The 258,091-nt window shown below is 38.1% G+C and overlaps 1 protein-coding gene across 4 annotated transcripts; it reads left to right on the forward strand.

The window, feature by feature from the left end:
* The first annotated feature begins 8,884 nt into the window (after positions 1 to 8,884).
* NEO1 (neogenin 1) lies at positions 8,885 to 242,271 on the forward strand. 4 transcript variants are annotated; one of them, XM_087428670.1, is made up of 28 exons: positions 8,886 to 9,350; positions 82,866 to 83,183; positions 88,897 to 89,172; positions 91,946 to 92,099; positions 102,634 to 102,770; positions 138,936 to 139,090; positions 140,473 to 140,593; positions 182,606 to 182,825; positions 190,225 to 190,379; positions 194,602 to 194,750; positions 195,125 to 195,263; positions 198,215 to 198,264; positions 198,834 to 198,981; positions 202,264 to 202,374; positions 203,477 to 203,671; positions 209,792 to 209,887; positions 212,419 to 212,594; positions 212,677 to 212,815; positions 215,058 to 215,165; positions 216,652 to 216,846; positions 220,797 to 220,865; positions 224,972 to 225,119; positions 229,672 to 229,910; positions 230,498 to 230,590; positions 234,098 to 234,256; positions 238,137 to 238,400; positions 240,433 to 240,569; positions 241,434 to 242,271. In XM_087428670.1, the coding sequence occupies exons 1-28, from the start codon at positions 9,221 to 9,223 to the stop codon at positions 241,515 to 241,517; spliced, it is 4,365 nt and encodes a 1,454-aa protein (XP_087284796.1). In that variant the 5' UTR covers positions 8,886 to 9,220; the 3' UTR covers positions 241,518 to 242,271. The 4 variants fall into 4 exon arrangements, with proteins under 4 accessions (XP_087284798.1, XP_087284799.1, XP_087284796.1 ...); XM_087428671.1 differs by having other exon boundaries at positions 182,666 to 182,825; XM_087428672.1 differs by lacking the exon at positions 234,098 to 234,256 and having other exon boundaries at positions 8,885 to 9,350.
* The last annotated feature ends 15,820 nt before the right edge of the window (positions 242,272 to 258,091 follow it).

Here is a 258,091-nt window from a genome sequence, read left to right on the forward strand (position 1 = left end):
TATATAGAAATTCTGAAGCCATTGAGTGACTTCTGAAAAATACAGATTCCTGGGGCCCACTCCTGGGACTTTCTAATTCAAGAGGATTGGGGTGAGGCCTAGGAATCTGTGTGTGTTTTAAACATAGTCCCTGGGTGAGTCTATGTTTGAGAGTCCCGGGGCTAAGTGGCAGGGAGGCTTTCCCTCCTGGGAACAGCACACTTGAACTTCTGGGGTGGCGGAACCTCTCTCATATCTGCCCTTGGGTCATTACTGCTCCTGCAGTGTTGCCCCAGCTGCTGCAGGTCTTGGCTGTCCACCTGAGAGTGTAGTTGCAGAATCTAGAACCCTCTAGAGGATCCAACAGACAGGCCCTCGTCTGGCCCTTGGGTTTCCACCTACTGACCCAAACGCCAGAGGCTGTGTCAGGCTGGGCGGCACCTCACAGTCTACAGTCCTCAACATGATACATTGGTTTAGCGTCACCACTGATCAGAACCGCTTATCTTAGTGGTCATTGTCCCGTAGGCTCGTTTTAAAATGTTCTCTTCTTCCTCCCCACTGATGCAAGCTCTCAGTGCTGAACCTCCTTCTCGACCATTTCCTCTGTTCCCCTGGAAGTCCCCCTGGATTGTAAACAAACACCTCCATTTCCCCAGTCTCTGCACAGGCAGTCCCTCTCTCTCCTCCTTTATTTGAAATCCGACTCTCCTGAGGCCACTTTTCTTTCTGACCTTATTTGTTTAGATCTCAAGTGACCAGTAGGTGGTGTTAATATTCACCTGGGCCCCTACTGCCATTTCTCACCATTTCACTTATATTTTTTGGGCAAAAACAAAAAATCCAAAGCAAAACAAGAATTCTGTTTGATTTTGAGGATCATAGCATCCAGCTCATTTGTCTTTTTTTGGTCATTTAATGACCAACTTCTGAGTCACTTCTCAGATATCTTAAGTGTAAAGTGACTTACACTCTTTCTCTCTACACCATGCTTGCCATCTTGCATGACATCACTGGCCTTGTGGATGACCCATCTCTTAGCCTCACTGCCCCTGCTCTCCTCCATCTCCCTCCCTACCACCTTGAACACCTGGGAGGAGATTGCATGGCAACACACAGGCAGGGAAAGGCCAACACAGAACAGCATTCCCACTGATTCCTCTGACAGCAGAACCTAGAGAGAGGCAACTCTCTTTTCCGTTTCCCAATTAGTGGTAAGGCTGGGAATACCTTCTGTTTGGAGTTTCTCAGCTTAGGACGGCCCAGCAGGGCTAAGAGAAAGAGACCAAAACTCAGGGGGGCCCTTATATAACACATAAGCTAAAGGAATAAACGAGCTTCTTGAGGTTTTTTTTTTTTTTTTTTTTTTTTTGTGAGGAGGACCAGCCCTGAGCTAACATCATCTGCCAATCCTCCTCTTTTTTGCTGAGTAAGACTGACCCTGGGCTAACATCCATGCCCATCTTCCTCTACTTTATATGGGTCGCCGCCATAGCGTGGCTTAACAAGCAGTGCGTCAGTGCGTGCCCGGGATCCGAACCTGCGAACCCCAGGCCGCTGCAGCGGAGTGCGCCTACTTAACCGCTTGTGCCACCAGGCCGGCCCCTTCTTAAGGTTTTTATGTTGTCTAATTCAGCTCCCTAGTGTGGGATAGCAGACTGGGTGTGGGGAGAGGAGTTGTAACTTGGAATAAGGAGCCTGGTTGTCCTCTGGTAATTTCCTTTTTTTGGCCACTTCAAATCCTTTGTGGAAAGCAGCTTGGTGTGTGTGTGTGTGCGTATCATATGCAAACTCGATGGTAGCCAACAGGATAGAGCACGGTCTAGAGCAGTGAGAGGAAACTCCCAACATTTCCAAAACATACAAGTAATGCACCAAATGCTGTTACCCAAAAGTTTCTTGGCTTCTTTGACGCTTCTGAAACAGTAAACTTCTAGTCTCAAATACACAACTTTGTATCTTTATGCTCCTACTGCCCTACTCATACATAGTACATTTACTCTTTGATCTTCTTGAGTGCTCCAGTTCCTTGACATTCTCATTTTATCCTAGTCATTCTGCTGTTCCTTCCCTATCTAGACTAAGCCATGTGATTTACCACTTCAATAATTCACTTTTCAGCATCCTTGAATGCCTCAATCCCTTGTCTTTTTACTTTTTCACCCACTCCTGGAAACTCTGGGTCAATGCAACCACCCACCATCTCTCCTCTTACCATGCATTGCCTTGTAAATACTAGATGGAGAAAAATCACAAATGTATCATTACTAATTTCAGCTGGGCCCATATATAGTTCCCTCTCTTAACCCTTTCTGTGACTCTTCTAAACATTACCACTCTCCTTAAACACCCTACCACACCTCTTCTCTTCTTGCAGCAGATGGCCTTGCTGCCTACTTCATGGAGAATATCAAGACTGTCAAGGATGAATTTTGTATTGTCTTACCTACAACCCTATCTGCATATACCCATATTTGCCTCCTTCTTTTCTGGCTCTTTCCATCCAAGCAAATCCCTTGACCTTCTATCTAAATCCCCTCCTATAATTAAAAAAATCTTTATATCAACACCATTTCTCTAAGTTATATCAACTTAGAGGAATATTATTAAGCACCAGGAACCAAGCTGGGCAATTGGGATATAGCGACAAATGGAACCCAGCTGCAACAGACGCCTGTTGAATTGTTTCTTTTTCATGAATTGCACATTCCTCCTGTATTTACTTGGCTATAGTGGGAGCCGCCATATTACTCCCTGAATGGTTTGGAGTTGGCATCAAAACCAAGACCCACAATCAATCATTTCACCTGGAAATTTGTAATTGGGACTGACAGTCAGAATCAGACTGTAACAGGGTAACTTGGAAGCTGTTGGTAGTGGCTATGTTCTGCGATGTGGACTAGGACACAGAGCCATTCTGCAGCAAGAATGAAGCTGAGGCAGATTCAGAGAGATGTGCAGAGACAAGAGACTCTCCAAAAGAGAACCTTCTGGGTTTGTTAACATGCTCCAGTCTCTAATTCCATTCCTGAGGTTCAGCTACATCCTTGCCATGAGATTCCAGGGTTTTTCCAATAAAATTTCTCTGTGCTTAAGATAGAATTTTGTGTTGGGTTTCTGTTACTTGCAACCAAAAGCAAGATCCTGTGATTCTTGCTGGAAAGCTGGACTGCCTTGTTTTGTGATTGTTGTCTGTTGGGACTCAACCATGTGTCCTTTGAGGATAGAATTTTAGAGGACTGGATAGCAAATGTCAGGATGCTGCCTCTTATTTTCAGTCTTCATTAAGGTGTCACAAGAATGGAACATGCTCAAATACAGCTGAAAGCCTCCTGGAAACCACAGGGCCAGGGTGTAACTCTGTTCTGTGAAGTCTTTTTTTGCCTACTGCCAGTTGCCTGAGACTACCGAGGTCAGATAATCATGGGCCTTGCTGAATTACAGCTGCCAAATTATCTACTACACTGCTTCTAAAGCTATCAATTATCCCCTTTCTCTCTTGAATCTTCAACACTTCCTTCTATATTGGCTCCTTATATCAGCATTTAAGTCCACTCCCCTCTTGACAAAATCTGTTCTAGATTTCCCAACTCTTTCTTGTTATTTCTTCTTCCTTAAAGAAGTTGTTCACACTCAGTGACAAGCCATAGCAATTGGGTGGCCTTACTCTCTGCTGCAACTGCGCTTACTAAGGTTGTCCATGACCACCTTTTCACTAAATCCAACAGATGTTTTTCAGGTCTTATCTTACTTGAGCTCTCAGGAGCACATGACACTACTGACCACTCCCGCATTCCTGAAACACTTTCTTTCCTTGCCTTCTGTGATACTATATGCTTCTGGTTTTCTTTTTACATGTCTGCTTGTGTCTTTGCAAGTTCCTCTTTTTGTCCTATATGTTAAACATGTTGATGTTCTTTGGGTTTGGGTCTAGTCTCAATTCTTTTTGTCCCAAACTTTCCTGGGGCAATCTCCATCACAGTCTTGGCATTACTGTATATACCTGAATATAAGATCAGTACCCCCCCCCCCCCCGCCCGGGCCGCAATAATCCCTTGGAAAAGAGGGAGTTGCCTTATATTCTGACCTTTAAAAAGGCTTTCATATTACTGGATGAACATCAATTTTCTTTTTTATTTTTTAGTTTTTTTGTGAGGAAGATCAGCCCTGTGGTAACATCTGCCAATCCTCCTCTTTTTTGGCTGAGGAAGACTGGCTCTGGGCTAACATCCGTGCCCATCTTCCTCCACTTTATATGGGACGCTGCCACAGCACGGTTTGCCAATTGGTGCGTCGGTGCGTACCCGGGATCTGAACCAGCAAACCCCGGGTGGCTGCAGCGGAGCGCGCGCACTTAACCGCTGCGCCACTGGGCTGGCCCCAACATCAGTTATTTTGAAGAACAAAATGCTCTTTGGGAGACTATACATTAGCATGAAATGATCTCATTCAATGTTCACATAGAAGTCACATGACAGAATTGGTAAGAAAGGAAATGAAGAAATTTAACATGGATTTAGAAATTACTTCTAGGGAAATACCTTCACATTTGCAAGTGTTGAATGTCCTTACAAATAAGCCTTTAAAAGTCACTATAAAAAGCGATACAATATGTGAATATGATTACAGGATAAATGATGTAGTGCGATTAGATACTGAGTCCTGGAATAAAATTCCCATTGACAACGTCATATATAGAGTCAAAAAGTTAGGGGGAAGCGAAGATGATGTGTCCTGGGAAACTGTCAGAGACTAAAAATGTGACTTTGGTGATGATAAAAACACTGTAAAGAGTTTCAATAAAATTATTTTTTAAATTATATTTTATGTAATATGTAATTTAAAGTGTAATTAAATTAATACATTAAACATTATAAGTAGATCCTTGATTATTTCATCTATATCTCTAAAAGTTTATATATTCAAGTTGGCCACAAAGTTTTATTGAGGGATGGATTTTAATTGGGAAAATGGGGGCTCATCCTATATTCAGAGGTATCTTACATTCGGGCATATATGGTATAAGCTGATGACTCATCTCTCTAGCCCAGTTCTCCCTGCTAAACTCCAGACCCAAATAACGAAGAGTTTACTGATATTTCTACTCAAATATCCAATAGGCACTTTAAATTAAACTTGTCCAAAGTTAAACTCACATTGCCCTCCCATCTGCTCCTCTTCCTTGTTCTCCTGTGGGTGACTGTCACCACCTTGGTTCAGTAGCCCAAGCTGAAATCAGAGTCACCCATGTCTCCTCTCTCCCACACACCCCTGTTGTTTCTATCTATCTCCTCAATCTCTCTCTTATCTGTTCACTTCTTTTAATCGCCTCTGCTTTACTCCAGGCCACCAGCATCTCCTCACCAGACTATTGTTAACAAAACCCGAACTGGTTTTCTTGGTCTTGTCTCCTTTCAACCTACACTCCATGAAGCAGCCAGAGTTAGTTAACCTTCTAAAATGCAGATCCGCTGTCAATTCCTACTGCAGGTTAGCTACTCATCTTCTCCCTCCACTCCTCTCAGTTGAGAGACCAGTGCTGCTTCTCTAATTCCCCACCCCTCCTTCCTCTTCCTCCCTCCCCATTCCCTCCCGCCCACCACTAATTTCCTCAGCTTAGGTGCTCTTACTCTGTTTTCCCACACTCCTTATCTTTCCTTACCTTAACCCTCTTCACAGTTCTTGGTTACAATTGTTTCTCTTTCCTGCTAGACTGGGAACCTTGTCTATCTGGCTCACCATAGCCTTCCCCTAACACAGGGCGGGACCTGAGACATACAAAGTGCTTTATAAATATTAAATGAATGAACCAATACTTTTGTTATCCCAGCACCCAGCACAATATCTGGCAAATAACAGGTCCTCAATAATATTTGTTGGATTAATAGACTGTTGTTGAACTAAAGATATGTGATTAAGCAAGCAACATGTAAAGAGCAAAATTAATATCGTGTAGGTTTTGCCCTTAAGAAGCACATATCCTTCTTAATTAGGCTTAATCAGAGATGGCTCCCTAAAACTAAGTGCCTCTTGGAAGAGAAGGGGAGAAATAAAAATTCTTACCTAGTGGAATGTAAAGGGCAAATGTAAAAATGTCAACATCTGTGCAGAAGAAAATCATGTTCTCATGACATAGGTAACTCCTAGTTAAAATTTCCCGTAACTAGGAAGTGCTCTATACTGGGATCTACTAGTCAAGTGGCTAGCTTTGTTCTTCTCTACCTTGGATACTGGGATTCAGCCAGGGAATCAGCTGCAGAATCAAATTACTGCCAGCAATTAAACACTGAACTATATTGCCTCTCTAAAGTGGAAAAATAATCCTTTTACTATAGAGAATAAGATTCTTACCAAGTTTTATATTCATAGGCTTTATTAATTTTTCATTTAATTTTTATATCAAAGTACACTGAGAATAAATTTCACAAGAATATTTGGTCTAGTTATTTTTGGCCTGCACTTTGATAACTTATCCTAACATACAATGGCCAGTCTGTTTTCTTTGCTCTTAAAGTTTCTTTGTGCACTATTGCTTGAACATGTGCCTCATGTTCTAACTTACTTAGACAAAAAAAAGTGCTAATTTCATGAATGTTTAATACCTCTTCATAGATTAATAGTTTAGACTACATAAAAATACATCTATTAGCAGTATAAACGTAAACTGAGGTATTAGTTGAAAATTTTGTTGGAAGAATGAAAATGATAAATAAGATCATCTTTTCTCAGAGATAAATAAGAAAATCTTTTCTCAGAGATGCCTTACTAGAGAAAGGAGAGATTAATGACTCCAAATATTTTTTAAAGGGAATGTCTACAAGGTCAGTTACATTGAAACAAGGGGAAGGATCTGAATTCAAGTATGTGCCTGGGTTACTTTACTATCTTCCTCTTGAAGTGATGTAAGATCTGTAACTTTTAATCTGGGGCTCCATCTATTAGTGGTTTATTGGAGTGGGCTTGATTAAAATTGTGATTTAATCACATGTCAGAAATATATGATTTAGTCACCCTATTTTTTACAGACAGTGCTTTAAAGTTTTGATTTAACCCTGATATACACAGTGGGCTGATATATTAATGAGAGTTCGCAGAAGTCATACATGAAAATCAATCTGATTACTTTTATTTGCCACAACTCATATTTTTCAAACTTGGAGATAAATGTAAGCTTCATTTTAGAAGTCACATTATGCATTTTATAGTTTTAATATAGTGAAAATTTTCCAGACTTAGAAAAGATATCTGAATATTAACACTTGGGAGGCAAATTTATAGGTTCCAAAGAGCTTTTCTCATTAATTATCTCAGAAAACTGAATAATGATGTGATTATTAAAGATTAATTAAGCAAATACTTGTGAAGTAATTGGGAGGTAATCTATTTCTAATTTAACAGGTCAATCAGGGGTATTGAGGAAATATTTTTGCTGGTTAACAACTCTAACCAAAACAAAAAGATATTTAAATTGTTTCCCTAGTGGAAAACAATAAGCGTCTGTTTGCTCTTTTAAGAGTCAATTGTTTCAAGGAACTGTGATGAGGGTTTCTAACGCTACCGTTCTGATGATTTAAGAGGTTTTATGAGGATTCTGAGCTCTTCCCTCCCAATATTAACGCAAGCCTTCTATTGCTTATTTTGACACTTTAGAATAAAAGAAAACATCTCAAGAAAGTAATTACGAGACGGCACAGAGCGCTGTGGAAGTCAGAGAAATAGCCATCTTCTCGTGGGAAGCAACACATTTTGGTTATTGACTATATAGGTAACAGTGAATAAAAATCCAACTCACTAACAATGAAACATGACTCTCCAAGTGCACAACCATACAAAGATATTTTCTTAAACTATTTTCCATGGGTGCTTATAAAATTATCAGTATTCTCATTAGCAGTGTAACTACAAACTGCTTTCCTCCAACTTTGGGGAGGCTAGGCGCTGCCACACGATTACCAAGTGGTTTAAAATCACATCCCTCTTGCTCCCGGTTTACCGGCGAAAGACGTGATTTCCAGGTACGAATATGCGAAGCGGCCTGCAAAGGGAGAGGTAAAAGGTTTCAGTCACAGCCAGAGGATTAACCCCCGGGAGTGCTGGGGCTCGGCCCGGGCCCCTGCACTAGCTGGAGGAGTGGACACCGGGCACCTTTGTCTGTGCCCTGCTTCCCTGGACCGGGGCCGAGAGGCGCGGGTGGGGGAGCGGGCCCCGCGGTCTTGGCAGGCCCCGGCACTGTCCGGGGGAAGCGCCCGGCGAGGGCGGCCCGGCCGGGAAGCGGGAGGTCAGCGGCGGCGCGGCGGGCCCCCTCCCACGGGAGCCGCGCCAGGTCCCAGCAAGAGCCGGGCGGGATCGCTATTGTTTTTGGCGAGCACATAAATCCCGGTGCCGACCCTCTGCGCACCCAGGTTTCCTCCCGGAGGCCATTCGGTTTCCTCTGAGGCCCTATATAGAGGCCCTGGGCCCAGGCAGAAGAGAGGTGCGCGCTCGCTCCGGCCTCCCGGACCAGCGCGGGCTCGGAGCGCCTCTCGCCCTCAGGTCTCTGCAGCCGGAGGCGTCTGGGGAGGTGAGGGGGTGGAATTTCTCCCCGGGGCGAGGAGCAGGAGGAACCGGCACAGGGGTCGAGGGGCTGCGGCCAGCCGGCAGACGCGAGGAGGAGGAGGATCCGTTTCTCCGGGGTTTCCCTGACGCCAACAGCAGCGCCAGGCGCGCGCGCCCCGCGCCCGTCCGCGGCTCCGGGGGAAGGGGGAGGGGAGCGGGCCCGCCGCCGCGGCCCGCGAGGCGGCAGCCGGGATTGGAGCGGGGGCGGGCCGCGCGCGGAGCCGAGGGCGTGCGGGGGAGGAAGGCGCGCGCTTGCGCGTGCGCGGGTGTGCGCGCTCCGGGCCCCCGCCCCCCACCCCCGCCGCCTGCGGTCTCCGCCCCCCTCGCGCTGGTGTGTGGAGTCGGAGTCGGCGGCGGGTGGCGGCGCCTGGAACCTGGAGACTGACCCCCTCCACGCCCCGGAATGTACTGACTCCCCCCTCTCCGCTCTCCTCCCCTCTCCGCCCCCCTGCAGGAGGGAGGCGCCCCCGAGTCTCCCCTCCCGCGAGAGGGGCCGCGCGGGCCGGGCCAGGCCGGGCTGGAGCAGCGGCGGCGGCGGCCGCGGGAGCCGAGCCTGCAGCGAGGGACCGGCTGAGGCGCGCGGGAGGCAAGGCGGCGAGGGCTCCGCGGCGCTGCCGCCGCCGCCGCCGCCGCTCGCGGGGAAGAGATGGCGGCGGAGCGGGGAGCCCGGCGACTCCTCAGCACCTCCTCCTTTTGGCTCTGCTGCCTGCTGCTGCTCGGGCGCCGGGAGCCGGGCGCCGCGGCCGCCAGGAGCGGCTCCCCGCCGCAGTCCCCAGGTAAGCTGCGGCCGCGGGGCGCGGGCCGGGAGGCGCGGGGTGGGGGCGGGGGCGCGGCACTGGCACCGGCGGCCGCGGCTGCGGTGTTTTTGTTTAGGATCCAGGAGGAAGCGTGCAGGAACTTCTCTGCCTCGTCTCGGGTTGCCGAAGAGATAGGGGGTCGCGTCGCACGGAGAGTCAAGTAGGCGGGCGGGGGCGCCGTTAGGGGAGGGGCGGCCGCGGGGACGCGTCGGGGGCTCCCGGGTCTAGTTGTGCGCTTTGTACCCGGAGGCAGGTTCACCCCTCGCCTCCCTCCCCTCCCCCAGGCTCATCCCACTTGTAAGAGTGGGACATTCTTGTGCTCACACAAGCACCAGTAGAGGCCACTACACACCTCATTAAATAAACAATCGTACGGCCAATTCATTAATTTTCAGGAAAGGAAGGGGGAGGGGGGCTTGAACTCCGCATTCCCTGGCCAGGGATTTCCCAGCTGAAGTCCCAGGGAAGCGCTGGCTGATCTCGAGGGACTCCTTGTGCGAGGATTGTAGCCCAGAGGCTGCGGAAGAGAGAGGGTGTTTGAGGGGCACAGTTGCCCCCTCACTACCAGTGGTGTTGACTTAGCGATGAGGGCGCTTTGGGGAACGGCTCCAAATGATTGTATCTTAGTGTTTCCGTTATGAAATGCCTCTTCTTTCCTGGGGATTACAACTATATTTACAGCCTGTTAACCGCTCTTAACCTAGGGAATTGTCCAAGCATCGGATTTTAAGTACTTGTACGTTGTTTTCACGTGGCAATATGTAAATATGTTTAGCCTCAAAAGCCATTTTCAGGTTTTTTAATATCATAGGTTATTGAAATCACCTGCATTCCTGTTTATTTAAGGGGGCCGATTAACAAAACGCCAAATCTGCTCGGAAAGACCTTACGGTGTATTTGAGGAGCCGGACACACTCAGCAGTTGAAGGGCAACTTAGCATGTACTCTGTTTAAATTGTTTGACCAAGGTGTGGTGTATCATAAAACTTGACAAAACTTTCACCTACTTGCATGAGATCTGAAATTTTTGCGTTTGAAAGTCATCTGATCAGGCACAGTGGCAACTTCTAATCACTAAACCATTGCTTGTTTTTCCCTGATTTATGTGAAATAATATTTAAAATCACACTGTAATGTAACTTGGCCGATAAACTTTCTTTGGGTTTTCTTGGCCAGTGTAGATATCTCACGGCTTTTGCCACTAAGAGCTTTAAACCTGCAGTACCAATGGGTGTTATCTAAACAGCTATATAAACACGAGTGTTTTAGTATCAAACTGGCACTTGCGCATTCAGCCTCAACATGGTTTAGAATACACATTTTGGTCCTGGAATCCAGCCCTTCCTATTCTTGTGGATGAGCAAGAAAAATGTAACTATCTTGGCGGACAAGTTCTCTCTCACTCTTACTTAATTTTCTATGTAAAATTTTATGTGTAGTTCATCATATTATGTTTGTTTTAGGTAATTGGTGGAGTTTCTGCTTAAAATTTCGTCAGTAATTTTGTAAGTGCTAGTATTTTATTACGTAGGTTAATAAAAATAATAGAGCCTTAGGAAGTGGTCGTAACATCTATTTCAACGTTGATTTCATTTGGCAGGCTTTTATTTTGCCCTGATGAGGTGCAAGCCTTGCTGAAATGTATGCTCTCCCTTTGTGGAGCTTACAGTCTGGTGTGTCGGTAGGAAAGATAGCCATTCAACTACCAATTATGTAATTAAGTAGTTGTGATAAGGACTACAAAGGAGAATAGGTTTTGAGACAGTATAGCAGGGACCTAACCTAGTCTGGGTGTCTCAGAAGTAAGATCTGAGGGGGTGAGTGGGAGTGGAGGTGAGAAGGTGCACAGCTAATTAGTGGTAGAGTTGGATCTAGAACACGGGTCTTCTTATTCTTGGTCCAGAGTGCTTTCCAGAAAGCCCCTTGCCTCATTACAAAAGCGAAAGGAGTAACTGCCATAAGGAGGGGTTGGTCAGTTCTGTCCTAAACTGTAGAGAGATCAAGGGAATTGAGAAGTGAGTAAGCCGCAGCTGGATAAGCTGTCAGTAAATCGGACGTCATTTGTCAGGGTTGTTAACTTTTTATTTTTGTAGAGGGGTAGACTCAGAAACCTTTCTGTAGGGGATTTCGGTGAGTAGGTGGTAGGGGAATGGAGATATTTGGTAGTAAAAGGAGAAAAATAGGGTGTGGGGCAACAGGAGAAATGGAGTGTTTTTCCAACTTAGGGTAGACGTATAGACAAGAGGAGGTGGAGGAAAAAGGAGAGGGAAGGACTGGTGATGGCAAATGGTCAACAGTGGTGGAAGGCTGGAAATGATTAGGCACACAGTCTGGTTTTAGGAAGGAAGGAAGAGCAGATTACTGAAAAGATATGAGGGGACGTAGGGAAAGATGACATGACAGAGCAGCCTATGCAATGCAAGTCTTCTCTCATCAGAGCGGAAGAGGTTAAGGAATGGTGATGGGGTGGAATTGGGGTGCAGGAATGGAGAAAGTCAGGAAGACAACGTTGAGAGCTCATTTGGAACCAGTTTGAATTGGAAGTAGACCAGATCAGCTATTTCCACACCTTCTTCAGCAACTTTTTGTACTCCAAGAGCAGAATTAGTGAAAAGTTTTAATCCAGTATTGGTTGCTTTTGAGTTACATGAAATATAGAGAGATTTTTTTTTTAACTTTTAATAGAATAATCAAATATGCTATTCATTGGTCAGATTACAAATGAGTATTTGATGAAATGTCATAATAGTGTTGAGGCTAGCCTTGACCTAGACTTCAGAGGTGTGCTGTAGAGGTCATGTAGCTCGTCTTCTCATTTAAGGTAAGAATCCTCTGGTCAACATCCTGCATAGATGACTCGCTCTGCTTGAGTCATTCACTTGATGTGATGTGTTACCTCAGAAGGTAGTCTATTCCTGTTTTGAGTAACTTCTGTTAGTAAACTTTGCTTTATGCAGTATATTTAGCTTTAATTTTCACCCTCCCTACCCTTCTTGAATTTTTTTCTCTTCTGTTCCCTTTTTTGGCATCACTTTATCTCCTGATTCATCTCTTACATCTCTGATCAAGTCTTCATTTGTTTTTCAAGTTTTTCTTTCACCCCCTTATAATATTGGTATCTCAGGTTGATCTCCTTCTATATACTCTGCTTGTGTTCAGTTGCTACCTGTAAGCTAATGACTCTCCTATTCCACTCTTCTTCATGTGCCACTCAGTAGCTTCACTGAATAGGCAGCTTACATTAACTAACACAAGACCGAAGGTAAACTCATCTTTGCTCCTCTTCCTTCTGGCTTCCCTCAGCCTCTTTCTCTAGACAATAACAAACAATTCCTGGCCCAGGGCTCTCACATTGTTTGAAAGATTGCGTAGGCTTGTCTTCCTGTGTTTACCTGCCTTGGGTGTGCTGTTCACCCAAGTTGAGATCTAAAAGTCATCCTGGACCCTCTCCTTCCCCTATTCCTATAGCCTATAGTTCTGTTTGTTTTTTACCTCCTAGATATTTCTGAATCTCAGTCTGTATTTTTTCATCATCATCCCCACCTAGACTAACAATAGTGACTCTGTAATTAGTCTCTTAATCTTCACTGTTACCCTCTAGAAGTCTGTCCTCCTGCTGGAATGAGCTTTCTTATGTATTTTCTGAGCGTGCCCCTCTCCTACTTAAAATTTCTTATTAGAATCCCATAGCTTGAGTGTTAGAGTCTAAACTCCTTGGCATGGAGATTTTGAGGGCCCTTTGTGTTCTTTACCACTGGCATCTCCCACCCCCAATTTAAAGCCTTGTCTCTTGGCACCTCTAATACATACCTGGTGTTCCACTGCTCTGTGTTTACTGCAGAGCTTCATGTTTTTTCATGCCTTTGCAGGTGCTGTTCTTTCTTCCTGTTAACGCCACTTCCCACCTTGTCCACTTCTGAAACTCCTACTGATCTTTTCCGTGAATTTTTCTCTTCTGGCCCCTCCCTCAAAGAGAGTTAGAGTCCTTATTCTCTGTGTCTTCATAGCTTTCTGAGTACTTTTCCTCTTGTGTTACTTATTTTCTTGTTGCCTCGACTACTCCGAACCTCTTGAAGATTGGGACTTCTGGCATTCATCTTTTTATATCTAGTGTAGCACAAGCATCTGGCAGAGTAGATACCCAGTAAATGTTTGTTGTGTGAATGTTGGCTTGCATTTGTTTTTACCCCCAGGGCCATACACCGCAAGTCTGATTCCTTTATATGATGGCCCTCCAGGTGTCTGATGACAAAATGGGTGTGTGTGAGTGTGTCACTTTCTCCTCCTCCTTCTTTCTAAGTTAATCAGCCACTCCTCACATTATTTAGTTTTCTAACCCTTTGTGAGTTTGGTCATCCTTCTCTGGATATGCTGCAATTTTAGCATTTATTAGTTTTGTTGTCTTTGGAAAAATCACAAGTATTCTATAAACAGGGACTGATGCCTGCTCTGCCTTCCTAACAGGATGAGGAGTAAAAGAGTTCATAGATTTCCAGGATAAATGCTCAAAGGAGATAAGAAATGTGACTGTTCTTAGTAACCGTATGAAAATTAATACGTGATGTGGGATAGTGCAAAAAGACTTTGATATGGAGGCAGAAGATTTGGAATGTGACTCATGGTTCACCTTCCCATATAATCTGTTGGGGACTATAGGCAGGCAAGAGTAATACCTTGCTTATCTAACTGGATTGTCAGAAGAATGAAATGTAAAATTGCTTATAACTGTAAAGTACTGTGTGTAGAATGGTTTTAATGTTTCTTTATAAACTTTAAAAATATACTGTAATTCTATTAAATTTTTTGAATGTGTAGATTTTTTTTCTGTGGGCTTAATTGGTCATTGTTGATTTCTTTTTTATGAGTTTTCTCTATGCTAATAAAAAAATTGGGTAACATTAATCTTATTATATGGAGGCTCTGTTTATCTATTAAATAGTCTTTTTTCCCCAAACGCTTTATTTTATTAGTGACTTCTATGTGTTTGGGAGGTATTTACCATGTCGTTGGTAGGTGTTTTGGCTTCTGGGTAAAATTGTATCAACCATAGGAGAACAGTCATAGGAAATGACTATAAGTAAGATCTTATTGACCAGAGAGCTAAATGAGGTGAGGAAAAGTCTTGTGTTTATGGTTTAAAAAAAAATTGGCTTTGTCATGGAACACAAGCCAGTGAAAGATGATATTAAAATAGAACCCAAATTTTGGATTTGTTTAGAATGAAAGGAATTTTTTGATTAAAAAATTTTGGAAATAGAGACAAAAAAAGTCATTTCGATTCACTCATGTATCTGTGGTATATTTCTTTCTATTTGCTGTCTCTATGGCACTTCATTATTATGTTGTAATCATGGTGTATATACAACTTTATATGTAGATGTTTTCCCTTAACATGCCGTTTCTCTTTGTTGCCACATTATCTTTAAATCATCATTTTATTTTTAAAAATACTTAAATACATGTTTTGAAGTAAAACAATATAGAAGTACATAAAGTAAAAAGTTTTATCACTTCTACCAAACTCCTTTTTTTACCCTTAATCACTTTGAATACTTTCCCCTTGCATTTACATATGTGTATATAGTTTTATTTTTTACACATAAGCAGGATCATGCTACCTATTGTTTCTCAACTTGCTTTTTTCACTTGACAGTGCGTTAGAGATCTTGCCACACCAGTACACATAGATTTTCTTATAACCGTTATTTAAAATGTCTGTATAATATTCCAGTGAATGAATATAATAATAATAGTGGCCAAAAAAAGTAGTATTTATTGAACACTCACTGAGCTCCAGGTACTGTGCCAAGCTCTTTTTTATGCATTTAATCCTTTATACAATCCTGTGAGGAAGATGGTAATATTCCCCCATTCTACAGATGAGGTAACTGAGTCCCAGAAATTAAGTGACTTGCCAAAGGTCTCATAGCTCTCATGTGGAAAAGTTGGCATTCGAATCCAGGTCCTTTCAGCTCCAAAGCCTGTACTTTTTATCATACTGCACACTGCTGCTAATTATTTATTCTGCTGTTATGGATGTTGAAGTTGTTTTCAGTATTTTGCTATAATAAAGAATGCTGTCATGAACATCTTCCTGCATATGGTCTTTTCCTTCAATATTTTGGATTCCCACATATGGGATTATTGGTGAAAAGATAATTTTTTGCATGTATATGGGAGTCAGGGTTCCATTTATTGTAGAAGAGTAATGCTATCATTAAGAGTAATACCATTGACTAGTACTTTTACAACTTTTTCAAGATATTTTAACCTTTAATTGTGAACTTTGAGTACTTAAGGCCATTGTTTTAAAATGCAGGTCCCATACCTTCTCTGTTTCATCTCTTAATTGCAGGGGTTAATTAAGTACCTAATTAATAGGTAATCTCAAAGGTCCCTTCTACCTCCAAGTTTCTATAATTCTGAAATCTATAAAATTGAGTGGTGAGTTTATCACAACTAAATGACCTTTATTCAGTTCTTGTATTTGAACACTGATCATTTCCGTTGTTAGATGTAAGAATTACCTTTTGTCATTCTTTAAAGCTCAAGTTATTGTACATCTTTTTTTCAGGTGTAGACTAGGATGTGATGGGGGAAAGCTTTCGAGTTGCTTGTAAATAGTGGTGTATGATTTTATATGTGTAAAAATAGCTTTAGGGCTGATTTCAAGAAGTAAAGGTTCAGTGTTAAGCAATTGTCAGATATTTTAAGTCGCAATATTACTTGAAATAGTAGATACTTACTCTTAGGCTTGTAAGGGATGTCAAGTAAGTTGACCAAGTTACAGATCTGGCTGAAATCAGCAAGTTTTGTTTTTTTTTTTTTTTTAAGATTTTATTTATTTTATTTTTTCCCCCCAAAGCCCCAGTAGATAGTTGTATGTCATAGCTGCACATCCTTCTAGTTGCTGTATGTGGGACTCGGCCTCAGGATGGACGGAGAAGTGGTGCCTCGATGCGCACCCGGGATCCGAACCCGGGCCACCAGCATTGCAGCGCGCGCACTTAACCACCAAGCCACAGGGCCGGCCCTGAAATCAGCAAGTTTTGATTCCCTTTTTGACTCCCTTATGTAAAGAAAGGAGAGAGAGAGAGAGAGAGCGCGCGCGAGAGTGAGCGAGCTAGCAGTTATGTAAGTCCAACAGTTCTTTTATAGCCATAACTGAAAATTTAGGTAATTTTGGATAGTTGCGAACGTGTTATCTTTGAGGACTAATTATGTACAAAGCTTTGCATTGAGATACTGAGATGAATTGGACGTGTTTTCTATCTTAGGAAGCCTTGGTCTAATAGCAGAGATAAGACATATCTGTAGATAATAGATAACTTGATTTGGAGGGAGAAAATGTCATTACTGCTGTAGGTGGGGAAAAGAAATTCTGGAATCATTGTGTTACTGTTGATCAAGTAATAGTGCTGTTTTCTCTCATAATTTTGGTTTTATATCTTTAGAGTAGTCCTAACTTAGTTTTACCAAGTCAGTAGACTAGAATTCTCAGAGGAAGTGATATTTCCTTTCCTCTAAGTGAACTGATTCCTGGAATGTTTGAGTATGTGTGGATGCTAATAATGGAGCCATTTGGGGGTGCAGCTACTTCCATGTCTTCGGGAAATCTGGAGATTGATTGTACTGGTTTTCAGGATTTATTGTTGGTCAGTAATAGCTGGTAAAACTTACCTGGGGAGTCTTGAGCAGAGTGACTTTTTTTTTTTTTTTTTGTAAGGAAGACTGGCTCTGAGCTAACATCCACTGCCAGTCCTCTTGTTGCTGAGGAAGATTAGCCCTGAGCTAACATCTCTGCTCATCTTCCTCTATTTTGTATGTGGGATGCTGCCACAGCATAGCTTGATGAGTGGTGCGTAGGTTTGCACCGGGATCCGAACCTGTAAACCCCCTGGGTCGCTGAAGCAGAGTGTGCAAACTTAACTACTACACTGGGCCAGACCCCGGAGTGAATTTTTAAAGCGCTACTACATAGAAACTGAATACAGAATATTTGTTTTTCAGCTTCAGAGTGAGTAAAAAAAAAAAAAAAAAAAAACCACCAAGGTATATCTTTATCTATAAGGTCTAGTTAAGATGATAGCATTATAATTTATAAATTCGGGGATAGAATAACAAATTATAAGTTTTATTTATAAGTTTTTTTTCATAGCATAACTTTTAATGTAACAACTAAAATAGGATCTTTTTGGTTAATTCTTGAAAGCTTTTGAAGTTTGAGGTAGGGTTATTAGTTGTTTTAAATTTACATGGTGTCACATATCCAAAGCATTCTGTGTACACTTCTTATGGTGATAACCCCTTTATTAATGGCACCTCACCTGTGTAGAACTCAACCGTTATGCACCCTCACCTCTAAAATATAACTGAAGGCGGGCCGGCTCCGTGGCTTAGCGGTTAAGTGCGCGCGCTCTGATGCTGGCGGCCCGGGTTCGGATCCCGGGAGCGCCCCGAGGCACCACTTCTCCGTCCAACGTGAGGCCGAGTCCCACGTACAGCAACTAGAAGGATGTGAACCTATGACATACAACTATCTACTGGGGCTTTGGGGGGAAAAAACTGAATAAATAAAATCTTTAAAATATAACTGAAGGCTAGGGAATAAGAGAAATAATTTTCAAAGTGTATGCATCAAAGTAAATAAGTTTTACGGATTCCCAAAGGTCCTTGTTTAGAGCCTATTTATCTTTAATTCATATGCAGTTCTGACAAGCTGTGTTAGCTGATTTCTGTGCCCATAACTGATCAACAGTGGATAGAAAGACTATTTTTGGGAATGCCTCCTAACAAGAGCAAGTGATGACCTTTGTAAGGAAGAAGACTTAAACATAAGAACACAAAGATCTTCCCTTAAACAGAAATAATTGTCTCAGCCAGGTTGAGGAAAGTTTCTTTCCCTCTCTCACTGCTAATGGATTTGGCCTGGCCCTGGCCGTTTCTTTTACCCCCTCAGACTATAGATACAGTTGCTGTCTTGGAGATACGTCTTCCCACAGAAATCTCGAAAGTCTCATCTCACCTCAAGTTAGTATGAGTCCAGGTTGACACCTGAGTTGGGAGGAAAGGAACTGTAACTAGGAAGAGAGGTGAGGTGGTGGGGCAGAGTTCCTTCTTTGCTGGTCTCTACCCCTCTAGCCATGGAATTTATCTTTATTAGCAGCATCTCTAACTCTGATTGCTAAAATTTGTACAGTATGTGAATTTTTAATTTTATGATAAAGTTAATTGTTGGTTTGATTTAAAAAAAATTAAAAACATTATAAAATTTCAAACAATATGTAAGATAAGAAGTGAAGTCATACATTCCAACCCTCTCCCCAGAGATAATCCCTTTTAATAGCTCTAGACTTTCTGCTTTATATTTACAATTAATTATTCAAACTATATAATACATATATAACAAAACTGATAAGTTGGGTTGCGCTGTGCATACTGTTTTCCAGCTTGTTTTAGGACATCGTTCCATGAGAATACATATAAGTTTATCTTAGCTGTTTTGAAAGCCATATGGTATTTTATGGATGTATCATAATTTATTTAACCAGTTCCCTTTTGATGCTCCTAAATTTTTGATTGCAAACATGTGCAGTGAACCCACTTTTACAGATGTCTGTGCACATGTGCAAATATATTATAGAATAAGTTTGTAGAAGTATAGGGTAAAAGAGCATGTGTATTAAAATTTTTGATAGTTATATTTCCAAATTGTTCTCCAAAAAGCTGATTTACTCTCCTGTCAACAGCAAATGAGAGAGTGCCTTTTTCCCCACATCCTTGCCCCAAACTAGTTATTTTATGTTTTAAAATTATTAATGAAGTTGAGCGTCTTTTCAGATTTTTACTGTTGGTTTATATTGTTTCTGAGAATTGTCTGTTTGTGTCTTTTGTTCATATTCCTATATCTTTTCTTGAATCAGTGGTTCATTTATAAATATAAATTAAACAATACGTAATTAAGAATAGGAACAATTTTGGGGCAGGCCCTGTAGCTTAGCGGTTAAGTGCGCGCGCTCCGCTGCTGGCGGCCCGGGTTTGGATCCCGGGCGCGCACCGACGCACCGCTTCTCCGGCCATGCTGATGCCGCATCCCACATACAGCAACTAGGACGTGCAACTATGAGACACAACTATCTACTGGGGCTTTGGGGAAAAAAAGGAGGAGGATTGGCCAATAGATGTTAGCTCAGAGCCGGTCTTCCTCAGCAAAAAAAAGGGAGGATTAGCACGGATGTTAGCTCAGGACTGATCTTCCTCACAAAAAAAAATAAATAAAGAAAGAAAGAAAGAATAGGAACAATTTTAAAACTTTATAATGATCAAAACTCCTATGGCTGCTTGAAGTTTTTAACTTAATGAGAAGTGAACGAGTAATCAAGTCAGTCTGCTTATCTGACTTGTGCCAACCGCTGCTCTTGTTCACTGGAAGGAAAAAGAGTTAAATATTTTATTCATTGATTTGAGTGAAAACAGGAATTGAAACAGATGCCATTACCTCTTTTAAGACAGGAGGAGCCAAAAAAAAAAAGAATTTTGGTTTAGACTGAATAAGTTCGGTTAAATAGTTGAATGCCAGTTTAACTCAGGGTACCAAGGTGCTTTAAAGTGGAACATGGATTAAGAAATGCAGCAGGAGAGACAAGTTTGATATGATTTCCATTTTGGACACCTTGAGCCTGAGATGCCAGCAGAACATCTCTATAAAGGTGTTACAGAATTAGGGCTCAGATGAGAGGTCTGTCTAGACCTCTGACTAGAAATGTAGGTTCAAGAATTACCTGATAGAGGTGGATAGTTCAAGCCGTGAGACTAGATCATATCCCTGAGGAAGGAAAAAGAAAACCTAGGGCAAAGACTTGAATATACACCCGTAGTTGGGTGTCCAAAGGTAGTAAATATTACTCTGTCTACAGAAGAAGATAGATAAGTACCTAGAATCGGAGCTATGTAAAATGGTAAAGTTCATTTTGCCTGTGGATATCTTATTCAGAAACATCTGTATGAATACATGGGATACTGCTAAAGTAATGTTGGTTCTTTTTCCTTACCCTTACATGCATGGCACAGCCCTGTGTTAGAGTGCTAGGCAGGGAGAGGGGAGGCTTGCAAAGACAATTCTGAACCATTCTTTACTTTAAATAACGTATATAATAACTTACCACCTTACCGGACTGAGATGAACAATGAATGAGTTAATATGTCCATGCTTAGAACAGAGCCTGGTTTATCTTAGTCACTCATTAAATGTAAACTGTTATTATTGTTGTTTTTATTATTATTATAAACTGGATGGAGAGACTAGCTAAATATATGAAAATTAGATAATGCTTATATAAGTCGGTTTATATTTTTGTCTGAGAGCTGTGTATAATTAGATTGTTAAATGAGTGAACTTATGTTCAGAAGGATAAGGATTCGTTTAGTTTGGCATATTTGGTTACTTTTCTTAGAGGAGGTAGGACTTGAGCTGGTTTTGAAGATGTGAGTAGGCTTTTTAGATGGGAAGGTTTTTTTGGCAAGGAGGGCGAAGTGAAAAGCATATGAGTTCAGGCAGGGTAAAGGCAAAAGCAACAGAAGTGTCCTTGATCAGTAAACCATTTCTTGAAAGGTTCATTTTTTTAATTCTGAACTTTATCGTTTGTTACAAATGGAGTGGTGATTATCAGATGATGAAATCATAGGCCAGATAATCTTTTAAAGATTGGGATGCTAGAAAAGAAGCTGGAGATAGTGCTTGTTCCAATTTTTAATGCCTGAAAATTAACCTTATCATTTCATATTTGCTTTTTAAGACTTCATTTATTTCCTGTTAGATGTTGTGGGCATCTTTTATGAAACATTGATTCCTCTGGAGTTTATTCAAAGCCACGGAAATAAGCTTCAGGATAATGTGTATTGGGAAGTTCTGAGGAGTTAATTTTTGCTACTTTATGAAGAAATCCTTGGGGTTTTTTTTAAAAAAAACCTTGTGGAAGCTTTGTGGAAGAGTGAGCGTCCTTCAGAGTAGCTGTAGTTAAGTAGAGATTTTGCAGTTCCAAAATCAGCCTTACGTGTCAGTCATTAAAATTTGTGGGTAAGAATATCAGATAACATTGTGGTATTAACTTGGTAGTTAGTTTCACTTTGTTCACAATTAAGTTTTACAATTTGCCTCTGCATATGCCTAATAGTTTGACCTTGATATAAACTTCCTGTGTCAGTCTTTTTCTTTCAGAACTCACTGGACAGTTCTCCCCCCTGCATTTAATGTTGTACGTAACGTCGACTAGGTACCCTCATCCTTTTTTTTTTTAATCTATATGTTTTTAGAATTTTTTTCTGTCAGTGCACTTTGAGATTTAGACATTTCACCAGGATATGACTAGGTGGGAGTTTGTTCATTGATTTTTTTTTTTTTTAATCTGACGTAGTGGAGTTGCATTTTAGTTAGGCATTAGATTTAAATTCAGCAAGTGACGTGAAAACTGCATATTATCATACTCCTCTCTAACATACCTTAGGAAAGCCCCACATTGGAGGCTGATATTTCATCTCTTGATAAGTTGGACATAGATAGTTTTTCCTCTTAGTGTTGGAACAAATTATTTCTTTTGTTGACAACCGCCTGAAGAGGAAGATTGCGTTTATATTGTTCAGAAACATTTTTTTAAAACTCTAGAATTATAAGGTGATGAGATGCTCTTACTGAGAGAGGCACGCTGGAACTGAGCTCAACTGGGAGAACAACAAATTCATATCACATATCGCATGCTCATACCGAATGCCAGATAGAATGGTTTGTTCTATTTAAATTATTTCATATTCTCTCTCCTATATAGCTGAATTCTTTTAACTTAAAATGTGTGTATGATGTGACTTCTCTATTTAGTGAGTCTTTTTGTTCTGAATGCACAAATCTATTTTAGGGTAGGAAAATTTTCTTCTTTTATTACTTTATTATGTATACTCTGTTTGTTATCCTTTTCTGGAATTCTAGAGATAAGTATATTTGCTCTCTTGTCTCTTTCCTCCATGATACTTTATTTCTCCTATTTTTGTGCCAGATTTTGCTTTATATATTTTGAGACTATATTATTAGTTGTGTATGGATTTAGAATTGTTATCTTTCTGGTGAATTGACTCTTTTATCATTATCTCCAATAGTGCTATTCCCCTTAAAGTCTGCTTTTTCTGATATTAATATAGCTGTATCAGCTGTCTTTTGGTTAGTGCTTAAGTGTTTCCATCCTTTTATTTTCAGCCTTTTTGTAGTCTTATATTTATGTTGTGTATGTAGCATATTGTTAGGTTTTCTTTTTTATTTAGTCTGACAATTTTTGTCTTTTTACTAGAGCGTTTAGTCTATTTACATTTAACGTAATGGCTGATATATTTGTCTTTAAATCTTCCATTTTATTGGGGCCGGCCCCGTGACTTAGGGGTTAAGTGCGCGCGCTCCGCTACTGGCGGCCGGGGTTTGGATCCCAGGTGCACACTGACGCACTGCGTCTCTAGCCATGCTGAAGCGGTGTCCTACATACAGTAACTAGGAGGATGTGCAGTTATGACATACAACTATCTAGTGGGGCTTTGGGGAAAAAAAGGAGGAGGATTGGCAATAGATGTTAGCTCAGAGCCGGTCTTCCTCCGCAAAAAGAGGAGGATTAGCATGGATGTTAGCTCAGGGCTGATCTTCCTCACAAAACAAAACAAAACAAAATCTTCCATTTTATTATTTACTTCTGTTTGCTCTGCTGGTTCTATGTTCTCCTTTCTCTTTTTGCCTTTTGATTATTTTCAGTTATACAGTTTTCCCCTCTCTTTTAACTTACCAGTTATATATTCTTTTACTGTTCACTTAATGGTTCCTAAATGCATCTTTGCCTTACTACTTTTACCATTTATTGGACAATGCAAGGCCTTTAGAACAGCTTAATTCATTTATCCTTCCCTTCTAATTTTTGTTATTATTATTATGTATTTTAGTTCTCTTTATATTTGAGATCCATAAGACATTATTATTTTGTCAATCATTATTCATTTAGATTTGTCTATATATTTACTCTCTCAGTTGCTCTTCATTTCTGTATCTCTGAGCTTCTATCGGGGATTATTTCCTTCTGCCTGGAGAATATCCTTTAGTATTTAGTTAGATCTATTGGAGATCAGCTTTAGTCCGTCTGAAAATATCTTGATTTCACCTTCAATTTTGATTTTGGGGTGGGGGTTGGGTGTAGAATTTTAGGTAGACAGTTTTTTTCTTTCAGCCCTTTTAAGTATGTCATTCCCTTGTCCAATGAACTCCATCATTTCTGATGAGAAGTCAGCCATAAGTCTTATTTTTCCTCTTTTGTGAGGAATGTGCTTCCCTCCCTCCTTACCCCTTTGGCCACTTTTAAGATTTGCTCTTTGTCCTATAGTTTTCAGAAGTCTGACTGTGATGTGCTTAGTTGTGATTTTCTTTGTGTTGATCTTGCTTATTGAGCTTCTTGTATCTGTGGGATGATCACTTTCATCAATTTGGAAAGTTCTTGGCCATTATCTTTTCAAATATTTCTTCTTCCCCATTGGAGTTTAGTTCACTCAGGCTTCTTTGAATCCTCATCACTCCAATGGGTTCAGAAAAACTATGGTTTTTGTACCTTATATGCCCTGTTTTGGTTGTTAGGGTAAGAACGACAGTCTCTTGTGACTTTCTACATTTTAACCAGAGGCAGCACTCCATTTATTGATTTCTTAATTTTATTTATTGTATTTTTCAGTTCTAGAATTTCCATTCTGTTTTCTTTTATAGTTTCTGGGTCTCTGCTGAAATTCTCCATCTTGTATCTTTATTCCTTTAATCCATTCCATCATATGTGTTCCCATGAGGGTTTGCTTTTGTGTCTGTTATTTCTCCTGATTTTTGGGTCGTCTTGTCTTTTTATGTGCATGTTTATTTGTGATTGAGTGCCAGTCATTGTATATGAAAAATTATAGAGATAATCTGGATGATACTGTCTTCTCCTGGAAGAGATTTACCTTTGCTTCCCCTGTGGTTATGCTAGAGGCACTAACAATCTCAGATCACTTGAATCCATTCAGAGGTTGAGATCATTTAAAATTGAGCTTCAGATGCCATGAATTGAACCATTTTAGATTTACCTTTACTTCTTGGATGTAGGTTTTGAGGTCCTAATCCACAGCTTAAGGGGTTTACCTTCCTCCATGGCAGGCCCTCACTCCAGTTTTTGTCCCCTCAGGGCTTGAGTCGGTCAAAAGTTATGCTCTTTGTCTCAGCCTCTTCAGCATTAGTGGGTTTTAGACTCTGCAGGTAGTTCTAGGCAAAAAGCAGCTCCAAATTACCAGATTTGTCTCATTTTCTGGGTGTTGGTCCCTTAATTCCTCAACACCTTGATTGCCTTCACACAGATATTTTGTATTTTGTCTAGTTTGTTTAGTTGTTCTCAGTGGAAGAGTTGGTCCAAACCACTTACAGTACTCTGTCTTTCCTGGAAGCTGAACTCTCCCAGTGCTTCCCTTTCATCTTTTCTCTTATTTGTGTTCTATGAGAAATTTTCAAGCTTGTCTGGCTTTTCGTCATGTGCAATCTGCAGTTTATTGCCCCTGTTGTATTTCTTTGAAAAATTATTCAGTTGTTTTGTGGCTGAAAGCAATCTTTCCTGATTTTAGATTGTTCTTTTTTCATATACATGGTATTCTCTTAAGTTTTTCCAGGATTTCTACAGTTGAGATTTCTGCAGTTGGGAATTCTAGTGATATTTGAAAGTTTGTTTTCTCGCAGTAAATTTTCCAGGGGAAAAATTTTGCTCCAGTTGATAGAACAATCATTTCTTTAGCTTCTGGGTCTTTTTAAGGATCTGTTGGTTGGCAGTTGCTATGATGGGGTGCTGTGTATTTGTGTTCAGTATTGCTGGTTGAGACGGACTCTTTTGAATTTGTGTGGGTTCCTGTTCTAATGTTTCAGGTCTAGATGAAAGAAGTGAAAATGTCAGATTTGCAATAATTTTACATTGCTAGATCGTTGGTTTGGTGGTTTGCAGGGAGTAGGGGTGAGATATAGTCAGACAGCTATGAACTAGGGAGGTTTACTGCTAAAGAATTTGTTTTTCAATGCTGAAATTTAAAAATTCACAATTGAGTGCTGGCAGTGGTTGTGGAGCTAGCTGTGGCAGCCTCTTTCTGCCCCTTGTCTCTAAACTTGAGCACGTCATCTGCAGCACAAATGCTGCCGCCAGATGCCTTGCCAGCCTTTTTTGGAGGCTCTCTAGGTCCACATATGGTTGGCACTCTTCTGTGATTTTCAGTGGGCTACAGATTTTTTTCTCCAGGTGTTTTTGTTTTTTTAAAAAAATTTATTCCTTTGGTTATTGCAGTGGATATTGGGGTGGAGTGTTGGGTGGGCGTTGGTTAAATTTATGAGCTCAGTTTTGCCATCTTGAGCTGATAATCTACACTGTGTGTTTTCTCTTTTTCAATTGGTTTAGCTTGGTTTCTGACCCATTTTTTACTTTTATGTACAGATAGGTTATAATTATGCAATTACTGAAGGACTCTAATAGGCTAATTAACTCTTGCCTGATAGGAACCTTTTGATAGAATGGGGCATTTTTTATTCCACAAACATTTTTGTGAATGCTAACAGTGTTTTCAGGGCTTTGCCGGGTGTTGGGATTACAAACATAGGCAAGTCTCTTAATCTTATGTACCTGTTCTTGAGGCAGAGATACCTTTCTCTGAGGCTGAGAAACTTTTCTTTGGGAGAATGAAAGCACCAGTGTTCCTTTAAAATTTTGTTTTTTTAACTCATTAGTTACAGTGTTGAATATAAATAAATATAAATATAATATTAAATATAAATATAATATTTATAAAGGTGTTGATAATAGTTTTTATGTATGTAGAAAATATCCCAGTTAAAATCTTACTTATAATTTTGGTTGTGTTACTCATTTTATATAGTAAATTTCAGTTTATTCTCTGATCATGTGATCATATCAAATAATAAGGGTTTATGTTATATATGTGATTGAATTTACTCATATGTTACACATACGTGGAAAGTGGGATGGCATGGCCTTTCTTTTTTTTTTTAATAATGAAGTGAAAATTTAGTAAGGTAGGTAGGGCATGAAACAGAGAAAATTAGAAGTGTTATGTTTTCATTATGAAACTTTTTACTTAAGGGAAGAAGAATTAGGAATTTGCTTTGGTCTTAAATCTAGAGTTTGCCAGTCTGGGAATCATGCTTTAGAAGTGGTTTGACGGATTGGGTATAGTAGGAGGAATTAGGAAAAGCAGGCAACTGGGGCCAAAGGGAGGACTAGGACTAGAAAAGAAAATGACTAGTTTCATTATGTGGTTTCGGGAAGAACAGGATTATTTCTGTTACAGACATAAAATACACTGTAAGGGGAATAGGCTGTCTTCATTTTACATCCAACAAGAATAGTACAGGGAAGGCTACTGCATTGAGTCTGCCTGACTAATGCTTTATCATGATATAAGTTAATTTTCTTCATATGTTGTTCATCTTAGGTTAAATACATTATTTTATTCACATAATGTTGTAAACTTGATATGACAAAATACACTTGCTGCCCGGTTTTCAGTTTTTAATACAGTGGTGTTCACACTTCTTCAGGTGTTAGAACATCTGGAAGGAGTGGTGTGCTTTGAGAGATATTGTGAACTATTAATACCTTTAATTACATTAAACAAGTGAAGTATAATTTTACAAGCTGTAAATATGACTTATATGAATGCAATTCAACCTAATAGTTCAAGAAATATTTAATGAGCATTTGTTGTGCTTCGTAACACAGGATAATTTCATGATGAAAGTGACGAGGTAGAAGAAAATAGAAGTGTGGTTTTTTTCCCTCCAAACATCAATGGTTTACAGTATCTTTTAAGATTAGTTTGAGATCATTGTAGGGGCTAGTTGCTTTAGCCAATGGCAGCATGCCTAAGAGATTCTTAAAGTGTAGTCACTGCTTTTCAGGGCGTCATTTATACATCTACTGAGATGAAAATCTATGTTTAGGGCCCTGGGAGTCTGCATTTTAAGAAGCATCTGAGAGGTTTCTTATACACAAAGCTTGAGAAATATTTTCTAGAAGTTAACTAAAAATATTTTCTAGAAGTTAACTAAAAGCCCCCTTCTGAATTTAAAAGGAATAGTGTTTTAGAATGAACTTCCTCTCTAAGGAAAAATATAATACATATTATGGGGTAGTTGCTATTTATTCACTTGTATTTAAGAAATGTCTTTTTATAGCTATGAACATTTAGAATATTGAAAAGAATTGCCATTTCTCTGAAAGTCTTTTATTTTTGTTGTTTTTCCATGGAAATAATTATATTTAATAGTTTTTCAACTGTGAAATGTCATTAGAATTTGGACTGTATTCCATTAATGTAATATCTGGAAGATTCAAAATTGTAATACATTTTAAAAACTTTTAGTTTTGCTTTATTAACTGCTTCAACTTTTGGAAGCAGGAACATAAATGAAAAGCTAAATTGAAAGTCTTAGTGGATATAAACTTTTTTTGATACTTTCTCTAAAACAGTGAATTTCATACTAACTGATTCAATAAATCTTTATTGAGTACATGCTGCATGCCAAGCTCTATGTTAGGGCCATGAGGATGATTAAAACTTAAACCCTGTCCTTGTAAAATTCATACTCTAGTGAGAATGAGATAAGGGAAGGAATATATATAAACAAGTGATTTGTGCTTTGCCTAACTTTAAAAAATTTGAAACTCCAGTAAAAGGTAATTAAATAACCTGATCACTATAATACATGCAAGAAAAAAAGAATATGTATACGTGTGTGGAGGTGGTGACCATGTTGTCTGTTGCAGTGGTCTAGGCAGTCTACAATGATACTTGGATTAAGATGATGGAGGTGGCAAAAAGTTTATGGAGTGGGAAGATATTTAGGTGATAAAAGGGAATTTGGTGATGGATGAGATAGTGCAATGAGGGACATGTCCAAGATGATTCCTAAGGTTCTTTAGTATTTGTATAGCAGGATGGATGGTGGTATCTTTTTTGGGGAAAGAAATAAGTTTTTGGGTGCAAGAAGAGTGCGAGTTTAATTTTGGACATAATGAATTTGATTTGCCTTTGAATCATGCAGGAGGCAGTTGGTCATAAGCCGGAGTGTAGTGGACGATGTGGGCTGTAGATTTGTGAGTCATCTGTTTAGAGTGTGGTTGAGTTGAAAAGGATGGACTGTTAACAGCACAGAGAAGTGATTGGAGAAGTAGGAGGAAAACCAGGAGAGGGTTGTATCGTAGAAGTCAAGAAGGGAGTATCACATTTTGCTGGCAGTTTAAATATAGTGAGAAGTGAAGAATGTCTTTTGCATTTAGCCACCTGTGAGTTATTGGTGACCTTACTAAGAGCTTTAAGTGGAATTTGGAAGCAGGTTGAGGGATAAGTGGGACGGGAGGAAATGAAGGCTGAAAAGTTACAGAAATTGAGCTTTGAATGGGGATGACTGAATATAGTGGTTGAAGTCTAATAAGAATGGTGTGTGTGTGTGTTCAATGGGTGAGACTCATGAGCATATTTAAAAGGCAATGGAAGAGAGGGGTAGTTTGAATATACAAGGAAAACAAAATAATCAGTAGTGTAAGTTTCCTGGGAAGGTTGGGAGAATATGGGGTTGGTTCAGAGCACAAGTAGAAAGATTTGTATTAGATCAGAGAGGAGAGATAAGGCCACTCTTTAACTGGAGGGAAGGGGAATAAGAATAGGTGAATGTTCTTAATAAGGAAGTGAGGCTTCCTGCCGTGCTTGGTAAGCAAGTAGGAGATTTGGGGAGTTGGTTGACCAGAGAGGTAGGATTATCAATACTTTTTAAAGTACTGATATGGTATCATACTAGAAGATTTAACAAGATTTTAAATTCTATGGGGATACCATTGCTTTCTGTGCCTTTTTTCCCCTCATCTGCCAAGGGCCGTGAGCACACTGGAGATAGCAGGTTCTCAGTAAATATTTACCCTAAACTAGAATCTTAAATTAAAAATGCATAAACAATAACTACTTGTGACTGACTTAAATTTTGTAGCCTAATAATAGAATTAATAAGTGAATAAAGGCTCTTCCTATAACAGTGTTTAATTCACCATTTCAGCAAATCTCTCCCTGCAGCCTGCTAAGCTTTTCTCTTTAATTAAGTACCTGATTTACACAGCAGATTTTGCTCATTTGAGGACTCAATCCATGTCTAAACAGATAAAGGTAACAGCTCAGGCATAGTTAAGATACATTGTAAATGCAATCAGAATTTCACCTTAGGGCAATTCACTTCAGACATCCATCTCTAAAAACCTGTTGTGTCTAAAAGTGGGGACTTTTATAACCAATTTCCCAGTTATTCAGAGGCTAATTATGTAGTTTATTTGTCTCAAGATTAGGCAGTCCTCCTGTTTCTTACTCCCTTCTAACTTGTCCCTCTGTTCCGCCATTTTGTTACTCTCAGCTTATGAGTAAGATAAGAAGAAAAGCAGAGAATGTAGATAAATTAATGACTAAAATGAAGTGCTCTTTTGCTTGTTAGTTTGTTTTTCTTGTGCCTTATTTCTCTGGTTCTTTGGCAGCTGTCAGGAGTGACTATAGTATTCAGTGTAGTAAAATGGATTTTCAATGTGTGAGGAAACCCTCATGTTATTTAGATTATGGAGACAACAGTTCCAGGCAAGTAGAATTATTTTCTTCTGTTTGAAGTAGTATAGGCATATGGCCCTTTATGGGTGGGGAATAGCCCTGCTCTCTGTGTCCATCTTCACACCCCTCCCCAGTGTGATCTTTCTGTCAGTCTTACCCATAGCCCCAGGCATCCCCAGCCTCCTCCTTCTCCTTGTCACTGCTTACATTGTTTGCTTTGCAAGCATATGAAATGCTGGCACCTGGTGATCTGGGCAGACTATGACCAAGGTCAGGCAGGGCGCAGAGGCCAGATGGAAGAATTCAAATTATGATCACTGGTCCATGCCCCACTAGGTAGTGGCCATAACTTATCTCTGTATCCTCAGGGCCTAATATAGTACCTGGCATATAATATAGGCTTACCTCCGAGATATTGCGGGTTTGGTTCCAGACCACTGCAATAAAGTGAGTCACGAATTTTTATTTTCCCAATGTATATAAAACTTATGTTATACTACCCTATAATCTCTGTCTCTTGAGTGTGCAATAGCATTATGTCTAAAAAAACAATGTGCATACCTTAATTAAAAATACTTTATTGCTAAAAAGTGCTAGCTATCATCTGAGCCTTCAGCAAGTCATAATCTTTTTGCTGGTGGAGGGTCTTGCCTTGATGTCCGTGGCTGTTGACTGATCAGAGTGTTGTTGTGGAAGGTTGGGGTGGCTGTGGCAATTTCTGAAGGTATGACAACAATGAAGTTTGCTGCATTGACTGACTCTTCCTTTCACGAAGGATTTCTCTGTAGCATGTGATGCTGTTTGATGACATTTTACCCACAGTAGAACTTCTTTCATCATTGGAGTCAATCCTCTCAAATCCTGCCAGTGCTTTATCAACTAAGTTTATGTAATATTCTAAATCCTTTGTTGTCATTTCAGCAATCTTCACAGCATTTTCACCAGGAGTAGATTCCGTTTCAAGAAACCACTTTCTTTGCTAATCATAAGAGGCAACTCCTCATCTGTTTAAGTTTTATCATGAGATTGCAGCAATTCAGTCATCTTCAGACTCCACTTCTAATTCTAGTTCTCTTGCTGTTTCCACCACATCTGCCGTTTCTTCCTCCATTGAAATCTTGAACTCCTCAAAGTCATCCATGAGGATTGGAATCAACTTCTTCCAAACTCCTGTTAATGTTGATATTTTGACCTCTTCCCATGAATCACAAATGTTTTTAATGGCCTCTAGAAAGGTGAATCCTTTCCAGAAGGTTTTCAGTTGGCTTTGCCCAGTTCTTTCAGAGGAATCGCTATTTATGGCAACTGTTGCCTTACAAAATGTGTTTCCCAAATAATAAGATTTAAAAGTCAAAATGACTCCTTGATCCGTGTGCTGAGAGTGGATGTTGTGTTTAGTAGGCATGAAAACATTGTACATCTCCATCAGAGCACTTGGGTGACCGGGTGCATGAGCAGTAATGTTTTGGGTGACTAGGTGTCAATGAGCAGTGATATTTTGAAAGAAATCTTTTTTTCTGAGCAGTAGGTCTCAATAGTGGGCTTAAAATATTCAGTAAAGCATGTTGTAAACAGATATGCTGTCATCCAGGCTTTGTTGTTCCGTTTATAGAGCACAGGTAGAGTAGAGTTAGCGTAATTCCTAAGGGCCCTAGGATTTTTGGAATGGTAAGTGAGCATTGGCTTCAACTTAAAGTCACCAGCTGCATTAGCCCTAACAGGAGAGTCAGCCTGTCCTTTGAAGCCAGGCATTGACTTCTCCTCTCTAGCTAGGAAGGTCTTAGATGGCATCTTCTTCTAATATAAGGCTGTTCCGTCTGTCTTGAAAATTTGTTATTTAGTGTAGCCCCCATCATTAATTATCTTAACAAGATTTTCTGGATAACTTGCTGCAGCTTCTACATTAGCACTTGCTGCTTTTATGTTATGGAGATGACTGCTTTCCTTAAACCTCATGAACCAACCTCTGCTAGCTTCAACTTTTCTTCTGCAGCTTCCTCACCTCCCTCAGCCTTCATAGAAAGGGAGAGAGTTAGGGCCTTGCTCTGGATTAGGCTTTGGCTTAAGGGAATGTTGTGACTGGTTTGATCTTCTGTCCAGACCACTAAAACTTTCTCCATATCAGCAATAAGGCTGTCTTGCTTTCTTATCATTCATGTGTTCACTGGAGTAACACTTTTAATTTCCTTCAAGAACTTTTCCTTTGCATTCACAGCTTGGCTAATTGTCTGGCTCAAGAGGCCTAGCTTTCAGCCTGTCTCGTCTCTCAGCATGCCTTCCTCACTAAGCTTTAATCATTTTTAGCTTTTGATTTAAAGTGAGAGACATGCGACTCTTCCTTTCACTTGAACACTTAGAGGCCATTGTAGGGTTATTAATTGCCCTAATTTCAATACTCTTGTGTCTCAGGGAATAGGGAGGCCTGAAGAAAAGGAGAGAGACAGGGAACAGCCGGTCAGTGGAGCAGTCACAACACAGACAACATTTATCGATTAAGTTTGCCGTCTTATGTGGGCGCAGTTCGTGGAGCCCCAAAACAATTAAAATAGTAACATCAAAGATCACTGATCACAGATCACCATAACAAATATAATAACAATGAAAAAGTTTGAAATATGTGGAGTATTACCAAAATGTGACACAGAGACACAAAGTGAGCAAATGCCCTTGGAAAAATGGTGCCGATAGACTTGCTTGACACAAGGTTGTCACAGACCTTCAATTTGTAAAAAAACTCAGTATCTGCAAAGTGCAGTAAAGTGAAACACAGTAAAATGAGGTCTGCCGTTATGTCTCCAGAAATATTTTATTTTTGAATGAAAGACTATTTCAAAAAGTACAGTTATAGGAGGAATCATTTAATTTATCTTTCTGTTTTATAGATGATAAAAGTGAGTCTTAGATTCAGTAGCTGCTATTCACATTCCTGTGACATAGCTAATTATACTTTAGACCATACAAAGAGGTAAGTGAATATAAGATACAATCCCAGCCTTCTAGGAATCCCAAGTCAAATAGAAAATCAAGCAGCTGTTTATTTAGCAGACTTTTTTTTGGTGGGGGAGGGTGTGGTGGTGGTGGTGGTGTATTTTTGTTTTTGGTGCCTGTATTTGCTGGATACTGTGTTATGGCAGGTACAGAGTTGCATAAGACATAGTTTTTGCCCTTAAGGAGCTTTTCTAACGTAACATGAGACAACATAAGAATCAGTATGTTTCAAAGTAGTGTATGATTAAATGCCAAATGGTGGTACACCTTTATATATGCCAACTTCATGAAATGAATAAAATGCTAATGATCCATCATCAGGAAGACATGCATTTTCAAGTGCTTTTCTAGACGTGGGAACAGATTTGAGTTGGGAGAACTCTTATGTCTGGAAGTACGTATTGCTGATTATTGTCCACTTGATAGCGACAATGGAGGGGTGTTTTTCAGTATAAACTGTCCATGTGGCGATCGAGTCAGTTGATGGCTTCTTTTGTGTCGTATATGATGCCTTGTCACCAGCTAAGGAATTCAGCCCATTCATTTAATTTGAATAGTGCCAGCCTATTATAAAATTATTTTATCTGCATATGTGTGCATGCATGTGTGAGAATTCATGAATCCTAGAATGTTTTTTAACTGGAAGGGGACCTTCCAGATCATCTGCTTCACCTCTTCCGTTCTCTCTGGTCCAGAGAGGTTGCATTACTCGAGTAGGTCACATGTTACTTGAGCTGTAACTGGCACTGTGGCACTTTCTCTTGTAAGTTGTAGCTTATTTTTCTCTCTGTTGAATTTCCTTTCTTGCTAAATTTACCAAACAGTTCTCCAGGTGTAAAATGAATGTCTCATATTTGCACTAATTTGGGGAATAGTTAAGTGTGGAAGGAGAAGGTAGAATCTGGGGAGGGAAATGGTGAAATGTTGGTTCCAGTGAATTTAGCAGCTGTATAGAGAACCAAGAACTTAGATGTAGTTCTGGTCTCCCTTTTGGCTGATTTTGGTCTGTGATGGTACAACTTTTCCTGCATACAGCCATGATGAATGTTTTCCTTTTTATCAATAGCAACAAGGGGATATGAATAGATGGTGTGACATATCTAGATACAAGAAGCTGTAAAGATAATGACATTTAGTATCTAATATTTACCCTACTCTCAAGGTGTTTGTAATCTAATTGAGAGAGAGACTGCCTTCAAAAGGTTTACAGTCTGATTGGGGGTTAAAGAACCTAAAGAAGTTAAATATATACCTTGTCCTTTGTGCCAAATGAGCGCTCATTACCGTTTTCCCAGTGTCTAGAACAGTGCCAGACGTAGTTGGTTTCCAGTAAGTATTGGTTGGATGGATAAATAGGAGGTACTGACAGTAAATATAGGGGGCCCTCTGAGGGCTATGGCAGTTGGAGAAGGCCTGGGATCTTGTGCAGTGCAAAAGGGTTAGTAGCCTCATTCTGTCTGATTTGGGGTTTCCAATTCTTTCTGACCCTGCACTCCCCCGTACCTCCTCAAATCCTGAAGCAGTCCATCCCTTTGAAAACTGCTTTTTGCTTTAGAAGCAAGCCTGACTTTCTTACTTTTATTTTGCCACTGCTTTGCCCACCTCCTTAACTCTTCCTTTCTTCTCTTCCCAAGTCTTTGTTGCGTATCTCCTAGGACTGAGAAGAAGGATCATGTCTTGGTTTATAGGGTGACTCTGTTTTCTTAGGTCCTAGTTCACTCTTCCCCTGAAGAAGAGGTGAGGCACTGTCTGGGAAAGGCCTGAGTTATCAGAAGAAGTGCAGGCACATCTTCTGTGATTATTAAGAGGAAAATTCTGTAGGATAGGTGATATCTTATAATAACATAGCAATTTTTGAGCCACATTTTCTGGCTTTCATAACTACATTTTAATTGACTGCATTTTTAAAAACACAAATTAAACTAGTTATGTTCTCCACCCTCCTCAATTTTGGCAGTATAAAGGCCTGTTTCATGGAGAAGAACACGTAAACAAGTAAGTACAAGGAAGCTTGTGTGAATGAAGTTCTGCCGTATAGCTCAGGGACTTGCTCTGATTTAAGATGTAGCTCTTGGCAACTTGAAATAGTTGGTGTTCTCTGAGGGAGAAGTCCAGTCTATTTAACTGTGTTTAGTGAAAACTAATTATGATTCTCCAATGGGAAATAGACTCTCAGACTCATTTATTCATTCAGCAAGCATTTATTGAGTTGCTACCATGTGCAAGGCACTGTGCTAGGTATTGGGAGATGGGAGAAATGAGTTATCAATCTAATAAAGGGCATATCTTGTATAAAAATAATCACAATGCTGTGTAAAAAGTGTTGTATGCTGTAAAAGAGGTGCAGAGTGCTTTGGGAGTTCTTAAAGTGGAGAAGTTACTTCCAGGTACAGAAACTTAGGGTACACTTGATGGGGATGGGAGAACTTGAGCTAGATGGTGAGGCTGAGTACATGGTCCCTGCATTGGCAGCACAGGCAGTTGTGCAGGATGCTGGCCCTGGCTGAGTAGAGGACGTGGACTTGTGGAGATGGGAAGTGGGGAGAAAATATAATGAACAAACGTCTATGAGTAGGAAAACTTTGGTGATAGGGGCAACAGAAAGTAATTTACTTTGAGGTTTAGAGTGTTAATGTGAAGTGGCACAAGATAAAAGGACGGAAAAGTTGGCTGCTTGATCTGACAATGGGAGGTATACTATGAATTAGAGGAGTGGGTAGAGTCTAGGCTATTTACCAAAATCTGATGTTTTATGGGCCATTGTTCCTCTAGTCTAGGAGTTAATAGTTTTATCATGAGAAAAAAAAAAAGTGTACTCTGCTCAAATAAGTTAGAGAATCCCTGCAGGAGAGGGAGAATGATATTGATATTTTGTAATGCTCTCTCTGATTACTGTATTCGGTTGTGTTGCCGTATTAAAAATAGTGAATGTTCCAGTGTCCTATGGATTTTATCAGTTGAGATTTATTGCACTTTTTCATGCTGATGTCTTCAAGGATGATTGAGGACCAGCAGTGTAGGTGACTGGGCTGGTCTCACCCTTCTCTTCTCACTCCATAGAAGGCTCTGTTTAATTTAGATAATGGCATTGCTTCCTACCTTACTGCTAAATAAGAAGTCCAGTATACAGTAAAAGGTTCTTTTTTTTTTTTTTTAAAGATTTTATTTATTTATTTTTTTATTTTTCCCCCCCAAAGCCCCAGTAGATAGTTGTATGTCATAGCTGCACATCCTTCTAGTTGCAGTATGTGGGACTCGGCCTCAGGATGGACAGAGAAGTGGTGCCTCGATGCGCACCCGGGATCCGAACCCGGGCCACCAGCATTGCAGCGCGCGCACTTAACCACCAAGCCACAGGGCCGGCCCAGTAAAAGGTTCTTAAAAGGTTTTAGGGACACTGTGGTATAGGGCGTGGCCTGGGCAGCTGTTGGTTACACAGGTACATCAGATGCCCTGTGTTGCTGCTGCATTAAGATACAGTTGTCTGTATTTCCCCGGTGTCTTTCTGCAAATCTCTTCCTCATGTGTACTCACTAGCAGTGCTGGGTGTGTTCCAGGTTTTGGGACGTTAGGCAAGTTGGTTAACCTCTCTGTGCCTCAGTTTTCTCATGTATAAAGCACTGTGTGCCGGAGACTTTTTAAAAGTGTGTTACATGTAATAAGTCATTTAATCTGTAGTTGCATACCTAGTAAGCGACAAGCAGGATTTTGAACCCAAGCCAGGCTCTTAACGAGCTGGCTGTACTACAATATACTAAACAGTGTGGTTTCCCTCCTGGAATGCTGGCTCTTCCCTCTTTAATATGCACTCATTCCCATCCCCTTTGTTTAGTCAAACCTACTTCCGCTGTTCCAATGAGAACAGAAAGAAGGTCTTTTTAAGTTGTTCAGAAGTGTATATGGTGAAGAGAATGACCAAATAGATTTTTCTTTGGAGTCTTATTGTTACTAGTTATTTATTGCCCCAAATCCTTTGCTCCAAAGAGCAGAGGTTTTACAACGAGAAGTTTGGCGTGTATTGTATGCTGTTCTGCCGTACAGTAGTCCCAAAATTGTGACCCTGGGAATACAAATGATGTGTTAAAAATATCCTAGAGTTAAATCATACAAGATAATTTCTATAACCTTTTTCTCTGAAACCAGAGTTAGAAAAGAGTACCAATAATTTTTCTAGTTAATGGGTAAAATCACCCAATGTTATTCTTGAACTTTTATTTCATTTTAATTTTTTACTGAGATATAATTGAAATGTATATATAGTTGAAATGCAGATGTTGACCTTAAGTGTACTATTCAATCAGTTTTGACAAATGCACCGGTTTTTTTGCATTTTTTTCAATTGGTATGTGAAAATATATTTTGATTTTAAATAATTGTCTGTCTTTGTATTTGTTATGAAATTCATATGTATTTTCAACTCCTATCTGTTTTACTCAAATATGTTGTCAAACAGTAGCCTAGTAGTGGAGGTAATCTTTGAGCTTCTGGTATATTTGAATAGTTTCCCTTCAAAAATGGACTGTTAGTGTTGGAGCTACATAGAGTGAATAAATTTCCTGGGAGGAAACGATAATAGAATATTCAGGAAGTTATTAGGAAATGAGAACTTGTGTTCTTGTTCACTCAGATAAGCTGCTGAGACCTTTGTGTGTATTAAAACAGTTTGTATTAGAGGAAGGAATGACACATTTGGCAACTTTCTTCTAATAGTGTTAGAGACTTTGGACTGTAGAATGATGGAAGTATGATGCATAATTGAAAGAGGAATTTCCCAAAGCAGAGTTGTTTGAGAATTGTTTTTTCTCTCTGGATATTTCTGTCAGGGAAGAAGAGTGCACGCTTCTGAAGGTGGGTTATGTGAGGAAGAACTCAGCGGGGAAAACTGTTCCTGGTGGAGCTCTGTGGTAGTGTGCTTTAGGACATACAGCAGGGGATGAGTCTGCATTACTGCCTAGGTTCTACTAACGGGTGTTCCTCCCTGTGCTTTGCTTTCATGTCACCATTAGACGGTTTGGCTCTGTCCTTAATTTTAGCCACTTTGTTCTAAAGTAACTGTGAACCCTGTAACTCTTTAGGCTGTATTTTTCCTTTTGCTGACTGGAGTTGGTGTACCAGTTGTTTTATTTAACCAACCGGATTTAGAGGCTCGTTTTTTTCCTCAGCATGCATTCATGGCAGAGACTATGAGTTCTGGATCCCCTCACTTGCAGGACCCTTTATAGGGCCTGGGGGAGGTTCTAGCAATGTGTTCGGTATTTAGATATTTCTGTAAAATCTGCAAAATTGAGATTTTTTTCCCCTATTCTTTTTCTTAAAAAGGGCCCTCAAATTATATATACTTCATATATATAAATTATGTATGCTTCAAACACCACAAAACTCAGATCAGCCCTGGTTCATGAGGCAGGTTGGGTGTTGGTTTCTGATTGTGGCTGAGGTGGATTTGGTGAGTGCATTGGGGGATATCAGGAAGGAAATACTGGTGAGGAAGCTGAGCTCTTGACTGTTGTTTGTAGTGGTCAGGGGTCTTTTTCCAAGTGTCAGGAGCCATGGCTGCCTCTCCTGCCAGAATGGGCCAGAAGGAGGCAGAAGTTGGAGGAGTGGTGGAGGGAAGGGTGTGTGGCAACCAGGGTGGTGAGCAGATGAGGCAGGATGTTCTCCTTAGATTGAAAGGATGCATTTGCAAATGGTTAAAAATAACTGAAGAGTCATCCCAAGATAATATATTTCATCTTGAAATTTAATAATACATTTTTAGAATTTTAGTCATTTTATTGAAAAATTTGAAAAGTAAATTTCTTAGTTAACTGATTGATTGAGATTAAAGTCTTTATTGGTTAGAATATTTTGCTAAAAACACAGAAATGTCTCTTCTTCTTTTGGGTTGCTCTAAGTTGGGTTTTGATAGCTTCTTGGTTTGGTGGGTGTTTCTTCTCTTTGTCCTTCTTTTCTCATCATGTCTTCTTCCACTCTTCATCTCTTGCTTTTTTCGTTTGGATTCATAACTCTTTCTTACGCTTCTGAGGATTTTAAATGACTGTACTGTGGATAACCACATTTTAAAATTGTATTTTATTATTCTGCTTTCTTTAAAGATAATTGTGTGCTCTGCGTGGCCTGGAGACAAATATACAGTTAAAGAGAAGTGTAATGTGCTGAGAAGCAATTGTACCTAGCCTGTGGTTAATTGGCTTAGATTCAAATATGCTTAAAATTATTTAACTTTTCCTAAAATTCCTTCTAATTGGACTAATTTCTCAGGACTGATAAGAGCATTTCTAGAAAGTTGTATGGATCTGCCACCTGGTGGTGAATTACTGCAGCAAGTACTAAATATTTGATGAGCATTTAATAGTGGATTCTTGCCTTCATAGGCATCATATTTAGATTTAGAGTCTGCTTAGGCTCTTTAGATATATGACATTTTCCTCCCCTAAGTTTTTTTGATTCAGGAAATGTTACTTAAATGTGATAGAATAGGGAAATTTTGACTGATGTATTTCTGTTTAGTGCATTGTATAGGACTCTTCCTGGCTTATGAAATTTGTCTGTTACTGAGATGAAATAAACTCTGAGTACTTTGAGAACATACTCTTCTTAAATTTGAAGGAGATGTGAGCTTTTGAGAAGATTGTTAATTATTCAAAAACTTTTAGTGTGGATAATCATTGACTGAGAAAAAAACAAAGATCACAGGGCAAAGACAACTTTTTTTTGTGTGTGTGAGAAAGATTAGCCCTGAGCTAACATTTGTTACCAGACCTCCTCTTTTTGCTGAGGGAGATTGGCCCAGGGCTAACATCCGTGCCCTCTGCGTCTACTTTATGTGGGACCCCGCCACAGCGCGGCTGGACAAGCGGTGCATGAGTGCGCGCCTGGGATCTGAACCTGCGAACCCAGGGCTGCTGAAGCGGAGCGCGTCCTTAACTGCTACACTACTGGGCTGGCCCCCAAAGGCAATTTTTTGGAGAGAGAAATAAAGTGTTTATTCACTTTAAAAAACAGCAACAGGCATTTTAAAGCTTTTTTTTAGCAAATAGATTAACAGTATTTAATGGCTCTCAACTGCATTGTTAATACAAATAAGTATTATCTGTTGGGCAGTGTGTTATGGAGGGTAAAGTAGTGAATAACACTGGAATGGCTTTTTTCCTTATGGAGTTTATAACCTAGGTGGGAGGCAGATATTAAGCAGGTACTTACAGAAGTAATTGATTACAGTGTTGATGAGCGCTGTAAGGGACAAGTACGTAACAGAGAGACCTAACCCAGGCTAGTGTATCGGGGAAAGCTTCCCTAAGGAAGTGACATCTGAGCTGAGATACGACAGATACAGACCCAGTCAAATGTGGGGGTCTGTATCTCTCTGAAGTGGGAAGGAGGTTGGCAAGTATGAGGAACTGAAAGAAGGTCAGGGTGGCTGGAGTGTAATGAGAGAAGGTGATTGTGGTGTGAAAGAAAACAGGAAAGGTAGGATAGGCATAATCCAGGGCCTTTTTGGGTGTGCCAAGGACTTTGGACTTCCTCATAAGAGTAATGAGAAGCCGTTGAAATGTGTAGGCCGGGAGTGTCAGAATCAGATTAAAGATGAATGAATTGGAGCAGAGCAAGACTGAGGAAGGGCACTTGGTTAGAGAGCCATCATGGTAGTTTCTGGTTTTGACCAGAGACTGTTAGTGGACAGACATGGTGATAGGCTGACATGTTTGGAATATATTTGGAGTAGAACAGACAAGACTTGGTGATTGATTGGATATGGTAGAATGGGGAGAGGTAGAGGGAGATATCAAGGAGTCCAAGTTTCTGGCATTCATTCATTCAATAAATATATAAAAATGTATATCATATAGTTTGGTCCTTAAGGATAGAAAGTTGAATAACCACAGTGTTCAGTTCATGGTACATTATCATTATTGGACAGTGCAAGATCTCTCTCTTATTTTGTGTTTTTTCCCTTCCCCCTTCATCTGCCCTCCCACTCCCATTTCCCTTCTTTCCTGAGGTTCCTACTCTAATATGCTTAATGTATCTTCTTGAGTATGCATCAAAAGCTATAAAATATGAAATGTTGTTCCGTGTTTTTAATTTGTGATACTGTGCTGTACATCTTATTCTGCTTTATTTGCCGATTACTAGCTGTGTGATCATAGGCAAGTTATATGATGATTTTTGTGTCTCAGTTTCCTTATCTGTAAAATGAGGATAATAATATTACTTAGATTATAGAGTTGTAGGGAGGATTAAAAGAGTTAAGTTTTGTAATATGTTCTATGTTTTTTACTTTTTTCCCTTCTCTTCAACATGGTGCTTTAAGGATGTATCATGTTGTTCTATGTGCATCTAGTTACCTCTGAGTGCTGCATAGTATTTCATGGTATGTATCCATTACATTTTACTTATCCATTTTCTAAGTTGTGGATGCCTAGGTTTGCTCCAGCTCCCACTACCACAAATAAAACCACAATGAAAGTCCTTTTACAAGAATCCTTACTGACCTTTGCATAAATTTCTCTGAGATATAAACCCAGGAGTGGGATTGTTAGATCATAGGGCATACATGTAATTTACTTTCACTAAATATGGCCTGATTGTTTTCTAGAATGTTTGCACTAATTTATACTCCCACCAACAATACATTTGAGTTACCATCTCCTCATATCCTTGTCAATATCTAACAGGACTTATCTTTCCAAACTTGGCCATTTTGACACGGGTATAAAGTTATTTCAGTATTGGTTGAATTTGCATTTTTCTAATTACTAATAGGTCTTGAAATGATTGCAGCCATTCCGTTGTCTGCTTCTGTAACTTTCCTGTTTACATCCTGTATTCATTTTGATGGCAGGTTTATAGTCTTGTTGATTTGCAGTTCTTCGTGTATTCCTGCTATCATTCTTGTTGGTTCTAGACATTGCAAATCACTTTTCTCTGTCATCTGTTTGTTTACTTTACCCATGGTGTCCTTTGAACAAAAATCCTTAATTTTAATGTGGTTGAATCTGTTGAATTTTTAAAAAAATTTTCACCTTACTCTTTGTGGGTTTTTGTGTTAGTGACACCAGGTCTCCTACATTTTCTTTTGCCTTAATAGTTTTAGATTTCATGTTTAGATAACAAATATTAATTGAGTACCTGCTATATTCGAGGCATTGGGGATAGAACTAGGAACCAGCTATACAGAGTCCTTAGCTGACCCATGGAACTTATGAAGGAGCAACAGAGCAACTGGATGGATGGTGGTGTTTATCGATTTAGAAAACATGGGTGATGGGGAAGTTTGAGGCAGGAGTGGGAGTTGGGTGGAGTAAAGATCATTATTTCAGTTAAAATTTTAAATTAATATATTATAAAATTAACTGTCTGTGCAGTTCTATGAGTTTTATCCTGTGTATGGTGGATTCCTTTAGCCCCCACCATAATCAGGATACAGAACAATTCTCAAAAGTAGCCCTTTTTAGTCAAACTCTCCCTGAACCCCTGGCAACCACTGATCTCTTCTCCATCCCTATAGTTTTGCCTTTTCCAGAATGTCATATAAGTGGAATCATGCAATATATAGCCTTTTGAGCCTGGCTTCTTTCACTAAAGCATAATGCCTTTGAGATTCATCTGTGCTGTGTGTATCAGTAGTTCCTTTTTATTGCTGAGTAGTATTCCATTGTATGGATATACCACAGTTTATCCATTCACCTGGTGAAGGATACCTGGGTTGCCTACAGTTTGTGGGGATTATGAATAAAACTGTTATAAACATTTTTTTTTTTTTTTTTTGTGAGGAAGATCAGCCTTGAGCTAACATCTGCCAATCCTCTTCTTTTTGCTGAGGAAGACTGGCCCTGGGCTAACATCCGTGCCCATCTTCCTCCACTTTATATGGGATGCCGCCACAGCATGGCTCTACAAGTGGTGCGTCGGTGCACGCCCAGGATCCAAACCGGCAAACCCCAGGCCGCCGCAGCAGAGCATGCACACTTAACCACTTGCACACCGGGCTGGCCCCATAAACATTTATGTACAGGTTTTTGTGTCACCATGTTTCCATTTCTCTAGGGTAAATATTCCTAAGCTGGGCCATGTGGTGGTACGTGGTTAACTTTATAAGAAAGTGCCAAACTGTTCTCCAGAGTGGCTGTACCTTTTTGTATTCCCACCAGCAATGTATGAGAGTTCTAGTTGTTTGGCATCCTCACCAGTACTTGATATTGTCAGTTTTTTTGTTGTTGTTGTTTTAGCCATTCTAATTAGGTATGTAGTGATGTCTTACAGTTTTAATTTCTGTTTCTCTAATGACTAATGTTGTTGAACATCTTTTTCTGTGCTTATGTGTCATTTTTGGTGAAGTATCTATTTAAATCTTTTGCTTGTAAAAAAAAAATGAATTGTTTCTTTTTGGATGGTTAACGTTTTGTTCTTTATATATTCTGTGTACAGTTTCCTTTGTTAGTGGTTTGCAAATATTTTCTCCCAGCCTATTATTTGCCTTTTCATACTCTCAATGTCATTCACAGAGCAAAAGCTTTACATTTTCTTGAGATTCGATTTATCGTTTTTTTTTCCCTTTACGACTTATGCTTTTAGTGTCATGTCTAAAAACTCTTTGTCTAATCCAAGCTTACAAAATTTTTTCTCTTCATATTTCTTTTAGTAATTTTATGGTTTACATTTGATATTTAGATTTATGATCCATTTTGAGTTAATTTTTATATAAAGTCAAGGTTCTTGCTCTTTTTTTTTTTTTGGCATATCATTGTCCAGTTGTTCCAACCCTGTTTGTTGAAAAGACTGTCCTTTCTCCATTGAATTGTATTTGCACCTATCTCAGAAATTAGTTGACTGTAATTGTGTGGGTCTATCTCCGGATTGTCTATTTGGTTCCATCGATCTATATGTCTGTCTTTTTGCCAGTTCCACATTGTCTTAATTACTGTAGCTGTGTAGTAAGTCTTAAAATAGGGTAGTTTGAATCCTCCAACTTTGTTCCTCTGTTTTGAAATTCTTTAGCTATTCTACTTCATTTGCCTTCCCATATAAATTTTAGTTGTCTTTATCCATGAAAATTCTGGTTGGGATTATGATTGGAATTATATTAAATCCATAGAACAATTTGGGAAGAACTGACATTTTAACTATTTGAGTCTTTCAATCCATGAACACAATGTCTTTTCATTTATTTAGGTTGCCTCTGATTTCTTTCATCAGCATTTTGTAGTTTTCAGATACCTAAGTATTTCATGTATTTGGAGCTGTTGTAAATAGTTTTGCTTTTTAATTGTGATTTCCAGTTGTTGATTGTCAGTATATAAAAATATGATTGATTTTTTTTTTTATGTTGACTTTGTGCCCTACAACCTCACTTAACTCATTTAATAGTTGAGAAGCTTTTTTTTTGTAGATGCCTTGTGATTTTCAAAGTAGACAATCATGTTGCCTCAAATAGGGACAGTTTTGTTTCTTTGTTTCTCATCTGTATGCCTTTTGTTAATTCTTGCTTTATTACGCTGGCTAGGATTTCCAGTACAGTGCTCAATTGTAGTGGTGAGTGTAGGTATCCTTGTCTTGTTCCTGGTCTTAGGGGGAAAGCGTTCAGTCTTTCACCATTAAGTATGATGTTGGCTTTAGTTTTTGTAGATGCCCTTTAAGTTAAGTTTCTTTCTATTCCTTGCGTGCTGAGAGCATCTATCATGAATGAGAGTTGAATTTTGTCAGTTGCTTTTCTGCATCTGTTGATAAGATCCTGCAGTTTTCCTTTTTGTCTGTCATTCTGGTGAATTACATTGATTGATTTCAGAATATTGAGCCAATCTTCCATTCCTAGGATTAAACCTCCACTTTGTCGTGACTTAGTATTCTTTTTATGTATTGCTAAATTTGATTTGCCAATGTTTTGTTGAAGATTATTCCATGTATGTTCATGGGGAATTTTGGTCTGTTGTTTTCTTGTACTGTCTTTTTCTGGTTTTAGTATCAGGATAATGCTGGCCTCATAAAATGAGTTGTGACTTGTTCCTTCTGTTTTTATTTTCTGGAAGAGATTATGCAGAATGTTATTTCTTCTCTAAGTGTTTGGTAGACTTCAGTACTGAAATCAAAATATAAAAATTTACTTTCATAATCAGAACAGTAATGCCTTTATTGTAGAAAACTTAGAAAATATTGTTTAAAACTTAGAAACTAGAAATGAATAAAGAAAATAAAAATCACTTATCTCACAATTCAGATGATTATGATTAACATTTTGGATTTTTTTTTCTAGTTTTCTTCCTCGGCATATAAACTTGTATATTTTTAAACTGCATAGAAATGTGTGTGTATTTAAAACAAAATTTAGGATCATTTTATAAATATCATTTTATACCTGGACCCAGTATGGCTACCTAATTTCATTGTATGCCATAATTTTACATAAATGTTACTCTAATGTTGAACATTTAAGTGTGATAAATATCTTTTATATAAATTTTTTTATGACAATTTAAGATTTATTTCTGGAACTAGAAAGAGTTCAGCATATTTAAAGCTCTTCATACACTTTGCCAAATTGCCAAAATATAAATTTTTACTCACTAATGAATACTTTAAGAAAGTGTATGTCTATATTTATATCTTGTATATTTATATATAAATAAATATAAAATATACATTAATATATATCTGTATGTATATACATATTTTATTTCAAGAAATTTTAAGGAGTATACCATTCTTAAAAGTTTAGTTTCCCGAGTGAATGTGAATATATTTTGTAAGTGTACTCACCAAAGGAGATAGTTTTGATATAGAAGCTAAAGCTTTTAAGTTATGAATATGCAAAAATGCTAGTAAGTTATTCTGATCCTGGTAATGATGTGACCTGTGAATCACAATCTCCATAATTTTATTCTCTGTTGATTTTGTTTATCATCAAGTACAGTTTACACAATATAACTTTCATGAAATTGTCCTTGAAAATATGTGCTTTAAATTTTTCATAGGAAGTATTTATTTCATTTGCATCAAATAGACTTTTTTTTGGTGAGGAAGATAGCCCAGAGCCAGCATCTGTTGCCAGTCCTCCTCTTTTTCCTGAGGAAGATTGGCCCTGGGCTAACATCTGTGCCCATCTTCTTCTACTTTATATATAGAACACCTGCCACAGCATGGCTTGATAAGCGGTGTGTAGGTCTGTGCCTGGGATCCAAACCTGCGAACCCCAGGCCACTGAAGCAGAGTGCGTGAACCTAACCACTACGCCACTGGGCCGGCCCCTCAAATAGACATTTTGATTTACAAAGTTAGTGAAACAGATCCTTTGTTATAACAACAAAGCCAGACTCCCAGAAGTGAAGTAGTCAGGAATCTGGTTTTAGGTGTATTTTAGCAAGGTCACATATATGAAGAGTTACCGTAGGCCCTGGTTTGCTTGGGACAGTTTATGCCTATTGTTCCTGGGATAATTATTTTTAGCGCTCCCTCTAATTCTCAGAAATGTCCTAGTTTGGATAATAAATGACATAGTTACCCTGTATTTATAATAAATTGGACCTTTCCAGAATATGAACTTGTTAAAAGCCTTGAACCAAGTTTAACCAGCCAAAGAACTTTCAGATAATGTTTAGGAATTATGTATGGTCAAGAAAAATAGCATTTTTTCACATCTGGTAATCCTTTGTCAACCATGGTCTTCCAGTGGCAGTTTTGAGAAATTCTGGTTTTGTAATTGTGTGCTAACATTTTAAAATTCACCATCTCAATGTATGTTCAATTCCTTTCAGTTCCCTTTAACAAAGTAACAGGGCAACAATGATTGCTTCCTCTTGCTGTAGACCATGTTTTCTGGTCTTGGAGGTCATGCAAAGAGCAGAGATCTTATTTCCATACCAGTCTTGGTGTGTAGAGAAAGAATTCTAGGCTCAGAAAAATGAATGTAAGCCACGCTTAATTTGCGACAAGCATATTGCCAAAACTTGCAAAATCAAGGAAGAATCCAAATACAAAGAACACTCTATTTCAGGACAGTAGGAAAAGAAAGAAAATCTGCATAACATAAAACTAGGGAATGTGTAACAAATTTATTTTATGTAGACTTTGTTCTAAGTACTATGCTAGGCTCTGGGGATGAGCCTTGAATGAGACACAGTCCTTGTCCTTATGGAGCATACACCCTAGTGGGGAAGACAGAACATTTAAACATAGAGTGAAAGGTGGTAGGTGTTGATGGTATGATGGAAAAGGGGCACTTAAGTTGGAACCATAAAATGTCTTAAGCACTACTCATGTACTTCATGAAAATTAGGCATTAAGTACCAAACTTAAAATAAGTACTAAAACTCTAAGTTCCTGCTGTGATGTGTTAGGCATTCACTCTTTCCTGTATAATTTGCTTGAACCTACAAAGGATACATGTACCCAAGTCTTGCTTGGAATTTAAGCAAGCTAGGTGCCTTTTTGTAGTTGTTCTTGCTCAGAGGTTTATGTGAGTTCTTATGTAGGCTTAGATTTAATCAAAATCCCAGCATTATAGTAACAACCTTTCTTATCAATGACAAATTGATAAAATGTTCAGCTATAAGTCCAGTTATACAGAAGCTTTATCCAGGGTCTGGACAGAAGAGAGTTAATCTAGATGCACAAAGCAGTGCGTTTGTTGTTTCCAGTGTGGTAAGTTTTTTTTTACTGTGACACATTTGAATGTGTGTATAGTTTATTGCAGTAAATATTCAATATTTAAAGAATATTAAATATTTTAAGAATTCCTCATGCTGTGCTGTTTACGACAATAGTCACTATCTACTTGTAGCTATTGAACACTTGAAATGTATCTAGTTCCATTTGTGATTTAATGTGAGTGTAAAATATACACTGGATTTCAAAGACCTTAGTGTAAAAAATGTAAAGTATCTCGTTAATACTCTTGTCATTGTTCACATGTTTAAATGGTATTTTAGGTATATTGGGTTAAATATATTAAAAACTAATTTCATCTGTTTATTCTTTTCTGTTACTGCTAGAACATTTAAAGGTACACATAGCTTTCATTATATTTCTGTTGGACAGCGCTGACCTGAAGTATCTCCTCAGGATCTCAGATTCTTCAGAATGTAATGCTTGCGGCCACAGCCTCCCAATTTACATTCCCTCTCATGAACTCTCAGGGTAGGAAGTGCAATTGGGTTTTGCGTCAAACTGGAACCAGAAATGTGACACTCTGAGCTAACCTCTGTATCTTCATTTAAAAAATACTTTTTCTTAAGTCTATTTGCATGTAATTCTGCTGTTTGTAATCAAAAGCCCCTTTCCTAAGTCACATAAGTATAAATCTTATTTTCCAATCAGGGTGGTAAACTTGAGGACCAAGATGGTCTTGCATTTCTTGTAAATGGCCTGCTACATTGTAAATGCGATGAGCACTTGCTGAGCTGAGGAAGTGCCAGAACATCATGACCGTCTACAGCAGTGCTTTCCAGAGTTCCTCAGAGGAGAGAGAGAACACTTATGGCTGTGGTGATCTGCTTAAGGGTCATGGAAAAGGTAGAATTTGAGCTGTGACCCATAACAGGAATAATGTTACCTAGCATTGTGACACGTGACACTTTCAGAAGGCTTGAATGGGGCCATCATAGTGAAGACGGATGAAACTGTTCACAAGTCTGTTTCACATAAAAACAGTGCAGAGAGGACTGAATGGACCCTAAACTAAAGACAAAAAGTCACCAGGCTTGTGATTTACAAATATTTATGGAGAGAATTTCATCTTAGTACAGTTTTATGTGAAGTCAGAGTTGTCTCAATATTATAGAAAGGCTTTAATCATGAAGTTAAAGAACATAATGAGTCAGGAGAAGGGGGAAGGGGATGAGCAATAAGAAGGCAGTAAGAGTGTTACAGTTGAAGGGCATGAGCCCTGTATCAGTCAGGGTCCCATCAGGACACAGAAACCATACCAGTAATTTGAGCAGGGAAATTTTAATGAAAAGAATTGTTATTCAGGCTAAAGGCAGTTAACTAGTAACAGGAGTAAAAGAGAACTCGAAGATGTATAGAGGTAGGTACATCCCTTTGGCACCCTTGTCTTGGCTGAGCCTGACATCAAGTAAACTGACAAAGGAAGCTCATAGTCTGAAGAATCCAGTTTTAGTAGAAAAAAGCAGGGCAATGAGAGTGGGTTCAAAGCTGAGAGGCAATAAATTAATAACTGGCACAAGCCTCAAAGGAGAAGGGGTTTTTACACAGATTTGGAGTAATGCTTTGAAAGTATCAGTAGAAAGTTAGGACAGTGCTGAAGTCACTTTCTGTTCTTTGGTTATCAGGATATAAGTAATGACCAGGATTGTCCGTGGGAGCCAGGTTTCAGTTAGGACAGGAGAACTATGAAAATTTCAGAGTGGATTGGAGATTTGCTTACAATAAGATGGATTCTGTAGGATACTATATTGTATCCTCTCAGAAATGATAATGATAGTTGAGGCCGGAAAATTTGCACAAAATTACCAGGGGAAAAAGTATGGGAAAAGGAAAGAGGAAACCAAGGACTGATCCTTGTGAAACACTTTCATTTAGAGAATGATAGGAGAAGAAGGTGGCAGGGAAGTAGAAATAAAAGAAGAGAGTTTTGAAGGTGCAGTGTGACAGGGGAGTGCGTCCAGGGGAGGTGGTCAACATGAAACACCTGAAGACTTCAGTAGATCAAGGCCTTTGATTTTAGGCAAAATAGAGATTGTTGGTAGCTCTGGAGAAAGTCTCATCAGAGCTGATAAGTGGATAAACCAGCTTGTAAAATGTTAAGGAATAAGAAGTGAGGAAGGTGAAGGCAGGGAGTGCAGACTGCTGTTTCAGGAAGTTTTACAAGGGAGGGAAGGTGTGAGAGAAGAGAGTATCTCAAGGGGTTAGTGAGATATTAAGGGAAAGATTAAAGGAAAAATTTTTTTCATTTGATAAATGAGGCATTTTTGTGGATCAGGGCAAAGATCCAGTAGAACGGAAGAGATTGAATTGGAGCAAGTGGGCAAGAGAGTTGTTTCAAATGAAGTAAGGTCTGGATGAAAATGTAGGGGAAAAAAGGATACTGAGGAGAGAAATGGGGGGAGGAAAGGAATTGTGCCATTTTTAGGGTTGAACCATATGAAATTGCTGATATTTGACCAGTTTTTACCTAAAAAAATTTACGGTTTCAGTAGTTTAACCTGATATTTGTAACAGAAAGGAAAGAGGAAAAACGCAAATAAATTTTTGAAGTACAAAGAAGAGAAGAATTCAAATTTATATAAAAGGAATTGCATTTTCACAGTCAAATAAGAGGCAGAGTCATCTTAATGGACTCAGCAAGAAGAGAGTGAAAAAGTTTGGGATCTACACTGTGGGGAATGTGAGGCTGGAGAGTCAAAGATGAGGTAAGAGGCAGTGGTCTCAACATGGGTGAAGACTGGAATTAAGGGAGAGGTGCTAGGAATGGCGAGGATGGGCACATTCAAAGGAGATCATTCCAGATAATTTTGATCAACTAATTGGGTCTGAGATAGAGTGGATGAGGTAGAAGATAAAATTTTGAGACTAGAAGAGTAGAAAAACAATGATGCTTCCTAAGAAGATTTGGAAAGAATGTGGAGGGAGATGTGTTAGGGTTTAATTTGTTGAACTTGAGTTGCCATGAAGAAAGAGATTCAGATTTGTACACCATCAGTATTGTTGCTTGTTGGAGTCCTGAGAATGAGTAAGCTGAGAAAATAAACACGGAGAAAAGGTAATTTTATTGTTATTGGTTAGTAATTCACAGTGCAATTTTATTTTTATTGATTAGTAATTCAACAGTGTCTATTTTCAAACCGCTATCCGGCTGTGTGTGTTTTTTTTTTTAATTGAGATATAATTGATACGTAACTTTGTGTTAGTTTTAGGTGTACAACATAATGATTTGATATATGTATTGTGAAATGATTACCACAATAAGTCTAGATAATATTCATTACCACACATAGTTACAATTTCTTTTTCTTGTGATGAGAACTTTTAAGACCTACTCTCTTAGCAACTTTCTAATATATAATACAGTATTTATAGTTACATTACGTTACATCCCCAGGACTTATTTATCTTATTTTTATCTTATAAGTGGAAGTCTGTACCTTTTGATTACCTTCACCCATTTCACCTAACCCTCCCAAACCTCCACCTCTGGCACACATCAATCTGTTCTCTGTATCTATAAGTTCATTTCTTTTATAGATTCCACATATAAATAAGATCATACAGTATTTGTCTTTCTCTGTCTGATTTATTTCACTTAGCTTAATGCCCTCAAGGTCCATCCATGTTGTCACAAACGTCAGGATTTCTTCCTTTTTTTTTACAGTAGCAAAAATATTTTTCTCTTTTTTCTTGTGAGATTTTTGTTGTACATTGTTGAGGATTTCTTCCTTTTTTATGGCTGAATAATATTCCTGTGTGTGTGTGTGTGTGTGTGTGTGTGTGTGTGTGTGTGTGTGTGTGTACACACTTTTTTTTTTTTTATCCATTCAACTGTCAGTGGACACTTATATTGTTTCCATGTCTTGGCTATTGTAAATAATGCTGCAATGAACATGGGAGTGCAGATATCTTTTTGAATTAGTGTTTTCATTTCCTTTGGATAAATACCCTGAAGTGGAATTGCCGGATCATATGGTAGTTCTATTTTTAATTTTTTGAGGAACCTCCATACCGTTTTCCATAGTGGCTGTACCAATGTGTGTTCTCACCAGCCATGCACAAGGATTCCCTTTTCTCCGCATCGTTGCCAACATGTTATTTCTTGTCTTTTTGGTAACAGCCATTCTAACAGGTGTGAGGTGATTTCTTACTGTGGTTTTGATTTGCATTTCCCTGATGATTAGTGATATTGAACACCTTGTCCTGTACCTGTTGGCCCTCTGTATGTCTTCTTTGGAAAAATGTCTATTCAGATCCTTTTCTCATTTTTTAATTGGACTGTGGTTTTTTTTTTTATTGAGTTCTTTATATGTTTTGGATATTAACCCCTTATTAGATATATGATTTGCAAGTATTTCCTCCCATTCCTTAGGTTACCTTTTCACTTTGTTGATGATTTCCTTTGCTGTGCAGAAGCTTTTTAGTTTCATGTAGTCCCACTTATTTCTGTTTTTGTTGCCTTTGTTTTCCGTGTCATTGTTTCGTGATTATAATTATGAGTGGACACTAGATTTTATGTTTGATTAAAAATAATTTCTTTTCTCTCCTCACTTTTTCAGAAGTAGGGAATTTCGCCTTTTTAAGACTGGGCATAATTATATGTAGTAAAAGAATAGGAGGGGGAGTAGGGATTAGAATTAATTAGCTCAATGATTTGTAAATAACCTGATAAAGTACAGTCAGTCTTCCGTATCCGTGGGTTCTGCATCCGCAAATACAATCAACCACCGAGGAAAAGATGCACAGACTTTTTTTCTTGTCATTATTCACTAAACAATACAGTATAACAGTTATTTACATAGCATTTACATTGTTTTAGGTATTATAAGTAATCTAGAGATGATTTAAGGTATACAGGAGGATGTGTGTAGGTTATATGCAAATACTATACCATTTTGTACAAGGGACTTGAGCATCCTCTGATTTTGGTATCCTGGGGAGGGGGGAACTGGAACCAATCCCCCACAGATGCTGTGGGACGGTATTATTATTATTGTATTTGACATCTTAGAGAAAAAATATGTGATAGACAAGACACTTTTTTCTGGATATAAATGCAGATGTTTTGAAATATGGTATAGGATGAACTAGTGAACCAGACACTTCACTTTGTAGACATCTACCTCACCATGCATAGAATGAGGGTGTAGTTAAGGTTCTTTCCTGTCCTAAATTAAAACAATTGTTTTTTGTGAGGAAGATTGCCTCTGAGCTAAGATCTGTTGCCAGTCCTCCTCTGTTAGCTGAGGAGGATTAGCCCTGAGCTAACATCTGTGCACATCTTCCTCTATTTTGTATATGAGACGCCACTGCACATGGCTTGATGAGTGGTGCGTAGGTCTGCACCCGGAATTTGAACCTGCGAATCCCAGGCTGCCGAAGCGGAGCGTGCGAACTTAACCACTATGCCACTGGGCCAGCCCCAAAACAATTTTTAATTCCATAATTTTTGACTTTGGAAATACTTTTAGAAAACAGAATAAAGACTTTGGTGAGCAGTCAAATAAAAATATGCAATGCGTGGAGAATAACAAATGTGTTAAAAAGATTCTTGCCTTTACCCATATTGAGGGAAGTGCAAATTAAAACAATTTGATAGCAGTTTTTTTTTTTTTGCCCATTAACTTGATAAACATTTAAAAGCTACCCAGTTTTGATAAAGGGAAGGGAAAAAGAAATCTACCTTATATGCTATTGAAGGGAATGTAAATTGATACAGCCTTTTAGTAGGTGGTGATATTTATCAAAATTTGATATACGTTATTTTTGACTTAGTAATTCTGCTTCTGAAAATCTATCCTACAGATATCTCTTACGTGTGCAAAGAGTTATAGGTACAAGGATGCTCATTGAAGCATTGTTTACAGTAGCAAAAATTGGAAATGACTTAAATGCTAACCAGTAGGTATAGCTCTCCTGTGTAGGGTGACCATATGTCCCAGTTAGCTTGGGATGGGTCCGATTTATACCTGTGCTACCAGCATAATTATTAAGAGCACTCTCTTTCACGCTCAGTAGTGTCCTGGTTTGGGTGATAATTCATGTTTATTACGTGTGCACACTAATAGCATGGAGTAGCATGCTTCTGTTAAAAAGAATGAACTGTATGCGCTGAGATGGAACTATGTTCAAGATACATTGTTAAGTGAGAGAAATGAGTTGTACAACATACGTTATCCCTTTCTTTTTAAAAAGTAAAACTCCTAGGGGCCAGCCCCGTGGCATAGTGGTTAAGTTTGCGCATTCCGCTTTGGCGGCCTGGGGTTCACCAGTTCGGATCCTGGGCATGGACCTACTCACTGCTCATCAAGCCATGCTGAGGCAGCGTCCCACGTAGAAGAGCTACAACTCTACAACTTTGATATACAACTATGTACTGGGGCTTTGGGGAGAAAAAAGAAAAAGGAAGATTGGCAACAAATGTAAGCACAGGGTCAATCTCCCTCAAAAAAAAAAAAAAAGTAAAACCCCTAAACTCTGTGTGTGTGGACAAAAGATAACTAGAGACACTGAGAATCTGTTGAAAAGGTTTGGCAAGGGGCCGGCCCTGTGGCCTAGTGGTTAAGTTTGGTGAGCTCTGCTTTGGTGGCTCGCTCGCCGTGCTGTGGCAGCGACCCTCATACAAAATAGAGGAAGATTGGCACAGATGTTAGCTTGGGGTGAATCTTCCTTAGAAAAAAAAAAAAGTATGGAAAGATTCACGCTAATTTGTTAATATGCTGACCTCTGGAGAGAGGTGGCAATCCCATGAGTGGGCATATGTTGATTTATTATTTTTTTAAATAAAAGCAACAACAAAATAGAGGGAGCTGTTGATTGCCAGCAGATGCTATAATTTTTAACTAGAAAGTATTAATAAAATAACTATGAATATAAAAATGATAACTTTATTGTACTCTGTCCTGTATAAATAACTTCATTGTATTTTTAAAAAATGTACTAATGGAAATTTAAAAAGTTGTCACTATCATTCCACCACTACAAATCTTGTTTCTTGTATCTGTATATACGTAATTCTTAGATAGTTATAATCAGAGCACAGATATAATTTCATATATATATATATATTTTTAATCATACTCTGTAGCATATTTTTTTCTACAATCTAGTTGTTAGCATTTTTAAATGCTTACTCTGTGCCAGGTACTGTGCTAAATGGTTTACATGTGTTAGGATTTAATCCTCCCTACTGCAATATGAGGCAATGACTGTTATCCCCATTTTATAGATAAGTAAACTGAGACTAGGTAATTTGGCCAAGGCTACATAATTAGCAAGGCGCAGAAATGGGATTTGAACTCAGGCTGCCTCACTCTTGAACTCATGTTCTTATCTGCTACTTTTATTGCCTCCCTTCACAAATTTTTAGTGACTGTATGATATCAATGTACTATAATTAAATTTTCCTAGTTATATATCTAGTTTGTAGGCTTTAAAATTTGAACCTCAAAAGTTCTTAATTAAACAAATTGGTGCCTACTCTGTGCAGGAACCTATTTTAGGTACTGTGGGCATTGGTATACATATATGTGGTTATAGTCTAGTAGTATTTGACCTTGTCTTATGCATTACATTCCAGAAAAACTGTGTATGTGAGGTGAAAATTTGTGTATATAATCATGTTTTTTCCAGTTGTTTCACTATTTTAAAGATGTAGTCCTCTATAAAACATTTTTCTCTTAAATAATTTGTAAGTATTTAATAAAAATCAACAGTGAACTCAGCACTGTTTGGTGCCTTTAGAGATTCTGCTTTGTGCATACTGAGCTATATTCTTTCATATGACACCTGCAAGAAAAGTTATTTAAATGAACACTTAACTTGACTTGTGATTTGACTTGTGATTTAGAATATGCATTTATGCTTATGTTGAAATAGGGTAGAATTACAGGGTTCATTGTAGAGAAGTCACATTTGTAATTCCGGAGGGGTTAGATAGCTTTTTGACTTTTTCTGTTCCATGGATCAACGTTAGTTACTGCTCTTTTCTCTTTGGGAGATAGAGAATGTCAATTTAATAGAGGAACCTAGGTGCTAGACAAGTGTCAGCTGCTCTAGTTGGTTTGAGCTTTATTTTCAAGTTCACCTGCTGGATTTCTAGATACTGGTTAAAGTAAGAGAAAAACGTATAACTTAGAACCCTCTTTGCTTAATTATGTTATTTTTATTTTTATATGTTTTAACCTCACATAATGACCATTTTTTTATTGTTGTTATGGTGAGAACATTTAAGATTTACTCTCACAGCATAGTTTCTTTTTTTTTTAAATTTTTTATTGCAGTAACATTGGTTTATAACGTATAAGTTTGAGGTGTACATCATTATACTTCTATTTCTGCGTGGATTACATCATGTTCACCACCCAAATACTAATTACAACCCATCACCACACACATGTGCCAAATTATCCCTTTTGCGCTCCTCCCTCCCCCCTTCCCCTCTGGTAACCACCAATCCAATCTCTGTCTCTATGTGTTTGTTTGTTGTTGTTGTTATCTACTACTTAATGAGGGAGATCATACTGTATTTGACCTTCTCCCTCTGACTTATTTCACTTTGCATAATACCCTCAACGTCCATCCATGTTGTCACAAATGGCTGGATTTCATCGTTTCTTATGGCTGAGTAGTATTCCATTGTGTATATATACCACATCTTCTTTATCCATTCGTCCCTTGATGGGCACTTAGGTTGCTTCCAAGTCTTGGCTATTGTGAATAATGCTGCAATGAACACAGGGGTGCATGTATCTTTACACATTGGTGTTTTCAAGTTCTTTGGATAAATACCCAGGAGTGGAATAGCTGGATCATATGGTAGTTCTATCCTTGATTTTTTGAGGAATCTCCATACTGTTTTCCACAGTGGCTGCACCAGTTTGCACTCCCACCAGCAGTGTATGAGAGTTCCCTTCTCTCCACATCCTCTCCAACACATGTTGTTTCCTGTCTTGTTAATTATAGCCATTCTGACGGGCGTGGGGTGATATCTCATTGTAGTTTTGATTTGCATTTCCCTGATAGTTAATGATGTTGAACATCTTTTCATGTGCCTGTTGGCCATCTGTATATCTTCTTTGGAGAAATGTCTGTTCAGGTCTTTTGCCCATTTTTTAATTGGGTTGGTAGTTTTTTTGTTGTTGAGATGCATGAGTTCTTTATATATTTTGGAGATTAATCCCTTATCAGATGTTTGGTTTGCAAATATCTTCTCCCAGTTGTTAGGTTGTCTTTTCGTTTTGTTGATGGTTTCCTTTGCTGTGCAGAAGCTTTTTAGTTTGATGTAGTCCCATTTGTTTATTTTTTCTATTGTTTCTCTTGCCCGGTCAGACATGGTGCTTGAAAATATGTTGCTAAGACCGATGTTGAGGAGTGTACTGCCTATGTTTTCTTCTAGAAGTTTCATAGTTTCAGGTCTTACATTCAAGTCTTTAATCCATTTGGAGTTAATTTTTGTGTATGGTGTAAGGTAAGGGTCTACTTTCATTTTTTTGCATGTGGCTGTCCAGTTTTCCCAACACCATTTGTTGAAGAGACTTTCTTTTCTCCGTTGTATGTTCTTGGCTCCTTTGTTGAAGATTAGCTGTCCATAGATGTGTAGGTTTATTTCTGGGCTTTTGATTCTATTCCATTGATCTGTGTGTCTGTTTTTGTGCCAGTATCATGCTGTTTTGGTTACTATAGCTTTGTAGTATATTTTGAAATCAGGGAGTGTGATACCTCCAGCTTTGTTATTTTTTTCTCAGGATTCCTTTAGCTATTTGGGGTCTTCTGTTGTTCCATATAAATTTTAGGATTCTTTGTTCTATTTCTGTGAAAAATGTTGTTGGAACTTTGATAGAGATTGCATTGAATCTATAGATTGCTTTAGGAAGTATGTACATCTTAACTGTGTTAATTCTTCCAATCCAAGAGCACAGAATATCTTTCCATTTCTTTGTGTCGTCTTCAGTTTCTTTCAGCAATGTTTTATAGTTTTCGGTGTACAGATCTTTCACCTCTTTGGTTAAGTTTATTCCTAGGTATTTTATTCTTTTTGTTGCAATTGTAAATGGGATGGTATTCTTAATTTCTCTTTCTGCTACTTCGTTGTTAGTGTATAGAAATGCAACTGATTTTTGTATGTTGATTTTGTATCCTGCAACTTTACCGTATTCGTTTATTACTTCTAAAAGTTTTCTGGTGGATTCTTTAGGATTTTCTATATATAAAATCATGTCATCTGCAAATAGTGACAGTTTCACTTCTTCCTTTCCAATTTGGATCCCTTTTATTTCTTTCTCTTGCCTGATTGCTCTGGCTAGGACTTCCAGTACTATGTTAAATAGGAGTGGTGAGAGTGGGCATCCTTGTCTGGTTCCTGTTCTTAGAGGGATAGCTTTCAGTTTTTCACCATTGAGGATGATATTAGCTGTGGGTTTCTCATATATGGTCTTTATTATGTTGAGGTACTTTCCTTCTATACCCATTTTATTCAGAGTTTTTATCATAAATGGATGCTGTATCTTGTCAAATGCTTTTTCTGCATCTATTGAGATGATCATGTGATTTTTAGTCTTCATTTTATTAATGTGGTGTATTACGTTGATTGATTTGCGAATGTTGAACCATCCCTGCATACCTGGAATAAATCCCACTTGATCATGGTGTATAATCTTTTTAATGTATTGTTGTATGCGATTTGCTAGTATTTTGTTGAGGATTTTTGCATCGATGTTCATCAGTGATATTGGCCTGTAATTTTCTTTTTTTGTTTTGTCCTTGTCTGGTTTTGGTATAAGGGTAATGTTGGCTTCATAGAATGAGTTAGGGAGCTCCCCCCCCCCTCAGTTTTTTGGAATAGTTTGAGAAGGATGGGTATTAAGTCTCCTTTGAATGTTTGGTAGAATTCACCAGGGAAGCCATCTGGTCCTGGACTTTTATTTTTGGGGAAGTTTTTGATTACTGTTTCGATCTCCTTACTGGGATTGGTCTATTCAAATTCTCTATTTCTTCTTGATCCAGTTTTGGAAGGTTGTATGATTCTAAGAATTTATCCATTTCTTCCAGATTGTTGAATTTGTTGGCATATAGCTTTTCATAGTATTCTCTTATAATCTTTTGTATTTCTGAGGTGTCTGTTGTAATTTCTCCTCTTTCATTTCTTTTTTTTTTTAAAGATTTTATTTATTTATTTTTCCCCCAAAGCCCCAGTACATAGTTGTCTGTCATAGCTGCACATCCTTCTAGTTGCTGCATGTGGGACGCGGCCTCAGCATGGCTGGAGGAGTGGTGCCTCGGTGCGCCCCCGGGATCCGAACCCGGGCCGCCGGCAGCGGAGCGCACGCACTTAACCGCTAAGCCACGGGGCCGGCCCTCCTCTTTCATTTCTGATTTTACTTATTTGAGCCTTCTCTCTTTTTTTCTTGGTGAGTCTAGCTAAACGTTTGTCAATTTTGTTGATCTTTTCAAAGAACTACCTCTTGGTTTTATTAATTTTTTCTGTTGTTTTTTTAGTCTCTATTTCATTTATTTCTGCTCTGATTTTTATTATTTCCCTTCTTCTACTGATTTTGGGCTTTGTTTGTTGTTCTTTTTCCAGTTCCTTTAGGTGCATTGTTAGATTGTTTATTTGAGATTTTTCTTGTTTGTTGAGATAGGCCTGTATTGCTATAAACTTCCCTCCTAGAACCATTTTTGCTGTATCCCATAAATTCTGGCATGTTGTATTTTCATTTTCACTTGTCTCCAGGTATTTTTTGATTTCTCCTTTGATTTCTTCATTGACCCAATTGTTGTTCAGTAGCATTTTGTTTAATCTCCACATATTTGTAGCTTTTCTGATTTTCTTCCTATAGTTTTCTAGTTTCATACTGTTGTGGTCAGAAAAGATGCTTCGTATTATTTCAATCTTCTTAAATTTATGTAGACTTGTTATGTGGCCTAATATGTGATCAATCCTGGAGAATGTTCCATGTGCATTCGAAAAGAACTTGTATTCTTTGGCTTTTGGATGGAATGCTCTGTATATATCTACTAGGTCCATCTGTTCTAGTGTGTCATTGAAGGCCAATGTTTCCTTATTGATCTTCTGTTTGGATGATCTATCCATTGGTGTAAGTGGAGTATTAAAGTCCCCTACTATTATTGTGTTACTTTCTATTTCTCTTTTTATGTCTGCTAATAATTGCTTTATATATTTAGGTGATCCTACATTGGGTGTGTAGATATTTACAAGTGTTTTATCCTCTTGCTGGATTGTTCCCTTGATCATTATGTAATGCCCTTCTTTGTCTCTTTTTACAGTTTTTGTTTTAAAGTCTATTTTGTCTGATATGAGTCTTGCTACCCCAGCTTTCTTTTCATTGCCATTTGCGTGGAGTACCTTTTTCCATCCCTTCACTTTCAGTTTGTGAGTGTCTTTAAGTGTGAAGTGTGTCTCTTGTATGCAGCATATATATGGGTCTTGTTGTTTTATCCAGTCAGCCACCCTATGCCTTTTAATTGGAGCATTTAGTCCATTGACGTTTAAAGTAGCTATTGATAAGTATGTACTTACTGCCATTTTTTAACTTTTTTTTCCTCAGTGTTTTAGTAGTCCTTTTCTGTTCCTTTCTCCTTCTATATAGAATTGATGGTCTCTTTAGTTTGACCTCTGTCTGAAAGCTCTATTCTTTAACTCCCCTCCTCCCTCATTTTATGTTTTTGATATCATATCTAACCTCTTTTTTGTGCATTTGTATCCATTACCCTCTTATCATGGAAATAGATAATTTTTCCTCTTTGTGGTCTTCTCTTTTCCCCTTCAATCAGTCCCTTTAACATTTCTTGTAGCACTGGTTTCTTGGTGACAAACTCCTTTAATTTTTGCTTGTCTGGGAAACTTTTTATCTCTGCTTCCATTTTGAATGATAACCTTGCTGGGTAGAGTATTCTTGGCTGTAAGTTTTTTCCTTTTAGCACTTTAAATATATCATGCCACTCTTTTCTAGCCTGTAAGGTTTCTGGTGAGAAGTCAGCTGATAGCCTTATGGGGTTTCTTTTGTATGTAACTTGTCTTTCTCTTGCTGCTTTTAGGATTCTCTCTTTATCTTTAATTCTGGACATTTTGATTATGATGTGTCTTGGTGTGGGCCTCTTTGGGTTTATCTTGTTTGGTGCTCTCTGTGCTTCCTGTACCTGGATGTCTGTTTCCTTCCCTAGGTTAGGGAAGTTTTCATCTATTATTTCTTGAAATAGATTCTCTGTCCCTTTGTCTCGCTCTTCTTCCAGGACACCTATAACACGGATGTTAGCGCACTTGATGTTGTCCCAGAGGTTCCTTAGACTGTCCTCACTCTTTTTAATTCTTTTTTCTTTTAGCTGTTCACCTTGGGTAATTTCTTCTAGTCTTTCGTCCATCTCGCAGATCCGTTCTTCTGTATCCTCTACTCTGCTTTTGAGTCCCTCTGGTGAATTTTTCATTTCCAGTATTGTATTCTTCATTTCTGATTGGTTCTTTTTTATATCTTCCATTTCTTTGTTAACATTCTCACTGAGTTCATCTGTTTTTCTCCCCAGATCAGTGAGCATCCTTAACACTCTTTGTTTGAACTCTCTGTTGGGTAGCTTGCTCATTTCTGTTTCACTTAGTTCCTTTTCTGGGGTTTTGTCCTGTTCCCTTACTTGGAATGTATTCCTTTGCCTCCTCGTTGTTATTTGTTTTTGATGGCAATTTTGCTGATCTTGCTATAAATTTTATATTAAATAGAGCATTTATTTGACAGTTTCATTGGAAATGTTCATTATTTCACTGACCTTGAATGTAGTTGGTATTTGGTTACTCGGTGTAACTTCTATACCTGGTCTTTTTTCAGTGCTCTTGTATTTATGTTTTATGTCAGTCATAAGGATTTTCACATATAAAAAGTAAAAAGTAGGGGCCGGCCCAGTGGCGTAGTGGTTAAGTGTGTGCACTCTGCTTCGGTGGCCCGGGGTTTACAGGTTCAGATCCTGGGCGCGCACTGATTGTCAAGCCATGCTGTGGCAATGTCCCAGATAAACTAGAGGAAGATGGGCACGGATGTTAGCTCAGGGCCAATCTTCCTCAGCAAAAAGAGGAGGATTGGCGACGGATATTAGCTCAGGGCTGATCTTCCTCACACATACACACACAAAAAGTAAAAAGTAAAAATAATTACTATATCATAAAATACCTAGTTAGTGTTTGTCTTTCCAATTATTTTATAAATGCTGTAATTATTACTTTTTAGTAAACTTTATTTTTTAGATCAGTTTTAGATTTACAGAAAAATTGTGAAAATAGTACAGAGAGTTCTCATGTACCCCACACCCAGTTTCCTCTAATATTAACATCTTATATTGGAATGGCACATTAGTTACAGTTAATGGACCTATATTGATACAATGAACCTATATTGATACATTATTATTAACTGAAGTCCATACTTTATTCGGATTTCCTTAGTTTTTACATAATGTCCTTTTATTCTGTTCCACAATCCCATCCAGTGTACCCTATTAGATTTTGTTGTCGTGTCTCCTTAGGCCCTCTTAGCTGTGACAGTTTGTTAGACTTTCCTTGTTTTTGATGACCTTGACAGTTTTGAGGAGTACTTGGTTGGACACTTTTACAGAGTGTCCCTCTGTTGGGATTTGTCTGATGTTTTTCTCGTGATTAGACTGGGCTTATGGTTTTGGGAGGAAGACCACAGAGGTAAAGTGCCAACTACAGTCATGCATCCCTTAACAGTGGAGATACATTCTGAAAAATGTGTTGTTAGGCCAGAAATGTCGTCCGAGGTTTATAGAGTGCTCTTGGGTTCTTAATTAAGCTGCTGCAGGGAGGTGGCAGAAATTTCAGCAATTTCGTCATTTTGCGAACATCATAGAGTATACTTACACAAACCTAGGTGGTATAGCCTGATGCACATCTAGGCTATATGGTACTAATCTTTTAGGACCACCGTCATATATGCAGTCCATTGTTGACTGAAATGTCACTATGCGGTGCATGACTGTATTATCATCACGTCGTTTCCAGGGTCCATAATATCAACATGACTTATCATTATTGCTGTTTACCTTGATCACCTGGTGAGGTAGTTACTGTTTGTCAAGTTTCTCCACTGTAAAGTTAGCCCACACCCCACTTCCGTACCATACTCTTTGGAAGGAAGTCACTGTTTGCAGCGTACACTGAAAGAGTGGGGAGTTATGCTCCTCCTCCTCATCAGCGGAGTGTCTATATAAATTATTTGGAATTCTTCTGCACGGGAGATTTGTCTTCTCTATTTTTAAATTCAACCATTTATTTATATCAGTATGAACTCAGATATTTACTTTATACTTTGGGTTATAATCTACTACTACTTTATTTTCTTGCTCAAATTGTTCCAGCTTTGGCCGTTGGAAGCTCTTTTATTTGGTTCATTTGCCTCTTTGACTTGACATAGCTTCATCTTGGTTTTTTTTTTTTAAGGACTTCCTTCCTTTCTGGCCCTGTGGGATGCTCCAGACTCATCTTTTATATTTCCTACCCTAATCCAAGAATTAGCCATTTCTCCATGGTGCCCTTGTTCTTTTCATAACTATTATTTTTTTAATAGCTTTATTGAGATATAATTTACATACCATGTAATCACCTATTTAAAGTGTACAATTCAGTGGTTTTTAACATATTCATGAAATTGTACAGCTTTACTACAATCAAGTTCAGAACGTTTTCATCACTCCAAAAAGTAGCCCTGTACCCCATTAGCAGTGACTTCCGATTCCCTGCATTCCTCTTCTCCCATTCCCCTTGCCCTAGATAACCCTTTCTGTCCCTGGATTTACCTATTCTGGACATTTCATATAAATGAAATCATACCATATGTGGTCTTTTGTGCCTGGCTTCTTTTACTTAGCAGAGTGTTTTCAGAGTTCATCCATGTTGTAACTTGTATCAGTACTTCGTTCCTTTTTATGGCTGAATGATATTTCGTTATCACATTTTATTTATCCATTCATCATTTGATGGATATTGGTTTGTTTCCATTTTTCCACTCTTATGAATAATGCTGCTATGTCATTTGTATACAATAATTATTTTTTTAAAGTTTTTGTTTGTTTGAATCTGAATTAAGATCTACACAATTGGTTGGTATGTGTTCGTAGGTTTCTTTTGAGCTACGATTATCACCGCCCCCCCACCTCCCTTTACTCCTTGTAATTTATTTGTTGAAGAAACAGGGTCATGTGTCCTGAAGAATTTCCTCTCGGTTGAGTTTTTTTTTTTTTTTTTTAATTTGGTCTGTATAGTTTATTTTTTTGTTTTAAATTTCAGGTGTACATCATTATATTTCAATTTCTGTGTAGATTACATCATGTTCACTGTGCAAAGACTAATTATTAGTTGAGATGTTGATTGCATCCCCATCGTGTCTCTTACCATATTCCTCTGTCCTTTTTATTTTTTTCTTAATTGGTAGTTGATCCATATCAGTATTTTGTTTGGTTTTGTTTTGTGGGACTCTCACATAGGTGGTGATGGTGTATACTTTCCTCAAGAGGCATGTAATGTGTGGTTGGGTCTGTTTCCCTATTGCTGGTAGCCACCAGGGTTCAGCAGACTGTTGCCTGTGGGTCATTTCTGGTCTGTGGCATGTTTTTGTACATCCTATGAGCTAATGTTGGTTTTTACATTTTTAAAGTGTTAAAAAAAAGAAAGTTAAAAACAAAGGAGACTATGTGACAGAAACTGTATATAGCCTGCAAAGCCTAACGTATTTACTATCTGGCCCTTTTAAGAAAAAGTTTGCTGACTCCTGGGCCGTTGGTTTTTATTGCCCAGAATTGTTAATTCATTAGGGGTTGCAAAATGGTGATACTGTATCATTCCTTTATTATTAGGGGCAATACTTCTATAAATAGAACTTTAATCAACAATTTTATTGCTGTGAGGAACAGTTTGATTAGGAAAAATGCTTAATTCTTTCACTCTTACATGCCACTTTTCAAAATAATGATTTGGTTCTGTAACATTCTCCAAAGGCGACCAATTAATTTTTTTTTGAGGCCATTATAAAGTAATGGAATTCAGCATATTTGAGTGTTCTAATTTATTGTATTATCATTATTGATGCTTAAATGTTTCATATTTGGCCAGTAAGAGCCTCTGAAATCTTTTGGGGTGACCCTCGTAGTCATTGATAGCTTTTTGTTTTCTAGTATGACAAGATGTTCCAGATTCATCTCATGTTCCAGTTGCAAACCTGCAATTAGCCAGTTTTTTGAAGGTTCTTTTGTGTGGAAAATGGAATTGAGAGCCAAAATCTGGGTATGGAAAGTACTCACTGCTTACTGGCCATTATTACTAGGCCTTTTCAGTGACGTGAGCTAGGAAATACATATTTTTTAAATAAATAAAATACAGATTCATATTGGTACTTACAATAAAAATTGAAGGATGCATGGTTTTTACTTAATCTCGTTGATTTTGTATCTGTATTACTTTTCTTCCACACTGAGAATCCTGTTCTCCATGATGTCAATGGAATTACTTATTTGCTTTATCCCACAACACACACACACACACACACCCCCATCTCAGAATAACGGTACCAATAATAACTGCAACAGAATGGTTATTAAAACGGTTTAAAATGTTTTGCAGTTCTTTTGGTTCTTAGGGCATATTCCACTATTATGGTTTGGTTATTGTGGTCTCAAGTTCTCTTAGACTAGTTCCTCTCTGTGTGGTTATACTGACAACTGGGGATTCAGATTTGTTTTCATTTCTGCTTTCAATTTTTAGGGATTTTTAAAATTTAATTTTGTTTTTTAATTATGTAAAATATTATATGGTCCCAAAATCAAATCTATGAACAAGTTCTGTTCAGAGACATCTAGCTTCAATTTCTGTCTCATCTAACCATATTTCCTCTCCCTATGTGGATTAAAAATTGTGTGTGTGTTGATTAATATCCCACCTTTCTTAGATAAATATACCCACTTTTCTCCAACCTTGATTTTTCTCACTTAATTTATTCTAGAGATCACACCATGATAGAATATAAAGTTATTCTGTGGTTCTGTTTACAACTGCATAGTGCCTCATTGTGTCACTGTACCATAGTTTGTTCAGTGTGTCCCTCATTGATGGACATCAGAGTTGTTTCCAGGCTGTTACTGTAAGTAGTGCTGCAGTGAAGGGTCTTTCTTGTACCGATTTTCATATTTTGGCCAGCGTATCTTTGGGATAGATTAATAGACGTGGGATTGCTAACTCAAAGGGTAAATGCCTATGTAATTGTGCTAGGTGTTGCAGACTTTCCTCGGTAGTGGGTGTGCCATTTTGCATTTCCATCAGCCTGTTTGTCTGTACTTTGCCTACAGAGTATGTTGTTAAACATTTGGATTTTTGCCAGTAGGATAGGTGAGAAATTGTATCTCAAGGTACTTTGTATTTACATTTCTCTTATTATAAGTGAGGTTGAGCATCTTTTAAAATGATTAAGGATCATTTGCATTTCATTTTGGCAACTAATTCTACAGCTATGTGAAAATGATATGCAGTTATAGTAGTGTGGAAAAGTCTTATTTTACTCCCACAAATGCATTTACAACTGTTTGGTTATTTTATATAGAGATATATATATTTGGCTTCATTGTGAGAATTTTGGGGCTGGTGTGTTATCCTTCTGATACTATTAACGTCTTTCTTGGATTTTAGAGGCTTCCTCTTTTCTCCTCCCTCCCCAAGATTATTTCACATCAGAAGTGTGTTATCAAGAGATTAAGAGCTCAATTTCATGAATTAAATATGAATATGAATTTGTGACTTAATATGACAGGTTACTAATGCAGGATTGAGTTAACAAGCTTTTGAACTCAGTTTATTTCCATCAGTTAATACAGTTGAATAGAAGAATTCTAGAACTTGGTCTACAGACCTTGTGAGACTATGACATGATTTTTCTGAAACATCTGTTTATTTTGCAATGAGAGTTTGTGCAGTCACAGTATCCTTTGCAGAAAATAGCTTTGATATCATAAGATTCATTATTAAGGATTATTAGTCTTGTGTTCTTTTTTGCATATATTTAGGTTGTTAGATTGTCATGGGATTTCATAAATATTACTTCTGTTAGTGAAGCTGGTGGCAACAAAAGCTTTCAATAAATTATTCATATGTTATTTGTTTTCTGTGTTAAAGAATTAACGCATCTTTACTCAGAATTTTTTTTTTTTTTTTTTTGTGAGGGAGATCAGCCCTGAGCTAACATCCGTGCTAATCCTCCTCTTTTTGCTGAGGAAGACCAGCTCTGAGCTAACATCTATTGCCAATCCTCCTCCTTTTTTTCTTCCCCAAAGCCCCAGTAGATAGTTGTATGTCATAGTTGCACATCCTTCTAGTTGTTGCCTGTGGGACGCGGCCTCAGCATGGCCGGACAAGCAGTGCGTCGGTGTGCGCCCGGGATTCGAACCCGGGCCGCCAGTAGCGGAGCATGCGCGCTTAACCGCTAAGCCACTGGGCCAGCCCAGAATTTTGTTTTTTTAGCTGAACTTGGTAGCAATATGTAGACATTTGGTGGTATATTCGAATAAAATCTGTAATGCTTGTTTTCCATATGAGAAAAGTACTCTATTAGCGATATTTAGAGCAACATCAGCTCTCTGGAACATAGCTGATTACTGAAGAAAAATGGAAAAGTAGCTTTTAAAAATGTTAAATAATTACTCTTATAAAATTGCTGCTCTTTCAAGATGTGGTCCACTGAATTTTATCTCTATTTCTCTTGTTCACTGTCTTCTGTGTACTTACTCTTCACTTTCATTCATTGAAAACTTCAGGTATTTTACAATCTTCCTCTCCATTCCAAGTTACCATTGTTCTGGATAATTTGAGTGTCTGTTTAACTTACCTTTAGAATATCATCTTCAGTTCTTTGACTTCCTCATCTCCAGTGACTTCACTTTCATGCCACGTCCAGCACCATCTTCCATGACTGTACCCTACTCCTTGTCATTACTCGGCAGTGCTGAAATACTGAAGTAACATCTCAGTCTTGCCACAGTCTCCTGTGGTTCCAAGTTTCTCACATTACGTTGGCACCGTTTTTACCTATCTCAGTTCACTCCTGTTTATTTCCTTCCCTGTTAGATTCCATTGACAACCACTTGCTGATATCTTCATCCTTCTTACTTCGTTGTCAGTTTCTGCTCATCTGCCTAGAAAAATTCATAAGTGTCTTTGCTTCGGACTCTACAAAATCACGTTCTCATGTTTGAACTTCTTTAAATACAGTTGCCACCTTAACTCAGCTCTCAGTGCAGCCCAGTAATCCTGTTTCCCTTTTTAATGCTCTCTTCCATTCTGACTGCAGTTACTTCAGATGTTTACCACTACCTGTCACTACCTCTGACTCTTCCCAACACCCCCAGCCTACCTGCACCATCAGCAGTTGTACTTACCTCATACTTTAGAGACTATACAAGCAATTAACAACGACTCCCGTAACTCTTACCAAGCCCACCCCTATTCTCATCCTTCCTTCTTGTTACGTGTCCTTCCTCTGATCCAAAATTAATCCTCCTACGTGTCTTTTTTTTTTTTTCCTGAGTAAGATTTGCCCTGAGCTAACATCTGTTGCCAATCTTCCTGTTTTTTTGCTTGAGGGAGGTTAGCCCTGAGCTAACATCTGTGCCGGTCTTCCTCTATTTTGTATGTGGGTCACTGCCACAGCATGGCTTGACGAGTGGTATAGGTCCGTGCCTGGGATCCGAACCCGCAAACCTGGATTGCTGAAGTGGAGCACACAAACTTTAAGCACTGTGCCACAGGGCTGGCCCCCTACATGTCTTTTTTAATATAGGCATTTAACACTTGAAATTTCCCTCTAAGCATTACTTTAGTTATAGTGCACAAATTTGACATGCTGTATTTTCCTTTTCAGTAAGTCCAAAATATTTTGTAATTTCTCATGTGATTTCTTCTTTGATCTATGGGTTATTTAGTAAAGTATGTTGCTTAATTTCCAAATATTTTAGGATTTTCCAGATATCTGTTATTGATTTCTAGTTTAATTCCATTGTGGTTAGAAAACATACTCTGTACAATTTCAGTCCCCTTATATGCACATTAGTAGTCATCCACAGATTCAAGGAGACTCTTCTGCCAAGCTCCAGAGTTTGTTTTTTTCCTCTTTCTCTCTGCGGCTCCCTCCTCTTTGGTACTCTGCCCTGCAGATTTTATTCACCTTGGCCTCCCCAACTCTGATCTGTGTCTCTTCAAGTCTGTGAGACTGTGGAGCTCTCTTTGCTTTCCCCTTCCTCATGCTGAGGCCTGGAAAGGTAGGATATCTACAGGCTGTAAGATGGGGTAATTTTAGAGCTCACCTTGTTTGTTACCTTTCTCTCAGAGGTCACAGTCCTGCGCTACCTGTTTTCTAGTATTTGAAAAGCGTTGATCATTGATTTTGTCCAGTTTTCTAGTTGTCTAAGACAGGAGGGTAAGTCTAGTTCTTGTTACGTCATTATTGCCAGAAGCCTGGATCCTAATCTTGTCTTCTTCTTGCCTGAATCTTCTATTTCCCCCTCTCTACTGGTTCTTTCCACCTTTGAACATGCTCAAGTTTCTCCTCTATTACAAAGAATATAAAAGATCAGATCTCTTTATTTACCAACCTATCTTTCCTCTACCTTTTACAGCCAAACGTTTTGAAAGTGGTCTCTATATTGTTGCTTCTCAGATGTTTGTGGACTGGCAGAATCTACATCACCTGGATACTTGTTAGAAATGTAGAATCTCAGGCCCCACCCTAGAACTTGGAATCAGAATCTGAATTTAACAGTATTTTTTTTTTTTTAAAGATTTTATTTATTCATTTTTTTCCCCCCAAAGCCCCAGTAGATAGTTGTATGTCATAGGTTCACATCCTTCTAGTTGCTGTACGTGGGACTCGGCCTCGCGTTGGACGGAGAAGTGGTGCCTCGGGGCGCGCCCGGGATCCGAACCCGGGCCACCAGCATTAGAGCGCACGCACTTAACCGCTAAGCCACGGAGCCGGCCCGAATTTAACAGTATTTAACAAGGTGATTGGTCTGCAACTAAAACTTGAGAAGTGCTGTTCTACATTTTACAGGCTCTGTTTCTTCATTTTCCATCTTGTTCTTGAGTACACTGTACTCTGACATCTGTCTTCACTACTCCACTAAATCTGTTCTTGCCCAGGTCATCAGTGACCTTCTCAATATATATCCAATGAATGAGTCTCCATCTGTATTTTACTCTTAGCAGTTCATCTTCCTCCTTGAAATATTCTGGGATGCCATGTCTCTTGTCCTCTGACCTCTGTGACTTTTGCAGGCTTTTTCTCTGCCTTTCTCTTAAATGTTGGTGTTCTGCAGAATTTGGCCCTCAGCTTTCTTTAGATTTTACATTTCTTAGTCTATCTCATTTTCTCTTAACTTCAGTTTCAACATGTATCTCCATCCTGAATCTCAACTGAGTTCCAAGTCCGTATATCCTCTACATCCATGTCACATAAGCACCTAAAACTCTCCACGTCTATAGCAGACACCATGATCTCCCCTACTGTGTGCTCTTCCTCAGTGACTGACACCTCCATTCAGCCATTGTCCAAGCCAGAAACTTGTCAGTCATCTTTGACTTCTCAATTGCCCTTACTCCACATTTACTCACCCCTCACTTCAACATTTAATCTTTGTCCAAGGCTTATTGATTTGACCCTAAAAATTCATCAAATCTGCCTAGTTCTCCTAGTCACTATTGCTGCTTTCTTAATAGAACTTCATCGTGTTTCAACTGAGATTACTGCAGTGGCTTCCTGACTGGTTTCCCTATCTCTAGCCTTGTTCTCTTCAAACTCGTCTCCATTTTGCAGCAAGAATGATCCTTTTAATAAGAAGTAAATTTGATCTTCTCATCTTAAAGCCCTTGCCAAATTTCTTAACTTAGCATATAAAAATCCTCACGATCTGGTCCTTGCCCATCCAATTCTGAATTTCTTTGTGGACTTCACCCCTTCCACTGCCACTTTGTTTCTAGCCCTTTGCGCCTGCTGTTCCTTTGGGTGCATTCTGTTCTTCACTGGCTGGCTCTTACTCATCCCTCAGGTTCTGTGTTAATAATCACATTTTGCATGACCGTCATCCCTGACTCTCTTGGCTAGTTTGCCTCTCTCTGTGCACCTTGTGCATACCCTGTCACGGCTCTCACCAGATTCTTCTGTGGTTGCGTTGGTGTGAGCTGTGAGTGTATCATTGTGTGTCTCCACTGTAAGCACTTTGAGGGTAGGTACTAGTGTCTTATTGTTGTAACTTAGATGCTTAGCATCCTTCATTCATTCAACAAATATTTATTAAGCAACCACTGTAGATGCCAGGCAAAGTTCTTGCTCTCATCAAACTTATATTGTGGAGATGGGAGTGGGTTGGGGTGGAGTGAGAAACAATAAACAACAAAAGAAAAATTTTTTGTTCTTATACACAATAGATCCTTAGTAATATTTTTGAAAGAATTAATGTATAACTTATTATTTTAAAGAGCCCTTGAAGCCCAGAAATCTTTGATGTTATTGTTACTTACTTAAGCTCTTGAAACTCTGCTCTCTAAATATGTGTAATATACCTTTTTGGACCTAGTGATCTGTGGTAATTAGGTTATTATTCAGAGCCTTTTACTCTACCTAATCTTAGTTTTGTTTTATCTAGTTTCCCTGAGCGAAGCTGAGGTGATCAAAGGCTATAAGAGGCATACTTTAGAAATAGCAGTGAGAAGTAATGTTTAACTTTAAAAATAGAAAAATAAAATAATAAATTATATTCTTATTAGGAAAGGATATGTTACGCTCATTGTTTTTTATGAAGGTCAAGACCTAGATCCTAAAATTAGAAAAGTTTCTCCTCAAATAGCTAAAATGTAGATTTGATAGTCAATAGGTTAAGTTTTCTGAAGTTGGCAGAATAGTTGGAACACTTTTCTTAAAATACTGTCACTTTATTAATTTATAACTTTTTTTTTTTTGTGTGTGTGTGTGTGAGGAGGACCAGCCCTGAGCTAACATCCAATGCAAATCCTCCTCTTTTTTGCTGAGGAAGACTGGCCCTAGGCTAACATCCACACCCATCTTCCGCTACTTTATGTGGGACGCCGCCACAGCATGGCTTAACAAGCGGTCCGTCGGTGCACACCCGGGATCCGAACCGGCGAACCCCGGGCCACCACAGCGGAACGTGTGCACTTAACTGCTTGCGCCACCGGGCCGGCCCCAATTTATAACTTTTTAATTATGTGAAAATGTGATATTAAATCTATTTAAAAATCTTACCCAGAGTATCAATTAAGTTTTTTTATTGCAAGCATCACAAATTTTAACTAAAGCAACAAAGGAATTTATTAGAATGATGTGGGGCAGCTTAAAGGATCAACGGAAAAGCTAAAAACTAAACTAATGTCTTCGGTTTCATTTAGGCCAAAGAGATTATTTTTCTGTAAATTATAACTCTTCTGGGTTATATAATTAATACCACGTGTCTGAATTTTCTTGCATCCTTACGCCTAAGAGTATATGCTGCATGTTACATAGTTTCTGGTATATTGTAATTACTTAGACAATCAATAGCCCAATGCGATGTTTTTCTCTCAGTATTTTGATATTGCAAAAGTATATAGGAATAAGGACATTTTCCTACATAACAGTACCGTTAATCACATCTAAGAAAATTAAAATTAATTCAATATACTCAAAATTTCAGTTCACCCAGTTATTCCTTAAATGTTTTTTGTAGCCCACGACCCAATGAAAATTCACTTATTGCATTTGTTTTTGTCTCTTTAGTCTCTTTTCATCTAGAACAATCCTTTTGCCTTTCTGTTCCGTGGCGTTGACGCCTTTTGGAAGCGTTCAGGGCAGTTGTCTTATAGAATGTCTCACATTCTGGATTTGTGTAATTATTTCTTGATGCTTAGATTTAGGTTAAATGCTGTTAGCAAGAACATTACAATGCTTCTTACTGCATCCCGTCAGGACTTATATCCCATCAAGTTGTCTTACTACTGGTATTACTGAATTTGATCACTTAGTTAGGGTGGTGACTGCCAGATCTGTCCATTATGAAGGTATGTTCCTCCTTTGTAGTTAATAAGTAATTTGTGGATGACATTCTGAAATTGTGTGACTATCCTCTTTTCAGAAACCTTCATCCAGTATTTTGAGCATTCATCCATAATGCATTGATTATTACTGCAATTTTTGATTAAAAGTTTCTAAAAAGTTTAGTTTCTAAATAGACATTTCTGAGTAGTTGTTAAAGAGAGGGTAATAATTGAGGCTGATAATTGCTTAAAATCCTTTAATATTTGCTGTTTAGGTAGTAGACCATTTATCTATATTTGACAATCAGAAGAGCTTTGCTTTGATCCCTCATATCTACTGTCGTGATTCATAATCTTTTACCCTTTGCAGAAACAATGCAACTTTTTTTTCTTTAGAAAGAATTTGCTTGTTTATTTTAGAGCATATTAATGAAGGGAGCATGGTCCAGTGCAGCACTATTCAGTAGAAATATATTACAAGCCACATACATAATTTAAAATTTTCTGGCTACCACATTAGAAATGTAAAAATAAACAGGTGGAACTAATTTTAATAATGTATTTTATTTAAATGAATATATCCAAAATATTTTAACATGTAATCAGTATAAAAATTATTAATGAGATATTTTATATTCTGTGTGAGTATGTGTGAGTGCTAAGTCTTCTGAATCTGGCGCGCTTTTTATACTTAAAGCAAATCTTAATTTAGTTTAGTCACCTTTCAAATCCTCAATAGCCACATGTCACTAAGCGGCTTCTGTATTGGATAGTGTAGGTTTAGTGGTTATAATCTTAGGCACAGGGCAGCCAGACTAACTTGGTTCAAATCTTGCCTCCTCCATAGCCAGCTTCATGATTTTGGGCAAATTATTTATTTTCTTTGTGGCTCAGTTTTCTCATTGTAAATGGTGAAAATAATAATTCCTATTACTAGGGTTGGAGGATTGAAAGAATTAATACAGACAAAGCTCTAGAACAGCGCCTGGCACATAGTAACTGTTTAGTGAATGTTAACCTTTAGACTTGGTCCCATAATTCGCATTCTGTCTTAGAAGTATCCTTGTATTTTGTTAGGGAAGGTAGGACTAGATCTTGGATCCCTTGACTTCTCTTTTATAGCTTGCTGTTTCTTAACCTCAGTCTCTTTCTTTACCTCTTCTGTAGTGACTTTATAAACCCGTAAGATGAGCTAGATTTTCCAGGACGGTTTTGATTTCAAGTGCTCTCTCCTCTTGTTAACTATAATTCATTGAAATGAAGGGGAGAACCCAACAACTCTGCAAATGGCAATGAATTAAGGAAAGATTTATCATTATTATTAAAAAAAAAAACCCACAAAAGATTGCAAAACATTGAGAGCTACAATAGACTGAGTTGTTGCCTTTCTCTTTGTAAAACCCACAAACACCTCTCTACTACAAAGCCTTTTTAATTGTAGCAGTAAGATAAAACATTAGCATACAAAGTAGAGCGATCTTGAATATTCATGAGTGTGGTTGTATCCAGTTCAGAGTTATTTAGAATGTGTTTCAAATTAGATGACTATCCATTTTTATATTAGGTCAAAGTGATTGTAGATGATTGGAAAACAAGTATTTAATGAAGCTTTACAAAAGAGACATACTGTTTAAAAAGAACTTGACAATTACTGTAATAAAACATTTTGGACTCAGAATAGTACAGGATTACTCATGGTAGAAAAATATGATACCACTTAACAATCAAAGACATATTGAACTGCAGTGTAAAACAATGTCGTGATTCAGATCTTTGGATTGCATCTCCAAGTTAATTTTCACATTATATTATAATTTAGCTCATATTTTCATCAGTATAATACACAAAAGTGGAACCGAAAGATACTGTTGTTTCAGAAATTCAAAAAACTTTGCATCAAGTATTGGGTGAAATGTCTTACTTTTAAGAGAGTCTTGTGGCCACAAATAACAAAGTTGCATATAAGATGTTTTTGTGAGGCCCGGCCCTGTGGTTTAGCGGTTAAGTGCTCACCGACGCACTGCTTCTCAGGCCATGCTGAGGCCGCGTGCCACATACGGCAACTAGAAGGATGTGCAACTATGACATACAACTGTCTACTGGGGCTTTAGGGAAAAAAAAGGAGGAGGATTGGCAATAGATGTTAGCTCAGAGCCGGTCTTCCTCAGCAAAAAGAGGAGGATTAGCATGGATGTTAGCTCAGGGCTGATCTTCCTCACACACACACACAAAAAAGATGTTTTCGTGAAAGTTCTGTATAGTTAATGTGAAAATTTTTACATTTTTCTCATCTACCAGAATGAAAAATGACCAATTCAGATTTTCTCCCTGTTTTGAGCTGAAGTATCACTAATATCGCTGACATGTTAAGACTGTAATAACATACTTTTTCTAAGAATTGTTTTAGAGAATTTCCAGGTAACTGTTTAGAACATTGGTGGTATTGCAGGTTATCAGATTGTACCTAGTCTTCTTGCCAGTCATGTATAAGTTATTATAAAATATTAATATTAATTATTTATGATACTTAAAAAGTGATATTAAAACACTTTTACAAAGGACAGATTTGAAATCATGTAAATATAAACTTTTTGAGACTGAGGCCGATCTTAGGAAAAACAGTGAAGATCTGATGTTACGCAAATTCACTAAGAATCACTAAAACTTTATTCCGTCTTGTCCCAGCCACCTTACTGACCTGTGGGATCCTGAAAAGGATACAAACAAACAAAACACAAAAACAAACCAAGGTACAAATAGCAAGTAGCAATGGGTCATTTTAATAGTCTCTTGTAGTCTAGCCTCCTAGTGGGGAAGATAGGCCTTAAAAACAGACACAGAAAGTTAATTGCTGAGAAGAGCACATATAGGGCAGGGTAGGAGACCAGGACCTTTTCAGAAGTAGTTGTTAGAGAAGGCCTCTGTAGAAGTGACAGTGGGTTGAAACATGAAGCTAGCTATGTGAGGGAAGAGTGGGTGTGGAGCGCGTGTTCAGGCAGTGGGGACACTTTAATATGGGAAAGAACATGGTTTGTCCGAGAAATTGAATAATGCGGCCACATTGAGTTAGAGGGAAGTGTGATGTGAGATTAGGTTATAGAGAGGCAGGAGCCAGATCCTGTAGCCCTTTTGGAAGGCCAAGGAAATGAATTTGGAATTTATATTAACTATAAGGGGGAGCTGTTGAAAGATTAGGCAGAGAAGAAAGATGGTCAAACTTGAGTTTTAAAATCACTTAATATTATTTTACACATAATTGTCAAAATGTGATTAAAAGTAAAAAAAATAAGGTCCGTATTATTTTATGCATAACAATTTCTAAAATGTGATTGGTGAAAACTAAGGTGCTAGATGTTAGCGATTTGAGGGGGAATATTGTAGGCTTTTGAACTATGAATAGTTGCTATTTTTTGAGGACCCGTTATCTGCCAAGCAATGAGGCAGGTGCTTTACACACGTCTTCACAGACATTCCCTTGAAAGATAGGCATTATTTTTTCCTGTTTTATAGGGGAGAAAATTGTAGACACAGAGATAAATTAACTAGCATAGCAGAGCTAGGACTCAAAACCATGTCTGCTTGACTTCATTTGACCAAAGTTTTTCTCACTCTGGCTGTTTTTTGGGGGGAGAGGGGAAAGGAGGAAGGCTGAAAATTGAAGAAAAGGAAGGTACCCTTATTATAATAAATACTTAGTGAATAAATGAATTCAGATGTTTTTCATTTTGGGGTGTGGTTGGGAAGGTAGATGCTGTAAATTAGAACAATCAAAATGAATTTCTCTGTTAGGACATTGTGATCCTGAAAAACAATTTCAGGTCCAGCTTTGATTAGAAGTTGACATTCACTGTTTTTATGGCATACCTGTACCATAAAAGTTTTTCAAAGCATATATGTTTATCAGATAATTAAAATAATCCATATAATATTAACAAGTAACCACTTACTTTACTTGAAATCCCCAGGAAAGGAGTTCTGCATGCTCGATAGGTTTAGTCTTTGGAGGAGTTAGCTGTGCAAGGCAGAGAGGGGCTGAGTTCTGGAGCTGGGAGCATTAATTGTTATGTAGCAAAACAGGGTCGGAAACATTTGTTAACTCTCAAGTGTTACTTGTTCTTAATAACATGAATGTACTTGGTTGAGCCCTTTGTTAAATTATTTTAACTTTCTAATTTTTAAACTTTTTGATTATAAATTGAGAACTTGAAGCAAGAGAACCTCAACTGTATGGTGAAAGTGGACACCATAGGATCAGGAAGGATGAAATGTAGGATTTAGAGACTGACTGGATGGGATAGGTTGGTCGAAAGTAATGTTATGAAAGTAAAAGAAACATGAAGTCCTTTCACATTAGTCTCTTAGCTTATCATGAAGAGAGAATTTTCCTAGGATGTGTAACATTATACAGAATGCTTACATTTTTGGGTGTATTAAAATGCTTGCTTATCCTTCTGTCCTGCATTTCTGCTACTATCAAAACTTTGAACCTCTTTGGGCAATAAGACAGATTTCATTTTATTTCTGCCAGTATTCAAATACTGTATGTTATTTTTTTACTCTGGGTACAATAAAATTTAATATTATTATAAGCCACACAATTAAGATGTGTAGTGAGATGATTTGTTGATATCTGGAGGTGGAGAGATTACAACTGAAATAAGTTCCCTGTGGATATTTTCCTTTCATAAGACGGAATTCTATCAAGGAGTGTGAAATATTTTATCAAAAAGTGAGGAATAGTCTATCAAGAAGTGAGAGCTATTCCATTAAGAAGTGAGAAATTTGTAGAGACCTGAGAATGTAGAATAGATCAGACAGGATCATTAAGCCTATTTCAGAATAATTTGTACAGTGACTTTGCTCATAGTAAACTAAAATTAAGCAAACTTAAGTGGATAGGGAATCAGGACCCTGGTGAGAAATATAGGACAGTTTTTATACACAGTCAGCTTTAGGGAGTGACTGTCTGTTAACTATGCTACTGTGTTAAAGGAAAAGTAGTTAAAGAACGTGATGATAGATCTTTTAAAAAATAATCCTCTGTTCCCAGTAAAGGATTATTCACCACCACCAACAAAGTTTTTTTGTTGTTAAAAAAGAAAAAGATGACAAGAAGAATGCATAAGCAATTGTTCGTATTAAAAAAAGTAAGCAATATAGAAATCTGTGGAGTAAAAAGCCTTCTCCTGTATGCTCTCCATCAGCAGCTCAATCGCACTACCGCTCTCCCAGGAGAAACACTGTTAACTGTTCAGTGTGTATTCCTCTAGACTTTTCCCTACTTATTTACATTTAAATATATGCATACACGTATATATGTATATGTACATGTGTCTATATATTATAAGCAGGGTCATACTATACATATTTCAAAACGTGACTACTTTTTATTTAATGATATATATATATTTTGACCATCTTTCAATCTCAGTATACAAATATATCCCAGGCTTCTCATACTGACCCCTCCTGTGCAAACTATATATAAAAATAAAAATAGCTTTATTACTGCTTAAATAAAAAATATTTTTTATGTAAAATATTCAGACAATACCAAAGATGAAAGAAAAAATTAAAAATCAACTGAAATCTCACTACCTGAAATAATCCCCATTTTGGCGACTAGTTTTTTAAGCATATCTCTTTAGGTATTCACACAAGTGTAAACATACACCCACATCTACCACATACATATGTGTGATATTTGTATGTGGATTACATACTCAAGCTGATTTTTATCACAAAATTATTTTATACGTGCTTGGGAATTTGTATCTGCCCCTCTCTGCTTCTCCTCCCATCCTTCCCCTCCCAGTAACCAGCAGTAACAACCTGGTGCACATTTTCCTTCCTTTATTAATGCTCATACAGTCATATGCTTATGAAATGAAATAATTTACACTTATCTGCATTATTCCTTTTGCACAGAACTCATTCCAGATGAGTTGACTAAAAGTTCTAAGGCAGGAATCAGTAACTACAGTCAATGGATCAAATCCATCCTGCTGCCTGTTTTTGTAAATAAAGTTTTATTGGAACATGGTCTCATCCGTTTTTCTATTGAGTGAGGTGACCTTTTAAATTCTTTGTCTGTTATATGTGGTATATTTTCCCCTAATCTTATCTGTCTTTTGCTTGATTATGGTATTGTCCCATAAAAAAGTTGTTTTTTTTTAATTTAAATGCAATGATGTGAAGCATAGCTATCTTTTCTAACTTTGATGTTCCCTGTTTTGATTTAAAAGGTTGCCAAACTCCAGGGTTATCCCTGTATTTTCCTAAAATTTTTATTACTTAAGTTTTTTCATAGGTCTGGAATCTATTTTTCTGTATGTAGATGAGTGGCATTAGCTGTAGTGTGGTTAAGATCGGCAGACTCTGCTTCTGTTATTTACTACCTGGTGACCTTGGACAAGTTAGTTAACATTTCTGTGCTCCAGTTTTCTCCTCTAAAATGGGAATGATAATAGTACCTATCTCGTAAAATAGTGAAGGTTCAATGAGTGGTATGTAGAGAATGTTTAGAACAGTGTCAGATACATAGAAACAAGTAAGCATTTACTATTATTACGTGTTGTGGGTAGGCGTCTCATTTTTTCCCGTATGGATAACTGTTATCCTAGTAACATTTATTGAATAGTTCATCCTCTTCCCCGGTTGATGTAAAATGTCATCTCTATTGTGTATGAAGTTTCCAAATATACATAGCTCTATTTGGGGACTCTCTAGCCTGTTATGTGGCTCTGTTTATCCCTGCTCCAGAGCCATAGTGGCTTAATTACTGTAGCTTTGTAAATAGTGATAACTGATGAGTGCAATCCTTTTACTTTGTTCTTCTAAATTATTTTGGCTTTCTTTGCTCTTCTATGTAATTTTTTAAAAACTCATCAAAATTTCTGAAAACTCTGTTAGTAAGTTTTATCATGGAAGACAGTGATACTAATTGGCTAGTGTTGGAATGGAACCTGTGGGCTCATGAATACCTTAAGCAGTTGAAAGCTTTAGAAGTTTTCAGTTATGTAATCTAAAGATTGAAACCATCCACTGTGCTCGGTGGGCACTGGGAATATGGTGAATAAAAAAGCTGTAGAAAGATAGTTTTAAGTCTCCAGTTCCCAGACTGTACCCTGAGATACCCCAGGGCACCTCAGAGAACTCCCAGGAGTATTTCAAACTTTCTAGGGAAACACTGCGACATCTGTTGGACACCATGCAAACTTAGGTCAAAGTAGTTCACAGATTCAACATTTAATTGTGCTACCTTCATTTCAATGCTGTGATATCTTTGTGAAGTTGAATTTTTGGTGGTCACATTGATAAAAAGCAAGTACCTCGCAAAAATCAGTGTGGAACAGAAAATGAGGGTGACAGTATCCAATCTGATTTCAAGGTTTGAGAAGTTGTGCAGTGCCTAGGAGGTGCACTCATCCCATAATAACTAATTGTGGTTATTGAATGAAATTAAAATATTTTTTCAATTTATGTGTATTGCTTTCTCAAAAGGGTACTAACTTGTTAGGACATAAATATTGATTCATTTGTTTGAACCTAACTATTCAATAAACAGAACTGTTAGATATTTCTTTTAACCTAGGGAATTCATGAAAAAAATTACTGAGAAAATAAGGGCACCAGGAGCCAAGAAAGTTTGGAAACCTCTCTGCCTTGACAAACAAGTTATTACGAATATTTAAAGATTAAGAACATTTCAAGTGCTGTGTAGGCAGAGTACTGGGTGAACTAATCTTGTCTGGGTGCCAGGGACTAACAGCATTTCTGAGAAAGTGATATTTAAGCTGAGCTTGAAGGGTCGGGATGGTGGTGGGAATAGCTTGTGTGGTGTGAAGAAGGCAGGAGCTGTGGGAGACTGACAGGAGCGCAGCCTGGGAGGGTGAGCGGAGAGGGATGCAAGGGGGGCCGGAGAGTAGGCAGAGGCCCGGTCACATGATGAGGGGGAAGTACAGTTAAGGAGTTTATTTAGATTTTTTTTTGTAAAAGGCAGTGGCAAGCCTTTGTGGGATTTTAAATGAAGGGAGAATATCTTAGGTCACTGCTTGCTTACTGAGGGAATAAAATACAAAGATGATATACGTAAATATTTAAGTAACGCTGTATTCTAAGTAATATAAAGTGGGTGTTTTTGGTAAAATTTTAAAGTGCCTTGATTTTGAAAGGCATTTGTAAACTTTACTATGAGTATAATTGAGTATAAAATATTTCCTATGAGTATAATGAGTATAAAATATTTACATTGGTGTAATTTTTTGGTTTTTTCAAATGGCAAATATTTTCTGAATTTTAAAATTAAATTTATTTGTTTTGCTTGTTAATATATGCAATAAAATATTTTAAATTGTTGATTTGCACATTTTGACTGCCAATCTGTTACATACATTTGTCTCTTTTAAGTTCCTGCGTTGTTTAAATTGGGTGGTATAATAAAGATTTAATAGTTATACAGGACAGGAATAAAAGTAATTTCTCTTAGTTTAGCTATAATTTTGTACTCCCCTGAAGTTTATATTTTGATTTTACTATCGTACCAGTAAATTAATGCAATATAAAATTTGTTATGGTATTAAGAGGCAAATTATTGCAGGTTACTTTGAAAAATTCCTAAGCTTATTTTCAAGAGTTTTAAGACTTGAAGAATTGATTTTATATTCATCAAATGGGGATGGAGACCCCCTTGTGGTGTTTGGGAAAGAGAGATTCGTCTATCTAGAATTTGCTTGTCATTTTTAAGTATAGGAAAACTTTAAAACAAGTGAATATTATTTCCTTCCCTCTGCCAGTGTTTTGTATTTATTTAGGACCATTCTTTGATTATGTAATAAGAAGTTAGTGTCATCCTTAAATTCATAATGTAAATAAATTATAAATGAAGGGGTGTGTAGATATATTTGAGAATCAGTGTTGATTTAATTTATTGGACTAAGCCTCCCTGATTGTGCACATAAAGAAATCTGATTACGAATTAAGTTGTTCAAAAGGGAGTTGGTCAGTAGTTGTCTTGAAGAAAAGAGGTAAAGCTTTAAGTTGGAAACCTTTCTCTGGCTGAGAATATAAGGTTTATAGCAATGTTTTCTTTAAAATTATGTTCTTCCCATGTTCAAAGAACTGCTCAAGGACTTAGAAAAATTAAACTGATCCCTCCTGTGTTCTTTGCATCAAAATGAATTCTAGATGAAGATTAAATATAGAAAACGACACCACTAAAGTACTAGCATAAAACAAATCTGACATTTTTTGTAATCTTGGGATAGAGAAGATCTTTTTAAGTATAACGTTTAATTTTATGTAGTTAAAATTTATTTCTTATGACAGAAATTATAAAGTCAAAATAAAATATTTGTAAAACGTGATTGCTATGCCCAAAGATTGCTTTTAAGTCAATAGGATGAATAATCCACTAGAAAAATGGACAAAGTGTATGTATAGTGAATTTATGAAAGAAATACAGCCAGTAAACATAGAAAAGATACCTTATTATAACAAAGAATCATTTCCATTTTATGCCTCCTTTGTGTTCCATAGAAAATTTCACTTTGAATACAATAATTTAAAATATTTGTGCTGACCCAGTGGTATAGTGGTTGAGTTCACGAGCTCCGCTTTGGTGGCCCGGGGTTCGCAGGTTCGAATCCCGGGCACGGACCGATGCACTGCTCGTCAAGCCATGCTGTGGTGACATCCCATATACAAAATAGAGAAAGGTGAGCCCAGATGTTAGCTCAGGGCCAGTCTTCCTCACACACACAAAAATAAATAAATGAAAAATAAAATATTTGTAAATCCCATTGTAGGGTTTGAAATAAAACTTTTATCAGATATTCATATCACCTATGAAGGTTTGATTATGTTAGCTAGCAGGGTCTTTTTTCCTAGTGTTTTTCTTCTAAATCGGTCAAATTTTGATTTCCTAGTAAAAAGTAAATTTTATTTATTAGACATTCATAGTGAAATGACCGTATTTATGTACCATACTCAAAGAGCATAACCATTTAAGAATAATTTGGGGACATGCTATATTTTCTTACAGAAATAGTAGAGGAAAGATTTGCTTAACTTTTTTATTTTCTTTATTTTTGTAGGATCCAGTGTTCGAACGTTCACTCCATTTTATTTTCTGGTGGAGCCAGTGGATACACTCTCAAGTAGAGGCTCTTCTGTTACATTAAACTGTTCAGCATATTCTGAGCCTTCTCCAAAAATCGAATGGAAAAAAGATGGAACCTTTTTAAATTTAGTATCAGATGATCGACGCCAGCTTCTCCCGGATGGGTCTTTGTTTATCACCAACGTGGTGCATTCTAAACACAATAAACCTGATGAAGGCTATTACCAGTGTGTGGCCACTGTTGAGAGTCTTGGAACTATTGTCAGCAGAACAGCCAAGCTCACAGTAGCAGGTAAGTTTTGTTAAGTAATTTATTTGTGTTTTCAAATTTTTATAAAGGGTAAATCTTGATAAAAGCAGTGTTATCTTAGAATTTTCATTTAACTGATAACAGCAAATACACTCATTTAACAAGTATCAATTGGGCATATACGACGTGTATGGGATTTTGCTAGGACTTGCTCAGTGCAGTATGGAATAAACTGTAGCACTTTTCCACTTTCTGATGATTTAGATGGCTTAAAGTTGCTATCAGAAGTACTGAGCCAATTCTGTTTTTCTTTTTAACTTGGAAATGACAGAGGAACTTGTGTAGGAAAATCGAGTCACTTTGATTGCTAACTTTTATCCTACCCAGCATAACCATTTAGTATAGTTTTGTAAAATTGCAGTATAGCCAGAATCTTGGTTCCTTTATGCCTTAACCAAGGAAATGACACTTAACTGGATTAATTATTTAAAAATCTGTAGGATATATATATATATATATTAAGGTGAAGAGCAGAAAGTTGTAAAGAGAAAAAACATTCAGTCCCTTTTGGAGCATCCTTATTTGAAGAATGATGAAAAGTGTGAGAAAAATTAAGGATCTAGAAGAGTAAGATGTGGTTCCTATATGAGTCATACCTGTTCTGTAGTAGATACTGGCATTCTTCAGATCAGTGTTTCTCCATTTGAGTACCAGATGAAGTAGTTAACTTTTTATTAAGGGTCACACTATACAAAAATTGTGTTATCTTTAAGTCTTATATTTATACTCATCTTGGTGAAATGCTGACGTGTGAAAAAAAGATGACTAAGACAGTAGTTTCCCATCTCATTCCCACTCCAGGGTCATGGTTCCCCATCTACAGGGTGTATTTGCTCATTCATTCAGAGTGTGATGGCTCTTTTTCTCTTTGGAACCAAATACTCAAAGTTGAATTTGAGTATGATGTAAAGCCACTGTAATTATTCCATAATCACAGATTGAGGATGGAAAAATAAAGGGAGAAAAAAAATCAGTGCTTTGACAATTTGCCATTTCTCTTTTTTTCTTTCTTCTTCTTCTTTTTTGATCTATTTGCCAGGCTTTCTCCAACATGTTGATAAATAAGTTAGCATTATATTTCCCCTATGATGTCAGTTAGGTTGGCTCCTGTTTATCATTTATGTCCTTAAACTGGGCTTTAATCTTGACTCCTTCCTCTCAGCTGTCGCCCACATCCAATCGCCAAATCCGGTGAATTCTGCCTCCTAATTTCTCTGTACTTGATCCACATTCTCCTTCCCAAGGCTCCTCCTCGTCATTCCTTGCCACAGCCTTGTAACCATGCCGCCTCATTCTTTCCCTCCTCCAGTCAAGTCTCCACACTGTGGTCAGAGCACTCTTTCTCACCCTTCAATAGCTCTTTAGTAACAATATCAAGTTAATGTCTAAACTCTTTAACAGGCCTCTTGAGTCCTTTCATGAGCTGGCCTCCACTTCTCCAGCTTCGTTTCTTAACACTCCACTCTGCCTCTGTCCCTGCCCGCTGCCACCTTCACTGCCCTCTCCACGGCATCATCACTTGTACCACATGACATCACCACCCTTACCACGTGTCCTCACCACCATCACCACCCTCACCACGTGGCCTCACCACTATCAACACCCTCACCACATGGCATCACCACCCTCACCATGTTGTAAGCTCCGGCATTACTGAATGTTTTCAGTTCTCTTTCATCCTCTGCCTCTGGCCTTTGCTCATGGCTTCCCCACTGCCTATTAATCCTATCTTTCACCTTTTCCTCTCATTCTTCTCCTCTGCTAGGTTTGTCCATCCTTCCTCTTAGCTTTCATGTCCTTTAGGAAGTGTTTTTGACCTAATATCAATATCAATTGCCTTTTACACAATCTTAATGCACAAGATGATAAATTCTTTAGCTGCAGACAGGATTCTATAGGAGAATTGTTTAACCTGCTCTTGGCCTGGATAGCAGGAGGAAACAATATCTAAATTAAGAGATGAATAGAAGTTCTTTTTATAGTATCCATTCTGTAGATAGACTGTGATTTAGCTCAAGATTCGCTTTTTGATGAACAGTTGCGTGGATAAAAATTGTTTGATGTTATAGGCAGTACTGTAGTGAACAGTCTTTCAAATCTTTATAGGATAGATTACTAGAATTAGTAATTCTACTAATTGCTGCACCATAGGCTATACTTTTGTTTGTGTGTGTGATTTAAAAAGATAGCACTGAACTGTTGGGCAGTTCCTCAGAATGTCAAACATAGAGGTACCATGTGACCCACTACTTCCACTTCTAGGTATCTACCCAAGAGATAGGAAAAGATATGTCTGCACAACAATTTGTACATGAATGTTCATAGCAGCATTATTCCTAATAGCCAAAAATTGGAAACAACCTACATGTCAATCAAGTGATGAATGGATAACGAAAAAGTGTTATATTCACACAATGGAATATTATTCAGCAATAAAGAGGAATGGAGTCCTGATACATGCTCCAACATGGACGAGCCTTAAAAACATTCTGCTATGTGAAAGAAGCCAGTCACAAAAGACACCCATATTGTATGATCTCCTATGTATGAAATATCCAGAATGGGCAAACATATAGAACCAAAAAGGAGATTGGTGGTTTTCTAGAGCTGGGGATGGGGAAATGAGGATATTATTAGGAGGTAGGAAGGGAATAAGTACAGGGAATGGGGAATGACCACAAGTAAGTACACGGTTTCTTTTGGGGATGAAAGAAATTCTTTGGGCTACACAACTGTGTGCATATACTAAAAACCATTGAGTTATGCACTTTAAATTGTAAACTTTATGGTATATAAATTGTATCTGAGTAAAACTTTTTTTTAAAAAAAAATACTGCCAAATTGTCATTCTAAAAGACTCTTGGTTAGAGTTCTTTGGTTGCAAGCGATAGAAACTGTTACTGGCCAAGTCAAGCAGGAAGGGGAGTTTATGACAGAACGCTAAGTAGATAGTTCATGGAATTAAATACTATGAGAGGTCTTTTTCTCTGGGCTGTCTCATTTCTCCACAGCAGAAATGTTTGCTTTACTGCCTGGGTAGCACCCTGGCTGTGCCCAAAGGTGGGGGTGGTCTAAATACAGACGTTGTTAATCCCTTCTTGTCAACCCCATGTCTCACTCCCACACTCTCTTTTCTCCTGCAATTCTCCAGAGGCAGCAGGATGAACTGGCCTCCTCCTTGTGAGCACAGGAAGGCATTTTCTGCCTCGATATGTCAGTTACCATCTGCTTTCTCTATTCAGAAACTTTTTGAAATCTCTTGTCTGCTGATTCCCCATATGTTGTTGTGGGTTTATGTTTTTAAAAATTACTCATTTTCATGAGATCTCAGGTGGGAGAATATTTTGACTTTTTAAAAATAGAATTAGCTCTTGGTTTCATTTTAGATCCCCCTTTTCCTACTTTATTAGTTTCTGTGTTTATCTTTAATTCCTTTCTTCTAATTTTTGTGTTTCTTAAAAGTAGATATTTGGTTAATAGATGTGTTTTCTTCACAAATCCCCTGAAATAAAAAATAAGAAAAGGTTTGTAGCAGGACTAGACAACCTGTGTGTCATTTACATGTGGGCTAATTCATCATCATCATTTTAATTTAATGTTTGTTAGTCTTTAAAGAAACATTTTGTTGTGTTCTGAGCATGTCAGAGCCACTTTTTAAATATTATTGTTAATAATAATAGTAGCTAGTATTTGCTGAGTATATATATGCCAAGAAATATGCTTTATATGTATTATTTGTGTTAAATATTTAGTCTTTTTAACAACCCCATGAGGCCTGTTACTGTACTCATTTTACTGATGGAGAAACTGAGACTTAGAGGTTAAGTAACTTGCCAACATCACACAGTCATGAAGTGGTGGAGTTGGGATTCAAATTCAGGTTATGTGACTCCAGAACTCACGCCCTTAGCTACTGCTTTCTGTGGCATCTATAGAGTATTCATGGCTATAGTTTTTTGTTAATATTTTATTTTGAAATAATTTCAAACTTACAGAATTGTTGCAAGAATGGAACCAAGGAATCCCATATATTCTTCATTCAGATTACCCGATAACATTTTACCACGTCTGCCTTATCATCCCCCCCCAGTATGCACACATCCAAATAAATTTTTTTTCTGAACCATTAAGAATAAGTTGCTGACATATTGCCCCATTACCCTTCCCTAAATACTTCAGGGTGTATTTCCTAAATACAAGGACATTCTCCTAAATAACCATCTATCAATTTCAGGAAGTTAACCTTAATACAGTACTACCATTTAATTCATAGATACCATTCAGATTTCACTGGTTGTCTCAATAATGTTCTTAATAGCAAAAAACAAAAGCAGAACCCCCACCCCCTTCTTTTCCGGTCCAGGATTACAAGTTTCACTTAGTAGTCGTCTCTCTTTAGATTCTTTTGATTTCAAACTATTCTTCAGTTTGTCCTTGTCTCATGTTGGGTTTTCTGATTTTTCCCCTATGAATAGATTCAGGTTTTGCATTTTATGGAGGAACATCACAGAAGTGATGCTCTGTTCTTAGTGCGTCGTGTCTGGAAGCATGTGATGTTTTGTTCCATTACCGATGATGTTAACTTTTATTACCTGATTAAGATGGTCCATGCTATGTTTCTCCACTGTAAATTAATAAGTATTTTGTACTTTTATTGATTAGTAATAAGTATTTTGGGAAGAGATAATTTGATGCTCCATACATATCCTATTTTCTCATCCAGCTTTCACTTGCTAGTTTTAGCATCTGCTCATGATTCTTTCCTACATTATCATTATCCCAGATTTAGCCAGAGGAAACTCGCTTCAGTCTGACTCTGTGTCTTTTTAATATATCCACATTCTTCTTTGGATACTTCCTTACTTTCTGTCACAAAACGTTCCAGGCTCATCTTGTCCTTTCTGTACTCCAGTCCTAGAACCAGCCATTTCTCCAGGGAGCACTGGTTCCTTGTAGTGGAGAATGGTATTTAGAAATCAAGATCAGGTCACTGTATATACTCATTGCTACTGGAGTGACATTGATTCTGGACTCTCTGGACAGAGCTGGGAGATCTCTATCTATCTGTGTCTGTGTATCCAATCATGCACTGCATAACAACGTTTCGGTCAACGATGGACCGCATATACAACGGTGGTCCCATAAGATTAATACCATATAGCCTAGATGTGTAGTAGGCTATACCATCTAGCTTTGTGTAAGTATGCTTTATGATGTTCACACAACGATGAAATCACCTAACGACACATTTCTCAGAATGTATCCCCGTCATTAAGTGACACACAACTGTATAAAGTAATGATTGTATATGAAATGTTTATATATTTCACACACATATATTTACATCTCTGTATACATCTATAAATATTTGTCTATCTATAATTATATAAAACTGTAAGTTTATACTGATACCTCTATTCTAGTCCCATGCTGTGGGATTTATTCTACCATTCTGCTTTTCCCTATTTGTACCTTGCTTATCCAACTGTGAGGAATCTGACTCCAGTTATCCCTAGTATATTTACTTATTTGATCTGTATCCCTGAATGTAGCCAATTTCCTGACCCATGGACCTTGTTGACCCTGGTTCTACCATACATCTGGCCACACAGGCTGACTTGCTCTTGGTCCTCATGACTACATTTTAAAATAATATTTAACTACATTTTATTTCTTCTTTTCCTTTATTGTCCAGGTCTTCCACGGTTTGCCAGCCAACCGGAATCTTCTTCAGTTTACGCTGGGAACAGTGTGGTTCTGAATTGTGAAGTCAATGCAGATTTGGTCCCATTTGTGAGGTGGGAGCAGAACAGACAGCCTCTTCTTCTGGATGATAGAGTTATCAAACTCCCCAGTGGAACACTGGTTATCAGCAACGCAACTGAAGGAGATGGAGGCCTTTATCGCTGCATGGTTGAAAGTGGTGGGCCACCAAAGTATAGTGATGAAGCTGAATTAAAAGTTCTTCCAGGTATTAATTTATTATCAGGACTGATGGTTTTATGTTTATTAATGGGTAAAATTGTTCTGTTAGAATTTTTTTTTATAAACACTGTAAATATGTGGTGAGACATACTAATGTCAGCATAAGGAGTCTCAGTTTCTTATGGGGAAAAAAAGAAAACATGCCAGAAAGATCCACTCTTTAGTGAATGCATTAGTCAGTAAAAGTTTATCAAGCAGTAAAGTGTATTCAGTATTTAATGCTTCTGCTTAGTCATAACTCGCTCTCACTTGTAGCTCATCCTAGTCCCTCGAGCCTCGTGATGTTTCACAACCTTTCAGCTTCTATTCCCCCGATTCTTTCCATATTTCTTATTTCAGATCTGAGTTTATGAATATAACTAGACTATCCCTATGTTGTTTGGGGAGAGTTTTTATGTGTGACTACTTCACAGGCTCACAGCCTATGGATTGGCTTGCAAAGTGAGACCAGTGTTATGAGCAGCAACTCTTGAGGGTGTTCCTGATGGGCCTTGAGCTAATTTTTTTAAATGCAGTTTCCTTCTTTGTCATTATCATCCTTGCCCTTGTCATTACTAACCAGTGTATTCTCAGCTCAGCAGCCACAGTAATCTTTTTTTGTGTGTGTGTGTGTGAGGAAGATCAGCCCTGAGCTAACATCCGATGCCAGTCCTCCTCTTTTTGCTTAGGAAGACTGGCCCTGGGCTAACATCTGTGCCCGTCTTCCTCTACTTTATATGGGACACTGCCACAGCATGGCTTGACAAGCAGTGCATCAGTGCGTGCCAGGGATCCGAACCTGCGAGCCCTGGGCCCCCGAAGCGGAGCACGTGCACTCAATTGCTGCGCCACTGAGCAGGCCCCACAGTTATTTATTAAATGTGTATTAGATCATGTCACATCTTTTCTCAGAACCTGCTAACAGTTTCCCATCTCAGAGTAGATGTTAAAGTCCTTGACCTGTAAGGCTTTATAAAATCTTCATGCCACCTCCCTCCTCCATCTCTCTTCTTCCATCTCGTACTCTTCTCTCCCTCACTCTGTGATTGTGGCCACCGCATGTTTCTGGAACACTCCAAACATGCTCTTGCTTTAGGGCCTGTCTACTTGCCGTTTTCTCTGCCTGGAATCTTCTTCCCTCAGATATCTGCCTGATGACTAGCTGCCTAACGTCTCTGCTCAAATATCACTTTGTCAGTGAAGCCGTCCTTGACCACTGTTTAAAACAACAATCAACAATCAACAATCTTCCATTTCCACCATTGCTTTTGCCTTCCCCCTTCATTTTGCTTCAGAACGTGTCACCATCTGATATACTATACCTTTTATTTGTTGTCTCTCTCCTCCTATTAGTATGTAAGCTCAGCGAAGACAGGGAATTTGTCTGCTGCCAAGAATGGTAACTGGCACACAGAAGCCAATAAATATTTGTTCAAATTTGTTTCTATCAAAATTGATTAAATCTAGCTAAATAATTCAAGGTGAAAAAAAAGAGAACTGTTGCCACATAGCAGTCTTCTAGCCTGCTTCCTGACTTGCTTTTACATGGCAAGGTCATATTTCTTCTCTATACCTGGGGTAGCATTCAAGCAACTCCTCAAAACTGGGTCCAAATAAACAGGATTCTCCATGTCAAAGGATGAGCTACCACTCAATATCTGAAACAAAAGCAAAGTACTGAATGTTTTTACTTAAGTAAGCGAGGGAGAGCCATGCTTCTCAAGCATTTTTGAATAATGCAAACTGCTGATCTCCTGTAGAATTTTGGGGAAGACATTGTATTTGGTGCGTTAAGAGGCAGAGGTGCGTTGATGTCAGTCACAGAAGCATGTTTTATGGTTGATTACAGAGGTGAGAGCAGGTTAATGTCAGCCTTGGAAGCAAGTGATTCCATCACCAAATGGCTGACTTTTAAAGCCTGAGCCTGGCACTGATTGGTTGGTTTTCAAAGGCATGTTCACTGAAGCGAGTTGTCACTGATCTGTTAGACAATGTTTGCTTGTTACCATGGCTACAAAACTGTCATCGATTGGTTGCACAAGTTTAAAGCTAGCTCTGGCGATTGTTACCATGGCTATAGAACATCTTTTCCTAAGATTATGGGGACAGGAGTCACATCTCTTTCCCTGAGATGTGAAGTTTCTCAAAACTTAACACTAGAAATATCACCCCATCAAGTGGAGAACCCTATCTTCCACCCATGAGAGTGTGGCCTTTTCATATGTCACTGTATAAAGTGAACACACACATAATGGTAGCCTGATAGTTGCACCATTATGAAATCAAAGGATTGACAGACTAAGTGAGCAAGTTAAAGAAATGAAACTCAGAAAGATTTTCAGAAGTAACACACAGATGGAGGGAAGGAAAGGAAACCTCTTTATGATATGCCTGTGACTGGGGAGGATGCTGCTAAGGGTCCTGAGCTTGTTCAGTCTTTTCTCTGTTTGTACCATTCATGAGATATTGACTTTATCCTGTCTTTTAAAGTGAAGGGGATTCATGTCAGATCTCCCTCAGTTGACCAGTAAGCACTATGAAGGCAGGAGCTTTAACTTATACGTCTTTAAGGCCCTCAGAGAGTCTAGCACAATGTTTCGCACGTAGAAGTTATTTAAGAAATGTTTGCTAATTTAAATGGAATTTTCTTGTGTCACTTTGTTAAAATATTTTATATAAAGCCACACAGACTGAAAAGGAATTTGCCATTCCTCATCATTAAAGTGGTAAAGTGCTTTCTTAATTATTGCCTTTATTTTAATTTTTTTTTTTTTTTAAAGATCCTGAGGTTACATCAAACTTGGTATTTTTGAAACAACCTTCTTCCTTAGTCAGAGTCATTGATCAGAGTGCAGTGTTGCCATGTGTTGCTTCGGGACTTCCTACTCCAACCATCAGATGGATGAAAAATGAGGAGGCACTTGACACAGAGAGGTAATGTTGTCTGCCTAAAAGCCTTTTCAGCCTTAGCTTGAGACTTGGTTTAATCTTATTTGGGAGTATTGATTAATAAAAAAAATGATTATCTACTTTTTTGTATTTAAACACATCATAATGCTCATTTATCATCCTTGAAATAGATTTATATGCTGTATATGATTAGGATGTTTAAAGAAAAAATACTTTCAAAATATTAAGGGATAATTATTTCATTTGTTCTCTCTGAGCCGCGGTATACTTAGCTTAAGGCCTCAGGACCTCCTTCCCTAAATTGTTGCAAGAGTTTCCGGTCCTGACTAGCCTGAGACTTCTCCCTCACTCTCATATGCATTTTGTTGATAGTAGTTTTTTCCTTTATTCAAACAGTAAAAGAAAACATATTCTTCATCCTTTTGTTTTTGCCTTTTAAAATCATACCAGCCTTCTTCTGTGATCACAATTCTTCCTCTTCCATGAAAGCCTGTTCTGTTAACATCAACCACCCTGTCATCCCTCCCACCCACCTCCTTACTTTCTTTTGTAATGGATACTTCTCTCCCTGGTATTCTGGTAAGAGAACTGAGGTGGAGTTGGGGGTGGTAGGTTTGTTTTGTTTCCGAAACAAAGCTACCATCTGCATTGTAGAATGTTTAGTAACATCCCTGGCTTCAACCCACTAGATGCCAATAGCACTCCCAAGTTGTGACAACCAAAAAGGTTTCTAGGTATTGCCAGATGTCCCTTGGGGAACAAAATTGTCCCCAGTGGAGGACCACTGTTCTAGAGCCGTGCTGTCTAATAGAAATATGATGTAAGCCACATATATAATTTAAAAGTTTCTGTAGCTGCATTAAAAAAAGTAAGTACCGTGCACTAACTGTAATAATAATTTATGCAATGTACCCGTTATAGTGGAATGCAGTTCTACCAAAATAATAAAGTTTGTGTTTAGTGCTGCTTCAGCTTTTACATTTAAATAAAAATTAAATAAAATTGAAAATTCAGTTCCTCAGACATTCTAGCCACATTTCAAGTGTCAGTAGCCACAGGTGGCTCATGGCTATTGATTTGGACAGAGCAGGTCTAGAGTTTCCCAGTTGAGTAGCAGTAAGCAGACAATCCTAATTTATGTAGTTCAGTAACCAAGACATGGAAATGGATATCTGTGTAGTCAGCTTTATGATCAACCTTCACTAATCAGTGGGGATGATAGAATATAATCAGATTGTTCCTCACATGTTCCATTAGCAAAATTGATGGTATCATATCCAGTATCACCTGATTTCTTTCTCACCACCCATCCAGTCACCAACTTCTTCTGCCTCTATTTTACTTTCTTTCTTTGCACTTCTTTCCCTACTAAATATTATGCAAAGAATTTATAAGACTTCAAGAGAATTTTTTTTACCTTATGCTAACTGAAACATAGGGAACCTTAAAATAGGGGATAAAAATTTTAGGCTCTTAGAGTAGAAATTTTAATTGGCTATGTGTTAGAACAAAATTTTTATCAGGAGTAGGAAAGCTGAAATAGGTTATTTTAAAAACTTTTATATTTCATCATCATAGAAGGACATTCTGAAGATATATAATGATATAGGAGTTTGATTTCTTATAGAAGAAATAAAAGTGAGGATTTCTTTGATTCTCATTTGTTGGTTCAGTAATCATTCAACAAATATTTATTGAATGCTGATTATGTTAGGCACTGTTCTAGGTACTGGGAATAGAGTAGTGAACCAAATAGAGTTGTTGCTCTTATGGAGCTCATATTCTGGTGGGGAAGAATCAGACAGTAATCATATAAAATTTCAATTTATGATAAGTGCTATGAAGAAAATTAAGACAAGTATACCAGGGCTGCCAAGAGAGGTAGAGGTGAGATTGCTGTTTTATATAGTGTGTTAGAGAATTGTTCTCTGAGTAGAGCGATTCTCAGACTGGGGTCTAGGTGGGTTTGGGTATACAAATAATGGTAGAAATGTTCCATATCTTCCTTTTATGTTGCATAAAATTTTTACATTTGATTTTATTCATAGATATTTCTGAGGGGAGATGTTTTTAATTAAATCAGAGGTGGATATGTCATGACTAGTAATATTCCTCTGAATTGTAAGGATAAATCAGGAGACTTTTAAGGTTGAGTAGACTGTTTCCACCTTGAGTTCTCTAGGCTTCTGAATACTTGGGTTACCAGGTAGAAAAGTCTGAGAAGCATTGTCTTGTTATATCACTGTCTCAAGAAGCTTCAGAAGAATGTAAGAGCAGGACAGTGTTGGTGTTGTTCATGTTGGTATTTTCAGACCCTAGCACAGTGCTTGGCATATAATGGGGTAGAGAGAGTGTTGACCAATATATTTTGGTCAAATGCCTGAATTTAATATAGGAAAATATAAGGAGATGAATGGAACACAAGAGTACTTCAGGTTACATGTAGGTAATTACTCAAAATATCTTTGTTTCTGCCAGAGCCTTATGAGATATATAGATGGACCTTGGCTACTCAATTATTTAGACTCCACATTAGAAAGAAATTTAGAAATTGAAAGAAAAAACTAGCTAGAAATACAAATAGTACTGAGCTGGCTCTAGTAAAAAATCTTAAATTATTAGATATCCTTCTCTACTACTAATCTTAAGACCTGTTTGAAAATGAATATTTTAAAATGTTACCACAGTTTTTATAAATATCTTAAGAATTGATATATTTACTTAATCTTTTGATAAAATTTATTCAGATCCAAACCAAACATAGCTATTGAAGGGGGCGTGGGGATGGAAGTGTATTCCACTCATTGAATAGTTTTAGTTTAAAGGAAGAGAATCCAGAAAATACAAATGCTAAAGTGCAAGGTGACTAACAGCAAAATGTCATTTAGTAATCAAATAATGTTATGTTTTAGTGGAATGATAGATCAGAACCCAGCTACAAAGGAACAGGTTATAGTTATAAAAATGCTTAATGTTATTACAATTGACAATAGTAGGAAAATTAGATTATTTAAAAAACAAGTGGAGAACTTCCATTTCTGGGAAGATGGAATAGATGTATTTTTCCCTGTTCTTTCTAAGTATGACTAAAAACCCTAGACATTATATATAAAACAAACGTAAGAAGACTCTGAAAGATGGAGAGAGGAAGATGGACTGGATAGGGACCTTGGGACCTGAGGAACAACATGATGGTGAGCTCCCTGGGTTTTGTTTTTGCCTCATACATCCCACCTTGAGCTGAAGAAGCTGGCAACCTGGAAGCACCAACAGGCGCATACAAAAAAGCTCTAACAAAAGTATGCTCTCTCTAACCAAAAGACCAGGAAAGGGACAGCCTAGCAAGACAAAAACTGCTAGACTATAATCACTCCTACTCCAGCCAAACACCACAGAAGAAACTGTGGCCCCACCCTCACCCATGCCAGCAAAGGCCAAGTGGGAAACCTAGACTTGCACCCTCACCAGGTTGTAATGAGGTCCCCCAGCCTCCCTGCTGTATGGTGTCAGAGGCTAAGTGGGGAGCCAAGACATTCATCCCAACCAGGCAGTATGGAGGCCCCCTCCCCTGCTGTGTCAGTGGAGACCACATGGGGAGCTTGGACTTTTATTCTACCTGGCACTAAGAGACACTCCTTACTTTCTTCCCTTCCCCGTTGAGGAGGCCTAGTGGAAAGTCAGAACTTTCACCACTGTTATCTCAAGGCACCCACCTCATGGTGTCAGTGGATGCCATGTGGGGAACAGTAGTGAGGCACTCCTACTGCACCCAGCCAGGGGCAGTATCACTGGAGGCCTGGTGGGGAGCCAGAACTCCCAGCCCTGCTAAGGAGTAATGAGGAGTCCCCCCATCCCTCTTAGGTATTAATGGAGACTGAGTGGGGAACCTGGACTTCTGTCTCCACCTGACAGTGATGAGGTGGCACCTCCCTCTTTCTCTGCTAGAGCAGTGTCAGAAGAAGCCAGCTAAAACAGAAGGTTTAGTGACATCCAGAGCCTCATAACATAATACCCAAATATCCAGATTTCAATTGAAAATCACTCATCATACCAAGAACCAGGAAAATCTCAAATGAGAAAAGACAATCAATAGATGCCAACGCTGAGATGACAGGTTTTAATTATCTGACAAAGATTTTAAAGTAGTTGTCATAAAAATACTTTAACAAGCAATTATGAACACACTTGAAACAAATGAAAAAAATAGAATATGTCAACAAAGAAATAGAAAGTCTCCTCAAAGAAATAGACGATTTAAAGAAGAACTAAATGGAAAATTTTGAACCTAGAGAATAACCAAAATAAAAATTCAGTGGAGGGGCCCAGCAGCAGACTGGATGGGACAGAGGAAAGAATCACTGGACTGGAAAAAAAGAGAGAAGACACAAACAATTAGCGTTAGGACTGAAACGGGCTGCCACTACAGACCCTGAAGACATCAAAAGGATAATAAGGAAATACTATAAACAGCTGTGCACATGTAAATTTGACAACTTAGTCAAAATAAACCACTCACTCAGAAAAACAAACTACCACATCTAACCCAATGTGAAATAGATAATTTGAATAGCTTTCTAACCGTTAAGGAGATTAAATTTGTAGTTTTAGAACTCCCAAAAAAGAAGTCTCCAGGCCCAGATAGTTTCACTGGACAATTCTACCATTGTTTAAAGAAGAATTAACACCAATTCTACAGTCTCTCTAGAAAATAGAAAGAATTGAAGCTAGTATTACCCTGATATGAAAACTAGATATAGTACAAAAAACAGAAAACTATAGACCAATATCTCTCATGAATATAAACATAAAAATTCTTAACAAAATATTATCAAATAAAATTCAGTAATGTATAAAAAGTCATATGTACCATGACCAAGTGGGGTTTATTCCAGGGATGCAAGGCTGACTCAATATTCCAGAAGTAATCAATGTAATTCACCATATTAACAAACTAAAGAAAAAAACCTGCATGATCAAATCAATCAATGGAGAGAAAGCATTTGACAAAATTCAACACTCATTCATTATTTTAAAAAAAACCCTCAGAAAAATAATTAAGAACATCTACAAAAAACCTACAGCTAACATACTCAATGGTGAAAGACAGTACTTTCCCCTTAAGATCAGGAACCAGTTAAGGAAATTCACTGGCAGAGTGCCGGAAGTTCTAGCAAGTTCAATTAGGCAAGAAAAAGAAAAGGCACACATCAGAAAGGAAGAAATAAACAGTCCCTATTTGCAGTTGATATGTTTGTCTACATAGAAAAACCCAAAGAATCCACAAAAAACTCTTAGAACTGAGTTCAGCAAGGTCACAAGATACAAGAGAGACATAAAAATCAATTGTATTTCTATATACCAGCAATAAATATGTGAACACTGAAATTACAAATACAGTAGCATTTAGTCACTCAGAAAAAACTGAAATACTTAGGTGTAAATCTAACAAAACTTATTAGCCTTGTATGCTAAAAGCTACAAAATGCTGATGAAGGAAATCAAAGAAGATCTAAGTAAATGAAGAGATATGCCATGTCGTAGATTGGAAGACTCAACATGGTAAAGATGTCAGTTCTCTTCAAATTGATATACAGGTTAACTCAATTCCTGTCAAAATCCTGGCAAGATTTTTTGTAGATATAGACAAGATTATTCTAAAATTTATATGGAAAAACAAAGGAACTAGAATATTTAAACAAAATTTTTTAAAAATGAGAAGAATCAGTCTACCTGATTTTAATACTTATTATATAGCTACAGTAATCAAGACTCGATGGTGTTGGAGAGACAGACACATATATCAGTGGAACATAGTAGAGAATCCAGATATACACCCACACAAAAATGCCCAACTAATTTTTGACAAAGATGCAAAAGCAATTCAACAGGGGAAAGATAAGCTTATCAACAAATGCTACTGGAGCACTTGGACACCCATCCATAGCCAAAAAATGAACCTCCACCTAAGTCTCGTATAAAAAGTTAACCTCGGGGCTGGCCCTGTGGCCTAGTGGTTAAGTTTGACGTGCTCCGCTTCAGTGGTCCGGGTTTGCGGGTTTGGATCCTGGGTGTGGACCTACACCACTCATCAGCCATGTTGTGGTGGTGACCCACATATAAAATAGAGGAAGATTGGCATACATGTCAGCTCAGGGCTAATCTTCCTCAGCAAAAAAAAAAAAAAAAAAAAGTTTACCTCATACAAAAAACTAACTCAAAGTGTATCATGGACCTAAATGTACAGTGCAAAATGAAATTTTGGAAAAGAAACATAGGAGAAAATCAGGATCTGGGCTAGGCAAAGAGTTCTTAGATTTGACACAAAAGCATAATCTGTAAAAGGAAAAATTGAAAATTGGATTTCATCAAAATTAAAAACTTTTGCTCTATGAAAGACCCTGTTAAGAGAATGAAAAGATAAGCTACAGAGTGGGAGAAAATATTTGTACACCACATATCCAACAAAGGACTGGTATGTACAATGTGTAAAGATCTCTCAAAACTCAACAGTAAAAAAAAGCATATAATCCAATTAGGACATGGGCAAAGGCATGAATAGATGTTTCACTGAAAAAGATATACAGATGGCAAATAAGCATAAGAAAAATTAACATCATTAGCCATTAGGGAAATGCAAATTAAAACCACCGTGAGTTATCTCTACATAACTATCAGAATAGCTAACTAAAAAAAATGACAACACCAAATGCTGTCAAGGATGTGGAGAAATGGGATCACTCTAACATTGCTGGTAGGAATATGAAATGGTACAGGCACTCTGAAAACCTGTTTGGCAGTTTCTTAAAGTTTGCAACTGCCTTATGACCTAACATTTACTTTTGGGCATTTATCCCATAGGAATGGACTTATGTTCACACAAAAACCTGTACATCTATATTTATAGCAGCTTTATTCATAATAGCCCCAAACTAGAAACAACCCAGATGTCCCTCATTGAGTGAATGGTTAAACTGTGGTATATCCATACTGTGGAATCACTGCTAAGCAGTAAAAAAAATGAACTATTGATGCATGCAACAACTTGGATGAATCTCCAGAGAATTATGCTAAGTGAAAAAAGCCAATCCCCAAAGGTTAGACACTGCATGATTGTATTTATATAACATTCTTCTTGAAACGACAGAATTACGGAAATGGAGGACCAGATCATTGGGTGCCAAGGGTTAATGAAGAGGTGGGAATGGAGGGAAGAGGTGTGGCTATAAAAGGGCAGTATGGGGATCCTTGTGGTGATGGAAATGTCAGTATCCTGGTTGTGATATTGTGCTATAGTTTTATAAGGTGTTACCATAGGGGAAACTGGGTAAAGGGTACATGGGATCTCTCTGTATTATTTCTTAGAACTGCATGTGAATCTACAGTTACTTCAAAATAAAAAGTTTAACTAAAGAAAAAAACAAATGAGAGAATAAATTTTGTGCCAGAGAGTATATAAGACTTGGCTTTCTCCTCTCCTCCCTTTCCTGCTGTTTTAGAGGAGGAGGTGTTTAAGAAGTCCTTTTATGCTCTAGATCTTATTTACTTTCCATCCTCTCCAACACTTTTATGAATCTTTTCAGACTTTTCCTTCTCTCTTGGCTCTTCTTTCTCCATAAAAAGGCTCACCTCTCTCTCACTCAAGTAACAATACACACAAACCTAAATCAAACAAGAGTTTTCTTTTTGCTTCCCCCTTCACACTTATTTGCCCTAACCTTAAGACTCTTCTTGGACATGTGTTTCTTTCTCAGCTTCTCTATCTAATCCATCTACAAGATTTGCCATTTTACCTCCTAAATGTCTTTGAAATCCATTTATGTTGCCACCACCTTATTCCAAGCTACTATCAACTGTCACCTCAGTTACTGCAATAGCCTCCTAACTGTTCTTCCCACGTGTGCTCTGGCCTCCCTCCAAATACATTTTCACATTCCTGCCAGAGCAGTCTTTTCAAAGCTCAGATCTCACCACATCATTTCAACACCCCACCCACTTTTAAAAATGTTTAATGGATTTCCTTTGTTTTTTGGTTAAAGACTCAAATTCTTAAAATGGCTTTCAAAGCCTTGTGTGGTCTGACTCTATCCTCCTCTTTCTTTCTTTTTCCCTCTCTTATACCTTGCCACACTGGTGATCCTTTCTGCCACTGTTCCTTTGCATGTGCTAGTCTCTCTTTCTGAGATCTTTTTCTCCCCCTCATTATCACTTAGCTCCTACTCATTCTTCAGATCTCAGCTCGAGGGTTACTTTGGTCAGGAAGATCTGTTTCTAATTTCCTGGCAGGTTCTCTTGGTATACCATTTTTTAGAATGATTGTCTTTTGTGTCTGTCTTTCCCAGTAAGTTACTTGACAGCACTGATTGTGTTTTTGCTCACTGCTGCATCCCCAGCTGCTCCCTGACACATATAGTGACACCAATAAATATTTATTAATTGAATTAATCCGTCTCCATACCTTCATCATCCAGCTTTTTTTAAGAGTGGTTAATACTCTTTGCCTTCTCTTTACTCCTGTTGTTATTATCATAGTTCATCTTTTTCTCTTTAATTCTGGACCATTACAATAACTTTACAACCAAACTTCCTGCTCCTAGTCTTTTCCTCACTTGTCTTGTTTCTTCACTAAATCTGATCGTGTTATTCACCTGCTTAAAAGCCTTTCCCTTTGGCCAAAAAAATAGGTCTCCTTAGCACACCGAGTTCTCCTGGACTGACCCTTGGCTACTCAAGGACACATACGCACACATACAATCACTGTGTCCAGCAACACTCGACTTAACTTGCATCCGTTGACCATGCATACTTTTTTACATACTGTTCCTTATGCCTGCATCTTTGAATTTTGGAGTTCTAAAGACTTGATTGTCATTTTACTATAAGCCATCATATAGTTATCTGAACAAGTTAAATGAATTCTGCCAAGCTAATGGACATTCTTCCTCCCAGGCTTCTTTTAAGGGGAGTAAAATCGACTCCATTAAGGAAGATTGACTTCTGTACTGGCACTTGGTTATGGCCAATATGAGGCATAGCAAGTATTGGGAATATTTTTTTGTATAACTATTAGATATAAATTACTCTATCTCAATTTCAAAAGTACTATACCAAGTAGTGTTTCAAATTATGTTCCTCTTAACTAGTTATCATGTATATATTGCTGATTTCCCATTTGTGAACATTGTTTTCCATTTCTGAAGCTTAGTAGTGATTTTCTCCAAGGATAAAATACAAGATTTTAATTTTTGTAAATTTTTCTTGTTTTGTGAGGCACCCAAACCCTTTCTTATCTCTCTATTTTATCCCAGTCATTCTTGCTCTATTCTATTCTATGTTGTCCTGCTTCTCTATCCCATCACATCAAGTTGGGATTTGAGGGCATAATGATGTTTCAAATTGGAATGCCACTTGATAAAAGTTTAGTCATCACCTTGCGGGGTATTTCTTAGAGAAATCACCAAACCTGATTCTTGGTTTCTTCTTTCTTTCTCCAGAAACTTAATCTTGTTTATCAGATTCCGAAAGACTAATTACCTAAACTTACAGTGTACTGAAATTTAAGCCAGAATAGCACTTTACTTAAGGATGAGAATTATAAATGCGGCACAGATTGAATAGTCACTTCCTCTGATTTTTTTTCCCATCAGAAATTCTATATGAAAAGCCAAATTATAATCATAACTTTTTTATTGAGTATAGATACAGACAGGAAATGTAACATTATTAAGATTTGAGAGAAAAATCTGCCTATGAAAACGAGTTTAGACATAGAACCTCAAAATAAAAATAAAATTGTAACTCTCCAAACTAACTAAACTTGTTCACTTTATAAAAAGTTGATCAGAATAAGATTTGTGATTTCTTCCTTCATGTTATAGGAGCATTTTATTTTCTCTAAGTATTTTTCTTTAAGTAGACTTAAATCACTCTGTAGAGTTGGGTTAGTAATCATCAGCATCTTTGCATCTTTGTTGATAATGGCACGGTGGTGGCTGATTCATGCCCAGCTTCCACAGCCCAGGAGCTGCTCTCCGGCAGCTGTCCTGTCTCCCTTTCCTTCCCTTTTCCCTCCCATTCCTAGCCAGGCTACCTTAGGAAACTTTCAGTAGGCACTGTGACCCCGTAACTGACTGTTTCTGGTCTGACATTTTGCCTTCTCTATTAGTCATCTCAGTGTGGCATAGCTGTGGTGGAGTGACTCTTAGATTGATTCCAGACTTCAAAATTACACAATTTGCAAAAAAAAATTGGGCAGCGTAGGGAGGCAGGGATGGGCTTTGGGGAGTGGAATTAGTCACAAAAGTGGTATCCTTTGGGAATAATTATAAATGTTAGAGATAATTCATTTTAACATTTTGATTTGTATTTTTGATATTTATGCATGTAAAATATGAGCACAGTAAATTGGACTAAACTAAATTCTGATAATTTTATGTTAGTCTCAGTCCATCTACAGCCGTATAAATAATAATATTGTTTAAGTGTTTTCTCTGTTTTATGTGGAGAGTTTCTCAGATATTATTTTCCTAGTTCTGAGATGTATCAATATTTTTTTATGCAGCTCTGAAAGATTGGTATTGCTGGCAGGTGGTAGTCTGGAGATTAGTGATGTCACTGAGGATGATGCTGGGACTTATTTTTGCATAGCTGATAATGGAAATGAGACAATTAAAGCTCAAGCAGAGCTTACAGTACAAGGTATGTAAATGTGTCCTGTATAAATGAAAAATCGTGTGTACTTTGTGCATTTGCTAATTGTTTAACATTAATACAGGAGAGACAATATAGCATAATCATTAAAAGCCTGAGCTGTAAACTAGACAGTTTGGGTTCAAGTTCTGGGTCTTTTATTTCCTAGCTATGTAACTATAGGAAATTTATTTAACTTCTCTGAGCCTCATTTTCTTCATCTGTAAAATGGAGATAATAAGAGTACTTACCTCATTGGGGTTGTTTTGGGGATTAAAAGAATTAATACTTGTAAAACTCCCAGAATAGTGACTAGAATATGGTAAGAGCTCGAAGTCAGTTATTATTATCTGTAGTAGTAGTGTGGGGAAGGGTGTGATCTGTGACACCTGGAAGGTTTAGTTCACGTTTCTTGTGTCAGAAGGCTTTTTCACAAAGACCTCTGTTCTTTGACCCAGAACTGTGTATCTCCTAAGTGTTATGTTCCCTCCTTTTGGGTAAATAGATCACCCAGGAAGGAGTGCACTATGGCTCTCAATGTAATGTGGTCATCTGTGTGATGAGTTGATTTTTTCTTTCTTTCTGTTCAGCTAATGCTGATCATCACAGAATCTCCCTTTATAGGTTCTCTGATTTAGAGTCAGAGAAAATAAACATGGCCTGTACACAGAGTCTCTTCTTTATCCCCATCTCCCTTGCCCTTCTTCCACATGGAAATCTACCCTGAGAGAAATATTTGCTCTCTCTCCTATGATTTGTCTGCACCCTCATTTATCTTTGTTTCAAATAAAAATCTTTAAGACCTCCATCATTTTCAGGGAAATCCAACACTTCTTGGATATGTAGAGGTATATCCAAGGTATATAGAGGTATATATTGGGTTGCGATATTCAGTATTAACTTACCCCATATTGTATTGTATTTGATAGAATACTTCCTGATCTGTGGTTTGGGATTGTTTCATATTATATATGAATGTTTATTTCTCTTGGTACATTTTGTAGGTTTCAGAGTAAGAAGTAGAGAAGCCACATTCCTACTCCAGTAGTCACCAGATGACTCAAATGTATTTTTGGTAGGAATTGGGGAGCAGACTGTTTGGGGTTTTATGCTGATGAAGGCACAGAATGTTTATATTCTCTATTGCTATTTGTGGGTGGATTCGTAATCTCTGAAAATCAAAAGAACAGGCCGTAGAGTTCACATAACTGTTCTCTCAGTTGAGCTTAGTCATTGTTCTTGACTGTATGAAAGGTTGGCTATGACCAGTTTGTAGAATGACCAATTTATTTTTTCTACCTCTATGTGGATGGTATTGGACAAATAAAATATTAGTGAACTTCATCTTATTAGGTCTCTGTGCCTGCCTTAGTGGAAGTTTTCTCTTTTTGTTTTTTCCATTAGTCAGATTCTTGGCCTAACACTCTTCTATTTCCCTTCCTGTACCTCAGCTTCCTCCACTTGTTTTTAGTCTCAAATGAGAGAAATAGTGTTTACCATACATGTCAGTTGTATGTGTCCATGTGATTTTTCTACTTTTATTTTTATTCTTTGTATGGAATCTAATTGAGATTCCACCTAATAACTGTGTTTTTTAGTTATAATACATACATCTTAAAATTTGTACCCAGTTCCATCTTATTTTCTGTGCCTAGAAGAAGTACCCTTTAAGTGAATACATTTTAGAAAATTGAGAAAAGGATAAGAGTGAGGAACCAGATATTTAAAATTACCACAAACCTTCTCTAATCAAAACAGCATGGGGGCCGGCCCTGTGGCGTAGCGGTTAAGTGCGCACGCTCCGCTGTTGGCGACGCGGGTGCGGATCCCGTGTGGGCACCAACGCACTGCTTGTCAGGCCATGCTGTGGTGGCGTCCCATATAAAGTAGAGGAAGATGGACACAGATGTTAGCTCAGGGCCGGTCTTCCTCGGCAAAAAGAGGAGGATTGGCATGGGTGTTAGCTCAGGGCTGATCTATCCTCACAAAAAAAACCAAAAAACAGCATGATATTGGCCCAAGAATAGGCAATAGAAAAAGAATAAAATCCAACTGTTACAAGTAATTATGAACCTTAAAATATTATTAAAGTGGCAATTCAATTTAGAGAGGAAAAGTGTTTTATTTACTAAAGGCTATTGGTATAATAGATTTTCAAGTGGAAGAAAATAAAGTTGAATCTCTACTTCAAACCAAAGGTCTAAATGTGAAAAAGTGAAGAATATATGGGATAGTGTTTGTATTACCTCTGATGGAAGAGACTATCTTAGGAAAAACAGAAAATAGCATGTCAAGCAAAATCCAACAAATTTTGACAACTTTTTAAAAGAAAAGTTATATAGAAAAAACCCTGTAAATAAAGGCTAAATGCAGATGATAGATTGGGAGAAAATATTTGTAACACATAACTGAGAAAGGGTTAGAATCCTTAAAATACTGAGAGCTTTCAGAAACAGATTTTTAATAAAGAAATAACCAGAGGAAAATTAGTAAAGAATATGAACAGGCGATTCACAGGAGTTTATTAGCTATTCACATTTCTTCATCAATAGATAGTCAACTTTACTAGTAGTCAGAAAAATACAAATTTAAAAGATACCATTTTCCCCAACCATCATATTGGCAAAAATTTTTAAAATTTTAACCTCCATGTGGTGTGGTACTCAGAACTGAAAATAATTACTAATATCATCTTAATAGTAAAGAATAGAGCAAAAGCATTATCTCTATGGTACTAGATACTGTATTCCTCAATGAAATTTAAAGTTGGATTAGCTTTTTTGATACCCTTATTATAGGGAACAAACAAATTCATTTACTAGCCAAGTCTTATCAACTGTCCACCAACTCGTTCACTTCCTCCCCAACCTTAGTCGGGCAGGATGTCTAAGGTTCTAGATTAGGTCCTTTCATTTCTTGCCTGCTATTGAAATAGCATCCTATCTGCTAACTTCTCTATTTCTAACATAGTTTCAGATCGGCTCGAGGGTAATAGTTGTGCAAGTGTGTTTGAGAGTGTCTTTGATCCTCAGTAGAGGACTGGGGAATTGTGGAACTTTAAAGACACTTAGAGGTCAAAAATCTTGATGACCAGGCATACTATAGAGGATTTGTTTTTTTTCTTTTCTTTAATTTCACCCAAAAGTTTACACAGTTTGCTTTTATAAGTCCATGATTGATGAAATGTTAGAAAAAGTAAATAAAATGTGTTTTCAAAGCTGTGAAGTTAGAGATGTTATGAATATCTATGAAAGAATTAGGAAGTACTTATCATTACTCTCTAAACTAGATGCCCCAGGGTAACTTTTTTGGTGGTAAGATATTCTACTATTAACTATTAACTTTTCATTCATCCACTTGCCTCAGATTTCTAAACTGGATTAGAAGTGGTTGAATTTGAGCAAAAGTTCTACATCTTTGATGAAGAAAAAGAATTTTTTCTTTTTCCAGTTTCTAGGCTGGTTTCCATTTTCTGTCAGACTTTCCCAGTTTTTCGTCCTTCACCCAGAATCAACTCTGAAGAAACTAGAGGAGTGAGAGGGAAGTGCAGGGGGACTGAGGCTCTCTTGAACCTGTATGTGTTTATGGGTGAGTGGGGTTTGATGGCTGCAGTCTGAGACCAAGGACTGCCAGAAGTAGCAGTGAGAAAATAGATTAGAAGAAGGCTGTTAAGCTCTGTTGTTATTTCTCACTGGAGTTGCCTTGAGACTGTCTTTGCCTGTCTTTCACCTTGGAAATAAGCAGCAATGACTCAGGCCTCCATATCCATTTAAAGGTCTGCTTGGGGCTCCGATGGCATTAATGTAAATTGGTATGGCCTAACTCCCCTTAGGGGATCACTTTTCTACCTCTTCTCCCCACCCTCTCCAAACTCCCAGATTGGTGGGTTTCAACGTAGGAAGACTCTGTGCCCAGTACTGTTTCTCCCTAAGAGTTTAAATGTGAAATCCTGACCAGAGGAGTTGCCTGAGGAATGCCCAGCAAATTGAAGTAAACAGCAGTAGTTCTGAGGTCCCTGGCATCCTTCTCTCCTCCTCTTAAATTCACCAGGTTGGATACAGTTAGGGCCTCGTGACCATAGAATTGCCAGAGTAGCTGGTATCCCAGAAGAGCATTAGTTTACAGCCAAACTAGTCACCTGAATACTACTCTCAAAGAAAGTCAACTAAGTAAATAACATGTACCATCTGGTGGAGAATTATTGGAAAAGATTGACCAAGAATTAAAAATAAGCATGGAAAATATATTTATGGAGATAAGATATTAGCAATATAATACAAGAACAAGAAAACATAAAAATGTAGAACCAAGTAGAAATATTAGGTATGAAAAATGTAGTGAAAAATAAAGAATACATTAGACTGGATGATAATTGAGGTATACAGCTGATGAGCAAACTTGTGAGTTGGAAGATGACATTGAGAAACTTTCTGATAATGCAGCATTAAATGATAAAGAGAGAGAACACATAGAATAAAAGCCAAGAGGTTTAGAAAGTTCGATACAGAAGGGCTTCTATCCAGATAAATAGGAATCCTAGAGGAGAGAATAAAAAGAGAGGAGGAAATATTTGAAGAACTAATTAAGATAAACTTCTCAGAATTAAAGTCTAATGGAAGACCTTAGACTGAAAAGGCTTAAAGACTGCTAAATATGGGAGAGAAGGAAAATCCCCCCATTAAGACCCATTTACAGTGACAGATAATATCAAAGACAAAAAATTCTAAAAGCTTCCAGCGACAAAGAGCAGATCACCTACAAAAGAAGGAATTAGATTGCACCTAGCATTGATTTTGAGAAATCTGATTTCAAGAGGACAAGGGAGTAACGTTTTTAAATTGTTAAAGGAAAAGAACACTGAGTTCACATAGAATTTATACACACCCAAAATGTGAGGCATGATAAAAATTCTCATCGTGTAAGACCTCAGGAGGTTTGCTACACAAAGATACACACTGAAAACACTTTTGGAATAAGTACTCAAAGAAGAAGAGACACATTCAAGAAATGCAGCAAGAGATACGGGAATTTTAAAACATAGCCCCCAAATTCTCTGACTTGCCTCCTAATGAGTGGTGGGATTTATATCCCTTGACGTTGAATCTGAGTGGGCTTGGAGCTATTTGAATAGAGTATGGCAGAAGTAATGTCACGTCACATCTGAGGCTTATAAAAAGCCATGCAGGTTCCTCTTGGTTCTTTTGGAATAACTGCTCTCCCGACACTTCTTGGGATCTCCGTCTCAGAACCCAGCTGCCATGCTGTGTGAAGCCCAAGCCACAAGGAAAAGCTGCATTATAGGTGCTCTTATATACAGCTCTAGCTGACCCCAACTTTCAGGTCATCTAATCAAGGGACCAAACATGTGAATGAAGTCTCCAGTTGATTTTAGCGCCCAGCTGTCTGAGTCACCTCCAGACATTCAAGTCTTCTTAGGCATTATGGAGCAGAAATAAGCCATCCCTGCTGTGCCCTCTCCTAATTCCTGACCCACAGGATCTGTGAGCAGAAGAAAATGGTGGTTGTTTTATGCCACTAAGTTTTGGGGTAGTTTACTGTACAACAGTAGTAACTTGGGAAAGTTCATTATTGTTGTTTAAAAAAGAGAAAAAGCTAGGACCGAAGAAAAGAAAAAGTATATCAGTGATAACCCAGAACTAATATTTTTGACAATACCAGGTAGTGGGGGTAGACGGGAGTATGTGTGTTGTTAGGAGAAAGATAGATGGGCCGGCCCCGTGGCTTAGCGGTTAAGTGTGCGCGCTCCGCTGCTGGCAGCCCGGGTTTGGATCCCGGGTGCACACCGACGCACCGCTTCTCCGGCCATGCTGAGGCTGCGTCCCACATACAGCAACTAGAAGGATGTGCAGCTATGACATACAACTATCTACTGGGGCTTTGGGGGGAAAATAAATAAATAAATAAAATCTAAAAAAAAAGAAAGAGATACTAATATTTATATACCTATAGATATAAATATTAAGATATCAAATATGAGTATGGAACTTAAGGGCAATCACCACAGAACAAAAAAGACTATACATAAACTTTTAACAGCAGGAGAAAGCTTCATCCAACTAAAAGCACAAAAGGGGAAAAAAAATAAACATTGTAAAGTGTAAGGACAAACTATGAATAAGATGCAGAAATAACTCCTGATATAATGGTAATTAAAATAATGTAAATGGCTTAAACTCATCAATTAAAAGAAAGCAGATTGCATTACCAAAACCACCCAATATGTTGTTTGCAAAGATATGCATAAAACTGAATGAAACATTTAAAATAAAAGGATAAGAAAGATACACTAGGCAAAACAAAAGTAAGTTGAAGTAGCCATCTAAAATGCAAAAATAGCGGAACATATTTACTCATAAGAAGAATCATAGATCAAGAAGATATTAACACAAAACGTATAGTCCACATAAGTATATATGCTCCTAACAGTGCAGCCTCAGAATATATCAAGCAAAAACTATATAACAGCTGAGAGAAATACAGGCATACGTCGTTTTATTGTGCTTTGCTTTATTGTGCTCCGATGATAGTTGCATTTTTTTACAGATTGAAAGTTTATGGCACCCTGCATGGAACAAGTCTATTGGTGTCCTTTTTCCAACAGCATTTGCTCACTTTGTGTCTCTTTGTCACATTTTGGTAATACTCAACATATTTCAAACTTCTTCATTGTTATTATATTTGTTATGGTGATTTGTGATGAGTAATCTTTGGTATTACTATTGTAATTGTTTTGGGGCACCATGAACTGGTGAACTTAAATTGATAAATATTGTGTGTTCTGACTGCTCCACCTACCAGCCGTTCTCCCATCTCTCTCCTTCTTCTCAGGTCTCACTATTCCCTGAGACACAACAATATTGAAATTAGGCCAAATAATAACTGTACAATGGCTTCTAAGTGTTCAAGTGGAAGGAAGAGTTGCACGTCTCTCACTTTAAATCAAAAGCTAGAAATGATTAAGCTTAGTGAGGAAGGCATGTCAAAAGCCGGGATAGGCCAAAAGCTAGACCTCTTGTGCCAGTTAGCCAAGTTGGGAATGCAAAGGAAAAGTTCTTGAAGGAAATTAAAAATGCTACTTCAGTGAACACAAGAATGATAAGAAAGCAAAACAGCGTTATTGCTGATATGGAGAAAGTTTTAGTGGTCTGAATAGAAGATCAAACCAGCCACATTCTCTTAAGCCAAAGCCTAATCCAGAGCAAGGCCCTAACTCTCTTCATTTCTGTGAGGCTGAGAGAGGTGAGAAAGCTGCAGAAGAAAAGGTTGAAGCTCTCAGAGGTGGTTTCATGAGGTTTAAGGAAAGAAGCCATCTCTATAACATAAAAGTGCAAGGTGAAGCAGCAAGTTAACCAGAAGATCTTGCTAAGATAGATTTTCAGTGTTGACAGAATAGCTTTAAATTGGAAGAAGATGCCATCTGGGACTTTCCTAGCTGGAGTGGAGAAGTCAATGCATGGCTTCAAAGCTTCAAAGGACAGGCTGACTCTGGTTAGGGGCTAATGCAGCTGGTCACTTTAAGTTGGAGCCAATGCTCCTTTACTGTTCCAAAATTGCTAGAGCCCTCAAGCATTATACTAACTCTACTCTGCCTGTGCTCTATAAATGGAACAACAAAGCCTGGATGACAGCACATCTGTTTACAACATGGTTTACAGAATATTTTACGCCCACTGTTGAGACCTACTGCTCAGAAAAAAAGATTCCTTTCAAAATATTACTGCTCATTGACAATGCACCTGGTCACCCAAGAGCTTTGGTGGAGATGTACAATGAGATGAATGATGTTTTCATGCCTGCTAACACAACATGCATTCTCAGCCCATAGATGAAGGGGTCATTTCAATTTTCAAGTCTTATTATTTAAGAAACACCTTTTGTAAAGCTATAGCTACCATAGATAGTGATTCCTCTGATGGATCTGGGCAAAGTTAATCGAAAACCTTTTGGAAAGGATTAACCTTTCTAGAGGCCATTAAGAACACTGATTCATAAGAAAACATCGAAGTACCAACATTAGCAGGAGTTTGGGAGAAGTTGATTCCAATCCTCATGGATGACTTTGAGGGGTTTAAGACTTCAGTGGAGGAAGAAACTGCAGATTTCGTGGAAATAGCAAGAGAACTAGAATTAGAAGTGGAGCCTGAAGGTGTGACTGAATTGCTGCAGTCTCATGATAAACTTTAACAGATGAGGAGTTGCTTCTTATGGATGAGCAGAGAAAGTGGTTTTTTGAGATAGAATGTACTCCTGGTGAAGATGCTGTGAGGATTGTTCAAATGACAATAAAGGATTTAGAATATTACATAAACTTAGTTGATAAAACAGCTGCAGGGTTTGAGAGGATTGACTCCAATTTTGAAAGAAGTTCTCCTGTGGGTAAAATGCTGTTAAACAGCATCACATGCTACAGAGAAATCATTCATGAAAGGAAGAGTTGATTGATGCTGCCAACTGCATTGTGGTCTTATTTTGAGAAATTGCCTCAGCTGCCCCAACCATCAGCAGCCACCACCCTGACCATCAACAGCCGTCAACGTAGAGGCAAGACCCTCCACCAGCAAAAAGATTATGACTTGCTGAAGGCTCAGATGATGGTTAGCATTTTTTAGCAAGAAAGTATTTTTTAATTAAAGTGTGTACGTTGTTTTTTTAAACATAATGCTTTTGCACACTTAATAGACTATAGGGTAAACATAGTTTTTTTAAATATACACTGGGAAACCAAAAACTTGTGTGACTCACTTTTTTGTGATATTTGCTTTACTACAGTAGTCTGGAACTGAACCTGTAATATCTCCAAGGTATGCCTGTAGATAAATCAGCAATTGTTAGAGATTTTACCACACTCCTCTCAGAAAATGAAAGAATGAAGAGACAGAAAAGTTTAGGTTGACCACAATTATCTCTACTATTTAACATAGTTCTGCCAGTACTGTAAGAAAAGGAAAAGAAATAATGATGTTGAAATTGGAATAAGAGATAAAATTGTTCTCTATCAACAGATGATTTGATTGTCTACCTGAAATCACCAACAGAATCAGCAAACTAGTATATAATAAAAACAGCATTGGGCAGCTTTGCCAGACATGGTAAATTTATCAAAACCAGAAGTATTTCTCTATAACAGCAATAATTAATATAAAATAATTTTAAAATAGATAAATTTGCAATAGGAAAAAACTATAAAATATCTAGAAATATAACTTACCAAGAATATATGGGACCTTTGTCAGGAAAAATTAAACTGTAATAGAAGACATAGAAGATAATTGGAATAAATAGATATTTCATGCTCTTGGATGGGTTGATATAACATTAAAAATGTCATTTACCCCCAAATTAATGTATAAATTTGGCATATGTGAATCAAGATTCTTAACAGATTCTTTGAGGAACTTGAAAATTTTTTTCTAAGTATATGGAAGAATAAAGGCCCATGAACAGCTGAGTTAGCTAGAAAATAACGAGTGGGAGGCTTGCTCTACGAGATGTTTGAACATATTAAAAAGTCACAATGATTAAAAAAAGAAAACATTGTATTGTCCCAAGAACTGAGAAATAGACCAGTGAAAGAAATGAGGAATGGACTAATTGTTTAATAAATGATTTTGGGGAAAATGGCTTCCTATAATGGAGAAAAAAAATTGAATTTCTATGTAACAGTGACCCCCATACAAATGACCTCCATTTGGTTCAATAGTGACTGAAATCTGAAGGGTAAAACTGTTCAGTTAATAGAAGAAAACACAGGAGAATAACTTTGTCACCTAGGAGCAAGAAAAGATTATTTTAAACAAAACTTTAGATGCAGAAATCATGAGGCAAAACATTGATGGCTTTGATTGTATCAAATAGAGAGTATTTTTTTTGTGTGTGTGTATGAGGAAGATTAGCCTGAGCTAACATCTGTTGCCAATCCTCCTCTTTTTGCTGAGGAAGATTGGCCCTAAGCTAACATCTGTGTCCCTCTTCCTCTGTTTTATGTGGGACGCCTGCCACAGCATGGCTTGATAAGCGGTGTGAAGGTCCGAACCCGCAAACCCTGGGCTGCCAAAGCGGAGTGTGCAAACTTAACCACTACACCACCTGGCCGGCCTCAATAGAGAGTATTTTTTATGGAAGCTCAGTGATGAAGGAAAAATAAAGAGCAAAGGAAAGGTTAAATATTTGGTAAATCTAAGTGAATATTCGCTATATAAAACAATAATGTTTTATGAGATTTAAAATATAATTAAAATACACAACAAAGGTATAAGTCAGGAGGAAGGTAATGGAGTTAGTCTTCTAAGGTTCTTACAGTGTTGAGGAAGTGGTGAAAGTACTACTTTATGTTAGAGGTTAGTATAAGGCAAGAATGAGTCTTGTAATTTCCATGGGAAGCCTTGAAAGAATAATAGAACAGTTTATAACTAACAAGATAATAGAGGAAGAAAATTTTAAAAATTTAAAAAATATTCCAAAAGAAAGTAATAAAGGGAGGAAAAAGGAATGTAGAATAGAAAACAAATAGTGAGATGGTAGATTTAAACTCAAATATATCAGTAATTGTAAATGGACTAACTACTCTAATTAAAAGACGGTGTTTGTCAGATTGGAAAGAAATTGAAACCCAAGTATGTATTGCTTGTATGAGAGACACCTTTAATATAAGGATACAGAAAATTCAAAAATTAAAAGGATAGAAAAAGATAAACTGTGCCAGAACTCAGTGGAAAAAACTAGTGTAGATATCAGGCAAAGGCAAGATGCATTACTAGAGATAAAGCGGAATATTTCATATTAAAAAGAGTTAATCTACCAGGAAAATAAAACAGTTCTAAATATGTGTGTACTTCATAACAGAATCTCAAAATATGAAAAGCAAAAACTGACAGAGCTACAATGAGAAGTAGACAAGACAAACCCACAATCATAGTGATAGATTTTAACACAGTTCAGTAACAGATAGGATACGTGGACCAAAATAAACAAACAAAATAATACCACAAACAGTTACAGAAGAACTGAACAACACAATTAACAAACTTGAACTAATTGACACTTATAGGATACTGTACCAAATGAATAAGCTCTATTTTTTTATACTTGCCTATGAAACTTACTAAAATATACCATATACTGACCATAGAACAAATCTTAACAAATTTCAGAGAATTGAAATTCTGTAGACTTAAGGTTGGAATTAATTACAAAAAAAGTAAACTTGAAGATCTTCAAAAAAGAACTTAATAAAAGGTAACTTGAAGATCTCCTAGTGTTTGGAAATTAAGTGAATCACTTTGAAATAACCTATGAGTCAGAAAAGAAATGATGATGAAAATTAGAAAATAGTTCGAACTAATAGAGATATGTCCTGTCAAAACTTATGGGATACATAGAGGAAATTTATAGCCTTAAGTACATAGATTAGAAGAGAAGGAGGGCTGAAAAATCAGTGATTTAAATATCCATCTCAAAAAGCTAAGAAAGGAATAGCAAATTTAACCCAAAGAAAATAGAAGAAAGGAAATAATGATGAGCAAAAATTAATGAAATAGAAAGCAGACATTCAAAACAGAGTTTTAGCAAAGCCAAAAGTTAGTTCTTTGTAAAAAAAATAACAACATTGAAAAACCTGACAAGACGTATATAACTTGACAAAGGTCTTTATTTAGACCAAGAGTTGGCAAACTACAGCTTGTGGACCAAATCTGCCCAACTGCTGTTTTTGTACAGCCTGTGAGCTAAAAATAGTTTATACAGTTTTAAATGGTTGAAAAATATCAGAAGAATAATATCTAGTGACATATGAAAATTTTATGAAATTCAAATTTTATTGTCCATAAATAAAGTTTTATTGGCACACAGTCACACTCCTTCATTTATGTGTTGACTGTGGCTGCTTTCATGCTACAGCAGAGGAGTTGAATAGTTGTGACAGAGACCACACGGCCCAAAAAGCCTAAAATATTTACTGTCTAGTCCATTCAGAAAAAGTTTCAACCCCTGATGTAGACTTGATAAAGAACTCCTCCAGATCAATAAGGTAAACAAAGACAGACAAACCAGTAGAAAGTAGGCAAAAGACTGGAACAGCTACCTCACAGATCATCTCCAGGTGGCTACTAAGTATTTGAAAAAGTAGTTATCATTAGTTTTCAGAGAAATGCAAATAAAAGGCACAATGAATACCACTGTCCTCCACCAGAGTGGCTAAAATTAGAGAGACCAGCAATACCAGGTGTTGGTTAGGATGAGGAGCCCTGGGGACTCCAGTGTAGTATTGTTAGGACTTTGCATTGATATATTCACTTTAGAATAATGTTTGGCAGAATCTACTAAAACTGCACACAAATATCTTATGATACAGTGGTTGTGTTCGTAGGAGTATACTCATCAGAAATGTATAAATATAGGCATCAAAAAACATCCACAATGATATTCTCACCAGCTTTATTCACGTAAATTAAAACTGGAAACAGTTCAAGCATCCATCAACAGTAGAATGGATAAATAGTGTTCTGATCATGCAATGGCATATTATCAGCAATGAAAATTGACAGACCACTGCTACGTTCTACAACATGGATAAATCTCACAAGCACTGTTGTAAGAAAAGAAGCCAGGCACAAAAGAATACGTACTGTATGATTCCATTTTTATCAAGTTCAAAAATAGGCAAAACTAATCTATGATTTTAGAAATCAGGATGGTGATTACTTTTGGACTAGAGCAGGGTAGTGACTGAATGTTGCACAACAGGGCTTCTGGTGTGTTAATGTTCTGTTACTTAATCTGGGTGATGGTTAATAATTCAAGCTGTACTGTTAATGTGTGTCACATGAGATCTCTTTTTTATGGTTTACAGATAAGAAGTCATTATGTACAAAAAAAATTTGGAAATTTTTATTTTGAACCTTGTCCCATAACTGAAAGTATTTATTTCTTTTTCTGATGGGGAAAGCAGTTTATGAGAAGTGATTGGAGATTATTTATATATATTTATATAATATTTATTTATATAGTTATTTTTATATATATAGTCATACCTGTCTGACTTCTGTTGTTTTTTAAGAAGTTGTAGCTACAGGAAATGCCATAGTGAGTGTTAATGCAGAAAAGGTTATAAGTTCATTCTTCATCTGTTAAATATTTCAAATTTATTGTTTTATCATTAACGCCTGGGATTTTTACACTTGCTGTGACGTGAATTAGCCATCGTGTATTTCCTGTCATCTCAGATTGTTGATAACACTTAAAATGGGTCATGAGTTTTTTTTTTTAAATAGGAATTTTTCCTTTTCTCTTAAAACATTCGTAATAGTCTGTGATACACATCTCTCCTCCCCCCGCAAAAAAGAAATTTTTCCATTTGTGTTTTTGTGGGACAGATTGATAAATTCTAAATTGGCCACTTCCTCGACTTTATCCATGCTCATAACAAATCTATCACTGAAGTTTTAAATTCTGCCATCTTCCTCTGAAGTCACAGCCTAACATCATTCTCCTTCTCCTGCTCTTCTCTTCTGCCCTATCTGGTCTCTATCCACATTAAGACATTGGTTTCCCCTTTTCTGCCAGTCTTCTTCATGATTTCACTCCCTTATTGATTAGTTACCTAACATTCTGCTCTCATCTAGTAGAACTCTTAGTTCTCTTGGCTTAGGATAAAAGCAAATTCCTTATGGCATATGTAGAAAACACAACCAGACCCTTCATATGAAATCGACTTTTTCTGAACCTGGGATGGAAATGGAGTCATCGTTACCAAACTGCATGTAGTTTCCTGAACATACTGTGCTATCTGATAGCTCTAGTCCCCTGTGTCCTCTCACCCCCAGCTAAAATTTCCTGATAGTCCTTCAAGATTAGTTCACCTGACTCCTCTGTGAAGCTTTTCATAACCATCCTCACACCCTCAGGTAATTATTATGTCTCTTAGAATAGCTCTCTTTTTACCAGTAGTGCTTCTCACTGATTTGTTTATTTGCATTTTCCCACTATTACTAGACTGAGGTCCTTATCAACAGGGACTGGTCTTAATAATTTTTTATCACAGTAGATTATCAGCAAATAATTACTGAATGAATGAAACTCTATAATGAAATTGTGAAATGTGACAATTAGAATGATTTGATGTTTGTGGTTACTTTATTATGCATGTTTTCCTTTGCACCTTGTTTTTCAGAGACTTCTATTGTAAAAGAAATAGGAATTAAAAAAAAAAATCTCCTAAAAGGTTATTCTGGAGGAAGATGAACCGTTACCCTAACTTATATAATTGAGGTCATAATTGCCACCTTCATGAAAATGTATGTTTATAAACAGTGTTTTGTCATCTTTATTAATTCCCAGTCTTGACCTTTTGATCCCTTCTATAAGCCAACATAAAACTTAAAAAATAATACTGAAACTATTAAAGATGAGCTTTCCTCCAAATGGCTGCTTAAAAACCCTCATAATTCTTATTTGCCATCATAGTTCAAGAGTCTATGCATTGATTGAATCCCTTCGTCTACTTCCAACCTCGTGACATGCTCCACTACTTTGGCTTAGTAACAACACTGTATTCTGTTTCTCCTTTTATTTCTCTGTCCATTCCTTCTGTTTTTCTTTCATGGGCATCTTTTCTTCACCTTGCTCAGTGAAATATTCGTGTTCCTCAGAGTTCTTTCTTCAACCCATTACTACTCTTCATGCTCATGGTTTCAGATGTAACTTACATAACAGTAATTCTCAAATTCCTAGACCAGAACCCTTGCTGAGCGTCAGACATTTCCAGTTGGATGTCCTCCAGGTACCTCAGACTTCACATATCCAAAACTGAACCTAACATTCTTCCTTCAAAATCTTTCTCCTCTGATTTTCTGTATCTCAGTGGTATCACTGCCCACCTACTCACTTGTGCTAGAAACATGGGAATCATTCTTGATCATTTTGATCTTTTTTGTTTTTTTCCCACATCCAGTTCCTTAGGTTCTCTTTCTCCTTGCTTTTATTCCCCTGGTTCAAGTTCAGTTAATCTCTTTCCTAGACTACTGCAGTAGTATCCTAACTGGTTTCTGTGGTTCTAGCCTGGTTCCTCTTCAAATTCATTCTTCAGAGTAGCAAAAGTGATCAAAATCCTTTAATTAAAAATTTGGAAAAATAATTGCAGTAGATAACAAGTGGCATATAAATTAACAAGAACCAAATGAATGCCTCAGTTGAAAAAAGGGGAAAGGTAAAATAGTCTATTTACAAAAATGAAATGAAAAGAGACAGTTGTCCTGAAAAGAGTTCAACCTCACTAACAGTAGAAGAAATGCTGATTAAAGTAGCGTTTTTTTTTTGGCCTATAGGTAGAGTTTATATTTAATATAATAACCTACTCTTGGCAAAATTATAGTAAAATGGGGGTTCTCATACATTGCTGGTAGTAGTGCAAATTGATGTAACCTTTTTGGAGGGCGGTTTGGTATTATAGTCAAAAGCCTTAAAACTTGCACATCCTTTGACTAGCAGTTTCACTTCTATTAATTTGTTTTAATGAAATAATCAGGGATGTGTGCAAAGACTTAGGCATAGAAATTGCAATGGTATGTATTTATTGGAGTGATATATATTTAATGGAGAAAAATTATAAACTACCTAATGACCAACAATAGGTGATTGCTTAAGTAAATTGTAGTCTATCCATATATCAGAATACTGTGCATCCAACAAAAGTCGTATTTTAGAAGACAAATGGCAAGATAAAATGCTTTGAATATATTAAATGAGGAAAATTAAGGTTTCAAAGCAACATGTAAGAGGTATGATTTGTGTCATAAAGTTATAGTGTAAATTGGATCATATCCTTTGACTTTCTTTTAAAAATTACCTCAAACCACTTAGCAAGAAGCCTTACATATCTTCCTCTTGAGGTCTTCATGTAATTTTCAGAATACTGGATGTTTACTCACCTTGAAGGGGTCATTTTTCTTTTAAATGCCAAGCAGGGCTGGCCCCGTGGCTTAGCGGTTAAGTGCGTGTGCTCCGCTGCCGGCGGCCCGGGTTCGGATCCCGGGTGCGCACCGACGCACCGCTCCTCCGGCCATGCTAAGGTCGTGTCCCACATACAGCAACTAGAAGGATGTGCAGCTATGACAGACAACTATCTACTGGGGCTTTGGGGGAAAAATAAATAAATAAAATCTTTAAAAAAAAATAAAATAAAATAAATGCCAAGCAGAGAGGGAACTAGAATCTGAGTCTGCTTGGTCCGGTATTGCCATTGACTCTCAAGGTATTTTAATTTCAAGGGCGACACCTAGCCTCTAGAAACCCCATGCAGTTCCTTTGTTTGTACTGTCCCTTCTGCTTAGACCCTTCCTTTTTCCACCCTCTTCCCTGGCTTTCCTCAGAAATCTCTGACACTGGCTCCTGCTGACTCCCATCCCTGTATCCATCTTCCCCACTTCCTTCCATTAGGTAGGTATTCTTTAATTTTGCTCATATATCTGTACATACCTTTCTTTACTGGTTGAATTTAAGATTTTTTTTCAGTTTGTGCATCTTTCTCTCCTACCAGACTGAGTTCCTTGAGGACAGGACTGGGTCTTGTCAACTTTTAGATCCTTAGCACTTAATATAGTGCCTAACACTACTTATTTGACAACAAATGGATATGATGTTGGGACATTTTCGTAGTATGCCATCTAGATCCAGAATATTTCACAATTGCACCTTATAAAATTTACATTTTTGAAGCCATTGCTGTAATTTAGAAAATTCTTTACAATTGTTTTATAATCCCATATTGGGACCTGAATCATCTTGGATTGGTTTGCAGTTCTTCTTAGATTTTTATCACATCAGTAGTCGTGTTAGCTTTCAGATAAGTCCCTTATTTTACATGCTTGAAATAATTCTTTAATAGTTATGTAAATTTATTCTGAACTACAATAGCCTTATTTCCATGGTAACTAACTACCTTCAGGAGAGAACGTGCAGGTATTCTGAAAAAGATGAGGAATTATCCACATGTAATAAAATGAAATATGATGTAAGATTAGAACCTAGATTTATGTGGAATACAGATGCATAGTTTCTGGCCACGAAAATGTCACAGAATAGAAGAGCTGTTCACACACCTGAGGATTCTGCCTGTTTGCTGTTTGTGCGTTAGTCAAAATGCAGCACGAGGGGCCGGCCTGGTGGCGTAGAGGTTAATTAAGTGCGTGCGCTCTGCTTCCGCGGCTTGGGGTTCGCAGATTCGGATCCTGGGCAAGGACCAATGCACCGCTTGTCAAGCCATGATGTGGCGGCGTTCTGTATAAAAGTAGAGGAAGATGGGCACAGATGTTAGCCCAGGGCCAATCTTCCTCAGTACAAGAGGAAGATTGGCAATGGATGTTAGCTCAGGGCTAATCTTCTACACACAAAAAAAATGCAGCATGAGAAGAACTCAACTCTATTGTGATTTTTGCCAAATGACTCTAACCAGGAGGAAGCTTTGTGGGACAAATAAGCAGGAATCGTGGTATAGAAATGGATCCCTTGTTTCTATATGACCACTAAGATATCAGCATTGCATCTCATAGAATGAATATGGTCTGATAGAAAGAGATATGTTTTTGGAGACATGTCCCTGTTTTCCAGTCTCTAGCCATGTGATCTTGGCAAATTAATCAATTTACTTGAGCTTCAGTTTTCTTATTTGTAAAATGAGGATGAGAATGCTTTCTTTGTGGTGATGGTGTGGTCTAATACAGTGCCTGGCGCGTTGTAGGCATTTAGTAAATGTGTCTCACCGAATGTCCCTGGGGTTCAAAGAATCTTTCCTTTCTGTCTAAGCCCTCTTCACTTGATTATACTTTTATACTTTCTTTGGTTTCTCTTTTGCCTATTTACCTAGATTCTGCTTCCTCCTTGGATCATTCATATAGACATTTCAGATGACTTGCTTTTTTGGTTTTGTCCTATGCCACCAACCATCAGATGATCCTTGGCTCCATGTTTTGTGGTCTGTGAGCCAGGCCGGTCACACTCCATTCTTATGCCCAGGGTAGCTCCCTAGGCTCTCTCACTTAAGTCTATGCATGCTGGACTCCTGCTTATCTAGGACAGCAGATTGGACAAAATATTAGTAAACATTTTTTGGTCTATATTTAAGGAACATAAGAATTGTGATATTTGGGCAAAATCATGTCTCTTCCAGCCCAGAAATAAGTGAGAAGGTTTGGACTGTCATCCTTGGCATTATTCTACTTCCTTGACCTTAGAATTTCAAGTTTAGCCCACTCTGGGTCTCTTATTCATTAATTTTAGTTGTCTTTTCTTGAATCTGTTATATATTCAGTCTTTTTGAGGAAATGTGTTCCATGTAGTGTTAAATACTATATCTTACTTTTATGGAAACTGTATTTCTTCTACTTCAAGAGGTGCTATCAAATTTCCCAGATTTGGTGAAGAGATCTTGGCAGGAGGAATTTTAATAATTTTAGTCATATTGTCAGTTTCTCGTATTAAATATATTGAATCTCTTAAACTTCTCATTCTCTTCCCTTTTCTTTGTTAAAGAGATGATAGCCAGAATTGGGAACAGCAGGAAAGTGGAGCAGTTTTATGAATTGAAAATGCCCCCTTTCTTAATAAAAATTGAACTCAGAAGCTTCCAAATGGGCAGTAGAAAGATAACCTCCTAAGTGCAAAGAATATCTAGAACAGGTTTCTTCTTAATTGCAGACTTCTTCTCCATTTACCCACTCCCACCCTCCACCGTTAAGTGTTTATTGATGACACTTTCAGGTAAACCCAGTTTACACACAGGAATGGGCTCTTGCCCCAACAGGAATATCTTATCTCAGTACAGCAAAACTACCTTCAATTTGTCTGAAAGCTAACTGCTCTGAATTGTGGTCTGAATTCCTAGAATAACTGTCAAAAAGCTAAATGAATCTAAATCTGTTCTCTTTTTGCCAATCTCCATTGTAATGATAACCAACATTTCATTGTTATTCTTGTCCAGAGAAATTTCTTAGGTGGAGATCATGTCAGTGGTTTTCATATATATATATATATATATATATATATATATTTTTTTTTTGGCCAGGGAACTCAAGTAAAATCTTACTTTGGAAGCCAGAAATTTAAAATAGATAAACATGGAACTATTCTGGTGGAAGCTGGGCAGGGTCAAGGGATAGTCTCCATACCCTGTCCCCTCCATTCCTTGCTTTGATTTTTTCTTGGCCATGATTACAAATACTACATGGTTTCAATGACTATTTTAAAAGTAATATCAGAGGTATTTTTCAAGCAATATTTATTCAGTACCTGCTGCAAATTAGGCAGAAGACAGAATCCAGTATCACTGGAGGTAGAATGGCAAATAGGATATAGTTCTCATCCTCAAGGATACAGTAGACGACACAGAGTAATTAGGCATTTCTAGCCCAGGATGATAAAAGTTGCAATATTATATGTTAGCTGTGTTTCTGAGACTCATTCTTGCCAGTGGATTTCAGTGATTCTTGTTCAGAAGGTAGAAGGAAAAAAATAACACTTGATGTTTTTAACAGATGAATTTATTCCTTGAATTCTTGACCATGTTATGAATCAAAAATGGATAATCAGTCCAAACTTTTAAAAACATTTGTTTTTTGCCATTTGTGACAATATGGATAGACCTTGACGGCATTATGCTAAGTAAAATAAGTCAGACAAAGAAAGACAAATACTATATGGTCTCACTGGTATGTGGAATCTACAAAAAGCGGAAACAAAAAACCGGACTCAGAGAGACAGAGAACAGATTGGTGGTTGTCAACAGTTGGGGATGGGGAGTGAGTGAAATGGGTGAGGGTGATCAAAAGATACAAACTTCAGTGAATCCTGGGGATGTAATGTACAGCATGGTGACTATAGTTACTAATACTGTATTGTATATTTGAAAGTTGCTAAGAGTAGATCTTAAAAATTCTCATCACAGGAAAAAAATTTGTTACTATGTGTGTTGATGGATGTTAACTAGACTTAATGTGGTGATCACTTCACAATATTACATATATTGAATCATTACTTGTACACCTGAGGGTAATATAATGTTATATGTCAATTATATCTCAATAAAAAATTTTGTTTAAGAAAGGAATATTTATGTGAAAGAAAATTCGAAAGTGATCACAAGCCTAAATTGTTTTCTTCTATAGTTTTTTTTTTTTTTAAGATTTTATTTATTTAATTTTTCCCCCCAAAGCCCCAGTAGATAGTTGTATGTCATAGCTGCACATCCTTCTAGTTGCTGTATGTGGGACTCGGCCTCAGGATGGACGGAGAAGTGGTGCCTCGATGCGCACCCGGGATCCGAACCCGGGCCACCAGCATTGCAGCGCGCGCACTTAACCACCAAGCCACAGGGCCGGCCCTCTTCTATAGTTTTGAAGCACAATTTATGTGGACAGAATTTGGCTTGTGAACTTGGAAATACGTACTGAGAGATGACTAGGGTCAGCTGCGTGTTCTGTGTCATTGTCAAAACCAAATCATTTGGCAAGATGCTGATCCTTGCCATCCATTTCTACTTCGGTCTTACATAGTATTATTATTTTTTCTGAACTGTTTCTCAAAATGGTAGTACTTTTTTTTTTTTTTCTTCTTCAACTCTTAATCATAGTAATTTCCTAGTAGTAAGAATGATGGGGTGATGAAGAATGGGGTGGGGAAGGATGGGGTGAAGATTTTTTCTAAGGAAAAAATCTTTTCCAATTTTTTTCAACATTTCTATGTGTTGGAAAAATTTGATAATAAAATGTTGAAAGAACTTTACAGCAAACACCTACCACCTAGAGTCTGCAATTGACATTTTACTGTAATTGCTGTATCATATATCCGTCACTATCCATCCAATTTTTTGATACATTTCAGAGTAAGTGACAGACATCATCAAAACTTCAGCATTCATATCATTAGCTAGAGCATAACATTTTGTGGTTCTATTTTTCTCTTTTGAGGTAAAATTTATATACAGTGAAATGCATAAATCTTAAGTGTGCTGTTATTGTGTTCCAACAAATAAGCATTCCTATACAATCAAGACCCCTATCAAGATACAGAATATTAACCATCACTACAGAAAGTTCCCTCATGTCCCTTCCCCCAAAATCCTCTCCTTACTACCCCAGAGGCATATACTTTTTGTTTTTTCTCCCACTGTGTATTAGTTTTGCCTGCTCTGAAGCTTCACGTAAATGTAGTCATGTCATCTGTGCTTGTTTGTATGAGGCTTCTTTTCACAAAGCATAACGTATTTTAAATTCATCCATGATGTTGCATATATTAGTAGTCTGTTTCTTTTTATTGCTGAGTACTATTCCTGAGTATTATGCCAGACCTTTTCCCAAAGTGGTTGTACCAGTTTACTTCTCTACCCACAGTGTATGCAAGTTCTCGTTGCATCCTGGCCAGCATTTGGCATTGTCAGTCTTTTTAGTTGTAGTCATCCTGGTGAGTGTGTAGTGACATCTCTCTATGGTTTTAATTTGCATTTCCCTGATGATTAATGATGTTGAATACTTTACCATCTGCTTATTGGTCATTCCTGTATCTTCCTTTGTGAGGTATTTTCTAGATTTTCTAAACAGTGTTGATTTCCTATGTAGGTGATACATGTGTTTGTCAGTCATATCAAAGAGAATTCTTAGAAGTGTTGTGTTAGGGAATTGTCTTTTTATTGGTACCTGAAAGAAATGGGCAATAGAAAAATTTAAATATTGATATGATTTGCTTTACATGTCTTTAGAAATAGTGGAATTTTAGCTGTCACTTCTGCTTTTATTTTTGGATTTGAAAATTTTCTTAATAAAGCTATTTGAATTTCTCTTGAAGAAGCAAAGGAATAATGTCAAATGTGCTATGAAATGTCAGTAATTTACCAATCGATTCCAAATATGTTTGCCTCCGCAAACTGCTATTTCATAATATCTGTACCTAGAGTAAATAATTAAATTTGCCTAGTGTATCAGTCTTCATCTAATTACAAGTATTTTTAAAAAGTGTAATTACAAAATCTAATCACTGCATTGACAGTGGTAAAACAACATCTCCCCAAAACCCTGGAGAATTTTTGCTTTCTGTACCTGTGAGGTAACTTACTTGTGAAGCATTGGACCTGAGGTCCAGGTCAAAGAGAACTACAAAATCTAGACCATATCACAACAGTATGTTAAAGTGAGAAAATAATATGTGAGCAGGTTGTTGCGTTGGCCAGGGTTGTTACTGTCAGCCCTTTTTAGTGGGAGCATAATGGCTGATTTCCAGTGATTGTATAACAGAATTATACTTTACATATAAATATGCTTTACGTTTAGAGGCTTTAAAGAGATTTAATAGATAAAGTACGTTACAATACCTGACTCATAGCTGATACTCAACAAAATTTAGTTCCTTTTTCTTTTGTAAAATCCTGTAGAGGTATTGTTGTTAATCTACTGATTGATAAAGCTTCTGCAAGTCCCCAAATTATATTTTCCTCTTAAACCATTTTCTTGGGATGCTGAAAATAGTTGCCGCTGCATTTTTAAGTTGGAACATTTAGGACAGTGGTATTACAAGCTGCTTTGATTTGCCAAGAAATTTTATTATAGTAGAGATATCATCAAGCAACTTTTATTTTATTCTCAAAGTATAATCTGTACTTTATCACATTTACATTATATGGGTATACCTGGAAAATTCTTTAAATATCTTCTGTATTAAAAAAGAAAGTATGGGCCGGCTCCGTGGCTTAGCGGTTAAGTGCGCGCGCTCTGATGCTGGCGGCCCGGGTTCAGATCCCGGGCGCGCCCCGAGGCACCACATCTCCGTCCAACCCGAGGCCGAGTCCCGCGTACAGCAACTAGAAGGATGTGAACCTACGACATACAACTATCTACTGGGGCTTTGGGGGGAAAAAATGAATAAATAAAATCTTTAAAAAAAAAAAAAAAAAAAAAAGAAAGTACTTTTACATACATATGTCTTATATCCTTTTAAGGAAAAGGAATTTCCCTAAGATCACAAAACACATTTGAAAGCAAAGCCAAAATTAAAAGCCCAAAACTTCTGATTCCTAGTCTAGTACTGTTTAATCAATGTCTATCGCTTCATTAGGGTCTTTATTCTCTCCCAGTGGCTATTAAGCATTTTTAACTGCTACAAATAGTAAGAAATACATTTTATGCTGCAGTCCAATATACATTTATATCTGTATGTCTATCCCTGAAAAAGTTTAACAAGTGTGTGTGACGCACTGCTTTCTGTTCACCCCATTGTGTCTCTTCCTGTTCCATATTTTAAAAAATTGATTTCATGAAACACTGATACGTCAACTGAGAAAGGGGTGGGAGTGATCTGCTCTGACTGGTATTTTATCACTGACATTGAGAATTGCTGGCACATGGTGATAATAAAGAGAAGACCAACTTTGTCAGTTTAATTATTGTTTTTAACATCTACAGTGTACTTCTTAAGTGCCTACACTAGAATTAATAGTGGGTCACCAGTTTGAAAAACAAATATTCTACTTTGTATTGAATTGCTGAATCTTGTATTGAGCAGCAAATCCAGTGATTTCTTGAACTTCTGCTAAGAGCTAAAATGCTCATTTTCAGCTGCTCTGTGAAATTTTCAAATATATATACTTTAATTTACAAATGGAAAAAGTATACAAAGATTTTTCTGTGCTAGGCCAATTTGGAGAATTTTCATGAGTGGTAAGGAGTGAAAAATAAATATACCAGTAGCAGTTGGATAAATAAAGAACATGTTTAAGAACAAGCTTTTCATCTTTGGAGATGAGGAATTAGTTCAGAAGCTTAATGATCATTTACTGGTTTTGATTGGATTATTCAGGGAACTACATTCACTCATTCAAGGTTTCCATAATGAGATTATAGAATAATTTCTCAGACTGTAAATTGATATTACAAAAATAATTGTGAGTAGGAAATATCCTCATTTCTTTATGCAAATGTGTGAGTGTATCTTTTGGATGGATCTCTCGAGGTGAAATGCTGGACCAGAGTAGTATATGCAACTTGGATTTTTATAGATATTGCTAAATTACCATAAAAAAGATTGTATCGGGGCCAGCCTGGTGGTGTAGTGGTTAAGTTCACACACTCCACTTCGGTGGCCTGGAGTTCACGGGTTTGGATCCCAGGCATGGACCTACAACACTGCTCGTCAAGCCATGCTCTGGCAGCATCCCACATACAAAGTAGGGGAAGATGGGCCCAGATGTTAGCTCAGGGACAATCTTCCTCAAACAAAAAGAGGAAGATTGGCAACAGATGTTAGCTCAGGGCCAATCTTCCTCACCAAAAAAATAAATAAATAAAAAAAGATTGTATCAGTTTGTATTATCACCAAGATATAAGAGAATGTCCACTTCTCCTACTCTTGTCAACCTAAGAGGTAAAAAATAATCTCTTAACATTTTAATTTGCGTATTTTTGTATGAATGAGTTTCAGCATCTTCTCATATGTTTAGAAAAGTCTATTTCCTTTTTTATGCACTGTCCATTTGTATCTTTTGCTCGTTTTCTTTTTACTGAATTAATTTTTTTCTTACTTATTAGAACTTTTATATATTAAGGAAATTAGACCTCTCTCTACCACTTGCCCCCTGTTCGTTGTCTTTTTACTTTGTTATGGTAGTTTTTAATCATGCACAATTTTTTAAATTTTTCTGTGTGATAGAGTATATTTCTCTTTTGTGGCTTCTTGGTTTATAGCATATCTTAGACCTCCTTCCAGGATTATTAAAAAAAGTTATCTCATGTTTTCTTCTAGTTCTTTTATGGGTCTGCTTGTTTGTAACCATTTGATCTTTGATACATGATGGAATTTATTTTGGTATAAGGAATAAGGTATGAATCCAGCATTATTCTTTTCCAAATGACTATACCATGTCTAAGATTATTTATTGAGTTAGCATCTTTTCTCCCTGATTTAATATGTCACTTCTGTCATGAGAATTTCATACATACTTGGGTCTATATTTGTGCCTCCATTCTTTTACATTTTCTTTTATGTCCTTTAGTAAAGTTTCATAGTTTTCTTCTTAAAGGTTTTCTGCTTTCCTTGTTAGGTGCATATCTATTTAATTGTTTCTGTAGTTATTGTGAATTAGATTTTTAAATTTGAATTTTCTGTTTTGTTTTTGGTTGTATAAGAATATGAGTGACAGTGAAAAATATGTTAATCATTTATTCTGCTAGTTTAAAAAAATTTTATATTTCTAATAGCTTCTCAGTTTATTATTTTGGCTTGTATGTTTCTTTTTAAAATTACATAAGTAATACAATACCATTATTAAAGAATGAAACCATATCAACAAAGTAAATCTCCTCCTTCGTTGTCCCTTCCCTATTCCCACCCCTTTCCTCAGAGATAACCTTTGTCATCAGCTTAGTGTATACTTCTAGATGTCTTTTAAAAGCATTTACATATGTGTACATCTAGAAATACATTGTTTTTATTAACAAATAGGATCATACCAGTTATCTTTAGATTTGCCATGTTTTTACATATAATACTACATCAGTATTTAAATGCTCCAAAGCAGTGCTTATTAGACTTTTAACATGCATACAGCTCACCTAGAGATCTTGGTAGAATGCTGATACTGATTCAGAGGATTTAGGGTAGGGGACAGAGATACTGTCTTTCTAACAAGCTCCCAGATGATGCCAGTGCTGTCGGTCCCTACACTTTATGTCAGAAGGCTGTAACATATACTTCAGTTAGATGTACCATAGTTTAATTATTATTTATAAATTTAGTAATTATTACATTACTTAATTTAATTGATTAAATCATTGGGGCTTCCACCTCACCCCCACTACAAATAGAACAGCAATGCACATTAGAATTTCTCCATGAGAGAGAGAGTTTCTTGAATGTTCTGAGTAGACAGTCATTGCCTTGGTATGCTTGTGGGGTGGGCAGGGGGAGATTTCTTCAACCCCATCCCTATATTTATTTTTCTTTTCTTATTTTATTGCATTAGCTAGGACTTCCAGTAGAATGAATAGTCTCATTGATAGTGATTCTCTAAATAAAACTGGTTACAGCCTTTGGTAATATTTATAACATTTTTAAATATAAAAATATCTTGACCTAGTTATTCCCTCTAGGAATCTATTCTTCTGAAATTCTTAAACATATGTACAAAGATGTGTATTATAGCATTACCTTTAATAGAAAAAGTAAAAGCAGCATCAAATGTCCATTAGTAGGAGAATGATTAAATAAATTGTGGTATCGTCAGACTATGGACCACTATGCTGCTATCAAAAAAGAGGTGGCAATATATACTGATACATAAAATTATTAAGAGAGAAACACAAATTGGAGAGGAGTATTTATTCTCTGATCCATTCTGTATTTTTAAAAATGTATGTGTGTGTGTGTGTAATGTTTGAAATACGTAGAAAAAAGTTTGGAAGGCTCACACAGTGAAAATATAATAGTGTTTATCTCTAGGAAAGGTAGTGGTATTGACAGTGGTTTGGGGCTTGATAAAGGGGAGGCTTTTATGTTTTCTGTATTCTTTACACCTTCTATACTGAATACTTATTCATCTTTTAAAATTTGATAATGATAAATAGGAAAGTAGAGAGAAGGAAAAAGAAAGCAAAAGATACTCTCAGTCGACCAAAAGAATCAACTAAAAAAATACTAGGGAGAAGCAAGGAACAGACAAATCCAAACCATCCAGTGGTCAATAAAGTTTTCTTAAATAGGCAATCCATGAACATGGTAAAAAATCAAATGGTACAAAAATGTATATGGTACAGTGAAATACCCCCTTGCTCCCATTAGGATGGCTATTATCAAAAAAAAAAGAAAATAACAAGTGTTGATGAGGATGTGGAGAAAGTGGAACCCTTGTGCAGTGTTGGTGGGAAGGTAGAGTTGCTGTGGAGAACAGTATGGTAGTTACTCAATAAATTAAAATTGAAATTAGCATATGATCCAGCATTTCTTCTTCTCAGTATATACTCAAAAGAATTGAAAGCAGAGTCTCCAGGAGATAATTGTACACTCATGTTCATAGCAGTTTTATTCACAATAGCCAAAACATTAGAAGCAACTCAATGGATGAATGGACAGATGAGTGGACAAGCAAAACATCGTATGTACATAGAATGGAATATTACTCAGCCTTGTAAAGGAAGGAAATTCTGACACCTGTGTGACATGGGTGAACCTTGAGGACATTATGCTAAGTGAAATGTGCCAGTCAAAAAAGACAAATACCATATGATTTCGGTTACATGAGGTACTTAGAAAATCATAGAGACAGAAAGTAGAAGGGTGGTTGCCAGGGACTGAGGGGGTGGGGTAAGTGGAATGTTATTGTTTAATGGGTTCTGAGTTTCAGTTTTACAAGATAAAAAGAGTTTTAGAGATGGATCGTGGTGATGTTTGCCCAATAATATGAATGTACTTACTACCACTGAACTGTACACTTACAAATGGTTAGATAGTAAATTTTGTTATGTTTGTTTTACCACAATTTTAAAAATTGTAGGAAAAGGTATATGGTAACAAGTCACTGTCCATCTCTCTTTATTTGCCAGTTTCCCAGTTATCCTCCTGTGAGATAGCGAGACCAATTTTCTGTATATCTCTCGATGCATCAATGGTTAGTTATTACTCCCTTTTGAATTCTCATCTATATAACATTTTATCTTCTCTTGACATCATACCTTTCTGCCTTACTTTACAGTTTATTAAGCATGTCTTTCTTATCTGTCTTCCTCGCAGCATCCAGTAAAATGTCTTTGCATCTTAGTAGTTGCTCATTAAATATTTGTTTAATGATTGAGCATATGAATGAATTCTGTGGTCCTGGAAGGTACAAGAATTGGGGAGCTCCCTGTGTATATAAAATTGTGATGATGTATCTAAGTGACCCCTAGTGCAGGATTCTCGCACTTTAGCATGACTGAGAATAATCTGGGAGAGCTTGTTAAAATGCAGACTTGGTGGCCTCATCTTTTGTAATTCTCAAGTATGTGGTGTGAGGCCCAGCACCCAACATTTTTCTAGGTATCTTTGCTAATAGTCTGTGGGTCTCACTTGGAGAAACGTTGTCTTAAGTCGTTTGTATGCTGCTGCAAGGCCGAAAGCAGAGCGCTTATGAGTTCAGCTATTTAGGGAGCATTTCTAATGTACTTACAGTGCCAAGTGAAAGTAATCAACCTTGAGGTCTCCATACCTTCTCTGTCTAGATGTGGTACACGATTAATGTTCATCATGATTGGGACATCATGCAAAGATCAAGTATCAAGTCCAATCTTGTTAAGGAAGGAGAGCTTGTAGTTAGTAAATATTTTTGTGAATTCTTCAAAATAAAAAAAAAAATCATGTGTAGGGCACAGTTTCTCAAATTTAAAAGCTTTAAGGACACTAAAACCCCAAGTTTGAGAAACATTGCATTAGGATTAAATTCTGTGATCACAGAGCCAGTTTGTAAACATAAATACAAATGTGAGTGCTGAAATTACATGCTTAAGATTTTATGTAATCATAATCATTTAAAAGCTAAATTTAAAACTCATGCAGAAAATTCACAGCAAAGAATAGGTTTATGAACTGTTGGAGAAACAATGGTATAAAACATGGAATACTTGAGAAACTTGAGAATCCTTGAAAAATTCTTAACCTGAACCTCTGATTCTCTGATAGTGCTGATTAATGGAATTTTTAGAATTCAATTAACCATTTATTTCAACAAATATGCATTGAGCACCTGTTATGGTTTAGGCCGCTGGGGTTTCAATGGTAAATAGGGCAGTCATGGCCTAGGAATGGGAAGGGGAAGTGGGAGCCTGTGAATCAGGAAGAGCTTCTTTAAGGAAATGATTTTTAGTTAAGATCTGAAGGATGAGTACCTGTTAGCCAAGTTGAGGGGCAGAGTTAAGGAAAAGCAATGAAACTGGAGCTGAAGGTGTGGGGTGGAAGGATAGAAATCTAATTTCAAGGTCCTGTGGCAACTTTGTCATAATGTTGCTTCATGGTTACGATTTCACCTATTTCTCCTGGAGAATAAGGAAAACCTATTCACCTTCATTGGAACGAGAACCTTTCTCAAGAAACGTTGGAGGGTTCTAATGTATTTTTGCTTTGTTAGTTGAGCCAGTCCTTATTATAGCAGACTTGTGATTAGATTGTCAAACAACATCCCTGAAGGGATTTCAGGCTGTTAAATGCCTGGTTTTTATTTGTTTTTGTTTTTTTTAAGAACTTACATGTAATTTTGTGAATTATTGAAAAGAAGCTTAAGAACAGCAAGTGTGCAGTTTAACATTAAATGGACAAAATTGCTTTGTTTCTCTACTTAAAGAGCTTTTAAAGAATTTCAATGCTTATACTTTTAAAATCAAACAATAGAAACTCTAACAATTTAGAGCTAATGTAAATGAAAACTATTATAATCTTCCAAATAACAGAATAATAAAGTAACCTTGAAATATTGGTGTTGGCCCTATGTTGTTTTCTGTTTGAATTGAGTGGCAATTTCCAGCATTATATAACAGTGATGGAATTAAGTGATGTTTCCAGTAAAAGAATTTTGCAAGTATAATATGTTTTAGTATTAAATTCAACTTGTGCATTTAGCGATTAAAATTATTCTTGTAATGATGATGGCATTAGAAAGGATAGGGAACTGTCAAAGAGAATTTGAAGCTTAATTATCTCTTTGGTAACGAAATGCATAATCTTCCATTACAACACTTATTTTCTTATGGTAATTGACTCATTTGCTCTTTGGTTATCAATTTAACTTCCCAACCACAAACATCTGCTCTTACATTGTGTTTAATTGGTGTGAATACTATCTACAGAGGAGTTAAAATCCAGAGAACATTTTAAAGGCATTATTTTATAATTCATGAAAGGGAAAAGTAAATGATGACTTGAACATTGTTTGTGATGATTTTTTTCTAATAGTCTTTGAAAGTCTGTTTACTAAAAATGCATACTAACTATATATTAATTGGACTTTTTTTTGAAGAGGATTTTGCTTTGTTTTCCAAAATTACATACTCTGCCTTAGGGGGAACCTCAGTCCTTTAGACTCAAGGAATATGTCAATTCCCCGGAAACATGGTACCATAGTGGTTAAGATTGCAGGCTTTGAAGGTAGAAAAAATTTAGTATGTTACTATTTAATCTCTTAGAGGAGTGGGGACAAGTTGTGTGTGTTTGCTTCTAATTTTAAAAATGGAAAGTTAAGCCATAAAAAAAACTTGAAATGGCTACCTTTAGGGGAAGGGAGGGTTATAGGGTAGGGAAAACAGGGTTAGAAACAAGACTTGTTTGAATATACCCTGCTTTTGTAGATTCAAAATTTTACAAATTAATTCCTAAAAAGGGATAGTAAAATGAAACAAATGACTCGGAATGTGTATCTAGTTGGTCATATAGCCACATAGAAAGTAACAATTCCAAGTGCAAGTTACTATTCCAAATAAATTTAAAGTGGTAATTGGACTACATACCTAGTGGATATACTCTGAGGACAAAAAGAACTGCAAAAAGCTTCAACTGTTTTCTCTTATTATATTGTTGGTGGAAATGTTGGTATTGTTATTCTGAGACTACTGAGAGTAAGATAAAGCATCTGAGTAATTGAGTTGGTGTCACTGAGAACAGAGATTTTTGGCATGAGAGAAAGGAGATACAGATGTAAAATTAGTAAGATCCAGATGAAACCTATAGTCCTGACTTTAATTGAAAATACCAAAGTGAAATCATGATGAATTTTATGTTTGAAAAGTACATAGTTCCTGGCTTTGTCCACAAATAGGGCCTAAAAACAGTGACTAGAAGATACTAAAAACCACTAGGGTCATGTCAAAAAGGACTCAGGAACTTCCAGTGGACTCAGGCTTCTGTTGGTCAAAGATGGGATAGTTGGAGAATCAAAAGAATAATAACTTCCGTGGATTGAAACAAACCAAATATAATTCAATCCATGAACTCATAATGATACTAAAAAAAAGCCTTCAGTGATCACCATTGAGGGAGGATATTAGAGAACCAGATCATTGTTTTGAAAATCGGTAAGTAAAGGGAAAGAAACAAGCATTTATTCTGTCCTTTCTATAAGAACTGTATTTAAGGATAACCGAATAATTGATGAGGGGATGTTTCTCTTTATAGAAGGAATGAGAGAATAAGAATATTACTATTTTACAACCCCTTTTGCATAGACAATGATTATCAAAGACTGTGAACATCGCAAAAGGAGAGGCAGTCACACACATCATGAACCCTCCTGATGGAAGGGCATGGCATTACCTATGAAGTAGTCTTGAAAAAAATAAAGAGCCTGACTCCAATCAAGCTTTTATTTTATTTTATTTATTTATTTATTTATTTGTTTGTTTGTTTGTTTATTTATTTTTGTGAGGAAGATCATCGCTGAGCTAACATCCATGCTAATCCTCCTCTTTTTGCTGAGGAAGACCGGCTCTGAGCTAACATGTCTATTGCCAATCCTCCTCCTTTTTATCCCCAAAGCCCCAGTAGATAGTTGTATGTCATAGGTGCACGTCCTTCTACTTGCTGTATGTGGGACGCGGCCTCAGCGTGGCCGGACAGGTGGTGCGTCGGTGCGCGCCCCCCGGGCCACCAGTAGTGGAGCGCATGCACTTAACCTCTAAGCCACAGGGCTGGCCCCAAATCAATCAAGCTTTTATATTTAACTGCCAGTATATAGGACAAATATGTTAAATACCACCATGGCAATGCAGTCAGCAAAAGACAGACTGCAGGAAACTTTCCCTGACAAATGACTTGAACAAACAAATTACAAATGGAAAGTAAGAGACAAAGGAGGAACCTATAGATTAAAAAACACGTAAGAAACAAATTAATACCAGTGAATGCGCTTTGCCCAATTCAAATAAAATAAATCATTTTTTTAAAAACCATAAGCCAATTAGTGAAATGCAAATACTAACTGGATAATTGATATTAAGAAATTATTGTAGATACCAACTTGATGACGGTATCATGATTTTGTTTAGAAATGGGAGTTCTTGTTTTGTAGAGGTACTTATTTAAATATTTATATATGAAATAATACAATACTTGGGGTTTGCTTTCAAAGTAATATGGGGGAGGGGCCTGGGATGTGTTGGTGTGTAGATGAAACAGTATTGGACATGGGTTGATAATTGTTGAATCTACAAGTACATGAGATTTATTATTCTTTTCTAAAAAATAAAAAAGTAAGGAGTATAGAGTTTTTTTGTTTTTGCTGAGGAAGATTCGCCGTGAGCTAACGTCTGCTGCCAATCTTCCTCTTTGTGTATGTGAGCTGCCACCACAGTATGGCCACTGATAGACGAGTGGTGTAGGTCTGCACCCAGGAACCAAACCTGGGCCGCCAAAGCGGAGCATGCTGAACTTAACCACTAGGCCACTGGGGCTGGCCCAAGAGATAGAGTTTTGAGTCAGACTGCCTAGGTTCAAAATCCAGATCTGTCACTGACTAAGCTTTGTGACCCTATGGAGCTACTTAGCCTCTCTTTGTGTTAGTGTCCTTGTCTGTAAAATGGAAATAAGATAATAATACCTAAATAATAGGGTTGTTGTGGGAACTAAATGATAATAAGTGGAAAGCACTCGTGAATGTGTTAATTATCATACATCAAAGATGAACTAAAATCATTAAAACACAGTTGGTTAGAGACCTTAGTGTACTTAGGAATAGTCTAGTTGACTTCCCTGTTTAGTATAGGAGCCAACTGAAACCCATGGATTTGAAACCCTTGGTCAGCAAAATGTCTAGTGGTAGAACCAGAACTCAACTATAGGTCTCTTGACTTCAGTCATTACAACGTCTTTACAATAAGTCATTATTGAATAATATCCAGTTAAACATAGATAATCTGGTCTTAAATAGGACCACTCACAGTTGCACATATGTTCATTTTTCCTGCATCTAAAATTTATTGCAGTTCAAATGAAAATTCTAGGTTCAAATGAAAACAGCCTAGAGTTTGTCTGTTTTCTTTGGAAAGGAACAGAGAAACTTAACCAAAGATGAGTCTAAATTCATCTGGGGAAAAAAAATAAATGAATGAACAAATAGGAAAATTTTGAGGAAATGAAAGAATAAAGAGAGAGTACTTGTTCTGCCAAATATTTGAAAATACTGTATAGTTACAATCATTAAGTTTGTGGTTCTGGCCCAGGAATAGATAGATAAATGAAGCCACTTAGTATCCAGAAATAAACCGCCCAAGAGTATATAGGATTTTAATATGAAAACTATTTCAAATCAGTTACTCTTATTGGGACTACTGGAGTTGCCATTTAGAAAAATGTAAAACTGGATACTTAGTGAAGTCCAGATTGTTTCATAGACATACTAGAAGAAAATATAAGGGAATATTTTTATAAAATGGAAGCAGGGAAAACCTTTGAAGTAAGAGTAATAAAATACAGATGCCAAAAGGGAATGGACTAATGTATTTTTCCACATACAAATTTAAAACTTTGATACAACAACAGATCCTAAAGTTAAAAGACAAAAGAAAAAACTGAGAAGAAATATTGGTAGCCTGTATGAGAAAGGATTAATATCTTAGTGTATTAGTCAGGATCCAGTCGGGAGCCAGAAATCACACCAGGAATTTGAACAAGGAAAATTTAATAAAAAGAATTAACTAGTAAAAGAATTAACTAGTAAAAGGTGTTTTAACTACTAAAAAAGATAAAATAGGACCCTAAAGAATACAGGACTAGTAAATATAAGGATCAGCTACTACCTCCAGAGCTGTGGGAGAAAATCCAAAAAAGGAACAAATTTGGAAGAGGGCACCCCTACCCAAGGTTGCGATTCAGACCTCAGAGAGAGTGTAGTTGCTGCCAGAGGACACAGCCGTGGGCCAAGCTGGTCCATGGGAGATTACCTGCTGGATGGCACAGGCCTGAGCTGGTGTGTGAAAAGCCACTTGTTGGGGTGCCATGGTCCTGACTAATGATGAGCAGGGATGATGAGCCCTGGGGGGATGCCTTGAGTCAGAGTTGGTATGCGGGATGCTGTCCAGTGGGATACTGTGGGTCAGAGCTGGTCCACAGAAAGCCACCTGCTGGAGTAAACTGGACACACTTGCTAGAGACTGAGCAGAGAAACTTGCAGGAGAGTAATTGCCAATGGGTCTTTCATATACCTTCTAGCTGTCACACCATAGGGGCAAGAAGAAGAGCACACCTCAACCTGAAGGATAAGCCCTTTCCTCTGCTGTACCTTGCAGTGTCCCTCTAGAACCCTCTATTAACAAAGTCTAGCATTGCACCAGCTGGCAAAGGTCCACATCCATTACTACAAAGAGTGGATGTGGAGCTGAGAGGCCATAAATTGGTAACTGGCATTATGTGAAAAGCTCTTATATATTAGATAAGAAAATTGTGAGCACTCTAAGTGAAAAAATGTCAGAGTATGTGTATAGATAATTCACAAAAGAGTAAATACAAATGGCTAATCAATGTTTGAAAGGATAGTCAAATTCACTATTAATAGATTTTCCTGATTTCATCTAGTTGTACAGACTTACATTTTCTTGATCTTCCATCACTGTGAGTGTGTGTTGCTTCTTAAGACTGTACATTCTTTCCCTCCTTAGCTCCTGCTGCTTACCTGGGGTTCTACCTGCTCTCTGTGCTTTTACTCTTCATTTAGCCAAGTTATAAAGCTAGTCTGGACTTCTTCCCAGGACCTGCCCCACTCTAGCCAGTGCCATAGGCAAGGAAATGAAAAAAGAAAGCAGACTAGAAAGGAAGAAATAAAACTGTCTCTATTCACAGACAGCATGATTGTCCATGTAGGTAGTCCCAGAATTGTCTATAGAATGCTGCTAAGAAGTAAGGAGTGAGTTTTAGCATGACCACAGGATAAAAGGTCAATATATGTAAATCAGTTTCACCTCTACATACTAGCTAGTGAACAGTTGGAAACTGAAAAAATTTTCACGTACTGCTTACAATAGCACCAAAAAATTTGAAATACTTAGGTATATACCTAACAAAGTATGAACAAGATTTGTATATTGAGATCTATAAAACATTGATGAGAGAAACCAAAGTCTAACTAAATGGAGAGATACACCATGTTCATGGAAAGGAAGACTCAATATTGTTAAGATGTCAAGTTGCCACAGATTCAACTCAATCCCAGTCAGAATCCCAGCAAGCTGAGCACATTTTAGCTCAACTATTTAAAACAAACAAACAAACAAACAAAAAGCTACTACCATTGTCATCACTGTTTTTTAAATAGAACCAGCCTACAGTAGAGCTTGCTACTCTGTGATATAGGGAGTTCCCTGTCATTTGAAACTTATAAACGGGGATCAGTAGGATGTTGTGTAGGAAATTACAGCATTAGGTGGGAAGTTGGACTAGATGATCTACTTTTACCCTTCTAATTCAAAATCTTAATGAATCTGTTATTTAGAATTTACTGATTTACAACTTTGGGGCAAGGGGAAAGGAAGATACTGGAATATTCAGACTTTTTCAAGTATGCTTAACTTGTCCCCAAAGATCCTGCCACTCTTCTTCTCACCCTTCAAAACCATTTCCTGTAATGAGGGGTGTTACTAATGGGAGTGTGTTGCGGTGTATTGAGGGAGTGTGTTTCATGTAATGAGGGATGGGAGTGTGTTGCCTGAGTCAACTATTTAAGGCCTCTAATGTGACATTGTATTACTTTGTTTTGGTTACTCATGAAGCTGACTGAGAAGGAAGTTAATGTCAGTCTTCTCAACTCTTTTTGAATTTTAATTATGGCTCTTCCAAAATGGTATAAATCTTAGGGGAATAGTCTTGAATATTCATTTTTAGACAGAACATTCATATTTTCAATGTTTTCAGTGTAGTCAACTTAGTAAATATTTCTCAACAAGGAAACTGAGAAATTATCTTTATAATTATTCTTCCAGTTAGTTATACCAGAATATCAGTGTTCAAAAATACTGTGTTCCTAACATATATTTTAAATATGCTTTTGTAAAAATATGTGAAAACCTCAAAAAATAAGTAAAAATCCTGTAAATTCTGATTTTTAAAAATTGCTTGAGATATGAATAACTGCCTATTTTTATTTTCATTAATATCTTAATTTCCTTTTCTATTTTAAAGCCCAACCTGAATTCCTGAAGCAGCCTACTAATATATATGCTCACGAATCTATGGATATTATATTTGAATGTGAAGTGACTGGAAAACCAACTCCAACTGTGAAGTGGGTCAAGAATGGGGATATGGTTATCCCAAGTGATTACTTTAAGATTGTAGTAAGTATTTTTCAAAGAAGGACACTTGTCTCTGAAACCTTAAATGTCTTTAAATGTCCTCATCAAGAGATCTGTCATCTTATATACACCAGTTGATGTACTGCAGATGAAGACAGAAAAATTCACATAGAACATAATCGCTTCATTGGCTGATGAGAAAGCTGAGCCCAGAAATGTTTTGATAACTTATGTAAGATCACATAGCAATCAGTGGTTGAACTAAGCCTAAAGTCCAGATCTCCTGACCAATACTCTGGTACTCCTCCTCAGACATACTAGCACTCTTAAACACAGCTGTCACCATTTTCTGGGTAATGATTCTCGTGTTTGTGCTCGCACGCACATACACCAGTTGTCTTCATTCACAGCTCTCTATTCAAGGAGCAGAAATCTTTCCTTCATGTACTGACGCCCAGGCCCTTCAAAACAAGTATGTCCCAATGTTGGACAGTTGTGACAATAGATACAAAGATTCTTTTAAAAGGTAAATGCAAAAGTAAATAGTGTTAAATGTATTTAAGAATACTTAGCCATTATTGCTTTTGACTTTATATATAGTAGATGCTTAGTAAATATTATCTATTATTATTATTATTATCTAACATCCTAGTAATAGAATTATCTAGATATTAGTAATAAGGATTAATGACGTCTCAAGATGCATACACAACATTCATAGAAATAATCAGAAGTAATTATGGTTGTTAAAGACTTAGTGTCTCATTACAAATTTCTCATATAAGTAATTCATTCTTAGTAAGAATATATTTTCTATTTTTGAAATGCATAATCTCATATGTCACAAAAAGCAATTCACAAGTATCTAACCTTAACTAAAAAGCAATGTGTTACAGTTAAATTAGCATTTTTACTCTTTTATCATTATTTTCATAAAAATCTTAAAACCGTATTGTATTATATCAATAAAAATAACAATAGTCGACATTCATATGGTATTTTATAGTTTAAGGAAAGCTCCTATATATGCAGCCTCATTTAACTTATTGTCTAATCTGTTAGAACTATTGATATTAGAGATAATCTTAAAAAAGTGCCTTGAATTCGCAAATTCAGACTTTTACTATGGTTACGTGGTATTGCATGCCAGATATTTTTCCAAGCAAGGTGTAAGTTTGCAAACACTGTGGGTGTGACTTTCCATAAAGTTCTTTACTGTTAATGATAGTGTTTCCTGTTCTAGTCAGTTAAGTCAGTACCTTGTCAATAAAATTGAGTTAACACATACGTAGGTAGATAATATTCACTAACTGAATCATACAATTTTACTTGTTTTTCCTCCCCAGAAAGAACATATCCTTGAGATTTTGAACTAATGTTTATCAGTTGAATCATAAAATTATATTTATGTTTTTATTCCTCAGAAGGAACATAATCTTCAAGTTTTGGGTCTGGTGAAATCAGATGAAGGGTTCTATCAGTGCATTGCTGAGAATGATGTTGGAAATGCACAGGCTGGAGCCCAACTGATAATCCTTGAACATGGTAAGAGGGGCTGAAACAGTAAGATAAAAAGAGGCTAACTGTGTGTTTGAGGAACTAGTACCTGTCACAGTACCTATCACTCCAGGATACCTCATCATTAGTAACCCGTTTGTAAAGGCCAGTGTAGGGCATAACTAAGAGAAAAAAAATAGTGGTCTAAATCATTTCTATTGCTTAAATTAACCTAGAAACACAATTTTGGATAATGTTGAAAAGCAACTGGTATTAAGAAAAAAAAACTAGACAATTATAATCTTACACGAATGTTCTTCAGATTTCAGTCGTTTTAATCTCACAAATATATTTCTGCTCTATTAAAATAGGAACACTTTACTTAAGTAATGTTTATTTTGCATTGAATTTTTCAGTTTTTCCAAAATAAAATTAACTTGCCTTTTCTATCACCAAAAAAAATACTTATTATAAATTTATACAACATTGAAAAGGAAAAAGGAAAAAAACCACCACCCTGTATCAGTCATTGTGAATTCTAAGGAAACCACAGAGTAATTGGAGCAAAAAATAAAGAATTACATGTTGTTTAATGTAAAGAATTATTAGCTATAACAGAGGATTGGAGTAACAAGGGATTGGCTAGCAAGAAATAAAGAGAACTCTAGGGAACGTAAGAATGGCAGATAGAAGGAACAGCTGCAATCCCTAGGTGTGAGAGAGAATGTTCAGGAAAGAGGCTCCTCTCAGGGATGAGATCCAGACCCTGTTGGAGAGGATGTAGCCATGGTTTACTGGATGACATGGTTTACTGGCTGTGCTGTCAAAACTTGATCACAGCCACTGTCTGGTGTTCTGGGGAAAGCTGTTCATGAGGAGGTGTCTCACTGAAGGCGTTCTGCTATGAAACCACCTGAGGGGTTGGTGTTGGGGGAAGCTGCTCTCCAGCACCCTGACTGACAAAATTTAACACATTTGTCAGCTGGCAAAGGAAAAATATATAAAGGGCCCAGGTTTATTTTTGCAGAGCAGGCAATGAAGTATGAATTTGGAGCTGAGAGGCAATAAATTGATAATTGGCATATAAATAAATGCTCAAAATCCTGCCACCTAGGCGTACTACATATGAGCACATACAGATGTATATATGGTTTTATAACCTATTTTCTTGCAAGAGCATGCTGTGGCCATCTTTCCATGTCAATAAATATAGATCTGCATCAAATATATGCACTTTGTTTTATATAAATGATTCTCTGTTGGTTAACATTTAAAGTATTTCTTATTTTTTACTATTAGGAACACTGCTATGCTGAACTTCTTTCTATGATTATTTTCTCATACTAAATTACTAGAAGTTGAATTGTTGGATAACAGTTCTGTGTTAAATTGAGAAGGATATCTGTTAGGTGTATTATTATTTGTTTTAGCAAGAAAAGCATTTTTCATTTTGTGAATTTCTCAAGAATGTGTGAAAAAGACGCCAGACATCTGATCTGGTGTTCAAGTCAATTAAGTTCAGATTCAGTGTGGTCCCAGCCATATAGCCTAGCCAGGGAAGCTAATTGGCAAAAATGGCACCTACTCTGGCTTTTCACTAAAAATAACTATAGGATTTTTATATGCTATTTCTTGAAAATGTATTTGAGAGTACTGTTATAAAAAGGCATATAATATTAGAATTGCTCTTTTTCTTCCTACGTTTGTCTGCGATTATACCTTACCCTGTTCATTGAAAATGATTTAGTAAAAGCATGTCACCTTTCCGTCTTGGCAGAATGCCTGAGTATGGTTACCCAATAAGACACTCACAGAATTAGTGAGGTAGATAGGCTTATTTCTTTTTATTAGTGGCAGTGATTTTCCTTGGTAAACTTCGTGGCTCTCTTGGGGTTAGTTACATGGAACTAAATAAAGGGATTTCAGTATATTTGTGTTTGGGATTACTGTTATAGATTTAACTCTAACAGTATAAGTGGTTGGCTATGCTACGAGGTCCCTAAACTAATCCTAATTGGGCTTTCTTCTGAAAAAGCTTCGATGGCGTAATAATTATAGTTGTAGTGTGTGTTTTTCCCCTTTTGAGGCAATGTTTCAACACAGACAATGTTTTGTGGGCTGGCGAAATTTCTTACTGACCTTGTCAGGGATGCATTAAGGATGGATTATACGAAGGAAAGTGAGTGTCATGTTATTAATTGTTATTTTAATTTGCAAGATAAATATTTATGGTGGGAAAGCTAAAAGAGAGACTATAACAATTTATAAGATCTGATCTCAGCCTTTCTGGAGTTTACAGTATTGTAAGAGATATAAGAAATGTGTACAGCTTTAATACCAGTCCATAAAAAGTGTTATTTTTGTTGTACAAATAAAGCGGCATACAATTCAGAAGAGAGGAATTCTGTTTGTGTGACCAGGGAAGTTTATTCAGGGAAAGTATCCCCTTTGTAATAGACCTTGAATGATAAGATTTCCACATGTTAAAAAGAGGACCTGGGTCAGTATGGAAATAGTTAGAGTACATCTTCCTCTAGGAAGGTAGCCTGTAAAGGCAGAATAGGATCAGATTGATCATGGCCTTGATTATAAACAGTCAGAGCAATATTGTAGTGAAACAATCTGATGATAAAGTGAGATTTAATTGGAAGAAGACAGAGTGGAGGAGACTGGTTGAAGGAATATTATTGATAAGAGCCCATTGTGAGATGGTAAGTACTTGTACTAGAGAAATAGAAAGAAAGGATCCTAATAAAGAGATGTCAGTGATTTATCTAATCCAGACTTTATCCCCTGATTGGATATTAAACATTGTTGTAGGGAAGTTAGAGATACTTCCAAGGTTTTATCTGGGTGACTGGAAGAATGGTGATGCCTTTATAAAAATAGAAAAGGAAGGGGAATTGAAGTGGAAGAGGATTTCTACTTCTACTCAGGATGTAAAGTGTGTGCACAGAACAGCCTATCCTCACCTGTAATAAAAAGCTGGATGATCTACCAAATCATAATTGCTCTGAGCCCATCAGACACTGAGCTTGCAAAGCAATCAGGTAACCTAAATTCCAAAGAATTGGACAAGCCCCCTCCCCCAATGAATGGGTCATGAATTGTTTCACTTTGGCAGAGCATGAGAGAAAGAGATCGCTTCCCTAAAAGTGGATACGAAGAAATCAGCTAAAATTTTAACTGGTTGTTAAAGACTGAGTATGGCCTAGCTTGGAGTATCTGGGGGCCCCAGATAAAAGGGGAGTGCATACTTGCCTGCAAATACGTTTCCCTGGAGCTTCACAGGATACTCACTCTTAAGATTGAGGGCAAGCCAGAGACTCAAGAAAAGTCATGTTGGTGGTATAGAAGTGAAGGTGATCTGTAGCTGCTGGGAGATAGGTGCAAAGCCCCTCCCATTTATTCAGACTCCCTGAAGCCTCAGATCAATGTGGGAGGGGCAGAAAACCTTATTTCATAAATTTCTGGAGGGAGATTAGAAGCAAAGACCCATTGCTGCTGGGGGAAGGGTAGAAGAGAAAAACGCTTTATCTCTGAAAGAGGTACAGGAAACCATTTTGGGCCCCAAGATTCTACACCAATACCTGGGAGATGTCTTTTACTTCTAGGGGAAGAGTAGGAAACTACCATTCAACATGCAAATACAAAGCAGATTTTGGCTGCCATAGGAAGGAGAGCCACAGGGCTTACCTAATACTGAGGCTGGACCAGGACAACTGAAAATCCCACCTGCCCCAACCATGAGCCTACTATGACCAAGTAACAAAAAAGCTTTCTACTTCGGGGAAAAAGTCAAGAACATGAAGAGAGATCCTTCTGTGGTAGAGGTATGCAGGAATGGTTGAAGAAAAACAGGAAAATTGAGAAAAACTCTCCAGCTCCTCATCTCTCACCTGAAGCACAAGACATGTAGTCTACCAGTAGAAGAATTTGAAACCTGTGGTGTGCTGAAGGTAATTATAACAACAATAAAATCCATACCAAGCTCAATTTCTGTCTAAATTGACAAAACTCCTCCACACCAATGGTTTGACAGAAGAACAGAGATGCCAGTTTCCAAGTGTGATAATTAGTCTCTGCTGTTCTACACGATGCTCAGCATTCAGTCAAAAATTATTGGACATAAACAGAAAAAGCATGGGAAAACCAGTCCATTGTTAGAAGATAAAGCAATCAACAGAACCAAATTCAGGAGACACAGATATTGGAACTATCAGACAGGGACTTTAATTATTATTAGTATGTTAAAGGGTTTAGTGGAAAATGTAGATAACTTGAATGAACAGATGAGGAATTTTGGCAGAAAGATGGAAACCATAAAGAGATTGGAGCTACTTGCATTTGTCCAGAGGGTAAAAGGTTCCACAACCAGAGAAAGGAAACTATAAAAAGTAAAACACATGGTATCAGAGATGAAGCATTTTTTCAGACTGATCAGTAGATTCAACATAGCTGAGGAAATAATCAACTTGAAGATAGTTCAACATAAATTATTTAAACTGAAATAAAAGGAGGGGGACAAACAGAGCATCTAAGGTGGTACAGTATCAGATGGTATAACATAAGTAAATTGGAGTCTCACAAGGAAACAAGAACAGAACAAAACAAATATTTGAATAGATAATAGCCAAAAATTTAAAATAAAAAAATGAAGGAGATTATACCACAGTTTCAAGAAGAAGGCCGGACAGCCCCAAATAGGATAAAAACTAATAATAATAATAATAGTATTAGTAGTAGTAATAAAAGAAACACACCTATACACATCATAGTCAAACTACTGAAAACCAAACTAAACGAGAAACTCTTGAAGGCAGCCAGAAATTTTTAAAAAGACACATACAGAGGAACAGAGATAAAAATTACCACCGACTTGTTTCTAGAAATGGTGCAAGCCAGAAGACAATGGAATAACACTTTTAAAATCCTAAAAGGAACAAGAAAAAAGTCGACTCAAATTATATACCCAACAAAAATATCTTTCCAAGATGAAAATGAGGGCCCGGCCCAGTGGCGTAGCGGTTAAGTGTGCGTGCTCCACTGCGGCAGCCTGGGGTTCACACCAATGCACCACTTGTCATGCTGTGGCAGCGTCCCATGGAAAGTAGAGGAAAATGGACAAAAAGAGGAGGATTGGCATCGGGTGTTAGCTCAGTGCTGCTCTTCCTCACACACACAAAAAAAGAAATAAAGATCTTTTCAGAACAGAAGCTGAGAAAATTCATTGTCAGGAGACCTGTGCTATAAGAAATGTTAAAGGAAGTTCTTCAGGCAGTGGTATGATACCTGACAGAAACTTGGAGGATCTTCACAAAGAAAGAAAGCAGGCTAGAGTGGTTAAAAAAAGAGAATAAATATAAAATTCTTTCTGTCCTATTTTAATCACTTTAAGAGATAATTGACTGTCCAAACATGGGCCTACAAACTTTTTCTGTGAAGGGCTAAATAGTAAATATTTTAGGTTTTGTAGGCTAAACAGACTCGTCACAACTACTCAGCTCTGCCCTTATAGCATGAAATCACCCGTGTAAATCAACAAACCTTGACTTTCCCAGTAAAACTTTATTTACAAAAACAAATGGCAGGTTCTAGTTTGCTGATCTCTGGTCTAAAGAAAAAAATAGTTTATAACATATATTCAAAATATATGACAGAAACAGAGCAAAGTACAGTAGAATTGAAAATAAACTGTTGTAAGATTCTTATATTACATAGCAAGTTATATAATATTATTTGAAGTAGACTATAATAAGACCCATAAGTTAAAGATACCTATTATAAACCTTAGGAAAACCACTGAAAAACAGAAAAAGAGATATGACTAATAAGTGAATGGTGGAAATACAGTGGAATCTTAAAAAATTATTCAATCTAAAAGAAGTAAGGAAAAGAGTAAAAAGGAACAAAGAATAAATGGGACGAATAAAAAAACTAGAAAGATGCTGGATTTAAATCTATTCGTATTAGTAATTACATTAAATGTAAATGGTTCAGAGCTGTAGAACACATTTCAATACATTACAGGATTTAAATCATCCCAAGTATATTCTTTGACCTAAGTGGCATTAAACTAGAAATCAGTAACAGAGACCTGGAAAATCTTCAAATATTTGGGAATTAAACACCCTTCTGAATAATCCGTGTGTCAAAGAACAAGTCACACAGAAAATTAGAAAATATTTTGAACTTAATGAAAATGAAAATACAACTCATCAAAATTTGTAGAATGCAGATTAAAGTAGTGTTTTGAGGGAAGCTTTTAAAAACTAGATAAAAAAGAGCAAATTAAAGCAAATCAGAAGAAGGAAATGATAAAGAGCAGAAATAAGTGAAATGGAAAACAGTAAACGAAATGAAGAGCTGGTTCTTTGAAAAGATCAATTAAATTGGAATACATTTAACCAGACTAGTCAAGAAAAACAACTTACCAATACCAGGAATGAAAGAGAGAACATCATTACAAATCCTGTAGACTTTAAAAGGATACAAGGGAATATTAGGAACAACTTCATGCCAATAAATTTGAAAAGGAAGTTAACAGAGCTGGTTTGTTTAGGGAGGTAAAGCATCAGTTGAAGTTATGTTGAGTTTGGGTTATAATAGAAAACCAGATAAAAATGTCTAGAAACAGAGGGGGCGCAGTTCATGTCATAAGGTCAGGAAAGGGGTTGAACAAGAAAATAAGTTTTGGTTTTGATAGACTTCAAGATTTTTAACCTAACTCTTCTCTTGCTACAAATTAAGACAGCTAAGTATTGTTTTATTTTCATGTATGTAGAGAATACTGTCCCCACTTGTCTTTTGGTAGTCTTTCACACTACTGAACATTAAAACTCCTTAACCTACTCTTCAGTAAATGGAGTTATAAGGGACCAGGCATTGTCTAGTCTTATTTCTCTGCCTTCAGAGGAATGTCTTAGTCATCTAAAATTTGTTCCTGAATATCCTCTTGAAGATCTCCATAGATACCATCACTATAATTTTTTGATAAATTTTTTTGCCATGTGTTTTTCTTAATGGTCAGGAAATTCATTCTTGTTTCTGCCTTAAACCACTGCTATTTTCTTACTTACACCTCAGTGTCTTACTTTATCTACTTAAAGATAGCATTTATTCCCTTACTGTTTTTTCATTCTTGCCAATTCCACTTATTTAAATTATTTCTATTAGAACCTGTTCTATCCTGCTGTTTTTTAAAAATCTTTTCTTTAATTGTGGTCTTGTGCACAACATTTAAAAAATATGATGGCCTAAAAGAAGCTTATGTAGCAGAAATAGCATAACTTACTAATATAATCATAATTTTTTAATGTATGAAAAAGTAAAATCACAAGTCAGTGTGGATTGAGAGGATTATACATTACGTGCTATGTGGACAATTCGTGATTTGGAAAGAGTTATATATTTATGTAATATCAAAATAAAATATAGAGAGAGTTAAAATTTAAATTGAATCCATAAAAAGGTTGAAAGATGATAGAAGAGTCTCGCCATTTGCTTTTACATGTGACACAAAGAAAAGAGAATACAGATGAAAAATTTGGTATTTTAGGATATAAAAATTTAAATCTTCTGTATACAAAGTATGAGAAATACCTTAACTAAAGAGGACACAAGGTAGGGAAGAATATCACATGAATTACAGAAATTTAATATTCTGAATATGACAAGAATGCACACAAGTGGATATGATAACTAACATAGCATACAGTTCACAATAAAGCAGAGATTGGTTTCTAAACATGACAAATGTTCCACCCCACTTAAATCAAAAATATAAAATTAAATCAGTGAGATGTCATTTTTGCCTAATGAAGATTTTATATCTTTTAATGAACATTATAATGGCTGGTTAGGGTGTTATTAGGTTTGTGTCTTTCACTCTTAGTGAAAATGTAAATTGTTACATCATTTACTAAAACCATTTTGACAATTATATCTAAAAAATTACTGACTCAATCCATTAATTGTCCTTTTTAGGGTTTTTTCCTAAGGAAGGAATCAGAGATTTGGACAAAGATTATTAATGTCAGCATTAGTAATTAAAAAGTAAAAGAGAAAAAGAATAGGAAATGACTTACATGTCCCAAAATAGAGGAAGTAGTTAAAATAATTATAGTACAGCTTTATGATGGAAAAGTTATTTGGCCATTAAAAACTATGTCTTTGAACACCCTTTAATGATATCAGGAAAATCTCAGGATATAATATCAAGTAGAAAAGTTAAATATAAAACTATATATACCAAATAATCTGAATTTAGTTTAAAAAATTATACACACACGTTTAGACATTCCCACACCAACAAGTTAACAGTAGTTATCTTTGGGTAGTGATATTTTTTTCAATTTTCTAAAATGACCATGTATTACTTTTATAATCAGTGAAGGTTTTTCTTCTTTTAATTTAGTACTAAAGCCACCTTTAGGTCAGTGCTGAAATTTAGAAAGGAAACCAAACACATAATTTTGAGGACTTTCTGCCAAAAACATCATAGATAGAAGTTGAGTTGCAAATAATTCCCTTCACAAGAGAGTTGGGTTGTGTTGCAGGAAGTAAATAGAGCAAATTCTGGTAGACTTTACTGATATCCCTTGATTTGGTATTTGGTAGGACAAGGACTAGAGGCTTGAGCAGCCTGAAAGAGGAAGGATGGAAACTCGCCCACTTGGAGCCTCTTTCTCTGTCATTAGCACTGACTCTCCAAGAGTAAAATAGCATGTGTATATGTAGCATTTCCCAAATCTGTTTGACCATGGAGCTTTTTTTTAAAGTAGACTAATTAATATCTTAAAGGGTGCAATTTGTGAAACACTGATGTAGGGATATTCAAAGGAGGGTGGATAAGATTAAGGTTGGCAAATGGTGGCCCACAGGCCAAATCCAGCCAGCCTCTTGTTTTTATAAATAAAGTTTTATTGGAACATAGCCACATACATTTGTTTACAGATTGTGTGTGTCTGGTCTGTAGTCGTTTTCACACTCTAATGGCAGAGGTGAGGAGTTTAGACTGAAACCGTATGACCTGAAAGCCTAAAATATTTACTTTCTGGTCCTTTACAGAAAGTTTGCCAGGCAATTAGACTGTATGATATATATCTTTCAGCCCTGATAGTTTGTGATTCTAAGTTATTTCTGGTCAGCGAAAGTCTGTTTCACTTAAAACTTTTTAAATGAAAAAAAGTGGAGGTAGGTGGAGAAAGGCAGAAGAGGAGCAGGAGGAAAAAAATATAAGGATAAGAGAACAAAGTCAGACTTGGTGTGTGAATAACTGGGAGATGTGCAATGGTGACTAACTCCAAGGAGGACCTGTTAACAGGAGAACTACAGACTATGGCGAGTTTGCTAGCACACCTTTATGGTTTACATCTGGGAGACACTTAAGCACTAGAGACACTAAGGAATAAATTATTGTAAGTGGAAAGAAATCTGCTGTGTTGGTGCTTATCTTCATGTATCTTGTTTAAAAATAATGTTGAAAGTATTTGAGCATCCTTGACACAAAGTATTACTTTCACAGAGGGAATTTTCTGATTCCCTCCGGAAGTGTGTGGCTATAAGTACTGCCCATCACTAGTGCTTGGCTTCAAGAAGGTACTTTGGAGCACCCACAATTGGCCTGTGATATAATTGGACAGCATGTTTTTTAAGTTATCACCTTTGAACATTAAATGAAATTTCATAATTATAGTTAAAATATATAAAACATTTGCACGACACCACTAGAAAACGGAATTTCTAATCAAATTGGGAAGTAGAGTTTGAGAATGATTCTGTTTCTTTGTTTTCCTTAGCTTTATTGAGATACAATTGACATTTAACATTGTGTAAGTTTAAGGTGTACGATGTGATGATTTGACACGTATATATTGCAAAATGTTTACCACAATAAGGTTAGTTAACACATCCTTGACCTCACATAATTACCATTTTGTTGTTGTTGTTATGGTGAGAACATTAAAGTTCACCTCTCAAAGCAACTTTCAGATATACAGTGTGGTATTGTTAACTGTAGTCACCATGCTGTACATTAAATCCCCAGAACTTATTCTTCTTATAACTGGAGGTTTGTACCCTTTGACCAACATCTCCCCATTTCCCCCACCCCTCAGCCCCTGGCAACCACCATTCTAATCTCTGTTTTTATCAGTTCAATGTCAAACATACCTTCTTAACCAAAATATTTAAAATGCAATTTTTAATACTTTAACTTTACTTTTATACACTTTTAGAAATAGCAACTCTTTTGATTTTAGAAAATCTTGTGGCTTTTCAAATATTTCACTGAACATAATATTTTTTATTTGCTGCCAGTTCAAATTAATATTATCTGTCATTTTATGCTAAAATACTTTCTATGTCTTATACTTGTCTATTGAATGATTTTTTTTTAAAGTATTATCATATAAATTAATGCAGGTATGTTAAGAGTAGTAAGAAGGTACATTAAGGTAAAATGTGTTTTTGTCTGTTAACTTTTTATTAGCCTTTCTTCCTGTCAGTTTGAATTTAAAAATAGATTCCAAGTTTATCATGTAAGACTTTAAATGTAAAAACACAGAAATATGATTTTTCTCTGTACATTCGTTCATATCATCTAATAATTGGCAGTTTTTTACTTCCAGTAAGGGAAGATGGGTTGGTGAAAAGGGAGTAACATGAACTTGTTTTTAGTAAAGGAAATTCATACTTTACCAGCTCATTAAATGACTTAGGATATTATGGCCATGGTAGATAAGGATACATATTGAGCTTCACTTTTTTTTTTTTTTGGACAGACACATTTGTAAAAAATTCCATATAGTATCTGAGGTAAATATTGAATAATAAAAGTTCTGGAATAAGTGACTAATGACCTGGCATGATTAAAAATTGGCTAGATAGCAGGAAATTATTAGTCATTAGTGGAATATTTTAAATCTGAAGCACTGGGATGTATGATAGTTGGTGTTAATTTTAATCAAAGGATAAATTCTAATCAGTTATTTTACTTTTTTGTGGCAGTAATTATAACTTTAAGAAAAGTTTTAACTCAAGACAACTGTGATGATTGACTTCTTAATCATGAATTCCATGTCTAGGAACTTTCTAAGATTGAAATTGCATCTAATGTCAATGTCTGGTTCTTGTCTGCCATTAACTTGCTGAGTGATTGGATCAGGTACTGAAATTCTGTGATGTTTATTTTCTGTAAAATGAAGGAATTAAATTAAATAATCTTTTAGGTCCCTTATCACTCAAATACTCTACTAAATGCAGTTGTTTCAGAAATATATGCATTAAATATAAGATGCATTTCAGAACACTTTTTCTGTCTAGATATTGCAATAAATAGGTATATTGTTTGCAGAAAGATTGAGGCATTGCCAGTTAATAATTTCATGTTACCTGCCACAATGCATATAGTTAAACAAATCTCGTGCTAAAAATGTGATATATTGGCTTCATGTCCCAATCCCACTATAAATGAGGTAGTTAATCTCTCTGAGCATCAGTTTTTTATCTATAAGTATGAACAATAATCTCTGCACAGCACACCTCTGAGGGGCAAATAGAATAATTTATGTATAGCATTTCGTAAATTGTAAGTTCTCTGTAACTTTAAGGTAATAGTAATGTGAAACAATGTACAAAGGCAAAGCTACTGAATGGGAATTCAGTAGTCAGCGTTAAACTCAATTAAAATGAAGATAAAAGGTTAACTTCATGAAGCAAGGTTTGAGGATTTTTTTAAGTAGACAACAAAAATTCATTTAATATTCAGTTAGATCATTTACATTTGTAAAACAAGAAAAAGTCCTGTGTGACCAGATTGCAAGACATCTGAAGTGGTCTGGTGAAACTAAACTTGCACTAAAATAGTTTTAAATAAACATAACACATTTGCATTGTCAAAAATAAGAATGCATAATTGACTGAAATAAAAGTAAACGTACCTTTTAACCGTTACTTCCCCTATTCTCATTTTCTAGAGATAGCTCTTAAGTTAACAAATAGTTAGCAATAGTTAACAAACATTGTCTCTGTATTTATTCATTCAGTGAATATTTGTTGAGCAAAATTCTATATGCTATATAAAATTCTATATTAATTGTGCTAAGTAGGGGGTGTGAAACAGCCAACAAGCAGACATGATTCTCCGCCCTCATAGTGCTTATGTTCTGTTAGCAGAGACAGACATTAAGTAAGTAAATAGATCAACAAAAGAGTTATAGCTTTTACATCTACTTAAAGGAAATAAAAAGAATGCTCTGATAAAGAATTATTGAGCGTATATTGGGAGTTACTTTAAATAGGATAGACAATTTATAATAATTTATCTGTCAGGTATAGTTACTTGGTATTTAAAGATATTTATGTTAGACTAGCATAAATCTGGAAAACAGTGCAGTCAATACAACCAATAAGGGGGCTGACTAAATGCGTGAATACAATGGAATACTAGGTAGCTGTTTAAAAAAATCAGTTACATAGATCTATGTAAGGTAAACAGGGTAGATGGAAAAATATCCAAGTTACAAATAAAGCAAGTTGCAGAAAAGTATGTGTAGTCTAATTTCATTTGTGGAAAATGTGAGGGAGAAGGATATAGATGTATATATGCTTCTATGTGCAGGAAGGTTTTATGAATCTACACCACAGTCTGTTAATTGTGCTTATATCTGAGGAGTGGGAAAAGTCTGAAGATGGACAGGAGAGGACAAACAATATATTGTAAATTTTTGAAAAGCCAAATAGATCTATTAGAAATTAAACTTTGACTCTTGCAATCAGATCTATATATAGTGATTTTTTACTTTTTGTTCAGGATAGTTTAAAACTTTGAGTTTTTATTTCTTGAACAAAATGCTATGGGAGAAAAAATAGGTTGTTAAGAGTATTGGACAACTGTCTCCAAACATCTTATTTTCTTATCTCCAAATATAATATCTTCTATTATAGCATTTTTTTCCTGGAAGATGAATCATGGCATATACGTGAAGGCAGTTAGGTATAGTTTATTAAAATATTAAAAGCAAATTTGTTTTGTTAAACCAACAACTATTCTATTGAGTACATGTACTGTGTAAGTAGAGATTCATAGTTACTTGGCAAAGACGGTACCATGTAGGCCCATCAAGAGAGAGAATGTAAAATCATAGAGAGTCTAGCTAGAATGGGCCTTAGAGACTTGAGTATCTAGTCTAGCTGAGCTGGAGACTCAGTTAAGTGACTTGCCTCATATCACATAGCCAGTTAGCATCCAAGTTAGGACTGGTACCTAGGTTTTCACTTTCAAAATTCACTGTACCAGTTTAGCAAGTTTAATGTTTTCGAGACAGATGATTTACATTTCCTTAATTTCAAATTCAGTCTTTTAAGACCACTGTAGTTGCACTTGTTGACAAGGTTGGTTAAGTGTATCATTTTGCAAGGATGACCGTGCATCTAGTGGGCCTGAGACAGTCCTCTGTTGTTCCAGCATAATTGCCCAAAGTGCCTTCTTTTACTCTCGAAGGTGTCTGGGTGTGGACAGTATATTCCATGGTCACTCCAATTACTGCCAATTTATTGAAGCTAAAGGTACTAAACAGTACTGAGATAGAGGTTTTGGATTCTGAATCTAAAGAATTGCTGTCAGTACAAGCTGTGCTAAATGCCAAAGTGCTGCTGTAATTCGGAACGGGAAGAAATGATTTCTGCTAGGTTTGACAGACAAGAAAGACTTCTTGAAGAACGTGGTGTTGGAGCTGAGCATAGAAGGATGAGTGGGATTACAGATTGGTCAGGTTACACGAAATGAAAATGGATGATATTTTAGGTGTATAAGTGAGAAAGCTCCGGGCTGGCCCCGTGGCTTAGCGGTTAAGTGCATGCGCTCCGCTGCCGGCGGCCCGGGTTCGGACCCCGGGTGCGCACCGATGCACCACTCCTCCGGCCATGCTGAGGCCACGTCCCACATACAGCAACTAGAAGGATGTGCAGCTATGACAGACAACTATCTACTGGGGCTTTGGGGGAAAAATAAATAAATAAAATCTTTAAAAAAAAAAAAAAAAGTAAGAAACTTCCAAGTGCATTTGGAGAATAGCAAGCAGCTCAGTGTACCAGTGTTCGGAAAAGTAGGAATACAAGAATATAGATCCTGGAAGTTGTATGTAGACCAGATTATTTAATACCAAGTCAAAAGGTTGAGATTTATTGAGTAGCTGGAAGACTTGAACAATTTTCAGGTACGTGAAGAAACAAGTAGCACTTTAAGAGGATTAGTGTATTGGAGGTGTGTTGAGTAAGTTCAGAGAGGAAAATATGGAATCTGTGATACTGATGAGAATTTTGTACCAATCAGATGTAATGTTTAAGACCCTCAATTAGGTGGTGACAGTAGAAGGAGAAACTCTTATCCCTCAATGGCTCATATATAGTAAATATTTATTAAATGTCAGATAGATGTTCCTACAAAGGAAGATAGGACAAGATTTGTGATTTTTTTTGGGTATTTAAGATAAAGGAGAGGAAAAGATTGGAGTTTTACACTCAGTACAAGTACAGGGATTCTCTGTTTAAATCCAAGGTTATAATCTTAGCCTATTTAGGTGAAGAAAGTTTGTCCCCATTACTGTTGAATTGTGCTGTAATGACTGCTCTGTTTTCACATAGCTTTGGAGAGGTGGCAGTATAATTAAATATGATTAGTTTGTTTAATGTTTAACATTTCATTTTTGCCAAAAGTCATGAATTTTAAGACCAGAACTTGTGAGGTCCAGATAATAACTTAGTGCCTCAATCAATTATATTTTTTGGTGTTTAGCGGTTAAATAGAAGTTCTGCAAATGACCTCTCTGGACACAAAGATGGATTTAGTGATTATCAGAGAGCAAGCTTGAATTTGAATTTGATGCTATTATTTTGTTATATAGAAAGAATGCATTATGCAGTGTTAAAACACCAGAAGGAAGATAGTATATCTGAATGTCTTTTAATTGGTAGCTATATTTAAAAGATGGTAAGTTATACAATAATGTCATAGTTGGCAGAATATCTTTTGGGTCTAAAAGATATCACAATCTGGCTGCCTATAGACTTGATTTCGTATAGTTTCAATGCTGGATCAGTGTGTTTTTCATTTTAGGTTATAGTGTTGGTGTTGAGAATATCTCCCAAATGATACATGCTTAAAAGATCACCGGAAATAAAAAGTATAGTATAATTTGATATGCATTTTGAGAATTGTTTTTCTATAGTATTAGCATTTTAAATGCTACTGTTGCCCCATAGCTACTATAATATTGCTTAATATTTTAGGCGTATGCATATTTTAAAAAACCAACCCTTTTTTACCACCAGCATTAATTACCCTGAGTTTCCTCTTATACAGTACCTACCTGAGCATCATAGACCCCAAATGATAAAAAGAACGTAAGAGACTTTTTAGTTGGATTCCAGTAGGATGACGATTTTCTCCTAAGTTTTAGAATTCCTCTTCAGTTTACACTCTTTTACAGATTTGGGTAGCAACAAGTTCCTTGTCAAGCAGTTTTGTTAAAGATCTGGATTAGGTAGTTACTACTTGAATTCTATTATCTTTTACACAATCTGAATAAAAACTGCTAGAATTTGGAATTCTGAATCTGAGTTTTAAAAAATGCTAATACTTTTTATCTCTTGATTATGTCTTGGAAAACTGGTTATAATTAAAGTTAATGTAAATCATTAAGCACATTGGAACAAAGCCAGTTTTCCCTTTTTATTGGTCTAGATACCTTTACACGTTTTGTCTTTCCTTTCCCCTGGGGTGTTGGAATCTTATTGAGGAGACAGCATTTTGATTTAGGATGAAAGGAGAGAAGGCTATCTTTTTTCTGGGCTCACTGCTGTGGTAGGTGCGTCATTAGCATCTGGCACACCTTTTTTAATGAATGCTTTTGATGTCAGGAAAATATCAGATGACTTCCTTAAAATTGAAACATCTCTCCTGCACACAAGAATGGGAGGAGTATTTTGTGTTCATTTTATTTTATAACTTCCTTCAATTGTTTATGTAAGTCATTTGTTTAAACCAGCAGTTCACTGCAAGGGCTGCTTATCAGAACACACACCTAACTAAAACTCTTCCAATAGACTGCGTTTCTCTGGTATCAGATTAGTCCTTCTCTACCTTTAGGACTTAGTTCCTCAGGGGAAGAGCTCTGCAGAGGCTATGGGGTCATTCACATGCAACTCTTACTCCTTTGCTTTGAAATTGTTTGAGTACTCAAAATATGTAGCCTTGGCAAACTATTTTTGTGAATTTATGTTTACTTTGTATTGTGCCCCAAACCAGCTCCTGGTTATTCAGCAACTGTGCTGATGGACATTTCATGTATTTGGATAGTTTTAAATTATGTCATTATGGGCTGTGTTATTCTCTCACAACCAGGAATACTGGGATGAAATTCATAAGCACCAGCTTCACTTGGGCCTCAGACTACTGGGAAATCCTATAGGTTTTTCTGTTCTACTCCCTCCCCCTTACCTGTATATTAATTATTTTAAACCTTCATGCTCTTCAAACCTACTATTCCTTTACTGTCAGCAGATAACTACGTTTCTCAGTTCATTGGAATTTGCGATCCTTTTTATGATATATTGCATGGTCAGTTTTTTGGTAACAGTTCTATGGGTGTTATATTTGCTGGATATTACTATTTGTAAATATCTCTTAGATCAAACTTGTTAATTGTGTTTGTAATATTGTTTAGAGCCTTACCTAGTTTTTGTCTACTTAATCTGCCAATTTCTAAGAAAATGTATTTCTAAAAAATGTATATGATTACAGATTTGTTAAATTCTTGTATTTCTATTATTGCTTTATATATCCAGAAGCTGTGTTGTTAATGCATTAGGAATCATGACTTATCTTTCTGATGGATTACTGTGTTTCATCAAATCTAAGACATCTTATATTGTAAGATGCATCCTGATTTCAGAGATGTTAAAATGTGAAGAAGTACATCTTAGAATCAATAAAACATGGTATTTATTTTATCAGCAGGAAACATTAATTTTGCCCTGATTAATTCTTATTGCTTTCAATTCTGTTTTGTCCAGTATTGACATTACTATACCTGCTTTCTTTTTAATAGTACTGCCTGATATATATTTTCTATTCTTTTATTTTCAAATTTTTGGTATCCTTTTGTTTTAGGGTTATCAGTTAGAGACAGCTTTACACTTAATGTCTTTATGTCCTTATGAGTCCTGCCAACCCATCTTAATTTGTTTCTGCTTATCAAATGGTTACTCTTAAAAAGTTGACATACATATTCACCATATTATTTTCTAGCAGCACTTAGGGTTAACCATCATCTCTTTCCTGTCACAAAATAATTAAAAAACTTCATCATGCTTTCACTGCCTTCTTGCTCATATACTGTGCCTTCCCCTCAAATTTCTGCATTGGACTACAATTTCTACTTCTTGGATTTGTTGTTTTTAATTTATTTTGCTAGACTATACCTTATAGTAAATTTCTCAAAAAGGATATGTGAGAAGTAAATTTTCAAGACTGCGTATCTGAAAATATAATATTTGCTCTCAATGTAGTTTCATTATCTTTTAGTATACTGTTAGGAACCTTTCTCTTGTTCGTTTTTAGATCATAGTCACCTGTTTTATTCTTTATAAGCTTTTGGAATTTTTATCTTTATCCTTGGAATGCTGCAGTTTCATAATGTGGATTTTTTTCTTCCTTCACCCCCAGTTCATACTGTCAAGCATTGAGTGGTCCCTTTAAAATAGACTTACATCTGTTTAGGTCCAGAAAAATTTTATGATGTTATGTATTTGGCTGTTTATTGCTCTTGCTGCTTATTCTGTTATCTTCTCTTAAACTTTTCCTTTACATGCCTCTTTTTGTCCTTGAGTGTTTTGTTCTGGCAAAATCCCTAGAATTACTTTCCAGTCCACTAATTTTATCTTTGTCTAAGTCCAATTTGCTTCTCTGCCTATATATATATTTTTTTTGTGAGGAAGATGAGCCCTGAGCTAACATCCACGCGGCCCCGTGGCTTAGTGGTTAAGTGCGCGCGCTCCACTACTGGCGGCCTGGGTTCTGCCTATATTTTTTAATAAACTTTTTATTTTAGAATAGTTTCATGTTTATAGAAAAGTTATGAAGATAGTACAAAGAATTCCCATATGTCTCACACCGTTTTCCCTATTGTTAACATCTTACATTAGTGTGATACACTTGTCACAGTTAAACAACATTGATACATTTTTTTATTAACTAAAGTCCATACTTTATTCAGATTTCCTTAGCTTTTATCTAATGTCCTTTTTCTGTTTCAGGATCATATCCAGAACACCACATTACATTTAGTCATCATACCTCATTAGGCACCTCTTGTCTGTGATAGTTTCTGAGACTTTCCTTGTTTTTAATAACTTTGACAGTTTCAAAGAGCACTGGTCAGGTATTTTGTAGAATGTCTTTCAGTTAAGATTTGTCTGGTATTTTCCTCATGATTATATTGGGAATATGGGTTTTGGGGAGGAGGACCACATAACGTAAATTTCCATTCTTATCATATCGTATCAAAGTATATGACTTAACATGACTGATCACTGTGGATGTTGACCCTGATCACCTGGCTGAGATAATGTTTGTGAGGTGTCTCTACTGTAGAGTGACTCTTTTTTCCCCTTTCTATACTGTACACTTTTAAGTCATTGTACACAGCCCACACTTAAGGAGTGGGGAGTTATGCTCCACCTCCTTATGAGCAGAGTATCTACATAAACTATTAGGAATTATTCTGCACAGGAGATTTGTCTATTCTCCCCCTTTTATTTATTTATCCAATCATTTGCTAATATTTTCTTAAGGATTTTTTGCATCTGTGTTCATGAGATATATTGGTCTATAATTTTCTTTTCTGGTAATGTCTGTCTGGTTTTGATATTAGCATAATGCTTTCTTTATAGAATGACTTAGGAAGTGTTCTCTCTGTTTCTATTTTCTCAAAGAGATTGTGGAGAATTAGTATTATTTATCATTTAAGTGTTTGGTAGAATTCACCAGTGAAACCATCTGGGGCTGGTGCTTTCTTTATAGAAGATTTTTAATTATTGACCAATAATAGACATAGGGCTATTGAGGTTATCTATTTGTCTTTGTGTGTGTGTTCATAGTTTATGTTTTTCAAGGAATTGGTCCACTTCATCTAAATTATCAAATATATGGACATAGAATTGTTTGTAGTATTATCTTATTATCTTTTTAATGCCTATAAGATCAGTAGTGATGGCCTCTCTTTCATATCTGATTTTAGTAATTTGTGGCTTCTTGTCTTTTTCTTGGCACCTGGCTAGAGGTGTATCAGTTTATTGATATTTTCAAATAAGCAGCTTTTAGTCTTATTTTCTTTGTTTTCCTGTCTTCATTTTCATTAGTTGCTGCTCTGACTTTTATTATTTGCTTTCTTCTGCTTGCTTTAGGCTTGATTTGCTTTCTCTAGTTTCCTATGGTAGAATTTTAGGTTATAGATTTTAGATTTTTTTCTTTTCCAATATATGTATTAAGGCTATAAATTTCCCTCTAAACACTGCTTTTGTTGCATACCACAAATTTTGATATGTTGTGTTTTCATTTTCATTCAATTCAAAAGTTTTTCTGTGTGACTCCCTCTTTGACCCATGAATTATTTATTTTATTTTATTTTTTTGTGAGGAAGATCAGCCCTGAGCTAACATCCATGCCAATTCTCCTCTTTTTGCTGAGGAGGACTGCCTCTGAGCTAACATCTATTGCCAGTCCTCCTCCTTTTTTCCCCAAAGCCCCAGCAGATAACTTTATGTCATAGTTGCACATCCTTCTAGTTGCTGTATGTGGGACGCTGCCTCAGCATGGCCGGAGAAGCAGTGCGTCGGCACGTGCCCGGGATCCGAACCCCAGGCTGCCGGTAGCGGAGCCTGCGCACTTAACCGCTAAGCCATGGGGCTGGCCCCGACTCATTAATTATTTAGATGTGTATTTATTTTCAAATATTTGGGGACTTTCCCATCTATATTTCTATTACTTATTTCTAGTTTAACTCCATTGTGATCAGAGAACAGACTTTGTATGATTTTTCTTCTTTTAAGTTTGTTAAAATGTGTTTTGTGGCCCAGGTGTTGTCTCTCTTGGTGAATTTCCGTGTAAGCTTAAGAACAATGTACATTTTGCCCTTGTTGGTTGGAATATTTTATAAACGTCAATTAGAGCAAGTTGATTGATAATGCTGTTCAGGTTATCTATATCCTTACTAATTTTCTTCTTGCTTGATCTATAATTTACTGACAGAAGGGTCTCAATTGCAATTTGAGGGACGCAGATTCAGAGAGAAACCCAAATAGTGTCCTTCTAGGGAGTAAAAGTCAGGGGCTTTTAAAGGCAAAGAGGTGAAGTTATATTACAAAGAATTCTAATTGGAGTTAGAGACAGAGAGCTAGTCTTGGCTAAACATTGATTGACTGTTGCTATCCTCAGAAAATCCACAATACTCAGTCTCTGTGATTAGGATGTCTGTTCTCCTGCTGACTTCTCAAACAAGTGCTTGTAAAAAAATTGCCATTTTGGCCCAGTCGAAAGGTTTGGCCCACGCCAAGGTTGAAGACGGCAAACCAGTTTCTCTGGAAAGACAGCTCCGACTCCATTTTAAAATAGCTTCGCTATAGTCAATTTTGACATTCAAGTAGTTTTATTTTGTGATTTCAAGAGATTTTGGTTGGAAGAGAACGTAGACATGTGTGTTCAGTCTAACTTGACCCAATCTCATTCACTTTCAATTACCAAAATAGATTTGTTACTATGGATAATAGTAACATAATATTAATTGAACACTTACTCTGTGCCAGGGAACATGCTAAATGCTTTCAATATATTTTCTCTTAATCCTTACATCAACACAGCAAAGTGGGTGTTATTATTTGTATGTATACTTAAGAAAAATGAAGTTTAAAAACATTAAGTAACCTGCCCAAGATCGCACAGCTAATATGTGTGTCAGAGCTGGGATATGAACCTAGCCTGTCTGACTGACAGACAAATCCATTTAAATACTAGTAATACTGTGGATGTATATCTTCTACCCCACCGAACTCAATTAACTTCAGTTCCTCACTCACCTTACACTTTATCACTGAACTTGCTTTGCTCATAAGATGCAATTTCCTTCTACCAGGACCAAATCCTTTATATTTTTCAAGGCCTAGTTTTAAATGCCACCTCAGCTGCAGTGCTTTTGGCAGTCTTCCAGCAGAAATAAGTCTTTTACTTTTTATCTCATTTTACATTTATTTGATCTCCTTTCTAGCACTGCTTTCTATGTAATATAGTCATTTGATACATACACTTTCTTCCCTACTAAACTGTAAGATCACTGGGAAAGGGAATTGTGCCTTTTATCATTTGTAATTTATCCTTATCATTACTAGCATTGTCCAACATGGAGCATTTCAATAAATACAGTCACATGCTGCATAACATTTCAGTCAGTGACGGACTGCATATATGACAGCGGTCCCATAAGATTAGTACCATATAGCCTAGGTGTATAGTAGGCTATACCATCTAGATTTGTGTAAGTACGCGCTATGATGTTCACACAACAATGAAATCACCTGATGCATTTCTCGAACGTATCCCCGTAGTTAAGCAATTCATGACTGTATTATTAACAAATAATTAGTGTGTATTTATTCAGTTTACTTTTGTCTTTAATTTATAAATGCATCCTTTTAAGTCAATTTCTGCATCAAAGTTTTTGACTTATTATAAATATTTGTGTGGATTTTATTTAAATATGAGTAGAGATCTTGAGCATACTGGGTTGTTTTTTTTTCGTTTTTTTTTTTTTTTTTTTTTTGGTGAGGAAGATTAGCCCTGAGCTAATATCTGTTGCCAATCTTCCTCTCTTTGCTGGGAAAGATACTATGAAAAGCTATGTACCAACCAATTCGACAATCTGGAAGAAATGGATAAATTCTTAGAATCATACAACCTTCCAAAACTGGATCAAGAAGAAGTAGAGAATTTGAATAGACCAATCACCAGTAAGGAGATCGAAACAGTAATCACAAACCTCCCCAAAAATAAAAGTCCAGGACCAGACGGCTTCCCTGGTGAATTCTATAAAACATTCAAAGAAGACTTAATACCTATCCTTCTCAAACTCTTCCAAAAAATTGAAGAGGGGGGGGAAGCTCCCTAACTCATTCTACGAAGCTGACATTACCCTGATACCAAAACCAGACAAGGACAACACAAAAAAAGAAAATTACAGGCCAATATCACTGATGAACATCGATGCAAAAATCCTCAATAAAATACTAGCAAATCGCATACAACAATACGTTAAAAAGATTATACACCATGATCAAGTGGGATTTATTCCAGGTATGCAGGGATGGTTTAACATTCGCAAATCAATCAACGTAATACACCACATTAATAAAATGAAGAATAAAAATCACATGATCATCTCAATAGATGCAGAGAAAGCATTTGACAAGATACAGCATCCATTTATGATAAAAACTCTGAATAAAATGGGTATAGAAGGAAAGTACCTCAACATAATAAAGACCATATATGACAAACCCACAGCTAATATCATCCTCAATGGTGAAAAACTGAAAGCCATCCCTCTAAGAACAGGAACCAGACAAGGATGCCCACTGTCACCACTCCTATTTAACATAGTACTGGAAGTCCTAGCCAGAGCAATCAGGCAAGAGAAAGAAATAAAAGGGATCCAAATTGGAAAGGAAGAAGTGAAACTGTCACTATTTGCAGATGACATGATTTTATATATAGAAAACCCCAAAGAATCCACCAGAAAACTCTTAGAAGTAATAAACGAATATGGTAAAGTTGCAGGATACAAAATCAACATACAAAAATCAGTTGCATTTCTGTACACTAACAACGAAGTAGCAGAAAGAGAAATTAAGAATACCATCCCATTTACAATTGCAACAAAAAGAATAAAATACCTAGGAATAAACTTAACCAAAGAGGTGAAAGATCTGTACACCGAAAACTACAAAACATTTCTGAAAGAAATTGAAGAAGACACAAAGAAATGGAAAGATATTCCGTGCTCTTGGATTGGAAGAATTAACATAGTTAAGATGTCCATACTTCCTAAAGCCATCTATAGATTCAATGCAATCCCTATCAAAGTTCCAACAACATTTTTCACAGAAATAGAACAAAGAATCCTAAAATTTATATGGAACAAGAAAAGACCCCGAATAGCTAAAGGAATCCTGAGAAAAAAGAACAAAGCTGGAGGTATCACACTCCCTGATTTCAAAATATACTACAAAGCTGTAGTAACCAAAACAGCATGGTACTGGCACCAAAACAGACACACAGATCAATGGGATAGAATCGAAAGCCCAGAAATAAACCCACACATCTATGGACAGCTAATCTTGGACAAAGGAGCCAAGAACATACAATGGGGAAAAGAAAGTCTCTTCAACAAATGGTGTTGGGAAAACTGGATAGCCATATGCAAAAAAATGAAAGTAGACCCTTACCTTACACCATACACAAAAATTAACTCCAAATGGATTAAAGACTTGAATGTAAGACCTGAAACTGTGAAACTTCTAGAAGAAAACATAGGCAGTACGCTCTTCGACATCAGTCTTAGCAACATCTTCTCAAACAGCACGTCTGACCGGGCAAGAGAAACAATAGAAAAAATAAACAAATGGGACTACATCAAACTAAAAAGCTTCTGCACAGCAAAGGAAACCATCAACAAAACGAAAAGACAACCTAACAATTGGGAGAAGATATTTGCAAACCATACTTCTGATAAGGGCTTAATCTCCAAAATATATAAAGAACTCATGCATCTCAACAACAAAAAAACTACCAACCCAATTAAAAAATGGGCAAAGGACCTGAACAGACATTTCTCCAAAGAAGATATACAGATGGCCAACAGACACATGAAAAGATGTTCAAAATCATTAACTATCAGGGAAATGCAAATCAAAACTACAATGAGATATCACCTGACACCCGTCAGAATGGCTATAATTAACAAGACAGGAAACAACAAGTGTTGGAGAGGATGTGGAGAGAAGGGAACTCTCATACACTGCTGGTGGGAGTGCAAACTGGTGCAGCCACTATGGAAAACAGTATGGAGATTCCTCAAAAAATCAAGGATAGAACTACCATATGATCCAGCCATCCCACTGCTGGGTATTTATCCAAAGAACTTGAAAACACCAATTTGTAAAGGTACATGCACCCGTGTGTTCATTGCAGCGTTCTTCACAACAGCCAAGACTTGGAATCAACCTAAGTGCCCATCAAGGGACGAATGGATAAAGAAGCTGTGGTATATATACACAATGGAATACTACTCAGCCATAAGAAATGATGAAATCCAGCTATTTGTGACATCATGGATGGACATTGAGGGTATAATGCAAAGTGAAATAAGTCAGAGGGAGAAGGTCAAATACTGCATGATTTCCTTCATTAAGTAGTAGATAATAACAACAATAAACAAACACATAGGGACAGAGATTGGATTGGTGGTTACCAGAGGGGAAGGGGGGAGGGAGGAGGGTGAAAGGGATAATTCGGTACATGTGTGTGGTGATGGGTTGTAATTAGTATTTTGGTGGTGAACATGATGTAATCTATGCAGAAATAGAAGTACAATGATGTACACCTGAAATTTTTACAATGTTATAAACCAATGTTACTGCAATAAACAAAAAATTAAAAAAAAAAAAATATGAGTAGAGATCTTGAGCATACTGGGTTGTTTTTTTTTTTTTTTTGGTGAGGAAGATTAGCCCTGAGCTAATATCTGTTGCCAATCTTCCTCTCTTTGCTGGGAAAGATTGGCCCTGGGCCAATGTCCATGCCCATCTTCCTCTAGTTGGTATGGGACGCCACCATAGCATGGCTTGACAAACAGTGCGCCGGTCCACACCTGGGATCCGAACCTGTGAACCCTGGGCCGCTGAAGCGGAGCCCGTGAACCTCACTGCTACGCCACTGGGCCGGCTCTTGAGTATACTGTTTTAATCCTGCTATTGGGGTTAATATTTATGAATATCCAGGAAATGAAAAATAGTTTTAGAATTAATTAGATAGAGGCTCCTCATTATACTAGCATCAATAAAGGTATCTGAATTTGCATGAAAATTTCAAAGAGATTTGAGATATTTGGGAGTCATTTGCATGCTAAGTAAACATTTTGATTTCTTCTTCCAGAAGTTAAATAATATGCATCATAGTATGGAAGATGATTCCCAAATCAAGAGTAGGCATCAAATAAGTCATTGTTTCTGTCTCATAAACCTAGAGGGAAAATAGCATATGTCTGTCAAATCTTAAAATTCATGTCACAATTTCACAAAGCCATTAGATTATAAGGTATGTTTTTTTTCAAAGCACATAACAATGAGATTTGTGCCATTTAAAACAAGTGATATGTTAGACATAGAATCCCTGATATTTATTAGCAAGACTATATTTCTGTTTCAGAAAATCATAGAATTTTAGAATTAAAAATTTTATCTCCACAGTGATTGTCTTTACAGTAACCTTTACCATTTTCCGGTGTTAGGGAATTCTTTCTTACAAGACATCCCATTCTACCATTGAATGGAACTTTATGTCTTGAAAATTATTCATTACTTTAAACTAAAATCTGCCTCTGTTTTCTAAAGCTTCTCTCTTACCTGTACTTTGAACCTTTAGAATTTGTAAAAATCTTAAGGTTTTTACCATTAACTCCCATGTGGAGCATCCAGCAAAATGAGATAGAGCATAGGCAGTGGGTTTATAGCTATTTCTTTATATGAGTCCCCTGAAGGCAGATGTTTATAGGTCAGATTGTGACAGTAGTAGAGGATGCTAAGCCTAAATCATCACCATTGTGTAACACCATTCCTCTGCTTTAGTTTTGTTTAATTCAATATCATTATATTTTAAATTTGGAAATAGGGATAAATTGTATTCGTTTGGGAAAGGGGAATAAAATCTATCTTTTTCTTATGCTTCTCACTTATGAGCTTCCATGAAATATGCCTGATCTGTTGAGAGACACCGTTGGGAACAACCAGTGTACAGCCTTGAACTCATTGTAACTGCCACGTATTTTTCAGTGGCTCCTTTATGTCACAGATTACTCTCAGGAGCAAATAACTTGCAGCTCTTCTCACATTCTGTTAGTGTTTTTATTTTTAATAAAGTGTTATGATTAATAGCCTAGTGTAATTGTTGTTTCCCTGTTGAGTGTAAATGCTTCATTTGAATGTCGTTAATCTGAAGAAACAGTTGTTTTATTGGACTCTCGTTGTTTTTTTGTGCTTCTCAAGGTTTTTTGATTGCTTTCTTTGAGCTATTTATGGTGGGGGATAATGAACTTGTCTATCAGAATTGTGAAGTAGGTCCCAGTAGAGAAATTTTAAGGATGAATAGTGAGATACTTGAACATTCATACATATATTTTCATGATAATTTCAGAGTGGGACAAGCACCTATAGCAATTTTGAATGACTTTCCAATGGCAGTTACACAAATAGCTTATCTCTTTGGCCTATTGGTATTATGATGACATTACCTTATAGCTGCTATCTGAAATGCCCAGGTGCTTTCACTAAGTCATTTTTTTTTGCAAATCAGACTTAAAGTATAAGGTAAGACAAGAGGTGGAGAAGAAAGAATGACTGAAAAGTTGAAAAACTGTGAACTGCGTTTTTACAAGAATCTGGTGCCCCACTCATCAATAGGACAGCTGTTTGTTGTTTTTGCTCTTGAAGTGGTGATACTCTTCAGCCTTGCCTTTCCTACATCCACACCCAGGAAGCTGGCTGGGATTAGAAGTGTTTCCTATAGCCATAGAGCAATTTTCCTTTTGTTCAGGAATCCAGAGCATAGGTTGGGCTTTGTTGGCAACAACCGTTGAATAATTAATTAGCCCTAACCAGGAGCCAACTAGGTAGTTAATAGTGTAATGGAGTTGGAAATGTAGAACCTTATGTGAATTCAAAACTACTAATAAGAATGCTTGAAGGCTTATCTCGTGAAATTGAGTGTTGAATGCATGTAACTTTTATTTGAAAAAGTAAGTCAGTTGGGCGAAACTTTTACAAATTAGAGAAAAATAATTTGATTAATTTGAAAGTTGAATAGCATATATTATTTGCACATAAACATCATTCTGGCCTCTTTTGGCTAATAAGAGTATTACTTTTACTTGATCTTAGAATGTTCGGGAGAACTGCCTAGTTTTGTGAGTTAAAAGTCTTTATTTTCATGTAAATTAAATAAGTCCTCTTTAGAAATTCAGCTTCAAAAGTTTTATGATATAGATTTATATTGTCAAGTCCTTCATATCCCCACAATTACATATTTTTGTTCTTAAATGTTTTGTTTTTATTTATTTATTCAGTCATTGAACAGACATTTATTCAAGGTGTTGTAGATATTAGTTCTTGCAGAGGAAACAAATATAACAATTAAAGTAAAAATACATAAATGTTTCTTATTAATAATGACCAGAGTTTAGAAATGTTTCTAATACAGTGTTTTTTATTACAATGGTACTTCTTTGAAAGAGTATTGATAATTATTGTAATATCTTAAAAGTACTTGGAACTTATACTCCTGGCCATGACAGAGTAACTAGTATTGGACTAGCCTTCCTGATGTAAACAGCTAGAAAACTGGGCAAAATATATGAAATAAATGTTTTTAGACCTTTGAAAATGTGCCGGACCGTAATTCCTAAGAGAAGGGAAACAAATGAGATGAGCCCCACAGTCACCCCCAGCTTTCTGCCTGGAAGCACTTTCCAGACTGCAGGACAGAGTTGAGAGAGGGGAACAGACAGTGTAACAGTCTCAGCCCAGGAGACAAAGATCAGAGTTTAGGGCCAGGAAGGTAGTTGGAGTTTGTGGGGCAGGCTACTGAGGAGAAGAGAGATGTGCAAAGAAGCTCGAGAAAGCCGTATAGGGTTCCCCTTGAGTTTTTTTACTAAATACTAAGCTGCACGTACACAGAGCAAGGCTCCACAAGTCCAGACAAAGAACATCTACTAAAGAAAGAACAGTTACTGGAGAGCTAACAATTACTGGAGCATACACAGGTTGAGAAATGTTCACATTCTATCCAGTCAGAGTGGAGAGACCTTGTTGAACATCCCAGATATTCAGCAGAGACTATAGAAAGACTATATTTTAAGATCTAGATATAGCTCTAGATTCAAGGCTACTGTAGAACCATTCTCACAGCTTAAAAGAAAGCTTGCAAGGAACAAGTTCATTTGTGAGGTTAACTGCCTGGCAGAACAAAGTTCAACACTATACTGAGGAAGACAACAAAATCCAAACAACCAACAGGTAGCATACGAAATGTCTAGCTTATAGTCAAAATTAGTAGACATGCCAAAAAATAAATAAGTAAATAAGGGAAAATGTGAATTATAAGCTGGAGAAAAGTCAATCAGTAGAAAACAAACACAGTAATGGCAGACATGAAATTAGCAGACAAGGAATTTAAAGTAGCTATTATAGATATGTTCAAGGTTATAAAGGAAAACATTAACACGGTAAGGGAACAAATAGTAGTTCAATAAAGAAATGGAAATATAAAAAGAACTAAATGGCAATTCTGGTACAGGAAAATACAATATCTGAAATAACACTTGGAAGAGCAGACGTTTACCAGAAAAAAACTTAAGGAAAATCAGTGATGCTAACAAGTATAAATTTCTCTTTTCAGCTGTCTTGTGGAATGGTGCCTAAATGTTCACACAAGTTAATGCTAATATAATCACTATTACTATAGCTCTACATAGTTGGGACATTCTTGTCATAGAGCTCTGTACAAGCAATATATTAATCAGTTTTAAGCAGTTATATAAGTGCAATATAGGATAGTGAAATAAACTGTTACTAGTACCAAATGTGAGAAATCATATGGCCTTTAGGTTATTGCTAGCTCAGTAGGTCTTGTCAGTGTGATGTGAATGCCAACAAGCTGTTTTGATCTTTCATTACAATGACAAAAATATATAGTATCCTTGTGTATGTTTTGGCAACTTCATTTTAAGAGTTTAGAGAAAGATTTTGAAACCATGTTATAAAGAGAACAGAAGAAAAAACCAGGAGGATTTGATCAAGAGAGAACGCCCCTCAAATACTTGAAAGTAGTTTTTGGCAATTCATTCATATTTAAGAGTATGGTATTGAGAAAATGTATTGAAAGCTCTGTTTATATGGATGGGCCTTTTAAAAAATTTTATTTTGAAATAATTTTAGAATTACAAAAGTGTTACAAAGAGAGTTCTTGTAGTATACTCTTCAACCAACTTCATCTAATGTTAACATCTTATATAACTGTGATACAGTAAACAAAACTAAGAAATTGACATCAGTTAACTATTAACTGAACTACAAACTTTATTCTGATTTCGCCAGTTTTTCCACTAATGTCCTTTTTCTGTTCCAGGATCCAGTTTTGGATCCCACATTGCAGCTAGTTGTCATGTCTCCTTAGGCTCCTTCAGTCTGTGACTGTTCTTCAGTCCTTCCTCGTCTCTCATGCCCTTGACACTTTCAAAAAGTATTGGTCAGGTATTGTGTATAATGTTCTCAATTTGCGTTTGTTGTTTTTTCATGATTACATTAAGGTTATGGATTTTTTGGGGGGCAAATACTACAGAATTGCTGTGCCCTTTTCAACACATCCGTATCAGGGGTACATGGTATCGATATGTCTTATTGTTTGGTAATGTCAACTTGATCATGTGGTTAAGGTGGTGTCTGCCAGATTTCTCCATTGTAAGGTTATTCTTTTTCTCTTTGTAATTAATAAATATTTTAGGAGATATACCTTGAGGCTATGCAGATATCCTATTTTCCCTTAAACTTTTGGGGTGAATCTTTTTTTTTTTTTTGCCTTGAGGAAGATTCATCCTGAGCTAACATCTGTGGCCAGTCTTCCTCTATTTTATATGTGAGCTGCCGTCACAGCATGGTCCCTGATGAGTGGTGTAGGTCCACACCCAGGAGCCAAACCTGGGCTGCCAAAGCAGAGTACGCCAAGCTTAACCACTAGGCCACCAGGGCTGGCCCTGGGGTGAATCTTTTTTTTTTTTTTTTAATAATTTTATTTATTTATTTTTTTCCCCCAAAGCCCCAATAGATAGTTGTATGTCATAGCTGCACATCCTTCTAGTTGCTGTATGTGGGACACGGCCTCAGCATGGCCGGAGAAGTGGTGCATCGGTGCGTGCCCGGGATCCGAACCTGGGCCGCCAGCAGCAGAGTGTGCGTGCTTAACTGCCAAGCCACGAGGCCGGCCCCTAGGGTGAATCTTTTTAATTGCTGAGCTTTATTATAAAACTATTGGGTAGTCAGTCTTTTCTGTTATTGTTGCTTGGGCTTTACCAGATTGCACTATTTCTAAGTCTTCTCTACTTCTGTTCAGTTTACCTGGAGAGGGATGCTTCAGTCTCCTGCCTGGTTATAGTAAGCCTGGTTGCCAGCCTTCTGGAACTTGTTGAGGAAGGAGATAGGGAGTTTCACATTTTAGGATGTGATCTTAATCCCCCCTGTTGGTCCAAACCTCTGAGCCCAGAGCCTCTCGGATTTAGTTTCTCCTGAGTATAAACCTCCCATCTCCAGGGGTGAGGTGGAGGTTGAGTAGCTCTTAATTCCTCTATCCCCCGTATCATCCCTGTCTCCTAAGGTGCTGCCAGTTCCACAAGGTCAGTTAGTTTGAGTCTCATCAGTACCTCTGGAGGCACTTAGATTACCTCTGTTCCATTAATTAATTTACTTTTCTTCTGTCTACCTTTTTTTCCATATATTTTGGATTGTGATTAAACATATCTCTTAGTTTTGTCCAAAATGGAGTTTGTGTTCCTATTTCTTGTCCTGTTTGTTGTTTGAAGATATTTATAAAGCGGTGGACCCAGAAATTATTGGCCCTCTGTCCTAAAACTGAAGCCAAAATAGCCTTTCAGAAGATTATTTGGCATCATCTCTCAAACTTTCAAATACACAAACCTTTGGCTTTTCACTTCTAGGAATTCATCTTATAGAAATATTTACACATGTGCACAAAGATACATGTATAGGAAAGGTTACAGAAACATTGCCTGTAGTAGCCAAAATAAATAAATAAATAATGGACACAGCCTAAATTTAAGTAACAGTGAGGGAATGATTAAATAAGTTGTATATATTTATATTATAGAATAGGATGCAGCAATTGGGAATAATGAGGTTTGATTGTACATACTGATGTAGGAAGCTCTTAAAGACATATCATACAGCAATTTTCAAAGCACCATGTTTGGTATCATTTCATTCTCATATTTATGTGTATATATAAGTGTATCATTGAAAAGCAAAGTATTTAGAAGAATATACACTGAACTTTTAACAGTGGTATTTTGGAGATGGTGATAAGTGGAACTTTAATCCTTTTATTTTGTATACTTCTATATTGTGTGAATTACTTTTATAACAAGCTTATTACATGTTGATTTTTGAATAAAAGACATGAAATAGACTGCCTACAGAAGTAGTCAAACAATAATGACTGGATGTTTTCAGGCAGAGGCTCTTTGCTCTCTGCTATGTGTTATCTCAGGTATCATTTAGTTCAGGATTGCCCAAACTGGATTACTGTTTGCGGGAAAAGAGATTTCATGATCAAATAAGAATGAGAAATGCTGTGTTAACAAACTGAGCGAGTTTTTCTCCTATAGAATTACTGGGAGTCTTTATGGCAAATCTCCACAGTGTCCCAAATATGATTTTTCTCCTTTTTCATAGTATACCTAACATCTGCCAAAAGAAATGCTCTGTGGAACTGCACTTTTGTTCACGTTGCTATTATGTTTAGAGCAGTAAGCACCGTGTAAATCTCACTCAGTTCTGAACAATGAATTCTGAATAATGCTGTTATGAACATTCCTGGGAAATAGCAATTTAGTAAACTCCTTTACGTAAGGAAATGAAGGGCTAGAGAGAGAAATTATTCCCAAGATACCTTTTTACCTTTTGAAGGAATTCAGAAGATTTTGAAAGAAATTTTAAAACTAATCTATTTTCAAAGAAAGAGTACGAAAAAGGAACAAAATTTGGGTTTCAAAAGAAAACTTAAAAGTGCCTACTCACAGCTCACTTGGCTGGTGTGAGTAGGTGTCAGGTTAGGATAATTGGATTCACTTAACCGAGGGCAACAGGCCCAGCACAGAATTTAATGATCTCTACCTAGAAGCTGCTTTAAGTGCGTGGATGTATTGGTTAAACTCATAATTATGAACTCCTAAAAGTGATACTTCATCAATCACAAATCTAATGTATCGTTAAAACCGGAGCCGTTAACCACAGTGTAACTGGGTTTTGAAATTGATTTCTCAGGAAAATGAAGAGTAGCTCTCATGGTTTTCTCAGGTGACATAGAGCTAGATCAGGAGAAACATAATCCTTCTTCTGGAGCTCACACAAGTCACTTCAGTTAGTCTTACTTAGGAGCCTATTGGGGTCATTAGATTTCGATGCAAGTGCCAGTGTAAAGCTGCTGCCAGGCATTTGAGCAGCAGGTCAAAGCCAACAGCATGTTTGATGTTGTTCAGATTTTGAAAGTCTAATACCTTTTCTCAGATTTCCCAGTTGCCTTTGACTTGAGTCAGATGTACGTGGTATTTATTGCTCTATAAGTAGTAGCAGTGTGAACATAGGTACAGAAGCGGAGAATTCCATTCTTGTTCAGTAACCAGGCTAAGCTAGAGCACAACATGTCCTGGAAATAGGACTGGAAAGCTAGGATGGGCCCAGAATGTAGAGGACCTTGAACACTGTGCTGAGGCGTTTGGGCTTTATTCTGTAAGTAGTTTGGGGGACTGATGTCATCAGATCTTTTGTTCTCCGGAGTGAACTCTGGTGGCAGAATGGAAAGAAACCAGCATAACTCTTAATATAATCAGACCTCTTTTTTAAGAACCAAAGATTTTTACTACATTTGGCCTTGAGATCTGTGTAATTCACTTATGCTTTGGGTCCCTTGATATCTAATTGGCATGTGTAAAATCTTTGAGTAATTTCTGGATGTTTTAATTTTGTGAAGACTTCAGATAGGTTGATTTTAAGGTGTTTTGAGCAACAGAAATGTCCTAGGACTCTGTGTAACTATTGCTATTTTACACTAGAACAGGAGTATGTTTAATAGTTTCAACTAGGCAGTCTAAGCTATTTCATTCTTTTTAACAGTTTTATTGAAGTATGATTTACATACTATAAAATCACCCATTGTAAGTGTACAATTTAGTAATTTTTAGTAAATTTATAGAGCTGTGCAATCATCATCACAGTATAGATACAAAACATTTCCATCCCCCAAAATTCTCTCATGTCTGTTTGCAGTCAGTATCTACTTCTACCCGCAGCCACAGATAATCAACGATTTGCTTTCTGTCTCTGTAAAAGTGCGTTTTGTAGTCATTTTATATAAAAATGGAATCCTGTAATATGTAATCTTTAGCAATTGGCTTCTTTCATTTAGGGTAATGTTTTTGGGATCATCTACATTGTGACATATATCAGTATTTTGTATCTTTATTGCTGAATAGTATTCCTTTATATGGATATACCTCCTTTTGTTTACCCGTTTACCAGTTGATGGACATTTGGGTTGTTTCTAGTTTTTGACTGTTCTGAATAATGGTAGTGTGAACGTTTGTGTACAAATCTTTGGGTGGACATTTATTTTCATTTCTCTTGAGTAGATCTCTAGGAGTAGAATTTCTGGGTCATATGCTAAGTTTATGTTTAAAGTTTTAAGAAACTATCATAAAACTCTGTTTACAGATGACATCCTCTTGTGTATAGAAAATCATAAGAAATCCGTGAATAAACTATTAAAACAAATGAGTTCAGCAGGAGTCAATATCAGTATCCAAAAATCATTTGTATTTCTATATACTTACAGTGAACAATCTGAAATTGAAATTAAGAAAACAGTTTCATTTATAATATCATCAAAAAGAATAAAATACTTAGGAATAAATTTAACAAAACAGGTGTAAAACTTATGCTCAGAAAACTATAAAACATTTTTGAAAGAAATTAAAGATGTAAATAAAAATGGAGACAGTTCGTGTTCATCGATTGGAAGACATACATTTCCATCAACAATGTATGAGAATTCCAGTTTTTCCACATCCTCGCCAACATTTAGTATTGTGTGCCCTTTTTGATTATAGCCATTTTAGTGGGTATGTAGTGGTATCTCATTGTAGTTTTAATTTACATTTCCCTGATGACTAATGATGTTCAGCACATTTTCCTGTGTTTATTAGCCATTTGTATGTTTTCCTTGATGAACTGTTTGTGTCTTTTGCCCATTTTTAAATTGGGTTATTTGTTTCTTATTGATTTATAAGAGTTCGGTATATATTCTGATCCTGAATATATATTCTGAATTATATATTCAAGTCCTTTATCAGATATATGATTTGGGAATATTTTCTGTCAGTTCTGTGGCTTATCTTTTCATTTACTTAGTTGTGTTTTTCTTCAAGTGCAGAAATTTTTATTTTTAATAGAATTCAATTTATTAGTTTTTTTCCTATATGTCTTATGTCTTTGTTGTCACATCTGAGAACACTTTTCTAACCCAAGGCATGAAGACTTTCTCCTATAATTTTTCTAGAAGTGTTAGTTCTTCCATTAAGTCTGTGAGCCATTTTGAGTTAATTTTTGTATATGGTGTTAACTAAGGATCTAAGTTCTTTACTTTGCATATGGATATATAGTTGTACCAGTGCCAATTTTTGAAAAGACTTCCTCGCACATTGAAATTCTTGATGTGTTGGCAAAAACCAATTGACCACAAATGTAGGCTTTTATTTCTGGACTCTTAGTCCGGAAATAAACTGATCTGTATGCCTATTCATATGCCAATACCAGACTGTCTTAATTACTGGAGCTTCATAGTAACTTTTGAAATTGGGTAATGCAAGTCCTCCAACCTTTTTCTTCTTTTTCAGACTTGTTTTGGCTCTTCTAGGTCTTTTGTGTTTCTATTAAATTTTAGGAGCAGCTTGTCATCTTAACAACATTAAATTTTCTAGTCTGTGAACATTTATTTAGATCTTTATTTATTTAGATGTTCTTTAATTTCTCTCAGCAATGTGTTGTAGTTTTCAGGGTACAAATCTTACACTTCTTTTGTTAAATTTATTTCTAAGTGTTTTATTCTTTTTTGATGCATTTGTGAATGGAGTTGTTTTCATCATTTCGTTTTTGCATTGTTCATTCCTAGTATATAGAAATAGAGTTGGTTTTTGTCTATTGACTTTGTATCCTATGACCTAGCTAAACTTATTAGTTTAAAACGTAGTTTTTTTTTTTTTTTGTAGATTCATTAGGGTTTTCTACACAGATAATTATGTCATCCACAAATAAGAACAGTATTACTTCTTCCTTTCTAATCTTTATTAACTTTTTCTCTTTTTCTTGCCTTCTTGCACTGGCTAGGACTTCCAGTACATAATGCTTAACGTAAGAAACGAGAGCTAACATCTTTGTCTTATTTCCAACTTTACAGAGAAAGCATTTAATCTTTCACCATTAAGTATATAATGTTCACTGTAGGTTTTTCAGGTTGAGGAGGTTTACTTCTGTTCCTGGTTTGTTGAGAGTTTTTATCATGAATAGGTGTTTGATTTTGTCAAATGCTTTTTCTACATCTGTTGAGATAATCAGTTCTTTTTTCTCTTAATACGGTGTGTTACATTGACTTTTGGATATTAAACTAGTTTTGAATTCCTATGATAAATCCTATTTGATAATGATGTATAATCCTTTTAGTATGTCACCAAATATGGTTTGCTAATATTTTGTCAAGGATTTTTGTAACTATGATCATGAGGAATACTGACATGTAGTTTTCTTTTCATGTGATATCTTTGTCTGGCTTTATATCAGATTAATACTGGCTTCACAGAATTATTTGGAAGTATTTCTCATCTATTTTCTGAAAGAGTTGTGAAGGATTAGTATTATTTCTTCTTTTAAATATTTGATAGCATTGTATTATTTCTTCTTTTAAATATTTGATAGCATTCACCAGTGACACCATCTGGGCTTAGACTTTCTTTGGGGGAAGATTTTTATTTACTAATTAAATTTCTCTATTTGTTGTAGTACTATTCAGATTTTGAGTTTCTTCTTGAGTAGGTTTGGTAATTTTTGTCTTTCTGGGAATTTTTCTATTTCCTCTAAGTTGTTTGGTTTATTCACCTAAGTCTGCTCATAACGTTCACTTATAATTTTTTATCTTATATGAAATTTACTTATAAATTTGTATCTATAAGGTTGGTAGTATTGTCCCCTCTTTGATTCTTGAGTTTGGTAACTTATGTTTTCTCTTAATTTCTTTGTCTCATATCTTTTTTTTTTTTTTAAGAACTTGGCTAAAATTTTTTAAAATTTTTTCCCCAGCTTTATTGAGGTATAATTGACAAATAAATGGTAATATATTTAAAGTGTACAACATGATGATTTGATATATGTATACCTTCTGAAAGGATTCCCACAATCAAGTTAATTAACACATCCATCACCTCACATAGTTACCTTTTGTGTGTGTGAGAATACTTAAGATGTAGACTCTTCAGTAGAGTAACAGCTTAGGTGATTCATGTGAGACATTGCTTCTCTTCTGATAAAGGTATTTAAATTTCCCTCTAGGTACCACTGTAGCTGCATCCCATAATTTTTAATATGTTGTGTTTTTGTTTTCATTTAGTTAAATATTTTTTAAATTTTTCTTGTGATTTCTTCTTTGACTCTTAGGTTATTAAGGAGTGGGTTGTTTGATTACTAATATTGGAGGTCTTCCTTGATTTCTTTGAATTCGTATATTTTGGGGCTTTGTTAGATGCATATGCATTTATAATGGTTATATTCAGATAAGAAATATACTATATATCTGATAGTCTATATATATATATCATTCAGTGATAATAGTTGGAGATTTTAATATCCTACTCTCAAAAACTAATAAAACAATTACGAAAAGTTAGAGTATGGAAGACTTGAACAACCCCATCAGCCAATGTGACCCAACTGACATTATAGAGTCTCCGCCCAACAACTACAGATACAGATTCTTTTCAAGCACACATGGAACAATCTCCAGGATAGACCATATGCTGGGACACAAAACAAGTCTCAGTAAATTTAAAAAGACTGAAACCATACAAAGTATGTGTCTGACCACCATAGAATTAAATTAGATATCCCAACAGACCCGTTCTTTGTCTGGGGCTTGCTTTCCCTTGCTGTTAGAGTGGTAAATCCCTCAGGCTCAGGGTTCTTCTCCTATAACAACGTACTGCATGTGCAAGCATCCATCCTGGGCCCTTGGCATTGCCTTCATGGGACTTGGGGGCATGAGGAGCTGACGAAAACAAACAAGAGGCTCTGGCTGCTGCCATTGCCCTGAGTAATAAAGGTCTCCGTCTCAGATGTAAGACTTGTGTCTTCGTCAGCACCCATGAAACAGTAATAGGCTGTCTCGTTAACTCATAAGTAAGGGAAAATCTCAGACCCTTCCTGACAGTTTCCTTCAGTTCTTTGAACATATTTTAATAGCTACTTTGAAGTCTTTGTTAAATCTATTATCTGAGGACTTTCTAAGACATTTTATGTTGACTGTCTTTTTTACTCCATGAGTATGGGTCACACTTTCTTATTTCTTTGCATGTCTTTTCATTTTTTGTTGAATATTGGGTAGTTTGGATAAAATATTGTGACATCTGTGGGTCTTGACTTCTTCCCTCCCCAGCAGTTGTTCTTTGTCATTTGTATACTAGCTTCCCTGGACTAAATCTGTGACATCTGTCTTCCCTCAGTGTGCGACCACAGATGTTTCTGCTTAGGTTTTGTTTTTATTTTCTTGTTTTTATTTGTAAGCCTAGTTTTCTAGGGTAACTCCTGTGTCTGTATAGATTAGTGTTTAGCCAGATATCAGTCAGAAGTTATGCTCAAACACCTCAAGCTAATAAGCGTTCCATTCTCAGCTGATAGATCTGTTTGTGGTTTGGGGAATGCATTTGAAATTCAGATCATTTTTTAGTCTGCCCCAGCTTTTGTTTTCTGCCAGGCTTCCCACTTGTCCTCTGAACACACACACTGTTCCATTGGCCAGGGATATGTGGGTGGCTTGGGCCCTTCCTGTCTCTGCTGCACATACACATAGCTTTTAGGTAACCTGGGATATGTGGAGAGCTTATCAAGCCTTTTTATCACTTGTTTACTTCACCAGACTCCCTGGTAAGTCTCCAGCTAGTCTACCATCCATTGCTTGCCATCAAAAAGATCACAGCCTGGGCCTCGCAGAGCCACTGGCCCTTCCCATTCACTTGCCACCAAGATTGCCACTTTAATTGACAATGCTCCATATCACATGAGCTCCCTCTGGCAGCAGCAGCAAAGCCACTGATTTCCATGGCCTGCCCTATCCTGGTTGAAGACCACCCCAACAGAGTTGAGGGGTTGAGAGCAGCCCCAAGCAAGGATGCCACAGATTTGCTATTTTTACCTGAAGTGTGATAGTTTTCATGAATAGATGCTTCTCAGTTTGTTGTATGCCTTTGGATAGTTCCCAGTTTTTGACAGGTTTTCATCCAGCTTTATAGTTGCCAAAAAGTTCCCCAAAAGGGAGGAGGAGTTGTTGACATCTGTCATGCTAGAAGTCTGAAAATGATGAATCTACATCATCTTGCCATTGATCCTGGTGTAACTTAACTGCCTATCTGGTCCTCTGAGGTTACAAAGATCCTTCCCCTTACCTGCTCAGCTAGAACGTGGAACAGCAGCAGTAGAACCAACCTGGAGATAGGGGGTATAGAAAACTGAGACTACAATGGACGTGGATTTTTCCCATGGCTAATTAGGAATCATTTACGATGATCCAACATTATTTATACTTTTATTCCTTGTATAACTGATAAAATACCTTTGCAAAGCAAATGTTTATGTGACATCATTATATAAATATTATTTGTATACACTTCGTATCGGCTAAAAAGATTAAAATACTGCCTTGTGTAATGATATTCGAGAAGCATTAGTCTCCATTGCACTAACGTTCTCCTTAAATTTTCTTCCACTTATAAATTCTATAAATATACACTTATTGATTATCTAAAGTATACAGAGGCACGGTGAATGATTCCCAGGTGAAGCAGATGCAGATTTTATCCTCAAAGAGCTTTAGGCTCCTTGGTCACGTGTTTCACAATGTGAACATGAAAAATGTAAGTGGGAAATGCTGGATCCACTGAAGAGTTACAGACGTGTGCTGTGGACATGCAGCACGCTGGTTGAATCCCTGTCTGAGTGATCTCTCAGTCATCACCATTACTTCTGTCTCCTCTCCTCCCTGCTTACATCCCCCCGTCGTCTTTCTACTTATATTCTTGGTTCTGTCACCCAAGCAGGCTAGTCTTGGTCGTAATGTGGACCTCGTACTTCTACATGCACTTGTCTCATTGATACTCATCTGGTTCATGTCAGCCTGGGACATGGGTAGGGAGCGTTATCTGTTCCAATTTAGAGACAAGGGAACTGAGATCAGAGAGACTAAGTGACTTGCCCAACTTCACATTATTAGAAAGTGGCAAAGTCGAGTTTAGAGCATAAGGTCCTTGTACTCGAAATCCTGGGCTTTTTCCAGTATGCTGTACTGCCTCTCACATTGCAAACTCTCTCCTCTCCAGCCAGCAGATAGTTGGGAAAAATTTAGCTTGGTGAGTCGGGTCAGACTTGGAGACAGCTTAGTTTGTTTCTGGACAGGCATAGAAATGAGGCAGCAAAGCAAGACTGTGTTCGGGCTACTGTTTGAACCATTTCCCTCTAAGGGTTTTTAGTGACTTCTAATTTTACATAACTCAGAGATCCACATTTCCAATTGCTTCTTATACATTTCTCTTGTGGATGTTGGCTCGTTACTTTAGACACAGCATGTTCATCACCAAATTCACCATCTCTCCGTCAATCTGTTCTTTTTTAATAATTCCTTCCTCCGTTAATGACACCACCAACCACCCGTTCTCCCAAGCCAGAAACCTGGGAGTCTTTGACTGTTGTTTAAGCTTCACCCCACCATCTAGTCCTGTCCTTTCCACCCTAGCTACTAGGGTTGTTCTGCAAATAAACTGACACAATATATGAAAAAGAACTCTGAAAGCTGTGAATGAGAGGTATGTATTTCCTCTGAGGCAGCACACCTGTTGAAGCAAAAGGGATGGGAATGAGGCCTCAGAGGCCACTCAGACTTAACTTTCTTATAATATTGACACTTGTGTCAGTGAAGTGTGGACTTGTAGCTAAACTACGGCTTCATAGGCTTACATTTTGATAGCTCTCTGTGCTCTTAAAAGCATTTCCTCAAAAGGAGAGGAAAAGGAGCAAGCGAGAAAGAAGAAGTGATTTGCCCAGGGTGACAGTTAGCAAGTGGCACAACCAGGACTAGAACTCCTATTGGCTAAATCCAGAAGCCTCTTAAACTAAAACCAAGGTTGATTTTAAAACTCTACCACTTACTACCTGTGACCTAGGGTACTGGATTTAGCCCTTTTGAATGTCAGTCTCTACATATGAGAGAGAGAGATAATGATAGTTCCCATTTCATAGAGTTGTTGTAAGGCTTGAACGAGTCCATAGAAAGAGTCAGAGTGCCATGCAGAAAGTGCTCAGTAAACGGTAGCCGCTGGATCACTCTTTCCCCTTCCCCACCTAGCAAGAGACTTTAGGTTGGTCTCCTCTGTCCTTTCGTTTAGAGAATTTAGTCTATCTGGCATATTTATTCAGACAGCCCCACTTCAGACTCTCTTGCAGTTCACAGATATTTCCAGGAAGTTGTTGCCCTACCGTTTCATTGAAAACTAGGTCCAGAATTTTCATGTTTTCCTCTCTGCCTCTCTTCTACTAATTTCCCCATTAAGGTTATGACACAATTCTAATGAACTCCTCTAGTTAAAAATTGTGAGATTACATTTATACTTTCTGGCCCCAAGGTGAAGGAGATTTTAGGTTCAGTATGAGGAATAAACTTCTAAAATCAGAAGTGCCCAACAACAGAATGGACTGCCTTAGGAGGTAATGAAGTGACCCATGACTGCAGGTGTATGAGCAGAGGTTTTTGACTAGTGGAGCTGTGACTGCCACTGCTTCCTCTGTCCCATGCAATCCCCAAGGTCTGCAGGCTGTTGTACTATACGTTACAGTGAGGACTGTAACAGATAAGCTACCTACGTATTATATTTTTATGGCTTTGTAATTTTTGATTCATGATTTTATACTGTCATAGTTAAATGAATTGATAAGATGGCAAATGAATTATAACTTAGTGAAGTGAGGAAGACTGTCAAACTTCCCTGGGTATTGCCAAATACAGAGAGCAGAGTTTAATATTGAACTGAAGTTGAAGATGTGGCTCTGAAATCTCCTGCAGAGCCAAAGACACACAGCTCTGCACTGAGGTTGTGATAGCCTGGGGCCTGTGTTGAGTGTAACTAGGCTCATCCCTACCATACACATTATTTCATATTTTGATAAAGTAGAAGAAAATATTGAGGTTTTATCATATATGAGATTTTTATGTGCAAAGTTTGACAGATGTTGCATGCTGCTTTCAGGAGTAAAGAAAATTACTTGGGCACTGCTGTGTCCTTCCGTGAGATGATTTATTGTCAGCTGTCACCCTCCCTGTCCCTTGCCCACAACCATTATAGTGACCAGGAGGTCTGCTTGCTCTCCGGTGATGTGTCTTGAATAGTGCCCATTAGTTCTCAGTAGTTACCCGTGGCCTGCATGTTAGCCTTCAGTTTAATGGCCTTTTTTATGTTCATTCATTTTATTTTATTTCCCATCGTGGTTTTGTTTATTTCTTTTTTGTTTTTTGTTTTTTCTGTTCTCTTTTTTAAAACCGTCGTGGTTTGCCCTTCATATTCCCCAATGTTTGCACATGACAAGATGTTGCCATCCCAACATTACCTCCCACTTCACTGACCAGTGCCACTACTGACCATCTAGCACCAGCCACCACGGGACCACTGCCTTCAGCTCCTCGGGATGTCGTGGCCTCCCTGGTCTCTACCCGCTTCATCAAATTGACATGGCGGACACCTGCATCAGATCCTCATGGAGACAACCTTACCTACTCTGTCTTCTACACCAAGGAGGGGATTGCTAGGTAAGTGCCTGTGTGTCTGGACCCAGTTGGTTGCATCTTGGTCCCCCCAGTCCAGTCATGCTCATTGGCTCTTTGTTGTGCAGAATCTGTACCAATTTTCAGTCCAGAAAATACATGATCACCGAGATGCATCTTTCCTAATGTTAGGCCATTAAAAATAAATTCCCAAACAAACCGAAGTCCTAGTATTCTTTCCTGCCTTTCAGGGATGATTTGGAAGAGGGTAGATAGAGCTATTTAGGTGGAAGTATTAAATGTAACCAGGGCTACCCTTTTTACAGAAGATTCAGTCGACACAACCTATAGGATATGGCTTACTCAGAACTTTCAGATTCTAGAAGTTATGGTAGACTTAATTATTAAAGCAACCTTAAATGAATATTTGCCTGCACCCGGATATGGATGTGGGCCGCTGAGCTCCCGGGAGTCTCCTTGGTGACACAAGAGTAATTAGTGACTAATTTTCCTAAAACAGCATTTTCATTAAATTCCTCTTCATCTCCATCTCTTTCAGGAACTCTCATTGCCTGTCCATTTTTATAGGAGATTTTCCAGAATCCCCAGGCTGCTTTATCCACAGTCTAGTTTTGTTTTATCTGTCCAACCTTATTTTCCTTCCCCCCCAGTTTAACTCACTTTCTAATGATACCAGGCTAATTCCCACCACTGTGCAGCCTTTTTCTCAGTCTATTCTCTTCAGTCACTTCCCCTTTCTCAACTAAAGCAAAATTCAGTTAATCCTTCTTGGCCCAGATTAAGCCCCATGAAGCCCTCATGAATCTTTCTCCACCTTTTTCAGCACATATAGCATTTCTCTTATATACGTGTTTGTTCCCCTAATATTGGCACTTGATTATGATAACGCATGATTGTATGCTGCCACAAGTTGTTACTCTTTTGTTATGTATATTTGTGTTATTTTCCCAACCAGATTATAACCTCTGGGAGGAACCATGCTACGTGCTGACTATGTATCCTTAACAGTGCTGAGTAGATTCCTTCATTGTGCTGCTACTTCATACCAAAATAAGAAAGCTAACGCATCTGTTTTGGTTAGGGCCCTAACACGTGAAATAAGGCTTGAATTTCTACTAGGGTGCTTACATTTGATATATATTGTATTTAATACGATACCGGCAAGTTCAGCAAGTAAAGGAACCCTAATCAAGTCAAGACCCCTTGATTTAACACTCTGAGAAGTCTGAGTGACATAATTTGAGCCAGATAGATGGAGCTACTCATAGGGTAATGTTTATCTGAACACTGTACTGGATGTTTTGGGAATTACAAAGATAAGGAAACATAGTTCTAGACACAAAAAGGTGAGACATTACTGCCAAACCAGTAATGTCTTTGTTAAAACGTCTCCAACAGACTTTCAAATCTCATTGCAAATTTCACAGAAGGAAGAAAAAGTGTTTAGTGATTCCTCACGAGCCAGCTTTATTTCCATGGACCTTTGCCCATGGAACAAGGGCCTTCGCCGTTGTTGTTCCTTCTACCAGAAATGCATTTCCCTCACAAATAACTGTGTCTGGCTCTTGTCTGTCCTACTCAGGTTACACCTCCTCAGGCCTTCCATGAATACCCACCCAGCTTAGCCCCCTCAGTCACTGTCACACAGTGGTGTACTGGAGCCAGCTTGTTCCCAAGCCAATTGTTAAATTTTCAGGAAACTTTCAAGCCTGATGACATGACTTAGTGGCTCGAAATTGGGCATGGTATGGGAGTATCTACAAGTACTGCAAACCAAAGTCAATTGTTGAACGTTTACCAGAACACCACTACTCTCACATCGCCCTGGTTTGTTTTTTGCCTTTTTTTTCTGGAACACTTAACACTCTGAAATTTTCTCTTTTTATTAACATGTTTGTTGTGTCTATCTTGTTCAGTAGAGTATTAGCAGCACCTGGAACAGAGCCTGGCAGATAGTAGCATTTAAACAAGTATTTGTTAAATGAATAGATAAATTTCAATCAGTGGAGAAATAATTATTATTCAAGAAATCATGTTGAGATAATTGACTCCATTTGGTGGAAAGACTAAAAGTTATATCTCTGTCTTATATCATGTATAACAACAAATTGTAAATGGATCAAGAGCTATTTTTAAGACTTATAAATGTATTAGAAGAAAATATAGAAACTATTTTTATCATTTGAGTGTGAAAGACCTTTTAAGGGAAGACATAAAATCCAGAAGCCATAACAGGAAAGATTGACAAAGTTTATTATATAGCAGGGTAAATTCCATGTGATAAAACATTATAAACAAAATCGAACTATCAAGTGATAAGCTGGGAAAAAATTTGTAGCGTTTATAAAAGATGATTGGTATTGGTATTCAGTCTGCATAAAGAGCTCTTACAAATCATAAGTAAAAGACAGATATCCCAAGAGGCAAACGGTGTGAGTAGATGATTCAGGGAAGTTAGTGGAAAGCCCAGTAAGCTTAAAAAGGTTTTCACCATCGCTAGCAATCTTGGAAATATAAAATAATAAGTTACCATTTTTTTACCTAAGTCTGGCAAAAATTTTAAGTTGATAATATCCAGTATTAAGCGAGTTAAATGCTGGGAAGAAATCCGCTTTAGGCTCTTACTGGCAGTATAAATTAGAATAGCCTTTGGAGACAGTAATTTGGTAGAATTTTTTATCTTTTTAACGCACATACCCTTCCTTCCAACAATTACACTTCTAGAGGTCTGTCCTATAGATATTCAGATACACGTATGCATAGGGCACTCATATAAAAATGTTTTTTGTAGCATTGTTTGTGAGAATGAAAAAAGGAACAATGTAAATGTCCGTTGATAGAGGAATGGGCGCATACTTTATATATATATACACACACACACACACACACACACACATACATATATATACATACATATACATATATATATCCATATGAAGTATGATGCAGGAATTTTTTTAAATGACTTATATCTGTGTATTTTGATGTATATGTAAATGCCTAGAGCAGTGATTCTCTACCAGGGACAGTTTTGCCCCCCATTTCCCAGGAGGCATTTGACAATGTCTGGAGACATTTTCAGTTGTCACAACTGAGATGGGAGGGGATGCTTATTGGCATCTAGTGAGTAGAAGCCAGAGATGCTGATAAACTTCCCACAATGTACAGGGCAGCCCCCTACAAAAAAGAATTATCCTGCCCAAAATCTCAACAGTGCTGAGGTTGAGAAAGCCTGGCGTGGAGAGATCTGGTAAGAGACAGGTCAATACATGCCACAGTTAGGTCTCTGGGTGGGACAGGTTTTGAGGAGGGAGAAAAACTGGGACTTGAAAATTTTTTTAACTATATATACTTTTGTTTTTAGTGAAAATCTATCACTTAAAAATTTTTAATTTATGAATCATGGGTTGAAATAAGCAGGGATGATTAATAAATGAAGTTGGAATTGAGAAAACTATAAAAGTTAAATTGGCAGGGGCAGGAGGACAAGGCAAGTATGTATAAAGGAGGAGAAGATGCAAGGAGGATCACATTTAATTGTTTGGTGTTTGAAGGATGGAAAAGTAAGAAAGCTAGCCCAGCTGGGTTTTTGGTACAGTTAGTAAGAGATTATAATGAAGTGGAAGTTTGGAGCCAAGTGTTGGAATCTGGTAAGAATTTGGACATAATCAGTTAAGAAGGGACCATTTTAGACTCCTGAATGAGTGTGCACTGTGATTTTATTAAACAGCTTTTATTAGCGGTACTTTGAGAGCACTACACAGGATTAGAGGGGAGAAGAAATGGAGTAAGGGAGATAAATAGTTATGTTAATCTACGTGTGTGGTAGGTATGGCCTGGGGGAAGATGGGAGCAGTGTCTCGGAGTGGACAGAATAAATCTGAGGAATATTTCAAAGGAAGATTCTTGGAGATTGTAATATTTTTTTGTAAAAACAAGTATTCTTTATTCACTTCAAGTAACTGCATTACTTCTGAATAAAAGCAGTGAAGGTATAGAAAACACTAAGTCAAAAGACAAGATCTTGGTTACTTGTTTTATAAATAAAATTTATTTGACCTTTGTAAGGTTAAATTTTCTCATTTAGAAAATGAGGATAATACATTTTCTTCACAGACTTATAGTAAGAATTCAGTGTGAGGATGTATGCCACTGCCTGTGTTGACAAGTTCTCCTACTTCCTGCGTTTGAAAATTCAACCACCAGGTGGCACTGTGTGCCTTGGTCATGAGCTGTAATTGTATTGGCTACCCCAAGTTCCCGAGGTTCCAAAGGGTCCAAATGTTCACCTTCTTTTTCCAGTGCCTTTAATATATACAGCAGTCGTTTTCTGATATTAGTCACTAAATAGAGAGTACAGAGTAAATTATTCCAGAAATTAATAACATTTTAGAGATGGACAAAGTCTTGGGTATCTGTTAGTCTAATCCAGTAGTTGGCAAACTATGAACCCTGGGATAAATCAGACGTTATTTTTATGGCCCAGGAGCTAAGAGTAGTTTTTACATTTTCGAATGGTTACATTTTAATAGGTTATATAGGTAACTACATAATATTTTCCATTTTGCCTCTTGGCCTGTAAATATTTACTATCAGGCCCTTTAAGAAAAAGTTTGCCACCCTGGTTTCACTCTTCTATTTAATACATGGAAAAATCTGAGGCCCAGAAAGAATTAGTGACTTTCCCAGGGTCCCCTAGCAGGGTAGTAGCATTGCCAGAACTAGAATTGGAGCTCCTAACTACTAGCCCAGCACTGTCTTAATATAAAGTGTACCTTTTTCTTTCTCTTTTGACTCTTGGTTAACACATTCTAACCTGAGTCCCACTGTAACCTCACACATTTATGAGGATTGTTCTTTATAACTCACCCTGGATCTTGTCCTGAAGTCAGAAGTTTGCTTTCTAGACAGACACGTGGTTCTGGGACCTCAGACCTATCTAGTGTTAGAAGCCTCTTCAGGTGCTGGGTATATTTCATCTTAGAGAATCATACCTATTACTGATTTTTTTGTTATTGTAATGCTTCTGTAGAAATTTGTTCTAAGTTTTTAGTTCCCTTCACTCATTTCTCCCATTTTTTCCCCTTTCACATAGGAAGGAACAAAAGATATGTCATATCATTGCTATATAAGAGGTCGAGATCAGAAGGCAAATTTCATTCATTCAGCACGTTTGTGATGCTGCTTCGTGTATAAGCACTCTGCTAAGTGCTTCTGTAGTTGTGAACATGAATGAGACACTCTTTCACTTCAGTTTAAAGTAAAATAGTGCCCCCCTCCCACTGTCTTTCTCAGAAATAACTTGTTTAAACTTTTATTTACAGAGTGAGCAAAACAGACCTAATCTTTGTTCTCTCCTGGAGCTTTTAGTTTGGTGAAGTGTAAAATACCGTGCATCCTTTTAGACAGCGGTCATTTGTGATCAGTCCAAGTGTCAGAACCCTCAAAGTATACGAAATCGTGTGATTTAGAGGTGTTTAGCTAAAGAGAAAATAATGTCTGTAGATACCTCACGTATCTCTGAGTAGTACTTTTTGTTACCATAGTGCTCTTTTCCAGTGGACCTGGTTATAGACAAACAACCTCTGTAAATATGGCATGGGTACTGTTCGTTTTTTAATTAAAAGAGGTAGTTTAAAGGACTATAGGAAACTATTGAAAAACACTTAAATCTCTGAAATGCAGAAGTTCACGTACAATCAGACAAATTGGTGTATGGTCGTGTAGAACTAAACAAATTTTAATCAATAATTTCAGAGAAAATTATCAATATTTTAAAGTAAGAATTTTAACTCAAATAATTTCTTCCACAGAGTAGTTTGGGACCCTTTTATTACTGTCTCAAGATAGATACAGATCTTTCCTCAGGTGGTTGACAGTTCTTCAAGGCCAGCTGTTTGTCTAAAACAAGTAGATCCCTTCACAATATTTGTTGAAAACTCTTGTGTAATATAATCTTGGGTTTTATTACAGTAAGTACAGTAGATTGAGCATAATTATGGATCCACGTGTGGACACACAGACCCCCAAGATAGAGCCTGGAGCCTTTTTTAAAGAACCTAGATAACTGCTTTTTTATTTTCATCTCGTAACGCTAGACCACTAGATTCATTTGTACTGTTTGTGATGAGATTTGTCAGACATTTCAAATCAGTTTGAAAATCATTTAAAAAGAGTATAGTAGTCCTCCCTCATCCACGGTTTTGCTTTCTGTGGTTTCGGTTACCCATGATCAACCACGTTCTGAAAATATTAAATGGAAGATTCCAGAAAGAAACAATTCATAAGTTTTTAATTGTGAACCATTATGAGTAGTGTGATAAAATCTCGCACCATCCCACTCCATCCCACTCAGGACGTGAATCATCCCTTTAGCCAGTGGATCCACACTGTATACTCTACCCACCCGTTAATCACTTAGTTGCCATCTTGGTTATCAGATTTACTGTCATGTCACAGTACCTGTATTCAGGTAATTTTACTTAATAATGGCCCCAAAGTGCAAGAGTAGTGATGCTGTTAATTCAGATATGCCGGAAAGAAGCCGTAAAGTGCTTCCTTTAAGTGAAAAGGTGAAAGTTCTCGACTTAATAAGGAAAGAAAAAGTCAAATGCTGAGATTGCTAAGATCAACAGTAAATTTTATTACAGTATATTATAATTGTTCTATTTTATTATTAGATATTGTTGCTAATCTCTTACTGTATCTAATTTTTATAAATTAAACTTTATCATTGGTATATGTGTAGAACGAAAAAACCTAGTATATATAGGGTTTGGTACTATCTGTGGTTTCAGGCATCTGCTGGGAGTCTTGGAACGGATCTCCTGCAGTTGAGGGGGACTGCTGTATTCGTTTTAAGAAATAAATTGTAAAATTCAGTGTCATGATTAGCTTGTTTTATAGATTAAGTTACTTTTAGGATTCATTTAAATTTTTAATGTTTCGTTCCCAATTTTAAAAGTGATCTCTAATTTTCTTTTTATTGAGATCTATTCTCCAAAATATACACAGCGTTTTTTGATATTTTCTCTGAAAATTGGGTCATACTTATAATCACCTTTTGTTTGTGTTCCTGAGAATCACCCCTTAAAACACAATGAGTCCTAAAGCCTACAAAATTGATGACCAGCTGCCCCATTTGAAATGGCACAGACTCTTGTCTGTGTGTTCTCTGAAAGGAAGTTGTGATTATGACCAGCGATATCAGCAAGGTATCAGACATGTGTGACATTGCTCTTTGCCAATCTCCATATTCTACTGTGCACTGTTCCACCTCCAGAAGTTTCCTTTTTTCAGAGTTAATTTGACTTAAATTGTTAAGGTTTTGATGTGGTGTGGTATTGCAATGAAAATGAAGCTGCACATTCTTGAAATATTCCTAATTGATGCTATTTCTTTCCAAATCCTTCTTTGTCCAAAGGGAACGTGTTGAGAATACCAGTCGCCCAGGAGAAATGCAGGTAACCATTCAAAACCTAATGCCAGCGACTGTGTACGTCTTCAGAGTTATGGCCCAAAATAAGCATGGCTCCGGAGAGAGTTCAGCTCCACTACGAGTAGAAACCCAGCCTGAGGGTAAGTCTGCCACCTGTTTGTCAGCCCTACCTGTAGGTAGCCTATATGAAGGTCTACCTTATGTGTATCCTTGCACACCTAGGAGTGCAGAAGTAACAGTTCCTCGCCTTCAAGGACCTTATGAATTAGTTAGGGGAGATAAAGTTAATTCACATCAAACAGTAGCAAATAGTGTAATACAGTATAATTCTGCTGATACATACTCAAATTATACTGATCTTTAAGGCCTAGCTCAGATGCCTTCTGGCATCTTTCCTCTGATCCTGTTTAATATTGTATCTCTATAACTCAAAGATACATTATCACTTTCTTCCTTAAATTATGATTATGAATATATCTCATTTATTTCATGGCAAAGACAGAGTCTTTGTCATTCTTATATTTCCCTCAGTGTCTGTTATAGTGCTTTACACATGAAGTAGGTATTTAATAATTGTTATCAGCTGGATTGCCCTGAACTTTATACTTACCACACTCTACAGAATCTCTTTAAGGCTTTACTTTGGAACTGTGGTCTTTTGTGCTAAATAGTGTTACTTCCAATTATATTTCTTAAGATTTTCTGCAGTTGAAATGAGTGTCAGGTTGATTTATTTTATAAAATAGCCTTGTATGTCTTAAGTTTTGTTTGTAAAATATAGGCCTGAAATTACAGGAAGCAATCAAATCATTAATGCTTTTCCCATGAGGCTTTCTTCTACACTTTTACCTTCTTTTAACACAACCCCTGTTTTTCCTTGGTGCCTTCTCCAGTTTTCTTTCACTATTAACTGCACTAGTTTTTCTCTGTTAACAAACTTTCAATAACAAAGATTTTAGTTCAGCGAGGAGCATGTGAAGTACATTCGTGGAAGCTGCTGACCAGGGAACAAAACAGATTAAATGAATTTACCAGTGAAACTAGGGAGCTCATTCAAGGACTTTACCTGATGGGTGGAATAAGTAAAGTCAAGAAGGTTATGGAACTTCACTTTCTAATGCTGTAGCAGATCACTGATGCACCAAACATTTATTGAGTGTGTACCAGGCACTACACAACGTGTTAGAGATGCAGGGGATGCGCAAGATAGGAATTCTCCCCTTAAAGAATGAGCAGTCAAGATAGGAGGTCATTGATCATTTCAGTGATGGAGCTTAAAGTCAGGAATCAAACCCAGGCGAGAACAAGAGGGTCATCAGAGAATCAGGGGGTTGATTTAAGGAAAGAATGTGTTCTCATTACAGGGAAAGGATGTTGAATTTCACGGTTGCTGTGTTCAGATAAGAGCAGGAACAATCTGTTAGATTTCAAGCTCAACTTTCCTCCATTAGCTTTCATGTACAGGCATCATTCATGAGAGATACTGGGATATAGAAAAGGAACAATTACTGTGAAAACTAGGTAAATCAAGGCAGGTTCTGAGAAAAGATGAGACTTGAGGTTCGCCTTGAAGCATTTGACTTAGAGCAGGCATTCTCGGGCAAGGAAACTGCATGACCCAAATCCCCAAAATAGGATCAAACAGTGCACATGCAAGGTGAGTCATGACAAAAATAAAAGAAAAGACCACTGGATTTGATTCAGTGTAGGGGTTCCATCCTGGGGCTATGAACCTTCTAAAAATACATGAAAATATTTGTGCATCTGTACGTATTCACAGTTTTCTTGGGAAAGAGCCTGTGGCTTTCACTATCATTTCAGAACTTATGAGTCAAACTGTTGAGAACCACTGGGCCAGAAGAACCGTTGTCCATTTAGGGATAAAAGAAAAGATGTGTAAGGGACAGTAGATTTGTTGAGTGCCTACCATGTGCCTGTCACTGTGCTAGGCAGTCAGGCTGTAAAGATGAATAAGACTTGACTTCTGTCCACAGGGAGCTTTCGGTCTGGTACCAGAGACAGATAAGTAAATAGACAGTAGAGTGATGAGCTGTCATCATAAGGGAAATGAACAGCACAATCATTTGTTCAAGGAGTCTGATTATAAGAAAGTAGCTAAGTAATAATATAGGTGGAAAGGGCAGCAGGTTCTGATGAGGGTGTTTTAGAGATGGAGAGTGACTATAATGTGTTTTGGCAGAAGGGAAGCAGCTAGTGGAGAGAGATTTGCACTTTATCTGCAGATATTCAGCCCGTGTGGGGGAGGTGTAAGTGTTGGAGTCGGCCCTTGGAAAATGTTTTACATATTTAGCTTCACAAACCAACTTAAAATTTTTTCTATTTATTATGCCACTGTACAGCTGAAATGAAAGAATTTATTAGCGCCTTTTTTAGGATCACATTTGCCTACGTTTAGCCAATGAGTATTTTGAAAGTGATATCAAGGGAATTTAGGGACTGTTTTGTTTTCCTTCTCCTTTGATAAGTTAGAGGAAAGTTTTCCATAGCAGCAGAAGTGTGACAAATCCCACCTGTCAGGCTGCACAAAATATGCTCCTAACATTAAGTGAATAACACGATTCATGACTAAATAAAGCAAACAACTGTCAGAATAACCATATTCAGGTTTCTCTACTTTGGTAGCAAAAGTAATCTTTTTTTTTTTTTTTTTTTGTGAGGAGGACTAGCCCTGAGCTAACATCTGATGCCAATCCTCCCCTGTTTTCTTGAGGAAGATTGGCCCTGAGCTAACATCCATGGCCACCTTCCTCTACTTTATATGGGACGCTGCCACAGCATGGCTTAACAAGCAGTGCGTCAGTGTGCGTCTGGGATCCGAACCTGCGAACCCCGGGCCGCCACAGCGGAGTGCGCGCACTTAACCGCTTGTGCCACCGGGCCGGCCCACAAAACTAATCTTAAGCTGTGCTGCTGTTATTTAAGAAAGCCAGTTTATTTTACATTTTGTTAGTTTTTTCCCCTTTCCTTAAATCTAATGGATATCTGCTACAGAAACACTAGCACCAGAGAAATTGTTTTCAAATATAGAGAGTCCACCAAAGTGTAGGCATAGGCAGCTACCTAGGATTTGTGTATAAATTGGGACTGGAACCTGTCAATTAGACAAAAAAATATGGTAGAAAGGTATATGAGCCATTGTAGGAGTTAGAGCTAGACAATCAGTCAACGAATCATTGAATCTTCCAGTCACTTAGGTCCTATGGACAGTGTTGTAGTGATCTCCTAACTGGTCTTCTTGAGTCCACGTTTTAGAATCAGAAAGTGCTCAACTTCTGGCCCCACACTCACTAACTTCCCCATCTCTAAACCTCTTATCCTCATCTATAAATAGGGAGAATAATAGTATTCGTCTCATTTGGGTTAGTGCAAAGATTAAAAAAGATGTAATTTAAACACGTGTAAAGCACTTAATGCTGGACTGACTATAAGCATTCAGTAAATGGTAGCTATTCTTAAAATTATTATTCTTTTATTTAGTCTTGTTCCCTTACTGTTTTTCTTCCATGCATGTGTTCACACGTCCTTTCTAAACACAGATATGATCATGTCATGTCATGTCCCTGCTCATAATTTTTCAGCGATTACCTAACACCTACAAGAGATAATCCAAACTCCATAGAAGGGCGTTAGAGGTTCTTCATTCTCTGGCTCTTGTCATCCTTTTCAGCGTTATCTCTCCCACATCCATTCTCTGTTTCAACCTGAACCACATAACACTATCTTCTCACATATCCTCCCCATTCACTGGAATAATTTTCCTCTTGGTAGCTAAGAAACTATTCATTCTTCTTACTCCCCAGAAGTCTTCAGTAATCCTTCCCTTTCCTATGCACCCCCTCCCAAAGCAGAATTGTGTACTCTCTTCTTCCTGTTTTCTTTACAAGCATTACCCAACTCTTTTAGCACTTATGACGTTATTTGTAACTATTTTTATGTCTTGACTTCCCACTAGACTGGGAGTTCTTTGTAGGCAGGGACTCTTCATCACTGTATCCCCAGTACCGAGTGAAAGAAGGCTTTCTTTTTGTGATGGTTGCTATTATGTGTTGCAATTCCACTGCAAAACTAGGATTTTGTAAACCACAGGAAGAATTCTGCAGTGTTCATTTTTTTTCTTTGAATAAATTTGAGATACTTCACAGATAATTTTTGGTGTTGAGTCATAAAAAGGGAAACGCATTTAATTATATATTACCCTAAAACCCCTTCAATTAAGTCCATTGTTTTCTTAGTTTTTATTGTTTTTAAAACGTGGCCAATGTGACATTATTGCTGAGAATGGTTATTGAAGAGTACAGTAAATTTCATTTATATCTTGCTGTTTTGAAATTTTCGTTGTAGTTCAGCTCCCCGGCCCGGCACCTAACATCCGAGCATATGCAACTTCACCTACTTCCATCACTGTCACCTGGGAAACACCATTGTCTGGCAATGGGGAAATTCAGAATTACAAATTGTACTACATGGAAAAAGGGACTGATAAAGAACAGGTATAAGATGAAGCCATTTTTTCAATCCATTGATTGGAATAGTAGAGTTGAAATATATTTACAAAACTCAATACTTGTCTTGAAGTCTGAGGAAAAAAAAAAGATGTATATGAAATGAAAAGTTGACAGATTCCATTTCTTTGTACCCAGATTTATTCTGTAGTTTCTACCAGCATGGGTCACTAAACATCAAGCAATATTTCTCAGTAAATTGCCAGTGTTGATGATTAATCTGCTTTGACGGTTAAATATTCTATAAAAGGGATAAAAATCTGCATTGTGTTAAATATAGAATTTGTATAGTTAATTCTTTTTTTTTGCAGCATTTCTTTTGGCTTTTTGTTGTGTATATAAATTGTTTTATTTTATTCAAGGATGTTGATGTTTCAAGTCACTCCCACACCATTAATGGGTTGAAAAAATATACAGAGTATAGTTTCCGAGTGGTGGCCTACAATAAACATGGTCCTGGAGTCTCCACACAAGATGTTGCTGTTCGAACATTGTCAGATGGTGAGTCTTTCTTCCTCTGGAGCCAAATATCATGCTTGTGGGCCCTTGTGGCGTAGTAGTAAGATTGTGGGCTTTGATGTCAAGAAGATTGAGTTCAAATCCCAGTTCTACCCCTTTCTGGTAGTGTGACTTTGGTCAAGTCACTTAACATGTCCGAGCATGTTTCTGTACATGTAAAATGTAGATAACACCAACTTCATTGGGTTGCTGTAAAGACTTAATGAGAGAGCATAGAACATGTAGTGCCTGGTACTGAATAGCTTCTCAGTGTTTTCGTTTTTAGTAGGGGCTTTTGTATAAGTAAATATTTTTGCTTGTTCATAACACAGACCATTCCAGGGCTGTTGGAAGGCTAGCCTTGCTTTACTTAGCAGTCATGTTTGCATGCCAAATAGATCTTTTTAATTCCCAGTCATTTGTGACAGTTTCATTTCTCTCCTGTGACTGAATTTCTAAGCCAAGTTATAGGCACATACCCATGACCTGGAGTAGGTCAAGACCAGCATCTTTTAAAAAATATTTTTAAAATAGAACAGAAAATAACAGAGTTCATTGCACTTAGTAAGTATATGTATTGTTTCATGAAACTGAGCTAAATCCAATTTATTACAAAAACATCATTTAAAAAAAATGTGTGTATGTGTATATGGCCCTTGTATAAAAACATGCATGCTTTAGAAGCTATAGTTTGACTCCTTTAAGTCAATGGTCAAACATAATAATGGTCAAACCAAGAAGAGAGCAGACTGACATCCTGTGCCTCCTGATGTGAGGGGCGTTGAGAAAGACATAACTTCACCTATTTCATCTGTGTTGTAGCCCCGCCAAAAATGTTTAACTTGAAACTGATCATGATGAAACAACTAGACATAAAATTGAGGGAAGTTCTGCAAAAAAAAAATAATAAAGTGGCCTGAATTCTTAAAAAATATTAGCCTTATGAAAGGAAAAAAAAAAGAGGTTGAGGAATTGTTCTAGAATCTAGATTAAAGAAAAGTAAAGACACGTGAAATAAAACATGTGTGATCTTTGACCGGTTCCTGGATCTGGGAGTAAAAACAGCTATAAAGGACACTATGTATTGGTACAATTACTTAATGTTAGATAGAGATAGTATTAGGCAATATTAAATATTAGCTATGTTATTAGGTATATTAGATACTATTTTTGTGTTAAGATTAAATTTTCTGAATGTGATCATTGTATTATAGTTCTGTTGAAGAATGTCCTTGTTCTTAGGAAATACCTACTGTAGTATTTAGGAGTGGAGTATCATGATGACCACACCTCTCTCTGAAATGATTCAGAAACAATGTGTAGATGGATAATGTGTATAAACATAGTGAGAGAAGTAAAGCAGATGTGACAGAATATTAACAATTGGTGGATCCAGGAAAAGAATATATGGTGTTCATTGTTTTATTCTTGCCACTCTTTTCTGTGTGCTTGACATTTTTCAGGAGAAATGGGAGAAATAAATATAAACTATAGTTTGGTTAGCTAACTACATAAGCCACTTGGTCAAGAGTTTGGAGAAAAGTTGAGGGAAAAAATGTTTAATGTAGGCTTTTAAGTCTACACCTGAGCCAGTTTTAACTGCACTAAGTGGGTCAGGATGCTGACTCCAGCGCCTGTCAAGAGACCTGAATGTGTTTTCGCATTGTGGTTAAGGGAGCACTTTGGAGTAAGACATCTTGGTTCCTATCCCAGGTGAAACAAACATTTTGGGCCTGTTAAGTGCTCTGAACCTCATCTATAGTTTTCTCATCTATAAAATGGGAATAATAATTATAATAGAAAATCCTTTGGTGTGATTGTTATAAGGATTAAGTACCTGCTGTGTAGGAGCGTGCAGCAAATCTTAGCTATGATGATGAAGACAGAAACAACTGTGTTGGGTGCCCCTGCAACTAAGTCAGAGGTTCTTAACAGAGAGATAATTGGAACCATTCATGGACATTTTTCAAAACACATGTACCTAAGTCGTACTCCAGACCTTCTGTGCCTGGATCTCTGGATCGAGGCCTGATGCGCTTTATTGGCACCAGATACAACTTTGAGCAAGAAATAGTCTCTGTCCTCCAGAAACCTATAGCACAGTGGGCACTTAGTTATACACCTGGTCACCAAATGTCAGAAAACGGGAGAGAGAGGTTTCCCTAGATGGATTAGGAGAGGAGAGCTAAAGTCAGCATTTTGTGAGTAGAGAAAAAACTAATCAGGTTTACTTAAATTTTCTTTGCTTGCTGTAGTTACTATAAAGGGGGATGCTGGAGGGCATGTGGACCATAAAGTTTGAGACACGCCTGTTTAGTATGTGAGAAACTAAAGTTATACAGCTATTTATTTAACCAACAGTCCCAAACTTCACACATCTTAAATGAGCGTTCCACTGTATAGTTGGCCTGGGAAGCCAGATGGTCACTTTACTGAAGCTGTCATTGCTTAAATATCTCTTTGCTCTACTTGGGAACTGCCTTGAAAACCAGTTTAGGAACCCCACAAGAAAGCCTAGCTCACTGATTTATGTACATCACATTTTGAACTCATAATGACATTACCTAGTTCATTCCCTTGCCATATTCATTAGACTTGTTTCCAGAAAATTTGTGGCTCTTCCCCACAATAGAGATATGCTATCACCAAGAATATTCAGAAGAGTACATTGAAGGTTCAGAATGTATCTGGGGTCTAGAAGAGTTCAGAGTACAACCTAACTTGGGTATGGGTGCATATGTATGAATGTGTCTCATTTTTTTTTAATGAATCAAACACAGCCATACCTTATCCACATACTGCTATCAACATGAGGGCACTGGAAGCTGGGTTTAGACCTTCAGGTTGCATGATCAGTGTTTGAGATGTACGTTTGGGTAAAGTCTGGCCAAGAACAGTCACGTGATGGGTGATATGTGGGTGATTGAAAGGTTTTTTTTCTTTTTCCTATCTAGTTCCCAGTGCTGCTCCTCAGAATCTGTCCTTAGAAGTAAGAAATTCAAAGGTAAAACTTTATCTTATTGTTGTTCATTTTTACTGGTATACTCTTAAGCCTCAGAAGGGCTTACAGAGAGGGAGATTCTGTATCAAAACAATCATAATCAAGCAGAGAAGTAAGGTGACATGGATATTACACTTGCCAGTAAAGCTGGGCTTAGAAATCAACTCTAGTTTATTCTGTTTAACTTTACTGCCTTTCTCTGATGCCAAAATTATTTTAGCCTTTCTGCCAATATATTGCCATTAGTATGTAAATCATGACATTCTAGATCTTAACAGTCCAGAGCCTTGGTAACGAGGTGGAAAGAAGTAAGTTGTTCATGATACCATAGTATCATAACTTAGTACTATGAGATGAGCCCATTGTGAATCAGAGGCAGACATCTGTCAGATGGCTTTAAAATTAAAAAGTATTTTTAAGTGATTATTAAATCACTTAATAAAACTCTGGCTGAGCACCTTGCTGCCTTTATGTTCCTTCTCTTTAGTGAATTCAGGGTAATAATACATAAAACAGTGAGGACCAAGCTTTTGATATATTCAGCCTTTTCCCTATAATCTTGTCTTTCCCAGAGTATTATGATTCACTGGCAGCCACCTCCTCCAGCCACACAAAATGGGCAGGTTACTGGCTACAAGATTCGCTACCGAAAGGCCTCCCGAAAGAGTGATGTCACTGAGACCTTGGTAACTGGGACACAGCTGTCTCAGCTGATTGAAGGTAAGCTGCTTTGCACGTGGGCAAAAGCTAGGAGACTTTGAATAATTCTCAGACACTGAATTATGCTAGTCTAATGACTGCTCTGAGCTGTTGACTTATACAAAGTAAAAATGGTTCAGAAGAATTTGTAAGGGTTCAGTCTACTTCTGACTTGATAAAAACTAATGGAAAACACTCGTACAGGTTCTGCCATCTCTCAGTGGTGAGATTGTGTTTGAGTTTTATTTCCTTACTTGTGTTTTTCTGTATTCTCCACATTTTCTTTTTTGAATATATATATTGCTTTTTTTAAATCTGAAAAAAGGTAAAACAAAGCTGTATAAGCAAAAGAATCTACTCAGTCTGGTTGGTAGCAGAGGTCTACAAAACGATTTTTGTAACACTGACACCACTTGTTTATATGCGGCCTGAAACAACGTTTGAGAATAGCTGTAGCAACGCAGTCATCATTCTTACTACTACGGACATGATAAAGGTTTAGAAAATTCCATCAAGGATAGCTCCTTTTGAATAGTTTTCCCATTATGTGCAACAGAGCAAGTGGCTTACCTGGTAAAAATGGACCCAAATGCATCTCTAATATGCATTCCCCCTAAAGATGACAGAGTATCCCCCTCTTCCTTCCTCAAGTAGGAGAAGTGGAGTTGGCTTAGCAAGGGCAAGTTGGCTGTGTAGGAGAAGCGTGGGAGGAAGATGAAGTGCTTTCACTCTTTGGATATTGAGACCATGCTTACAAACAATAGAGGCAGATGCCCCTAAGAAACCCTTTTGGGGTTTCCTAGCAGAGCTGGAGGAAGAGAACTACAAGAATTGGAGGTATTGTCATTATTATAAAGCCTAGAGAATTAATTTCATCATCCTTGGAGAACTCTAAACTTTCCTGACATTGCGTCCATCCTGGGTAGACATTGAAAGGATTAGAGAAGCTTGACATAACCACTTGGCTCTGCTCCCAGGAGTCAGGTTCTTGATAGACCCAGGATCTGCAGTCAAAAGGTGATATGGGTCTTCCCTGTTATAGGTATGAATTTCTAAAAATTGAGAGAGCTACTGACAGTGAAAAACTGTCCTCTAGTAATCCAGGAAGCTTTTTTCCTTACTCCTCACCTCACAGATGGGATTGACTTCCTTCAGAATAGGGGAAGGTGAATGTTTGTCTCCAAGGGTACCTTTCATTTCTTCACATGAACCCCACAGCTCTAAGCTGCAGTGAGTAGATGTGGCTGCTATTGGTGTTGCTGAGAAATCTCACTAAAGGAGCATTATAGTAAAACTGGTCACAGGTGTTTTTAAAAGTCAGTTTCTGATTTTACTCCAAATGCAGATAAATAACATTTCCCATATGTAAGGCTTTTATTTTGAATACTTAATAGCATGTACTGTATACCAGGTACTATTCTTGTTGCTAATAATAGAGAAATAGAGTACAGTCCTTGCCCATGAACTGACCACTTTCTTGACGAAACATTTGATGTGTAAGCAAAATATCACTTTAATGGTAAAAATAGCTTTTTCTTTATCGAGAAAATTCTTGCATTTTAAAATCATATTTAGATTCATTCATTTGTTTAACAGACATTATTGAACTTTTATTAGCATGTGCTGGCACTGGGTATACAATAGTGAGCAAAAATGGAGATCTTTGCTCTCTTGAAGCATTAACTTGAGGCTTGGTAAGTATTAGAGAACAATATGGATTACCAAGATCCTGTATTGAACAATACATTATATGAATAAGTTTTAGCCAGCAGTAATTGTTTCTTCATTTTGTACCACTAACAGCACTTAACACATTCTGCCATATCTATATAATATTAATTGTGTGCCTTCGTTTTAGTCTATGAACTCAGTAGATTACTACGAAGTAGAGGAACTTGTAGTCTCTTTACACACTCATCTCTCTCCCTTGCACGTGCTCGAGTGCACTCTCTCTCTCTCACTCACTCTCTCTCTCTCACTCACTCTCTTACATTCTAACTCTCCCCAAAGGAGGAGGGAATGATAATCTGATTGGTTGAATTCTTTTAGGACCTCAATTGAGCCATGTTTGCTAGTGGTCCAGATTGTTGTCTATTAACAATTATAAATACATGTACAGCCCACGCTGGCACTTTCTGGTTCAGTGTATCCAGGGAAGAGACAGGGAGGTAAACTGACTTGAGCCCAGCCATTTTTTTCTCCTTCTGTCTTGCGTCTTGCTTTCTTGTGGGCAGACACGTTCAGGATGGGCCTGAGAACGGAGTCTCCCATCTCTCCTCTCACACCATGTGACAGGATTGATTAACTGAGGCAGGGCTCATCCTGCATCCGGGCCAAGTTCTCTCTCAGTAGCTCTCTCTTTGGAGTTTCTGTACTATACTGCTGGCCAAAGATCCCAGTATTTGGATATGGGGAGGTAGGATAATTTTTCATAAGCCTTCCAAGACCTATCACAACATCTAGTGTTGAAGTGCCCTAAAAATGTATGCATGTGAACTGTACACTTAAAAATGGTTAAGATGGTAAATTTTATGTTACGTGTATTTTAACACAATAAGAAAAAGAAAAAATGGGCGCATGAATATATGAATAGCTGACCATATTATTGACCGTTGCCCTACTTTGTACGGCAGACTTTTACATGTGGATCTTTGTTGCCTTTAATGTATGGGTAAATCGTGTACTTTATAAGCTGATACTAAATATGAAAGGTTGCGTAATAGAGAGGCTTTTTTTCTCTTTTACTTATTGTGTATACTTGTGGACAGGTAGGCTGTTGAGAAATAGATTTCTAGGCCATATTTGGCGTTTAAGATTTTTCTAGTGTGGTTATGGGGTGGCTCAGAGAACAGAGGTAACTGGGAGGAGATACAGCTTTGCATTCTTTTCTGGTCTTTGGTGTCTTCTGAGACCAACTGACTTTGTTCCTTTGTTATAACTCCTTACCCTTAGCCTCTTTTTGGCTTTAGCTTCCTTAGTAACAAAATGAAGGGATTGCATTAAATAATCTCTAAGGTGCCTTCAGGCTCTTAAAAAAAAATTCTGTAATCTCCTGGGAGCTTTACTCATTTCTGTTGTCCTCTAGGCTTGTGTGGGCTTCAGCCTCTACTTTAGCGGTGGGAGCTCCTCTGTGCTGTATTTATGTATTGCTTGTTCTGGATCAACTTTAACTGAAACTTTATCAAGATAGTAGCCATGTACCAAGTTGGTGGGTGAGATGTTTGCTTCAATGAAAGATTGTTAATCTTTTGTTTTTCCAAAGCACTTCTTTCAGCTTGTCTTTCTTTGTCATTTGGGTCTCAGGTCTTGACCGGGGGACTGAATATAATTTCCGAGTGGCTGCTCTAACAATCAATGGTACAGGCCCCGCTACTGACTGGCTGTCTGCTGAAACTTTTGAAAGTGACTTGGATGGTAAGAACAACAATCAATAGGATTGGCACAGGCTAGGTTCTAACTGGTCAAATGAGTCAAACTGGAAAGCCACAGATTTGGGGTGTATATGGCTTAAATCTGTGAACTTTGATACTGTAGTCATTCCTGTAATGCAGCAAGTCTCCTGGAGTGTTTTTTTTGTTTGTTTGTTTTTTGCAGTGGCTTTTAGAGAGCCACCTCTTTAAGCAGAACCAGAACAAATGAAAATATATAGGTGCTTTAAAAAGTCTTGTTTTTTTGTTTTTTTTTTTTTTACCAAGGCTGTTAAGTAGATGAATGATCTAAAATTTAAGACTGAGCCACATAAATCATGCCTTTATTTCAGTGACAGTTTCCCTTTTCCCTTAGTCCTGGACGCCTTGCCCTTTTTCTCACCTGTTTATCTAGTGAGTCACTCCATATGGGTGTGTGTATGTACCTTGATCAGAGACAGGTGCTGCACTTGGGAGACAGAAGACCTGGGTCCTTATTCTAATTCTTGGTTTACTAATTTTTAAATTAAGATAGCAATTTATGGCTTGAAATAATGTATTTGAAAGATACTGTAAATTGCCACCGTTTTAAGCCTCTTAGTCTCCCACCATTTAAATCAATTTGTGGTTCTAAAATTTCATATTTTCTGACTCATCATATTACTTAGAGGAGTAAATAACTGATAGCATTGCAGTAATCTGACACTCGATCACCTGTTGACAACAGGCTTCTAATTAGTTGGTCTTATGTCTTTTTCATTGCACCTGGTAAAGTTTGGGAATCAAATGTGGGACCCGTAGGAGTGGGTGGTAACTATTGAAAGGCAATTTGTTTTTCTCCTTTGGGCAGAAGTTCTTGGATCTCTTTGTCTTCCCTTCCAGATTAATATTGCAATGTCCTGTATTTCAGGCTGTTTGTTTTTTTTAGAATGCAGTAAAACCATAGGCCAAACTTCACTATACATACAAATTCTCTTTGAATTCTTGGGCATAGTGGAAAAAACTTAGCCCCGAATAATTTGGCAGGAGGCTGAATACTATTCCCCAAAGATGGTGAAATATTCTAGGGGAAGGTGAATCTCATCTTGCTTTTCTGCTTTCCTTCCCAGAAACTCGTGTTCCTGACGTGCCTAGTTCTCTTCACGTCCGCCCACTTGTCACCAGCATCGTAGTAAGCTGGACTCCTCCAGAGAATCAGAACATTGTGGTCAGAGGTTATGCTATTGGTTATGGCATTGGCAGCCCTCATGCCCAGACCATCAAAGTGGACTATAAACAGCGCTACTACACCATCGAAAATCTGGGTATGTATGCTAAGTAGAGGAAGTGATTGCACATGTGATTTCTTTCTTTTTAACTTGTTCTTATGTAATAATTTTATTTTTATAGAAAACTTTCAAAAATAGTGCAAAGAGTTCCTATATATTCTTCATCCAGATTCCCCAAAGGTTAACATTTTACCACATGTACTTTGTCATTCTCTATCTTCCCTTATGTACATGTTTTTTTCTTGAACTGCTTGAGAGTAAGTTGCAGACATGATGCCCTGCTACTCACTGATACTTGAATATGTTTCCTAAAAACGAGGGCATTTTCTAACATAACCACAGTACAGTTATCAAAATCAGCAAATTAACACTGAGACAGCATCTATAGACTTGATTCATATTTTACTAGTTGTCTCATTAGTGGCCTTTATAACAAAAGAAAAACATTGTTTTCTAGTCCAGGATCACATGTTGCATTTAGTTGTCATGTCCTATTAGTTTTTTTTGATATGGAAAAGTTCCTTGGTTTTTTCTTGACTTTATGACAATGATGTTTTTGAAAAGTATAGACCATTTGTATTTTGTAGAATGTCCCTCAGTTTATACTTGTCTAATATTTCCTCAATAGATTCAGCTTATGCATTTTTGAAAGGAATAGCATAAATGCATTGTGTTTTTGTCAGTGCATCATATCAGGCACATGAGAGCCTATTGCTAGTGATGTTAATTTTAATCACTTGGTTAAAATGGTATCTGTCACATTTCTCCACTATGAAGTTATTATTTTTTTCCTTCATAATTAATAAGTACCTTGTGGGGGAATACCTTGACTCTGTGTAAATATTTTGTTTCTCATCAAACTTTCACTTGCTAGTTTTATCATCTTTAATAAGTTATTACTCTGGTGTTTCCCAAGTGGTGATTTTCTAATTCCGTTATATCTTCTACATTTATTAGCATTCTTTGATAAGGAAGAGCTTTCCTTCTCTTTCATAGTGAAAGAATGGCCACTGGGAGTCTCTTTATAACTGATTCCTCTGTCCATTTGATGTCTCCCGTCTTTCTTTGAGCGCTTTCTTCCTTTTTGACACAGTAAGATGTTTCAGGCACATCTGGTATTTTCCTAGTCTTAGCCCTTGAATGAGTCATTTCTCCTAGGAACCTTGGTTTCTTTTATAGAAAATGATATTAAGAAACCAATATCTGAGCAGTATACATGCTCATTGTTACTGGGTTAGAAAATCCTGAGGAATCTATAAAAAGGCTACTAAAACTGTAAGTAAGTTTAGCAAGGTCACAAGATACAAAGTCCATATACAAAAGCAGTTGTATTCCATATACTAACAATAAGCAGTTGGAAATTGGAATTAAAATAATGATACCATTTACAATAGCATCAAAAAATATGAAGTACTTAGGAATAAACTTTAAAAATATGTACAAGGTCTGTGTGCTGAAAAGTAGAAAATTATTCTGAGAGAAATTAAAGAAGACTTAAATAAATGGAGATACCATGCTCAGGGATTGGAAGACAGTATTATTAAAATGACAGTTCTCCCCAATGCAATCCCAAGTAGAGTCCTAGTAGACAGAATTGATAAACTTATTCTAAAATTTATATTAAAAATCAAAGGAACTAGAATAGCAAAAATTTTTGAAAAAGAAGAATAAAGTTTAGAAGACCCAGACTATCTGACTATCTGATTTCAGGACTTATTATAAAACTACGGTAATAGAGACATTGTGGTAGTATTAATGTAAAGGTAGGTGTTATAGATCAATGGAACAGAGTAGAGTTCAGAAATAGATCCATATATATGTGGTCAATTGATTTTTGAAAAATACTGAGAATTCATGGAGAGACGATAGTCTTTTCAACGAAAGGTATGGGAACAAAGCCAGCCCTGATGGCCTGGTGGTTAAAAAGTTTGGCGTGTTCCACTTCAGCAGCCCGTCTTAGCCATGCTGTGGCTGCGGCTCACATAGAAGAACTAGAAGGACTTACAATTAGAATATACAACTATGTACTGGGGCTTTAGGGAGGAAAAAAAAAAAGAGAGAGGAAGATTGGCAACAGATGTTAGCTTGGGGTGAATCTTTCCCAGGGGGGAAAAAAAAGGTGTGGGAATAATTGGATATCTGTATAAGAAAGAAAAGGAACCTTCCTTGATCCTTATCTCACACTATACACAAAAATAGACCTAAATGCAAGGGCTAAAACTATAAAACTTCTAGAAGAAAACAAGAAAAAATCTTCATGACTTTGGGGTAGTCAAGGATCTCTTAGGATGCAAAAAAGCACAAATTGTAAAATTTAAAAATTAGTAAATTGGACTTCATCAAAATTTAAAACTTCTATTTTTGGAAAGACACCAATAAAATGAAAAGGTGAGCCACAGACTAGAAGAAAATACTCATCATTCAAATATCTAACAAAGAATTTGAGTCCAGAATATATAAAAACTCTTACAACTCATAAGAAGATGACAGTCCAATAAAAAAGTAGGCAAAAGGTTTGGATGGACAACATACCAAAGAAGATATATAAGTGGGCAGTAAGCAAGTGAAAAGATTCTCAACATCATTAGTCATCAGAGAAATGCAATGAAATACCACTACACATCCTCTAGAACTGCTAAAATTTAATAGACTGATAATACCAGATATCAGCAAGGATGCAGAACGGGAATTCAAGGATGTAGAACTAGAAGCTGGTGAGAATATCTGATGGTACAACCACTTTAGAAAACAGTTTTGAGGTTTCTTAAAAAGTTGACCCTATGATCCATCATTCCCACTCATAGATATTTAACCAAGAGAAATAAAAACACATAATCTACACAAAGACTTGTACACAAATGTTCGTAATAGCTTTATTTATGATAGTCTGAAAGGGGTAAACAAGGAAATGGTAAATTGTACTGTATCCATCCAACGGAGTACTATTCAGCAATTAAAAGGAATAGGCTATGGATACACACCGCAATGTAACGAATCTCACAAACATGCTGAGCAAAAGAAGCCAAACACAAGAGAGTATATACTGTGTTGTTATGTTTTTATGAAATTATAGAATAGGCAGCACTTATCTGTAGTGACAAAGCAAGATCAATGGTTGCGTAGAAACAACGTTGGTGGGAATTGACTACAAGGGAACTATATGGAGTGTTGGAAATATTCTATATCTTGATTGTGGTAGTGATTACACAGGTATACATATTTGTCAAAACTCAACCAACTGTACAACTAAATGGGTACATTTTATTGTATGCTAATTATACCTCAAAGTTGATTTACAAAGCAAAAATTTTTGAGAAATAGTAATATTTTATAATAGAAAATGAATTGGTTTGGTAGGTATAATTCCAAATTGGATTTTCATTATAGAGATCTTGCTTTGAAAGACTTGTCTTTTAATTCAGAATCTGCCCTGACCAACTTTTTTATTCAAATCATTTCTTTGTGATTATTCTTCCCTAAGAACAACTTGAGGTGTCTAACAGATGAATTACCTTTGTCTTTTCTGGTAGAAAATAAGCAGCAATTTAATGCTTTATTCAAAAACAAAGTAGCCTTTCTCTTTCTCCTTTTAAGAAGAAACAGCATGGCTAACCTAGAAAGTGTTCCCCACATGAACAGTCTTATAAGGCAATTGTAGGAGAGCAGAAGAAAAGCTTTGCTGGTGGATACAAATATCTCTGTGGTGACCTGCCTCCTACTGTTTCCTTTATGAAACTACTGAAATGAAAATCCTCCGCAGTGCAGGCAGTGCTTGGTCCTTGACCTTCAGGTGCTTCCAGTCTAATAGGAGAACAAAAGTAAAGCAGAAGAAACAATGACATGAGTTGCAGTGAAGTATGTTCAGAGAAGGGAGAGCAGCTAGTAAGGCACGGTAGAAGCGGTTGAAGAAGCTTAACCTGTACTTGGAAGACTGAGTCAGAATAGTGTTTGAAAACAAGAGATGAGAAGGAGTGCTGCATGTGCTTAAGAGAGTAAACAGACTGTTTCAAAAGAGAGTGCACATTGAGAAGTGGCAAAAAAATTTAAGTTGGCACACAAAGTAAAGTAAGCTTGAGCTGTATTTATCAACACAGATAATCTGAGATGCATATAATGTTGAACAAAAAGTCAGAAGTGAGGTGCATTTAGGAATTCTCTCATTAGTCAAACTAGAGTTCTCTTCTGATCTTCAAATCCATGTAAACGTTTGTGTACTGGGTATCCGTACCAGGATATAGCCCATATTCTATCATAATTTAATCAAAATTAAAGTTAGTGTTTTCTCCTGCAAACTTTTCAATCAACCAGCAAATATTTAATGAACACTTACAATATCCCAGACACTGTACTAGAGATAGAGCAGAGAATCAGACAGACATGGTCCCAATTATTAGAAATAATACAATTTTGAAATAACTGAAATTATTTAGGGCACTGAGGAAGAGAAATGGGATCCTACATGTTATGTAACGAGAGATGCTAATCCAGTCTGGGATGAGCCCTTGCATTCATTTCAGATGACTAGGCATTGTCTAGATAAAGAAGAAGGGTGCCGTGTGTTCCCAGCATAGGGAACAGCTGCAATGTTAAGGCCCAGTAGTAGGAGAGCACATAGTGCTGAGAGATGGCTGGTAAAGATGGAGCATAGGGAACAAGGCAGAGTGGTGAGACGTAAGTAGGTAGAATCAACAAGACTCCATTATTTGCATATAGGGGAGGAGGGAGAGAGATCTTAATGGCTCCTTGGATTCTGACTTGAGCAGCAGGGTGTGTAGTAGTGCCATTTATGAACTAGGGAACACTGGAGCAGATCTGAAGTCGGGAGAGAGAGGCATGAGAGAGAGATTTGAGACATCCAAGTGGAGATGCCAAACAGACAGTTGAACATAGAGGTCCAGTGCTCAGAACAAAGGTCTGGACTAGAGATAACATATTTGTACTTGATGGCACATCTATGCTAATCCAAGCTAAGGAGATGAGTGAAAGCACATAGAGAGAGAGTGAAGAGTGGGAATAGAAGGTGGCCTGGAAAAGCCTTGAAAACGGGTATCATGGTTGCTCTGCCTCTGTCCCCAGTCTCAGTGAATGACATCACCATCTACCATGTTGCCCAAACCAGCACCTTTTCCTTTTTCCTCGCCTCTTGTTAATTCCGATTGTTGTTGTTTCTTTCTGACATTGGAAGACCAGGCCTTTATATATATTGCCCATTGGTATCTAGAGAGTGGGCCACCAAGCAAAACAGCTATTTTAAGCTTTTGAAGTAATGCAGTCCACTTGAGGTGTGGCCACTTTGGAAGACTGCCCAACTTTGGCAGAAGTGAGTGGTGTGTGTCAGCTGCTCACCCTGCAACACTTCAGTGGCGCCCAGGTCTTCATTTCTGAAGCTGGGCTTTTGAAGTACCTGTACTAAACCTTGCCTGGATCAGGTATGTGATGAAGGATTTGCCTCAGCCAATAGGAGAATGAATGCTATTATGACTATTTAATACCCCCTCTTTTCACTGAGTTGAACTAGCAGCATTTTACATGATCACCTGCAGGGAGTGTTTCTTTCAGTCTTACATTTCCTACATCACAACCTCCAAGCCAGTTGAAATCCTGGGCCTTATCTTATCCAACCAAGTTGTCTACATGAGGGCTAGATGAAGTTTGGCAGTTCCCAGATTTGGAGGCCCTCCAGAGAGTTAAGGACATTTAGTGGCTACTGAGTTAATAGTTTATCTCCTACTTCTCTACCTCGGCTGTTCCAATCGCTGTCCTCCTCCTGAGAAGCAAAGAGGTTTATTTAATTCCAGCTTCCACCTATGGGCTTCCAACACATGAAAATGCTATTTACTCAGTCTAATCCAAGCTCTATGCTATATAATAACATCATTAAACCATTGATTAGTTGAGGCCAAGAAAGGATTCAAGCACAGTCAACCTTACTCCTGGGACTAACTCCAGGCAGTTGATCCTGACCAGTTTTTCTATACTGTATATGTTGCTATCTCCACATCTCCCCACACCACAAAATAATCCCACGTAAAAGTTTTTAAAACCTTCCTTCCTGACTTTCTGTGCAATTAAAATGATGCACAGTCACCCTTACATTTTAAAAATTCTGTAGTGAGAATTTTTTTTTAAAGGTTTTGATTCGTTTCTTTCCTTCAGATCCCAGCTCTCACTATGTGATTACCTTGAAAGCATTTAACAATGTGGGTGAAGGCATCCCCCTGTACGAGAGTGCTGTGACCAGACCTCACACAGGTAAGCTATCCTATCCATTTCTGGTCTTTAGCATTTTTCCAGCAGCTTAAGTAGAATGTTGGCATGAGGCCTGCCCCATAGGTATCAGTGGAAGGAAAAGTATATGGTAGTTCAGGATGCAGGCTTCAAATAGGAAAATGGGCTTTCAACATGGAAGGTTCTGTTAATTCCTTTTTTGCTTTTTAGAAAATATTAACAATCCTGTCATGTAAACAATTCTATGTAGATGTGTAACACGTGTTTTTAATGTTTTAGGATCTATAAAACATAGTCGTGAGAGAATTAAAAGTGATTTTTCATCTTATGGTTATTGAGTTTTAAATAAAATGAGTCAGAAAATGAAAAGATCTGCATCTCTCTGGAGGAATTATATGGGTTACTGATGGCAGCAGTAAATGTATAGATTTTCTTTACTAGTCACCTGAGCTGGTTCAGAAAGTATTTTTTGATATGCTTTTTATAAGCTTTATTTATATTTATATATATTTATATAAAGAGTATAAAGTCAGATGTACTATCCATTTGATCAACTGTACATTTATTAGAAAAGAGACCAAATAGTCATTATTTTTCTTTGTAATTTATTTTAAAAGTTTCTGTAGACATATAAGACATTTAATTTAGATCTGAATGAGAAAGTTTATTGATGTAAATATATTAGAGTTGTAAATTTTTCTAAAGGGTACTGAAAACTAAAGAATTTATCATTTTCAGAAATGCTCTTTTCCATTCGTTTCCCAGAATTGTGAATCTGTATTGTCTGCTATGTCTTCTGGATACTTTGCATAATAGTACAGATTTGGCATTATTCTTTTTTAAAAAAATAATCTCTGTCCCTTTTTTTTTTTAATGCTTACTTGAGAAGACCAATATCATTACTACATGTTTGGTAGTTCTGTCCTGTCTTCTGCTTCTATGTGCTTACAATTTTATAAGTTCTTTTAAAAATAGTTTTGGTATTCCAGAAAGGAAAAAAAGTAAGATGAAAAAGAATGTATAAATAAGTGGTTTACTACTTTCTTATGTCAACCTATAATAGAAAAAAACAAATTTGAAATTATTTCCTTTTATGTGACTTAAAAATATAGCCTTTTGGCTAGAAATATACAAGGAAATGTTCCTAAGTTGTGTAACCTAGTTATCTTTTCCAAGAGTTGTTAGCAAGAAAAAAATTTCTCAAAGAAGTCTAATGATTTTTGCACCTGAAGGTGCCTTTTCTGTAACTAATTGGTATGTGTCCTGAACTTTGAACAAAGCCCTTGATTATTATGTATGCTGTTACTCTGTTATTTTTAGTCTTCATTGTATAGGAAATACACAGATGGAGACTATTACTTTAGCTTGGCAATTATTCATAAACAAGGCTCATGCCATTTCAAATTTTGAGTTGTAGGAAGGACTAGTCACCATAACCGTGTGTGAAACCTATTTTAAAACCTTAACTTAAAATAAATCAGTGTGTGTATACTTGGAAAACCTGACCAAGAGTTGGGAAAGCCCAAATGGATCCTCCTGTATTGCCCTGAGTTCATGGTGCTTGGTGCCTTTGTGCTCATTCTGGCCTCTGTTTTGACGATGATGCTTAGAGAAGAGAATGTGTCTTTGCATATGGCACAACACAGCGCATGAGTGGAGACTTTCCTTTCTATCACATAAGTACTCTGATGTCTAAAGCTCATAAAGGCTATGTCACTTGGACCCATGATAACTATGGCATTTCCTGTAACTGATTGGGATTGATCAGTGGGTTGTTCTCTGACTCTACTAGAGAAAGTGTAGCAGATATTCCTGCATGGTGTCAGTTTACCTTTCCTCAAGGACGAGTAAGGCCCTGAGTTCCTTTTGCTTTATTTGGATGTGAGCCATAGTGCTATACTGCTTTTAGACACAGGACATCAGCAGATCTGAACTGGACCTTGTGTGGGTATCAGATACCCCCAGTACCAAGACCAGGCCAAGTTCCATTGGCTGACATTCATGACTCAGGTTTGAGAGTAGGATCCTTACATGCCTAGTCATATACATTGATAAGCCATGTCCCAAAAATTCAGCCACATTCTCTGAAATATCAAAACTGATCATGAGCTTTGTTTTGCTTGTTCAGAAATTATACCCTTGATTTTAAAAGCAATTTTTATCTTTTCATGATCCTTTTTGGACAGAAGGTAGAATTTTCAAGTAATTTAAAGAAAATTTAAGTATGAATACTTTAATATAATCACTGAATTATCACATTTTAAAATACCTACAGAATACAGTAGAGAATATAGGTAATTACTGTTTTTCTAGGTGTTTTCCCACAATTTTTTCCTGAAAGAATACAAGTGGACATATACTTTTACATGAATGGTGGTTATCTATTAATTCCAGATTCTTTTTCTCTTTCTTCATTTCTCACCTTTCATTCCATTATATTACCCCACATTTCCCTTTTATTTTTATGTTAAAATGCCACTTCCCTTTTTTAATTACTTTTTACCCAGACACTTCTGAAGTTGATTTATTTGTTATTAATGCTCCATACACTCCAGTGCCAGATCCCACTCCCATGATGCCACCAGTGGGAGTTCAGGCTTCCATTCTGAGTCATGACACCATAAGGATTACATGGGCGGACAACTCACTGCCCAAACACCAGAAGATTACAGACTCCCGGTACTACACAGTCCGATGGAAAACCAACATCCCAGCAAACACCAAGTACAAGGTACTGGCACATTTGCTCTGGGTGACAAAAGCTAATTATTGATATTTTCTAATTCTAAAGTTCTTGATTCATATGTTTCCAGAATGCAAATGCAACGACTTTGAGTTATTTGGTGACTGGTTTAAAAGCAAATACACTCTATGAATTCTCCGTGATGGTGACCAAAGGTCGAAGATCAAGCACGTGGAGTATGACAGCCCATGGGACCACCTTTGAATTAGGTATGTGTAGTCAGAACCGTATGTCATATGGCATTTCTTCTTTGCAAGATGTGAAAGCCAGTGGAAGTCCGTGCTAATGTTGTGCCACGTTCCAAGTCATAAGACTTCTCATCACCTGCTTTTACTACCCAAGGAAAGAATTGAGTGTACGAATTGACATATTTACAGAACACAGTGAGCAACTACAGGTGGAGTTAAGTGTTTGCTTTTTCAGCTGATGAATTATATTTTTTTCATCATTGTATAAGAACATTAGCAAATAACAGTATAATGTAATGCAAAGTATACTGGCTTTTAGGAATCAAGAGACTTGAGTTCAGTCCCAGGTCAGCCATCTACTGACTGATCATAGGCAAGTCATCCAACCTCTCTGAATATGTTTCTTCCATCTATAAAAGAAGGGTAACAATCTCTGCCTTTCCCACTTTAGAGGGTTATTGTATGGGTAAAATGAGGAGCAGATAGGAAAGCACATGGTAAATTATAAAGCGCTGTATAGATGTAAGAGATTATTGTCATTAATCCTGCTTTACTGTTGAATTGAGATAGAAAAGATGAAGACACCTGCCCTTCACCAGGCAGCTGCAATGCCATGCTTGCTAGAGCCTGAGCACTTGACCAGGGGACCCCAAAGCTGCCCCAGCAGCTTTCTTGCAAACCAATTAGTGTCTTGTAAAATCTCCCACTGGAGTATCCTTAGGGTTTCTGTCTGTAAGTAAACATGAAAGAGAAGAGACAATGAAGCAAATTAAGGGGAAAGCAGGCCATCCAATTTTGAGATTATTTGCCTTTTGCTCACTTGTAGGCCCAGCCTTCTGCCCGTTGTACTTTCCTAGCACGGGGATAGGTATGACCATTGGGGGTCTCTGTCTCTTCTGGCCTCCTGTTTCTTTCTCTCCTATATATAAAAAATGACAAAATGGAGCTATAAAATCTCCCCAGACTGGGCTTGGCCCTAGTGTGTATCTTCTGCACAGTTAGTTGGACTTCCTTTAGAGAAAAAGGGTTGGATTTGTAGAGCTAGAAATATAGTGCACAAAAGCTTAAGCAGACTTTGAGTTTGCTTTCTTTGCCAGTTTTAAGAATATCTTTTTGCTTTAATTCCATCCCATTAGCTAATATATGATATTGTTTATTCCCCTAGGAATTTTTTACCAGGCTTCCTTCCATTTTATACTAGAATTCCAGTATTTCAGGAAGAGAAGAGTCAATTTAAGAATGTACTTAATTTGCTTATTTCCCTATAATACATTAAAGATTTTTAGCCATAACATGGAAACACAAGAAACGCAGTGTCATTGTTATTTTATTGGTTTTTCTGTTCCATAAACAGCTTTATATTTCAGAGCAATAACCTCAGTTGACAGTTAGTTTTCAGTGAAAACTTAAAATAAAAAACATCGATTTGTAAATCACTTATTTTCTGAGGGAATAAGGATTTTCAAACCTCATATTTGGTTTGAAGAGTTAACTATAGGTGAGAGAGAGAATTATTTTGCGCTTAAAAATATTCTAACAAAGTAATCCAAATTAGGGGAGAATGTCATCTTGGGCAAATTACATAAATTTTCTCATTTTCAGTGTCCTGATACATCAAACAGAGCTAGTAACTTCCTTTCAAGTTGCCATAAGTGTTAAGTGAAATGGTATTTGTAAAATGCCTGGTATATAGTAGGAACTTGGTAACTTCAAATGTCTTTCTATTTCCCTGCCTAACTATCCTACATATTCCTGACCTCCAGCTGAGATGCCAGTTCTGTATCCTCATAGTGTGGTATTTTCTCTTGGGTACTTGGCATATTCTTCTTTTTTATTTTATTTTATTTTTTTCTGAGGAAGATTGGCCCTGAGCTAACATGTGTTGCCAATCTTCCTCTTTTTGCTAAGGAAGATTGTCCCTGAGCTAACATCCATGTCCATCTTCCTCTATTTTGTATGTGGGATGCCACCGCAGCATGGCTTGATGAGCAGTGTGTGTGTTCGTGCCTAGGGTTCAAACCTGCAAACCCTGGGCTGCTGAAGCGGAGCATGTGAACTTAACCACTGTGCCACTGGGCTAGCCCTTGCATATTCTTCTTTTTATTGGAGCTATTTATAGATAGACTATGAGTTCTTTGAAGCCAAGAGGCTTTATCTTTTTTGGCTTGTACCCTTTATAGTGCCTTATAAATGGAAAGAGTTGAGGAAATGGTAAATTAAGTTGAAATGCTTAGGAATTGTTGAAAGCATTGTTATTTTGTAGTTCCTACTTCTCCACCCAAGGATGTGACAGTTGTGAGTAAAGAAGGAAAACCTAGGACCATAATTGTAAATTGGCAGCCTCCCTCTGAAGCCAATGGCAAAATTACAGGTAAGATGCTTTTGAGTGTGTGTCTATTCCCTATTCCTGCCTGGTAGAAGCATTCCAGGAGAGTACTGTGTTGTTAGGAGAAATGGGAGTCTGAAGGCCAGCTTGGTCATTTTATGAGGTGCTGTGAGTCACAGTGGTCCTCGAAAGTGGAGCACAGGGGTGTGCTATTTGCCCATAGTGATGTAAAAATGAGTTGCCAGCTGGTTTTTCTAACTCACATTGCGTGAAAGTCATGGGTTGCACTAGACAGCCTTTGGCTATAGTGGGACCTTGTGGAGACATTTATTTTCCTCAGAAAAGCTGTTCTTCTCTGGCTCTGACTAGATGTCTAGCTTTGGAGTTAAAGACTAACTCTACAGGGTAATACTCAATAAATACAGATTCACCTCTTCTACTCTGAAGCCGAAAAAGCCGAGTAGACTTTTAAGTCCTTTTTTCCCCCCAGGCCTGCTACTTCAGCTTCCTGTGCTCTTACAACTAGAGTTAAAATTTGAATTCAGCTAGGGCTTTGAAGGGTCCTGGAATTTTTTCTTGCACTTCCAGAAAAGAACCTTCCACAATAGAGGACACTGTGCCTTCCCCAGCCTTATCAAGGAGGAAAGCCTGATGAGATTTAGCTGCTAGTTATTACCCTTGGAGCCGCTGCTCCATGTGGGTGTATGTGAGGAAGAGGAGTTTGTCTTCTGAAGTTTCTTTGTATGAGTAAAGTGGCCTAAGGAAACTGAAAGCACTTGTTAGCATTATCCTGCTTCGACTTTCGATAGGAATTCCTTTCCATAAATCCCTGGTCTTTATGTCATTTTTTAGGTTTCAGAATTTGCCTCTTCCATAAAAGTATCAAGCATGATTTAACTTGGATTACATTTTACTTTGTCTTTAAAAATCAGTAATAATGCAGTACATTTTTGCACTGTGTAGGTCAGATAGGCTTGTGGTTGTGGCTCTTCCCACCTCAGCCCTGGAGATTGAGTGCCCTCTGGTGGAAGTATCAGGTGACGTTTCTTACCCCAAGTCTGAGAAAACTTAACAGAGGTTGCTGCCCATCTCCCAGGAGTTTTTCTCCTGGAAATCACATTGGTGAGAGCTAAAACAGCATGGCAGGTCATTATTGGTTTTCAAAACTGCGTTATTTTAATTATAGACTCTTGAAGGGTACACTATTCAAGTATTAGGATGTTGGGGTGATTGTATTATTTTCCTTACGTGATTTCTTGGCTTCTGCGAGTACTTAATCCTATATTTTTATCTTAACTACTTTTATTACTTCACCTGCTGATATAGATGATAACTTATAGCCTGGCACTGTTGAAATGTGGTTTGCCCTATATTATGTTTAGTGTAGCAATTTTAATGCATTTTACCTTTGCTGTTTAATCAGTACGTGTTCTCTACTTGTATGTGCTGTAACATATATCTTTATTCACTTACTAATTGCAAAAGAAAAAGCAGGAATAAGATTTCTTTTCCCATTAACTCCTTTGGACAGGTTACATCATATATTACAGTACGGATGTGAATGCAGAGATACATGACTGGGTTATTGAGCCTGTGGTGGGAAACAGGCTGACTCACCAGATACAAGAGTTAACGCTTGACACACCATACTACTTCAAAATCCAGGCGCGGAACTCAAAGGGCATGGGGCCCATGTCTGAAGCTGTCCAATTCAGAACACCTAAAGGTAAAGCTCCCCAAACACAGTGTTTTATTATATTTCTCTTTAGTGGGGCTATGCTTGCACATACCACATTAGCATATAGAGATTATGGATAATAGAAGTCCTGATGGTGAGCTTATGAGCCACAGTGTGAACATTTATCTCAGAATGATCCCTCACCTACCCATTGACTGCCAAATCAGTGCTCCCTAGGTTACTGGCCTAACCATATCGTGTACAGGGGAACTTTGACTCCAGGCTGTTTGAGGCAGATGAATGCAGTGTCTAAAAATGTTTAAAGTTGGATCAGATGTGATTCTCTTGGTTCCCATACAGAGTAACAGCATGTTATTATGATGGATGATTCTCTTTCAACACATGCAGGCTCTTACCCTGAAAGGCTTATTCGTGGACCTTTGTAGAGAGAAAGAGACTAAAAGGGGCCCTTTAAAGAAAACGCTAGATAAGAAAGTGAAGATAAAATATTGAACCAAGTGAGTTTAGGAATAAAATTTAGTTGGGGACTGAGTCTGTGGAAATAGGGAAACCATAAATGAATTTCTTTTCTGTTAGTACTAAAAACAAGACTCAATTTGTTTGGAAGTTTGTGGGGTTTTATTTTTTTCCTTTAAAAATTCTGCCTGTCCCATTTTCAAAGCTTGTGATCCTTGCTCTTGTTTTTTCTTCCCCTGTGCTTGGCCTGTTAGCGGACTCCTCTGATAAAATGCCTAATGATCAAGGTAAATGAGTAGATGGCCTCTTTTTCCTTTCCTCTCTTTTGTGACCTATTATTAGCTTTTCGTTGTTTTTGTTTCTTTTTTTTTTTTCCTAAAAAATCAGTACACGTGTTAAAAACCACATATTTATTGGCCAAAGTGGAGTTGAGTCCATGTTTCTGGCACTTGGGGTATCTGAAAAGCTTGGGAATCTACTTAGGAGCTAAATAGTCTAGCAGGAAAAATAAACAGTTCTGCAGCTGTAGGAGGTTGGCCTTAAGTGTGGGTCAGATTATCCTTTGCACTGAGATACTGAATACTGAAGTTCTGTAACAGTGATAGGCATTTCAGCATGATGAGAACAAGTATACCAATCTGTCATATTTGTAGCTTCTAGGATTTTATTAGTGTCTCTAAATGAACAGTTGTAATCAAATTCAGCAAATACCCTATTTTCCTCCCCCCACGAAGAATCTACAAATTTATACTACTGAGTTGTGTGATTATCCATGACAAAATTAGTGCTATTTATTCTATTACCATAAGCTTAGTTCAGAGCTCTTTTTCCATTTCTTCCCTTAAATATATCTGCCCATTTTAAAAGAGGATAGAAACAATTTAAGATGGAAACTTAGGAAGCACAGGCCTCAATGTCACTGTTCTTGAAATGATCTGTCAGCATAGTCTTTTCACTGTCATTGCTGTGGTGGAGAGGTAACTGTACTTTGTGATTTTCATCTCTGGGAAGTCAGTTAATAGTTGGTATCTGTTTTCTATACTAAGAGACAACAATAAAAGTAAATTTAATGGTTGCTTTCATGGTTTAAGAGTTGTTATTAGAAACAAAAATCTTTGGACCTTGGTTAATGACAAAGAAGAGTCAGAACTTGAGGTTTCAAGTTTCAGGGCTTTGAAAATGTGTTTGCATTCGATGAGTCTTTTGTTGTACATTGGAGAAACTGCAAAAATGCTGTGGGGGGGGGCACCCTAATCATGGTAGAAACTTTGACTTAAGTGTGAGAACAGAAAAATAACCATACTGTGTATGCACAGAATATAAATGTGTGCATTGTTCTTCCCTCACTTTACTCCATGACGCAGAGGGCAATTCTTAGCTGCACCACACCTCTGGTATTTAAAATTCTTTAACCATATTTATTTTTAGTGTTTGGTTAATCCTTGGAATTTCTTGTTCATAGGTTAAATATAAAAGAACAAATATTGGGAAATACAGGAATTCAACCAACCAGTTTATAGTCATGCACTGCGTATTGATGATTCAGTCAACGACAGACCGCATATATGATGGAGGTCTCATAAGATTAGTACTATATAGCCTAGGTGTATAGTAGGCTATACCATCTAGGTTTGTGTAAGGACACTCTATGATGTTCGCACGACAACAAAATAGCCTAACGATGCATTTCTCAGGACATATCCCCATCGTTAAGCGACGCATAACTAGTTGGTAAAGTGTGTTCTTTGGCAATTATTTACATAATATGATACTCTGGATAGTTTGGCTTAAATGTGGGCTACCTGACAGATAAGTACACCTAAATATGAAGAGCCTTACAAGAGCTAAGTCATTTCTGCCAACTAGAGTTTATTGTAGTGGAAAGAACAACTCAAATCTTGACCTATGGAGTGTGCCGTTTGGGAGGAGTGATGGCAGCAGAAGTAAGGGGATAAAGTAATAAGTATGGACAGTGCAAGAGGGGTCAGGGACTGCAAGTTAAATTCTAGAATATGCCCTTCTGGATAGCCAAGAATTTCTGTTATCTTTGGGGGTTTTGAGCTTCTGGACATAGAGAATATTGTTTTCATCTCTAGATGTATTCTCTTAAATGAACTACATACAGAAACCTTCAGATTTTGATTTCTTTCATTTCCTCCAAGTCTGATAATTTATGGAAGTATTTGACATAAGCTCTAATGTTTTACAGAAACACATCTAGTTTATGCATTTCTACTCATGCTTTATTTGCAGAAATAACCCTCACTTATAAGTGTTTTCTGAAGCTTCATGCGCTCTGCCTCTGTAAAGGGAAAGATTATATTCTTCCCTAAAAATTTATTATGCTTGTAATAATAGTAGTTAATATTTATTGAACATTTACTATGTGTCAGGCAGCATTCAAAGTATTTTGTATGAGTAAATGGAAATTTAATCCTTTCGTGAAGTAGATACCATTATTGTCACTGTTTTACAGTGAGGAAACTGAGACCCAGAAACAATAGTTAAATAAGTAGCCAAAAGTCAGTTAGCACCTGATGGAGCACATGATACACTCAAGTGCAGGCATCTGTTACAGACTGTGGTGTATTAACTATGAGGAGCAGCTTTTACTCTGCAGTTCTGTCGGACCTCTTCAAGAGAAGTGCAATACTGCTTTCTGGCCGCAGACCTTGGATTGAGGAATGCCTTTGCTTTACTGGGAAAGGACTCCTTGTATTCCTTGTATTTGCTTTTACCCTAGCAGTTTTCTATAAATAAGAAAAACATTCAAGACCAAGAAGATGAATTTCAAAAAAACTGATAATTGTGTTTTCTGAGGCCTGCTTGTGAGGCCCAAGTCTGAGGTCAGCAGCCCCACTTATTATGTTCCATGATGATGGATAAGGACAGTCTCCTTTGTGAGCAATTGAGAGGGAAGACTTTGTTTCTTCATCTTTGGATATTTAGGTGCTGAGCAGGAACTGAGAACCCAATTTGAACCTCCACTTTGCCTTCCTGCTCCTGCTTAGGGTAACTTTATATTTGGAAAGGCAACTTTATTTGAGAAAAGAATCCACACACTAGTGACACCTGGTAGGCCAGATCAGCATAGCCGAGTCCTTTGGAAGAGTCCAGATCTTTAATGCAGAAGTTAACCTAACTGGTCCCCTTGGTTCCTTTTCCGAGGGAAGCTACTTTTGCCGTAAGTGCTCTGAGCAGTCTTTTCAGGAACTGTTTCCTGTGCTAGAGAAGTGAGTGTGTTCCCACCTCTGAACAGCTAGTGGTAGTCTAGTCACATGCCAGATACAACCATGGAACGAGATGTCAGCCTTTCAGATGCCTCATTGCATAGAAAGCTATACCTTAGTTTGCTCTGCACAAATAGACTGCATTTTCCCTTGTTGTTTACGTGCTACTTCATTTTCTCATGGCAAGAGTAGACTGAAAACATTTTTTTGTAGAAAACACACACTAGCTGTGAAGTGGACTTATCACACCAATGGGTTGGGTCATTACTGACGTGATTTCTTCTCCTTCAGCCTCAGGATCTGCAGGAAAAGGAAGCCGGCTGCCAGACCTAGGATCTGACTACAAACCTCCGATGAGCGGTAAAGCCCTTCCTGTGGCTTTTTTGGCCTATTATGGGCATGACGTGGTTCTGCTTGAAATCTTGAAATGTCTTTTGTAGCTTGTGTGTGGTGGGTTGTAGCGTGTTACCTATTTTCTTCTATTTAATAGTGTTAGCTTTAGGCATTTTCTGGCAAATATTTGCTGAATTACTACAAACTCATTCATTATAGGATTCATAAATAAAATTTGTTTCCCCACATATCCAGCTTAAAATAAGATTAATTCTAAACAAACAAGTCTTCCTTTTGCCCACTGCCTCTACAAAAGAATTAGAATCTTGCTTTCAAAAATAAACCCTCTAGTGGAATTAGCCATCACCCAGAAGAAGCCAAAGAAATGCTTTGGAATCATTAATTTCTCCCCACACTGCTTCAGTGTTTTTAGTTTGGAAGTTCTAAAAGATTCTTCTCACTCTCCTAGCCGTCCTAAGAGCCTGGTGCCTTCTAATTACTTAAATGATGACACCTACTTCTCTACAGACTTCACCATTTGTAAGTTACTCTCTCACATGAAATCACATTTGATCCTCATAACACTTTGAAGCAGGGAGAGAGATATCATCATTCCCATTTTATACATTAAGAGACTCTGGAGAAGTACTATGCCTGGGCCATCCACTAATTATGGAAGTTCTAGAACCAAAACCCAGGTCTTCTGACTTATGGTTGTGCCTTTTCTGCTATCACATGCAGCCTAAAAGGCATGGGTTCTGCACCAGATGTGGGAATCCAGGATAGTGAAATGTTCACAAAAGGAGTTACTAGAAATGACCCTACTGTCTCCTTACCCCTGCCAGAGAAACATACAGAAGAGAAAGGCCTATCCTCTAGAAGCTCCTAGTCTAAATGTGGAGATAAAATGATCTCTTGGGCCAGCCCCGATGGCCTAGTGGTTAAGTTCAGCGCACTCCGCTTCGGCAGTGCGGGTTCAGTTCCTGTACACAAACCTACACCGTTCTGTTAGCGGCCATGCTGTGCTGGCGGCCCATATACTAAAAAGTAGAGGAAGATTGGCATGGATGTTAGCTCAGGGTGAATCAGCCTATTCTTAGGAGAGCCAGACAAACTTGCATGCTTCAAGAAATTTTTAGGCTCAGAGTTCTAGGACTTTGTTTATGGGTTTCTCCTCCTGGGATGCATATGTTACATTTATGTGCTGTCCACAGTATAACATTTAAGGCCATGAGAAAAGTAATTATTTCTTTGCCTTTTCTTTCGTTCATGCATTTATTCATTCACTCACACATATTTTTAAAGGTTCAGGTTCTATGTAACAGGCTCTGGAGCAGTAGTGGAGTGAGTAACAAACTACCTGATAGAGAAAAGGGAAAGCTTCATAGAAGAGGTGCTATCTGACCCAGATTTTAAAGGCTGCATAGAAGATTGCTATGTATGTCAAGGAGGGGGTTGAACATTCCAGGAAGCAATAACAGCATGTGCAAAGGCATGGCAGTATAAAACAGCCTGCTCCCTCCAGGGGTCACACTACCTAGAGACAGAATAGAAAAGGTAGGTTAGAACCAGCCTGCTAAATGCTCAGGTACCAATGCTAAGAAATGTGAGCTTCACTCCTGTAAATAACATATATAAGCAGTCTGATACTACTGGTAAACTATGACTTCATTTATTAAGTATCTGATATTATTAGTCTGATAACAGTGAAGAATGAGTCGGGGCTAAGAGTATGAAGTCAGAAAAGAGTGGTTAGGAAGCTGTTGCAGTAGTCCAGATGAGGCCTAAGAAATGGCCTATCATAATGTCCCTTGTAGGAGAGTTGATGCTCCCTTTGGCAGCTGACTCTTATTCAGTCTTAGAAGCGAGCTTTTGGCCAGCTCAGAAGTTAAAGGTCTCAAATACAGTTAAATGAGATTCATCTCTGTTGAATGCAGAAGACCTGCCACCACCACCTCTGCTTGCCCCCCACACCCCAGCTCCCCAGCCTCTGATTTGCAATGCCTACCCAACCCAGTAGCTCAGCACTGCTGTTAATAAAAGTTTTATGTAAAGCCCTAATATGGTGTAATTTAATTGGCCTCTAGTTCTATAGTCTTTCCCAAATATAAAAATGTTATTTTATTGAACATCAGTGTATACAGTTTAAGTTGTCTATCTGCTTACCTTTTTCTTGGAAATGAAGGATAAAAATAATTGAACCAAATGTAGAAGAATAAGTTCTTCAGCCCTCCTAAACCAGCCCAGATTTAGCACTGTGCTTAGATATAGCCTATAAAATCATAGAATCAAAAGTTGGAAGGTCAGCTAATCCAGTGTTATGGAAGGGATTCCCACAATAAGTATAGTTTGGATTAGGTCATAAGTTTATAAACCAGCTTGTATATGAGAATCACTTTAGGAGCTTTTCTGAAAACATAGATTCCCGGGCCATACATGGTAGGAATTCCATCCACAACATCCCACACTGGTGGGATGACTCTTCTTAAGTACTTCTAGTGACTAAACACTCATTACTTGGCAAAGCAGCCCATCCCATTATTGTACAGCTCTGATTGTTTGAAAGACAAGAGAGTAACTAGAAGGAAAGACATCAGATATCCGTGGTTGTTAGATCTGTGTGGTGGGATTTCCCATATTTTATAATATGAGCATGTATAACTTTTGTAATGAGATGGGAAGCAAAGAAATATATTTCAGAAAATGAAAGAACAAGACTTAGAATAGAGCTAGCTGTATTACAAAAGCCCTTGGTAAAAAGCTTGGGGGGCCGGCCCCGTGGCTCATGCGGTTAAGTGCGCGCACTCCACTGTGGCGGCCCGGGGTTCGCCGGTTCGGATCCCGGGCGCACACCGACGCACTGCTTGTCGAGCCATGCTGTGGCGGTGTCCCATATAAAGTAGAGGAAGATGGGCACGGATGTTAGCCCAGGGCAAGTCTTCCTCAGAAAAAAGAGGAGGATTGGCATCAGATGTTAGCTCAGGGCTGATCTTCCTCACAAAAAAAAGGAAAAAAAAGCTTGGACCTCATCCTGTAAGCAATGGGGAAATAATAATAGGAAGAAGAAGAAAATCTAAATTTCCTCAAGGTGCTAAATGATCTGGCCTCTGCACACCTCTTCTCTTCATCTCATCTCACACCTCTTCAGCCTCATCTCTGTCTTTTTTCTGTTCACTTCTTTCCCTCTAACTTTGCGTATCCCTCTTTGCTTAAGTAACACTGACTGCCTTTCTCTTCCTTGATCATGCCAAGCTCATTCCTGCCTTAGGATTCTTCCACTAGCTGTTCCCTCTCTCAGGAATGTTCTTCCTCCCGGTCTTTGTATGGTGGGATCTTTCTCATCATTCAAATCTCAGCTCAGATGTCATCTCCTCAGAGAAGCTTTTTCTCACCACTCAATCTAAAAGAGCTAACCTAGCCACTCTGTATCATATCCCCTCATTTTATTTCTTTCGTAGCACTTACTACTAACTAATCATTTCGTATTTGTTTATTGTCTGTCCCCACCCCAGCATTCACATCTTTGTTGTTCACTGTTGCATCATTAGTACTTAGAACAATGCCTGGCACATGGTAACCAGTCAGTAAATATTTGTCAAATAAAAGCATATGTACAGACTTACTTTTTCCTGAAACTGAATAAGAAAATTAACTCTGTATAGATTGTATTTATAAAAACAAAAAGACTTCATTTTTCAAGTAATTTTTTGTCATCTCAGACATCTATATATTGGAAAAGACTTTTGCGTTCTATGAAGGTGCATTTTTAAAATGGTTTTGAAAGTCAGAAAACTAAATAATTTACAAATGATGCTTTACAAGACAAATTTCTTTATAATGTATGACACCAGAGGGGCAGACCCTTTATTTGTTCAAGTATAATGTTAAGTATAATTTGAGAAGCTTTTACTAACACCAGCTTTGTGCAAAGCACCAGGCTGAGAACTGTACATAGGGCAGAAACTCAGCTCTGCGTTTCATAATCTAGAGGAGATAGCCACGTTTATGAGACACTTTTATACAAGGCACAGTGATGAGTGTTATGAAGAAGCTCACACGAAGGTTCTATAGCCTGATTGTATGCATTTTTAGAATTCTCTAACACTAACGAATGTACTATTTTCCCTCTCCAGGCAGTAACAGCCCTCATGGAAGCCCCACCTCTCCTCTAGACAGTAACATGCTCCTGGTCATCATCGTGTCGGTTGGTGTCATCACCATTGTGGTGGTCGTGATCATCGCTGTCTTTTGCACCAGGCGCACCACCTCTCACCAGAAAAAGTAAGGAGCCCTAAATGCAGCCCATAAATTTTTGATATCTATTCTTTTGCTTCTATGTGACTTCTGTATTTGGAGTTGAGTTAAATTACACAGAGTTAAAACATAAAACACGATGTTTTAAATATTTTTAAAGGAAATGCAAACTGGTTCCTCTTATAAATGTGTATTGGTCAGGGTCCTGGCGGGAAAGACGTGGCACGCTCAAATGAGGTGAAAGAGAGTTCAGTGAAGTCCCTTTACAAAGTCCTGGGTGGGGTTAGGGAAACGAGGCAGTGATGTTCAAGAGCCAGCACCAACGATAAGCCACCATCACCTTTAGCCTGAAAGAGCAAGAGTTCTGAAGAAGAGAGAGCTGTTTTCAGAGATCTGAAGCAGCAGGAGAGGCTTTCCCCCAGGAGCTGTGTGTGGTGGTAGGAATGTAGCCACTGCCAGCCTCTGTCCCAGCAGGGAGGGGGCAGGAGAAAAAACATCTCCTACCTCCAGCCTCTTGCTTGTGCCTTCTACTGACCAAACCCAACTGGAAGCCAGGGGCAGGGGTTCCAAGTAGATATAGTTCGTTTAACTCACCCTCTGAAGTCATAGAGCCAAGTAGAGAATAGATCGGGAGAGGAAGGTGGACAGTGTCCAGCCTGGCCGGTGGCCCCTTTGGAGTACTGTCTATACATGCACACAGCGAACCAGATGCACAAGGATTTGTGGACGTTCTTATAGGCTGTTTCATGCACAAATGCCAGCTGAGATGGAAGAAGACCATAGGCCTCTTATTCTAAATCTAAGAATACTTTTAAAGAAGTAATACCAAGTGTGGAAGTTGAGGTTGGGACCAGCAGTGGGTGGGTGGGTGGTCGGTGGGGAGAGGTATTGATTTAATGACTAAGAAAGGGTCGTTTATAATCAGCATGTCAAATTCGCAGAGAGGTCAGATGGCTGCTAGCCCTGAACTCCTGTGGGACTTCGGGGCTTCTGGCTCATTGTCTAGAGCAGATAGCAAGGTGATTCAGTCATGGTAGTGCTTTATAACAGCCCACACTCCTGGACTTGAGAGAATCCATGACCCAGGATCACACTGAACTCATATATCTGGCCAGCAAGACAGATACCATAAAAAAGGAGATTCCTGAGTTACCCCTAATAGCAAAAACACAGTATTTAGTTGCAATATCCTAAAAGATTGTAAGATGGAGGTATTACACCATAAGAGAGAAAGAGAAATTCATGTCTGTGTTTGTGATTATCTGTCAGACTTGGTCTGCCCAAGGCAAGGATGCATGTATTTCATAACGATGAATTTGTTTGATTTCAATATAGAGGAGAGGTATAGCTACCCTGTAACTGCTGCTAGTAATGGCTTTATGTGATTTTCTGTAAGTTACGTGATGTGTTTCGTCTTTCTTTTCCCAAATACAATAGGTTTCTATAGCTTGCATCGCATCACTTTTCCAAGAGAATGGGGGCCCGTTTTATAAGCTTTCCGCTCCCAGCCTCTTTACAGATCTCACTGTCTACTTTTGATATAGAAAACTTTCTCTTAAAAGCCTTAAAGATTACATTTTTTTCTACTCTAGAACTTTTCTGCAACTTCTTTGTATGGCATTTCACATTTATCTACCTTTGTGAACTTGATTTTATGTCTAGTTTTAGAAATCTTGAGATCTTTATTTAAAAGAATCTGAAAAAACAAAATGACAGATCCCTTAGTGCTTTGGAGGATTTAAAATTCAAAGTAAATAAAAAATAAAGCACTTAGTCTTCAGATTGAGAGGTAGGAACATGGGTTGGTAATAGGCTCTGTACACTGTATTTGAATCTGCAAATCCTACAGATTTGGGTCGTTTTGTTTAAAAGAATTGTATCAAGTCTTTACAGGGCTTTCCCCTCCTCCTCCCCCAGGGACTTGCTGTCCAAGTGTTCTGTTGACCACTGGAAAATATAAGTGAGCTTTTCTGATTACTTTTCCCTCTCTAATACCTGAATTACCTCCCATTTCAATTGTAGCTGTTTACAGACTCTTATAACCTCCAAGTGACAGAGCATTTAGAGTCTAGCCTCTCCTTGTTTCCTAGCACACTCCTCTATGGCCCCTCACTCTCAACAGATGAGAACTACCTCCATCAAATCTAGAAACTTTCCTGCATTGGGAGCAATCTTTTCTCCCCCTTCCTCCTGTCTGAAGCCAGTTCTCCATTTGTCCTCTGGGTCTCAGTGTCTCTTCTCTTTCTAAGACCTCGTACTTGCTGTTTTCTCTCTCAAGCACAGCTGACCTCTCTCTTTCTATTGGCTCTGTCCCTTCAGCATTTAAGTGTGCTCAAACTTCTTCTATCCTCAGAGAGAGAATTCTAATGATAACCCTTTCTCTACTGCATGATCCTTACCACTGGCTGCTTACAAATCCCTGTCTTTCCCTTCACCACAAAATTTCTTGAATACTTATCTACACTCACTTGTCCATTCCTTCACTACCTACTTATGCTTCAGTCCTTTCTAATCTGAATTCTGCTCCTATGCTTCACCAGAATTGCTTTTGCTAAGGTCACTGGTGACCTCCACATCGCTAAAGCCAAAGGAAATTTTTCAGTCCTCATCTTACTCAATCTCTTAACACATTTCACACAGTCAACTACTCCTTCCTTCTTGAAATATTCTTTTCTCTTTTATTCCATGATTGTATGTTCTTTTTCAGAGCCCTTCCTATCTACCCAGCCATCAAATACAGACATTGCTCAGGGCCTGGTCCTAGAGTTATTCTCTTCTCCTTCTGTGCTCTCCCGCAAGTGATATCTACTCCCATGGCTTCACTTACGATCTGCATTCCAGCTGCTCCTGTATTTCTGTCTCTAGCCAAGGCCTCTCTCCTCTGCGTCTCAGACTTGCACAGCCAGTTGTCTCTTGTACGTTTCCTCTTGAGTGTCTCAGATGCGCTTGGCATGTCCAACACAGATTTATAATCTTTTCTGTCAAAACTGCTTCTACCTCATTATTCCCAATGTTAGTATATAGCTTAAGCCAGAAACCTTGGCAATATCCTTTATTTCTCTTCTTTATTCCTACCCCACCTCATTATCCATTTGTTCACCAACTCTTGTCATTTCTGGCTCCTAGATAACTGTCAAATCTGCCTCTTTCCTCCATTCACACTGTCCTGGGCCACTGTTGATCATAGCTGAGATTATTCCAAGCTGGTCTCCTGTTCTGTCTCCTACCCCTTAAATCCATTCTTCATACAACAGTTGGTGTGAATTTTTAACTCAAAATTGGTCGCCTTACTCTCCTTCTTAAAACCCTTTAGCGGTTTCTTGTTACAGAAAGAAGTTCAGACTCTTGGCATGCCTCTAAAAGCCCTTTATGATCTGATCCCTGACTACCTTTCCAGCATCATTTCATTCCATTCTCCCCATGGTTCACTATGCTCCTACCACCCAGGACTTCTCACAATCTCTCTAATATACCAGGCTGTTGCTCTCTGCTTTAGGGCTTTGACGTAAGCTGATTGCACCACCTGGAATGCACCTTCTGCTCTTCCCCCTTTAGGTCTTAGCTTAAATGTCACTTCTTCCTCTAGCTTTTTCCTGTCCGCCTTATGTCCAACTATTAAGAGGCTACTGTAATGCTTGGCATTTCATTAAGCTCAGAGCATTTTAAAATAATAGTTCAATGTGTGTCTTCCTCACTTGACCAGAAGTGCTGAAGGCACAGCAGTCCAGCACAGGGTCTGACATATAGTAGGTACCTAATAAATGCTTGTTGAGTGGGTGAGTGAGCGACTTAATGGAAAAACTAAGGCCCAGTGGAGAAACTAAGGCATGGAGAAGTAGACACTGTCATCCCCATTCTTGGCTTTACCCAGTTGGTAGTCCTAGTTTGGGTTACCTAAAATGTTGTTCCCTCCCTCCTTATAAGCCATAGATTCTACCTCTACTCCATTGTTATATTTCTAGTCAATGTTGTCCTTTCTCTATTGATCAGAAACTTGTAGAAGGACCTTCTGCTTTAGAGATTATTTGATTAAAAAATGCTGTCTAGGGGCTGGCCCAGTGGCATAGCGATTAAGTTCACACGCTCCACTTTGGCGGCCCACGGTTCTCAGGTTCAGATCCTGGGCACAGACAGACGCACTGCTTGTCAAGCCATGCTGTGGCGGTGTCCCATATAGAGTAGAGGAAGATGGGCATGGATGTTAGCCCAGGGCCCATCTTCCTCAGCAAAAAGAGGAGGATTGGCAACAGATGTTAGCTCAGGACTAATCTTCCTCACACACACACACACACACACACACACACACACAAAAATGCTAATTTCTTGATACTCAAAAAACAGTCACAAGGCAATATTCAAATATGCCCTTGTATGTATCTCTAAGTACATATGGGCAAAGTGGAGATATATTTACTGTTCCCAAGAGTAAACTTTTTGCCTCTATTTTTCTTTTTTGTTTGTTTTTAGTTTCTCCCTTTGCTTCAAGCATCTCTCAGAAGAACAGTTTTAAACATTCAAACTGTTAACAAATACGTTCAAAAGAGTTACTTTAAAAAAATCCTCTTAATTGTGTGCCTAGGAAACGAGCTGCTTGCAAATCAGTGAATGGCTCACACAAGTACAAAGGGAACTCCAAAGATGTCAAACCCCCAGACCTGTGGATCCATCATGAGAGACTGGAGCTGAAACCCATCGATAAGTCTCCAGACCCAAACCCCATCATGACTGATACTCCAATTCCACGTAACTCTCAAGATATCACACCGGTTGACAATTCTATGGACAGCAACATCCATCAGAGGCGGAATTCATACAGAGGTGCAGGTTTTTCCCAAATGTTGGGAGACTATTTTCATTTCAATCATTTTCCATTTTATAAGGTTGCCTTAATTTGGTGATTCCTGTACGAGGTTAGGTTTAAAGATATGTGTGTTATAGGATGTGGTCACAATCTGATGAAGAATGGTTAGCTTATTATTGGGGGAGAGGTTCTGTACTCAGATGAGACAAGCTTCTAGATCTTCTAGGTCTCCCATCAGGTTTCACCAACTTGATGCTCAAGCATTTGAGACAACCTAGCCCATGTCTGTGCATTTCATCTGTCCCTTCAGTTGGAGTCCAGCTCTCACTGTGGTGTTCAGAATGTTCTTGGTCTGGATGCTCTTACTCACAGACACCACATTGAAACATGGTAGGCGGCATTGTGTCAACTGCATTGACTCTCAACAGGGACTCCTGTAATGCGCTAATGATGATTTTCCTCTTTATTTCACTTCTTGCAGAAATACCTTGTCCCCATTATGTTGTTTGTGAGTCTTGAATCCCTACTAGAAATGTTTTACTGCTGAGGCTGTTCAGTGGCCTAGGACACACGCTTGTAACCAACCTCCGTATTTGATGTCTAGGGCATGAATCAGAGGACAGCATGTCTACACTGGCTGGAAGGCGGGGAATGAGACCAAAAATGATGATGCCTTTTGACTCCCAGCCACCCCAGCGTAAGTTACAAGTTTCTCTTTTCCCTAGTGCTGCCGATCTATCCAGTTATGTGGGGAACAGCTATGAATGATCTCTTTGACTTCACTCGATCTAACACAAAAGATAATCCACCAAAGCTGTGGCACCTTGAGGGAGGAGGTATCAAACAGTTGCCGTAATTTGCAATTAATGTTATTCTTGAGACTAGCTTCTTTAATCTTAGGGTAAAAAAGCCAATTTCCCCAGTCTCCTGGGAATATGGAAATAACCAGTCTCCCTAAAAATGCCTGGCATCTCTGCCGGGGGAGGGGGGAGCATCCCTCCAGGCTGGGGCTGAGGACGGCCAGGTGTCACAGTATTCCTTAGACTTCCTGACACATATTCAGTTTTGATAGGTACATGTGGAATTTTTCTTTAATTAATAGACTTTATATTTTAGAGAAGTTTTAGGTGGACAGCATAGAGTTTTTAAAGCAATATTTTTCAACCTTGTTTGACCCATGCCTTACTTTGATAAGCATAAAAGTTGCCCAACCTCCTTTAATAATATTTGAAATGCAAAGTAAGTTAACTATCATGATTAGGAACCAAAAAGCAATGAGACAAACCAATTCTTTTTTTCAAAATACTGTGTCTTCTCCCTGTTACTGTTTTCAAGGTAGGAAGCCTTTCAGGCTAACTGGCACAGTGGAGCTTCCAGTTGAGGGTACCCAGTACCGTCCCAGAGTGATAAGAAGCCACTTGCCAGCAATGTAAAGTTTAAGAAACTATTTGATCTTTAAGTATTTGCTCTAAGCTAAACAGTAAGCCAGTAGGCCTTAATACTGTCAGATACCTAGATTCAAATCTTGAAAGCATCAAATCCTGAAAGATCACTTTTCTGTTTAACTTAAATGAGCTTTTGAATTTTTTATTTATTTCTTAAAAGATGTCCCATTTCAGAACTCTCAGGCATATCTCTCTGTCGACAAGTGACACGAGATTTAAATAATCACAGATATCCCACACACAAAGAGATGCGCCATGGCACCCTATAGTTGGAAACTGGTGGAAACCCTGAGCGTGTAAATGTCTGCACACATACATACTCTCACACTCACTCACTGTGCACAAACACGTAGGCACTAGATTCTAAAAATCAGCTTTGAAAGAGTAAGGGCCGATTCATTAATAAGTCATTTCTGCACAAAGTAGTTTTTGGTTAGGGTCTGTGATGGAAAAAAAGACCTGTACTTGGAAGCATGCAGGGAAAAACCATGGTTTCCCTCTTATAAGAGGTGCCCTGGACGGGGTCCCCAGGTTTAAAAACATAAATGTCTGAGAAGAGTAAATTAATCCATTCCAGTTGCTTTTGATTTATAAGCAGATGGTAGCTTGACTGCTTATTTGTTTGTTTTGTACAACACGTTAGTTCTTACCTGAACTGGCTTATTTTTAAAACTTGTAAAATCGGACTATGTCTATTCCTAGATTTGTTACTTTTAAATATGTTAAGGAGAAAAGATATGTTGTACCAATTGATATGATTCCTTTTGTTTTCTTTTTTTGGTGGAGAGGAAGGATTATTCATAAATATACAATATTATTTAATTTGTGCCTCAGCAGTTAGGTGGGTGAGTAGAATCTTTAGTTCAAGAATCTGAAACCAGGTACTTGGATATACTTGTGATCTTCAGGTTTTGAGATATCCTTTACCCACGTGGCTACAGTCCTTCTTCATAAGCCTGGATTCCCTGGAGCCTGTCTCTACCATCCACCTACCCTGGCCTTTAATGGCTGATCACTGCTGGGAAGGGCTTGCTGGTGTCAGGATGAGGTTAAATCCAAGGCCTTGCACAGAAGCATCGGGTTCTGATTCAGCTAACAGCTAACACTTGCTACCTGTATTCTAGGCAGGTGCTTTCTATATTGTTTTATTTTTTTATTTACTAAATTTGGAAAGACTGGAAATACCTTAAAAACGAGAAAGTCAATTTTGTTTTTCTTTTGTGAGAGTCATCTATACCTAGAATGCTTTTTTCCTAGGTAAAAATCAGCAGGCTTATTCCCCTCACCCTACCCTCAATTCTGGAAAACAGTGATTCTGAAGCACCCCACTTCTGAAAACCACCTGTCTTCCCCTAGAGAAGATGCTGACTCCCAAACTGCCCTGAGAATCCTCCTCAGCCAGCTTTTCCAAGTGTGTTTTGTCCCAAAGGACCACCTGAGCCTTCTGGTCCCCGAGAGCAGGGAGAGCCCCTGTTTTGTTCCCCAGGCCTTGAGGAGGGGAGGTGCAGCAATGCTCTGGGGTCCCTGGTTGATTGTGCCACCTGCTTGTTTTCTCGTGGCCAGGACAGGAGGTAGCTGGACAATAAATGCATCTATTTTATTGACTGGGATTTTTCTTCACCAAAGTAATGTTGAGTGGCCCCACAAAGATCTAGAGAGATCCTTGGTGACAGAAGACATTTTAATAGACTCCAAAGGCTAAGTTTTATCACAAAGTTTGTGAAACCCTTGGTTGGAGAAAAAAATCCTGTGTTCCTAGTCAACCCCGCCAGTTTGGGGGATTTAGAGCTGGTTGTCTTGATCTTAAACATTCTGTTTCTACAACTATTCTAAGGGAGTACCTAAGAAAAGTGTATTCGCAAACTGGGCTTCTGATTTTCTTTGTTTCCATCTCTGGGATCATTAATGAAGCCTCGTAAAGGAACTGCTTTGTCTTCATAGAAAGTTGTATATGGAAATCTGTGTGGAAGGGTGGATTTGTTAGCTAAATGCAGCAAATTGAATTCCTTAGCCAATGTGGGAAGGAAAGAGGCAATTAGGAAAGATCCATTTATATTTTAAAACGTGAATGGTTGTGGCTGAGCTCCCAGACTGGAAGTAGTAAGAGATACTGCCATAGGCCTGTGTCTCATGCATTTAGTACTGAATTGGACCATAAGAGTTCAATTTCCTTTGCATTCTTTTTAAGATATGAAAACTGATTAAACAGCGACTCATTCCTTCAGCCTAAATACCTATTGCATGCCTCATTCAACAAGTAAAAAAAGGCAGAATGAATTAGGAATATATTCGAAGGAGAAGGGACTTCTATCTTTTTAACAGGAGAAAAAATAATAGAAACCTAAACTATCATTTGTTTGCTTTTGGATTTATATTTTGTGACATATTTTAATATACATTTTTAATAACTCATGTAATCCATGTTTATTGTAGAAGAATTGGAAAATACAGATAGACCAAAAGGAAAATTTTTTTAAATCCTGACTGTTCCTCCCCACAAGATAATTACCGTTAACATTTTACAATATATTCCTCAGACTTCTTTTCTGTGTGTATATAAATGCATGGATAGGAGTTTGTTGATTTTTTAAAACAAGTGTAAAATCCATGGCTAATTGTCCAAATCCAGCCAGCTGCCACCGAAAAGCCAAGGGAGTGGTTGTTCTGTATGGGGTGGGGGGATGACTTTGTTCTTGAACTGTGATTTGTGTGTCTGTGCAAGCATGTTAAGCATTTCTCTGTCTTGTGTTCATTCACAGCTGTGATTAGTGCCCATCCCATCCATTCCCTCGATAACCCTCACCATCATTTCCACTCCAGCAGCCTCGCTTCTCCAGCTCGCAGTCATCTCTACCACCCGGGCAGCCCATGGCCCATTGGCACATCCATGTCCCTTTCAGACAGGGCCAATTCCACAGGTGAGAGTTGAGGATCGAGCCCCAGATGGAAAGCATTCCAAAAGAGTTGGCAAGCTGAAATGGGGAAGGACTTCCCCTGCTTAGAAGGATTTGGAATTTTTCTCAGTGTCTTTATTTATCATAACATTTCTGTTACTGACTCAAATTTGTTTCTGTGAAATTCACCCCATTTTTCTCTCTAAGTTTTAAGTGCTTAGTGCAAGGTATCCTTTTAGTAAAAACACAGTAGCTCTAATCACATAATCATGTCTTGTTCCATCAACTTACATCTTAATTCAGTAATATTTTCAGTTTGTTTATTTTTTTAATCCTCCAATTTGAAAGGAAAACACATTCTGGGTGATTTTCAGACACTAGAGGTTGCCTTTGCCTTACAGTCACCCTAATGTTAGGAGGGCCGGTAGGGTAGCCATAAGGTACTTCTTATGTTAGTCTTACTTACTTCTGCCGTTGACCAAAGTAAGAACAACATCCACGGCAGCGGGGCCAGTGGCTGTGTTGAGTAACAGTTTTAAGGAGGAAATATTGAAGGTGAGGGGACAGTAAATGGAACAAATACTGTCATTCCTCATTAATTGAAAATTAATTTCCATCCTCTCAGTTTTAAGGTGCAAATCTAGTAACTTCCCATATATACAACATACTCTCTTTCCACCATTTGAAACCTGTCTATTAATAGTTATGATGTTACTAGTAGAACTAAGTTTTGGTGATTCTGGGAAATAAGTGAATTGCATTTTAAAAGAACCTCAAAACTTCATACTGGAAGTTTGGGTTGGCAGTAACATCCCCCTCTCCTTTAAGTTTTGATCAATTATAAACATACCCAAAACATCAAATGAATATCAAAGCTTTATTAAGAGATGCCTAGTAACTCCCAAAGTTATTTACTCCCAAACCTTTATTTGGTTTGGAGAATGCTGCTTGAACTCATGTCTAAAACTGGCCTTCCTACTGTCTCCTTCCAAATCCAGGCTTGGGGTCCTGCCTTTAGGGAAGATAACCTCTAGGAGGCCGTGTGGAGCACCAGTCTGCCTCACAGACATAGTCTCAGATAGTACAGGGACCAGAAAGCAGCCCTCCAAACCTGCTCTCAGAAAGCAGTTTTTGTGTCCTGACCCTGTTTCTCCATTTTTAAGGCAGAAGAATCTCACCAGCTAGGATGTGGGCCTGCCGGAGTGCATGGCAGGCTGTTCCCCCATCAGGTCAGCTCCCTTCCCCTTCCTCCTGGAGTAGGAGGCATTTGAGAGTTGGCAAGAAGCATGGCGGTGCCCACCCAGCCTTCATCCATGTGGTCTCGTGTTGGTGAAAGTTCCCTTCTGTATGGACCTAGGCAGAAAGTGGAGTGAGGAAAAAGTAATGATTTGCATTACTAAAGGGTTCCTTGCTTTAATGACCAGAGGGATAGAAGAAGGTAAAACCTAGTGATAGAGTCACTGAGGATGGATTTGAAATGTAGAACAAGTGTCTAGAAATGATCCGAGTTCTCTTACTATTATATTTCCTGTGTCTCTCAAGCTCAGGGTTGCCACAAGCCCTGTCCATGTGGGCTCGGCATGGCTAGAACTCGGCCAGGGCAGTCCTTGCTCTAGAGAGCCTTTACTGTGTCACCACCACTTGACGTAGGGAGAGCACCTTCCACTTGTCCAAGCCCCTCGGCCAGTGTGAACTTTGTGTGTCTTAAACAACTCTGAGAGGTAAGTCAGTCAGGAAGTGGGCCCTTCAACCAAAGTAGGAATTTTAGTTACAGCCTAGTTTTCCTCGTGGGCCAGTTGTGTTGCACAGTTTCAGGGCACACGCTTCACAGAGAACCCAGTATGCCTGGTGCCCTCTGGAGGTGTACAACAAGGCGGCCCTGGTCTGTGTCAGCAGGCCCAAGCTCTCCCTCACGTAGGCAACGCTGTTTTCCTTTTTCACATTTCTTTGGCCCTCAGAAGCTTATACATCAAATTAAGGCAGTTGAGGTAGCCAGGGAGGCCTGTGTGCCCGGAGCTGACCTAACATATCTGCCAGTGCAGGCTGACATTGTCCGGGCTGGAGCCTGCTTTCTCTCCTACTCCCTGCTGCCTTCCATAACCGGCTTCTACCTGGCGCAGGATCACACAGAGTGGGACCAGCAGCTCCCCAGCTGTGGTGATGGCAGGCTTGAGCAAGCGTAAGAAGTGAGATCCTCAGCGCAGCCCTTGAGAGGGTGAGAAGTGACCTAGGCCTGGTAGGGTTATCGCAGCCAGACTTTCGACACTTGGGGTGGGGTGAGTCCCTCATCCCTGGGACCCAAGACCTTTAAGCTAAGGGGGTAGCATGTATGACTGGCATGGCCTGTCTCCTGAGAGCCCAAGGGAACAGATTCATTGCTACTCAGCAACAAAGGTAGGGAAATAAGTTGGATTTCTGCACGTCACTCATGTATTACTATTTAAAAGGGTTTATTTTCCTTTGTAAGGTTGGGGACTCTAGGAATCAGGGGAGGCCCTCCTTCAGGCTACCTGGTGCAGCCTGTTGCCCTGAGCTGGTGTTCCCCAGGCCCCTCCTCAGGGTGGGGATGGTGGTCTGCAGCAGCTCACACTGTTGGAAGGGTCTTCCTCAGATGGTCTCCCTGGGCCTTGGTGTTGCTTCTGCTCCTGCAGGGGCAGGGGCAGGGGCAGGTGGTATGGGCATGGAAGGGCAGTCTGGTGTGTGGTGGTTCAGAGCATGGGCTTGGGGGTCAAAGGCAGGGATTCAAGTTCCTGCCGTGCTCCTTCTAACTGTGTCCTGGGCCAGTGCTTAACCTCCCAGTGTCTGCTGAGTGACCATGAGGACTGAGAGAGCTGATGAAGGTAGAGCACTTAGCACAGGGCCTGCTCACAGTGAGCACTCAGTAATTTACAAAGAGGAGAGTCTCATCAGTTATTCAGGTCCTGTGTTCAGCACTCTTCATACATCTTCTCAGTTAATCCTCAGTGAGCTATGTGTCGTTCTCCTTGTTTTGTAGGTGAAGAAACTGAGACTCAGAGAGATTCAGTGATGGCCAAGTTCACCAGCTAGTTTACCAAGATTAGAGTCCTGGTCTCTCTGACTCCAGAGCCTTGGCTTTTCCCACCCTACCATGCTGCTTCCAGAACAACTCTGACCCCTTTTCACGTATTTTGAGATTATGTTCTTCCTGAGTCTTCCCCTTCTCCAGGCTGATCTACCCCTTTCCTTTCCCTGGACCCAAACACCCTTCATATAGCATGATCCTAAAGCTGTTTGCAGCCCCCTGGACTGTTGGGTTGTCCAGGTCTCACTTGAGCCATCGGGCTGTTGCTCTGGTGAGGCCGTGCACAGTCCCCAGAGGGCACACAGGGCCTGTGGCATTGCCTCTGCTGCAGGAACCACCAGGTCTTGCGGGCAGAGCTGGCACTTGTCAGCTACCCAGCCAACCTTGGTGACTAGACATATTATCTGTGAAAGGCCAGTCTCTAAGACTGTCAATCAATGAGTGAAATTTTAAATATTATTTTGTACTTATTTATATCTTATAGATATATAAGACAGATAATAGACAGTAGTCTCAGGAACCTTTATATGTGCTCCATAGTAAGTACTAAGGAGAACTTTAAATCTATAAAATGGTAACCACTTAGCTGTAAAAAATACAGCCAAAAAAGGTGAAAGTGGTAGGCGAAAGTCGTAGGTGAAAAAATTCCAGCAGCTGGTTCCCGAAATTGTTTGGGACTGTCTTAAGTTAGTCCATTCTTCCTTAGCCTTGGCAGTGGTGCTGATCCATGTTCCCTTGGACTACCACTGATCCTCAGTGCTTATTGAGCTGTTTAGGGGCCCTTAGAAGTAGCCAGAGCCCTGGGATGGGTGTATGTTTAATGGTAAAAGAAATGCTAACATTTAGACTTTCCTGCTGTAGAATCTGTTCGAAATACCCCCAGCACTGACACCATGCCAGCCTCCTCGTCTCAAACGTGCTGTACTGATCACCAGGATCCTGAAGGTGCTACCAGCTCCTCTTACTTGGCCAGCTCCCAAGAAGAAGATTCAGGCCAGAGTCTTCCTACCGCTCATGTTCGCCCCTCCCACCCATTGAAGAGCTTTGCTGTGCCGGCAGTCCCGCCCCCGGGTCCTCCCTCCTATGATCCAGCGTTGCCAAGCACACCGTTACTGTCCCAGCAAGGTGAGTGAAGACAGCAGCACCACTGGAGGGACCCTTTCGCTCTGGCTTATGGCAAAAGCTACCTCTTCTTTGAAGAATAACAAAGCAAATATCCTCCAAGCTTATCCCAGCAATTTAGAGTAGCAGGGAGTCATTGTCCTGCTCAGGGAGTATATGACCTCCCCCTTTTGGGAATGCATATGAACCAGAGAATAATTTGGTGGGGAGTGAGGGCTGACTTTTTGAATTGTGTTTTGGGTGCAGAACCCATGGTGGTAAAATCCAGTGGACGACAGATCTAGTCTGCTCAGCCTCCTGGAATCGCCTCAATACAGGCTAGGGGAAGCCAAGACTTGGAAATAAGGAGGAACCTTAGGACGGGGAAATGAACCCTGCAGATGGAAAGTCCATTCCCTGAGTTCTCACAGCTCAATAAGAGTCCCCTGAGCTCAAAGGCATGCTCTTTTTCCCTATTCTTCCTTATTATTATCTGTTATGATGGTGTGTTTCAGAGTAAGTCAGTGGTTTTCAAGCTTTTTGGTCTCAGGACCCCTTTATACTCTTAAAAGCTATTGAAGCCATGAAAGAGCTTTTCCTCATGTGGGTTATGCCTATCAATATTTACTATATTAGAAATTAAAACTGAGAAATAGCAATAAATCTATCATGGTAAGATAAATAGCATATTTTTATGAAAAATAAATATTTTTCAAAACAAAAATGTAGTGAGAAGAGTGGTATTGTCTTACATTTTTGCAAATCTCTTTAATGTCTGGCTTTAATAGAAGAGAACTGGATTCTCATACCTGCTTCTGCATTCAATCTGTTGCAATATATTGTTTTGGTTGAAGTGTAAGAAGAAAATCTGGCCTCACAGATACATAGTTGTAAAAGGGAAGAGTATTTTTATAACCTTTTCAATTAACTGTGGATATTCTTTTTTGATATTGCAGCAAAACTCAACAAGTTGTAGTTTCTTATAGGTTTGTTTATAATATGGGATCAGAAACCATAACCATGAACTGTTCACACCCTGTCCATTAAAATCCATCTGCTCTTGTACTTTGAATACATATCAAACATCACACATTGGTCATTTGGAAAATATTGGTTCACTAAGTTATACAGATCCTCCAAATCTTGATACATTTCATTGTATGATATCTACAGATACATTCATTAATATCACCACAGGCTGTAAGTATTGGGAAGCTCTCAAGCTCGTGATGGCAGATAGAAGTTGTTTAAAATTCCAGTTTTCACTTAAAACCTTAAGTTTTATCATTGGCAATAAATACTGTCTGTTGCTTTCCTTGAAGTGACTGGCTTACTTCATTCACTTTCCAGAAAATGTCTGCCAAATGCTCAAGTCTGATTAACTGGTTTGTCTGTCAGTCTGTCTTTGAACCAACATTGGTGTTCCCTGATAAAAGCGACAGTTAGCTCCCAAATGCCTTTATTTAAGACAGCCATCATACTTTGGTATACAGCAGAAGTACTTTATGCATACTTTCCATTTTGTCACATAGAATATTTAAAAGCTGTGTAATCAGGTTGACATTTAATAAAATAATTTTTACTCCTTCATTAAGGATGATCTTAAGTTAAACTGGCTTTTTTAAAACCTCAGTGTGTCAGTGAGGGACTTTACAGTTTGGTGCCACTGCCTTAATTTATGCTGAGGCTCCCGCAGTTCTACCCACTGTTGCTTTTGTGCCATCAGTGCAAGGCAAAAAATGCCTTAGTATTATTATGAAAAGAGTTTTGACCTCCCAGACATCCTGCAAGGGATCTGTGGACACCACACTTTGAGAACCACTGGACTGGGAGGTTAGTTTTCTAAAGCCAAATGAGTATTTTGTCTAGCCTTTTGGATGCCCCGCTTTCTCTCTCTTTCCATTTTGTTCAGAGCAGTGCCTTTTCAGAACAGGATCTCTGCCCTGGGTCTGGGTGCATCCCTCAACCTGAAGCAGCATTTGGACCTGAGGTGCCTTTGTGAGGTCTGGGGGGAGCAGGCTCGACCCCACACCTGATGGTGCCCTTTCCCCCTCAGCTCTGAACCATCACATTCACTCGGTGAAGACGGCCTCCATCGGGACATTAGGAAGGAGCCGGCCTCCTATGCCAGTCGTGGTTCCCAGTGCCCCTGAAGTGCAGGAGACCACAAGAATGCTGGAAGACTCCGAGAGTGTAAGTTCACGGGGCCATCAGCCCAGCCGGGGTGGCTTGTTGCATGTCCCACAGCCTGAGAGCATGCTGGTCACACTGATACTCTGTGCTGGCTCAGAAGTGTGAAGCAGATCTCTCGTTCATTCAGCAGACATGCACGGAGCATCTCCTCTGAGCCAGGAACTGTGCTGAGGGCTTGATTGATCTGCTTTCTCCATGCCCACGCTGGTGTATCTTGGATTAGCTTGTCACACCAGCCCAGCTAGGGATTTTTTCTACCCCGCCTACCCCCCTGCCTCCCTTTTAGTTCAGTCCTCTCTGTCTGGTCCTCTTGTCTTGATTTGAACCATCCATGTGTCCTTTCCTCCCTCAGTTCTGCTTCACTACCTTTTCTGAGCTGGATTCTGGAGGGTAAGGTGCTTGAGTGGTTGCTCTCTAAATAGGCAGTAGGTTCTCTCCTTGATTTTTCCCTGTCATGTTCCAGTAAATATGTCTGCCTCTGCATTTCCAGGTGCAGGACTCTCTAAGAGGAAAGCTTGGGGTCCTGAGATCCGGGGGACATACCAACTGTGTTGACTGTGACAGAGACCTAGAAGGGGCGGGCAGTGGGGCCTCTGCCTGTGAGAACATTGTGACCCTGGGCAGTACGTGTTGGGGGAAAGGCATTTTGCAGTGTAAAGAAATGAGTGATTACTGGCTTGGGATCTTAGTGACCTGGGCACATCCTGCAATCTCTTAACTCTTCTGGGCCACCCGGGGTTTTGGGTAGTCCAGCCTTTCAGGGCAGTTTTACCACTGACCACTTGACACTCGGACTTCTGTCTCTGGGCTCTCCTTCTGGACGGCTCCTTGGCATGCCCAGTCACAGTGTTCTCTTTTCCATAGAGCTATGAACCAGATGAGCTGACCAAAGAGATGGCCCACCTGGAAGGACTAATGAAGGACCTAAACGCCATCACGACAGCATGACGACATTCACCAGGACATGACTCCAGACCTGAGTCTAGACGTCTTGGGACTTAGCCTTGCAAACAAGGAATTGTACAGAGTACGAGAGGACAGCACTTGAGAACACAGAGTGGTGAGCAAGCAGACCAGCCAGCCTCCCACGTGGGGCTGGCTCCAGGCCTGGCCGCCTGCCTTCTCCTGGTCAGCCTGGAAGAAGCCTGTGTCGAGGCAGCTTCCCTTTGCCTGCTGATAGCCTGCAGGACTGGGCACCATGGGCCAAAATGTTGTGTCCAGGGAAGAGGCAAGAAGTGCAACCTACATTTCACTTTGTGGTCAGGCTGTGTCTTCGTGCTGCGACTACATCGCCTTTATGGAGTGTAGACATTGGCATTTATGTACAATTTTATTTGTGTCCTATTTTATTTTACCTTCAAAAGAAAAACACTATCAAAAACCAAGGAAGTCCATGGTGTTCACAAGTGGTTGACATTTGACTACTTGTTTGAATTATGTATGGAAAGTCATTGACAGTGTGGGTTGTTCCAGGGGTTGGCTTGTTTTTTGTTTTTGTTTTTATTTTTTAATTCTGAGTCATTGCATCCTCTACCAGCTGTTAATCCATCACTTTGAGGGGGGAGGAAATGTTGCATTGCTGTTTGTAAGCTTTTTTATTATTTTTTTATTATAATTATTAAAGGCCTGACTCTCCTCTCATCACTGTGAGATTACAGATCTATTTGAATGAAATGTAACATTAAAAAGACTTGTTTGTTGCTTTCTGTGCAGATTCAGTATTGGGGTGGGGGAGGGGGAGGGGGTTGGGAATAGGAAGTGGAGGGGCTGCTGAGGTCCTGTGAATGTTTCAGTCATTGTACTTTCTTCCAGAAGCCTGCAGAGAATGGAAGCATCTTCCTTATTGTCCTTTCCTGGCATGTCCGTCTTTATTGTCACTAAGTTGCAACTGGAGTTTCATTTGGATCTAGTTGAGAAATTTTTCTGTGCAATAGGTAGGTTCGAGGATTTAGCTGCCCTGATGTCTTGGTCATGTCCTGATGAGAATGTCTGTGCTGAGGAGCCACGTGCTGTATTTCCAGTTGCGGGAGTGATGCAGAACAGGGAGCCTGAGCCCGTTCCTGGGAAATCCGAGAAAAGGATGGAGACCCTTTCCTGCAATTAGCACTGTTCCCGTTTGGGAAGTTGGAGGTTAAGGAAGGACCTGTGTTTCCATGTAGGACTCCCTGCTTCTCTCTGGTTCCTGTCCTCAGCCAGTCCAGCTCTCACCTCCACGTTTCTGAGCCCTTAGGAAAAGCACTGGTGAGAATGAGGCCGGCAGGGGCTGCGGTGCCCATGAGGCTCCCCGCTTCTCTCCGAACGCTGTTCTCTAAGTAGCAGGGGCCAGGGACAGAGGAGGCAGCTGCCCCCTCCTCCCTCCCAGCAGCCCAGCTAAACCCCTCATTAGAACGGGGGGCGGGTGGGGTCAGGAGGTCTCTGAGGTATGCCGAGAGGCCCGGCCGCACACGCAAGCCTTTGCCTTTGCAAATGGTTCTTGTGTTCTTTTTCTTAAAAAATGGAGGAGCTTAGGTGGGGCTTTTTTAATATTAAGAATATATTATGAAAAAATACAGGACTGACCCTCAGGCATCTTCCCCTGCTCCCCATCAGATTCCCAGAAGCGAGTGTAGAAGGCACATCGGGCAGTGGTTCTGCAGCCAAGAAGAGGTCAGTGGTAAGACCACCAGCGGGGACCCCAGCCCGCTGTCCTGGGCCTGAGCACTGCCCCAGCTCCACAGGTGCCCGCTTGCCCTTAGGTGTTGGTTGTTTCCCCTTGTTAGGTCTTATCACACATGTGCTTTTCTAGAAGATGAACTCTTTGTATTTATTATTTTGGGGCGATGAAAAGTGCAATGCTGGAACCCCTGCTGCCATGCTAGCTGGTGACAGAGGACAGTGCCAGCCGGGATTCTGGAAACCAGTGCACTTACACTGATCCTGACGAGAGCACTCAGAGCACCCTGGACACCAGGAGGGCTTGATTCCCCAGAACCTGTCTCACCTTTTGCCCAAAGAAACAAGCTCGGTATTCGGGGCATTCCCTCCTGTGCCCCCTGACACATCTGTTACCTCAGGGCCTTGGTACCTGGATACTGCCACAGAACCGGGGGTGGGGGGGCCTATTTTTAAATAACTGTTCAAAGTTGGGGGATTTTTTAAAATTAAAAAAAAGGAAAGCTATTCTGTATTGCACCTTTTCACAATTGAATACATTTTCTTACATTTTCCTGTGACTTTTGAAATTAAACCGTTGTGTGTCTTGTAATGTCCTAGTTGAGCTGCTGCTCAGCAGCTTCCTTCAGGAGGATCTGGAGCAAACGTGTCTGTTGCCCTGTTGCCTGCTGGAGGGGGGCCTGGAGGACTGCTGGGGACTCGTCTGTACACACTTGTTTGGCCTTTTCTGTAGTTGATGCTGTAAACTCTATGGCTTTTTAAAAAACAATTTCATGTTTTTATTTAGTATTGGAAATCCAATACACTTTTTTTAATCCAATCAAACGCTGGTCTGCTCGAAGAGTTATTTTCCTTTTTCCTTAAGAAAACAGAACTTTGGGGTCCCCTGTTTCCCAGCTTCAAGTTGACTCCACTGTTGCCCTCACAGCCGTCAAGGCAAGAGTTCTAAGGGGCCCCGGGGAGGGGCAGCAGGTGAGCCAGGAGGCTGCAGGCTGTGGTCTGGTTGTCCGCCAGCCCCGAAGATGAGTCCCATCCCTGTCCCCACCCACCGTTCCTGCCCTTCGGGGACTGAGCATCCTGAGGAGTCCAGGGTGACACCTGGTAGAAAGAGCCAAATGACCCCTGCTGGAAAGTGCAGCTGCTCCTGAGTGGTGTGCAGGCCACGTCCCTGCTGGGGCAGCATCCGGGCAGCACCTCGTTCCTTTGGCACAGACTGAGCACCTGCCCTAGGCCAGAGCCTTCCGCTCCCAACCCCGCCTCTCATGGGTGTGTGATGCCTGGAGCAGGTGTCTGCAAGGAGCCCCACCTTTCCCAGGCTGCCTTGCCTTCTGACTGTTCACTCTGTGTCTTAGCTTGGGCTGCTATAACAAAAATACCACAAACGGGGGCTTAAACAGCAGGCATTGATTCTCACAATTCTGGAAGCTGAGAAGTCCAAGCTCAAGGTACCAGCAGATCTGGTGTCTGGTGAGGACCTGCTTCCTGGTCATAGATGCCATCTTTTTGCTGTGTCCTCATATGGCAGAAGGGGCGAGAGAACTCTCTGGAGTCTCTTTTATAAGGGCATTAACCCCATACATGAAGGCTCCACCCTCATGACCTAATGACCTCCCCAAGACTCACCTTCAAATACCGTCACCTTGGGGATTAGGATTTCAACATGCATTTGGGGAGACAAACATTCAGTCTGTAACACTAAGATTTCTCAGGGTGTGCAAGAGTCTGGGCTCACAGTGGTGAACACAACAGCCATGGGCCCTGCCCTCCATGAACTTGCAATACAGTGAGGGCTGGATACAGAGCCCAGCGTCCTTACTAACTGCTCCCTCAGCCCTGGGACTTCATCTCTCCGCTGCCCAGTGTACTTCATGAAACCCAATCCCATCATTCCCATTAGTGGTGCCCTATTGGCCTCAGGCTGGAGTCGGAGTTCCCAGTGCTCAAGTCTGTGCTAGTCTGCTGCAGCTTCTGGTCTGCACTCACGTTGCCTTGTGCACCCCGGATTCTAGCCACAGAAAGCTACTTGTGAAACACTGTTCGGTCTGCACGTGAAACGCCCTCTCCACCACCACTCCTGCTCCAGGAGAGAACCCGCCAGTGCTGGCCCTCCTCTGCATCCCTAGGTGGAGCTCTCCGCACATTTTGCAGTGATTTATCTGTGGAGTCTTTTTCCACTGGACTATGCACTCGGTGGGGAAATAATTTCTCACTCTTCTCTGAAGGCCTAATGCCAGGGGCAGTTTCTGACAACATCAGATGCTTGTCTCCTGGATGGATGGACAGATAGTCATGAGGATTCATGGCCTGGAGCATGTTGGGTTCCCACACACACCCCACCCCTCCCTTGGAGGAATCCTAACACGTCCCTGGTGTTACTGGAGCCAGGACCCTCTTTCCATTCCAGCAGCCAAGGCCCTCTAGTGTCCCGATGTGAACTCGAAAGATAACAAAGACCTGTCTGCCTGGCAGAGTCGTAAGAAATGGTGCTGATGCCACAGTGAACAACTAGGTGCTGGGAACTAGGGCAAGGACGTCCTCCAAGTTGGTTTTCAGACAAACATTATGAACAAGGCTCTATGTGAAAAAGAAATACCGTTTCCCCAGTCCATCAGCCCCTCCCACTTTCAGCCACTTTCCTGCCAGGGGTGTGGTCTCATCAGGAGATATTGGAGAACAGCACTGAACAAGCCATCAAATTGATGGGGAAGGGGGCAGGGGGTGGAAAACCAGGGAGCCAAGAGGGGGCAGCCCGACACACAGACAGAGGGGCCCCAGACAGTGGCACCTGACTCTTCACATTGGGTTTCCAGCTACCAAAGAAGGAAGTTCCCCAGGGGGGCGGGGGGGAATGGCTGGGGGCAGAGGTGGGAGACAGTAACCGAAGGAAAAGAATTCTTTACATTTTTCATAATCTTTTAAAAGTACGTAATGTTTAAAAAATGATATTTAAAACTATAAACCACAAAAAAATATTTTAAAACTAAAAATACAAATGATACTCAAAACTTAACCCCGTAAGCAGAGTGGATGATGTTCATCTCAAGACGCTCTTTTACTCCACTAGGAACTTGATGGGTTTTGGAAATGAAAAGATGGGCCTAGAGCTGAGCTCAAAAGGGCTTAGAGGGAGCTTTGCTGCACTATAGAATACGAGGAATTTGGAATTTCCTGAAATAATTAGGGGTTGGGGAGGTAGCGCTAGCAGCGGGTATAATCAATGAGATGGTGAGAGAATCAGGGGCCGGGTGGGAAGGTACCCCCAGTGGGAAATGGCTGCCTTTGAGGTGACCCAAAAGACTTTTTAAAATGAGAGGATCTGAGAGGTAATTTAATGCTGTTTACTCTTTGCACTTCTGTGACGTAAACCTCCTCCAATTCCCCAAATCTTATATAATTTCTGACACATCTACAGGGCCTTGCATGAGTTACTGGCTTCCTCCCAACAAAGAAGAGGGCATCTGGTCCAACATGGTGATGGACAAGCCATGAGTCGGGCATGGTGAGGGTGACCATAAATGGAATTGGTTCACCAGAAGCAGGAGCTCAGAGCAAGAAGCAGCCAAAAGAATCTAAACCTGAGAATTCACAGAAATCCAGGGAGCAGAGGGGAGGGCACAAGACCTCTCACATGTCAAGAAATGTGAATTCCAATCAGCCTTATCCAGATTTTAAGAGGCAGATGCACCTCAGCTGGTGTCTGGGTTGCAATTATTTTACATTTCCACCCCCTCCATCTCAATGTCCTGGAGCAAAGCCCCATCTCCCCATCATAGATGTGTGTGCTAGGTCCCTGACCTTCGTTAATGGGTCTACCTTCTGTGGACCTGGTCCCCCAAAGGAGAAATCTGGGAGCCATTCTAAACTCTTGCCTCAACCCCACAGCGCATTGCTCAGCAAATCCTGCAGCTCTGTCTCTCAACTGTCCCTCAAAGTGGCTCCTCTTTGTCGTCTATTGGTCAAATTCCTCATTGACCCTCCAGCCTCAGCCTCACTAGCAATCCAGCCTCCACACAGCTATGGAGGTGATTTTTCTAACTCAAATCTGGCCTCTATCCCCTGCTCAACATTTTGCAATAGCTCCCCTATCACCTGCCCTGCAGAATAGAGTCAAATGTGACCGTGTCTGCCCCTTCTCTTTTATTTGCCACTTAATCTGCCCTTTCACCCAAATTTGGCCCTACAATAGAGAGCAATTTGCATTTATAGAATAAGCCACTATGTCTGACTTCTGTACTATTCCCTTTGCCTCAAATTCTCTCCCTATCCCCTACCCTCACTCCTGGCTTCCTCTGCCTGGTAAATTTCTGTTCACCTTTAAAGACCCAGCCTAACCATCCAGACCGCTAGGCGTTCTTGTTTCTATTTGTCTCTTCCAATACACTGAGCTCCTTAAGGAAAACAGTCATGCTTGTTTTCGGATTCTCCATGGCAGTGCCTAGCACACCATAAGTGTTCACTAAAGGAACTTGCCTGGTGAGGAGGATGGACTTGAAATCACCATGGCCCAGTGCTGGGGGAATTTGACAAAGTCCTAATTCTTCCCGGGAGCATATATTCAGAAGGGTTTTACAGAGGAGGTAAGGCTGAGCTGAGTTGAGGAATTAATATGATGCTATCTGTCTGGAGGGAGGAGGCGGCCACTGCAGAGTGAGGAAGCTGCCCGCTTCATGTGGCCATCAGGTACCTTGAGGAGAACAAATCCCAGCCATCCTGTATTGTGCTGAGGCTGGGGCCTCTAGGGCTGTGCTCAGCTTCCTGTGATTGGATTAAGCACTGGGGCACCAGCAGACCAGTGCAGAGGAGATGGAGGATGCACAGAGCTGGTGATATGCTCTGCAAAATCCCTGGGGCACTGCAAGGGCGATGCTGGGCCCAGTGGAGCTGGGTTTGGTTGGTCAGGTAGATCAGTCCCAGTGAGGCAAGAATAGGTGGGTTCCTTTCCTAAACTCAAAATCCAGGTCTTACTGAGAATTCTGGGCAGCTTTCTGAAAGAGGACGGGAAGAACTGGGATCTTGAAGGCAAAATGATGGATCAGGCTCCCATAGACAAAGTCGCCTAGGAAATGGCAAGAGAACCAGCTGATAAACATTCTAGACTAAGACAGAGAAGGGAAACTGGCCGGAACTGAAGCCAAAGAGATCTTGGTGTGTGCAGGTGGCATGAGAGAAGGAATATTTTAGGCCAGTGAGAAAAGGGTCTCCCTCACCCAAGAAGCTGGGAGTCATTCATCATTTCACAAATATTCCCGAGGGCCACTATATGCTGGGCACTGAAGATGCAAAATGAGTAAGACAGTCTCTGTTGATGTGTTCACAGTCTAGAAGAGGACACAGACATTTAACAGACAGAAATTACCATCCAGCATGAAAAGTGCTAAGAGACTTGACAAAGGGATCTGGTAAAGCGAGGAAGGAACATCCAACCCTGACTGCAGGGTCTGGGCGTCACAGAGTAAGTAACACCCACAATGGTGGGGAATTCACTAGAGAAAGGAAATGGAGTTTCTTCCAGCCTGCTTACACTAGATCTGAAAGGCAGGGAAAATTCAGATACTGGCTAAATTACAACAGAAACACTTTTAAATGAATTGCCTAAAAGAAAGTAAGGATTTCCCCAACAGAGGACCAGAAAACTGAACCCAAGTGGTAAATGAAAAGAGAAGCTGGTGTTTCCCTGGGAAAAGCCTACTACCAGGAACCTGGAAGGCGGGGAAAGGAGGCCTGGGGGTTGGGGGGAGCCCAGCCTGACACTGCCCACAGCCAGGAGATGACAGCACAGCTGTATTAAAAAAAGAAGTAAAAATCCTTATCTCTCTTACTAATTTGTTGAAGACTTTTGTGTCTATATTCATAAGGGATGTTGGTCTGTAGTTTTCTTTTTTTGTATTTTTTGAATCTGGTTTTGGTATCAGTGTAATACTGGCCTCATAAAGTAAGGGAAGCGTTGCCTCCTCTTCTACTTTTTGGGAGAGTTTGTGAAAGACGGTCAATGGTTCTTGAAACATTCAGTAGAATTCACCAGTGAGGCCATCCGGTCCTGGGCTTTTATTTATGGGAAGTTTTATTACTGATTTAATTTCTCTACTTGTTGTAGGTCTATTCAGATTCTCTATTTCTTCTTGATTCATTCGTGGTAGTTTGTGTGTTATAAGAATTTGTCCATTTTATCTAGGTTATCCAATTTACTGGCAAACATTGTTCATAGTGTTCCCTTAGATTCCTTTTTATTTCTCAATGGTTTGTAGTAGTATCCCTCTTTCATACCTGATGTGCGTATTTTGAGTCTTCTCTCTCTTTCCCCTTTATTTTGGCAGTCTGGCTTTTTTTTTTTTTTAAGTGCAAGTAGCAAGTTTATTTTCTTTGATATGGAATTCACAGAGTTAATCTGATGGCCCCAAATGAGATAAAATTGCAACATTTGCATATGAAAACTTTCCTTGAAACACTTATTCAGATCTTTGTTAAAATTATTGATTGTCAGATCAAAGAAATGCTGCAATCTCATGTTTGTTCACAGAAATCGAAAAAAAGTTGTTGGGAAGTTTCAAAATGGCAATTCTATCCCAGAGTCATAATTACCAGGGGGAAAAATGCTCTCTCAGCTAAGAATTTCGACAGCGCTGTAATACTGCATACATCCACTTTATACAAAGGCACGTGCATTTCTCGGAGAGAGTGTGTTCATTCCTATTACATCGTTTTTGGAAATGGGCTCAATTGCCTTATAGTCTCCAATAGGGTCAATCATCAAACTGTCAAAAATCGTCAATTTTGTTGATCTTTTCAAAGAACCAACTTTTAGTTTGGCTGATTTTTCTGTATTGTTTTTCTGTTCTCTTTCATTTATTTCTGCTCTAATCTGCTTCTTCCTTTTTGCTTTGTTTAGTTTGCTTTTCTTTTCCTAGTTTCTTAAGGTGAATGTTTAGATTATTGATTTAAGATATTTTTTCTAATACAGGAGCTTACTGCTGCTATAAGTTTCCCTCTGAGCACTGCTTTTGCTGTGCCCCATAAGTTTTGGTATGTTGTGTTTTTGTTTCTGTTCATCTCAATTAGCTTTCTTTTTTTTTTTTTTTATAATTTTATTTATTTATTTTTTTCCCCCAAAGCCCCAGTAGATAGTTGTATGTCATAGCTGCACATCCTTCTAGTTGCTGTATGTGGACGTGGACTCAGCATGGCCGGAGAAGCAGTGCGTCGGTGCGCGCCCGGGATGCGAACCCGGGCCGCCAGCAGCGGAGCGCACGCACTTAACTGCTAAGCCACAGGGCCGGCCCCTCAATTTGCTTTCTAATATTCCTTGTGATTTCCTCTTTGACCCATTTGTTATTTAACAGTGTGTTTAATTCCATATATTTGTGAATTTTCCAAATTTCTTTCTGTTATTGACTTCTAATTTCATTATATGGTGGTCAGAAAACATACTTTGTATGATTTCAGTCCTTTTAAATTTATTGAGACTTGTTTTGTGGCCTAACACCTGGTCTATCCTGGAGAATGTTCCATGTGCACTTAAGAAGAATATGTATTTTGCTGTTGTTAGCTGGAGTGTTCTAGATGCCTGTTAGACCTTGTTGGTTTATACTGTTGTTCAAATTTTATATTTTCTTTCTGATCCTCTATCCAGTTGTTCTATCCATTATTGAAAGTGGGGTATTGAAGTCTACAACTATTATTGTTGAATTGTCTATTTCTCCCTTCTCATTAAGTCAAGTTTGCTTCGTGAATTTTGGGGCTCTGTTGTTAGGTGTATATATGTTTATAATGGTTAAATCTTCCTGATAGATTGACCCTTTTATCATTTTAAAATATCCTTTGTCTTTAGTAACAATTTTGTCTTAAAGGCTACTTTGTCTGATATTAGTATAGCCGCTCCAGCTCTCTTTTGGCTAATGTTTGTATGATATATCTTTTCACATCCTTTCAACCTATTTATGTCTTTGAATATGAAGTATGTCTCTTGTAGACAGTATATAGTTGAATTATATATGTATAATATATAAAATATTTAAATATTAAATAATATAATATCAACAAATAGTATTATATATTATTAATATTATATTAATAATCTTATACATTTAATTATATATTATATTTATATGTAACTATATAATATAATTTTGAGGTATATACATATATATGTCTCAAAATTATATAGTTTTTTTATTCATTCACCAATTTCTACCTTTTGAGTGTTTAATCTATTCACATTTTATGTAATTACTAATAAGGTAGGATTTACATCTGGCATTTTGCTATTTGTTTTCTATATGTCTTTATTTTCTTTTTGTGCTGTTACTCCATTACTGCCTTCTTTTGTGTTAAGTAAATATTTTCCAGTATACTATTTTAATTCCTTCGTCAAAAGGCATGAATCATAAAAGAAAAATTTGATAAGTTGAACATGATCAACATTAAAAATGTTTACCTTTTGAAAGACATGGTTAAGAAAATGAAAACGCAAGCCATAAACTGGGAAAAAATATTTGCAAAACATATATCTTATAAAAGACTTGTATCCTGAATATATTATTTATAATTCAATAATAAGAAAACAAATGACCCATTAAAAACAAATGGATAAAGATTTGAACAGTCACTTTACCAAAGAACACACATGGATAGCAAATAAACACCCAAAAAGATGCTCAGCATCTTTAGCCATTTGTTGTTATTAGTGCCATTGAATCAATTCAGACTCCTAGCAACCTGTGGACAGCAGAGCAGAACCCTGCCCGGTCTTTTTGCACCATCCTCTCTCTTTCCTGTGCTGTATCATACAACGTTCCGCTGCTATTCATAGGGTTTTCATGGCCATTTTTTTCGGAAATGGGTGGCCAGGTCTTTCCTCCTCATCTGTCTTAGTCTGAAAGCTCCACTGAAACCCGTCCACCATGGGTGACCCTGCTGCTATTTGAAATACCAGTGGCATAGCTTTCAGCATCACAGCAACACGCAGCCACCACAGTATGACAACCGACACGTGGGTAGTGTGCTTCCCTGACCGGGAAATAAACCTGAGTCGTGGTGGTGAGAGCACTAAATCTTAAACACTAGACCACCAGGGCTGGCTCTATAATATTATGGAAATGCAAGTTAAAACCAGGAGTTAACATTACACACCCTCTTGAATGGTAAAAATAAAAGATTGACAATATCAAGTGTTGCAAAGATATGCAGTGGCTGGAACTCTCATACAATTGCTGGTGGGAATGCAAAACAGTATTCCAGCTTTGGAAACTAATCTGGCAGTTTCTTATAAAGTCAAACACACACTTACCATATGACCCAACCGTGCCACTCCTGGATATTTACTCAAGATAAATGAAAATCCACATCCACATGAAGACTTGAACATGAATGTTCATAGGAGCTGTATTTTTTTTTTTTTTTTTGTGAGGAGATCAGCCCTGTGCTAACATCCGCCAATCCTCCTCTTTTTTTTTTTTTTTTTTTTTTTGCTGAGGAAGACGGCCCTGGGCTAACATCTGTGCCCATCTTCCTCCACTTTATATGGGACGCCGCCACAGCATGGCTTGCCAAGCAGTGCGTCGGTGCGCGCCCGAGATCCGAACCAGCGAACCCCGGGCCGCCGCAGCGGAGCGCGCGCACTTAACCGCTTGCGCCACCGGGCCGGCCCCAGGAGCTGTATTTTTAATAGCCCCAAACTGGAAACAGCCCAATTGTGCATCTGTGGGTGAATGAATAAACAAATTATGGCATATCCATACAAAAGAATGTTGCTTGTAATACACACAACAACGTGGACACAGCTTAAAAGCTTTAGCCTAAATGAAAGAAATCAGACACAAACGATGACATACTTTATGATTCCATTTATATAAAATTCTAGGAAAGGCAAAATTTTAGTGACAGAAAGCAGATGGCCAGGGGTCAGGAGTGGGAGGAGGAGATTGACTGCAAAGGGACATGAGAGAATTTGGAGGAGTGATGGAAATGTTCTAGATCTGAATTGTTGAGGTGGTTATAGGACTGTGTAAATTTGTCAAAACTCATTGAACTGTACACTGAAAATCGGTGAATTTTGTTATATATAAATTATACCTCGATAAAGAAAATAGATACAATTAGCAATAGCAACAAAAATAAAACGTACTAGGGATAAATCTAACAAAACGTACAAACCTTCATGAAGAAAACTACAAAGCTGTGTGAAAGATCTGGCAGAGACAGTTAATGCCCAGCAAATAGTCCATGTTCTCCCCCACATACTGCAGCCTCCTTGCCAGTTACGTTGTGGCCAAGTGACAACGGAATATACTCGCTGGAGAGAGTAGTTCCTACTCAGTCATCTCTTCTGGTTGTCTCTTCTCCCACAGTGACCTTGGAGACCAGGCGTGCAAGCTGATGTCAGTAAGAAGAGTGGCTGTCTGGCCCACAGGGGACTTTACCTGAGCTGGACTAAACCTTCATTGTGTTAAATCATTGAAATTTTGGGCTTTTTCGGTTCGGGTAGCTAGTGCTAATTACCCTGACTAACACAAAAGACATTAAAGAAGACCCAAGTGCAGAGAGAGTTATACCCTGTTCATCCATATGAATACAAATTTTTGTGTGTGTGTGTGTGAGGAAGATCGGCCTTGAGCTAACATCTGCCAATCCTTCTCTTTTTTTTGGCTGAGGAAGACTGGCCCTGGGCTAACATCCATGCCCATCTTCCTCTACTTGATATGGGATGCTGCAACAGCATGGCTTGACAAACACTGTGTTGGTGCGCGCCCGGAATCCGAACCGGCGAACCCCGGGCCGCCACAGCGGAGTGCGCGCACCCAACCGCTTGCGCCACCAGGCTGGCCCCAAGAATACAAATTTTAATAATAATGTTCATGCAATTTCAAATCAGCCAGCCCTGGTGGTTAAGATTCGGCGCTCTCACCGCCATGGCCTGGTTTATTTCTCAGTCAGGGAACCACACTACCCATCTCTCAGTTGTCATACTGTGGAAGCCGTGTGTTGCTGTGATGCTGAAAGCTATGCCACTGGTATTTCAAATAGCAGCAGGGTCACCCATGGTGGACAGGTTTCAGCGGAGCTTCCAGAATAAGACAGACTAGGAAGAAGGACAGGGCTACCCACTTCCAAAAAAGCTGGCCATGAGAACCCTATGAATAGCAGCAGAGCATGGTCTGATATAGAGCTGGAAGATGAGAGGATGGCCCAAAAACACAGGCAGGGTTCCGCTCTGCTGTGCATAGGGTCAGTAGGAGTCGGAACTGATTCGATGGCACTAATGACAAAATTTCCAATCAGAAGTCCATCAAATTTCTCATGCATCTTAACAAATTGATAGTGAAATGTATATGGTAGCATAAAGAGACAGGACTAACCAAGACCTTCCTGAAGAAGAAGGGGGGAGGACTTGCTCTACTAGACATCAACTTTATACTTTATAAAGCTATAGTAACTAAGTCAGTGTACTGTTCAAACAAGCTAATGGTACTAAATAGACAGCCTCAACATAGACCCAGATATGATATATGTGACATTGTAAATTAGCAGGAAAAATTGGTTGTCCATATGAGGCAAAAATGAAATTGAACTATGCCCTGACACCATACCCAAAGTCAAGGTCAGGTGGGTTAGGACTCAAATCTGAAAAGCAACACTTCACATTTTTAGAAATTAATACAGAAGAATATCTTTATGACATCAGAGTAAGATAGTTTCTTAAACCAGCAAAAAAGGCACTAAAGAAGTATTTGACATTTTTAAAAAATATTGCTAAACTTGACCTCGTTAAAACGTAAAACTTCTGTTAATCAAAGAACATCAAAAAAAAAAGTGAAAATAAAAGCCATAAACAGGAAGAAGATATTTGCAACACATATAATGAACAAAGGATTCATTTTCCAAATAAATGTGTGCACGTGTACACGAAACTCCTACAACTCAATGAAAAGACGACAATAGGAAATCAGGCAAAATACATGAAGAAATATTTCTCAGAAGAGGAAACACAAATGGCAAATGAATACATGAAAAAGCATTCAACCTTACTAGTAATTAGGGATTTGCACATTAAAATACAATTAGATATCACTAGATTGGGAAAAATAAGAAAGTGTGATGATTCCAATTATTGGCAAAAATGTGGAGAAAGAGTAAGTCTCGTCCACTGCAGGTGGGAGTGTAAATTGTTAGAACTACTTCAAACAGATTGGCATTATCTTATAAAGTGAAGATTAATTCACCCTATGACTCAGTTATTCCACTCCTCAATACTGAGCCTGGAGATCCTTCTACACATCTTTATCAGAAGCCACAGACAAGAACGTTTGTTGTAGCAGTGTTTGTAATAGCAAGAACTGGAATTGACTGAAATAGCTATCTCCAGAAGAAAACATGTGTAAATGGTGGCATATTCATATACTGGAATGCTATACAGCAGTGAAGATGACAACTACTCTCTGTGCATCAACAGGGTCTCAAAGTTACAATATGGAATGAAAAAAGCAAATTACTAAAGAATACATACAACATGATACCACGTATGTCAAGTTCCAAATATTACAAATATATGCAGTGGTGCATAAAAGTGGAGAGGGTATGGTCCAACCCTGGCGCAGGCAATGAAAAGATGCATTACTGTAAAGAAACTTAAAACAATCATAAAATGGGCTAAAACTCAGTATGCTTTTAATTATCACCATGCATCGGTAATTCTGAATAATATTATTGATAAAATCCTCCTCCCCACAAAGGCAACTTCCTCCAGACCCCATCCACCCACCTTGGTACGCACTGAACACGTTACTCAGAGACATTTTATTTCCATAGTAAAAGTATCATGAAAAGTAAGGGACTGGGCCGCCCCTGTGGCTTAGCGGTTAAGTGCGCGCTCTCCGCTGCTGGCGGCCCGGGTTCGGATCCGGGCGCGCACCCACGCACCGCTTCTCCGGCCATGCTGAGGCTGCGTCCCACATACAGCAACTAGAAGGATGTGCAGCTATGACATACAACTATCTACTGGGGCTTTGGGGGAAAAAAATAAATAAACAAAATCTTTAAAAAAAAAAAAAAGTAAGGGACTGCTAGAATTAACGTTCAGATGAGTGGTCTTCTTGGAGAGACAGAGAGGGATAGAGTTGGGGACCCACACAGATGCCCTCAAAGGTATTCCTTATGTTCTACTTTTTAAACTGACTGATTGGTGTATGCTGTTTATCATATTTTTAATATCTTATGTATTTATTATGTATCTATTCATGTTTATTACGTGTTTATTTATATCTTCTTCTATATGTATGAAATATTCCACCCTCAAGAGGAAGAAAATTGAAGAAACAAAATCAGCCAGGGGTGGGGTGCGGTGGGGGTTGGAGAGGACGTGCTCTGAGTGCACTGGAAGCTGCAAATTTAAGAAAGAACTAAAGGGCCACGGTCCATCAGAAAAGGATGAGGAACCACGTGGCAGCAGCAGGTGCCCAGGCCGAAGCTCGAGGGATGTGGGGGTCTGAATTGAAGGGGAAATCTGGGAGGCATTCCCCTCCGGGCCGGGGAAGCCACGGGCATGGGTGAGGTTTCCAGGAATTGTGTGTGGAGTGAGAAGATGGGGGCCAAGGCCGAGGCCCGGGAGCCCTGACCTTCGGGAGAAAGAAGAGCCCTTCAAGCTGAGGCTGAACAGAAAGGTAGAGCAGTAAGGAAACAGTGGGGTCTCGAAAGCTGGGGTGGGGGGGGTGTGCCTGGACGCTGCTGGGAGGGCAAGAGGACAATGCCTAGGAAGATGCCCCGGATTTCACAACAAGGGCCATTGATGACCTTGTCCAGAGCCGTGGGGAGGGCAGGAGGCGGGAGCCAGACTGCGGTGGAGGGAGAAGTGACTCAGAGGAACGGAAGTGAGGGTGGGGAGTGGAGACAACTCCCAAGAAGTGTGGCTGAGAAGACCGAGGAGCAGCAGCCGGGAAGAGACGTGGAGTCAAGGGAGGGATTGTGTTAAACTTTTAAAATGTTCTTTAAAAAATTCCAATCTGGTTTAGCCCCACCAAGGCCTTCAGGCCTTCCCACTGCGCTGGCAGCTGTAAGGGTGGCAGGTGTCTTTGGGGGCAGTGGCATTTCTAGGTGGGGGTGGCGGTGTCTGCCACGGTGGGGAGGACTATTTTATCAATGACCGTGTTCAGAATTGCTGGTAGATGGTGATGGTGAAAGAGAAAGCAAACTGACATTTAGTCTTTTTGTTTTTATTTTTTTTGCTGAGGAAGACCAGCCCTGAGCTAACATCTATTGCCAATCCTCCTCTTTTTTTCTTTCCCCCTTTTCTCCCCAAAGCCCCAGTAGATAGTTGTATGTCATAGTTGCACATCCTTCTAGTTGCTGTATGTGGGACTCTGCCTCAGCACCGCCAGACAAGCGGTGCGTATGTGTGCACCCAGGATCCGAACCCTGGGCCGCCAGTAGCTGAGCACGCGCAGTTAACCACTAAGCCACGAGATGGGCCCCCGTTATGTCATTTTTATTCTTATTTTTAAATTCTCTACAGACAACGCCCCCTTTCTTGCCTGCATGGGGACAGACTGCCCTACCACCAGCCCTTGGTATCACCAAGGAGGAGGGACCCCTTTTGAGTCTCTAGGACCTGGGGATGCATCCCAGCTCCTTCACATTCCAGCTGACTGGTCTGGGGCGAGTTCCTTGCCTCAGAGCCCTTTGGCTCACTGTAATTGCGGCTAATTCTTACCCTTTAGGGTGGTTGTGAGGATGGAGTGCCTAGCAAACAGTAGGTACTTACTAAGTGTCCTTCTGGAGTCAGGGAACAGAGAAGATAGTGACTGGTGTTGCCCTGGCCCCCCAGTGGAGGAGCACGGCCCTGTGCGGGCGCTGGGGGCGGATCCAGCGCGGGCCTGGCAGGG

Source organism: Ceratotherium simum, chromosome 3 (genome assembly GCF_057802395.1).
Source record: "Ceratotherium simum simum isolate JZ-2026a chromosome 3, ASM5780239v1, whole genome shotgun sequence".
In the NCBI taxonomy this organism is placed as follows: Eukaryota; Metazoa; Chordata; class Mammalia; order Perissodactyla; family Rhinocerotidae; genus Ceratotherium; species Ceratotherium simum.

Excerpts from the sequence above, each read along its gene's own strand:
- NEO1 (XM_087428670.1), top strand. The coding sequence starts at position 9,221 with ATGGCGGCGGAGCGGGGAGCCCGGCGACTCCTCAGCACCTCCTCCTTT. Across the intron at positions 102,771-138,935 it reads AGCAGAGCTTACAGTACAAG|CCCAACCTGAATTCCTGAAG; the intron begins GTATGTAAATGT and ends TCTATTTTAAAG. Across the intron at positions 182,826-190,224 it reads ACCAAGGAGGGGATTGCTAG|GGAACGTGTTGAGAATACCA; the intron begins GTAAGTGCCTGT and ends CTTTGTCCAAAG.